Below are 217,920 nucleotides of genomic sequence, written 5' to 3'. Positions count from 1 at the left end.
TTGCCTGGAAAATTCCATAGACAGAGGAGCCTAGCATGGGGTTGCAAAGAGCCAAACACTACTGAATGAGTGAGCACACATGCAAATGTAACAAGGTCTTGCTAAATGTTGTCTTATGTTCAAATTAAACATTGAGAAACTTACCTGGTGATCCAGTGGTGAAGATTCCATGCTCCCAATGCAGGGGCCTGGGTTTGAGCCTTGGTCAGGGAACTAGATCCCACGTGCTGCAACTAAGAGTTTGCATGCTGCAACTAAAGAAAATGATCCCACATGCCACAACTAAAAGTCCCATGTGTCCCACAGCTAATACCTGCTTCAGTTCAGTTCAGTTATTCAGTCATGTCCAACTCTTTGAGACCCAATGGACTGCAGCACGCCAGGCTTCGCTATCCATCACCAACTCCCAGAGCTTGCTCAATTTCATGTCCGTTGAGTCGGTGATCCCATCCAACCATCTCATCCTCTGTCGTCCCCTTCTCCCGCCTTCAATATTTCCCAGCATCAGGGTCTTTTCCAATGAGTCAGTTTTTCACATCACATGGCCAAAGTGCTGGAGTTTCAGCTTCAGCATCAGTCCTTCCAAGGAATATTCAGGACTGACTTCCTTTACGATTGACTGGCTTGATCTCCTTGCAGTCCAAGGGACTCTTAAGAGTCTTCTCCAACACCACAGTTCAAAAGCATCAATTCTTCAGTGCTCAGCTTTCTTTATAGTCCAACTCTCACATCCATACATGACTACTGGAAAAACCATAGCTTTGACTAGAAGGACCTTTGTCAGTAAAGTTATGTCTCTGCTTTTTAATATGCTCTCCTGGTTTGTCATAGCTTTTCTTCCAAGGAGCATGTGTCTTTTCATTTCATGGCTGCAGTCACTATTTGCAGTGATTTTGGAGCCCAAGAAAATAAAGTCTGTCACTGTTTCCATTGTTTCCCCATCTATTTGCCACAAAGTAATGGGACTGGATGCCATGATCTTTGTTTTTTGAATGTTGAGTTTTAGGTCATCTTTTTCACTCTCCTCTTTCACTTTCATCAACAGGTTCTTTAGTTCCTCTTCACTTTCTGCCATAAGAGTAGTGTCATCTACATACCTGAGGTTATTGATATTTCTCCTAGAAATCTTGATTTCAGTTTGTGTTTCATCCAGCCTGACATTTTGCATGATGTACTCTGCATAGAATTTAAATAAGCAGGGTGACAATATACAGCCTTGACATACTCTTTTCCCAACTTGGAATCAGTCTGTTGTTCCATGTCCAGTTCTAACTGTTGCTTCTTTTTTTTTTTTTTTTCCATTTATTTTTATTAGTTGGAGGCTAATTACTTTACAACATTGCAGTGGTTTTTGTCATACATTGAAATGAATTAGCCATGGATTTACATGTATTCCCCATCCCAGTCCCCCCTCCCACCACCCTCTCCACCCGATCCCACTGGGTCTTCCCAGTGCACCAGGCCCGAGCACTTGTCTCATGCATCCAACCTGGGCTGGTGATCTGTTTCACCCTAGATAATATACATGTTTCGATGCTGTTCTCTTGAAACATCCCACCCTCGCCTTCTCCCACAGAGTCCACAAGTCTGTTTTATACATCTGTATCTCTTTTTCTGTTTTGCATATAGGGTTATCGTTACCATCTGTTTAAATTCCATATATATATGTGTTAGTATACTGTAATGGTCTTTATCTTTCTGGCTTACTTCACTCTGTATAATGGGCTCCAGTTTCATCCATCTCATTAGAACTGATTCAAATGAATTCTTTTTAATGGCTGAGTAATATTCCATGATGTATATGTACCACAGCTTCCTCATCCATTCATCTGCTGATGGGCATCTCAGTTGCTTCCATGTCCTGGCTATTATAAACAGTGCTGCAATGAACATTGGGGTGCACGTATCTCTTTCAGATCTGGTTTCCTTGGTGTGTATGCCCAGAAGTGGGATTGCTGGGTCATATGGCAGTTCTATTTCCAGCTTTTTAAGAAATCTCCACACTGTTTTCCATAGTGGCTGTACTAATTTGCATTCCCACCAACAGTGTAAGAGGGTTCCCTTTTCTCCACACCCTCTCCAGCATTTATTGCTTGTAGACTTTTGGATAGCAGCCATCCTGACTGGCGTGTAATGGTACCTCATTGTGGTTTTGATTTGCATTTCTCTGAAAATGAGTGATGTTGAGCATCTTTTCATGTGTTTGTTAGCCATCTGTATGTCTTCCTTGGAGAAATGTCTGTTGAGTTCTTTGGCCCATTTTTTGATTGGGTCATTTATTTTTCTGGAATTGAGCTGGAGGAGTTGCTTGTATATTTTTGAGATTAATCCTTTGTCTGTTGCTTCGTTTGCTATTATTTTCTCCCAATCTGAGGGCTGTCTTTTCACCTTGCTTATAGTTTCCTTTGTTGTGCAAAAGCTTTTAAGTTTCATTAGGTCCCATTTGTTTATTTTTGCTTTTGTTTCTAAAATTCTGGGATGTGGGTCATAGAGGATCCTGCTGTGATTTATGTCGGAGAGTGTTTTGCCCATGTTCTCCTCTAGGAGTTTTATAGTTTCTGGTCTTACATTTAGATCTTTAATCCATTTTGAGTTTATTTTTGTGTATGGTGTTAGAAAGTGCTCTACTTTCATTCTTTTACAGGTGGTTGACCAGTTTTCCCAGCACCACTTGTTAAAGAGGTTGTCATTTTTCCATTGTATATCCTTGCCTCCTTTGTCAAAGATAAGGTGACCATAGGTTCGTGGATTTATCTCTGGGCTTTCTATTCTGTTCCATTGATCTATATTTCTGTCTTTGTGCCAGTACCATACTCTCTTGATGACTGTGGCTGTGTAGTATAGTCTGAAGTCAGGCAGATTGATTCCTCCAGTTCCATTCTTCTTTCTCAAGGTTACTTTGGCTATTCGAGGTTTTTTGTATTTCCATACAAATTGTGAAATTATTTGTTCTAGTTCTGTGAAAAATACACTTGGTAGTTTGATAGGGATTGCATTGAATCTATAGATTGCTTTGGGTAGTATAGCCATTTTGACAATATTGATTCTTCCAATCCATGAACACGGTATATTTCTCCATCTGTTTGTGTCCTCTTTGATTTCTTTCATCAGTGTTTTATAGTTTTCTATGTATAGGTCTTTTGTTTCTTTAGGTAGATATACTCCTAAGTATTTTATTCTTTTTGTTGCAATGGTGAATGGTATTGTTTCCTTAATTTCTCTGTTTTCTCATTGTTAGTGTATAGGAATGCAAGAGATTTCTATGTGTTAATTTTATATCCTGCAACTTGACTGTATTCGTTGATTAGCTCTAGTAATTTTCTGGTAGAGTCTTTAGGGTTTTCTATGTAGAGGATCATGTCATCTGCAAACAGAGAGAGTTTCACTTCTTCTTTTCCTATCTGGATTCCTTTTACTTCTTTTTCTGCCCTGATTGCTGTGGCCAACACTTCCAAAACTATGTTGAATAGGAGTGGTGAGAGTGGGCACCCTTGTCTTGTTCCTGATTTCAGGGGAAATGCTTTCAGTTTTTCACCATTGAGGGTGATGCTTGCTGTGGGTTTGTCATATATAGCTTTTATTATGTTGAGGTATGTTCCTTCTATTCCTGCTTTCTGGAGAGTTTTAATCATAAATGGATGTTGAATTTTGTCAAAGGCTTTTTCTGCATCTATTGAGTAACTGTTGCTTCTTATCCTGCATACAGGTTTCTTGAAGGCAGGTAAGGTGGTCTGGCATTCCCACCCCTAGAAGAATTTCCCACAGTTTGTTGTGATCCACACATTCAAAGGCTTTAGCATAGTCAATGAGCAGAAGTAGATGTTTTTCTGGAATTCTCTTGCTTTTCCTATGATCCAGTGGATGTTGGCAATTTGATCTCTGGTTCTTCTTCCTTTTCTAACCCAGTTTGAACATCTGGATGTTCTCGATTCACATGCTGTTGAAACCTAGTTTGGAGAATTTTGAGCATTACTTTGCTAGCGTGTGAGACGAGTACAATTGTGCGGTAGTTTGAACATTCTTTGGCATTGCCTTTCTTTGGGATTGGAATGTAAACTGACCTTTTCCAGTCCTGTGGCCACTGCTGAGTTTTCCAAATTTGCTGGCATATTGAGTGCAGCATTTTAACAGCATCACATTTTAGGATTTGAAATACTCAATACAGTCAAATAAATTTTTTTTAAATCTTGCATAGTTGCATGCTCAGTAGTGTTTTGACTCTTTGTGACCCCATAGACTATAGCCTACCAGGGTCCTCTCTCCATGGAATTTTCCAAACAAAAATACTGGGACAGGTTGCCATTTCCCAACCAAGGGATCTTCCCAACCCAGGGATCATACCCAAGTCTCTGGCATCTCCTGAATTGGCAGGAGGATTCTTTACCACTGTGCCATCTGAGAAGTCCCTTAAAGAGTCTTTTGAAAAACACTGAACGTTGAGCTTACTCATCCTGGTATTGTTTGAAAATGTAGTTGACCTGTTTCATCATTTCACGCTGTAGTTCCCAGCTATTTCTTCACTGTGACACACAATGAACGAAATGAATATCTCAGATAATTCCTTGGGTCTGTCCATTTTAAAATAATTTCCTGGACTTCCCTGGTGGTACAATGGATAAGAATCCACCTGCCAATGCAGGAGACACACGTTGGATCCCTGGTCCGGGAAGATCCCACGTGCCACCGAACAATTAAGCCTGTGAGCCACATCTATTGAGCCTACACGACGAAACTACTGAAGCCCATGCTCCTAGAGGCTGTGCTCCACAGCAAGAGAAGCCACCACAATGAGAAGCCCGTGCACGGCAATGAGTAACCCTCGCTGCCGCAACCAGAGAAAGCCTCAGCGCAGCAATGAAGACACAGTGCAACCAAAAAAGTTGTTTTTACTTTTTAAAGAATTTCTTCAATACCTACTACATGCCTGCCACACACTGTGCCAGACATGGCACGCAGCCAGATGTCAGGCTAAGGCTTAGACAAATTGGTTAGTAATTATGTACATTTCCCAGCCTGGTAACTATAAAGTTCTTTATTTTTTCATGGTATTCATTCATTCCTCTATTCAGAATGTTTTCACATACCTACTTTGTGTCAGGATATATGCTAAGTGCTAGGCATAAAATGGTAAGTAAGACAGACACACGTTCCTCTCATGGAGTTTACATTCTAGTAGGAGACGAAGCTACATCAGAACACAAGTGAGTGAAACAGAATTTGCTATAATGTGATTTTTTTTTTAGTTGCATGCAGCTCTCTCTGGTCTCCCTCCTCTTCCCTCCCGTCCTGTTCTTGAGCACTTCGGTCCTAAAGCCATTACGTAAGTCAGGAAGGTAGCATCCATGTCCGGGGACGTGGGGACACTTGGTGGCTTAGATCGGAGTGTCAGGCCGGAGCAGGATAAGGAAGAGGTCAGTCCAGAGCAGAAACCTGGCTCAGGTGTGGCCCGAGTGGTAGGACGCCATCCCCACGTGCCGTGGAGCAGCAGGGACAGTGAGCAGTGGGCTACACAGGGAGGCAATGGAAGGAATGAGCAGACGAAGGAAGAAGGGCCCGTTTCTCACCACAAGAGGAGAGAGCTGCAGATACAAAAAAGAGAAAAACTGGAGTGGGCTTTTGTATTAGATCGAAATACTTGTGTAACTTCATGATTTCCAGTGTACCGTATATATGCACATATGTATATTCTCCAGCTGGATTGTAAATAACATTCTCCACTAAAATACACCAGGGTTCCTTTTTAAAATTGAAGTACAGCTGATTTACAAAAGGGCTCCTTGAAAAAAAATGCCTGATTCCGTGGCCAGAGTAGGAGAAATACTTGATTAGCTTGGGAAAAAAGTTTTTTTTCAGGAAAGCAAAGAAGTATCCAGGAATGAGGGGCCAGTGTCATAGGTCACAGTAGCCAGTTTACAGCAGCCAGCATCGCCAAATGTGGGATAATGTAAGCATCAGAATAATAAATAATTATAGTGATAGATTATAACCCATTGGATAAGCAGAAGACCACACTGGTATAAAATAATAAATGAATAACATAATAGTGGAGAGCAAACTGTCGAGAGAGGTACCAAATGAAGGCCTAGGAAATAACACACCCAGAGATGGAAAAACAACAAAGCCAATTCTTCTTTACAGCCTCTTTTTTTCCTTTGAATAACAGTAAATGGTTAGAAATTACCTTTTTTTTTCTTTTTTTGCCTCACCACAAGGCATGCAGAAATCTTAGTTCCCCAACCAGGGATCGAACCTGTGCCCTCTGCATTGGGAGTGCAGAGTCTTAACCACTGGATCACCAGGGAAGTTCAATAATTGCTAACTAAAGTTATTTTTTAATTCTGAGTTTGAACAGCAGAATGAAAGAGTGTTTAGACTGACTCACCAGAGGAAGGGCATCAGGAGAAACCAGTTTTTCAAAATAGGTTTTTCCAAAAATACAAAGCTGTTGAATATGTATTATCACAGGCTAGTCACTCAAGAGTTTTCTATAATGAGCTATGTGTTTTAATTAGCAAAATTTAGAGCCCATCAAGGACTCAAAATTTGTGCTATTCCATTCTTAATTTTTCTCATATGGATTGTGTTTGATGCAAATCAATATCGAGCAGAATTCATACTTATTTGGCTGAACTGTGCAATTACAGAAAAAAGTCAGTGAACATTTCCTGTAAGGCAAGTCGCAGTTAGACACGACCTAGCAACTGAACAACTTTTGCTAGGAAGTTAGAAGCTGCTTTAATTGTTTCCGCCACCAGATGGCAGTGTTAGGCTATCATAGAAATTCTACTTACTGCTAACATTTATTGGTTTCTGACAAGTAACTTTCTGAAACAATAAGGGAAAGGGTGAGGGTAACATTACCTCCCTAAAAGTGTTGTGAGAATAAAATCACAAATATATGCAAATCATGGACATATGTTAGTGTGTTGAATTGTGTCCACCAAAGTTCGTATGTTGAAGTCCTAGTCCCCGCTGCCTCACACTGTGACCCTATTTGGAGATGGAGTCATTGCAGACATAATTAGTTCACACGAATGAAGTTACTCAGGTGGACTCTGATCTAATATGGCTCTAATCTAATATTAGAAGGGGACACTTGGACACAGACATTCACAGAGGGGGGCTGTCATGTGAAGAGGAAGGCAGACCTGGGGTGATGCTTCTACACGCCAAGGACCACCAGAGACGGCCAGTAACCACCAGGAGCTAGGGCAGAGGCAGGGAACACATCCTCCCTCCCAGCCCTCAGAAACCAAGCCTGCCAACACCTTGATCTCAGGCTTCCAGCCTCCAGAACTGGGAGACAATGCTTTCCTGTTGTTTAAGCCTCCCGGTCGGTGGCACTTTGATACAGCAGCCCCAGGAAATGAACAGCATGTGAAAAAGGACTCATGCATATTAGCTGTTAGGAGCGCTGAGACCTTCTAATATAATTGGATGAGGCAGCAAGACTGTTTCTGCTATAAAGTGCATTTTCCAGCTGCCATGGATTTATTGACCATATCCTACACACACACACACACACACACACACACACACACCCCACCCAAATCAAGACATTCTATGGAGAAAGGGACAGCAGGGAGGGGGGTTTCGGTGAAACACTGGAGGACAGCTGCTAGCAATGAGATATGTAAGGTCTTCATTCTCTGAGGAAGCTCGCACAGAGGCCACATGACCCCTTGGGAGGGTCAGGACTTGGAGCTCTGTGGTTTTGAGACTCTCAGGCATGCGCTATAAAGGTATAGAGGGCCTCCCTCTGCTACTTGGAGAGTTGAATCTAATAATTGTAGCATCCCTCTTCATCTCAGGCCACGAATTTTGGTCATTCCCCTTTATTCTCTAAAAGCTGGGAAAGGGAAAGGGACAAAGAAGCTTGGTGGTAGTTTTGTTTTGTTTGCTTTTGTCAGGATCTAGAATCTCTACAAACCAATTTTATTAAAGATTGAGATCAGTTAGGTGGATGAGGGCTGAAGAACTGCCCCTGAGCCCCCTGTCCACATGTGTCCTCAATATTTCACCCCAAGCCCTACCCCAGAGACAGTGAATAAGGAGTCTTGAATATGGTTTCCCTGGTGGCTCAGTGGTAAAGAATCTGCCTGCCAGTGCAGGGGACACAGGCTTGATCCCTGATCCGGCAAGATCCCACGTGCCCCGGAGCACTCCGCCTGCGCGCCACAGCTATTGAGGCTGTCCTGAAGGGCCCGGGAGCCGGAACCACTGAAGCCTGCATGCCCCAGAGTCTGCGCTTTGCAGCAAAAGGAGCCGTCGCAATGGGAAGCCTGTGCACTAGAGCCAGAGAGTAGCCCGCACTCGACGCAACTAGAGAAAAGCCCGGACAGCAGCAAAGACCCAACACACCCCAAAATAATTTAATTTCATTTAACTTTTAAAATAGTGATTTTAAGAGTCTTGAATAAAGTGAGCTGGAATAGGCAGCACAGCAGGTTGCCACACTTGACACAGAACTCACCCCAAATCATCCCTTCCTCAGGCTCAGAGAAGGGACGTGGCTCCGTTGGATGGGCTGGGAGGCTGTCAGCCACTAGGGGAACTTGGCACTGCCTTTTGTGTGTGTGTGTGTGTGATGAAGACAGCATAGTGAATATTTCCTCTGAGATAATGGGTTGGATTGGAATTTTAACTAAAAGGAACTGTGAGGACCTTGTTTGGTTACTGAAATGAGCCAACCAAGCAGAAAAGTTATCTTGAGACAACTGAAAGCCAGGGAGGGTCCGGATTCTAGATCTGTAGATATGACACCGAGTCTTCTCCATCCCACAACCTCTATACATATTAGCTGTTTCCTCTCCCTAAAAAACACCTTCCACCCCCACTCAATTTTGTCTAGTTAACTCTATGTCTTTTAAGACTCTATCATCAAGAATACGTTTTCCACAAGGCCTTCTCTGATTTCTGTACTGTCTTAATTACGTGGAATAGCACAGAGTCAGGAACTTTATATGTTCACCTCAGCATTCCCAGCACCTAGTTGAATGCCTGGCTCATAACTTGGCTTCCTGATTGGGCTGAAAGTACCTTGGGATCACAATATTTATCTGATTGATTTTTATTTCTTTCCAGAGTGCCAAGAATAAAGTCTTGTACACAGTAGGAGTTCAATAAATACTTGTTAAACATACAGATCACAAAATGTAATAAGTTTGTTCTTTCTTTTGTATTTCAAGGGAAAATATAATAAATAATCATGATACCAAGCCAAACAAATCCAAAGAAACCTCCAGGAAACAAAAATGAGCAAATGTGCCAAGAGGTTTTACGGAGTAAGTCCATATGGGATTTTAAAAAACAACACAAGTGCTGTAGGACTTTATTGTGAATTGAATCTGCCAATATCAGTGCTGAAGAAGCCAATCCTAAAGCCAACTACCAGCATTTGTTTCCCAAACACTGATTAAAACAAATATTTTTCAGTTGCCATAGCTTTGGGATATATTTTTGACAAGCACACTGAACACAGAAAATAATATGGAAACTCTGGCTCCTTTCATTTTTGTTTGACATTAAAGAACCTAACCTCACTAGTGAGGCTAGAAAACACCAGTTTCACAACCACAAAGATAACTTTCCTTGGATCCAGGATGCCAACTCCGGTGCCATCGTCATGATGATCTGTCATTTCTACCAGTAGCATGTGCTTTACAATTGAAAACAGCTTCCAAGTAGCCTTCAAGTTTGGAAACTAGCTAAAATTAGACTCAGCCCTGTGTCTCTGCATGAAAGAATCGACAATCTCTCTTTAATATGGTGTATAGCCCTTCTGCCCAGTTTTAACTTTTATTATGAAAATCTAAGAGCATATACAAGGCTTCCCTGGTGGCTCAGGTGATAAAGAATCTGCCTGCAATGCAGGAGACCCAGGTTTGATCCCTGGGTTGGGAAGATCCCCTGGAGAAGGAAATGGCAACCTACTCCAGTATTCTTACCTGGGAAATCCCATGAACAGAGGAGCCTGGCGGACTACAGTCCAAGGGGTTGCACAGAATCAGACACGATTTAGTGACTAACACTTCAGGAGCACATACCAAATCAGGGAGAATTCATTTGCCCAGCTTCAACAGTTACCAACTGTGAAAGGAGAACTCAACACATAGAACCCTTAAAGAAAGACTTTTTGCTTTCACTTTTTAGCAAGGGAGATGATCCTTCATAACAAATGTGTTCTACAAACAAAGAACATAGCAGATATCTAGATTAAAAATGAGAAGTTGCCAAGATTACTATCAGTTTGTATCATATTGCAAGGGTTGTCGTTGATCTGTGGATATCAATATTGCAAAAATCAGGAATAAAGTTGTTTGCATTAGGCTCTGAGCAGCTTACAAGAAGGGCTTACTTAGGTCTGCATTTAGAGGCTAGTATTAGGATATTCTGCCTTTTTTTTTAGTTTAAGAATGCCCAGTATTTGGGGTTTCTTTTTTGATTTATTTGGGGGTGAGTTTTTGACTGTGGTACATGATGCGCTAAGTCAAGAGACCAGCAGGACAAGTATTACTCCTGCTGGCTTGGCGAGTTCCTGCCCCTGAAGCATAAATTTGAGCATACAGGTTTGTTCAGTGATTTTCTGATACGCGTCATTAACTTGGTGGATTTTTCCTATTTGGCCAGTTTAATTTACATAGGAGTCATAAGAGGTGTGAGGTTTCCCAAGTGGCCCAGTGGTAAAGAATCTACCTGCCTGTGCAAGGAGGCATAGGAGATAGGGATTCTATCCCTGGGTCAGGAAGATTGCCTGGAGGAGGAAATAGCAACCCACTCCAGCATTCTTGCCTGGAGAATCCCATGGACAGAGGAGGCCGATGGGCTACAGTTCATAGGGTTGCAAAGAGTCGGACATAGCTGAGCACACCCAGCACACAAGAGATGTTGATTAGTGTGGAAAGGTTTCCTTATTGTATGGTTCAAAAGAACTAAAGCCTTGTGGTGAATTAACGTCTGCATAGAGGCTTCACACTTTCCTGGTGGCTCAAATGGTAAAAGCCTCTGCCTACAATACGGGAGATCTGGGTTCAATCCCTGGGTTGGGAAGAGCCCCTGGAGAAGGGAAAGGCTACCCACTCCGGTATTCTGGCCTAGAGAATTCCATGGACTGTATAGTCCACAGGGGTCGACTGAGTGACTTTCACTTTCTCTTTTCTCTTGTTGCAGAGCACAGGCTCTAGAACAAGGACTTCAGCAGCTGTGGCGCATAGGCTTAGCTGCCCCGAGGCTGGTGGAATCCTCCCAGATCAGGGATCAAACTCATGCCCCTGTGCTGGCAGATAGATTCTCAAGCACCGGACCTCCAAGGAAGTCCAGGAGGTAACATTCTTTATTGACCATAAGGCTGAGATTCCACTCATGATAGAGCAGGAACAAGGAGAGTTTTCTGGAAAGGTTCGTGGCATCTTTTCCAAATATTCCAGAGCAGTCCTTGTTTCTTAATAGTGAGCCTACCATACCTAATTAAATGAGATTTGGTTTTGAATGTGACATTTCTGTTACAAATTTTTATCAAATCCCCAAAGGAAAAGGATAGATTTGTTCTGAACCTGTGTAAATAGTGACATCGTCATGAAAAAGTAAAGTAAAAGCAAATGGCACTTTGTGTAATAATCATTGTTCTATGAAGTTTTACAGACAAAGCCAATCAGTATGTGTTACTATTTCCCTCAGAATCACTATTTTTAGTTATTATTTTGCAACTTATACAAATATGAAATCATTGTGTTGTACTCCGAAACTAAGAGAATGTTATACGTCAATTGTATTTCAATCTTTTACATAAATGAAATAAAATGCTATAACTTGAAAAAATATTTTTCTTAGATTTTCCTCTTGATTTATTATTATATTATCCATTTTCTAAGATATTTTATAGATTTTTTCTGAACTCTGGGAGACCAATGGCTGTAAGACACCCCTTAAAAATGTTTTGTTCTACTTTGAACGGAGTTAACTTGTTAAATCAAAAATTAGTGATAAATCAGGAAGAAAGGGATGTCCTTATTTGCCCAACAGAAAATAGAACACTATCCACAAGCAAGTTTTCATCTTAATTTTCTTCCATCCTAGATGGAGAAGACTCTAGACTAGAGTCCTTTGGACAGCAAGGAGATCAAACCAGTAAACCCTAAAGAAAATCAGTCCTGAATATTCATTAGAAGGACTGATGCTGAAGCTGAAGCTCAAGTACTTTAGCCACCTGATTCGAAGAGCCAACTCATTGGAAAAGACCCTGATGCTGGGAAAGATTGAGGCAGGAGGAGAAGTTGGTGACAGAGGATGAGATGGCTGGATGGCATCACCAACTCAATGGAAATAAGGTTGAGGAAACTCGGGAAGATAGTGAAGGACAGGGAAACCTGGCATGCTGCAGTCTGTGGGGTCACAAAGAGTCAAACACAACTGAGCAGGTGAACAGCGACTAGATAATTAATTTTTTATTTTATAACCTTAGTGCATAATTGGCCAACTACTGTCACAAAATCATCTGCTTTCAAACTAAAAAAAAAAAGTCCTGGAAATCCTCAGTCATCATTTAATCACACACGTGGTGACATCAGAATGGAAAGCCTACACCTGTGAATCTATTTCATTTAGTATCAATAGTGAAGAGTACAGCTGCGGGCCTTTCCTGAGGTTATGATTCTTTCAATGTTTCTCCCAGAAGATTCCATCACTGGTCTATAGCATAATAACAGGGGTATTTAGACAACTGTTAAGGAAAGAGGAAAACACCTCTTCAATGACAGGACTGAATGGCCTGGATTAAAGTACTATCATAACTAACAGTATCTGCAAGAAGGCAAGTGAGACATAACTCATAAATATTTTATAGGGATTTAATCAACAATCGCCCCGAGAGCAGTAATAGTGTGGACAATTAGGGCACTGACAGATCTCCAGGGCTCTTTAATTTATCCCATGAAGTGTGTTTTAAAATAGATAAAAAGCTGTGAATAAATTTTGTTGACAGTTATCATGCTGGTCTTTGCACATGAGCATGAGTATGCACTATCCATCCTGAAGACATAAGATTGCTAAAACATGTTCGTTTTACTCTAACATAGCATTATAATGTACATGTACAGTAAGCAGAAACAAGACCTGGAGCTGACTGTGGCTCAGATCATGAGCTCCTTCTTGCAAAATTCAGGCTTAAATTGAAGTAAGTAGGGAAAACCACTAGGCCATTCAGGTGTGACCTAAATCAAATCCCTTATGATTATAGAGTGGAGGTGACAAATAGATTCAAGGGATTAGATCTGGTAGACATAGTGCCTGAAGAATTATGGATGGAGGTTCATAACATTATATAAGAGGCAGTGACCAAAACCACCCCAAAGAAAAAGAAATGCAAGAAAGGCAAAGTGGTTGTCTGAGGAGGCTTTAAAAATAGCTGAGGAAAGAAGAGAAGAGAAAGGCAAGAAAGAAATGGAAACATATCCAACTGAATGCAGAGTTCCAGAGAATAGTAAAGAGAGATAAGAAGGCCTTCTTAAACAAACAGTGCAAAGAAATGGAGGAAAACAACAGAAGGGGAAAGACTAGAGATCCTTTCAAGAAAACTGGAAATATCAAAGGAACATTTCATGCAAGGATAGGCAGGATAAAGGAGAGAAATAGTAAAGACCTAACAGAAGCAGCAAAGATATTACTTTGCCAACAAAGGTCCATCTGGTCAAGGCTATGGTTTTTCCAGTGGTCATGTATGGATTTGAGAGTTGGACCGTGAAGAAAGCTGAGCACGAAAAATTGATGCTTTTGAACTGTGGTGCTGGAGAAGACTCTTGAGAGCCCCTTGGACTGCAAGGAGATCCAACCAGTCCATCCTAAAGGAGATCAGTCCTGGGTGTTCATTGGAAGGACTGATGCTGAAGCTGAAACTCCAATACTGTGGCCACCTCATGCTAAGAGTTGACTCATTGGAAAAGACTCTGATGCTGGGAGGGGTTGGGGGCAGAAGGAAAAGGGGACGACAGAGGATGAGATGGCTGGATGGCATCACCAACTCGATGGACATGGCTTTGAGTAAACTTGAGGAGTTGGTGTGGACAGGGAAGCCTGGCGTGCTGCGATTCATGGGGTCACAAAGAATCGGACAAGACTGAGCGACTGAACTGAACAGAAGGAGCAGAGACTAAGAAGAGGCGGCAAGAATACACAGAGGAACTATACAAGAAAGTTCTTAACGACCTGGATAACCACGATGATGTAGTCTCTCACCTAGAGCTGGACATGTTGTAGTATGAAGTCAAGTGGGCCTGAGGAAGCATTGAAAATGAAAGTGAAGTCGCTCAGTCATGTCCAACTCCCTGTGACCCCCATGGGCTGTAGCCCACCAGGCTCCTCTGTCCATGGGATTCTCCAGGCAAGAACACTGGAGTGGGTTGCCATTTCCTTCTCCAGGGGATCTTCCCGACCCAGGGATCGAACCCTGGTCTCCAGCATTGCAGGCAGACTCTTTACCATCTGAACCACCAGAGGAAGCATTACTACAAGCAAAACTAATGGAGGTGATGGAATTTCAGCTAAGCCATTTAAAATCCTAAAAGGTGATGCTGTTAAAATGCTACATGTAATATGTCAGCAAGTTTGAAAAACTTAGCTATGCCCACAGAACTGGAAAAGGTCATTTTTCATTCTAATCCCAAAGAAAAGCAATGCCAAAGAATGTTCAAACTACCATACAGCTGCACTCATTTCACATGCTAGCAAGATTATGCTCAAAATCCTTCAAGCTAGGCTTCAGCAGTATTTAAACCAAGAATTCCCATGTACAAGCTAGGTTTTGAAGAGGTAGAAGAACCAGGGAACAAATTGACAACATTCGTTGGATCATAGAGGAAGCAAGGGAGTTCCAAAAAATATCTACTTCTGCTTCATTGACTATACTAAAGCCTTTGACTGTGTGGATAACAGCAAACTGAAGAAAATTCTTAAAGAGATGGTAATACCAGACTGCCTTACCTGCCTCCTGAGAAACTTGTATGTGGGTCAAGAAGCAACAGTTAGAACCAGCATCGAACAACTGACTGGTTCAAAATTGGGAAAGGGGTATGACAAGGCTGTATATTGTCACCGTGCTTATTTAACTTCTATGCAGAGTACATCATGAGAAATGCTGGGCTGGAGGAAGCACAGGCTGGAATCAAGATTGCTGGGAGAAATATCAATAACCTCAGATATGCAGATAACACTACTCTAATGGAGAAAGAGAAGAGAAACTAAAGAGCCTCTTAATGAGAGGGAAAGAGGAGAGTGAAAAAGCTGGATTGAAACTCAACATCACAAAAACTAAGATCGTGGCATCAGGCCCCATCACTTCACAGCAAATACACGGGGAAAACGTGGAAACAGTGACAGGTTTTATTTTCTTGGGCTCCAAAATCACTGCAGACAGTGACTGCAGCTATGAAATTAAAAGACGCTTGCTCCTTGGAAGGAAATATGACAGACCTAGACGGTGTATTAAAAATCAGGAACATCACTTTGCCAACAAAGGTCCGTCTAGTCAAGGCTATGGTTTTCCCAGTAGTCATGTATGGATGTGAGAGTTGGACCATAAAGCAGGCTGAGCACCGAAGAATTGATGCTTTTGAATTGTGGTGCTGGAGAAGACTCTTGAGAATCCCTGGGACTGCAAGGAGATCAGACCTGTCAATCCTAAAGTAAATCAACCCTGAATATTCATTGGAAGGACAGATGCTAAAGCTGAAGCTCTAATACTCTGGCCACCTGATGTGAAGAGCCAACACATTAGAAAAGACCTTGATGCTGGGAGAGATGGAGGGCAGGAGAAGGGGACATTAGAGGATGAGGTGATTGGATGGCATCACCAACCCAATGGACATGAATTTGATCAAACTCTGGGGGATAGTGAAGGACAGGCAAGCCAGGCATTGCTGTAGTCCACGGGGTCTCAAACAGTCGGACATGACCTAGGGACTGAACAACAAGGGTTCTTTTGAAGTGAAAGTTGCTCAGTCATGTTCGACTCTTTGCGACCCCATGGACTATACAATCCATGGAATTCTGCAGGCCAGAATAGTGGAGTGGGTAGCCTTTCCCTTCTCCAGGGGATCTTCCCAACCCAACGATCGAATCCAGGTCTCCCACATTGCAGGCGGATTCTTTACCAGCTGAGCCACAAGGGAAGCCCTGGGAATCTCCAAACTTGGAATTGAAACCAGAAGTGAGAGGTGTCTTAAGGATAGCTGAAAGGTACAGATTAGGAGTTAGCCGTAACCCCTTTGCGAGGTCTGTGCTGAGTTCTGGGTTTCTCTGAGGCACTACGACATCCTAAGTGATCCGTTCTCCTTTCTGTTCCTCTCTGCTCTGTTTTTCTCAGTTCTGCAACATGAGAGCAGTAACCTTAGGGAAAAGAGTCGGGAAAAAGCAAGCATGTTAGGAGTTAAGTGGCTTCACCCCAGCTCTGCCCTGGTACTAAGTAATTGTGAAAAACTTGGCACAAATTCACTGAACTTTGCTTGGCCCCCCTTTCCTCATTTATAAATGAGAGTTTTGGTCTCTGCATGATCCCTAAGTTTCCTTCTAATTCTAATGTTTTGGATTATTTTTGAGCACTTTCCTACAAGGTTTTCCTTTCCCCCTGAAGAGTAAATGGAAGCACTACTTACCCACCTTCAGTAGAAAACATTCATTCTGTTGCTCTTCCAAAGCACCATGTCCTCCCTCCTTCCCTTTTGCCAATAGCCAGGCAGCCTCACACTAGGTTGGCCAAAGTAGGGCCATCTCAGCAGAGTAGAAGAGTTCAACTAGCTAACCCCCTTAGGAAGAGAATTAATGACCTGCTCTCATCTGTGCCACTCACAAAAACAAGCCATCAAGCTGGTGACATGCTGTAATTCCTCAGTCCTCTTCAAATGAATGATTTTAAGAGAATTTTGTCAGTCCCTCCCCAAGCATACTCATCTTGTCCAACCATCAGTTATTATCCCTTTCAGTGCTTCTTAAACCTTTCCACTGAAAATGCACATAACACCACACACACACACACACACACACACACACATGCGTGCACACACACACATGTGCAAACACACAGCCCTGGGAAAATGGCCCAACACAATCTTTACGAAATAAACATTCTCCAAAGCCCTGTGTCTATCTTACTTGTTTAAATCTCACACCTACTCTGTTTTTCTTATATAAATAAAACCTAAAAGGGAAATTTTGTATTCCTGAAGATATAGTCTATTTAAGCAAGACTTTAAGAAAAATCTGCCCCCCTCCTCAATCATGGAACATCTCTCACATTTCCATTTGGAAAAACTCCACTTGAGAAAATTGTATAGTAGATTTTTGCTCTGAGGAAGAATTTGTACTCCTGAAGGTGATTTGTTATTTTTCAATTTGCATTTTTTCTACTCCATCAGTCAATATTTATGAAGTATCTATTATTTTTCTTGCTCTCATTTTAGTAAAGTCACTAAGCTGTTATAATGAAGATATTCACAAGATTTATGCTTTCATGACAATGACATAAAAGTAAAATGTGTGTTCAAACTCTATAAAATGTTACTATATTTTCACTATAAATGTAAACTAAGAATAAAAATGTAGAATTATTTTTCATATATTATCAAACAAGTTACATCTCTTCTAAAATATTCAAAAGCATCTATTAAAATGAAAACATAAAAAGAATAAATGCCAACTTTTCTGGGGGGCGTGTGCAATGTCTTAGCTGCTGAACCAGGTGGAACCCATGCCCTTGGCAGTAAGAGCACAAAGTCCTAACTACTGTACTGCAAGGAATATCCAAGGTCAACATTTTAAATCAAATATTTTAAATTTAATATTTAAAAATGTACTTAAATTTTACTAAGTGGTTTATAAAATGATTCTTCATTCAGAATTTATTGCCCTTCTAGTTGCCAATGCAAATTATTGATATCATGCTTCATAAATGTTTTAATTGGACCTTCACATATACAATTTAAGAGGGATATAACTCACATAATGTTGCAAAATATTTCTCAGCCACCATGTGCAATAGCTGTGAAATCACCCTAAATCTGTGAACACAAAAGAAGTAAGACACGTGTACACTTAGCAGTATTAGAGACCAATAATTGAACAGAAGAACTGTACAAAAAAGATCTTCACGACCCAGATAATCATGATGGTGTGATCACTCACCTGGAGCCAGACATCCTAGAATGTGAAGTCAAGTGGGCCTTAGGAAACATCACTACAAACAAAGCTAGTGGAGGTGATGGAATTCCAGTTGAGCTATTTCAAATCCTGAAAGATGATGCTGGGAAAGTGCTGCACTCAATATGCCAGCAAATTTGGAAAACTCAGCAGTGGCCACAGGACTGGAAAAAGTCAGTTTTCATTCCAATCCCAAAGAAAGGCAATCCCAAAGAATGCTCAAACTACCACACAATTGCACTCATCTCACAAGCTTGTAAAGTAATGCTCAAAATTCTCCAAGCCAGGCTTCAGCAATATGTGAACCGTGAACATCCAGATGTTCAAGCTGGTTTTAGAAAAGGCAGAGGAACCAGAGATGAAATTGCCAACATCTGCTGGATCATCAAAAAAGCAAAGAGAGTTCCAGGAAAACATCTATTTCTGCTTTATTGACTACGCCAAAGCCTTCGACTGTATGGATCACAATAAACTGTGGAAAATTCTGAAAGAGATGGGAATACCAGACCACCTGACCTGCCTCTTGAGAAATCTGTATGCAGGTCAGGAAGCAACAGTTAGAACTGGACATGAAACAACAGACTGGTTCCAAATAGGAAAAGGAGTACATCAAGGCTGTATATTGTCACCCTGCTTATTTAACTTATATGCAGAGTACATCATGAGAAACGCTGGGTTGGAGGAAGCACAAACTGGAATCGAGATTGCCGGGAGAAATACCAATAACCTCAGATATGCAGATGACACCACCCTTAGGGCAGAAAGTGAAGAGGAACTAAAAAGCCTCTGGATGAAAGTGAAAGAGGAGAGTGAAAAAGTTGGCTTAAAGCTTAACATTCAGAAAACTAAGCTCATGGCATCTGGTCCCACCACCTCATGGGAAATAGATGGGGAAACAGTAGAAGCAGTGTCAGACTTTATTTTGGGGGCTCCAAAATCACTGCAGATGGTGATTGCAGCCATGAAATTAAAAGATGCTTACTCCTTGGAAGGAAAGTTATGACCAACCTAGATAGCATATTAAAAAGCAAAGACATTACTTTGCCAACAAAGGTCCGTCTGGTCAAGGCTATTGTTTTTCCAGTGGTCATGTATGGATGTGAGAGTTGGACCGTGAAGAAAGCTGAGTGCCCCAAAATTGATGCTTTTGAACTATGGTGTTGGAGAAGACTCTTGAGAGTCCCTTGGACTGCAAGGAGATTCAACCAGTCCATCCTAAAGGAGAACAGTCCTGGGTGTTCATTAGAAGGACTGATGCTGAGGCTGAAATTCCAATACTTTGGCCACCTCATGCTAAGAGTTGACTCATTTGGAAAAGACCCTGATGCTGGGAGGGATTCGGGGCAGGAGGAGAAGGGGACGGCACAGGATGAGATGGCTGGATGGCATCACCGACACGATGGGCATGAGTTTGAGTAAACTCCGGGAGCTGGTGATGGATAGGGAGGCCTGGTGTGCTGCGATTCATGGGGTCACAAAGAGTCGGACACGACTGAGCGACTGAACTGATGTCACATGATATCATTAGTATGTGGAATCGTAAAAAATGGATACAAATGAATTTATCTACAAAACACAAGTAGAGTCACAGATGTAGAAAACAAACTTATGGGGGAAGAGGGATATGGGAGAGAGAAACTGGGAGAATGGGAGTAAGATATATACACTACTGGATATAAAATAGATAACTTGTAAGGACCTACTGTACAGCACAGGGAACTCAACTCAATACTCTGTGATGGCTCACATGGGGAAAGAATATAAAAAAGAATGGATATATGTATACATATAACTAATTCACTGAACGTTATAAATCAGCTTTACTCCAATAATAATATTTTGAAGTGGATATGTAGGCGTATGGCCATGCTATGTCAGTGCTGAGTGCCATGTGTTCTTTAATAATTTATGGTGGGGGTGAGATTCCGAAAGCCAGAGTAGGCCTCTAAAGCCAGGGTAGGCCTCACTTGGCCCAGTCTGAGGGCTGTCAGGAGTCTCCAGTATGCAGACATGATGGGGTAGAGTGGGTGTGACATGATCCCCTCCACTCTGTTCTGGAGAGAATACAGAATGAGAAGAGAACCTAGGAACAGAGTTCACAGAATGCTTTCTCACGCATTCCCTGCCTGCCCGGGGAGGTTAGGGTGTACAGCAGATGTGATTATGACTAGCCTACCAATAGAGAGACTGAGGCACTATGAAGCCAAGCCCCCTCTCCAGTGCTAACCCAGCCATTTGGTGGCGCTGAGACCAGAGCCCGGGACCCCTGGCTCCTGGCCCACAGAACCTGCAGCCTTCTCTTTGCTACTTGATGCTCAGAGTTGCTTCTGAGTTTCTGTCAGGGTCGTGTGAATCCAAAATAGAAGAACCACCTTGTTTTCCCCTCTTTTGTGTTTAAAGATTTGGAGGTTCAGGGGTGGAGGAAAAGGGAAGTCGTTTTAATAGATGTTTTCTGAATTTGATTGTTGAACTTCGACATCTTGGTAACTAACATACCCTGAAATGTTTCCGGTCAAATAGTGATTATGGGCCCAACAATAAAATTACTGTATTTAGTCTTCTGGGGAGTGGTCAGCATCTTCTTTCATCCTTCTGATTTGGATTTCCCTGGGCTACTGGATGGGAGTGTTTTCTGTCCTTACATGGCAATTTGAGAAGGGTAGCTAAGTAGCATAATTGTTATTTACCATGTGGTATGCACTATTTGGGAGTTAGGGGCTGAACCTGACAGAAAATTAAATGTGATTTCTGCCCTCAGAAGTCCTCATTTTACTCTGATGAATAGATTTGGCATGTAAACACAGGAAGGAGAGAACACCAGTCTCAAGGGCAATGGGGTAGAGATATACCCAAAAACGATGTCTGTCTGTGGGATTACCTAATAAATTTAACTTCGATGATGAGTCAAAGAAAATTAATACACTTGTAAGTGGAAAAGCAAAGACTACAGATGCTGCCTCTAAAGCTGATCTCCACACCTCCAATCTTCTTCCCCCAAAGTTTCTGTACAAGTCATTCTATGACATCTGCCCACAAACCAGCTTCTTGGTGACATTCTGTATTCTTCAAAAAAATATATACTTCTCTCTCTTTCTCACTGTCAGTTCTGCCCTCCAAAAAAATCAGGGCACTAGAAATAAGCATCAAATTATCTTCCCTAACGGAGATGGATGGATCCCTATTTAGGAAGACATTTATTCAATATGTCAAAATGTGGCTGACCAGTAGAGGGGGCCTGGGCTTCATATTTGATATTCTTCAAAAACACAAGAAACCAGAAAGAAGGGCCCCTGGGTGAGGTCACAATGCAGAATAAATTAGGTGTAGAGGACACTGACAACTACTAAAAAGGCTTTGTGAATATTCTCTCTATATCTTTACATTCCTGTGTGGGCATATGAGAAAGGAACATTATGCAGACTAGAGGAATGAATCACTCCCTTCCAACAGTGCATGACATTTCTCACTTGAGCTCTCTTGCATTCAAATTCTTCTTACTCAATGATATTTCATTTTAACATAGTTTTTCCATTATGACACACATGTGCAAATTCCTCAACTTGCCATGGCATACTTCGGCAAAATGCTTAAATGAACTCTTTGGTGAACACTTACCTTCACGTATCTAGAGACTGTTATCCTCAACAGAATAATTACTCGAGGTTGGTATCCTAGTGATTAAAACAAACTTCATGACCAGGAGCCTAACCCCATTGTTAAGGGCTAAGCCCTAGAGTCAAACAGATGAGATTTCAAGTTCGGGAATCTACCATATGCTAGCTTGATGCATCCATAAAAAGGAGATCATAGAAGTAACCCAAAATAGGATTGTCAGGTGGATTATTGATAACAACAAAAGCAAACCATAGTGAGAGAGTTGATGTTGTTCATGCACTCAGCTGACCAGAATCGGATCATCTTTGATTCATAACTCATCACTGGTCTAAAAGTGGTCCTCTTTTGTTTTTATTTATATTAACTATGTACCCATTTATGAATTTATTATTAATAAGATAAACACATATGAACCAACCACCCAAATACAAGAATCATAATCATTTACGCCCATCTTTGGACTTCTCCCCAGTCTACCCCTCTACTTCCCCTTCCTTGAATCTTGCGGTTATTATTATAACTTGTTTTTGAGATTTAATAGCTTTATCACATATATGTATTTCTTAATAATTATATTTTAAAATTTTCTTTATTTTTAACATTAAAAAAGTGTCAGTTCTATAAAATTTTAAGAAATTTCCTTTTTTAAAAAAGTTTATTGCTCAGGTTATTCATATTTTCACTTGCAGTTATTTATTTGCTATATAACATGCCATTGTGTGAAATTACCACAATTTATTTTTCTATTTTCTATTGAGACGTATGTGGATTGTTGCAGGTATTTATCCTACTAATAGTAAGAATACAGTAAGTGCTGCTGGGAACATTCTTGTTTAACTCTCCTATTGTACACAGTTTTTCTTGGGTATATTCCTAACAATAGAATTGCTGGGTTACAGGATATGGAAATGTTCAACAATAGATAATGACAAACTTTGCAAAGTGGTAATACCCATTTACACCCCCAAAAGTTTGTATAAAGCACCCAGTTAATTCACATTCTCTCCAATATGTGGCATTGTCCCATTTCTTAATTCCTGCCCATCGAATGGGTATAAGTTGGTATCACTGTGGTTTTAATATGCCTTCTCCAATAAATAATGAAGCTGACCTTCTCATAATGATTTATTAATAATCTGTGTTTTCTCCTCTGTGAAATTCTTATTTGTATTTCTTGCCCATTTTCTATTGGATTGTCTGGGTTTCTTCATTAATTTGAGGAAACCTTTATACATTCTTGCTATAAATCCTTTGTTGGTTAGTTGGGTTGCAGACATCCTCTTCCAGTTGGTACCTTCTCTCTTTTCTTTTTGTAAGATATCTTTTGGTGTTCAGATATTGATTTTAATGCAGCCAAATTTATTGATCTTTTCTTTGGTGTTCAGGTCTTAATTTCAATGCAGCCAGCTTTATTGATCTTTTTTTTATATATTTAGAGACTTTTTACGTGTCTTTAATAAATGCTTCCCTACCTCAAAGTCAGAAATATATTTACCTATATTTACTAATAAAATTTATAAAAGTTAACATTTGACATTTAAGTCTTTAATTTATCTGGATTTCATTTTTTTCAAATGACATGAGGTAGGAATCAATATTTTTTCCATTATAGGTGACCAGTTATTACAAATATATTTATTGAACAGTTTTTCCACTCCCCATTACTCTGTCATGCCACATCTATCATATATGGAAGTACCATATATATAGTACATGGGCCAGCTTCTGAGTTTTTACCTGCCCCAAAGTTAATTTTTCTGAACAAGTATCACAGGTGGCGCTAGTGGTAAAGAACCCGCCTGCCAATGCAGGAGACACAAGAGATGCTGGTTCAATCTCTGGGTTGGGAAGATCCCTTGGAGGAGGGCATGGCAACCCACTCCAGTATTCTTGTCTGAAGAATACCAAGGGCAGAGGGGCCTGGCAGGCTACGTCCACAGGGTGGCACAGAATCGGACACAACTGAACCGACTTAGCACATCACACTATATGTATGTTTTAGAATAAACTGTGAAGTTTCATTAAAATTCTACCCAAATTTTTGTTGGAATTGCATTAAGTCTATGAGCCAATATGAGGATAATTAAAATATAATATTAAAGTGTTTTCCATTTAAGAAATAAGAAATATATATCATAGCATTGCTTTCATTTCTTTAGGGTTTCTTTAATGAATCTCAATAGTTTAAGAAACCTCTTGAGAAACCTGTATGCATGTCAGGAAGCAACAGTTAGAATTGAATATGGAACAACAGACTGGTTCCAAATAGGAAAAGGAGTACATCAAGGCTGTATATTGACACCTTGCTTATTTAACTTATATGCAGAGTACATCACGAGAAATGCTGGGTTGGAGGAAGCACAAGCTGGAATCAAGATTGCCGGGAGAAATATCAATAACCTCAGATATGCAGATGACACCATCCTTATGGCAGAAAGTGAAGAACTAAAGAGCCTCTTGATGAGAGTGAAAGAGGAGAGTGAAAAAGTTGGCTTAAAGCTCAACATTCAGAAAACTAAGCTCATGGCATCCGGTCCCTTCACTTCATGGGAAATAGATGGGGAAACATTGGAAGCAGTGTCAGACTTTATTATTCGGGGCTCTAAAATCACTGCAGATGGTGATTGCAGCCATGAAATTAAAAGACACTTACTCCTTGGAAGGAAAGTTATGACCAACCTGGACAGCATATTAAAAAGCAGAGACATTACTTTGCCAACAAAGATCCGTCTAGTCAAGGCTACAGTTTTTCCAGTGGTCATGTATGGATGTGAGAGTTGGACTATAAAGAAAGCTGAGCACTGAAGAATTGATGCTTTTGAACTGTGGTGTTGGAGAAGACTCTTGAGAGTCCCTTGGACTGCAATGAGATCCAACCAGTCCATCCTAAAGGAGATCAGTCCTGGGTGTTCATTGGAAGGACTGATGTTGAAGCTGAAACTCCAATACTTTGGCCACCTGATGCGAAGAGCGGACTCATTAGAAAAGATCCTGATGCTGGGAGGGATTGGGGGCAGGAGGAGAAGGGGACGACAGAGGATGAGATGGTTGGATGGCATCAACGACTCAATGGACATGGGTTTGGGTGGACTCCGGGAGTTGGTGATGGACAGGGAGGTGTGGCGTGCTGCAGTTCATGGGGTCACAAAGAGTCGGACATGACTGAGTGACTGAACTGCTACTGATACTGAACAGTTTTAAATGTCTCCAAGGAGGTCCTTCACATCTTTTAGAGAAATTTTATTTCTATATATCTTATTTTTGAAATACATCATAAGTGATGTCTTCTTCTAAATTATTAATACATTTTATGGTTATTTGATGCTGGGGTATAGAAATAAACTGACTTTGCTAAATTCTCTTATTATTTTGAATAATATAATACTTTGCCCCTGGTGTCTTTGATTTTCTGTGAGGCAATTATGTCATCAGCAAATAACTGGCAATTTTATTTCTTTTTCAATCCTTATGCCTCTACTTTCTTTTTCTTGCCTTATTGCATTAGCTTAAATTGTTAATACCAAATTGAAAAGAAATGATGATACTGGGCACCCTTAATCATTCTTGACGTTAAATGGAATACTAGTATTGATCCTCAAAAGTATAATGTTTGCTATAACATAACTGTCCTTCATTAGGTTAAGCAAATTCTTGATTTGCTAAGAATTTTTATCATGAATTTATGCTCATTTTCTATGAAATATTTCTCCAAATCTTTAAAGACAACTATACTGTTTTTGTCCTTGAAGCTGTTAATGTGAACTATGTTTATGGATTTTCTGTGAATCTATCTGCATTTTTGGGAAAACACTACATGATATATTTTACTTTGTATACTTTGCTGGACTTAGTTGGCAAATATTTTATTTAGGCTTTCAATACTTATAACCCTAAGGATATAATCTATAATTCTCTTTTCTCATATTGCCCTTTCCTTATTTAAAGATCAAGATTATATGGCCTCATAAGTAAGTTGGGAGTATTCTCTCTTTTTCTAGTTTTTGCTACAGTTTCTACAAGTTTAATATATGTTCCTTGAAAGTTTAGTAGAATTCTCTGCAAAACCACTTAGCCCAAAATTTTATTGGTGAGGTGATTTTTTTTAATTGCTTTAATTTCTTAAAGTTATAACACTATGAAGTCCTTCTCTTTCTTCTTAATTCAATTGGTAGATTATATTTTTCCGGGAATTTGCCCATTTTCTTCAAATGTGTTTGTATAGTATGGAGATAATATTATAAACAATAACATGGCACATTTTGTTCTTATCTCATTCATGCTCCAGATGTCTGAGGTTTTAAAGTTGAGATTAAAAGGTGATAAGAAAATACTAGTTTTTAAATTACTTTTTCCCTAGATCACTCTTGCCATAGGCTTGCCTATTTTATTAATTTTTTCAAAGAATCAACTTTTAGTCCTATTGATCTGTATTATTTTTGTTTCCGATTTCATTAATTTTGGCTATTTTCTCATCTCCTTCCTTCTACTTTCTTTAAATTTGTTGTTTTATTTTTTCTACCTTAACAATGTCTAACTTAAGGACACCACCTTCGATATTGTATAAAATTTAAGTCTAGGTTATGGTAGACATATCTTCTCATTTTCTTTTCTTTGGTCTTTGGTAATTTTTGAAACACAACACCAAACTTCATCCAGGTATTTAATTATCTTTACTTCATACACTTCTAGTAGCGTCTCCTGGATTTGCTTCTTTCCTTATCTGAGGACTTTTTCCAACATTCTTTTCAATATGGGGTCTTTTGTGACAAACTTTTGAGGCTAATATGCCTGAAAGTTATTATTAAACCCTCAAAGTTAAATGGCAATTTGGCTGGATATAAATTTAGGCTTAAAGTATCTTTTCAATACTTTAAAAATATTACCATTATCTCTTGTTGCTCTTGGAAAACCTGAGATCCTGGTGATACTTGTTCCTTTGTAGTTGATCTGCTCCATCGCTCTAGAAACTTTTAGAATTTTATTTTTGCCTGTAAAACCTCCATTTCATTATTGGAACAGCATAAATATAAGGTCTTTCATCTTTCTTTAATTCTGATAAATTTTTTACATTTCTTCAAATATTTCCTCTTCTCCATTTTTATTTTTCTCTTCTGACAATCCTATTTTCTCTAAGTTGAAGGTAACATTCCAATTCAGTCTTCTTTATCTCTTATTTTTTATTTTATGTTTTTCTTTATTCTTCCCTCCTTCCTTCCAGAAGAGCTCCTTAATTTGACCTTCTAGCTCACTAATTTTTTTTAGCTATGTCTATTCTGTTCTTTCTACTATTACATACATATATTTCATGTCCAATATTTCCTCTTGACTTTTATGATTTCTTTATAAATTACTTATTATGTTTATTTTATGTTTGTTAACCATTGGATTTAATGTATTTTCTTCTGGTGGCATCTGTAATCCAGGTTGTTACTTTCTTTTGACATAGTTATGCTCTTGAAATATCTCATTGCTTTGGCCTTTGAGCATATATTTCTCTGATGGTATCAGCTGTTCTGCCTTCACATTTGGCATGAGAAAAGACCAAAGGGTAGATTCCAGTCTGTGTCAACATCCAGCAAGATCAAGGGGAGAGGAAGGGGTAACCTTAGGGTCAGAGAGTTCCAAGCACCAGACTACATAATTAATTGCTTAGGCTGGGTACCATGCTGCCAAGTAACTCTTAAGACCAGGTCCCCCCCACCCAAAAAAAACAGACCGGGTCCCTACTTTTAGACTCACCCCGTCCTGCACCCAAAAAGGAGAAGCAGCCTTAAAAGGAAGTACTCCTAGGTGCTAGAGAGAGTGGGGAGCAGAGGGAGATGTGAGCAAATGTTGAGTCAGTCAGTCTCCATCAGTTTTCTATACTCTGGCTTCTGTTCTGCCCTGGTTGTTATCCTCAAGAATACTTACACCAGACGTCTGGGCCTCTATTGCTAATTTCCACATTAGCCTTCTGTCCCAGACTTCAGGTGTGTACACACACACACACACACACACACACATGCACATCTGTTCTAAACAGGCTTCACTGTCCCTGGGAATTTTTCTGGAGTTTTTCCCTGTTATTTCCTATAGTTCCTCCAAAATGGATCTTGGATCAGCAGCCACCCTGTGGTAATCCTCCATTTTAGCAAAATTAGAGGTTACGTAGATTTATATTACACAAAATTGTGAAAACAAGTATTCCCTGAAACTTTAGCTTCAACAGGACAGCCCCAAATTCAAAATCTCCATTAACAATGCTTGCCTAACTGAGCCTCGCTTCCACTTCCCAATAGTCAGCCAAAGGTCTCTGCTCCTCCTTGCCTTCTTCGCATTCCATCAATATGCTTATCTTTTCCCTATGCAAAAACCTAATTAACCTAATCATGAAAGCTAGTGGGAAAAAAAACTAGTAAAGAAGGCCTAGAGACTTTCTCTCCAGGTAACCTAAGTGCATTTTGATAGTGGTTTTTGGAAGCCTATCTCAGGTGCTATGTTTAATCCAAAGAAATAAGTTGGTGTAGAAGGAAGTGGTGGCTGCTGGAGGGAGACTTTTTAAATGAATATAATCTTTCAGCTTTTAAATTTCACTGTGTATAATCACACATCCATATAACATTTTAATTCTTTTTAATATTTATAAGCTAACAACAGTAGCATGTCAACTTTTCCCAATTCAAGTCTAATGGATCAAAATGTACTTCAAGATCTATATATATATAGGACCTCATGTAATATGATCCTAACCTACCCCTTCAGGCCCATTCCTCTATCTCCATTCTTACTATTCAGTTGGAATATTTTCAGCTTTTTCCCACCTCAAGATATTTAGACATCTTTTCACTTTCAGTGGTAGGATTCTCCCCACCTGTTATTCCCTGCCTTACTCATACTGTTTCTTCAGATCCTACCTTAAATATCACATTCTTAGGAAAACTTGACCCCCACTCCCAGACTAAATCAGGACCCCATGTTATACAATCTCATAGCAAGCAGTACTTTTCTTTCAGAGAATTTATCATAATTATAGTTAACTAATGAAATATGTGGGGAAGAGAATTGGTATAATATACTGGAATAGAGAATAAAGAATTTGTATTTGCTTTTTTTTAAACACATATATATTGAAAGCTTACTGTGTTCCAGGCATTGTGTGAAGGACGTGGGAAAACAGTGAGGGAAGAGGCAGACCATTTCTCCTCACTCTAATCACCCATTCTTAAGGATATTCCCTGGATCCTAGGCTCATCTAAAACAACATCCAGCTTAAATATATCAGCATAGACATAACTCCTCAAGATCTTTCCTGTAATGACTCTCATCTCATTTATGCTCCAGACTCTTGAGTCCTCCATTTGCCCATCAGTCCTCCTGCTCTTTTCCTGTATATCCTGACGACATGATCATTGTTTTTAGCAGTTTTCTTGCCAAATCCTCAACTCCCTTGACATTCTGTAAGATCCACCCAGCAAATTCAAGCCCTGTATCAGTCTGACAACCACACTACCAAACGTGTTTGCAAAAAGTCCCATGACAGCATGGGTTTGATCCCCTGTCCAGGAAGATTCCATATGCCTCAGAGCAACTAAGCTTGTGTGCCGTAGCTATTGGAGCCCACTTGCCTCAAGCCTGTGCTCCACAACAAAAGAAGCCAGTGAAACACAGCGAAGACCAGCCCTCACTCACCACCACTAGAGAAAGCCCACATGCAGCAACAAAGACCCAGCACAATAAAAAATAAAATAAAAAATAATTAATTAAAGAAAACAAAGTCCCATGACCATATGGATGGATGTTTCTTCCAAGTCATGGTTTTTTTTCACCTCAACTGAAGAGTCTTATTGCTCAGGAAATTTTCTGTGTGTCCTAATCAATTTCCTCTCCCATTCTCAGAGCAGATTTTAAAACTCTCACAACTCATCGATACCTTTCTATTCCTCCACATTCACTCTGCAGATAATCAATCTGCTTTCTACCTCACAGAGGAAACTGACACCAAAAGTAAACTTCCTGAACTGCCAACTACCCACTTACCTGCAGCCAAACTTGCCCCTGCTTTCTCCCCACCTCCCACATCAGAGTAAAGGAGGGATCTCATCTCCTGACTCTTGCATTCAAATTTCATTGCCTTCTATAGATGATGTCTAATCACATTACTTCAATCTTTCTCTCTTCTTACTCTTCCCCAAAAATGCTTCAACTTCCACCAGTGAAAACAGAGCAAAACACCAACCTTTCCATGACTCTGCATCCTCTTCTATCTTCGTTCCTTCACAGACAAATTTCTTGAAAGAACAGTCTATACTCACTTTTCCTCACCTCTTCCCACTCACACTAGTTTGGCTTCCGCCCTCAGTACTCTGAAATCCTCTGCAAAGATCATCCATTATCTCTTCATGGCTAAATCTAAAGAATTCTTTTCATCTTGATCTTTCGTGACATCTTTTCAGGGATTGAAAGTACCCCCTCCTTCTTGAAATTCTCCTCCTTTAAGCTCAATTTTCCCTAGATTTAAAAAATATTTTTCCCTCTTGATCCATGCTCCTTTTATTTCTCTGGCCTCTCTTGGCGGAGAAGTATCTTCTCATTGTTGTTGTTCAGTCTTTCAGTCATGCCTGACTCTTTGTGACCCCATGGACTGCAGCATGTCAGGCTTCCCTGTCCTTCACCATCTCCCACACTTCACTCAAATTCATGTCCACTGAGTCTTCGATGCTATTCAACCACTTCATCCTCTACCGCCCCCTTCTCCTTCTGCACTCAGGCTTTCCCAGCATCAGGATCTTTTCCAATGAGCTGACTCTTCATATCAGGTGGCCAAAATATTAGAGCTTTAGCATCAGTCCTTCCAATGAATATTCAGGATTGATTTCCTTTAGGATTGACTGGTTTGATCTCCTTGCTGTCCAAGGGACTCTCCAGAGTCTTCTCCACCACAATTCAAAAGCATCAGTTCTTCAGTGCTCAGCCTTCTTTATGGTCCAACTCTCACATCTGTACATAACAACTGGAAAAACAATAACTTTGACTATGAGGACCTTTGTCAAAAGTGATGTTTGTGCTTTTTAATACACTGTCTAGGTTTGTCATACCTTTCCTTTCAAGGAACAAGTGACTTAATTTCATAGCCAAAGTCACTTTTTGGATTTTGGAGCACAAGAAAATAAAATCTGTCACTGATTCCACTTTTCCCCTTCTATCTACCAGGAAATGATGGGACCAGATGCCATTATATTAGTTTTCTTTTTGATGTTGAGTTTCAAGTCAGTTTTTCACTTTCCTCTTCTCCTCCCACCCCATCAAGAGGCTCCTTAGTTCCTCCTCATTTTCTGCCATTAGAGTGGTATTATTTGCATCCCTGAGGTTGTTGATCTTTCTCCTGGCAATCTTGATTCCAGCTTGTGATTCATCAGGCCTGGCATTTTGCATGATGTACTCTACATATAAGTTAAATAAGAAGGGTGACAATATACAGCCTTGTCATATTCCTCTTCCAATTTTGAACCAGTCAGTTGTTCCATGCCCAGTTCTAACTGTCGCTTCTTTTTTTAAATTATTAATTTATTTTAACTGGAGGCTAAATACTTTACAATATTGTGATGATTTTTGCCATATGTTGACATGAATCAGCTACAGGTCTACACGTGTTCCCCCATCCCAAACCCCCTCCCACCTCCCTCCCCATCCCATCCCTCTGGGTCATCCCAATGCACTGGCTTTGAGTGCCCTGTTTCATGCATCAGACTTGGACTGGTCATCTATTTCACGATGGTAATATACATGTTTCAATGCTAGTCTCTCAAATCATCCCACTCTCGCCTTCTCCCAAAGAGTGCAAAAGTCTGTTCTTTATATATGTGTCTCTTCTGCTATCTTGCACACAGGTTGTCATTACCATCTTTCTAAATTCCATATATATGTGTTAATATACTGTATTGGTGTTTCTCTTTCGGACTTACTTCACTCTGTATAATAGGCTCCAATTTCATCCACCTCATTAGAACTGACTCAATTGCGTTCTTTTTAACAGCTGAGTAATATCCCATTGTGTATATGTACCACACTTTCTTATCCATTCGTTGGCCATCGGACATCTAGGTTGCCTCCATGTCCTAGCTATTGTAAACAGTGCTGCAATGAACATGGGGGCACACATGTCTCTTTCAAGGCTGGTTTCCTCGGTGTGTATGCTCAGCATGGGATTGCTGGGTCATGTGGCAGTTCTATTTCCAGTTTTTTAAGGAATTGCCACTTCTCCACCTAACTGTTGCTTCTTGATGCACATACAGGTTTCTTAGGAGGCAGGTAAGATGGTCTGGTACTCCCATCTTTTTAAGAATTCTACACAGTTTACTGTGATCTACACAGTCAAAGGCTTTAGTAATCAATGAAGTATGTTTTTCTGGAACTCCCTTGCTTTCTCTATGATCCAGTGAATGTTCACAATTTGATCTCTGGTTCCTCTATCTCTCTGAAACCCAGCCTGTGCATCTAGAAGTTCTTGGTTCACATACTGCTGAAACCTAGCTTGGAAGATTTTGAGCATTATCATGTTAGCATGTGAAAGTAGTGCAATTGTATAGTAGTTGAAACATTCTTTTGCATTGCCAATTTTTTGGATTGGAATGAAAAGTGACCTTTTCCAGTCCTGTGGCCACTGCTGAGTTTTCCATATTTGCTGGCATATTGAGTGCAGCACTTTAACAGCATCATATTTTATTTTTTTCTTTTTTTTTTTGTTTTGTTTTTCTTTTTTTTCCATTTATTTTTATTAGTTGGAGGCTAATTACTTTACAATATTGTAGTGGTTTTTGTCATACATTGAAACGAATTAGCCATGGATTTACATGTATTCCCCATCCCGGTCCCCAATCCCACCTCCCTCTCCACCCGATCCCTCTGGGTCTTCCCAGTGCACCAGGCCCGAGCACTTGTCTCATGCATCCAACCTGGGCTGGTGATCTGTTTCACCCTAGATAATATACATGTTTCGATGCTGTTCTCTTGAAACATCCCACCCTCGCCTTCTCCCAGAGTCCACAAGTCTGTTCTATACATCTGAGTCTCTTTTTCTGTTTTGCATATAGGGTTATCATTACCATCTTTCTAAATTCCATATATATGTGTTAGTATACTGTAATGGTCTTGATCTTTCTGGCTTACTTCACTCTGTATAATGGGCTCCAGTTTCATCCATCTCATTAGAACTGATTCAAATGAATTCTTTTTAATGGCTGAGTAATATTCCATGGTGTGTATGTACCACAGCTTCCTCATCCATTCGTCTGCTGATGGGCATCTCGGTTGCTTCCATGTCCTGGCTATTATAAACAGTGCTGCGATGAACACTGGGGTGCACGTGTCTCTTTCAGATCTGGTTTCCTCGGTGTGTATGCCCAGAAGTGGGATTGCTGGGTCATATGGCAGTTCTATTTCCAGCTTTTTAAGAAATCTCCACGCTGTTTTCCATAGTGGCTGTACTAATTTGCATTCCCACCAACAGTGTAAGAGGGTTCCCTTTTCTCCACACCCTCTCCAGCATTTATTGCTTGTAGACTTTTGGATAGCAGCCATCCTGACTGGTGTGTAATGGTACCTCATTGTGGTTTTGATTTGCATTTCTCTGATAATGAGTGATGTTGAGCATCTTTCCATGTGTTTGTTAGCCATCTGTATGTCTTCCTTGGAGAAATGTCTGTTTAGTTCTTTGGCCCATTTTTTGATTGGGTCATTTATTTTTCTGGAGTTGAGCTGGAGGAGTTGCTTGTATATTTTTGAGATTAATCCTTTGTCTGTTGCTTTGTTTGCTATTATTTTCTCCCAATCTGAGGGCTGTCTTTTCACCTTGCTTATAGTTTCCTTTGTTGTGCAAAAGCTTTTAAGTGTCATTAGGTCCCATTTGTTTATTTTTGCTTTTGTTTCTAAAATTCTGGGAGGTGGGTCATAGATGATCCTGCTGTGATTTATGTCGGAGAGTGTTTTGCCTATGTTCTCCTCTAGGAGTTTTATAGTTTCTGGTCTTACATTTAGATCTTTAATCCATTTTGAGTTTATTTTTGTGTATGGTGTTAGAAAGTGTTCTGGTTTCATTCTTTTACAGGGGGTTGACCAGTTTTCTCAGCACCACTTGTTAAAGAGGTTGTCATTTTTCCATTGTATGTCCTTGCCTCCTTTGTCGAAGATAAGGTGACCATAGGTTCATGGATTTATCTCTGGGATTTCTATTCTGTTCCATTGATCTATATTTCTGTCTTTGTGCCAGTACCATACTGTCTTGATGACTGTGGCTTTGTAGTATAGTCTGAAGTCAGGCAGGTTGATTTCTCCAGTTCCATTCTTCTTTCTCAAGGTTACTTTGGCTATTCGAGGTTTTTTGTATTTCCATACAAATTGTGAAATTATTTGTTCTAGTTCTGTGAAAAATACCGTTGGTATTTTGATAGGGATTGAATTGAATCTATAGATTGCTTTGGGTAGTATAGCCATTTTGACAATATTGATTCTTCCAATCCATGAACACGGTATATTTCTCCATCTGTTTGTGTCCTCTTTGATTTCTTTCATCAGTGTTTTATAGTTTTCTATGTATAGGTCTTTTGTTTCTTTAGGTAGATATACTCCTAAGTATTTTATTCTTTTTGTTGCAATGGTGAATGGTATTGTTTCCTTAATTTCTCTTTCTGTTTTCTCATTGTTAGTGTATAGGAATGCAAGAGATTTCTGTGTGTTAATTTTATATCCTGCAACTTGACTGTATTCGTTGATTAGCTCTAGTAATTTTCTGGTAGAGTCTTTAGGGTTTTCTATGTAGAGGATCATGTCATCTGCAAACAGAGAGAGTTTCACTTCTTCTTTTCCTATCTGGATCCCTTTTACTTCTTTTTCTGACCTGATTGCTGTGGCCAACACTTCCAAAACTATGTTGAATAGGAGTGGTGAGAGTGGGCACCCTTGTCTTGTTCCTGATTTCAGGGGAAATGCTTTCAATTTTTCACCGTTGAGGGTGATGCTTGCTGTGGGTTTGTCTTCTATAGCTTTTATTATGTTGAGGTATGTTCCTTCTATTCCTGCTTTCTGGAGAGTTTTAATCATAAATGGATGTTGAATTTTGTCAAAGGCTTTTTCTGCATCTATTGAGATAATCATATGGTTTTTATCTTTCAATTTGTTAATGTGGTGTATTACATTGATTGATTTGCGGATATTAAAGAATCCTTGCATTCCTGGGATAAAGCCCACTTGGTCATGGTGTATTATTTTTTTAATATGTTGTTGGATTCTGTTTACTAGAATTTTGTTAAGGATTTTTGCATCTATGTTCATCAGTGATATTGGCCTGTAGTTTTCTTTTTTTGTGGCATCTTTGTCTGGTTTTGGAATTAGGGTGATGGTGGCCTCATAGAATGAGTTTGGAAGTTTACCTTCTTCTGCAATTTTCTGGAAGAGTTTGAGTAAGATAGGTGTTAGCTCTTCTCTAAATTTTTGGTAGAATTCAGCTGTGAAGCCATCTGGTCCTGGGCTTTTGTTTGCTGGAAGATTTCTGATTACAGTTTCGATTTCCTTGCTTGTGATGGGTTTGTTAAGATCTTCTATTTCTTCCTGGTTCAGCTTTGGAAAGTTATACTTCTCTAAGAACTTGTCCATTTCTTCCAAGTTGTCCATTTCAGTGGCATAGAGCTGCTGGTAGTAGTCTCTTATGATCCTTTGTATTTCAGTGTTGTCTGTTGTGATCTCTCCATTTTCGTTTCTAATTTTGTTAATTTGGTTCTTCTCCCTTTGTTTCTTAATGAGTCTTGCTAATGGTTTGTCAATTTTGTTTATTTTTTCAAAAAACCAGCTTTTAGCTTTGTTGATTTTTGCTATGGTCTCTTTAGTTTCTTTGCATTTATTTCTGCCCTAATTTTTAAGATTTGTTTCCTTCTACTAACCCTGGGGTTCTTCATTTCTTCCTTCTCTAGTTGCTTTAGGTGTAGAGTTAGGTTATTTATTTGACTTTCTTCTTGTTTCTTGAGGTAGGCCTGTAATGTTATGAATCTTCCCCTTAGCACTGCTTTTACAGTGTCCCATAGGTTTTGGGTTGTTGTGTTTTCATTTTCATTCATTTCTATGCATGTTTTGATTTCTTTTTTGATTTCTTCTATGATTTGTTGGTTATTCAGAAGCGTGTTGTTTAGTCTCCATATGTTTGAATTTTTAATAATTTTTTTCCTGTAATTGAGATCTAATCTTACTGCACTATGGTCAGAAAAGATGACTGGAATTATTTCAGTTTTTTTGAATTTACCAAGACTAGATTTATGGCCCAGGATGTGATCTATTCTGGAGAAGGTTCCGTGTGCACTTAAGAAAATGGTGAAGTTGATTGTTTTGGGCAGCATCATATTTTAGAATTTATAACAGCTCAGCTAGAATGCCATCACCTCCACTAGCTTTCTTTGTTGTAATGCTTCCTAAGGCCCACTTGACTTCACACTCTTCAGCATGTCCAGGTCTAGGTGAGCGACCACACCATCGTGTGGTTGTCCATGTCATTAAGATCTATCTTGGATAGCTCTTCTGTGTATTTTTGCCACCTGTTCTTACTCTCTTCTCCTTATGTTAGGTCCTTACAATTTTTGTCCTTTATCCTGCTCATCCTTGTATGAAATGCTCCTTGATATCACCAACTTCCTTGAAGAGATCTCTAGTCTTTCTCGTTTTATTGTTTTCCTCTGTTTCTTTGTGTTATTCATTTAAGAAGGCCTTCTTATCTCTCCTTGCTAGTCTCTGGAACTCTGCATTCAGTTGAATATGTATCCCTTTCTTCTCTGCCTTTCTCTTTTTTCTTTGCTCAGCTATTTTTAAAGCCTTCTCAGACAACCACTTTGCCTTCTTGCATTTCTTTTTGCATTTCTCCATTTGCTCACTCCTGTGAGTGCAAAACAAACGCTATAGGATTCTGTCTTCTCCTTCACTCTTTTCTGAGGGGGAGGTAGGGGCAGTTTTTAATTGGTTTGTTTTTGTATTTTATTATCTTTAGGCCAGTGAACTGAGCAAATGGATATATTCCTCAGTCTAGAAAACCAAAAATAAATGCAAATCTTAAAATAATTTTTTGCAGTTACAAATATAAGAAACCTAAATTCAACAAACACTTAATCTAAAAGTAACTGCTAAGACTAAGTTAAAATTAATAGTCACCAAAACTGGATGATTGTATTAAAAAACTGAAATTTACATATTCACAGCTCCCAAAATAGACCTACAAGACCAAAAAGAACAGGTCCACTAGTAAATGAGAGTCTAACACAGTGCCAGTTTTCATAACATAACACACTTTACAAGACTGAAGATGAGAAAAGAACAGCTATATACTTGCTTATAATGTTTATTCCCTTAAGAGGTGAGTCACAATGGCAAAAACTCAAAACCTGGCCCCCATGAATCTGTGAGTTTATCTCCCAGAGCTGTAACAGGCTCCTAGACTAGCAGAAGGCAATAAGTAGCTGCAACATCTTTTCCTTCAGTCTTGATACTTTTATTGCATGATACCATCCACAAACCTGACTGCAATGATCAGTACTATCAACCTCTAAATTTTCACCCTAAATCTCCTCACCAAGCTCCAGAATTATGTGTCCAGAACTTGCAAATAGCAATGCAGAATATCTGACTCCTGCACGTGTGCATGCATGCTAAGTCACTTGAGTCATATCCGACTCTTTGCGACCCTACAGACTGCAGCTCACCAGTCTCCTCTGTTCATGGGATTCTCCAGGCAAGAATACTGGAGTGGGTTGCCATTTCCTCCTCCAAGGGATCTTCCTGACCCAGGGATTGAACACGTGTCTCTTATGTCTCCTTCATTGACAGGCAGGTTCTTTACCACTAAGACCACCTGGGAAGCCCCATCTGACTCCTAGCACAACTCATTTTGCTCCAGTAGACAAACATAATTTATATTGATTTCTACAAATTATTTAACAGGCTCTTGAGTGTGTGTGTATAGAAGACAGATAGATAGATAGATAAGAAATAAGGACTTAAATGCTTGAATGATATTGATTATATGCTCTTTGAGGGCCGGGTCCTTATTTCATGCAGCTTACTGCCCAACAGAGTGATGACACACAGTAAACTCTCAGTAATTGATTGTATCTCTTCATTCCTGTCAAAAACTTGGTCGTAATCTTCAACATCTTTCTCCGGTCCTTCACATCTCATCACTGCCACAGCTGGAATCCACCACTCCTGCAACTTCCTGCCCAGTTGCTACTTCCTGCCCAGTTGCAACTTCAGAATTTCTGTTAAGGTTTAGGAATAGCAGTCTGGCTAGAAGGGGAAGAAGGCGCCCTTCACCACCTGGTCCCATGTATCTTCCTGTTTTATCTGTAAACACTTTTATCACTAAGTCTTGATATTCACAACTGATGGTAGTTACCCAAGACGGACGGTTCATGGTGGAGAGGTCTGACAGGATGTGGTCCACTGGAGAAGGGAATGACAAACCACTTCAGAATTCTTGCCTTGAGAGCCCCATGAACAGTATGAAAAGGCAAAATGATAGGATACTGAAAGAGGAACTCCCCAGGTCGGTAGGTGCCCAATATGCTACTGGAGATCAGTGGAGAAATAACTCCAGAAAGAATGAAGGGATGGAGCCAAAGCAAGAACAATACCCATTTGTGGATGTGACTGGTGATAGAAGCAAAGTCCAATAATGTAAAGAGCAATATTGCATAGGAATCTGGAATGTTAGGTCCATGAATCAAGGCAAATTGGAAGTGGTCAAACAGGAGATGGCAAGAGTGAATGTCAGCATTCTAGGAATCAGCAACTAAAATGGACTGGAATGGGTGAATTTAACTCAGATGACCATTATATCTACTACTGTGGGCAGGAATCCCTTAGAAGAAATGGAGTAGCCATCATGGTCAACAAAAGAGTCCAAAATACAGTACTTGGATGCAATCTCAAAAACGACACAATGATCTCTGTTCGTTTCCAAGGCAAACCATTCAATATCACGGTAATCTAAGATGGGTTATTCTTATGCCCCAACCAGTAATGCTGAAGAAGCTGAAGTTGAACAGTTCCATGAAGACATACAAGACCTTTTAGGACTAACATCCAAAAAAGACGTCCTTTTCATTATAGGGACTGGAATGGAAAAATAGGAAGTCAAGAAACACCTGGAGTAACAGGCAAATTTGGCCTTGGAGTACGGAATGAAGCAGGGCAAAGGCTAACAGAGTTTTGCCAGGAGAACGCACTGGTCATAGCAAACACCCTCTTCCAACAATACAAGAGAAGACTCTACACATGGACGTCACCAGATGGTCAACACCGAAATCAGATTGATTATATTCTTTGCAGCCAAAGATGGAGAAGCTCTATACAGTCAGCAAAAACAAGACTGGGAGCTGACTGTGGCTCAGATAATGAACTTCTTATTGCCAAATTCAGACTTTAATTGAAGAAAGTAGGGAAAACCACTAGACCATTCATGTATGACCTAAATCAAATCCCTTATGACTATACAGTGGAAGTGAGAAATAGATTTAAGGGACTAGATCTGATAAACAGAGTGCCTGATGATGTATGGACGGAGGTTTGTGACATTGTACAGGAGACAGGGATTAAGATCATCCCCATGGAAGAGAAATGCAAAAAGGCAAAATGGTTGTCTGAGGAGGCCTTACAAATAGCTGTGAAAAGCAAAGGAGAAAAGGAAAGATATTCCCATTTGAATGCAGAATTCCAAAGAATAGCAAGGAGAGATAAGAAAGCCTTCCTCAGTGATCAGTGAAAAGAAATAGAGGAAAACAACAGAATGGGAAAGACTAGAGATCTCTTCAAGAAAATTAGAGATACCAAGGGAACATTTCATGCAAAGATGGGCATAATAAAGGACAGAAATGGTATGGACCTAACAGAAGCAGAAGATATTAAGAAGAAGTGGCAAGAATACACAGAAGAACTGTACAAAAAAGATCTTCATGACCCAGATAATCACGATGGTGTGATCATTCACCTAGAGCCAGACATCCTGGAATGTGAAGTCAGGTGGGCCTTAGGAAGCATCACTATGAACAAAGCTAGTGGAGGTGATGGAATTCCAGTTGAGCTATTTCAAATCCTGAAAGATGATGCTGGGAAAGTACTGCACTCAATATGCCAGCAAATTTGGAAAACTCAGCAGTGGCCACAGGACTGGAAAAGGTCTGTTTTCATTCCAGTCCCAAAGAAAGACAATCCCAAAGAATGCTCAAACTACCACACAATTGCACTCATCTCACACACTAGTAAAGTGATGCTCAAAATTCTCCAAGCCAGGCTTCAGCAATACGTGAACCGTGAACATCCAGATGTTCAAGCTGGTTTTAGAAAAGGCAGAGGAACCAGAGATGAAATTGCCAACATCTACTGGATCATTGAAAAAGCAAGAGAGTTCCAGAAAAACATCTATTTCTGCTTTATTGACTACGCCAAAGCCTTTGACTATGTGGATCACAATAAACTGGACAATTCTGAGAGATGGGAATACCAGACCACCTGACCCACCTCTTGAGAAACCTATATGCAGGTCAGGAAGCAACAGTTAGAACTGGACATGGAACAACAGACTGGTTCCAAATAGGAAAAGGAGTACGTCAAGGCTGTATATTGTCACCCTGCTTATTTAACTTATTTAATTTATGCAGAGTACATCATGAGAAACGCTGGGCTGGAAGAAGCACAAGCTGGAATCAAGATTGCCGGGAGAAATATCAATAACCTCAGATATGCAGATGACACCACCCTTAGGGCAGAAAGTGAAGAGGAACTAAAGAGTCTCTTGATGAAGGTGAAAGCGGAGAGTGAAAAAGTTGGCTTAAAGCTCAGCATTCAGAAAACTAACATCATGGCATCCGATCCCATCACTTCATGGGAAATAGATGGGGAAGCAGTGGAAGCAGTGTCAGACTTTATTTTTTGGGGCTCCAAAATCACTGCAGATGGTGATTGCAGCCATGAAATTAAAAGATGCTTACTCCTTGGAAGGAAAGTTATGACCAACCTAGACAGCATATTAAAAAGCAGAGACATTACTTTGCCAACAAAGGTCCGTCTAGTCAAGGCTATGGTTTTTCCATTGGTCATGTATGGATATGAGAGTTGGACCGTGAAGAAAGCTGAGCACCGAAAAAATTGATGCTTTTGAACTGTGGTGTTGGAGAAGACTCTTGAGAGTCCCTTGGACTGCAAGGAGATCCAACCAGTCCATCCTAAAGGAGATCAGTCCTGGGTGTTCATTGGAAGGACTGATGTTGAAGTTGAAACTCCAATACTTTGGTCACCTCATGTGAAGAGTTGACTCATTGGAAAAGCCCCTGATGCTAGGAGAGATTGGGGGCAGGATGAGAAGGGGACAACAGAGAATGAGATGGCTGGATGGCATCACCGACTCGATGGGCATGAGTTTGAGTAAACTCGAGGAGTTGGTGATGGACAGGGAGGCCTGGTGTGCTATGATTCACGGGGTCTCAAAGAGTCCGACACAACTGAGCGACTGAACTGAACCAAACCTGAGCACATCTTGTCTCTTCGTACCTTTGTGACCATGGCTCACACAGTTTTGCCTTCAAATGCTTGTCCAATCATTTTTCAGATGTCTGACTCTTAGGATTTACAAGTCTACTCAACTTTCATATTTTGGCAGGCTCTCTTATGAACCCTTAAACTGAGCTAATCACCTCTCCTCTGAGCCCCCTGTGCAAACCTCTTAACTCTCACCTCTTTAAGTATTTGTTTATGTATCTACCCTGACCACAATAATACTCTGAGGCAGGTGCACTGTTGGAACAGATGAGAAATTGAGGCAGAAAAAGGTTAAGCAGCTTTCCCAAGGTAGACCCGCGATTCACTCCTCAGTTATAGATTTCAGAGTTCCCATTCTAAAGCATAAATTCTCAAGAAGGGAGACCATACCTTATTCACTTTTGCATCCCCTGTGTCTGCCATAGTGCCTAGGCACATGAATGCAATAAATGTCAAAAGAAACTGCACTTGTTGACTTCTGCTGAAAAGTTAAGGAAATTTAAAAAATGGCTAAGATTAGATCCTTACCCTCAAAGAAGCACACAACTTAGAGGGGTTAGGGAAGATTAGTAAAATACTACAATAAAAAGAAATGGACTAAAAGGAAAGTAACTGAGAGTGCGGTAGCTTATATATTGAAGCACTGGTATTAGACTGTTGAGGACCCTCTTTTAAATCTTACCCCAGCAGTATTTGGAGAAGGAAATGGCAACCCACTCCAGTATTCTTGCCTGGAGAACATCATGGACAAAGGAGCCTGGAGGGTCCATGGGGTCACAAAGAGTCAGACATGACTTATGACTGAACAAGAACCAGCAGCATTAGACATATAATCTTCCTGGAATTCACAGTTATATGCAAAACCAAATCAAATGAATGTTGATCCATAAACTGTTAGAAGTCAAATTAGAAGATGTCTAGTGACAAGCTCTAAAATTCTGACCCAGGCATTGTCCTATTTACCAGTTTATCAATCTAATTATGAACCTATTACGAATCACACATTTGTACTAGGAGTGGTGTTACAAAGAGTAATAACTGCAGTAAGGCCATAGAAGCTTGCTTTGAATTTGCAGATGACTCAGAGAACTAAGATTAGGTAACATGAAAGACAGCAGAGTGAAAAACCCCAAAAAATGTATTATCTGGAACCATAATCAAAATCAACAAGATGACATTTTAACTATCAGAATTTCCATTTACATTTTTTAAAAAGCAATTGCTCAAAAAAATGGTAACATTAATTGCTACTTTTAAAAAGCCAGAGGTTTTAGTTGGCTTTAATCTTAACTGTAGGCTGTGGCTGTTAAAAAAGAAAGCTAGTACAATCTTTGGCTGAGTTCTTATGAGTAGAGTGTCTGAATCAAAGTAGGGACTACTCAGTGGCCAGTGTTCTAAGCCACTGACACTACATCTGGGCTACTACATTCAGTTTTGAGAACAATATTTTAAGAGAGACTTGGACAACCACAGTCCAGAAAAGCATGAGAAGAAAGACTAAAGGAATAGAAATATTGTCAGCTAGCTAGTGAATTCAGGAATGTTTTGCCTGGAGAACTGAAGAAAGAAAATTTTCTACTGAGACATGTAGTGAAGCATGAAGCAGTAAACCAAGGCTTGATGCCATCTGTCAAGTATCTGGGGATTTCTGTATCAGATGGGAAGATGGACTCAAAAGATTCTAAGATCTCTTTAAAATTTAAGATCCTAAGGAAATCTGTCATCTGGGAAGAGATACAAAATCTTTCAAATTATTTCAAAAGTTCAGAAAGGACCACACATTCTTCATTTAGAGAAGACCCATCACAGCTAAAACTACACTTAAAAAAAAATTAAAACCAGGACATGGTTACCCATCCTTTAAAAGAGCCAAAGAAAGTTTTCTTTACATAATGTTAATCCTCTAGCTTATTTCCATAATAGCACCTTAACAAGTACTTGTAATTGGCCCAGGTCAATGATTTGGAATTTCTGATATACTTTCTGCTTTTTGCACTATAAAAAGCAAGGTATTCATTCTAACTTTGTAATCTATTTTTTCTAAGCAAAGTCATTTTAATAAAGACTTTACCAATTTTTTATTTTAACTAACTCTAAATTCAGCCCTGAGCCTACCAGTGTATTGACTCTTTTCAGTCCTGAAAAGATAAAAACAGCAAAAATGCAGATGTTGTTTATGATAAAGGAAACATATGGTACTTATTTATTTTTCAGGTTCATGGGATCTGCTTCAGCAAAAGATATACAGCACTGAGCCATAAAGTTTTCTTTCCTCACATTTCAAATTATTCTTCCATTACGTCTTTGCTACCTCCTCTTCCCATTCCACATTCCCAATCTATGACTGCTTTATTCTAAGTTAAGTATGTTATAGAACTAATTCTTATCTCAAACTTTCATCATTTTCTTAATTCCTTCTATATGTACAGGCTTTTGCTTTCTGAAGTGTTACATGAATATTTTTTAAGCAACTGGATGACAAGTTTAGTGGACTTACAACCTGAGCTGGGAATGCTGCATTTTAAAGGTCAAGCAAGTAGGAAATTTGATGACTCTACCTCACCAATATAAACTGGAGATGAAAAAGATGGGAGTTATATGAAGCCTCTCTTCTCTTTTCTCCCTTTTTCCTTTTAGTTCTTTTCCTGAGGAGCAGGGTGGTGGTGCCTGTGGAGCGTGGAGGGTGGAATAGGGAGAGAGAAAGAAGCTAGAAGAGGGAAAGAAAGGGAGACAAAAAGGCAAGACGTAAATAGTATTAGTAATTGCTGCAATGTATATAATTATCAATTAATGGAAGCAAAAGTATAGAAGAAATATACAGAGTTAAAATTGGAGAGGGGAAGTAGATCTTTTGGACCCAGGAAACAGAGCTGAATCATGGATCCCAAGGTTGCAATATTCTGACTTAGTCCTTATGTATTTCTTGAGGGTTACATTGACAACCTACCAGTGATTTTCAGTGGCACCCTTGCTGCATTTCCAGGTGGCCAAAGTTTGTTTTGTTTTTTTTGGCCAGCTCCTCCTAATTCTGTCCCACCTCAAGGCTCTTTTTCTCTAACCTCGAGACACTCAGCACCCTCACACTGAACTCTGGCTTGCCAGAAACCTTTTGATATTCCCCACCAATCCTTTCTCTTCTTTCCATCCATCCCTAAATCAAGTCGTAATCCTAGATTGCAGAAGGAGGTAGTTGGCCTAATTATCTGATTAAAATAATCAGATAGAAATAAGTCTTAATTTCTGTCCAAAAGATATACTTTTAAAGGAGCAGGTTGTTAGCTCTAGTGGATCTCTATGTGTATTTTCTGGTTCTTAAGTAAGTGGCTTTTCATCAGATTCCCAGAGGAACCCATTCACAGAGCAATTAAAACACATTAATCAAACTAGAATAAATGCATATGGGAACTATTTTTGACTGGGGTACATATGTGAGTTCCTGGTCTACTTGGATGAACCCTCATATACTACTCCCAGCAACCATTAATCTTAAACCTTCCTCCTCCTCCAGCCCCAATTTCCTTCTCACTTTTACAAACAACATAACTCACAATAGAATAAGGTACTGCTTTGGGAGAGTGAAGGGCAGAAACACAGTGAGCAAGTACAGGTTCCAAGAGCCAGACAATCTTACACAAGGAATATAAAATAAATTAAAATAATAACATAAAATTATGAAATGAAATAAAAGTTATATGTACAGAAATATATTAATTTTAATTAAAAAGTTCAAGTATAGAAAAGTTGCAAGAACAATACAATGAACTACCATATACCCTTTACCTAGATTTATCAATTTAACATTTGGCCACATTTGCCATATCTTTGCTAAACCATCTGACAGCAAGTTGCATATATCAAAACTTTTATCTCGAAATACTTCTGTGTGTATCTCTTAATAAGGGCACCCTTTTCCATAACCACAAAACAATTAAAAAATTCAAAATGCTTAACATTTAAATAATGTTCTTCAGTCCTATGTTGAGTCCAACACTTTGTGACTCCATGGACGACAGCATGCCAGGCTTCACTGTTCTTCACTGTCTCCTAGAGTTTGCTCAAACTCATGTCCACTGAGTCAGTGATGCCACCCAACCTTCATCCTCTGTCCCCCACTTCTCCTCTTGCCCTCAATCTTTTCCAGCAAAAGAGTCTTTTCCAATGAGTTGGCTCCAAACATCAGGTGGCCAGAGTTTTGGAGCTTCAGCTTCAGCATCAGTCCTTCCAATGAATATTCTGGGCTCATTTCCTGTAGGACTGACTTGTTTGATCTCCTTGCAGTCTAAGGGATTCTCAAGAGTCTTCTCCAGCACCACAATTCGAAAGCATCAGTTCTTCAGCATTTGTCTTCTTTATGGTCCAACGCTCACATCCATACCTGACTATCGGAAAACCATAGCTTTGACTATATGGATCTTTGTGGATAAGGTGATGTTTCTCCTTCTTAATATGCTGTCTATGCTTGTTAAATAATATTTAAATAATACTATTATCTAATATGTGATCCCTATGAAATTTTAACAGTTGTCCTGAAAATATTCCTAACACTATTCTCCCAATCCAGGGTCACACATTGCCTTTGGTGACATGTCTTTTTAATCTCTTAAATCTAAAACAGTTCCACAGTCTTTCAGGACACTGATTCAGGCCAGTGGTTAGATAGACTATTTCTCAATTCGCATTTTCTTCTGATAGTTTCTTTGTGATTATTTTCATAACACGTATCTTTGACAGGAATACTACAAAAGAAATGCTGTATCCTTCTCAGTACCTCACATCCAAGAGGTACATCATGTCATTTTATTCCATTAATTGTTAATTGTGACATTAACTTTGATCTTTTAGTTATGGTGCTGTCTGTCAGATTTCTCCACCATGGAAGTACTGTTTTTATCCATTTGTAATGAATAAGAAATCTGAAGATGCTTTCAGACTGTGTAAATATCATGTTCCCCAGCAAATTTGCACCCAATGATTTTAAAATCTATTGATAATTCTATCTGAATCAATTAGTAGTATAATGGTTGCAAAATGGTGATTCTCTAATTTCATCATTTCTTCTACGTGTATTAGTTGACATTCCACTATCAAGAAAAATAGCCATTTCTCCCCCTTGTATACTTATTTAACATTGTAAGAGACAAATTGCTAACATCTGTTGGATCGTCAAAAAAACAAGAGAGTTACAGAAAAACATCTACTTCTGCTTTATTGACTACACCAAAGCCTGTGACTGTGTAGATCACAACAAACTGTGGAAAATTCTTAAAGAGATGGGACTACCAGACCACCTTACCTGCCTCCTGTATGCAGGAGTAAAAGCAACATCAGTATGCAGGTCAAGAAGCAACAGTTAGAACTGGACATGGAACAACAGACTGGTTCCAAATCAGGAAAAGAGTGTATCAAGGCTGTATATTGTCACCCTGCTTATTTACCTTATATGCAGAGAAATATGGAGAAATATCAATTATGCAAAATGCCAGGCTGGATGAAGCACAAGCTGGAATCAAGATTGCCAGGAGAAATATCAGTAACTTCAGATATGCAGATGACACCACCCTTATGGCAGAAAGTGAAGAAGAACTAAAGAGCCTCTTGATGAAAGTGAAAGGAGGAGAGGGAAAAAGTTGGCTTAAAATTCAACATCCAGAAAACTAAGATCATGGCATCCAGTCCCATCCCTTCATGGCAAATAGATAGGGAAACAGTGGAAACAGCATTTATTTATAATAAACAGATTTTATTTTGGGGGGCTCAAAAATCAATGCAGATAGTGACTGCAGCTATGAAATTAAAAGACACTTGCTTCTTGGAAGAAAAGCTATGACCAACCTAGACAGCATATTAAAAAGCAGAGACATTACTTTGCCAACAAAGGTCCATCTAGTCAAAGTTATGGTTTTTCCAGTAGTCATGTATGGATGTGAGAGTTGGACTATAAAGAAAGCTGAGTGCTGAAGAATTGATGCTTTTGAACTGTGGTGTTGGAGAAGACTCTTGACAGTCCCTTTGGACTGCAAGGAGATCCAACCAGTCAATCGTAAAGAAAATCAGTCCTGACTAGTCATTGGAAGGACTGATGTTGAAGTTGAAACTCCAATACTTTGGCTACCTGATGTGAAAAACTGACTCATTGGAAATGACCTTGATGCTGGGAAAGATTGAAGGCAGGAGGAGAAGGGGATGACAGAGGATGAAATGGTTGGATGGCATCACTGACTCAATGGACATGAGTTTGAGTAAGCTCTAGGAGTTGGTGATGGACAGACAAGCTTGGTGGGGTCGCAAAGAGTCAGATACGACTGAATGACTGAACTGAGCTGAAACACTGTAAGAATAAGTAAGCACCTGTGGATGGTTTTTTTTAAATTCATTGTTATAGTCCATTTCCATCAGTATTCATTCATGATGCTCAAATTGTCCCAGATGGGTAAGTGAAGGTAACTTCAAACAGGCTCCTGTTTCCTTTTCACATGTCCACATTCTTTGAAAATCTTGCTTTCTGGGACAAGACCTTTCAAGTGCATTTTATACTTTCCCCCTCTGTCTGGGAATAAAGCCATTTCTCCAGAGTCTCTTTCCTTTTATTCAAAATATTAAAATAACGCTGTACCTGTTTCCCTGGGTCAGCATATGAAAGATCGGTGTGGTGATTTGCTATCCTAACTTTAGCATTACCAGTGTGACCTTGGCAATTTCCTTCGTCCCCAAGGGGTTGATTCCTCATCTGAAAAGAAACTGGATTAGGTAAGTATTTCTTAAGCTTTTCGCGGTCACCAACACATTAAAAAGCTATATTCCCATCTTCCCGGAGGCAAGCTCAAAGAAGCATTAAAAAATTGCACACATTTTAGGAGTCTCGAGCCCCAAAGCCCATTTGAGGCTCCAAATCCCTGGATTAGGTGATCTCCAAGGCCTACTTCACCGCTGATAAACTGTTGAGTGTATAAGGGTCCGTGCGGGTGTCAGAATGAACGCGAAGAGACATCAAATTTGGAGGGATTTATATAGAAACAGATGAGAAAAAGATACAAAGAAAGGAGCCTGTGAGCAATGCATTGCTCAGCCAGAGTTCTTCGCCCGTGCCAAATTTAGGAAGAACAGTAGTCATAGGTGAGAGGTTTTGGCGGGAAGGTCCCCCTGGTGGGCGGGGAACGCCGGGGCCTGGGAAGCAGACGCCCGGGGCGGGGGAAGAAGACCCAGGGCCAGCCCCAGTCGCTGCAGCCCTCCGCGCCGTCCACCAGGGCTCGCTCTTACCCTTCGTCAGGGTGGCCGAGGAGCGGGGCGGGCCAGGCGGCTACCCCGCCCCGCTCCTCAGCGAGGCGGCCGCGAGCTCGGAGGGCGCAGGAGCCCGGAAGGAACGCGCCGTCCAGGCCCCGCCCAGCCGCCCTCCCTAGCGGCCGCCCGCCGCCGACGTCGGCGGGGCTCCGGTCGCCATGGTGACCAATCGAGGCCCGGTCCCGCCCCCGCCCCTCTGTCCCGGCCCCCTGACGTCGGCGCACGTCAGCGGCGGCGCGCGCCTGGCTGGGCCCTGCGGAGCGGGAGGGACGGAGTGCAGGAGAGAGCGGAGCCGCCGTCGCCCGAGCGGAGCCGCGCAGCCCGCCCGCCCGCCAGTCCGCCCGCCAGCCGGCCAGTCCGCGCTCCAGTCCGCCGTGCCTCGTAGTGGGGCCCAGCATGGTCATGGCGGATGGCCCGAGGCACTTGCAGCGCGGGCCGGTCCGGGTGGGGTTCTACGAAATCGAGGGCACGCTGGGCAAGGGCAACTTCGCCGTGGTGAAGCTGGGGCGACACCGGATCACCAGGACGGAGGTGCGGCCCGGGGCTCGGCGGGAGCGTCCGAGGCGAGGGTTCGGGAGACGAGCTATTGGCCAAGAGGGGCGGCTGCCGCGGGGGGCCTGGGCAGCTCCGAGAGGCCGGGTCACCGGCTCAGACGAGAGGGCCTGGGAGTGTGAGGACCCGGGGAGCTCCAGGGGTCGGCGAGCGCCACGGGGACCGGTGCCGTGTCGCCCGGACCCGGGTGTCGTCCGATTTGGAGAGCCGGGCCGCCAGGCGCTTTGCCTTCTCTGGGCCACCCCTGGGGGCCCCCCGGAATTTCGCCCAAAGCCTCGCACCCGTGGCCGTGACCTGGTCTGTGGGCCTCCGCTCCGGAGCCCAAGTTCCGCGTCTTCCCGGCTTTCAGCTGGGGGTGGGGTGGGAGGGGAAGTCTCCGCGCTCCTGGGCTGCGCGGTGAGAGGCGTCGCCAGCCCGGCCGAGGGGACCGCCTGCGCCCCGACGCCCCGGACGGGGCTCCGCGAGGCTCCGGGGAAACCGCGCCGCCCCCTCCCCGGCCGCTCGAGGAAGGGGGGCCCCGAGGGCCGGGAATGCCCGGAGCGCCACGGTCCCACCTTCTCTCCGCTCCTGGTGCTAGACAGTATCTCTGACCTAGTGTCAGGCTCGCTGGATCTCGTGCCTGAGGCATTTCCACCTTAGTACTCCAGACAATAGAGCCGGTTTAAAACGGTCATCTGGACATTGGCGCAGTTGGTGGGGTTGGCCTTTCTTATGCTAGGTGATTTCTTTACCAGGTGTGCGTTCTGGCGGTGACTACGCGTTCCTTAAGCCGCGTCAGATTCTACCTGTCTATTCTAAAAGCCCTCGGCTGCTTCCTGACGGGGAAGCGAGCATCTCCCCCCCACCCTCCATCGCACATTCTCACGCACCGCACATATTTTCTCGCAAGTCTCTGTTCTTACCTAACCCGCCTCCCCTTCCTTTCACCGCCTCAAGCTGCTCTCCTCAGGGTCTCTATTTTAAGACGTGCAAATTAAATACTTTAGAAAAACGGTAGAAACAAAACCATTCTTTAGAATAAAACCTTGTTTTTGACGTACTCTACTCTGCCTTGTTGTAGTTGTGTTTTTTTGTTTTTTTTTTTCTTTTTTCCCTTTCCACTTTTCATCCGGTTCAGCGTTTCTCCTTTTTAGTGCGAAGGTACCAGAGTTTGGATATGAAATAGCAGGATTCTTTTTCAGAATGGCTGTGTAAGGTGAAGGGCATCGGAAAACTTGAGTGATTTTTGTAGCTGTTGTTCTTAGAAGTTTTGCTTACTGTGAAGAAGTCCGTTTCCAAAAAGAAGGGGCATATGTCATTGTGTCATCCTCATTTTTCGTCTTGCCCTGCTGATCCTGACTGAGGCAGCCGAATTCCGACCATTTTTGGGTTTTTTTTTTTTTTTTTAGCATCAGGGCCAAGGTCACAGATTTTCCTCTCACAAATTTACCAGAGTTAGCAATTCAAGTTTTTAATGTAAATAATGTGACTGTAGTGAGATTACTTAATCTGATCCCAGTATTTTTTAAAACGAAGAAATTGATTGCATTCCTCTAAAGAAACATGGCTTAATACCATGCTGTTTGCCCTTTAGTTACATGAAAAGAAGACATTTTTAATGTGTACTTTTGTATAAGTCCTTGCTTAATGACTCCAGAAACTAAACAGATTTCATAGTTAGGAAGAGCTTCTACAGAACTTTTGAACTGTATTGTTTAGTGGTTGAATTCCAAGCCCATCAGCTCATATTATTTTTTTCTCATCAGTTCTTATCATTGTTAGTTGAAAGATTTGTCAGCTGTTACTTATTAGTATATAGTATATATTAGTATATAGTATCTATTTAAGAATTACTTAAGTAGAGCTATAAGTGACTGACACTTTTTCTTGAGGTTGTCATCTCAAACCGTGTTACTTTTAAACTGATCTCTCTTGTAGAGCTAGGGGGCAGTGTGGAGTAGTATCATGGTTTGGCTATCCACCGGTGAGATCAAGGCATTTGTAATTGAAGGCACAGGTCAGATCAAGAAAGAGCACTCAGATCCTGAACTGTGTGCGTGGTTTACATTTGTAAAATCATTTCACGTAGAAGCTCAGATCCTGAACTGTGTGCATAGTTTACATTTGTAAAATCATTTCAGGTAAAAGCTAACTTTCTAGTCCATAGAACCCATCTACTGTTGCTTTTTCTAAAGAGGGTGTTCTTAACATATAAAAAGAATCAAGTGTGAAGTTTAAGATGGGTGAGTATGAGTGTGGTAATTTGGTGTAACTGGAGGTGTTACAGATAAGAGGAGTGAGGGAAACAGCAAGGCATTAATGAAGAGAAAAGTTCCTGTAAATCTCAAGTTTTATAAAGTTACTCTGTGAATTTTTGTGGTAATTTGTCTTAAGAATTATTTAGCATAGATAACAGTTGTTTCTTACTGTAGTATGCTATTTGTTAATGAGGATTTTTAAAGCAGTATTTGTTGTTTTTATTCACTGAATGTTTATCTTTGGTAAGCACAATAACTCCTCAGATATTATAACATGGATAGTAGAAACTTTAAAGCGTTATTTAACATCGTTTGAGTTTCTCATCGCTGAACAGACTAATTACAGCAAGAACACTTAATATGGCATAAAGAACAATATTGGCAAAATATCATGATTATACTTACTGCTTCGAAAAGTTTCTTCAATGTAGTATGCACTATCATCAGTGTAAGTTTGTGTGTTTTAAAATGTAGAAGTCTTTTTTCCGAAGTTTGAACATCAGGCAATTTTTAGGGTTTAGTTTAAATATTTAAGTAATGAGTAGTTGGCCCCCCCCTTTTTTTAATTGACTTTTCTCTGTCTCTTGTTTCGTATCTCCAAAATGATGTATTTTTACAGAGCTTGGGATATCCAAGACTGTTTGCTTTTTAGGTGGAATAAAAAATCAGTTGACAAGAGAGATCTTCATTTTGGTCTAATCTATCAAATAGCTTGACATTGTTTAAGAAATACAATTGCATCATCATCTGAAGCAGTGTTCTCATGTTAGATCTTTGTGTAAATTTTACACACAAAAGGGAAGGCAGGTGGTGGTAGAACCCAGCTTCTTAGTATAATACTTCATAAAAGCTTTGTAGTATTGGTTTGTAATTTATGAATTAGAGTAGCTAATTTTATAAAATTAGCATAATGGAAAAGAATAGTAGCATTTAGACTATTAAACTATTTTAGGCAGTCATGGTTGCTAGTTTGCTATGCTTTGAGTGTCCTTGAGAAGTGTATTTTATTAATACTGCCCTAGTAAAGAACTTTTTCCTTCTAACTAAGCGTATGACTAGTTTTTTGTTGTCTTTTATTGGCCGTCAAGAAAGATTTCAGAAAAGTCATTTGTGCCCTTAAATATTTTTGTCTCTTACTGTTAAATGAATATAATCTTACTCTCGAAAATATAAAGAATATAGTACACAAAAAAGTACATGTGTAATTCCTCCCTCAATAGAAATGAATCATTAACATTATGGCATATTTCCCTTTAGTCTTTTTTTAATGCATTTTTTCCATAGATGACATCACATGGTAGGTACACTTACATAAACTGTATCCTTTTTTCCACTTATCATTATAGCCTCAACATTTTGCTTCTTATGTATAACTTTATTAAACATCTTAACATTTACTTTTTTCTTTCTTTTTGACTGTGCTGGATCTTCATTGCTGCACAGGCTCTCTCGGTTTGCGGGGAGCAGGGGCGCCTGTCTAGTTGCAGTGTGTGGGCCTCATTGGGGTGGCTTCCCTTACTGCGGAGTACAGGCTCCGGGGCGTGGGGGCTTTAGCAGTCGCAGCACACGTACTCAGCAGGTGCAGTTCCCAGGCTCTCTATAGCACAGGCTCCAGAGTTGTTGCACCCTGGCTTAGTTGCTCCGCGGCATGAGGGATCTTCCAGGATTAGGGATCGAACCTGTGTCTCCTTCGTTGGCTTCATCACCGAGCCACCAGGGAAGCCCCTTAAACTTGTTTAATAGCTGCATAGTGTCCTTCCTTGTAGATGAATCCTGTTTTACTTAACAGTTTTCTTATTTACCATTATACAGGTTTCCGTTTTCATTTATAAGAAATAATTTGCAGTGTATTTTTATGTATATAACTCTGTATCTGCATTCTCAGTTATTTTAGGAAGGAGTGATTGGAGGTAAATTCCTAGAAGGGAAATTACCAAATGAGAATTTATTATTTTTACATTAAAAAATAATGTATTTCTGTTATCAAATCTATCATATTTATTATCAAACATTTTAAGAAGTGTAGCTAAATAAAAAGAATAAACCATAATATTATCACCCAAAGATAACCATCATTAGTTATTTTCAGACCATTTCTGTAATAGATAATTGTTTTCCTCAATACCATACTGGGGAAGGCAATGGCAACCTTCTCCAGTACTCTCGCGTGGAAAATCCCATGGACGGAGGAGCCTGGTAGGCTGCAGTCCATGGGGTCGCTAAGAGTTGGACACTACTGAGCGACTTCGCTTTCATTTTTCCTTTCATGCATTGGAGAAGGAAATGGCAACCCACTCCAGTGTTCTTGCCTGGAGAATCCCAGGGATGGGCGAGCCTGGTGGGCTGCTGTCTGTGGGGTCACACAGAGTCAGACATGAATGAAGTGACTTAGCAACAGCGGCAACAATACCATGCCTCTTGTTTTGCTTGGCTAAAGAGCCTTTAAATGTGTGGTCCATAGAATCCTAAATATATTTCATACAGGTTCTGAAAATTACTTTATTGAAATGGCATGCAGGTATTACTTACTTTAAAAATCTGGAATATAGAAGTGATAGCAAGGACATTGGAAAACTGCTTTTTTTCACTGAAAACAATTCTTTGTGTGCTTGGGGGCTTTTATATTTAGGCATAATTTGTAGACGAAGTACTACCTTAAAATATAAGTATTTTTAAAGCTTTCCAAATAGTTAAAATACAAAATTGCATTTTTAGAGCAAAGGTAGAAACAAGAGCAGAGCATATTACTCCCTGATTATGGAATTTCTTGAAGAGGATAACTCAGTTTTTTAAATACATTTGAGTTTTATATTTTGCTTTAATATTTTAAGACTCCTCTCTGTAATCTTGATATTATTAATCTTGTTCTGTGAAATATGCCAGATGTCAAGAAGCAGCTATACTATGTTCAACAAGAGAAATTGTTACCAAATAGCTTAATCACTAATATTTGTAACTAAGTCTATGTATGCTCTTTAATTGTGTGTTGAAATAAAAATTAGATTTTTCATGGAACATATATGTTTTGCTTGAAATTGTTCTCTAGTTTCTTGGCACCCAGACAAGTAAAATTTGACATGTTTATTCTGCAAAATATTGTTCAAAATGATCTGTTCTTTGGGAGGGAAAAGGGGGACAAATGTGGAAAATAAGTTGTATAAATGTTCATATTCTGTAGAAATGCTTACCAGAATTTAATGCATTCTGCTTTTAATTCCACTGGGAAATTCTGTCTCAGGCAATTAAGAAAACATTTATTTGGAAATAACTGAAACTGGCCTTGGTTCCTGGATTCACATGATGATATTTGATTCATGGCCAATGCTGATGGCAGATTCACTTCCTTGGAACCAAATGGGTTCCAGAAATTCATTAAGATTTCTTTCTTTCCTCTTTAATGTACCTCTTCTACCTTCCACGTCCATATATTTGAAATATGTTATTTAGGTAAAAGTTCTTTATACAGGACATTTGTGGACAATGCTTTCCCACCCTTCAAAGAGAAAAAGCCCATATATACAGTTTGAGATAATTACAAGAATGAAAGACAGTTACATTCGGGAATTTCATCAGAAACTTTTCATTTTAAAAATACTTTAAACAGGTTAAGAGATGAATCTTGGATGAATTAAACTGAAAATTGATGCTAAGATTTGTTTTTTCTTTTTCAAAGTAAACATGGTATTTATGTGTTTTTCCCCAGTTACAAAATATTTGCATGTTCTTTGTAGACATTGTTGAAAAACTTGAAGAAAATAAAAGCATTCTTATTTTAATTCCACCATCTAGACCAAGAGACAGCCACTTAATATTTGGTTCATATCCTCTTAGCTATTCACACATATTTTATACATATGTAATAAAATTGATGTCACCTATACATAAAATCTGTGTTTTTTACTTAATATGTTAACATTTCCCCAAGGTTACAGAAAAATGTCTAAAGCATGGTTAAATAGTATCCTTGAATTTGACAGTCTATATTTTATTTTAATAAATTCCTGTTGTTGAACATTTAGATCATTTCTCTCTCTTGCTATTTCTCTTTCTAAAATAGCATTTCAGAAAACAATCATGTTACATACATCTTTGTACATCTATCTGATTATTTCCTCAGAATAATCCCATAGCAGTGGAATTCTTGGGTCAAGGAGTATGTGTTTATTACAAGTCAAATTTTAAATTGGGAAAAAAGTTAAATGTATTTATTCTTAAAGGGTAACTGGAGAACTCGATTTACTACTGACTTTTATTGTTTTCAGAAACTGTTTCATTGTAGACCACTCAATCACAGTCACTATTCAGTCAAATGTTAGACTGGTATGTTCAGATTCTACCTGTGGTTTGATGTGTGAGCTTGAAAAGTGTGTTTATGTTTTAATTTCAAAGGTCTCACTATATGGTAAGGATTTTGCTACTTGGTATTTCAGAAGAATGATGTATAATTAGTATGTCAGTAGTAAATAACACTGAAGCAGATGTTACCTGAGACAGCAAACATTTATTAATGCCTTCTGATTTTTCATTAGAATAACTTTATTGTATAACTTCTTTGTAAAGTCCCCCCAAACCAGTTTTGTGTGTGGTTTCTTTAAGTGCAAGAAATTAATATATCTTCTATGAGAAGTGGAATCATTTTTTTAAAGTATCAGAAAGTGAACTCTTACCATTAAATTACATTTTGAAAAATGAAAAAAAATCCCTTTTGTTCATCAGCTGAACACTATTTCATTTCTGATCTTATATTTAATCCTTTGTCTTCTTGCAAATTTGTATTTTACATAGTTGTTATGTTTACATGTTTTTTTAACTTAATCTTGTTGGAAACATTTTTCTTCATAATTAGATTTAAATCTTATTAAATAATATAGCCATTTATAGAGAACTTAGAAAACAAGAAAATGAAAATGACCAATATTTCACAGATGGAGAAGTTAGCCTGTATAATAAATACAACTATTTCACTTTTCATTTTTTCTAATTAGAAAAGTAATTCATGCTCATTGAAGAAAAATTGCACTGAAAAGTAAATCAGGAAAATAAAATCATGATTTTTCACCCACTGATAACATTTTTGTCATATTTATATCTAGTTTTTATTGGTCTTTTTCTATGTACACTTTATGTTGAAACTGCACTGATTCTCATTTTTTATTTAATATTTTAGTCTCATCATTCTTCATATTGTTAAAAGGAACTATTTTAAAAGCTATGTAATAGTCATAATATACCATAAGTCATGTAATGATTTCCCAATTATTGTTTCTGCCTTTTACATTATAAACAATACTCTTGAATATATTGACACATAAATCTTGATCATCATTTCAGATTATTTCCTGCAGATAATTTCTAAATAGGATGGATGATTTTTAAGGTTCTTGGTAAAGACTGCCAGATTACCTTACAGAAAAATTATAATCAATTTCATATTCCTACTAGCAATATATATATATATATATATATAGCCATCTCATTGAACTTCAGCTCACAAGGGTGTTCACTTTTTCATCTTTATCAATAAGTGAAAAATAGTTTTTGAGATTTAGTTGTCATATAACATTTTGTTAGATGTATATACATTTCCCTGTTTATGAGATTGAATATCCAGTGTTGCTGCTTTACATGAAATTTAGTTGATAGTAATTATCCTAGTTTCCAAAGTTACATAGAAAACTTTCCTTTTGTATCCTAACAGAAGCAATACTAATTTTTTTATTGCTGTATAAATTCACTGAAGGTTTTTTAAAAAGATATTGCATGCATAATTAGGGATTAGCGCTCAGTCGCTCAGTCCTATCCAGCTCCTTGCAGCCCCATGTTCTATAGCCCACCAGGCTCCTCTGTCCACAGGCTTCTCCAGGCAAGAATACTGGTTGTTGCTCAGTCACTCAGTTGTGTCCTACTCTTTGTGATCCCGTGAACTGTAGCACACCAAGCTTCCCTGTCCTTCACTATCTCCTAGAGTTTGCTCAAACTCATGTCCATTGAGTTGATGATGCCATCCAAACATCTCATCCTCTGTCACCGCCTTCTGCCCTCAGTCTTCCCCAGTCTTGGGGTCTTTTCCAAAGAATACTGGAGTGGTTGCCATTTCCTTCTTCAGGGGATCTTCCTGACCCAAGGATCGAATCTGTGTCTCCTGCATTGCAGGCAGATTCTTTACTGCTGAGCTACTGGGGAAGCCCCAATTTAGATGAGCAACAACAAAGAAAAGATACTTTGATTTTTAGAGTTCCTTGCATGACTTTGTTGTGACCATGCAGATTTTGTCCTTGGTACTATGTTTGGAACTAAGTAGAGAAGGGATGCAGAAAGGAAGTTCCCAGAAATCTAAGTTCATAAAAAACCTTTATAACGAACTAGTGGAGCACAACTCTTTTGTAAATTTGGAATTTCATACAACATTGGGGAAATCCCCAAATGCAGATTTTGTTTGTTTGTTTGTTCATAAAATTTGTTTTCCAAAATGTCTTCCCCCTTTTCTCATAGACCTATTAAGTTCTTTGAAGGTGGGAATCAGATCTTGTTCATTTTTGTATCCTAGGCATAATTCCAGGCATACAGCAGGTGCTCAATAAATGTGTGAATAATATGCTCAAAGAATAGTGAAAAGATGGAACTTGAAGTTAGAAGGCCTATGACTTTTTTCCCCCCATTAATTCACTTGAGCTTTAAGAACTTTGTAGAATATTTTTCAACCTCAGTTTCATCAACTCATGAGTGTACTGCTTGTTCCATTTACTTCAAAAAATTGAGAAATAAATGAAATAAAATTTATCTTATCTCTTAAGATTCCGGAAGAGTGTCAAAAAGGAGATATCCTTTTGGTAATACCTTACTTTAATTGGTATTTAGTATTTAAACTTTTTCTTGAACATTAAATATGATGCTCAAGATGTTATATATAATAAATTTCTTAATGACAGTAATCATGCTAAAAATTTTTAAAACATGATTCCTTTCTATTTAGTATTTTTTTTCTATTTAGTAGATATTTATGACCCATTTCATTATAAAAGTTTTTTGTTGGGGAGGGACTGCTGATATCTAGATGCACTCCAAAAATTGTAGGGCAAGAAATTTTCTTCAAAATATGCATGTCTGTAAACCTCCATCTTACCTTCCTAATGAATATTGAGGATATTAAAATATACACTTATTCTTTTATCTGACAGCTTTTACCCAAGGTTACCCAAAATAACTGATAATACTGTATTCTGTCATACTATTAATTGGGTGAAGGGGGTCACCTTAAAGATTTAGATTTGAGGTGGTCCAATAATATTCCTAATAGTAAGAACAGTATTAATCAGTCACTCATCTAGCATTCTTACTTTCTAGAATATTTTGATCATGGGAATAAATAAAATACCACCAAACATAATGCTGCTGCTGCTGTTGCTAGTCACTTCAGTCGTGTCCGACTCTTGTGCAACCCCATAGATGGCAGCCCACCAGACTCGCCATCCCTGGGATTCTCCAGGCAAGAACACTGGAGTGGGTTGCCATTTCCTTCTCCAATGCATGAAAGTGAAAAGTGAAAGTGAAGTCACTCAGTCGTGTCCGACTCTACGACCCCATAGACTGCAGCCTACCAGGCTCCTCCGCCCATGGGATTTTCCTGGCAAGAGTACTGGGGTATTGCCTTATTGCCTTCTCCGCCAAACATAATGAAACTATCACAAAACCTGCAAACTTTACTGCCTAAAGAAGGAGCTACCGCCTTTCTTCTTAAGCAATAAATTTAATTTTACCCATTATATTTTAGTAATCTCACTTCTCTTGGGAGGCTTGAGTTCTATGAGTTACAGTTAATTCAAATTAGGCAACAAGCTATGGACAACAAAATAGAAATAGGAAAGGTAAGAAATAAACCTTACAGTAGGACTTTAACAGCACAGGACAGAGAGCTGTAAGGGAAGAAGAAAGAACTAACTGTATTAACAGGAGTCTAAGGGAATTAAGGAAATCAACAGAGTGGGAAAAACTAGAGATCTCTTCAAGAAAATTAGAGATATCAAGGGAACATTTCATGCAAAGATGGGCTCGATAAAGGACAGAAATGATATGGAACTAACAGAAGCAAAAGATATTAAGAGGAGGTGGCAAGAATACCAGAAGAACTGTACAAAAAAAGATCTTCACGACCCAGATAATCACGATGGTGTGATCACTCACCTAGAGCCCGACATCCTGGAATGTGAAGTCAAGTGGGTCTTAGAAAGCATCACTATGAACAAAGCTAGTGGAGGTGATGGAATTCCAGTTGAGCTATTTCAAATCCTGAAAGATGATGCTGGGAAAGTACTGCACTCAATATGCCAGCAAATTTGGAAAACTCAGCAGTGGCCACAGGACTGGAAAAGGTCTGTTTTCATTCCAATCCCAAAGAAAGGCAATCCCAAAGAATGCTCAAACTACCACACAATTGCACTCATCTCACACACTAGTAAAGTGATGCTCAAAATTCTCCAAGCCAGGCTTCAGCAATACGTGAACCGTGAACTTCCAGATGTTCAAGCTGGTTTTAGAAAAGGCAGAGGAACCAGAGATCAAATTGCCAACATCTGCCTGGTCATCGAAAAAGCAAAGAGAGTTCCAGAAAAACATCTGCTTTATTGGCTATGCCAAAGCCTTTGACCTTGTGGATCACAATAAACTGGAAAATTCTGAAAGAGATGGGAATACCAGACCACCTGACCTGCCTCTTGAGAAATCTGTATGCAGGTCAGGAAGCAACAGTTAGAACTGGACATGGAACAACAGACTGGTTCCAAATAGGAAAAGGAGTACGTCAAGGCTGTATATTGTCACCCTGCTTATTTAACTTCTATGCAGAGTACATCATGAGAAACGCTGGGCTGGAAGAAGCACAAACTGGAATCAAGACTGCCAGGAGAAATATCAATAACCTCAGATATGCAGATGACACCACCCTTAGGGCAGAAAGTGAAGAACTAGAGCCCCTTGATGAAAGTAAAAGAGGAGAGTGAAAAAGTTGGCTTAAAGCTCAACATTCAGAAAACTAAGATCATGGCATTTGGTCCCATCACTTCATGGGAAATAGATGGGGAAACAGTGGAAACAGTGTCAGACTTCATTTTGGGGGGCTCCAAAATCACTGCAGATGGTGACTGCAGCCATGAAATTAAAAAAGACGCTTAATCCTTGGAAGGAAAGTTATGATCAACCTAGATAGCATATTCAAAAGCAGAGACATTACTTTGCCAACAAAGGTCCGTCTAGTCAAGCCTGTGGTTTTTCCAGTGGTCATGTATGGATGTGAGAGTTGGACTGTGAAGAAAGCTGAGCGCCGAAGAATTGATGCTTTTGAACTGTGGTGTTGGAGAAGACTTGAGAGTCCCTTCGACTGCAAGGATCCAACCAGTCAATCCTAAAGGAGATGAGTCCTGGGTGTTCATTGGAAGGACAGATGCTGAAGCTGAGACTCCAATACTTTGGCCACCTCATGCGAAGAGTTGACTCATTGGAAAAGACCCTGATGTTGGGAGGGATTGAGGTCAGGAGGAGAAGGGGACGACAGAGGATGAGATGGCTGGATGGTATCACCAACTCGATGGGCATGAGTTTGAGTAAACTCGAGGAGTTGGTGATGGACAGGGAAGCCTGGCGTGCTGCGATTCATGGGGTCGCAAAGAATCGGACAGGACTGAGCGACTGAACTGAACTGAAGGGAATTAAGTGAATTGACTAAAGTGTAAGTGAAAGTGAAGTTGCTCAGTTTTGTCTGACTCTTTGCAACCCCGTGGACTATAGCCTACCAGGCTTCTCTGTCCATGGGGTTTTCCATGCAAGAATACTGGAATGGGTTGCCATTTCCTTGTCCAGGAGATCTTCCCGACCCAGGAATTGAACCTGGGTCTCCTGCCTTGTGGGCAGACAGACCCTTTACTGTCTGAGCCACCAAGGAATCAGCCTAGTGAATTCAAATCAGTGAATTGACAAGTTGAGTCCAATTATCTTGGTTACTTTTTAGGAGTATTGAACTGTTAATGTTATGGCAATAAAATGAGTGTTGTGCATGTCACTTCAGTCCTGTGCAAATCTGTGTGATTCTCTGGACTGTAGCCCACTGAGCTTCTCTTTCTTTGGGATTCTCCAGGCAAGAATACTGGAGTGGGTTGCCATACCCTCCTCCAGGGAATCTTCCTGAACCAGGGATCGAACCCACAGCTCTTATGTCTCCTGCATTGGCAGGCAGGTTCTTTACCACTAGTGCCACCTGGGAAGCCAGCAATACAAGAATTGATACTAAAAATTATCCTGAAACAGCAACATAAAACCTGAATTATGTTCAGAATACTTTTGGGTAGAGTGTGAAGTACAGTTCAGAATTTCTTAAGAACTTACTATAATTAAGTTTGGATCATTCCCAGTTATCTGAAAGTTTTATTTAAATCAGAATGACTTATTTCCTAACTACATGCCTACTGAATTTAAAAATATATATATATATTTTTTGTTCTATGAAAAAAATTGCACAGTTGTTATTTTATGACTGCCTAGTTATTCACCTTCAGATACATCTCCTTCATATTATTCTGTCTAGCTATGACAGGAAGAGGCCATGTTTTTTGAAAATCAGATTCCTTTCAGTAAAAATTTCATGTAATTACTAACATTTGAAGTTTTGCACTTGATTTTTAAAATAAGATTTAATCCAACTGACATTTTTAAAGTAGTTGGATTTTAATTATTTATACTTAGTTTTGTTTTTTTTTTCCAGAAAAGTAAGTCTGTATGCTTTGGAACCTGTCATTTCCTTTTTTAGACAAATTGTATTTCAGTTATCATAGAAACTATCTTCTATTTGGTTGATGATTTGTTTATAGGTACTTTGCAATGAGATGACAACTCGTTGAAATTGCTGAGATTTTATTTCTTCAGTTTTTAAATGGAGTAAGGAGTTAACAGTTGTACTGAAAGAGAATTATGTTTTATTAAAGTAAAACTTTAAAGGGTAATTCTTCATAACACATTAAAATAAAGCTATAAAGGGTTATTCATCATACCACATTAAAAACACTCCCAAACAAAATCTGCCACAGCGCCTTATACATGGCAGATGTTTGAGACATAGTAAAATGCATGAATGAGCATTGAATTTAAGCTAGTTATCATCATTGTCATGGGGCCCTACCTACTGGTAGAGTCTTAGATGTTATTTATTTTAAAAATTTATAACTGGAAAATGTTAACCATTGTATACTAATTGTATTTATTTGTGTCTGGGATGCAGGTGGCGATAAAAATAATAGATAAATCTCAGCTGGATGAAGTGAACCTTGAGAAAATCTACCGAGAAGTAAAAATAATGAAACTGTTAGACCACCCTCACATAATCAAACTTTATCAGGTATGACTTAACTTTATACTTCTCCATGCTTCTCACATTCAGTACCCTATTTTACATCATCATTTTTCTCTTTTATGTTAGTTTTTTCAGTCTCTAAAAAGATAATTATATGCTTTTATTAATATGAATACTTCCATTTCTCTGTATTTAAAAATTAGGAAATAAAAACTACCAGCTTAATTTTAAGTTGTCTCTCAGACTGTAAGTTATTTAATTTCAAAGTCTGTAGTTGTGTGTTTATGATAATCTGCTTAAACCTGCTGGGTTTTGGTGGTGGGTGGTTTAATGGATACAACAGTTTTGCTTATTTAAAAAATAATGCTGTTTATGTTATATGAACTACAAAGGCTAAAATAGACTATTACTTAGTGACATACATTTTAATACCTAAAGTCAAGTCTTTATTTGAGGGAGGGTTCTTTTATCAGGTAAAGCAAATCATTCATTTAAAAAAAATTAACCTCACTAAGGTATAATTTTCATAAAATAAACTGCATGAGTTTCAAGTGTAAGCCATGTGTTTTAAAAGGAAGATTTTTCTCAGATTTCTAAAGAGTAATTTATGTTTAAGAATGGTAATGTAATACAAAACTTTTTATATTTCTATTCATTAATATTTAGAATTTTTATATTAGAAAACTATTGTTAAGCTAAAATGTTACAGTGTGCTTGCTAGTCAGGGACTTTGCTCTCCAATGTGCAGTGTGTGGCCTTAGAGATGTGCCGTGCTCAGCCTATACTTGCTGTGGGAGCTGATTGTCAGATTTTCAGAAGTTCTGTGAGTCAGTTAACCTGCTAATAGCTCAAAATCAGCAATGGTAGGAGTATTTTTACACTGCAGAAATTGGTTTAAAAGTCAGAGCCTTTTTTTCCTTCAGTGAGCTAGTGCTAGCACGCTTTTGCTTGCATGCATGCTAAGTCACTTCAGTCACATCCGACTCTGTGACCCTATGGGCTGTAGCCCGCCAGACTCCTCTGTCCATGCGATTCTCCAGGCAAGAATACTGGAGTGGGTTGCCGTGCCCTCCTCCAGGGCATCTTTCTGACCCAGGGATCGAACCCGCGTCTCTTACGACTCCTGCATTGACAGGCGTGTTCTTTACCACTAGCACCACCTGGGAAGTCCAGAACACTTCGCTGTGCACTCAGATTGGTTAGCACAAGTGTCCCTCGGGGTATAGTAAAAAAATTAGAACTTCCAATTCTGTTTATCTTTTTTATTTATCTCCTTGTGTTCCTTTTATAATGTATGTATTTATAAAATGCCACAGGTATACAGTTTGTGTCTCTGCATGTATATATTCATAAGTACATCTACATATACATTTATATGTATACATACATACATATACATATTTGGCTTTATTGAGAGAGATTTCGAATTTAAACCTGTGGAGACTGTTGGAGAGCATTTCTGCTAGCTGAGAATGAGACACTATGGTGTATGTACCACTCAAAACAATTCCTAAGCTTCTAAAACTGCGGAGGGCCTCTTAGATCAAATTTATATCAGAGTACTTCTCCCTTTAAGCTTTTTTTTTTCCCCCAAAGAGGATGCTTGTAATAAACTAATCACATCCTTAGAAGTCTGATGAGCCATAGCCCAAACTGAGGTTAAAACTACAGTGATTCTTCAACTGTACTTCAATTAATAAACAAAGCAAACAAACCAAAAGCTGCCATAATTCACCTGAGAATTCTGTGTTTATTTGAACTCCAGTAATCAGTTACATTAACTTACTGTCTGACTTGTTTAGACCCAAATTGTAGGTAGCCCTTAGTTTTCTAGCCTGTTTTAGGAACAGTCTTAAATCTGAATGTTAGAGCAAAATTGGTTTTTAGCCTTTCAGTAGATAGTAGTTAAATATTACATTTACTAGCATGTGCCAGTATGTATGTTCCTTTCTAGATTTAGAAAAACTAATTTAAATAAAAATGTATTGCAGTGGAACTGTGGAAGAAGATTTTGAACAATGTTTTAAAAAAACACTACTTCGTAAAAATGTGAAAGTGTAGTAAAAGGATTACCACACTGTGACAGATTAGCTAGGTTACAGGCCAGATTAACAGCTCTGTTTTATTATTCGTTTCTTAATCACAATCTACCATGTAACACAGCTAGAAAAGTCAGTGAGGAGGTTAAAAAGTTGCTCTCCCAAAACTCCTGTTACCTATATCAGTATTTTTCAAACTTGAATGAGAATGATAGTCACCTGAAGATGTGGTGAAAGTATAAATCTGTGTCAGTAGGTCTGTTGTGCGGTCTGAGAGTTTACGTTTCTAACAGGCGTCTGGGCGGTGCTGCCGCTGCTGGCTGTGAACCACATTTGGAAGATGCACAATCTAGAGTTTTCACAAAAGTATTAGGAGAAGGATATTGTCATCACCAGCTTCTGAATGGTTCATAACTTGACACTTTTATTAGTTTTTTAATTTAGGTAATTCCATAGAGGGCTTCCCTGGTGGCTCAGTAGTAAAGAATCCACATGCCAATGCAGGAGACACAGGTTCAATCCGTGGGTCAGGAAGATCCCCTAGATAAAGAAATGGCAACCCATTCCATTATTCTTGCCTGGAAAATCCTCTGGACAGAATAGCCTGGTGAGCTACAGTTCATGGAGTCGCAAAGCATTGGACATGATTTAGTGACTAAACAACAACAATTTCACAGAATGTTGTAGTAAATAGCAATCTTTTCCTGTCAAACTAATATGGAATTACTTATCAATAGGTAATGGAGACCAAAAGCATGTTGTACCTTGTGACAGAATATGCCAAAAATGGAGAAATTTTTGGTAAGCACATTTCTTTCAATCTTTTAATTTGAAAAATGTCAGTAAGCTTTTTGAATAGAGTATTTTCTATTAATTCTCCTGCTTGCTTAAAAGTTGCTAATGTGAATTATAAATTTTAAAGTATTATTTTATAATAAAATATACAGTAAGCTAAAAATATGGAATATAATTTGTTCTCTTATATTTATGATATTAAAGCTATTGCTTAATTCTCTCATCTGTGTTAAAGAGATTGGAAAATCAAAGTTGAGGGAAATTTTCAGTCATACCGCAAAGGAGATTCTTTTATCCTCCTTTTTACTTTCTTTACAGGGTAAAGATAGGTCAACAAATATTTATTGAGCTTGTACTATGTCTCAGACATTGTACTAGGTGTAGGGGATCAGTGGTGACCTAAATAACAGTCCCTGCTGTTGTGGATTTTACGGTTTAGTAAACTGTTAACTTTAGCTGTAGGTCTCTGGGAAGTCACTAAACCTCTCTGAGACTCACAGTTTCTTTATTTCTTAATAAAAAGTATTTGATTAATTGGTTTGTATGATCCATTCTAACTCTTAAAAATTAAAACTATTTTATTGGTTCTAGCTTTCATCTATTTTATTGTTACTTTATGGAATAAGAACACCTTAAATAGTCTAAATATTTTGTTTTTTAACCTAAGTCCAAAATTGTTTTTGAAACAGCTTTATTGAGGACTTCACATACAATAAATTGTGTGTACTTAATGTGAACAATTTAACAAGTTTTCAGACTCACGTGTGAAAGAAACCATCACCGCCATCAAGATAACTGTCACTTCCCAAAGTTTCTTCGTAATGCTTTGTAATCTCTCTTGCCCCACTTCACCACTAGGCAAGCACTGACGTGTTTTCTGTCACTATAGATTATTTCTTCTGCACTTTAAAGGTACTCATGTAGTCTGTACCTTTTCTTCATCTGGCTGCTTTCTCTCAGTATAATTATTTTAAGATTTGTCCATTTAGTTGCACATATCAGCGTATCATTTCATTTTATTGTAGGTTGTATGCAATTTTGTAAATACACCCCAGGTTGCTTATCCATTCGTGTGTGGATGGACATTTCAGTTGGCTTCAGTTTTTGGCTACTACACATGAATTGCTGTCAACATTCATGTATAAGTCTTTAACTTACAGACTACTTCAAATAATATTCACCACTGAACATATAGTATATATTACTATGCTCAGTCACTCAGTCCTGTCCAGCTCTTTGTGACCTCATGGACTGTAGCCTGTCAGGCTCCTGTGTTCATGAGATTTTCCAGGCAAGAATACTGGAGTGGGTTGCCATTTCCTCGTCCAGGGGATCTTCCCGATCCAGGGGTCAAACCCACACCCCTTGCATCTCCTGCATTGGCAGGCAGGTTCTTTACCATTAGTGAGAACCTTAAAATAATATACTTCTCCTTTTTTAATTAGTTAATTAATTTGGCTGTGTCAGGTCTTTATTGCAGCACATGAGATCTTCACTGTGTCATGTGGGCACGTGGGCTCAGTAGTTGTGCACACAAACCTAGTTGTCCCATGGCATGTGGAATCTTAGTTGGACCAGGGATCAAACCCATACCCCCTGCATTGCAAGGCAAATTCTTAATCACCAGATCACCAGAGAAGTCCTTGGTAATATACTTCTGTCTAACACCTCCTTGCCTCTATTTTCTTGTCATGCATTTTATTTATACCTGTTTTATAAAACACAAAATGCAGTATCATTGTTTTTGTTTAAAAAGTTAATTATGTTTTAAAGAGATTTCAATATTTTTAAAACTCATACATTTACTAGTGGAGTTACCATTGACACATCCCTGAATGTGGATGCATGTTTTCTCATCTTTATTCTTTTATTTGGATACATACTTTTATCTGGCATCATATTTCTTCTGCCTGAAGGACTTCATTTAACATTTCTTATAGAGCAGGTCTGTTGATGATGAAATCTTTCAGCTTTTGTGTATCTAAAGTAATTCTTATTTTTTCTGTTTTTAAACAACACTTGTACTGGATATGTAATTCCGGGTTGACGTTTTTCCTTCAGGGCTTTAGAGACGTTGCTCCACTCTCGTCTTTTCTGCATTATTTCTGATAAGAAATCTGCTGTCGTCTTTTTCCTTTGTATCTCGTATGTAAAGTGCCCTTTTTTTCCTGGCTGCTCCTAAGATTTTCTGTTTATCACTGTTTTTAATAGTTTGATTATGATGTGCCTTTGTATGGTTTTCTTCATGATTCTTAGGTTTACTGTTTGTTGCTTCTTAAATTTGTGTTAAGTTTTCATGAAATTCAGAAAATGTTCAGCCATTATTCTTCTGACCTTTTCTTCAGAGACTCCAATTACACATATATTAGGCTGTTTGAAGTCCTCCCACTGCTCACTGATTCTAATTTAGAAAATTCCTCTTTCTCTCTGTAGTTCATTTTGGATAGCTATTATTATTTCTATGTCTTCAAGTTATTTAAATTCTTTAGCTATTTGTTTCAACTAGAAGCTTCTTAACTGATGTTTTAATTGAATTGTGTGGGCTTGAAGCCAAAATAGTCTAGTTTACAATGCTGGCTACCTCATGTTAATTGTCTTTCAAGAAATCTTTATTGAAAACTGACTGTATACTGCAGGCTCTTCTTTGTGGGAAGAATTCCCCAATAAGGAAAACAGACAAAAATTCCTTATCTCAGGAACCTTATGTTTTATTGTGGGGAGAAAGACAATATGCAAAATAAGTAAATTGTATATAGTATACTGGGTGGTAGTACATGCTATAAAAATAAGAAAGAAAGGAAGGGGGCATGTGGAGTGGGAGAGTTGTTTCGGTATGAGATAGAGTGGTCAGGAAAGGCCTTGCTGACGTTTGAGCCAAGACTTGAAAGCAGAGTCGTGTAGATGTAGGGACATGAGAGTGATCCCAGCAGAGGAAAGAGTAAATGTAAAGGGACTGAGGCAGCAGTGTGTTTGGCGTGTTTAAGGAGGAGCAGGGAGGCTGGTGCAACCGGAAAGCAGCGAGCAAGAGGGAAGAGCCAGCAAGCAGGGCCAGTGGGAAGGTCAGACAAGATCAGAAAGGTAGGCGTGAGGCAGCAGTGGGGCAGATCTGGGGGCTTTGCAGACCATGGAAGGACTGTGATTCTTACCTTCAGTAAAATCAGAGAACCATTAGAGAGGTATTTGAGCAAGGGAGTGATTGCACCTAATTTATATATATATATGCACGCACACACATTTTTTTGTTGTTGTTGCATCCCAGAGCTTGTGGGCCAACAAATATCTGTATAGTCAAAGCTATAGTTTTTCCAGTAGTCATGTATGGATGTGAGAGTTGAACTATACAAAAAGCTGAGTACCAAAGAATTGATGCTTTTGAACTGTGGTGTTGGAGAAGACTCTTGAGAGTTCCTTGGACTGCAAGGAGAGCAAACCAGTCAATCCTGAAGGAGATCAGTCCTGAATATTCATTGGAAGGACTGATGGTGAAGCTGAAGCTCCAATACTTTGGCCACCTGATGCAAAGAGCTGACTCATTTGAAAAGACCTGATGCTGGGAAAGATTGGGGGCAGGAGGTGAAGGGGACGACAGAGGATGAGATGGTTGGATGGCATCACCAACTCAATGGACATGAGTTTGAGCAAACTCTGGGAGATGGTGAAGGACAGGGAAGTCTGGCGTGCTGCAGTCCAGGGGGTCTCAAAGAGTCAGATATGATTGAGCAACTGAACAACAGCAACAAGAGCTTGTGGGATCTAATTCCCCAACCAGGTATCAAACCCATGCCCCCTCATTGGAAGCACATAGTCTTAGCCACTGGACCACCATGGAAGTCCCTAAGTTAATATTTTTAAAGCATCACTGGCTGCGATGAATATAGTAGTTAGCAATAGATAATAGTGAGCAAGGATGGAAATGGGAGCCCAGGTAGGAGAGATAATGATGGCTCAGACCAGGGTAGAAGGGCACATGGTGCTGAGTATGCTAATGGTATGTTTTGGATGAGTAGAATCAGTAGGATTTCTTAACAGATGAAAACCACCCAAGTATTGAATATGATTAGGAAAGAGACCAATGTCTCATCCCTGAGGCAGTCATACATTAAAAATTTGGAAAAATAGGAAGAGCCAGCGAAGAAGAAGAAAAGAAAACCAAGAGAATGCAGTGTCCTGGAAACCAACACATGAAGAAAGTGTTTTCAGGAGGACAAGGTGAGCATCTGTATCAGATGCTGCTGGTAGACAAGAAAGATGAGGAGTGACGTTTAACCATTGTATCTGGCCCTTGGTAAGAGCAGTTTTGGTGGAGTGAATTGGCCACAGGTATGTTGAAGAGCAAATGAGAGAAGAAAACCGGAGAGAGCCAAATACACAGCTCTTAAAAGGATTTCTACTTCACAAAGAGAGGAAAAAAGGGAGGGGGAAGGTAGTTGAGAAGGGCGCTGGGTCAAGGGAAGGACTTTGAAGTCATTATTCATTGGAATATTTTTTTCAAGCTTCAGGCTGCAGTTTAATCGATAAACTAGGCAGAAATGGCTATTATGTGTTAGATGTCATTTTTATAAAAATGGAAAATTCTCAGTTACTCCTTCTTGCTAAGACCTTTGATGATTAAAGTTGGGTCACATTGTTTTATATAAATTGAAGCATAGTTTTGAGATTTTTAATGTATAAAGTTTTATTTTGAATGTAAAATGGCCAGAGTAAATACGGAAGATAAAACACAGTAAGCTGTAGATTTAAGTAGTTGCAAGCAAAGCCAGTTTCTGATGTGGTGCCCACGAGAAGTGAGAAGATGCAGTCCATAGAATATTAATCAAGTAGTGAAAATATATGTATAACATTCCAAGTAGATTCTGAGCTGAAAATTTTTTCAGTCTGTTTTAGATGACACAAATGTAATGTTCAACTGTGTATTAAGAACTATATGTTAAGATCTATTGTTCATGTTTATTATGTTGAGGTTACTCTTTACAAATACACCTTTAGTGCCTCCTCTATGCTGGAGGGTATTGTGAGTTTGTTTGTTTTTTTTTCTTTCTTTTTTTTGGCTGTTGGTGGATCTTCATTGGGGCCCATGGGCTTTCCCTAGTTGTGGTACATGGGCTTAGTTGTCCTGCTGTATGTGGGATCTTAGTTGCATGACCAGAAATTGAACCCACTCCTTTGCATTGGAAAGTGAATTCTAACCACTGGACCACCAGGGAAGTCCCTGTGTACTCTCCCAAAACACCTTTTTTCCCCCCATTCCCTTAGTTTAGGTTACCAGCAAGTCATACTTTGTGTTCTTGGAAAATAACTTGAAAATTAAATCCTGTTTTCCACAGTCATCACCCCCTATCTAGGCTTTCATCACCTCATCTCAATTATGAAGACCTCATATTTTACCACTCTCTATTTCTTTTCCAGTCAAGTACATATATTTCCTATTTAATCTTCCCCAACTATTATTTTATTATATTACTACTGTGTTCATTAACCTTTACTTACCTTCTTATTACTTACTGGATAAAATTCAGACTTCAGTCTGCAAATAGAGTAGCTCCACTAAGTAGACGAATGTGCCCAGTTACTCCTTACATAGGTCCACAGATGAGCCTCAGTTATGGATAGCCAGTTGCCTCAGTTAATAATCAGTCCTGTTTCCTTCTTCCCTCCCTCCCTCCCTTCTTCCATCTCTCTCTTTCCATCTTTCTTGGTGTGTATCTTTCTATCTTATAAGTTTTTATTTTTACAAAACTTAAACCGTACTTGGGTAAGAAGTTAAATAATTCTGCCAGATTTGTTACAAAAAAATGCCAGTTTCCCATCCTCTTCCTCACCCCTATTTCCCTGTCACTGGGGCTGCCACTTGCACTTCTTTCAGCTGATTAATTCAGAGTTGCTTCATTTTTCTAAGTAATATGATTATATTGCAGCTTCTGGCTTTTTCTGTTTAAGGCACAGTTTTTTTTAATACTTCTTGAATTCTTTACCTACTCCTATAAGTAAGAAGCATATGTTAGAGAAGTGTGTTGAGTCAGTTGTGAAAGACCCTGAGTGTTTTGATAAAGGGTTAGGATGATTTGTTATAGTGGGCATCTGTGAGCCAAAAGGTAATTATCTGTGTGAGGACTTGCTTAGGAAGATAAATCCAACAGGGGTATGTAGTGTGAACTAGAGGAGGAAAGAAGCCATTTAGGAGATTTTTTTATTGTCTAGAATTAAAAGGCCGAATGCCTACATTAAGATGTTAGTTGTCAGATTCTTATATGCAGAACTTATATGCAGAATACATCATGTGAAATGCTGGGCTGGATGAAGCACAAGCTGGAATCAAGATTGCTAGGAGAAATATCAATAATCTCAGAAATGCAGATGACACCACCCTTATAGGCAGAAAGCGAAGAAGCCTCTTGATGAAAGTGAAAGAGGAGAGTGAAAAAGTTGGCTTAAAGCTCAACATTCAGAAAACTAAGATCATGGCATCCGGTCCCATCTCTTCATGGGAAATAGATGGGAAAACAGTGAAAACAGTGACAGACTTTATTTTGGGGGGCTCCAAAATCACTGCAGATGGTGATTGCAGCCATGAAATTAAAAGATGCTTGCTCCTTGTAAGAAAAGTTATGACCAACCTAGACAGCATATTAAAAAGCAGGGACATTACTCTGCCAACAAAGGTCCGTCTAGTCAAGGCTGTGGTTTTTCCAGTAGTTATGCATGGATGTGAGACTTGGACTGTAAAGAAAGCTGAGTGCTGAAGAATTGATGCTTTTGAACTGTGGTGTTGGAGAAGACTCTTTAGAGTCCCTTGGACAGCAAGGAGATCCAACCAGTCAATCCTAAAGAAAATCAGTTCTGAAGATTCATTGGAAGGACTGATGCTGAAGCTGAAACTCCAATACTTTGGCCACCTGATGCAAGAACTGACTCATTTGAAAAGACCCTGATGCTGGGAAAGATTGAAGACAGGAGGAGAAGGGGACGACAGAGGATGAGGTGGTTGGTTGGCATCTCCAACTCAATGGACATGAGTTTGAGTAAGCTCTGGGAGTTGGTGATGGACAGGGAAGCCTGGAATGCTGCGTCCATGGGGTCACAAAGAGTTGGACACGACTGAGCAACGGAGCTGAACTGAACTGTCAGATTCTTGAGAAAAGATTTTAGGCAAGAGATATTTCCTAAATAACAGCGTTTATTGAGTACTTCTTTTCATTGGGTGCTTTTTAAAGTACTTTATATGATTTATTTATTTAAGCCTCACAAAAACCTTGTGTAATAAGATAGGCACTGAAAGATTCAGTAATTTTTCCAAAATCACACAGCAAATATGTGGGAAAGTCTGAATTTGAACCATGCAGTTTCTGAGCCTGTACATTAATAATTATAATCTGTCAGTTCACAAGAGAGGAAAACAGAGAGAGTTATAATTTAAAGCAGATGTAATTGAAGAATATTTGTGATGTGGATGACAGTGATAGAGAGACCTGGTTCCCAACTAGAAAATTACAAATTAGATTTTAAATGTTCTGTCAGAGATAACATCAGGACATCTAGTTTGATGTGAGCTGTTGGCAGTTGAAGATATAGAAGCAAATGACATTCAAAAGAGAACTTGATTTCAACAGAAAAAAGACAAACAACCCAGTTTAACAATGTGCAAAAGACTAGAACCAAGCACTTCACAAAAGAAGATATATTAATGGCCAATAAGCACATGAACAATTTCTCAACATAATTAGTCACCAGAGAAATGCAAATTAAAAGTCACAGTGAGATAACATTACATATCAACTAGAATATTTTACAGTTAAAGATTATACTAAATGTTAGTGAGAATCAGTTCAGTTCAGTCACTCAGTCATGTCTGACTCTTTACGACCCCATGAACCGCAGCACGCCAGGCCTCCCTGTCCATCACCAACTCCTGGAGTTTACCCAAACTCATGTCCATTGAGTCAGTGATGCCATCCAACCATCTCATTCTCTGTCGTCCCCTTCTCCTCCTGCCCTCATTCTTTCCCAGCATCAGGGTCTTTTCAAATGAGTCAGCTCTTCGCATCAGGTAGCCAAAGCATTGAAGTTTCAACTTCAACATCAGTCCTTCCAATGAACACTCAGGACTGATCTCCTTTAGGATGGACTGGTTGGATCTCCTTGCAGTCCAAGGGACTCTCAAGAGTCTTCTCCAACACCACAGTTCAAAAGCATTAATTCTTTGGCACTCGGCTTTCTTCACAGTCCAACTCTCACATCCATACATGACTACTGGATAAACCATAGCCTTGACTAGATGGACCTTTGTTGGCAAAGTAATGTCTCTGCTTTTTAATATGCTGTCTAGGTTTGTCAGAACTTTCCTTCCAAAGAGTAAGCGTCTTTTAATTTCATGGCTGCAGTCACCATCTGCAGTGATTTTGGAGCCCCAAAAAATACAGTCAGCCACTCGTGAGAATATGAAGCAGCTAATATTCTCATATATTGCTGATGAGAGTGTAATGTGATATATTGCAAATCAGAAGAACTATTTTTCAGTTTTTTAGAACGTTAAGCATGTATCTACTTTGTTACTGAGCAATTCCATTCCTAGGTATTTACTCTAGGAAAATGAAAACAAATGTTCATAAAATGAACAAGAGTATTCATAGCAACCTTTTTCACAAACAGGGTCCCAAATGTCCATCTAGAAGAAAATGTATCCAAAACAAATTATGTATAGGAATACAGTGGATGATGACACGGCAATGAAAAGGAATGAACTACTTATATATGCAACTACAGAAACAAATCCTACGTTATGCTGAGCAAAAGAAGCTAGACAGAAAAGAGTTTATACTGTTATGATCCTCCTTACATGAAGTTCTAGAACAGGCAGCCCCAATAAATGTTAATGAGGTTGAAAAGTGGTTGTCTCTTCTCGTTGTTTCTGGGGAGAGGGGAAAATTGACTAGAAAGGGGTGAGAGGCAACTGTCTCGAGTAGTGGCAATGTTGAGTTTTGTTTTGAGTAGTGGTTATACAGAGTATACCATGATCAGAACTCATCTAAATCACTGCCTAAGAATTTACATTTTGTTGTAATGCAAATTATACCTCATTAAATCATTTTCTCTCAAGAAAAAAGGGAGTTTCGTAACATAGGTATAGATTTGAGAATTATCTAAAGAAGTATGAGTGAAGCTTTAATTAATAATGAGACCTCAGAGAGAAGATGGCTAAGAATTAAGTTTTGATTATGAAGGCAGGTTGGTAAAATGGACTTGGTGAAGTAGAAGTGTGTCTTGCAAAGCGAGGATAGTTTCTGTCCTTATTAGACAAGAGAGAAGTCTTAATGAAGAGGAATATGTTTGGTCATTAAAAGATCATCAGTTGGAAAAAGAAATGGCAACCTACTCCAGTATTCTTACCTGGAAAATCTCGTTCGTGGACACTTGGGGGGCTAGAGTCCAGGGCATTGCAAGAGAGTCGGACATGACTTAGCAACTAAACAACAACAGCAAAGTTGGAAAACACTAATCTGTGTGTGTGTAATGTTTATTTTTTACTTGGCATAAGTTTGAAAGGATGAAGGTGAAAGCCAACTTAGTAAAGTGTTTTTGGTCAGAAAAGGGGAAAGAGAGATCATCAATGCTTTGAAGAGAGTACTTTTCAATAAATTGGGAAATAAAGCCAAATTTCAGAAGGTTGTGGACTTATGGATGGTGAGAAAAGGGAGAAAGGTATTATGAAACTTATTTTGAAGGGTTTTTAAGGTAGAAAGGAGAGAAAGAAAAAACTGAGGGATAAATGGGGCCTATAGAATTCAGCATGTGTCACGGTTTGCGGCGGTGGTCTTAGTGTTTGGAGAAGCTTGGAAAGAAAAGAATATAGATAGGAAGGAAGAAACAGTTGGTGAAACAAGGTCCCAGGTTAGACAGGAAACAGCAGGATCAGGAGCACAGAGGGAATGGTCGGCTTAGAGGAGAGGAATTCCTCTTTCTCTGACAAGGTGTGCAGGGGTGCACGCTCAGTGAGAATTAAAGCTCAGGCCAAGGACATGGCTACAAAGGCACTTTGGGGGACACAGAAAGAAGATGAGTTTGTTTGTATAGAATAGACTTAATTCTGTAATGTAGCAAGTGAGACATCAGGGAAAGAACAATCCATTAGACACTGTGGTGTGGGGAAGGGTTCAGAGCTGCTGGTGGTGTTCATGTGACAGCCAGGGGATGAATAAAAGTATCGATCATTAGCTCTGTGGGAGGGCATTCATGGTAGACTCCCAATCAGCAGTGCTTTCCAGCCTGGGAGGGGAAACAGTGGACACCGTGAATGAGCCAGGCTGGATGCTGGGAGGGGACGAAGACAGAGGCCCGCACGCCTTCCCGTGACCAGAGAGATCAGCGTTAAGGTGGCTAACCGTGAGATCCAAGTTCAGGAGCGAGATGAGTGAAGCAACAAAACAGTCTCGTGAGCCGAGAAACAGAGCAGTGGAGCAGCTGAAGGTTAAGATGAGGGTGAAGCACTTTTGGGAAAAAACCATGCATACATGAAAACAAGAACTCTAACCTTGAGTCTGTGCGTAACTTCCTAACACCTCGCCACTTGGAGGTTCCCGTGTGCTTCTGGCGCTGACTGCCCTAACCGTGCCCTGCTAATTCAGGAAAGGCCTCGGGTCTTCGTGCTCTGCTCATCCGCTCCTTCTTTGCGTAGAGAAAGGTTTCCTGCGCCATCTGGTTTTCTTGCTTCATCTGACGAGGTTTAGGCCAAAAGAGTGATTTTGGTGGCATGCTGAGCATGCATCTCCAGTGCATGATTCATGCATTATGAGGCTGTGGTCTTTATGCCCTTTGTTTTTGTTTGGTTAATTAGATTGCACCTTATTCTGCAGATGATTGAAATAGCTGTAAATGAAAATAATATAAAAACAATCATTCTAAAATAGAAACAAGAATAAAGAACTGAATCAGAGAATACATATAAGAGTAGAAAACAGCTACAGCAAGTGAAGGAAGAGAGCACATATACAGAAGCAGTAAGGGCCTAGGAGCTTCAGGTTATGCTCCAAGCTTTCTGGCTGTCAAATGAGAATAAGATGTAGCCGTATACGGAATTTTATCTAAAAGAAAGACACCTATTCTTCAAAGGAAGAAAAGCATTTTCTTGGTAGTAAATTCTAGAATAAATTTTTCCTTTGAGGTTTCTAATAGCAGGTACTAAAAAGCCATCTTTTTAAAAACAAAATCCAATTGGAACTGATAAAACTTTTCAGAGGCTTCCATTGTTTTTGGAATAAAGTCCAGGAACTTTAACAAGGCCAGTAAAGATGATTACATGCTACATGTCTGAGCCTTAAAAACAATTACAACAAAGACTATCATTCCTTGAACATTTGCCATGTGTTGGACATTATGCTGTTCATTTACTATGTCACTTTGTCCTCTCAAAAACCTTATAAGATAGGGACCACTGATATTTATTTTACAATAGAGGAAACTGAGAAACAGGTTACACAGTTTGCCCAAGTCACACAGCACTCAAGCAAATAATCAATATAACCAAAGCTTAAAGCCATAGTGTGACTTCAGAGCCTGGGCTGTGAATGACCCCACTGTACTAACTGGTTATCTGCCTTCTTAAAGTTTTTTGAACCTAACAAGCTGCTTCTGTCACAGTGTCATTGCAGATTACTGTTTCTTCTGCGTGAAGGATTCTGAGTCCTCCCCCTCATCCCCTTAAGCATGTCAATTAATTGAATCTTGAAGGATATAATTGATTTAATCATAATTAATTAAATGGTCATTAAAACTAGAAACAGGCAAAGCTTGTAACAGTTTGTCCACAATGGTGTATGGAACTGTTCTTCTTGATAGAGCTTCTGTATTGCTCTGGTCCCATGTTCCCTCTTTGCCTTTAGTGGAAGTAGGAAGAATTTGAACCCTTGTCTTCAGTACTTTGGAAACTGGCTGGTAGACTTCTTACCAAATCTAATGACCAAATCTACTCTAATGACCACAAAACCCATAGCTAGGCTAATCTTCATTTTGATTCTCAAAATAGAATGTGTGAATTTCTGATTCCAGATCTGTGTTCTCGTTGATCTGGAGCCCGGGAGCATTCTTTTCACTCTACATATTCAAGTCTTGTCTTTTTTAAAGGCCTGGTTGAAATTCCATCTCCTCAGTAAAGTCTATCCACACTGATTTCCTCTTTTGAAAGTGTTTCATTCTCTTTCCTGTATAACTCACTTTAAAATTTGTCTACATACTGCCTTTCATTGTTATTCAAGGGCTTCTTGTGTATCTTCTTATCTCTGCTAGATTGTAAGCTCCTGCTGAGGACTTAGCACAATACCCAGCATTCTATAAACACCTGTCGGATGAATGGTGTAATAGTCTACTTTGACCTTATACACCTTATTTACTCAATGCAGCCAACAAGAGAACACTGCCAGGTGAAGTAGTCTGAAGGTACTTCTTTGTTCAGATTTTGAAAGAAGTTTGCTGTTGGACTGCTCTTGAAGAGATAAACATGAATGAGGAAATGCTAACTGAATCAGGGGAGAAAATTGGCTTCCTCTAGTATACTGAGCAGCTTTTGAGTACTTACTGGTAGTTACCACCCCACAGTTAAATTTTTTCTTCCAACTCCTACGTCCCTAAAATAACCCATTTGGGAGTAAAATGATAAGAGCTAAAAAATTTAATCTGAGTAATTTTTGTTTTTCAATTCTTATATAGCAGTTAGTGCGCACCTCTGAAGGATATTATTTTCTTAATCTAGCAGGGTGAAGTATGTAATGGCAAATGAATTTGCTGAAAAGAGCCTAGAGTTATTCACAAATACAAGGTTTTGACTCTTTGAAATTTTCCTTTGGAATAATGTGTGTGATTAATGAAAGTTATTCAGGATTCTTGCATTCTTCAGAACTATTTCTCATGTTTGTCCATTTGTTCACCTGCAGAAAAAGGTGCAAAATCTTAGGGTGGTCACCTTGTTGGGCACTTTGGGCACTGTTCAGTTAGACCAGCAGTCAGCAGATTATAGCCTGGTAATTAAATTATTCAGGGCCTTTGTTTTCAGATTTCTGCTCCTTGATATTCTGTATCTTTCTAGGCCAAGCATATGCCTGAGCTTTATTGATTCATTTCCTGTCTTTCCCTTTCAGTGGAAGTGTATTAGGATGCTGGCTGTGGTGACTGAAAAGGGGCTTTGTTTTAGCCAAAATACCTTTAGACACGTGGTTACTCAGGCACCCTAAGTGACAATTTTTGCAGCCTTTGGCTATCTTAACAGTACAAGGTAGTTTGAAAAATTGTTTATTTGCCTTTTATGATAAGTTTAAATAAATTTGAAGGTTTTCCTTACTTTATAATGCCAGAATTTACATTTTCATTCTTTGGGTTTTAAAATTATTAACTAGGATCCCAGGTGCAGTAGTGCTTTAAATGTGTCCTTACTTCTCCAGTGTCTTCCATCAGGGCTTTACTTTTGACCTTCATCATTTCTCACTTTAATAACTTGAGCAGCCTAAAGTCTCTTCACCTCCAAATCTGTCCCTCTTCTAATCCATCTTCCATGTTGCTGTCAGAATGATCTTTCTAAAATGCAGATCTGATCTTTGTCAGTTTTCTGCTTAAAATAGTTCTGTTCTTCCCCATTGCCTTCAGTGTATAAAATCAAGAGTTCATATAGAATTGATATAATGATTTAGCCCCCTGTCTGCCTTTCCAGTCTCAGCTTGTCATGTGTTTTATGAGCTTAATTAACTGGACATAATCTAGTATGCAGATGTATAGGCAGATGTTGCTTTCATGTGCCTGAGGATGATAGATATCAGTGTAGAAAGATATTAAACCAAGGTACAGTTTAGAAGGGGTATGCAAATATTAAGTTAAGACCCATCAAGTTAGCCTGTCCTTAGATATAAAACTTAGGATATTTTCTTTTGGATTTTTATTTGATTCATGTAACATAGTTACCTTATCTAATTGGATTACTTGTAAAATTTTCTAGTTAACTTTTAGGAACTACTAACTGCATGGAAGAGTCAGCATGATTCATAATTCAAAAAGTTGCTGTTTGTCTCCTGTCACCTTTTTAAAATTTGGTTAGACATTAAAAGAAAAATCCCCAGTGAGGTCTGTGTGCTAATCCTAGGTCTAATTTGTAATATAAACATCATGGAGCAAGCCATGTAACGTTTCCGAACCTCGGCGTCATCCAGAAATGAGGGGATAGTGCGTGTTTACCAAGTGCTGTATGCTCGATGCTGTAACTTGTACGAGGAATTGAAAATGAAAAAAGAAATAAGTGACTTGACCACTGCAGTAGAGTGAACAGTCATTTTTCTCGGTCTAAAAAGCTGATGTCTGTAAATCTTAAGAATCAGAGTTTTCAGAGCATTTAATGAATGGAACAGATTTGTCAGAGATGATTAAGTAAATTGCTTTTAAGCTTCGTATGTTTGGAAATACAAGTGTAACAGGCCTTAATTGAATAGACAAGTTTCTGAAAAGCAGTCCAGTTTTCCTGTTAACTTCTATGTTAATTTCAGCTATCTCCTGCTGATTACTGGCAGCTTGCCTTCAGTTATGGCTCAAAGCTGGCCTTGGGTGCTGTGAGCAGTGAGCTTCGCTCATGTCTGGCCGCTGTGGCCGCAGCTCGGCTGCAGTGCAGGGAGGGACATATTGGCTATCCTGATCTTGGCCATAACCATACCCAGCCCATGCCTGTTAATGTGAGGCTTTTGGCAGTCTATGTTTTCTGTTCCTTTAAGCATAAATTTCTTTTAAGTGGGAATCGTTGTTTTTAGGAATTTCCATAAGATTGAATTAACTCAGAGAAAGCTGTTTGTGAAAGGGGAGAACCAAAGGTAGATTTGGTGGCTTCCCTCGTATCTCAGATGGTAGAGAATCCACTGAGACCCGGGTTCAATCCCTGGGTCAGGAAGATCCCCTGGGGAAGGAAATGGCAACCCACTGCAGTATCCTTGCCTGGAAAATCCCGTGGACAGAGGTGGGCTGCAGTCCAAGGGGTCGCAAAGAGTCGGGCGTGACTGAGCGACTAACACTTAACACTAGAGGTAGATTTATCTGCTGATTAGGTAGAAAGAGAGATTTCCTACCTAGGATAAATGGGGAAACCGTAGTCCACATGGAGAACGATATTCCCTTCCCCTTTTGGAGAACATTCTTTCTGCTTTCAGAAAGAGGTCACTGAAAGCAGCCACTGAAACTGCATTTCTGAAAGCGCCTCATTCTGCCCTCATATATGAACAGATGGTCTGGCTGTGCTGCCGCTCCACTGTCCACTTCTGGAAATTTATTTTTTATTTCTATCAGAGCAATATATTGTTTAGGGAGCATCTGTTGTGTATCAGATGCAGTTCTAAGTGCTCAGAACACATTGGTGAACATATAATCCTTGCCTTCTTGAACCTTATATTTTACTGAGAGAGTTTTGGGTTGGGACGACTGAAAGAAAATGTATTATGTCAGTGTTTCAGAGAAGGTAAGGGGCGTAGGGTTAGGGTTAGATCTGTTCTTTTATAAAAGGTGGTCCAGGAAACCCATTTTGATACATATTTGAGTGGAAATCTGAAGAAAGAGTGTATAGGAGTAAATCATTTGAAACCATACATGCCTGACTCAGCTGGTAAAGAACCCACCTACAATGTGGGAGAACTGGGCTCGATCCCTGGGTTGGGAAGATCCCCTGGAGAAGGAATCAGCTCCCCACTCCAGTATCCTGGCCTGGAGAAGTCCATGGACTGCTTATAGTCCATGGAGTCACATGAATTGGACACAGCTGAGCAACTTTCACTTCACTTGTCTTGAGATTTTTGCATGTCTGCCATAATTTTTAATAGTTTGTCTTGGAATAGAATTAAATACTTTCCCTTCAGAGTAATGAGGGCATGGTTCCATTATCTTGTAGTGTCCAGGATTGCTTTTGAAAAACTTTGAGTGATCCAGTTCCTGATACTTTGTTGAGAATTATTGTTTTCTGTCTGTGAGCTGGTAAGACTTCTCTTGATCCCCAGTTTTCTGAAATTTCACATTGATGCGCCTTAGTGTAAGTCTGTTTTATTTCATGTGTTAGTTGCTCAGTCATGTCTGACTCTTTGCAACCTCACAGACTGTAGCCCACTAGGCTTCTCTGTCCATGGAATTCTCCAGGCAAGAAGGGTTGCCATTCCCTTCTCCAGGGGAACTTCCCGACCCAGGTATCAAACCTGAGTGTCCTTCATTGCAGGCAGATTCTTTACTGCCTGGGCCACCAGGGAAGTCTACTTCTTGGTACTGGGCTGTTGGTGGGCCCTTTTAATCTGGAAACTCATAGCTTTGGGTTCTAAGAAACTGCTCTGAATTACTTAGTTGATGGTTTCCTTCCCTGATTTTCTCTCTTCTCTCACAAATGCCTGTTCTTCAGATATTAATCCTTCTGAACTGTCCCTTGGCTTTTCTTTTTTATTCCCCTAATACCAATGTTTTTGTCTTTTTTGCTGTGCATTCTGAGAGATTTTACATGTTTTCTTCCAACTCTTATTTTGCTGTCATATTTTTAATATCTATATGTTTTATTTCTTTTCCTGATTGTTTTTGTAAAAAGAACACCTATTTCTTTTTTTTTCCATTTATTTTTATTGGTTGGAGGCTAATTACTTTACAACAAGAACACCTATTTCTTATTTGATGATTTTGCAATGTCTCAGATCTCTGAGGGCAACAATAGTTTTAGTATATTTTCTTCTCCTTATTTCCTTCAAGTTGACTTTCTTCTGTTGGTTCATAAGTTTTGATCTATATATTTGATGTTAGGAAACTTTTTCTAGATGATTATTAGACATATTTAGTTGTCAATTCCTGACAAGAACAAGGAACTAAGAGCCTGACTGGCAACTAAGCCAGTGGATGGGATTTGTCAGTTATGAGTTTTTCTCCAGTTTTTCTCTGTATGTGTCATTTATTGGAGATACCCGATGTTTATATCTTCACTCTTAAGTTGACACAGTCCCATGAGAAGATTCTTCCAGCCTTTTACCCACAAGGTAAAAACCTGGTTACCTCATGGGTAAGGAAGTCTAAGACATGTCAGTATCCAGTGGTCATCTGTTTATTTAGTACTCTGGAAATCCCATGGACAGAGGAGCCTGGCAGGCTACAATATAGTCCATGGGATCACAAGAGTTGGCCACGACTTAGTGACTAAACCACCACCACGTTTTCACTGTGGTATCCCTGTCCTTAGCTATGCCTAGGATCCTTACAGTTAGAACCCTCTGTTTTAGTCTCTTAAGAGACTAAGCCTCCAGATTTCTACTGGAGTAGAGAATGAGAAGATTTGGGGATTGAATTGCTTCTTAAAACATCTTCAACTGATCACCTTTATTTCAGCTTCACTCACACCAACTTTCAGAGTTCCTTGTGCCATCAGTTCCAGAATTTGGGGGGAATTCTTATGGGTCAGTTATATTCATTCAAGGTGTTTTCCATTGCTGAGGCTTCAGGTTTCTCCAGTCAGTTGAGGTTTGTAATTCAACAATTAGACTTTTTGTTTCCAAGTTCTATTAATATAATGGGTTGTTTTTCCCATTTCCTATTCTTTTTCCTTAGATGTGATTTATTGCCTTATGTCTGGAAAGATTTTAAACCTATATACTTTCCTCTCGATGTTACTTTTTTTCTCATCACTATGTTTTCCTTTAAATACTTGAGCAAATTAAAGTAACCCTTTTATTGTTATCGTTTCCTAATTCCATCATTTATATCATTTCTGGGTCTGTTTTCTATCATGTTTTTCTCTTGGCTATAGGTTACATTTTCCTGCTGTTTGTTATGTCTGATGCTTTTTTTTTTTCTTCCATCGGCTACTAGACATTGTGAACTTTACATTGTCTATTCTCTGGATTTTGTTGTCTTTTTTAAAAATGTGTGGAGATTTAGTAGACAGTTACCTTAGTCAAGGCTATGGTCTTCCCAGTGGTCACATATGGTTGTGGGAGCTGGACCATAAAGAAGGCAGAATGACAAAGAATTGATGCCTTTGCACTGTGGTGTTGGAGAAGACTCGTGAAAGTCCTTTCGACAGCAAGGAGATCCAACCAGTCAATCTTAAGGGAAATGAACCCTGAGTACTCATTGAAAGGACTGATACGGAAGCTGAAGCTCCAGTATTTTAGTTACCTGTTGGATCATCAAAAAAGCAAGCGAGTTCCAGAAAAACATCTACTTCTACTTTATTGACTATGCCAGAGGCTTTGTGTGGGTCACAACAAACTGTGGAAAATTCTTCAAGAGATGGGAATACCAGACCATCTGATCTACCTCCTGAGAAATTCATATGCAGGTCAGGAAGCAACAGTTAGAACTGGACATAGAACAACAGACTGGTTCCAATTTGGGAAAGGAGTACATCAAGGCTGTATATTGTCATCCTGCTTATTTAACTTATATGCAGAGTACATCATGTGAAATGCCAGGCTGGATGAAGCACAAGCTGGAATCAAGATTTCTGGGAGAAATATCAATAACCTCAGATATGCAGATGACATCACCCTTATGGGCAGAAAGCGAAGAACTAAAGAGCCTCTTGATGAACATGAAAGAGGAGAGTGAAAAAGTTGGCTTCAAACTCAACATTCAAAAAACTAAGACCATGGCATCCGGTCCCATCACCTCATGGCAAACAGATGGGGAAGCAATGGAAACAGGGACAAACTTTATTTTTGGGGGCTCCAAAATCCCTGCAGATGGTGACTACAGCCATGAAATTTAAAAACGCTTGCTCCTTGGGAAAAAAGTTATGACCAACCTAGACAGCATATTAAAAAGCAGAGACATTACTTTGCCAACAACATCCGTCTAGTCAAAGCTATGGTTTATCCAGTAGTCATGTATGGATGTGAGAGTTGGACTATAAAGAAAGCTGAGTGCCAAAGAATTGATGCTTTTGAACTATGGTGTTGGAGAAGGCCCTTGAGAGTCCCTTGGACAGCAAGGAAATCCAACCAGTCCATCCTAAATGAAATCAGTCCTGAGTGTTTATTGGAAGGACTGATGCTGAAGCTGAAACTCCAATACTTTGGCCACCTGATGCAAGAACTGACTCATTTGAAAAGACCCTGATGCTGGGAAAGATTGAAGGCGGGAAGAGAAGGGGATGACAGAGGATGAGATGATTGGATGGCATCACCGACTCAATGGACATGAGTTTGAGTAAACTCTGGGAGTTGGTGATGGACAGGGAGGCCTGGCAGGCTGCAGTCCCTGGGGTCGCAAAGAGTCGGACACAACTGAGTGACTAAACTGAACTGATGCAAACAGTCGACTCATTGGAATAGTCCCCAAGGCTGGGAAAGATTGAGGGCAGAAGGAGAAGAGGGTATCAGAGGATGGCTGGATGGCATTGCTGATACAATGGACATGAACTTGGGCAAACTTCAGGATATGGTGAGGGACAGGGAGGCCTGGCATGTTGTAGTCCATTGGCAAAGAGTCAGACCCAGCTGGGTGACTGAACAACAACTACGTTAGTTATAGTTCTCTTTGATCTTTCCAAGTTTTGTTAGAGTGGGTTTTAGAATATAACCTTTTTGCTAGAGACAGTTTAGCCTCATGACTAAGGTGCCTAGTTGAATGCCTTGAATGATCAGTGAGAACTCTTCACTTCAGCTGCTGGGAATTTGAATGATACTCAGCCCTATGTGGCTCTGGGAACTATTTAGCTCACAGTACCCCAGTCATTCCTTGCCCAGCCTTGTAGAATTTCATCCTGTATACATATGTCTTAGAATTTAACAGACTTAATAGCAGATTTGTGAGCTTTTTTTTTTCTTTTTTCTTCTGCATCACTCCCTTCTCTCCAGAACTGAACCCTACATCTTCCAGAAACCTGAGACTTCTTGAATTCTCATTTCAGTCTCCTCTACTCTGCAAGACATCCATGCTCTGCTTGGGATGTCTGTCCCTGCTGTGAAGTTCAGTGTATACCTCCACACAGAAAGTTAGGAGATCATTAGCCTCAGCTCGTTTGTTTTCCCTCTTAGGAATCATAGGCTTATGTTGCCTGTAGTCCTGTGTCTGAACACACTTCTTTTATATGTTTTGACCAATTTTCTAGTTGTTATAAATAAAGGGTACATCTGGTCCCTGTTATTTTTTGACGGCTAGAAGCAGAAGTCAATGTATTTATTTTAAAATTCTATTCCAATTATATTTTTAACTCTTTCTTTAGGTGTGTTCATTGAGCTTGTTTTATATCTTAAGTGGGATTTAAATTCCTCATGCATTGCTCATTCTTTGATTGCATATGTATTTTTATCATTGAAATTCCTTGTTAGATTCTTTTCTGCCTCTGTTTACACAGCTTGCTTGAGAAGAGGGCTAAACTCTGCCATTGGAGTTTTCACTCAATTTTCTGTGAGAGTTAAGGAGTGGATAGGTTACTTCTGGGATAAATATCCTTGTGGCTGATCTACTGGGAATGAACACTTCATTTTCTTTCTAGGTATCACCATTCACCCAGGACACTGCGCTGTCTCTTTAAGATCTTATACAGATTACTCCCTTGTGGGGTCATATCCCCTCTGTCACTGCCAGGGGAATACAGAGGGATACAATGCTTGGGAGTACAGGCTGTTGTATTCCCACTGCAGTGTTCCAACTCAATGCTGTTGATGATCCCTTGGCCCTTTTCTATTCCTATATTCCACCTTTGGGCATGGTACACTGATAATTCTGTGGCTGTTTGTGTCTCTGTTACCTTTGAAGATCCATATTGATCTTACCCTTGATTTTTCTTTTTGATTTGATTTAGTCTGTTGTCAGTCACAAGAGTATTTCTAGTTTCTAAGTCTTCAATTAACCACTAATTAATTTTTTTCATTTCCAGGATTTGATGTAGGAAGGGGAAACTGGCCAGTTCTCAGTTTGCCATCTTGAAGCCAATAGAGTAATCTCTTTTGATCCTGTGTTCAATAATTTTTAATAGATTTGCTTTTCATTACATATCAGTATTTTAAAAAATAAATATGTCAGCTCACTATTAGCAAAGTAAGCAATAAGTATTATAACAGTTTTTCTTTTCTACTTTGTCCTATTGTGGGCCATTTATCTGGCTCTCGATTAAGAAATAATTAGGCTTCCCTGATAGCTCTGATAGCTCAACTTCCCTGATAGTTGGTAAAGAATCCGCCTGCGCTGCAATTCGGTTCCTAGGTCAGGAAGACCCGCTGGAGAAGGGATAGGCTCCCCACTCCAGTATTCTTGGCTTCCCTTGTGGTGCAGCTGGTAATGGATCCGCCTGCAATGTGGGAGATCTGGATTCTGTCCCTGGGTTGGGAAGATCCCCTGGAGAAAGGAAAGGCTACCCAACTCCAGTATTCTGGCCTGGAGAATTCCATGGACTGTATAGTCCAGGCCGTCACAAAGAGTCAGACTCAGCTGGGTGACTTTCATTTAAGAAATAATTATCAGATGTCTTACCTAGATATTTGAGGGAGAGGGTACTGCCTAAAGAGAGAATTAAAGATACAGCTATGCAAGAATGTGGTATATGGTAAGTGCTATTAGTAAGAACAAGAAAAGTTGTGTAGAAAATCAGGGCAGAGCAGTCATAACAAGCAAGGAGAATACTTGCACCATGTGGAGTTAAACTAGGTAACCATATATGAGATTGGTACACACGTAATTGCAGTTTCAGATCGTGAATTTTAAATCATTATAACTAGATTCCAAACACATCTTTATTAATCAAAATAGAAACCATTACAATCAACACATTTTTACCAATGAGAAATAAGTTTGTTTATTCCTATAGCATAAAAATCTGTGCCTCGGGCTTCAGCAAACTCTTGGAAAGCATTTTCTGCCTCCTGCTGGCTGTGGAAGCATTTTTCTTGCAAAAAGTTGTTGAGATACTTGACGAAGTAAGCGATAGTCTGTTGGTTTGAAGGGTCGGGTAAATATGGAGGATGAGGCAAATCTTCACAGCCCAGTTTGTTCAACTTTTGAAGCGTTGGCTGTGAGACGTGTGGTCGGGCATTGTGGAGAAGGATTAGGCCCTTTCTGTTGACCAATGCCAGCCGCAGGCCTTGCCATTTTTGATGCATCTCATCAATTTGCTGAGCATACTTCCCAGATGTAATGGTTTCTCTAGGATTCAGAAAGCTGTAGTGGATCAGCTGTGCAGCAGATCACCAAACAGTGACCATGACCCCTTTTTTGGTGCAAGTTTAGCTTTGGGAAGTGCTTTAAAGGGGCTTCTTCTTGGTCCAACAACTGAGCTGGTTGTCTCTGACTGTTGTATAAAATCCACTTCTCATCGCACATCACAATCCGATTGAGAAATAGTTCTTTGTTGTTGCTTAGAACTAGTAAAGAAAGAGAGTGTTAGTCACTCAGTCATGTCCGACTGTTTGTGACCCCATGGACAGTAGTCCACCTGACTCCTCTCGCCATAGGATTCTTCAGGCAAGAATACTGGAGTGGGTTGCCATTCCCTTCTCCAGGGGATTTTCCTGACCCAGGGATCAAATCCTGGTCTCCCGCATTGCAGGCAGATTCTTTACCATCTGAGCCACCAGTTGACACTTCAAAATGATGATATTTTTTTATTTTTGTCCAGCTCACGAGACACCCACTTATTGAGCTTTTACACCTTTCCAGTTTGCTTCAGATGCCAAACAACTGTAGAATGGTTGACTGAGTTTTGGGGCAACTTCTTGTGTAGTTGTAAGATGATCAGCTTCAATGATCCTCTCAATTGGTCATTGTCAACTTCCGATGGCTGGCCCCTGCACTCTTCATCTTCAAGGCTCTCATCTCCTTTGGAAAACTTCTTGAACCACCACTGTACCATATGTTTATTAGCAGCTCCTGGGCCAAATGCATTGCTTATATTGCAGGTTGTCTCTGCTGCTTTTATGACCCATTTTGAACTTGACTAAGAAAATCTCTCAAATTTGCTTTTTGCCTAAAATAAATTTGCTTTTTCCCTAGTCTAAAATAAATATAAAATATACAGCAAGTAATGTCATTAGAAAAAAATAAAATAAAATAAAGTGAGAAATATGCATTAAAATGATGTATAACATAACCATATTTACTTAAGAATGTATTCCAATATCAGGTGGCAAAGTTCAGTAATGCAACAACGCAATTACTTTTGCACCAACCTACTGGTAATTTGGGAAGGGTTTACCAGTGTCTGACCTCTTGGCCCTCTTGACCTCTGGGCTTCCCAGGTGGCACTAGTAGTAAAGAACCTGCCTACCAATGCAGAAGACCTAAGAGATGCAGGTTCGGTCCCTGGGTCAGGAAGATCCCCTAGAGAAGGGCATGGCAACCCATGCCAGTATTCTTCCCTGGAGAATCCCATGGGCAGAGGAGCCTGGTGGGCCACAGTCCGTAAGTCGCACAGAGTCGGACATGACTGAAGCAACTTAGTATGCATGCATGCATAACATCATGGCCAAATATATTTGCTTCTTTTTAGCCCTCATTCTTTGTCTTCACTGCAACAGTTTGACACTTAGCAAGCGCTACTTTTTCTTGGAAGTTCTTTTCTGGGACAGGTTTCTTTTCCTGCTTAAGACCTGTCTACCTGTCTCATTTTCCTGTTCCCTAAGAAGAGGGGTTCTGTACATTCTCTCACTGTGAGCTCCTCTCTTCTGAAGCTTTCTGTGCCTCCAATATGATTCTCTGATTTTAGATCTGAGCCTTTTCATTAGCCTGACCTCCAAATCCTTGCTTTCTACCTTGATATCTGGAGAATGAGTTAAAAAACTGAACATATTACCTTCTCTTCTAAATAAGCTCTTCCTGTGTCCAAAATTCTGTCATCAGTTTGACCATCTTATCACCACTCTGTATCTTTGACTCACACTTCTGTATGTCATTATCTACTTAGTTGCTGAGTCTTAGAAATTTTTTCTTTAAAGTATTTCTCATTTCTGCTCTTTAGTATGTATTTCTATTGCCTTAACCCTCATTTCATCTCTCATTAACTTGCCTCCAGCTTATGATTAGCATTCCAAGTGCTCTCTTGATCTAGTATTTCCCTTTCCAATCTGTCCTGTACATAGTTAGTTGACAGTTTAATCTAAAACTAATTTGTTCACATATGGTTTTGTCTGCCCTAAACTACCATTACAGTTTATGTATCTTTCTTCTACTCCACGCTGATTTTCTTGAGGGCAGGATCAGTATCTATTCATTTTCTGTGTCCTCAGCACCTGGTAAAGTGTATGATGCATAGTAGGCATTCAGCAAGTGAATGAATGGGGTAGGGCTTCTTTTGATTTTAAGATATATTCCATTTTTATTTTTATTTTTTTTTTAATTTTTATTAGTTGGAGGCTAATTACTTTACATCATTACAGTAGTTTTTGTTATACATTGATATGACTTAGCCATGGATTTACATGTACTCCCCATCCCAGTCCCCCCTCCCACCTCCCTCTCCACCCGATCCCTCTGGGTCTTCCCAGTGCACCAGGCCCGAGCACTTGTCTCATGTACCCAACCTGAGCTGGTTATCCGTTTCACCCTAGATAATATACATGTTTCAATGCTGTTCTCCTGAAACATCCCACCCTCGCCTTCTCCCAGAGTCCACAAGTCTGTTCCATACATCTGAGTCTCTTTTTCTGTTTTGCATATAGGGTTATCGTTACCATCTTTCTAAATTCCATATATATGTGTTAGTATACTGTAATGGTCTTTATCTTTCTGGCTTACTTCGCTCTGTATAATGGGCTCCCATTTCATCCATCTCATTAGAACTGATTCAAATGAATTCTTTTTAATGGCTGAGTAATATTCCATGGTGTATATGTACCACAGCTTCCTCATCCATTCGTCTGCTGATGGGCATCTGGGTTGCTTCCATGTCCTGGCTATTATAAACAGTGCTGCAATGAACACTGGGGTGCACGTGTCTCTTTCAGATCTGGTTTCCTTGGTGTGTATGCCCAGAAGTGGGATTGCTGGGTCATATGGCAGTTCTATTTCCAGCTTTTTAAGAAATCTCCACACTGTTTTCCATAGTGGCTGTACTAATTTGCATTCCCACCAACAGTGTAAGAGGGTTCCCTTTTCTCCACACCCTCTCCAGCATTTATTGCTTGTAGACTTTTGGATAGCAGCCATCCTGACTGGCGTATAATGGTACCTCATTGTGGTTTTGATTTGCATTTCTCTGATAATGAGTGATGTTGAGCATCTTTTCATGTGTTTGTTAGCCATCTGTATGTCTTCCTTGGAGAAATGTCTGTTGAGTTCTTTGGCCCATTTTTTGATTGGGTCATTTATTTTTCTGGAGTTGAGCTGGAGGAGTTGCTTGTATATTTTTGAGATTAATCCTTTGTCTGTTGCTTCGTTTGCTATTATTTTCTCCCAATCTGAGGGCTGTCTTTTCACCTTGCTTATAGTTTCCTTTGTTGTGCAAAAGCTTTTAAGTTTCATTAGGTCCCATTTGTTTATTTTTGCTTTTGTTTCTAAAATTCTGGGAGGTGGGTCATAGAGGATCCTGCTGTGATTTATGTCGGAGAGTGTTTTGCCTATGTTCTCCTCTAGGAGTTTGATAGTTTCTGGTCTTACATTTAGATCTTTAATCCATTTTGAGTTTATTTTTGTGTATGGTGTTAGAAAGTGTTCTAGTTTCATTCTTTTACAGGTGGTTGACCAGTTTTCCCAGCACCACTTGTTAAAGAGTTATCAGCTCTTCAACAAATACTAAAGGATCTTCTCTAGACAGGAAACGCAGAAAGGTGGTATAAACGTGAACCCCAAACAACAAAATAAATGGCAACGGGACCATACCTATCAATAATTACCTTAAATGTAAATGGGTTGAATGCCCCAACCAAAAGACAAAGGCTGGCTGAATGGATACAAAAGCAAGACCCCTATATATGCTGTCTGCAAGAGACCCACCTCAAAGCAAGGGACACATACAGACTAAAAGTGAAGGGCTGGAAAAAAATATTCCACGCAAACGGAGACCAAAAGAAAGCAGGAGTCGCAATACTCATATCAGATAAAATAGACTTTCAAATTAAGTCTGTGAAAAGAGACAAAGATGGACACTACATAATGATCAAAGGATCAATCCAAGAAGAAGATATAACAATTATAAATATATATGCACCCAACATAGGAGCACCACAATATGTAAGGCAAACGCTAACAAGTATGAAAGAGGAAATTAATAGTAACACAATAATAGTAGGAGACTTTAATACCCCACTCACAACTATGGATAGATCAACTAAACAGAAAATGAACAAGGAAACACAAACTTTAACGGACACAATGGACCAGCTAGTCCATTTTTAAAGTATAGAGTAGTCAGGCTGTCATTACAAATGTATGAATAGATTTTATTTTTCAATGGCAACCTTTTGATAATAGATGAATAATTCTTGAATATTGATTTTACTGATTCTTGAAAAGTAGGCAGTACCTTGAGAAACAAAACAGGAAAATAAAATAGAAAAAAACCCACCAATTGGCATTATAGTAAGACAGTATTTAACATCTGCCAGTGTCAAACAAATGTAAAAATCTTATTTTCCTAAAAGGAACTGAGAGAAAAAGGAGGCATTTTTCCTAACATATTAGCCGCTTGGTATGTATCTCACTTTTTAGGTGACTGCTCTCAGGACTTGTAGTGTTATTGTCATTGATTTTGGAAAATTCAGGTTTTTGGAGTGAGAAAAGTTCTGCTACACATTCACTTGTTTATTTCCAAACACATATTCTAAATGTACAGTATGTCTTATGCTGCAAAAAATGAAAGAATCCACAGAAATGGAAAACTCAAAGACTCATAAACTGTCGTGGGAAGGTTTTGCTTCTCCATGGCTTAAGGAGTTTGGTTTACAAATCTAATACTACTTTCTTGACTAACATACTGGAAAGCTTTCTGGACCTCTGTTATTCATTTTAATTGGAAGAGATGGTTACAGAAAACCGTCAGACCCATTTCCATTTTTTTGTCCCCACACAGACATTCTTCCTTTACATGTTTTCCTTTTTTTAGAATTGAGGTATATTAGGAATTACCTGGAGGTCCAGTGGTTAGGACTTGGTACTTTCACTGCCAGGGCCTGAGTTTGATCCCTGGTCCAGAAACTGAGATCCCGTAAGCCGTGCGGTGCAGCCAAAAAAATGGAAGTATAATTTATGCACAATAAAGTGCACAAATCTTAAGTTTATAGCTTGATGAGTCTTCTACTTCTGGTTTGCCTTCGGTAGCCATCTCCTCAGACAGGATACAGAATGTTCCATCCCTCTAGAAAGCTCTCTCCTCCCCACAGTCGGTCTCCCCACAGAGTAACCATTAGCTTGATCTCTGTCACCATAGATTAGGTTTACCTGTTTTTATTTCCAGATAAATAAAATAATACTCTTTTATGTCTTCTTCTACTGAAGCTATGTCTGTGAGATTCAGTCATGTTATTATATGTGTCAGTAGTTCATTCTTTTAAATTTACATTTTTCACCAGAATAATACATTTATTGAAGAAATTTTGGAAAACATGTGAAACGTAGGGGTGGGGTGGGGGCAAAGAGAGAAAAAGACCCTTTAATGTTCCAAGACAAATAATCCTAAGTTTTAGTTTGTTTCCTTCAACTTTTATTCTCTGTATATACACATAGTTTTTAATAGTTAGAATTATGTTATTTATGATGTATCCATGTTTTATTGTATAGCATATAATTATTTGTATTGTATAACATATAAGTTGCTGAGCAAGGCCAGTTGTCCTTCTGTTTAGTCCCAGCTGAAACTGCTAATAGGCTTGAATTTTCACTTATTCGTTTAGTAATGCACATACTTGTTCAGCCCCTGTTGTGTGTCGAGAGCAGATCTAGTCACTGTTCTAGGAATTGGAGGACAGCAGTGCACAAGACAGACCAAGCCCCGCTCTTCTGGAGTTTACAGTCTCCCCTGGGGGAAGATGAGTATTAAACAAACCGAAGTAAACAAAGTTTCAGGCAGCAGTAAGTGCTGTGAAGATATGCATGAATATGAAGCTACATGAAATCATGCTCTTGGTAGTGTGTAAATTATTAAGTAAAAAATAAATACACTCTGTGGCCCAGAGATTTCTTTTGTGGGGAGGGTCTCTTTTTTTAATTGACAGACAGTTGATTTGCAATATTGTGTTAGGTGTACAGCATAGTGGTTTTAGAATTTTTGCAGATTATAGATTATTACAAGATAATGGATATAATTCTCTGTGCTGTGTAATATATTCTTGTTGCTTATCTATTTAACGTGTAATAGGTTGTATCTGTTAGTCCTGTATTCCTAACTTGTCCCTCACCCCTTTGCTCTCCTCTTGGATGACTGCAAGTTCGCTTTCTGTATCAAGTCTGTTTCTGTTTACATACACACTCGTGTGTGTTGGGGTTTTTTTACATTTCATGTATAAGTGATATTTGTCTTTATCTAACTTATTTCACTAAATATTCTCTTGGACTCTCCATGTTGTTGCAGATGGCAGTATTTTGCTCTTTTATGGCTGAGTAATATTCCATGTTATCTATATTTATGTATGTGTGTGTATATATATATATATATGCCACATCTTCTTAATCCTGTCATTTGCTGATAGGTACTTGGGTTGCTTTAATGTCTTAGCATTGTAAATAGTGCTACTTTGAGCATCCGGGCAGAAATATTATTCTGTTTCAAGTGCATATAAACCAGAATGCACCTAAAATAATGTTCATAACAGTTCTACCTTAATAGTCCAAACTGGAAGCACCCAAAAGTCCACTAGCTGTAGGACAGATAAATACATTGTAATATATTCATACAACACAATACTATACAGCAGTAAAAACCAATGTGCTCCACTATAAATGATTCTTGAAAACATGCTGTTGTGGGAAAGAAAACAGACATAGAAGAATACATTCTTTGTATTTACATAACATCCCCGAATATGTGGAAACTAAGCTATATTGTTTGAGGATACATACTGAAATAGTTAAAAAGCTTTTTTTTTTTTTTTAAAGAAATGATTGCTGTGAAAGTCAGGATTACCTCTGAGGAGAGGGAGGAAGTCGTGATTAGGAAGAGAAATGTGTGGGGAGGTGCTTCTAGTGTGCTGGAGGTGTTCTATTGCTTGACCTTAGTGGTGCTTATGTGAAAAGTGAAAGTGAAGTTGCTCAGTCGTGTCTGACTCTTTGTGACCCCATGGACTGTAGCCCACCAGGCTCCTCCAGCCATGGAATTTTCCAGGCAAGAGTACTGGAGTGGGTTGACATTTCCTTCTCCAGGGCATCTTCCTGACCCAGGGATCAAACCCAGGTCTCCCACACAGCAGGCAGACGCTTTACCGTCTGAGCCACCAGGGAAGCCCTGGTGTGCATGTAGGTGTTAATAATTCATTAAACTACGTGCTTTGAGCACTTTTCTATTTGTGTTTAGGATTTCAAACAAAGCAGTGGGATGATAGCATAAGTACAGTGTGTGTTTGTGTTATTTGACAGCTTCATTGAGGTATAATTGACATATAGTAAAATGTACATTTAAACTATTCGACTGGAAAAATCTGGGCATATGTATTAACCCATGAAACCATCACCACAATCAAGATAAAGACTGGGTCCACCAGCCCCAAAGTTTCCCCATATCTCTTTACAATCCTCCCCTCTCATCTGTTTCTCCTCCTAACCCCCTACCCCTAGGCAACCACTGATTTGCTTTCTGTCACTGTAAATTAGCCTTTTAGAATTTGATATAAGTGGAAACATATACACACACACACACTTTTATTTTAGTCTCATTTAATCACTCAGCATTATTTTGAGATTCATCCATGTTGTTGCATGTGTCAGTAGTTCATTCCTTTTAATGCTGATCTGTAGTCCCTTGTCTGGATATACCACAATTTGTTTATCCATTCACCTGTTAATGGATACTTGGATTGTTTCCAGTTTCTGGCTATTGCAAATAAAATTGCTATAAATATCCATGTACAAATCTGAATATAGATACACACTTAACTTTTCTCCTGGTTAAATACCAGGGGATAGAATGACTAGATCATATGCTAGGAATATATTTAACTTTCTAAGAAATATACCTATGTACCCTCCTAATATCTTATGAAAATATTTTCAAATCAATAAATATATTCCTATAAAATTATTGTAAGTCACTTTGTAGTAATTCATCAGTTAAACATAGTATAATGTATTTAACCAATTCTTTGTAGATGGACATTTAGATTTTTTTTCCACTATCATAAAAAACATTACCACGAATGTCCTTGAAACTAAATCTTTGAATATATTTTAAATTGTTTCTTTAAGATAAAGGACTAGAATTGAAATTGCTTAGCCAGACATTCAAGCTTTTGTTACAGATTGCCTTCTAGACATGACAAATTAAATCTTCATCAGATTTTTAAATTTGAATACTAAATTTGTGTTAGATATACTGAGCAAAACTATATATTAGATACAGTTCATCAAAATATTCCTTTTGTGTAATGAAGTACTTTTCTTACACTTTCTTTAAGATTTATAAGTGAAAATAAGTTTAGAATCTTAAAAATGGTTTATTTGTTTTATATAGTTAAATTTCTGTCTGAGTCAAATGTGGCTATAAAACAATTACCCTTGGAATGAGGTAATCTGTAAAGTTAAGAGGTAAATTGTTAAGAGATTAAAAAAATAAATTGTAGAATAGTATATATGATTGGAGAAGGAAATAGCAACCCACTCCAGTATTCCTGCCTGGAGAATCCCCATAAACAGAGGAGCCTGGCGGGCTACAATCCATGGGGTCTCAAAAGTTGGACACGACTTAGTGATTAAACCACCATATATAGTATACTTGCATTTATGTGTCAGTTGCTGAATCATGTCCAACTCTTTGCGACCCCATGGACTATATATAGCTCACCAGGCTCCTCTGTCCATGGGATTCTCTAGGCAAGAATACTGGAGTGGGTTGCCATTTCCTTCTCCAGTACTTGCTTTTAGGTTTTCAAATATATACTGCTTAACACTATTTATTTAAGGTGGTTTATATTATTATAGGTTTCATATTGATATGAAGCATATAAGAAATATATTTTTACACAATACATTTATTTCATTATATATACATATTTTCAAATCAGAGGGCTAAATTCAGATAATTTGATTTGAACTGAAAAGTGTGAGATTATGGGAGGCTTTCATTTGTACTTTGTGTGTTTCTGTGTTTAAAATTTTTTCACAATGAATATGTACAGCTTTCACTGTTGGGAAAAAATTAAGTATATTTTTGTTTGGAAAAGTATGAGACAGCTCTGCAGTTAAGCTCAGAAGACATTTTAGAATGTAGATCTTTTGGAGATGGTCCAACTGGATGAAGGCTATGACAAGTATATCCTATTGCTGGAATATATGTCTTGTTTATCAGTTATGGTCTCCCAGCCAGTGTTTGTATTCTTGAATTGTTAGTCAGCAAAATATATACTTTTTACTTTCTCTAAATTCTGTCAGACTACACATATTTTATAATTGATATGTTATGTAGCTTGTCAGTTCCAGTGTTCTAGCGCCTATTATAATTCAGCATACTGCAGCTGGTTAGGGGAGTGTCACATAGTTTCTTTTTTTTTTCCTACGCATTTGTCTCTCCATCTGTGAGTACAGTATTTTGTTGATCCTTGCACATACTCCATGTATCTGTCTATACTCTTGACTTTGAATCTGTTAATCATATAGTACACACTTTAGCTGGTGACCACTGTGTTCTAAAATAATATATTCTTATTACAAGTATGTAGCACATTTTTGCCCTCGTATCAGTTAGCGTCTACCAAGATAACCCCAGGTAACCAAGTGAAGGTATTTGAATACTCGAAGTTTATAATACTACGGTGGCTAAGTCATTTAACTAGATACCAAGGGTCCCATGTAATTATTTCTAACTCTATGATGTATTTAACAAGGTATGTCATCTACTTGGGGCTAATAACACTTGTCTGTTGAAGTAACCTAACAAGGAGTACACATTCAATCGTTCATGAGGATTAAGCAGTATAATATACGTGAGAGCATTTTGTAAATGATAAGGACAATGCAGATGTGGTTCTGACACTGACATCTGCTTTTGCTGTTTGTGTGGGAGTCCCTGTGATGGCACAGCTGGTGGGGGTGCTGGGTGTGTGGAAGGAAGATGCTGTTGGTACTGTTCCAACACCAGTTTTTCATAGCAGACAAAATCTCTTCTCCAGAATAAGTCTTTGATTTTTAAAACAATTTTCACTGTTCTAGGAGCACTCATGGCTCAGATGGTAAAGAATCTGCCTGCAATGCAGAAGACCCGGGTTCAATCCCTGGGTCAGGAAGATCCCTGGAGAAGGGAATGGCCACCCACTCCAGTATTCTTGCCTGGAGAATTCCATAGACAGAGAGGAGCCTGGTGGGTTACAGTCCATGGGATCAAAGAATCAGACATGACTGAGCGTGTATGAATGCTTAGTCTTTTGCACATCCAAAAGTGAATTAGGAAGTGAAGAGAGGCAGACAAATAACCATTTAGTGGTTCCCTAATAAAAACATATTCAAGGTATATGCAAATACAGTCATAGCTTCTCAGCATTGACCATAAATAGTTCATTAGCCCCCAAAGCTTTATTGCTTGACTCATTCTGTAGATTCTTTCTTCATAAAACACTGGGTTAGTAGATGTATCACTTTATGGCAGTATGCTGACCAGTTAAAATATTGCCTGCAATGCAGGAGACACAGGAGTCACAGGTTTGATACCTGGGTTGGGAAGATCCCCTGGAGAAGGAAATGGCAACCTGCTCTAGTATTCTTGCCTGGAAAATCCCATGGACAGAAGAGCCTGGTGGGGCTACAGTCCATGGGGTCATGAAGAGTCACTCAGTTGTGTCTGACTAAAATATTGCTTAATATCCTTCATTTAGATATATTTTAAATCTTCTCTTTAGCAATTAATTTTCCTTTTCTTTGACTTTTCTAAGTGACTAAATTTCAACTCATGACTTAGTTCAACTATATCTGTTATGAACTGAACAAATAGAAAAAAAAATCTCTGATCTGTATAGAAATACATTGACTTTAATTATCAGTTGTTATATATTCTACTTGCTGTTCTTTAAGACTTTGTTCAAAGAATTTTGCCCTCTGTATTGAAAATCAATAAGAAAAAACTCTTAGGAAAATAGTATTCCCCTAAAAAGTAGAAAGGCTTCTTATTTATTTCTAAAATACTTCTTAATACCTATTGTAGAAATTATAATAATATAATACCCTAGTAGAGTTATAAAATCTTTGGAATAATTACTAGTTTAGGGAAAGAAAGGCCTGGCATCAATATCTAAAAATATTATAAACATTTACATGTTGAGCTCATGTAAATCATTCTCAACCTCTTCTATTTTTCCTATTCAGACCACTGGTAATTCAAATAGTAAAATATACATTCTTTCAATTGATTATGTTGCTTGTTTTTCCCTAAGTTATTTTATGTTTAAAATTAGAAAAATACTTTTTTATAAAACCATACAAAGTAAGTGAAAGTAGCAATAATAAGCTTCAAGAAAGGCTGTATTCAATAGAGCTAAAACCAAAGTGAACTCTACTTTTATGTTTACCTAATAATATGGCTGGTCTCAGGCATGCATTTTCTAGAAATAGTACTGTTTCATTTTGACTTTCAGCAGAGAGGAAAAGTTGTATTTTCTACCTTTGATATTATGTATAAAAATGAAATTTATTTTTACTGCTTTTATTGAGTATCTTTTAAGTCTTTAGTGAAGAGCACCTCTGAGTTCAAGTTAGATTGATAATATTGTTAAGTTGCCTCAAGATATATTATCTTTGCTGAAATGCTTAATATTTCATATATCATATGCAAAGAAGATTGGTTTTTAATTCACTAGAATAAAGTAAAATTAAAGGTAATTTAAATTTGAGTTATTAATGTAGTGATCTGTAGGACCTATGCTGAGTTGCTCCAGTCCAGTCCGACTCTTTGCGACCCCATGGACTGAAGCCCACCAGGATCCTCTGTCCATGGGATTTTCCAGACAAGAGTAATGGATTGGGTTGCCGTTTCCTTCTCCAGGGGATCTTCACAACTCAGGGACTGAACCTGCGTCTCTTATGTCTCCTGCATTGGCAGGCAGGTTCTTTACCATGGCACCACCTGGGAAGCCCAGTTCAGTTCTGTAGGAGTTAGATAGGCTTTAACCGAGGTCTGACGGGAAACTTGTTCTTTTTAGTTTTATTGCTTTTTTTTTGAAAGATAAAATAATGTGTTTACTTCTTTTTGGTCCAGTACATGTGTACAAAGGTAACCATTGTTTGTACATTCATTCATTCATTCAGTAGATATGCAGTGAACACTTACAATATGGCAGGCACTTCATTTTGATTAATTTGTTTCAGTGTAATAAGTTATGGTTTTCGCTTTATCAATGACAAGTATATTACTCTGGCCAGGATGACTTTGCGGCTCTGTAGCATCTGGTGAGTGGATAATTTTAATGGAAGTAATTCGCTACTTCAAAAGTATTCTATAAATACTACATAAGAGTAATTGTTAACATACCAAGGAGCCAATGTCAGATGCTCTTGATACAAATATGTATCCCATATAACTTTGTGATTGAAGATGATGCATGGGTGTTTGCAAGAGCTCATCTAGACGTTTTTAATAAATCTGTCAAATTTGTGGAGTATATACTGAAAAACACACAGTAATAAAATGGATAAATATTATTTATATATAGATGTATCAAAGTGTGTATATATAAACATGAATATGTATATATAACAATGTGTATAAATACATGACACTGTTTTATGTATATAAAAACAATGTAATCAAATCTCAATTCATACAGAAAACATGTAACTTTAAATCTTGCCGTTAGATTCAGTAGATCTATGGGAAATTGGTGGCTAGGAAACTGTAACAAATTCATTACTCTGAATTTTAAACACCTTTTATAGTCAAGGCTGTTACACCTATGTGGGGGTGGGTAGGGCCAGAGGGAGGGGGGAAATGACAGAAATTGATAGAATATCAAAATCAAATCACTTAGTTTACAGTTTTGCCTAGAATCATGGTGGTAGACAGTGTCTACCACAGTAGACATACTGTCATTAATGTCATCTTGGGTCTGTGGGCTGCCTTTGGCTCACCACTTTAGTTTTAAACAGATTGTCATGAAAAACACAGATCACTTAGGTATGAATGAAAGTAACTTGAATTTGTATAACAGGGCTTCTAACTACTATAAATACTTAAAAAGTCAGAGCTAAAAAAAAAAAAAAAAGTCAGAGCTAACCAGATTCAGATGACCTTGATTAGAAAAGCTGATTTGAAATGATTGTTAATAATGCTAATAATAATAATTGACATTTATTGAATAATTACCATGTACCAAGCATTCTGCTAATCACTTTGTATGTCTTGTCTCATTTAAACTTCACATAGATGAGTGTGTTATCATTATCCTCATAGGTGAAGAAAGGGAGACTCAGTGGTAAAGTTAAATTTGCCCATGGTGATATAGTAATATAGGTGAAAAGGATAGGATTCAAATGCAGTTGTGTCTTGACTAAAAAAACTCAGGTTTTTAATCATTGTAACAGTGTTTCTCAAAGTATGTTTTGTTGACAGTAGGCATCAAAGTTACATATATTTTAATGCTACATATATAATTTATATGCAGTATATAAGAATTATATTGATTAACTATATAAGATTTCTAGGTCCTATACCAGGTCTGCTGTATCAGATTTCTTGAGTATGGCATCCAGGGCTCAGCATTTTTAACAAGCTTCCCAATAGGTTCTTACCAACACTAAAGTGTGAGACCCACTGTTCTACACTATACTGCTACATAGTTTGAATATGCAAATAATAACGACTGGTGAGTAGGAGGATGAAGGATACTTCTGACCTTAGAAATGACACTTAAGAGGTATTGAACATGTGAATAAGCTCCATACTGACTCACAATATTTGTAACACTGGAAAACATAGATTGTTTTTATATAGAGGGACTTGGAAGACTTTGAACTCTAATTTAAAGATTAGGACAGTGCTTTAGAAAATAAAGAAGTCCCCAATAGATTGAAAAGAGTTGGATGCCAACATTTTCTGCCCCATTAACACTTTGCTCACACCTGTATCCTTCAGACTAGATACTCTGTTTTATTCACTGTTGTGTTCCCATTGCTTCGTCTAGTTCCGAGTACCTACAGATCCCTAATAAATGTCAGATTGTCTCACTTTTTTTTTCTTTTAGAACTTTTGGAAGGCCCCAAGTGGGCTGGAGTCCTTTCTGGCCCAACTTTAAGAAATTTGAGAACCTTAAGTATCACTTCCCTGTCTAGACCCACAGATCCAAGCAGGAGCTTCAAACTGTGACTTGGCTTCTCTGAACCAACTAAGTTTAACCCCCTTGAATCCTGAGTCTTTCCAGATGCCCCAAGAAGAAAATTTCCAGGAAGTCTCAGCAGTCTGTCTTCCCTCAGCTCAGCAGTACTGACAGAGGGGCTGGGTAACCTGACCTTCAGCTGTGGGACCCGCTACCTTTCCCCTCCACCAGAAAGGTCACCCCAAGAGCAGGACAGACAGGAGAATATTCAACAGCAAAGGTAATAGGAGAAGACACTGTTACTTCAATTCTGAAAAGACAATTTAGTAGGAGATCTTTCAGTCACAGTATACATTATAAAAAAACTTCAGATTTGAATTTGAGTGTTGTCATTTCTGGAGTCATCCTGGGAAGCTTAGAATGAGGAAAGCAGCCTCTTGTTCTTCCTCCGTAGCTCAGAAATGCTCAGTAACTTGATCCTCAGCCCTTGTTCCATCCTTCCTCTGCACTAGAAGAGTTGTTCCAATGGCAGGAAAGAGAAGAGACAGTCCGAATATTAATAGAAGGGCACTGGGAAAGGGAACTGACGTTTTCAGAGAGAGGCTTCTAAGCCTGGTATGATGAAGGCTTGTCCTCCTCGTCGGATGGCTATCAGATTACACACAGACATGAATGTGCGTACTGCCTTGCATGGGAGCTTTCTAAGAACTTAAAACAGTGAAGTATGGTCAGCTGTAGCAACAGGATGCAGAATTTTGCCAAAGAATCACATCAGGAAGTAGATTCGATCCGATTTCAGAGCCCGTGCTAAAATGTTCCACCAGTGATTTTAGAGTTGCTGTGTGGCAACCTGGGAGGTTTCTGTGATGCAAATTGTCTTTTACTCTTCTCAGTTCTGTCTTTCCTCCCCGTCCTTGTTATTTGTAGTTTACAGGTTATCTATGTAGGCTGAATGCCTTTCTGATTTCACTTTGCTTTATTCCGTTTTATTGACTAGCCATTCTTTGGCACATGTACATGTATTTTAGAATTCTATAGTCAATTATAAGATGTGGTCCATTGTTAAGAATTTGAAACAGAAAACTGTGGTGAAAGCAAAGTTGTTTAGGTAAAACATGATTATGATAAAGAATATGTTAATAAATATTTTTTGCTCCATAACAAATGATCTTGTTATTCCCTCTTAAAGGAATTTCTGCTGTGTTATTTCAATGTTTTTCAGTGCAGATTAAACATGAAAAAAGTCTTAGAGAAGCTCCAATAATGGGATGAATCCTTATGGGAAAAACAGCATAGAAATCAGGGTTAGAGTAGCTGATTTCCTTTTCTGTGCCACACGTTTCATTTGCTTTTGAAATCTCTGATTGATGGAAATCTCTTGTCTGCAGGTTTGTATTCTCTGTAGTATACAATGCTCCAAGATTTAAGTCAAGATTTAATATTCAAACAGTATTTGACCATTGTCAGCTTGTTTAGCCAAAAGAGGTATTATTTACCTGCCTCTTTCTACTTATCTCTTAACTTAGTTGTATGATTTGTTACTTAGTACTCTGTTCATAATTCTGTCTGTATACGAACCCAACTGAAGTGAAATATAGATTCTTTAATATCGTGCTGTGTTTAGTCAGTGTAAAATAACTTTTTAAAGTGCTGTTTTACAAGTCTAAGACAGGCATCTCAAATAGCTTTTAAATTAGTTCCCCACACCTAAATTCAAGTGAGAATTGTACATTTTTCTGCTTGTCATCAACTGCTTCTTCTCCTCAGTCTCAACCATGTTTCACTAACCATGTCCATCTGTTGTGTCTTATTAAGAATCTGTACACTCATCAACTTCACACTTTTAGAGGAGTACAGTATAAAAGCTTCATGGTGAATATGACTTTATGTTTTATGTGAGGTGAAATTTTCCTTCCCAGGTAAGGACTGATTTTATTTTTCACATAGATGCAGATCCTTTAGAAGATAATTATGAGTATGAAATCTGATTTCAAAATACACATTCCCTTGAGGAAAAAGTTAATCAGAGTATTTAAAACATTATTATGCAATGTAGCAAACAATTTATTAAATTTATCAGTAGATCCTTCATGTCTAAACATATATGTAATAGATTTTTTAATTAAATTAAAATTTTTTTCTTGTTCCTTTGGTCACTTTATCTACTAGTAAAGTCTGACATCTTAAATGTAATAGATGTCAGTAATTTTTTCTTTTCTGTTTTTTATAACGTGCTCAGTCAGTCATGTCTGACTCTTTGCGACCTCATTGGGCTATAGCCCGCCAGGCTCCTCTGCCCATGGGATTTCTCAGGCAAGAATACTGGAGTGGGTTGCCACTTCCTACTCCAGGGGATCTTCCTGACCCAAGGACCAAACTTGTGTCTCCTGCATTGGCAGGCAGATTCTTCACCATTATGCCATTTGGAAGCTCTTGCTTAAAATCTGTGGGGAATCTACCACTTGCTTTTTTTTTTTAATTTTGCTTTTTTGGTGGAGACTTTTGATGATGATCGTGATAGTGGTGATAGACTGATGAGAGGTGATAGATGTTATTGAAATAACAGTGGTGTGAAAAGCCTCTCCTGGCTCCCTAGGCAGGTTAGGCAGAGGCTCCCTCTCTGTGCTCCCACAATGGCCTGTGCATCTTGATGCCCTGCTTGCTGTTTTATAATGATATGCTTCTAGATCTGCCTCCTCTGCCAGCTCAAACTCCTTGGGGACACGGAGGTGTCTTATTTATTTGTTTGTATAATTTTCTCCACTTTTATTATTTTTTAATCTTTTGGCTGCGCACGGAGCATGTGCGATCTTAGTTCCCCGACCAGGGATCAAACCTGCGCCTCCCGCATTGGCAGCACAAGGTCTTGACCACTGGGCCACCAGGGAAGTCCTTTTTATTTATGTTTATGTTTTCAGTACCTGGCTGAGTGCTTAGCCCACAGAATGTTGTAAATACAGTGTAAATATTTATTGAGGAATTGAGAGTGTGGACTGCAACATTGATGGGATTGCTGTTTTGAAATAAGATTGCACTTCTGTGGACCTAGACAGTCAGCCAAACACATAATTATATTGCTTTTAACCATATCTCTGTTTTTAATAGTTGAGTTATTTATTTATTAGAGGATGTGTTATTTTTCAGTTTACCGAGAAAGCTTGACATCCTCAGTGTATTCCTATACAGATCATTTTGTTCAGTATGTTGTCGTTCAGTCACCCAGTTGTGTCTGACTCTTTGTGACCCTACGGATTGCAACATGCCAGGCCTCCCTGTCCCTCACCCTCTCCTGAAGTTTGCCCAAGTTCATGTCCGTTGCATCAGTGACGCCATTCAGCCATCTCATCCTCTGACACCCTCTTCTTCTGCCCTTAATCTTTCCCAGCATCAGGGACTTTTCCAGTGAGTCAGCTGTTCGCATCAGGTGACCAAAATACTGGAGCTTCAGCTTCAGCATCAGTCCTTCCAATGAGTATTCAGGGTTGATCTCCCTTAAGATTGACTAGTTTGATCTCCTTGCTGTCCAGGGGACTCTCAGGAGTCTTCTCCAGCACCACTGTTCAAAGGCATCAATTCTTTGGTGCTCAGCCTTCTTTACGGTCCAGCTCTCACAACCGTACATAACCACTGGGAAGACCATAGCCTTGACTATACGGACCTTTGTTGGCAGAGTACAGTCAAATGCTAATAAGCCTTAACATAAGGATACTTTGTCCTGGTTATTAAATGACTTCAAGTTTGTTATCCATTCTCCATATGTGTAGCTCACCAATTTGTATTTTACCACTCTGTGAGGATAACTGACATACTAGTTATCACTTTTTATCTATTTTTTAGAGAAACTCTTTAATGGAGAGAAACAGAAATTATTTATAATGCAAAATAACCAATTCAATCTGATTCTGAAATGCATGTTAACATTTTTGAAATGTCTGATTTAAGATTTTGTTTTGTGTTATTCCTTACATGTATTATTTAATCTTTACTGTTAATGATTTTGGCATTCCAAGTAAAATAACAATGCTATACAACTCTCTGACTTGAGTTGCTAGTGAGCTTGTTATCTGATTCAGTTCTCATTCAATACTTTTTTACTTGATTTTTCTTAAAAACTTGTATTCCTCCTTCAGTGTAATATCATCACACATAGTCATTGTTTTTATACGTTAAACAAAATGTTTGGCTAACTCCAATTCTTCTTGAGAGAGAAGTAGGAACCCTTTAGAAGGTCGTTCCTTTAATATTTTAACTTGCCAATAGAAAAGGAAACCTGTGTCTCTTTTGTTCTCCAATAGCCTAAGAGTAATTTATGCAAATATTTATTGAATACCTATTACTTACAAGTCATTGTTCTTAGTGCTGTGGACCACAAATTGAATAAGATCTGGTTTTCCGTTTTCAAGTCTGTTGGAATAAATGAGACTTATTCATATAACAATGACAAAGCCTAAAGAGCAAGGCAGGAGTTTTTCTTTAATAAGGTGGCATTTGAGTTGGAATTTGAAGGACTATTGAAAGGATCCAGTTTCTCTGACTAATGCCTTTGGATAGCACTTAGATTGCTGCTGCCCTTGCTGACAAAATCCCATTTTGACTTCATTCTGTCTTTCTGTTTCAGTAAAGGGTTACTAATTTGGTAGTCCTTAGATTGATTTTGTGTATGTCTACTCTGATCCATTCATATGCTAATTTTATTCATTGGAATATGCTGCTATCCCTAAAAATCTATTACTCCTTTGTGCTGCCTTCAAGGGCAGAAGAGAATTAGAGTGGGGGGAAGTAAGAGTCAGATGAAGGTGAATCTTCTTACCATGAACTAAGGTACAGAATTCAAATTTTTAAGGTTTATTTGGAAAACAAAGCAGTTCAGGTTGACTGGAGCAAATAGGGAAGGAAAGGTGGAGAGTAGGGGGAAATAGTAAGGATGTAAAAATGGGATGAAGCTATGGAGGTTCTGTATACTAAGCAGACTAAGAAGAAATATGGGCTTAATTAACGCCATAAACCTGGAAGAGCTACTGAGAATTTTTAAATAGAAGAACATGACAGTTCTGCTTTAGCAAGATTCTTTTGTGTTGAAATTGGGAGACTCCAGAGCCATGGTGAGTGCCTTGACAAGTAGTAGTTTGTTGCTGTTTGGTCGCTCAGTCACATCCAACTCTTTGCGACCCCATGGACTGCAGCCCACTAGGCTCCTGTGTCCATGGGATTCTCCAGGCAAGAATACTAGAGTGGGTTGCCGTTTCCTTCTCCAGGGGATCCTCCTGACCCAGGGATCGAAACTCTGTCTCCTGCACTCCTGTAAAGGAGATTCTCTACCACTGAGCCACCAGGGAACCCCAGTATTACAATAATCCAAGTGAACTGTAATAAGGACCAATATGAGGCAATATCAGTGGAACTCAGTTGGTGTGGGGAGTGGAAGAAAGAGGCACCAGATGGGAGAAAGGTGGTAGAGAGTAAATGTCAAGTCCGGGCATTCTTTTCCAAAGCATAAGAATGAATGAAAGGTAAAAATGTGTCAGGAAAGGATTTGAGAATCTAAGGCTGGGTCTGGGGTATCTTTTTGCTGTGTATAGAATATCTTTGACCCATTATCTTTTTCTCTTTTGGTGGCCAGTTTATTTGATACTGATTGTGTGATAATTTTTTTCACTTGTTATTTTCTTTTATAATCTTATTTGTTAGGTTTTTGCTATCATTGCCTCCATTTTTGTGTGTGTGTCCTTCATTTTTGGCCCTTTTTAGTTAACAATTTTAGTCTAATTTGACTTTCCCCTCCCCCTCAACCCTCATGTGTCCTTGGACAGGGCTTATTAAGTAGCAGAGAACACACTCAACCTAACTAACTCCTGCAGGATAGTACAGTGTCAGTTTAGAGGGATGTCATCGTAATTCAGAGCTGTGGAAAGCTTAGGTAGACCCCAGGGGAACTGGAAAGCTAAAAGAACGTCTTTTTCTTGAAGGAGCAGTCTTGTTCTTTCTAATGGCTTCTCTGCTTCTTACTACACATCTCTGTATTCCAGTTCTCTTTCTCTGCTAGCTGGCTTCCTCTGTCTTCTTACTCCTTTTATAATGGCTTGGTTAAGTTCAAATTTTTATACACTTGTTCAGTTCCTCACAACTGGCAGCTTCCCTCTTTGTCTCTTAATCCTTGTATTTCCCAAGAGAGGTGAATCTGATTCACCCAACTCACTCAGTCCTAGTCATCATATCCTTTCTTATCCAGCAATCATTCAGCTACAAGTGATAAAGTTAATTAGTATTAGTTGCTCAGTCGTGTCTGACTCTTTGTGACCCCATAGACTGTAGCCTCCAGGTTCCTCTGTCCGTGGAACTCTCCAGGCAAGAATACTGGAGCGGGTAGCCATTTCCCTTCTCTTTACTGGCTGAGTCACAGGGAAGCCCAAACTTAAAGGCCGGGCTCATCTGGGGTATGAACCCGGGACTGCTCTCACCCTGAATGAGAATCATACTCCTAGACCAACGAGCCAACACAAGTAATAAAAACCTGACTTAACTTGGCTGAAAATGAGGACCTGCATTATCTTCTATAATCGGAAGTTCCAAGGAAGGAATTTGCCTTTAGATTTGGTTGATTGGAGACTCAACAGTGTTATCAAGAGCCCTGAGCTCTCTTCATCCTTCTACTCTACCATCCTTAGGATTGGCTTTCTCCTTAGTGAAATAGCTTCTGCCATTCTCGGCATCACATCCAGACACAGCATTCAGAAGAGGAAGTGGCCATTTCTTCCTGTGGCTTTTTCTTGGGAGTGAGGAAATTTTTCCTAAAATCTGCTCTGGAAATGAGCAGATTTTTCCTCATGTCTCATTGACCAAATTGCAATTAGAGATCTGTTTGAGTTAATACGCTCTGTTAGCAAGAAACAGAAATGGTGAGACTGTATCATTCCTGCCCCATCACTAGCAAGGGGAATGCGATTACCCAGAGACTAAATCAGGCCCATCTCTGGAGTTGGAATAGAAGTCACTTTTCTCTGTGCTAAATGAAGCCTTGTATTTGGAGAGTGGAAAGGAATGACAGTCTGTTGATGGAAACCCAGAAAAGTCCTTCTCTTCAAAGGTGTATGTCCATGTACATTGACATATAAACTCTTCTTTTAAACATGAAATTTACTGTGGGAATTTTACCTGAAGAAAATTGAAGTTCTATGAGGATGAAAGACTGTTTATACAGTTATCTTTGGGTGAGGTATATGCCCCTTTCCAGTTAGCACTGGCCTGGAGAGCGAAGTGTAGTATATAGAATATACACAGGGTAAAACAAAACCACTTTATACTATAAGAACTCTGAAATATATGAGGTCTATACCTCTTTGGGATCCATTTTCTGAATTCTTACAGATACAGTCCTTCCTCAGAGATTTTCAGTAATGAATACATTTATTTCAGTGCAACAGTGCTTTTTACTTTGTCATAAGAAAATTGAATGTTCAGCCACATAAAATTTTTGCAAAGTTTGGAATATAATTTAAAGAAAGTCCCTTGTTCACAATGAGCATTCAGTATGAGTATAGTACCAGTAGACATTCTTGCCAAAACCTGAACCTAATAGATTTACTATCCAAGCTGTGTTACCTAATATGATTTTCAGAATTAATTTTTAGTAAGGCGTGTCACACTTTGCATGGCCTGTATCTTGCTGAATTTGTGCATACTAATGAATCTAAAAATACTGAGTATCTACTATGAGACACTCTGCTTGATACCGTATGCAAGCAAAAGATTCAAAATATAACATATGTTCATTGAAGAACAAGATTATTTATGGATCAAAATGAAAACTAAAGTAGGTTAGAAGCCCAGAAAGACTCTTCTTTTCAGACATATTTGCCAATACACATATCTGCGGTTTGAGATGGTTTTTTTTTTTTCTTAATAAGTTCTGTTAGTAAGAAAGAGGACCCACAGAATGTGGAAGAGGGATGTGGGGAAAGGAATTAGGGAGGGCACCAAAGATAACTGTGTTCTTCTCCTTTTAACCTAGAGACCTGATGGCCTGTTCTGAAAATGGCCATGGGTACTGGCAGCATCTTTCACAAAGTTGGTCCTTGACCTGCTCCCAGAAAAGAATTCATTCTGCAGTCACAAACAGTGGGAACTCTTTCTCCAGGAGATTTATAATGCACATTAGTATATTAAAGACTCTGAGAACACAAATTCCTCTATTTGTGTTCCTATATTTTCCACACTTTCTTAATGACCAGGTCTCTCTTGTGATAACAACATTTATTAATGTCTCGCAGAGCTTATTGAAGAACTGCTGAGCTCAAAGAGGAGTGTTCTTGAGCAGGGAAATAACATGAAAGCAAAGTTTTAGTAAAAATGATCTAATGATACATAAGATGAATTGGAGACAGAAGAGATCAGAAACCTAACATTCTGTTTGGAAGTTGTTGGAATAATATGGTATAAAGAAGATGTCACAGATAGGATATTAATGGTGAATGCTTATTTATTCATTAGTTCAACAAATATTTATCAACCCTTAACTGTATGCCAAATATTGTTCTAGAGTCAAGGGATACAGAAAAAAAAATGCTCAAAATTTTTGTCCTCAGGAAGTTTAGGTATGTCCTAAGAGAAGAAACAATAGGCAAAAAAAAAAAAAAAAATGTAAAATGTCACAGTGAAGAGTGCTGAAAAGAGAACTGAAGCAGAGTAAAGGTAGAGTCCCAGGCAGTGGTCAGAGGAAGACCTTTTTGATGAGTGGACACAAAAGCAAAGACCTGAGTTAGGTTAGAGAGAGAGCAATGTGGACATCTAGGCAGGGGGAACACGGTGCGAAGACCGTGAGGTAGGAACCCCATGGAGCGGGGTGTGGGAGGGGTGGTAGGAGGTGGGGAAATGGAGCCCAGGGAAGGGCAGGAAAGGAGTGAGATCCCGGAAGGCCTCATGCGCCTCCCAGACCATGCTTGGGACTCTGGATTTTACACTGCGTGAGACCAGGAGCCATTGGAAAGTCTTGAGCAGAGGAGTGGCATAGCGTGGCCAGGTTTTAGGTGGTGACTGACTTCCGTTTGAAGAACAGACTGGAGTGGAATCCCAGTGGAGACTGGGAGACTGGTGTGGATATTGCCCAGGGCGAGACAAGAGGTGACTGTGACTTGAACTCAGGAGGTGGTGGTGCAGGAGGAAGTAAACAGTCTCCTTAAAGACAAGTTTTAAAGGTGAGAGTTGACGAGGATTTCTGTTGATGATACCATGTGCCAGGTTTTATTTTAAGTGTTTAACCCAAATTATTTAATCTTCATAAAAACCTGTGAGGTAAGTACAGATGTTATCTCTGTTCTACAATTCAGAGAACCAAGGCACAGAAGAGGAGCTTGCCCAGGGCCCTCCAGCTCGTAACTGGGGGCGCTGGGTTGTGGACCCAGGCATCTTCGCTCCAGAGCCTGTGGGCTTCCCTTGTGGCTCAGCTGGTGGAGAATCCGCCTGCAATGCAGGAGACCTGGGTTGGGGAGATCCCCTGGAGAAGGGAAAGGTCACCCACTTCAGTATCCTGGCCTGGAGAAGGCCATGGACTGTATAGTCCATGGGGTTGCAAAGAGTCGGACAGGACTCTGTGCCTTTCACTTAGTTTCGGATGTTCAACATGATGATTTCATATTTGTATAAGTTGCAAAACAATAACTAAGAAACGTGATTCTGAGGAAAATAGTAACACATACTGATTGGCTCTGTCTGTAAAACTATACAGAACGATGATTATCACACAAAGTGCCATTTACTTTTACTTTACTTTTTCATGACCATGTCATTATTTGCATAGGTTCAGAACAAATCTGTCCTTTTCCTATGGATAGACTTATGGAAAGTCTATGGACTTTCACTGTGCTCTATTGAGTCATTCTGTCCCCGTGGCCCCTACCCTCTCTAGGGAGGAATTAGGAAAAACTTGGGTCAGTGCTTTTTATCTTCACCCGATATATGTACACTTCATTAGAAATAAAATCAAAGTTTTTCTTTAATCTGCTTACAAAATGTTTGAGCTAATTTTGCATAACCTTGTCCTTTTCCTTGTTTTTCTGTGAAACTATTTTTGAAAGACTTTCAGAGTGTCTCAGGGGAAATCATGTTTTTTTGACTTTTTATTTTTACCACAGGAAAAGGTTGGGGCAGCATAAACTGGTGCTGGGCAGACTGGAGTGTGGGAGAGAGTAAGATAAGATTCCAGGTGTTCTTTGGGGTTAATTCTGACAGTTCTTTGAAACATCCCCTCCCCACACACCCCTTCTGTTAGATAGATGGGATAGCTGTCAGGATGTTGTAAACTGCCTTTTGTTTCCAGCTCAGCTCCGGGGGGCCAGACTACTTAGAGTGATTCTGATGATTGAAACAGGAGAACTCTTATTACTGAACATCATCTTACTCTTACCTTTTCCTTTTTTCTCCTTTGCTTGAGGGCTTCAGAGATCTTTCTGGGAGGGAGGAGGCAGTCTTAGGAATTTACATATTTGAAACATTTTTTTCTGGTTTCTGATCTGGCATCTAAGGAGCTCCGAAGTCATTACTGCATCCTAACAATAAGTAAAAATCTAAACAAACTGAAAAGTCAACACCAGGCAAACGAGTCTCCTGTTCCCTCCTCCCCATGCCCCACCCCCCACTCCCCCCACCCCACCTCCGAGAAAGCAGAGCAGACAGGCGAGTGCAGAGAACCACAGCTTACCCAGGGCGGAAGTCTGCACTCAGACCCGCTAAGGAGCCAGTGCTGGGGTCGGGAATCTGGATGACGAAGAGCTGGAAGGTCAGTGCAGACAAGTCTGAGAGTTCAGAACTTCAGGGGGCAGGGTGGGGGGCTCCACACTCTTCAGAGTTTTAGAATTCTGGAATGCTTCCCTTTCCCCCACACCTTCCCACCATACAACTACCACCTGCTTACTGGAGTTCCTTTTAAAAATCACAAGGCTTATCAAAAGGCAAAAAACACAGTTTGAAGAAACAAACCAAACATCAGACCAGACTCAAACATAAGAGGGATGTTGGGATTTTCAAACTGGAGATTAAACAATTATAATTATTTTGCTAAAAATTCTACTGGGAAAGTAGACAGCATGTAAGAACAGATGAATAATACAAGTAGAGAAATGGAAATTCTGAGAAAGAATAAAAAATAAACAGTAGCTATCAAGAACAAGAGGACTTATCTGGTGGTCTAATGGCTGCCTTCACCCTCCCAATGCAAAGGCCCGGGCTTCGTCCCTGGTCAGGGAACTAAATACCACGTGCTTCAGCTAAAAGCTCCTGTATACCTCAGCTAAAAACCTCTCATGCCACACTAAAGATTCCACCTGCCCCAACTAAGACCTGGCACAGCCAAATAAATATTTTTAAAAAGAAACAACACTGTAACAAAAATGAAAAATGTCTTTGATGGACTGATTAGTAGACTGGCCACAACTGAGGAAAAACCCTCTTAAGCTTGAGGATATATCAGCAGAAACTTCCAAACCAGAAAGCAAAGAGAAAAAAAAAATTTAATGGGACAGAATATCCAAAATCTGTAGGAAAACTACAAAGGGTATAACATGATTAATTAGAAAGGAGGAGAAGAGACAAAGGGACAGAAACAGTATTTGAAGCAACAATAACAGAATTTCCCCCCAAATTAATGTTAGACACCAAATTACAGATCCAGGGAGCTCAGAACACCAAATTACATAAATGTCAGAAAAGCTATACCTAGGCATATTGTATCTGAATGGCAGAAAATCAAAGATAAAGTTAAAAAAAAAAAAAAATTTCAAAGGAGGCCAGAAGGTTGAGGGAGAGGATTCACCTATAAAGGAAAAAAAGATGAGAACTATTAGGTTAGCATAAAAGTTCACTCAGTTTTTTCTCTAAGATGTCTGTATTAGCACTTATTTGTCTTTAACTTCATCCTCAGTTTTGTTAGGTAGTATTGTGACAGCTGTCATGTCAGCCTGCCTTTTTTAAAAAAATCTATCAAAATTGGTAAAGATGGAAGATAAAAAGCAATGGTTTATTATGTGTTATTATTTCATCATATTATGCTTTATTATTTCAAGAAAAGTAAAAACACAACGGAAGCACAAAGATTTGTGCAGTATATGCAGTATATGCAGTATATGGAGAAGGTGCTGTGACTGATTGAATGTAACAGAAGTTTGCAAAGTTTCATACTAGAGATTTCTTACTGGACAATGCTCCATGGTCTGGTAGACCAGTTGAAGTTGATAGTGATCAAATAGAGACATTAATTCAGAATGTTTTTACCACGTGGGAGATAGATAGACTCAAAATATCCAAATCAAGCATTGAAAATTATTTGCACCAACTTGATTATGTTAATGGCTTCGATATTTGGATTCTACATAAATTAAGCAAAAAAAAAAAATCTTCTTTACCCTATTTCTGACCCTATTTCCACATGAAATTCTCTACTTAAATGTAACGAAAATGTTCCATTTTTAAAACAAACTGTGATGGGAGATGAAAAGTGTATACTGTACAATAATGTGGAAAGGAAGGGATCATGGGGCAACTGAAATGAGCCACCAGCAACCACACCAAAGGCTGTCTTTATCCAAAGAATGTGAGGTTGTATATGTGGTGAGATTAGAAGGGAGTCTTCTATTATGAGCTCCTTGCAGAAAACCAGACTATTAAATTCCAGCAAGTACCCCTCCCACTTAGACCAACTAAAAGCAGCACTCAACGAAAAGCATCTGGAATTAGTCGACAGAAAATTTCATAATCTTCCACCAGGATAACATAAGACAGCATGTATCTTTGAGGACCAGGCAAAAACTGTTATAGCTTGGCTAGGAAGTTCTGATTCATCCCCCGCATTCACCAGACATCACACCTTCAGATTTCCATTTATTTCAGTCTTTACAAAATTCTCTAAATGGAAAAATTTCAATTTTCTGGAAGATTACAAAAGGCACTTGGGACAGTTCTTTGCCTGAAAAGATAAAAAGTTTTGGGAAGATGGAATTATGAAGTTGCTTGAAAAGATGGCAGAAGGTAATGGAACAAAATGGTGAATACGTTGTTCAATAAAGCTCATGGCAAAAATGAAAAATGTGTCTTTTATTTTTACTTAAAAACTGAAGGAACTTTTTGGCCAACCCAGTGCACCCAGCTTCCCTGAGAAACCAAACAAGCAAGAAATGAGTGGAGTGAAATACTTAGAATGTTGAGAGAAATACTTTTCTCCAGTTGCATTGTCTCTAATATAACCAAACATATCAAGGTTAAATTAAATCTGACCCTTCTTCCTCAGTCCACTGAACCCAGTTTCTAAAATACTGGACTTGGGAGAATATTTGAAACAGGGAAGAGAGTAGATCCAGTGCATCGGTGCCAAGTCGCTTCAGTCGTATCCGACTCTTTGCGGCCCCAAGGACTGTAGCCTGCCAGTCTCCTCTGTCCGTGGGATTCTCCAGGCAAGAACACTGGAGTGGGTTGCCTTTTCCTCCTCCGAGGGATCTTCATGACCCAGGGGCCGAACCTGCATCTCTTACCTCTCCTGGAACTTCATAGAATTTGGTGATGTATCAGGTTGCTGTGAGGCAGGTGTACATCTGGAGTGGGATGAAATGATCAGGGTAAGGCCACAGTGGGTATGAGATACTAGAATCAAGATTTAGAAATGGCAGAGGGCCACTGAGCCTATAGTTCCATTTTAAACCTGGACTTTGGTTTTCCAAGTGCGCCAGGTTAGCCGACCACCATTAAGGGTCAGAACCTTGGAGAGTTCCAGACTGAGCAGAGCAGGAGAAATATGACTATAACTATTGCATTGGCATGTACTAGACGGGATAAAGACTCGTAACAACCGATGCTGAAGCAACACTCTTGTTTACTTTCTGTTGGTATCTCCAAGATTTAAAGGTCTGGTGTCTCTGCCTCTCCACAACCTCATGGAGATCTTGGTGGAGCTAGAGATTTCAGTCCATCTTGTGGAACAAGCATAAAGCCATCACAGAGGCAATGGGATTTTCATTAACTGCTGATGTTATGAAAAGGACATGGGCTTTCAGATACCTGTACATCCTCTTTAAGGACTGTCCCAGGGAATCATATTGCTTCTCTGTGTTATCTACTGATCTACTGTGAAATTAATCAAAATCCTCTGTGGGGTTGGGAGGATAGTTCAGCCTAAAAGTTGCTTTCTTATAGGCATTTATGTTTGAAACTGAAAAATAAAAAAGATACTTTGTGTGTTAGAGGTGATTTATAAAAGCTGAAGTAATTCAATCTATTTGCAGCAAGAACAGAATTTTGCAGTATAAATTGAAGGCTGACTAGACTCCTAATTTCAGTAACCTGGTTTGTTTATTGTTTCTTTTTAGGGCACTAAAATAATCCAAACATTTCTATTTCCATTGTTGTTTTCTTTTTTTCTCAGTTTTAGGGCATGTTCATGATTTTCACGTCAGATTAATAAATTTCTAATGCTTTAATTAAAGCTTCAGTTAACTAACAATCTTTTTTTCTAAACCAATCTACATTTATGATGCCATATTTAGCTAAAAATGGGAACTTGAATGTAAATTTCCAGAAACACCCAACTAGTAGTAACTCCTGGCAACAATAGTAAAGGGCAGAAAATCTTGTGAAATTAGGTCTTATAGCAGAGAATAACTATATGACATATTTATGCTCTCTTACAGTTCTAAGATGTGTTCATTGTTTTTTTATACTACCTGAGAGAACAGGAGAGTTAGAGCTAATTCCTAAATAGCTAACTGATTTGCAATGCCAAAAATAAGTTCAGTCTCTAAAATGTGTGTGATTGAAAGTGAGTCTCCAGGATTTCATGAGCATTCTAATCAGACTTTGGAGAGTAAAAAAAGAAAGATTTAGTTATGGATAGCAATAACAAGTATTAGGGAGAAAGAGACAAGATTATACCAGAGATCTGTGTCTCCTTCAAGAGGCATCTTTTAAAATACTTACTAATGGCTGTTGCTGGTTATCTTAATTAAAGAGTTTTGTTTTGTTATATGATGCAGTAACCCAACTTGTGGTAGTTAACTGAGTTTGGACTGAGACCTGAGTGTGGTGTTCACATCAAACACATCAGGAGGCTCACAGTACTATTTGTACTGTGTATAAAATGGGAAACTAATGAGAACATACTGTGTAGGCCAGGGAACTCTACTTACTGCACTGTGGTGACCGGCGTGGGAAGGAAGTCCAAAGGGAGAGGATATGTGTTTATGTGTGGCTGATTCATTCTGTTGTACAATAGAAACCAATACAACATTGCAAAGCAACTACACCGAATAATAATTCAAAAAAAAAACATTAGGAGGCTAGTAGCAGGAAAGTTTTCAGGTGGACTGTGTAGCTGGGGGAATTGTGTCCTGAGAGTGAATTTGCAGATGTGACCTTTCAAGTAAAAAACTACAGACTATGACAGGATGAAGGAGTGCCAGGTGTCACAGACTGACTGTGAGGGAAATACTGGTGTGGTTAACAGGAATCAGGAGTTTACAGAGAAAACTAGTTAGTAATGAGTTCTATTCGGAATGTGTTGAATATGAGGATTGGTAAGATATCCAGTATATTTACTAGATAGTTGGAAATTTTATTTATTTAACAAATATTTATCAAGCCCTAGATATTTTTTAAAAATATTTGATGAGACTGAAAGTAGTGCAGGTTTCTTTCCTACTCCTGTAAGCTCAATAATGTGGTCCCAAGATGGATTACACAGGTGTTCAAGCTGGTTTTAGAAAAGGCAGAGGAACCAGAGATCAAATTGCCAACATCCACCGGATCACAGAAAAAGCAAGAGAGTTCCAGAAAAACATCTATTTCTGCTTTATTGAGTATGCCAAAGCCTTTGACTGTGTGGATCACAACAAACTGTGGAAAATTCTGAAAAAGAGATGGGAATACCAGACCACCTGACCTGCCTCTTAAGAAACCTGTATGCAGGTCAGGAAGCAACAGTTAGAACTGGACATGGAACAACAGACTGGTTCCAAATAGGAAAAGGAGTACGTCAAGGCTGTATATTGTCACCCTGCTTATTTAACTTATATGCAGATTATCATGAGAAATGCTGGGCTGGATGAAGCACAAGCTGGAATCAAGAACGCCAGGAGAAATATCAATAACCTCAGATATGCAGATGACACCATCCTTAGGGCAGAAAGTGAAGAGGAACTAAAAACCCTCCTGATGAAAGTGAAAGCGGAGAGTGAAAAAGTTGACTTAAAGCTCAACATTCAGAAAACTAAGATCATGGCATCTGGTCCCATCACTTCATGGGAAATAGATGGGGAAACAGTGGAAACAGTGTCAGACTTTATTTTTTTGGGCTCCAAAATCACTGCAGATGGTGATTGCAGCCATGAAATTAAAAGATTCTTACTCCTTGGAAGGAAAGTCATGACCAACCTAGACAGCATATTAAAAAGCAGAGACATTACTTTGCTAACAAAGGTCTGTCTAGTCAAGGCTGTGGTTTTTCCGGTGGTCATATATGGATGTGAGAGTTGGACTGTGAAGAAAGCTGAGCGCCGAAGAATTGATGCTTTTGAACTGTGGTGCTGGAGAAGACTCTTGAGAGTCCCTTGGACTGCAAGGAGATCCAACCAGTCCATCCTAAAGGAGATCAGTCCTGGGTGTTTATTGGAAAGCCCGGAGATAAATCCACGTACCTATGGACACCTTATCTTCGACAAAGGAGGCAAGAATATACAATGGAAAAAAGACAACCTCTTTAACAAGTGCTGGGTAAACTGGTTAACCACTTGTAAAAGAATGAAACTAGAACACTTTCTAACACCATACACAAAAATAAACTCAAAATGGATTAAAGATCTAAATGTAAGACCAGAAACTATAAAAACTCCTAGAGGAAAACATAGGCAAACACTCTCCGACATAAATCACAGCAGTATCCTCTATGACCCACCTCCCAGAATATTGGAAACAAAAGCACAAATAAACAAATGGGACCTAATTAAACTTAAAAGCTTTTGCACAACAAAGGAAACTATAAGCAAGGTGAAAAGACAGCCTTCAGAATGGGAGAAAATAATAGCAAATGAAGAAACAAAGGATTAATCTCAAAAATATACAAGCAACTCCTGCAGCTCAATTCCAGAAAAATAAATGGCCCAATCAAAAAATGGGCCAAAGATCTAAACAAACATTTCTCCAAAGAAGACATACAGATGGCTAACAAACGCAGTTCAGAATTACTAAAGTGAGGGGTGTGTGTCAGAGAGGGAGAGAAATTCTTCCCTGTTAATACATAAAGATTCACCACAGGTTTTAACAGCTTCATTGTATTTCACAGTATGATTATATGCCATAAATTATTTAACCATTCCTATATTAATGGGTATTTAAATTGTTGCTTGATTTTGGCTATTTCAAATAATATTGAACTGAACATACTGGTGCATGTATCCTTGCAAACTTGTGAATGTAATTCTGTGTTGAAGGTTAGGCCTTGGTTTCGATAGCTTTGACAGATTTGAGCTTAACCTCAGGGCTGAGTTATGACCAGTCATACTTCATTATATTGTATAATTTTTGAGTCTGCTGTATTGATTAAATCAAAGTTGTTTTCAGTTTCAGGTCAGTTAGGGCCTTTTTTCAGCCATGGTGAAACTTTGGCCTTTACTCTAAGTAAAGCCATCTATCTGGGAAACCATGGGTGGATTTTGGGCAGAGGACTGAGATGATATATAAAAATATTTCTAAAGATCACTCTGGCTATTGTGTCAAGAATAGAAGACAGAGAAGCAAGGACAGAAGTAGGAAAACTAGTTAAGAAGCTACTGTAGGGTGGGATGCTTCAAGAGAACAGCATCGAAACATGTATATTATCTAGGGTGAAACAGATCACCAGCTCAGGTTGGGTGCATGAGACAAGTGCTCGGGCCTTGTGCACTGGGAAGACCCAGAGGGATCGGGTGGAGAGGGAGGTGGGAGGGGGGACCCGGATGGGGAATACATGAATATCCATGGCTGATTCATGTCAATGTATGACAAAAACCACTGCAATATTGTGAAGTAATTAGCCTCCAACTAATATAAATAAATAAATAAAAAGGAAAAAAAAAGAAGCTACTGTAGTAGTTCAAGCGGGAGATAATGGTGACTTGGACTAAAGGAGAAATTATAAAAATGATAGGATTCCAGACATTTGTTGAAGTTAGAGTTGACATGATTTTTAACAGATTGTTTGTCAAGGGTCTCTATATTAACTCTCAGATGAAAGTTCTATCCCTTCTTAAGAGGACTGGGAAAGGTCCATGTTTAGTAGAAATGATCAAGAATTCTATTTGAGACATGTTAAGTATAAAATGCTTATTAGTTATCCATGTGGGTTGGTGAGTAGGCAGTTAAGAGGTGAGGCTAGTGATTAATATGGTCAATGTTTTATTAATGCATGAGCAAATCACGGATAGGTAAATTAGGAAGGAAGTTTAAAAGAGAACCAGAATTACAGTTAACTGCTTTATTACGACTCACATACACAGTCCTTTTCTCTCTGCCTCCAAGTAGCTCTTGTTTTGAATGGAATTGAATTAAACTGATAATAGATTAGAGAGGTAGAAGGGGGAGAATACGTTTATATATGTATATTTCTCTCCAGATCTACCTGTATGTAAGATATGATGGTCCTCAGAAAAAGTTAGTATTAATAATTTTACATATTTTGTCTTTGTGAAATTGCTTTATCAAAATGACTATAAAGAAAACCTCTTTTCATTTTGACTTGCATGTTAAATTAAAAGTGTTTTCCCACAGGAATCCCTAATCAGCTGAGTTGGAAAACTTCTTAGCACTTAAGATATTAATCACTTTGTGGCACACTGGCTATGGTAATTCACCCAGCCATAATGACTTCATTATGAGGTCTAATGACCTCACCTTTGGTTTGCCTTTTGAATGCATCATTTCTTTATTCCCCTACCATCCTCTCTGATCTTGGCTCTCCTTTTCTTATGGACTATAGACTACATTTCCTAACTCTACTCCACATTCTCTGTTTCCAAAGTATCTTTACTACCTTCTATCTGTATGTTACAGGGATATGCATATTGGATAAAGCCTCATTCTTTTCATGGCATGAACTGCAACTTAATTATAGTAGTTCAAAAGACTGCCAGTCTAGTGTTTGTCATTTATCCTTGTGATGAAATTTTCTTTAGGCAACTCACATGCTGGCACTGATTGCTTAATCCTGTAGATTTCAAAGGAACAAAGCCAAGGTCATTGACAGATCTCACAGTTTTTTTCCAATTTGTTTGGTTAATAGACATCCTTATTTATACAAAAGCTTAATGGTTCACAAATATTTGAATAGTACATAAGGTATCCTATTTGAACTGTTGGTAATACTAGCACATGATGGACTTTTTAAAAATAGAGCAGGTTCAGAATTTCTCCAAGGCTTTAGCTTCAGCTCCTCTTAGGGTTACACAGCTCTAAAAGTCCATAGTATTATGAGACATGTTAAACTCCAATAGGATATTCTTTGATTGTTCCCAGAATGTTTACTAAACCTTAGAGTAGTGATTTTTAGATTCATAATTATCAAGGGAATCCATTTTTTTAATTGCTAACATTCTTGTAATAATTGGCTAATTGAATAGTGATTAGATTTAGCGTGCCTTAACAAATTCCTAGAAAGTAAAATGGGCTTACTGTTAATTTTTTTTTCCTTTGTTCAAGGAGGAAGGAACAAGAAGATCGAAAAGATCAATTAGAAAGATAGGTCAGAGACTGTTGAGAAACTGCTAACTCAACAACAATAAGACAGAAAACTCTTGCTCTGAAATGTATGTACACCACCTATGAGAGAATACAAGGACTTTTATGTTTTTCAAGTCATGGATCCATATTCTAACTTTAGTGGATATGGAGCTTTGAGAAGAGTGCAGACTCTTCTAAACTCTGTAGATCTGACCATTATTAGTTTAAACTCTGGCTGTAATAGAAATTTTTGGATTAGTGAGAATGGTACCAAACTGTATCTAAGAGTGCTTTTTCTTTAACTTTTGTTTGTCAGCAGTATGTGATAATAGTATGTTTGGTTTTCCTAATAGTAATGATTGGAAACCCATGCTGGTCTCTTTTATGGTTAGCCACACCTGTAACACAAGGCTAGCCACTTAAACCACCTGGAGACATCATTAAATGTTAGAGTTGAATCTGCACACCCAACTCTATGAAGTCATGTCCCTTGTGGAATATTAATCTTTCAAAGACCACAGGAGAGAACTTTGCTCAAGACTATACCTCTTCCTCTGTTATTCAGGATCTTCACCACTACATTCTTAAAACATTCTAGTAGGCTTCATAAGCATTTACAGCTTCTTGTCTCTTGTTAAAAAGAAACATTTACTAATTAGCTCCGTGATTAGAGGCCTGAATTGTTTTTTGTCGCTCTGAGTACTCTTGTTTTGGCACACTGCGTGCGTGCTATGTCGCTTCAGTCGTGTCCGACTCTTTGTGACCCTGTGGACTGTAGCCCACCAGGCTCCTCTGTCCATGGGATTCTCCAGGCAAGAACACTGGAGTAGGCTGCCATGCCCTCCTCCAGGGGATCTTCCCAACCCAGGGATCAAACTACTACCAGCTTTATGAAATGTCAGATATTGTTATCTGAAACTTTCAGAAGTAGGGATCCAAGCTTTCCTGCCTGTATTAGACCCCTGAATACTGCCCAAACCTCAACCATTTGTCTTTTATCTTTCTTGTGAGCATCTTGGATTTGATCTGTTTTCTCGCATCATCTCCACTTAGGATTCTGTCCTTTCCACATCCCTGATGCATCTAACTTCTCTCCAGCCCTAAAATAGGTCCCCTCAGGATTTTTATACCATCAATTACAAGGAAAAAGATTTAATAAAAATACACCAAGGGGGTTACTTACAGCTGATTCACATTGTTGTATAGCAAAAACCAGCACAACATTGTAAAGCAATTGTCCTCCACTTAAAAATTTTTTTAAAAAAATCGAGAGAACTGTACACTTAAAAATGGTTAAGATAATACTTTTTGATATGTGTGTTTTACCACAAAAAAAGTTTTTTAATAAATAAGCCAGGGGGAAATTTGAAGTCACATTTTTACACAAAGTTGCTATCTACTGAAGTATTAATATTGAATTAAAAAGCAGCCTAAGAGGCAGTCAAAAGATACAAACTTGCAGTTATGAAGTATGTAAGTACTAGGAGTACAATATACAACGTGATAAATATAACTAACACTGCTGTATGTTATATATGAAAGTTGTTAAGAGTGAATCCTGAGTTCACATCACAAGCAAAAAAATATTTTTTGTTTCTTTTGTTTTGTATCTACATGAGATGATGGATGTTCATTCTGATAATTGTTTCACGCTGTTTGTAAGTCAGATCATTATGCTATATACGTTAAATTTATACAATAATGAATATCAATTCTATCTTAATAAAACTGGAAACAAAAAAAAAAGTCCTAAAAATTATATTGTGTATTAAGTATATTTAGAAACTGAGACCTAGAAAGATTAAGTGATTTGCATAAGAGCTGAGAATAGAGTCCAGTGTTTTCAACATTAGTCCATGTCCATTTTGGAGCTATCTTCTTTAATTACTCCCTTGACTTAGGAATAGCCCCAACTAACCCCTCTGTCTGTTTTATCTTCCTTTGGAATTGAATCATAATTGGTTCTGTCAGAACCATGTATAATCAGTTGTCCCCCTTACCCAGCACTGAATCTGGAAGTAGGAGGCAGTGGGCAAGTCTGGGTGCTGATAATGGGCAAACTGGCTTGGAAAACATGATCATGTGACATGCTTCTGCCAGGAAACCAGACTAGTCTGTTTTGCATCATCTTATATAACAGAGCCAATAACTAATACAGTCTACGTGAGCAGTTGTTCTTCAAGGGGAATCTAATTGGTTTTGATATCTAAAAAAAGTCATTCAGATGTGTAAAAATAATAGAGGTGTACATATAATAGGAGACACAAAATATTGCATAAATTGTGTGGCAAAAGTATTCAAAATATTTCTTTGTATAATTGTAGTTCATTTTATAGCTAAGCAAACTTCTCTTTTCTAATACTGGAAACTTTATCAGTCATATTTTCGCTATAATAATGTTACAAAACTCCATAACTCAGTGATTTACATCAACAATTATTTTTTGTCTGTGGGTCAGCTGGGATCACTTTATTTCAGGCTGTAGGATGGGTTCAGTCAGCTTCAATGTCTCTCATTCTGAGGCATGCTCTTCTCATGACACTTGGTAGAAACGCATGGGATCAAGTCAAACCACGCACTTTTCCCATGACCAGGCACAAAGGCCATAGGGTGAGGATATACACCATCTATTCTACTGGGAAGCATACAGCAGAGAGGATAGATAAGTACAATCTTTTTACAGGGGTGAAGTAAAGATATGGGGACAAAACTCTGCCACAGAAATATTTCAACTTTGTAATGTCAGTTTGTTACTGAAATACCCGTCCTCTTTGATTTCTGAGTAGTTGAGCAAGTACCTCGAATCTCGTTTTTCCCAGGTAGTTCTCCCCTTTCACTGTTCTCCTTTCTCCTCTTTGACAAGTGACTTCACAATGTCATTATCACTTACCTGTATAGGACCCCAGGAAACATACTTCGTGGTCAAGCCACAGGATGGTAAATTAAGGGACTTGACTTTTCCTGAACTTGTTTACCCAAGAAACTTGATTTGCTCTGTAACTAACTTTATTGAGAGAGATTCCTTGAAAAATTGTTCTTGCCCAGCACAGTTTAAGCTACAGTCTTGAGTTCTCTGAACATTTCTGAATGAACCCATCCAGCCTGGCTTCATTGTTTTCCACTCACAATTCACCTGAAGAAGTAAAAAAAATATATATATATATATTTGCTGTTTGATTTATGAGTGAATGACAACAATATCTTAGATCTCAAGTATGTGCTAACCTTGTGTCTTTAGAGTATGTATATACAGAAACCAAAATATTAAAATTAACATCTTTTCTCCCTTCTTCATCTGCCTCTTACTCTGTTTGTTTGGCCTTTAAATCCTAATTCCTAAAAATTGCATGGTTTGGTAAACCACAGCCTGTTCTTTACCCTGTATTTCTTTCCTTCTTAAGAAATAATTGCATATCAAACTAGTTATCTGGATGTATTTATCTATGTAAAGAATGTGTTAGAAGTGTGACCAGATTGCATTTATAAATATTATTATAACACTATCATAAATTGAGTAAACAGCACACAACATCAGTAGTTCAGTTTAGAGTGACTCATTTATCAGTCCAGTCATATTCATTACTCAGAAATAATTCACAACAGACCTTGAGGCCCTGTAAAGATGATAAAAATAGGTGAGATGAAAATACCTATTTAAGGAATTGTTTGGAATGTTTAATGCCATTGAGATGACATCATCATCTGGTAGTATTAAATATGAGTCTGGGCACTTTCCTAGGCTATTCAGTTGACATTAAAAAAAAAATACCATCTTAAAAGCAGTTCTGGTACAGTTAATGAAATGTTACTACATATATCAAAATCAGTAAGAAAACCAGCTTTTGCTCTAGAATTGGATTAAGAGACTTTATAATGTTTTATACAGTATCTCATCTGTAAGCCAGTATTACCTCATGACATCTATTGTCTTGAAGAGCTAGTTTTTATTATTTAACCTTCTTTTCTCATGTGTGTTGTAAATTTGTTTGCATTATTAGGGAATGAGTTTTATTTCTTTCTGGCTCTCACATCATCCATCAGAATCATTCCCATAGGGGTGCTTAAATTTTTTATTTGAATTTTTACTTGATGGAACTGTATTGCTTATTAACATAGAGTTCAGAGTTTCAGATTATTTTTAAGTGTTTCTGAATTGTGAGTTAGGTCAGGTCTCTCACCTACTTAAAACCGTTTAAAAGTTTCCCGATATTTTAAATATAGACTTCCTCTTGGAGCTTCTAGATTCTTGCTGAGTTTGACCTTGTATCTTTTTGTTTGTTTTTTCTTTTTTGTTGTGTTTTGTTCTTAAACTTCTTATTTTATATTAGAGTATAGCTGATTGACAATGTTATGATAGTTTCAGGTGGACGGCAAGGGGAATATATACATGTATCCATTCTGCCCCAAACTCTCCTCCCATCCAGGCTACCACATAACATTAGCAGAGTTCCATGTGCTGTACAGTAGGTCCTTGTTGGTTATCCGTTTTATTTTTGATTTTTTTCTTTTGACCTTTTTCTTTTGTATTGGGATATAGCCGTTTAACAGTGGTGTGATAGTTTCAGGTGACTCACTCGTACATACACGTGTATCCATTCTCCCCCAAAACCCCTCTCCCATCCAGGCTGCCACATAACATTAGCAGAGTTCCTGTGCTATACCGTAGCATCTTGTTTATTGACCTTGCTTTTTTAGTTTCCTCCTATGCCTTCCCCTTTTCTTTGATCTTTATGCCTTAGCCTTGGACTGGTTTCTTCTGGGTTTCATGAGTGTGCCCCTCTGTTCCTTGAATGCTTTTCTCCTGAGTTGAAATAGTACCTTCTCATAAAGGCCTCTCCTGATCACTCTGTATAAAGTAGCCTCTCCCAGATACTTTCCAGAGGGTCACCCTATTTCTCTGACATTTATTATACTTCATGATTATAATTTTTATCTCCTTATTTATTATTGTTTCCTCCACCCAAATAAAAGTTTCATGAGGGCAAAGTGCCGACATGGTGACTAACACAAAGAGGTCACTAAGGTGTTTGTTGAATGAATGAATAAACAGATGATTTTTTACTTTAAACTCACAGTAAAGTGTGACTTTCTTCCTTAACTCGATTCCATGAGAGAGAAAGCATTGTGCTTCAAGACTGATCTGAAAAGAATCAGTACAGTTGAGGGCCCAAGTCATCATGTGCTACTGTGCTCATTATTCCTGGGCTTCCCTGCTGGCTCAGACGGTAAAGAATCTGCCTGCAATGCATGAGACCCAGGTTCGATCTCTGGGTTGTGAAGATCCCCTGGAGAAGGGAATGGTTACCCACTCCGATATTCTTGCCTTGGAAATCCCATGGACAGAGGAGCCTGGCTGGTTATAGCCCATGGGGTTGCAAAGAATCGGACACAGCTGAGCAACTAACACTTTCACTTTTCATTGCGATTGAATTTATTCTGATTCATAATTGAGATGTGTCTGTGTGCTTTTTTAAGATCTGTACACATACATGGAAACTGGACCCCAAACCATGTTCTTTGTATAAAGTTATTTTTATAAGTCTTCTTTCTCAATTTTTCTATTAAATATTTCAAAACTGGAAATATAATTTTTTTCTAATGCTTATTTTGTGTTGTAACTACTCAACTCATATCAGACACAGCAGAGAGTATGATGTTTTCACACAACAGGATAAAAATTGCTGTGTATAGATGGAAATCAATAGACTAGAATAGATATGGAAATAAAGTACTCTTAAAAAGGTTCTATGCTATAAAGTTAGACTTCTTCATCTGAGGAGCAGGTAAGGTAGGACATTCCCACAAAGAACAAATTTGAGGTTTATTACTGCAAAGTCGGGGTAGACAGGGAACTAAATAACTTGTCCAATGTCATTTAGCAGTGAAAAGTAGAAACAGCATTCATAATCAGGCTTGTCTGATTCCATGAATTTTTCTGCTATATTCTGATATCTTCCTATGTACAAAGAAATCAGAAATTTATTTTACTTATGTATTTTCCTAAAGATATGACAATTTTTTGAAGTCATCTGCTTGTCTCCACTACGGTCATCAGATACCACAATCTGTTGGCTTCTCTGTGGGATTTAGAAATAACGTTAGAAAAGTTTTACCATATTTGCTTTTAATTGTTCCTGAAAACTTAAGTGTATAGTCAAAGAAGTTGATAGTAAATAATCTTTAAAACTTTAAGCTCTGTAACTAAAAGCTCATCTTACTTCTCAGAAGACTGTGGTTTGTTTCACTAGTTACACATAGCTTGAAGAACAGATGCAAACAGTCTTAATGTAGGGAAATTGCTGAAAGCACAATTAAATTGCCAGAGTATACCACAAGCAACAATTTCCTTTAATTTTTGACAAACTCCCAGTTTGAAATGATCGTGTACTTACAGAAACAAACAGAGAAAAGCAAAATGTTTTAAAATCTATAATTTCATATTCATAATGTATCTCATTAAATGTGTCTACATTAAAAGTTTAATGTAGTTTAATAGTATAAATAATATTACAGTCTAATATTTTAAATTAGGATAACCCTTGTTATCCTAATTCAATACAGATCATACAGCTAATCTGTTTTCTGTTCGTGTTTACAGTGTAAGGTGGTATGTGTATTAATGTGCTAAAAACTGTTTTTCAGGTTTTTGCTTAATGGACTTTCCTTTCTTAATTATATTTTATCCAAGATTGATTGGTTAGAACCAGCACAGACTAAATTGACAAAGACCAGAGTCCTAATTTATAGTGAGATGGTTTTATTTTATAGTGATATTTTGTACTGATTAAAGGAAAGGAATGTTAGAGAAAAAGATGAAAAAAGTTTTGAATATGGGGCTTGAAGATAATGGATCTTCACAGTATTTTGAAGAAAATAAATGAACCAATTTTTGATTACCTTATTAGAGCTACAGGATTCATAATGGTCAGATTCCATAAAACACTGTGTGTCTTCAGGTTTGGTGTTTGTAAATTTGTGGGTTAGCAATGTCTGACCAGGATTTAATTATCTGAGCTCGTTTGGTTTTTTGTCTTTTTTTTTTTAAGGCTGTTTCACCATAGAATATTAAATTGGCATCAACATTTTTACTTTACTCCCAGATTACAGATTGATGGAATTACAAATTAAATCCTTTTAGCATAACATTAAGTATGTAATTGCATAAGGTATTAATCTTTTTGTCTACTACCCAGCTCCAGCTTTAAGGAATACTAATAATTTCTGGGGGAAGAGCATTAAGCTTAAAGTTAGTCATTCAAAGAGTCTGACATTCCTGAAGTTTGAGAAGAGTCGCCTGACTGGGTTTCTCCACTTTGATAAGAGGCTTGGAAAGCTGCTCCTTTTCCCAGGGGAAAGACAAGGGGTGCCACGTAGGGTGGCGGTGGTGACGATGAGGACGACCATGAGGTGAGGACGACCGTGATGATGATGTTAGCGGCTAAGATTTACTGAGCACATGTGAGCACAGTCATGCACTGTGCTATGAAATCTAGACTTTTATAAAAGCACGGTGAAGACATTGATTAATTATACCATATAAAACTTAAATCTTAAAAGCTACTTTTTGGGGCTTTGTGTGCATGCGTGTCCAGTCTCTCAGTTGTGTCTGAGTCTTTGCAACCCCATGGACTGTATAGCCTGCCAGGCTCCTCTGTCCATGGGATGTTCCAGGCAAGAATACTGGAGTGGGTTGCTATTTCCTCCACTAGGGGATTTTCCCCAGCCCAGGGATCAAACCCACACCTCCTGCTGCTCCTGCATTACAGGCAGATTCTTTACCACTGAGCCATCTGGGAAGTCCAGTTGGGGCTTTCAGTTCAGTTCAGTTCAGTTCAGTTCAGTCGCTCAGTCCTGTCTGATTCTTTGCGACCCCATGAATTGCAGCACGCCAGGCCTCCCTGTCCATCACAAACTCCCGGTGTTTACTCAAACTCATGTCCATCGAGTCGGTGATGCCATTCAGCCATCTCATCCTCTGTCGTCCCCTTCTCCTCCTGCCCCCAATCCCTCCCAGCATCAGGGTCTTTTCCAATGAGTCAACTCTTCACATCAGGTGGCCAAAGTATTGGAGTTTCAGCTTCAGCATCAGTCCTTCCAATGAACACCCAGGACTGATCTCCTTTAGGATGGACTGGTTGGATCTCCTTGTAGTCCAAGGGACTCTCAAGTCTTCTCCAACACCACAGTTCAAAAGCATCAATTTTTTCGTCACTCAGCTTTCTTCACAGTCCAACTCTCACATCCATACATGACCACTGGAAAAACTGTAGCCTTGACTAGACGGACCTTTGTTGGCAAAGTAATGTCTCTGCTTTTTAATATGCTATCTAGGTTGGTCATAACTTTCCTTCCAAGGAGCAAGCATCTTTTAATTTCATGGCTGCAGTAACCATCTGCAGTGATTTTGGAACCCCAAAAAATAAAGTCTGACACTGTTTCCACTGTTTCCCCATCTATTTCCCATGAAGTGATGGGACCAGATGCCATGATCTTAGTTTTCTGAATGTTGAGCTTTAAGCCAACTTTTTCACTCTCCTCTTTCACTTTTATCAGGAGAGTTTTTAGTTCCTCTTCACTTTCTGCCCTAAGGATGGTGTCATATGCATTTCTGAGGTTATTGATCTTTCTCCTGGTAATCTTGATTCCAGCTTGTGCTTCTTCCAGCCCAGCATTTCTCATGATGTACTCTGCATATAAGTTAAATAAGCAGGGTGACAATATACAGCCTTGACGTACTCCTTTTCCTATTTGGAACCAGTCCATGTCCAGTTCTAACTGTTGCTTCCTGACCTGCATATAGGTTTCTCTAAATTGGGGCTTTAGCTATACTTAATTCAGGGGTTGGTAGAAGATGATGCTTGAAGTTTTTACATTGTGTGCCTGTAAGATGGTAGTTATAGTGACTTAGAAGGTGGTAGTGAAGTTTATAAAAAAAAAAAATGAACTCAGTCTTGATAAAACCACAGTAGCAGGAAGAAAATCTGTGTAGGTCCACAATTGTGTTAGTTATTGAAAGGTTAAATATGCTTGCTAGATCTAGTGAAAGTCGCTCAGTCATGTCTGACTCTTTGCCATCCCATGGACTGTATAGTCCATGGAATTCTCCAGGCCAGAATACTGGAGTGGGTAGCCTTTCCCTTCTCCAGGGGATCTTCCCAACACAGGGATCGACCCCAGGTCTCCCACACTGCAGGCAGATTCTTTACCAGCTGAGCCACAAGAGAAGCCCCTTGATATATCTAGAGGAAGTTCTAATCAGGGGATGAAATCTCTTAGGGAAAAATTTCCTAACTTTGATTAAATTAAGATTTTATAGACCCCCTTGAAATTGCATATAATATTTTATATGTGTCTTTGTATGTAAGTATAATTTTCATTAGATTCTCAATAGAATCTGTGACCAGAAAGTTCCAGGCCAGATGTTGAGACATATTTTGACTGAAGTGTCTGAAGAAGTACCCCCGAGACTGGCTATAAATGAGAAGCATGTGAAAGAAAACTAAAATCATCCAGTTAAGAATAAAGCAGACCAGGACTTCCCTGGTAGTCCAGTGGCTAAGACTCCTTGCTCCCAATGCAGGGGGCCCAGGTTTGATCCCTCGTCAGGGAACTAAATCCCACATGCCACAACTAAGAGATCTCATAACACAACTAAGCCTCAGTGCAGCCAAATACATTAAAAAAAAAAAAAAAGAATGAAGCAGATCAAAGATTATCCCTACAAAGGTAAGAGTTTAGATTAATTCTATGAGGGAAGGAGCATAGGAAAAGAACAGCAAAAGGCCAGAACTATACTATGGTAGTTTTATGTGACTGAAGAGAAAGTAGAGCCAATTAGTGAAAGAGATGGAGAAAAACCAGGCAAACACAGAATCAACAGGAAGAGATGTTTATTTTGGGAACCAATTAAGTATAAACTAATAATTGAAAGGTCATAAGAAATGAGAGCTGAGAAAGTTTCCAGGGACATTAAAGCATTGTTGGTGGAGTGTGAAATAAACCATATCACAGGGAAGAGTAGCTTCCCTGGTGGCTCAGTGGTAAAGAATCTGCCTTCAATGCTGAGACCTGGTTCTGTCCCCGGGTTGGGAAGATCTCCTGGAGAAGGAAATGGCAACCCACTCCAGTGTTCCTGCCTGGAGAATCCCATGGACAGAGGAGCCTGGTGGGCTACATTCCTGTGATCGAAAAGAGTCAGACACGACTTAGTGACTAACACTTTCACTTTCACAAGGAAGAATAAAGGGGGGAAAAAAGGATAAGTGAAGCAAATAAGGCAAAATGTTGATAACTTTTCAATCTGGAGAATTATACTGTTTTCCCACTTCCATGTATGTTTGAAACTTCTGTAATAAAAAAAAAAATTAAATTTTTTTAAATGCAAAAATACTTACTAGGATATATTTATTCCTGTGTTAGCCTTTATCACATGCATGCATGCTAAGTCACTTCAGTCATGTCCGACTCTTTGAGACTGCATGGACTGTAGCCTGCCAGGCTCCTCTGTCCATGGGATTCTCCAAGTAAGAATACTGGAGTGGGTTGCCATGCCCTCCTCCAGGGGATCTTCCTGACCCAGGGACTGAACTTGCATCTCCTGTGGCTTCTGCACTGAAGGCGGATTCTTTACCACTGAGCCACCAGTGAAGCCCAGCCTTTATCACAGTTTATTGTAATTGCCTGTTTACTTGTCTGTACCAGTGTTTCTCAAACTGTTGGTGTTGAAAGACCAGTTTTTTTTGATTGGCCAGTCTGTCACAGACCATGATGTTTATCAAAATACAATAAAAATCAATTATCATAAGAGCAAAACAGGGGGGAAGGACATAGAAAATATCAGGCTTACCTGGTGGCTCCAATGGTAAAGAATCTGCCTGCAATGTGGGAGACCAAGATTTGATCCCTGGGTCGGGAAGATGCCCTGGAGAAGGGAATGGCAACCCACTCCAGTATTCTTGCCTGGAGAACCCCATGGAGAGAGGAGCCTAGTGGGATACAGCCCATGGGGTAGCAAAGAGTCAGACATGACTGAGCTACTAACACTTTCACACATACAAAATATAGCCTTAAAAAGGCTTGTTGGGACTTCCTGGCAGTCCAGTAGCTCAGATTCCTTGTTCCCAGCTCAGGGGGCACAGGTTCAACCTCCGGTCAGGGAACGAGGTCTCACAGGCTGTAGCTAAAGATCTTGTATGCTGCTGCTGCTCAAAGACTGAAGATTGCGTGTGCCACAACTCAGACAGTGCACCCAAATAAATAAGTACTTTTTAAAGTTTTGTTATTAAAACCAAAAAACATAAAATTAACAATCAGAACAAATGTAAACATGGGAAAGAATTTTTTAGAACTATCCCTTCATCAAAAATACATAGGCAATTCATATAGAGAATTCCTATTTCACTTATAAGTTTTTTCTGTAACCATAATTAAGTAGTTTTTTAATCTGAAATGCGTGCTTTTTGCATGTTATCTTTAGACCTTGTGGATTAATTTGAGTTGGATTGATAACAGTGCCCCTCATGAGGATGATAATTTGCAGTCACGGGTTTTTACCTTGGTCATTTTCTGATCTGTGGGGGTTAGTTCTGGGGGTTGTCTGCACTGCAGAAATCATAAAGAGTAGGGAAGAGCATAGATGTGCTGAAATACTTCTGAGAGTTTTGCTTAAGAAGTGAAAATTCCACCTCTGTAAATGGTCTCTTACTCTCTGGAACATGAATGTTGCCATTTTTCTCACAGTGTTATAGGTTTATTGACATGTGATGACTGTAGCTTCAGATATACCCCCACTTTGTTTTACAGACAGTCCCTTCCTGCCAAGCTACAAAGCTTTTTAACCCCCTTGGCTATAGTAGTTCCAGTTTGGACTGATCACTTCAAAAAACCATCAGTTACTGTAGATTCTATTGTGCTTCCCAGGACTCATTTTGTAGGCAATAGCTTGGGTTATTTTTCTACATATATTTACATGTACTTATTCATATTGCATCTGTTAAGTTTCCCTGTGTTGTCAAAAATCTCAAAAAAATTTTTCCCATTGATCCACATTGACTCAGAATTTTCAACAGGAAAAAATTCTGTCTGTTTGGAAAAGTCAGTCATTTTGTCTGTGGAAAGATTGTCTCATTTAGTGATACAGTTTAAGTAGCATTTATGTAGACTCTTAGGAAGGTTATAACTAACTAGTCAGAAGATAATCCCTTACATAAAACACACTGCATTCCCCTTGGGAATTTGCATTTGCCCTTTATTAACCCATGCCCCTGCTCATCCAGAGAAATGAGGCTCCAGTTTACTATTATGAATAGAAAGCACATTGTTCACTTGCCAAGGTATTTAGAGTCACTCTGATGATAGTTTGGACATTTTGGCTGAAAAGTCTACAGATTTGTTCTTAAGTGATCATTTTTCCCCTTTTACAAGTATAAATGGTTACTGTGTGCTCTATAAAGGCAAAGGGGAGTTGTGACACACTCATCTCAGCTTGTTTTAACAGTAGATATATACAAATATATCACAGTTCACTCACATTTAAAGCCTATAACATGTAGAATAGAGCATTCCTGCTCCATACTTTCATCATATTGTTTTTGGAATGTTTCATGATACCATCTGTATTAAGACCTTCGTCAGCTGTGTATTCAGTATTTCACCTCTGCTATTTTGTGCATAGTGCTATAAACAATGTGGGGAGTACAGAAGAGAATGATATGGGTCTATCTTCAAGAAGCTTAAATAAAGGGATCTTTTATTTTCTAACGCACAGAGTGTTTGGGCTGCAGGTGTCTGCACATTAGATATTTATAATATACATACAGATAATTAAAGTACAAGACAGTGTGTTATAAGTGAGGAGGAATCTGGAGGAGAGAGATTAGTAGATACTACCTGAGAGACGAGGGACTCTTTCAGGGCAAGGTGGTGTTTTGACCAGGGTTTTGAAAGGATAGTTAGGACTTTAGCAGGAGTCTAGTAAAGACATTTGATACAGTTTGTGTTTTTTTTTTAATGTTTTTCACAGGCTCTAGTCCCAGAGCAGCCATTCACTTACCAGTTGTCTGAATTCAGCCAGATTGCTCAGTGCCTTCAGGGTCCTCATCCACAGAGTGGGAATTAGAGGAATAGTTGTCATAGAGGACTGTTAGGGGGATTAAGTGAGACACTGTGGTATGAACATGCTTGGTAAACTGTAAAGTGCTATACAAATGTTAGTGAATTTTACAGTAAATATTGAGGATAGCATTAGCCAAAAAGATTGAATTAGCGTAGAGCAGAAAATACGTGATGTTGACTGTGAATATTAATTCACTCATACAGTTCCTAACTTCAGAAAAAATCTTAAACTGAAAAGCCTTTCAGGTTTTATGTTGACCCCATTTTCCTCAAAAAATCATGTCAGAGGCCTTTCAGATCTTCAGGTGAAACTTGAATAAATTGTAATGTTTAGTTTTATTGAATTCATATAGAATTAATTTTCAAATAAAATACTTTAATAGATATTATAATATTGCACAGAAAGAGCTAATGTATCTTGCAAAGTATACTTTTTTCGAGGACATGGTTTTGAGAACAAGTCTGCATGTTTTAGGGTAGATCAGAATTGCTCCCCTGAACAGGAGAACAAGGTGTGAATTATTTAAGCTACTTCCAGGGACTGTTGTATCTTCTGTTACAGGTGGTTTGTCCAATAACTTCACAAATGGTTGTTTAAAGGAAGGATATCCCTTGTCTGATGAGAGGTCCGAGAATTTATTTATGTTCTTTGTTTTAAATAAATTTTATTTCTAAAAGATGGTTAGGAAAAGTATTCAAAATGTATTACAAAGAGCAGAGAGAATGTTGAAGCTTTAAAATGCATTTTTAAAAAATTGAAGTACAGTTTTTTAAATTTTTATTGGAGTATAGTTGATTTACAGTGTTACTGAAGTCTAGTTGATTTGCAATATTGTTAGTTTCAGGTGTACAACATATTGATTCCCTATTTTTACAGATTATACCCCTTTTAAAATTATCATAAAATATTGGCTGTATTTCCCTGTGCTGTACAATAAATATATCCTTGTTGCTTATTGGTTTTGTGCATATTAGTTTGTGCCTCTTAACCTAAAGAAGCTTTTTGAATTATACTGTGAATAATTGAATTATATTATGCCAATTGCTGATGTCTGGTCTTGGGCTCTGTCCACTTATCCAGACCCCAGTGAAATATGATTGGAGTTATTTTTCTCAGGACAAGGAACTTGGAAACTGTTTTACTTCAACCCTAACTCTCTTTATTAAAAAAAGTTTTTGAGTGGGGGGGAATCCTGATATTAACAGTGGGTTTGGGGGTGTTTTTTTTTTTGGTGTGTGTGAGTAATTCTGAATTCTTTCTCCTTTTACAGACTACCTTGCTAACCATGGCCGGTTAAATGAGTCTGAAGCCAGGCGCAAATTCTGGCAAATCCTGTCTGCTGTTGATTACTGTCACGGTCGGCAGATTGTGCACCGTGACCTCAAGGCTGAAAATCTCCTGCTGGATAACAACATGAATATCAAAATAGCAGGTAACTGGGACGCTGCTGGCTCTGACGTGATCAGACGTGAGCCACAGCACTCGGGGTGTGGAAACAGACCTGCAGGCAGAGTTTCAGGAGCACTCCTACCTAGGACATCCCACCCTCGCAGAGTGTATTTTATCTGTTTCCTTAGTCCTGCGTGTAATGAAAAGTAAGGAAAAAGAAAAAAAAAAGAAAAGTAAGGGAAATTAGTTCAACACGCAGCATGGCAGGAGTGTTTGGAGGGGCCAAGGGGGCTGGAAGAGCAGCGGAGGTTACTGGCGCTCTGCCCTGCTCTCTTCACTATGACTGGTGGCTGCGGAGAGGTTGCGGACAGAAATAAGACAAAGGAGGTGACCGCAGGAGAATGAGAATACTGGGGACACAGAAGCACCTTGCCTTCTTCTGATACAACGGGGTTTTGATTTACAACATGGAGAGTAAGATGATTTTTGCTAGTTTTCCTCCTAACCCTTCCACAATTAACAAAGACTTTTATAGTTTATATTCCAAGTTTGCTTATTCACATGGTCAAAACTCTGATTCAGTCAATATTTATGTGTCAGGTACTGTGCTGTGCTAGGTACTAAGGATACAAATCTAAAAAGTCAATTCTTGTGATCTTAAAAGTCTGGTGGGGAAATAAGAATAATGAAAATACAACATGGTAAGTGCCCCAAACTATATGTACAGACTGCAATAGAAGTATAGGTGTCAGAGAACATCAGTCTATCTGAGAAATCCAGAGGCTCACAAAGAAGGAACTACCTGAATTCAAGCTTGAGAGATGAGTCAGAAGCTTGCCAGGGAGATAAACAGAAGTGTAGGGTATTACAGACAGGCAGGCCAACTGTGTAAATATCACAGGTAAAAGAGAGAAAGAGATTGAGATGGAGATGGTGGGGAGTGATTGCTCACTATTAGGTAAATACAAGATCTGTAGGCATGGGAGATTGATACAGGAAGAGCAGGTAGGCAAGGATCAGAACATGAAAAGTCTTGAAGGCCATGAAAAAGACGGTAGAGTTTATTCTGTAGGTAGTGGGGAGCATGGCCTGTTGGAACTTTTAGGGTGGGGGTGGGGATGAAGCAGGACTGGATAAGATGATCAGATTTGCATGTTAGAAAGATGTCTCACCCTGGCCACAGAGTGGGGACAGGTGGCAGATGTGGGTGAGACTGGGCAGGAAGACTAATCGGGAATCTGCTGCGTTTGTCCTGTTAAGAAAACGTGGGTGTGCACTGGAGTAGCAGCAGCAGTCTGTAGGTGTAGGAAGGAGAGAGGTCTGTTCCAGTTAGAGTTTGGAAGAGTATCAAAGGCACAAGGCAAAAGTTTATCAAAGCTACAAGAGGTGGTGATTTGTCCTAGGTTTATTAAAAACGGACAGACATCCACACGTGAGAAGCTGAGCAAGAAGTAGATGACTAACTTGGGTGGGTACCCACTGGACTAAGTTTAGGGAGAAAGCAAATGCCTTAATTTGCTTCATCGTGGTATAAAATAGAAGTGAGAAGCCTCTGATTCATGCATTTAGCTGGCCTACTTCTATGCCATTTATGATCAGTTTTTGTCTTGGGCATTTAGGAAAGGCAAACAAATGAATTTCACTTACTTTTTTAACTTAGTTTACTTTAATTTTAAAATTAATATTAAATGCCACTGTTACGTATGTTTCAGGGAGTAATGGACTAGATTTTTCCTTCTGTAGTCTTTGTTTTTTTTTCCTCTAATAGAATTGCCTAAGTAAGACAGCGTTTTTACATTAATTTGCTACATTCCCATTATATAGATAAAGATTTGTATTGATTTGTCTTTTTGTTTTAAAAATGTAGTATTAGTGTTTATGTAATTTAAATGCAGTATTAGTGGTTCTGTAATTTATAATGTATATCCATTTCTCCCACTTTTCCTTTTTCTTTTGGCCCTTCCTTTGGCCCCATTCATTTCACTTCTTTTTGCAAACCTTCTGTAGTGCACGCCTCTGGGATTTTTTACTTCTCTTTGAAAGCTTCAGCTGCCCCAAAGTTGTCCTTGTCAGAGAAGGCACTTGTTTTTTAAGAGGATTGGGGGGCAGTTCTTTACTCTGTGAAAAATAATACCTTTATTAAAGGAGTTCTGGGAGTCATTTCAGGCAGAGAAAGAAATGTTAGAGGTGGGAGTCATATACTATAGGAATTACAAAGTGCTGTCACAAACATCTCAAAAGAAAATGGCAAAATGGAGCGCCAAAGAAACTTGCAAATAGAATATGCAGAATATTCCATTAAGGTTATAACCAAGTTTTGCCTGGCTATAATACTGTCTTCTGTAATTCTGACCTGTAAGTAGATAAACTTCGTATTTCTGTCATTATGTGAAATCTAGTTATTTGTTTGTTTTTGCTATTTTTATTTTTGAATACTTGAACTTCAAAATCCTCTCATTTTTCTCTGGAAGACAGGTAAAATGTCAGAAACCTAAAGTTGTTCTTTCTGGTGAAGCTGGTGTAACAGCTAACATTTACTGAGCCTTCACTGTCTTCAGGCACTCTGCTATGTACTTGGGTCATTTAACCTTCACAGCAACCCTAGGAGCTGTGTACCTATTGCCAGTTTTTAGACAAAACGCTGAAACATGAAAGAGATTAAGTAACTTGCCAAGGTGACTCAGATAATAAGCAGCAGACCTGGAGTTCCAGCCTGGTCTCTGAGCACAGTGTCTGTGCTTCTTGCAGTACACCAGCCTGTCGTTTCCAAGAGCCGTGTGTCAGTTATTCCCGAGGGAGCACTCACTGCCTGAATTTCGGGTTCCGTCATTCCGTAGTTACACATTCAGTGTCCTTGACTCTCTGTCTCATGAGTGAATACACGCACACACATGTGCATGCAGTTTAGCTAAGCGTTCAGATTTCCCTCCCGCCCACATTTTTTTTCTCTGTCACCCTCACCACATTGACCCCAAATTTCAGCAAATGTTTATTAAGCATCTACTATGCTCCTCCACTAAGTCCTGGAGATTCAGATGTTCCGAGGCAAAAACAACAGCAGTGCAAGAAAGCTCAACTGTGTTCTTACCTCAAGGAGTTAATCTTTTCAGAACCAGACCTTTAAATGAATACAGCATAGAAAGATAATTGCCGTACAAGCCGAGCCGTGAGGCTAGAAGAAGATTGTGCCTGGAAGAATGAGGGAAGTCATTAGTAAGACTTTATTAAGGAGGGCGGCATTTGTGGGGGGGTTGGCAGGGAGAAGGAGAAGGGAAGAGACTTAGCTGAGGAGGTGAGGTGGGGATGGCCGCTTCAGGCAGAGGCAGGCAGGCCAGAGAACTCGGTGTGTAGGGAAACTGCAGACCAGAGCTAGTGGAGAGGAAGTGTTGGTGAGGAGTGATAGGAAAAGAGCCTGGACAGGTCGCCATGCGGAATCATGAAGGATTCCACACCCCCTCGGAAGTGTAGATGTGTTCCAGTGCTGTTAAAGAATTCCTCCAGGGTATTTATTTTTATCCATTGATTTTTATCTAACTTTTTTATTGCTCTGCTTCCCTTTAAAAACATGTTCTGGTCTCTGAGGATTCTTCTTGAATTTTAAATAAATCTAACACATGTAGGAAAGATGGGGCTCCATGGAAAAATTACAGAACCTCAGAATAAAATACAAAAAAATTATTCCCTCAAATTATACATTCTGTGTTTATTCTGCTTATAAACATCTTTTGCTAAATGGGCTGAATAAGTGAAAGTGAAGTCGCTCAGTCATGTCCGACTGTTTGAGACCCTGTGGACTGTAGCCCGCCAGGCTCCTCTGTCCATGGAATTCTCCAGGCAAGAATACTGGAGTGGGTTGCCGTTTCCTTCTCCAGGGGATCTTCCCAACCCAGGGATCGAACCCAGGTCTCCTGCATTGCAGGCAGACGCTTTATCCTCTGAGCCACGAAAATGGGCTGAATAAACGAACTGTTGTAGCCATCCTGTATGTTGAAATTGGAGCTTCCCAGGTGGCACGAATGATAAAGAATCTGCTTGTCAATGCAGGAGACACAGGAGATGCAGTTTCGATCCCTGGGTTGGAAAGATCCCCTGGTATAGGAAATGGCAACCCACTCCTGTATTCTTGCCTAGAAAATTCTATAGACAGAGAAGCCTGAGGGGTACAGTCCATGGGGTCACAGAGTCGGACATGCCTGAGCATGCATGCGTGTGCACACACACAGTGAAATTAAAGAGAAGTGTAAACCAAAACTAGGTTTAAATTAAAATATTTGCCTCTGTTTATAAGACAGAAAATGGAATGGAAGTCTCAAACATGCTTTATTTTAATAAATACAGAATCTTGGCTTTCAAATCGGATTCTCTTTTATGCTCCTCTAGTGGGTACAAGACTTCAGGTACTGGTGAGCCGTGGGTTCACCCACACCTATGTATGCTCATTGCCTCAATTATGAGACCTCCAGCCTTCACAAAATATGTGTGTTGGGACATTCAGAATCAGAGGCAGAATGCAAAGAAATTTTGGCTTTCATTAGTTTTAATAATTGCAGTACTGTTTCCTCCATGCTATTTCGGCTATGACTCTGCAGGCGTTGACTTGAGAATAAATTGATGAGAAACACTTAGTTTTGTTTTTCAACTTCCCTAATCTGAAATGCTTACAATGAATACTTGGATAAGAATTAATATGTATGAATTACTCAGAGGAAGTTTTCAAAAAATATCAGAAGTCAGACAAGGCATCACATAAAGAATGTGGGGTTTGATATCAGACGGTACTGGTGCAAATTCTAGCTGTGCCATTTAGTAGCTGTGTGATCTTGGGCTGATTATTTAACTTCACCGAGCCTAGGTTTCCATATCTATTAAACAGAAATTAATCTGTCTGTCAGGAACACTGTAAGGATTAGTGATAATGTTAGACACAGGGAGGTCATAGGTAAGATTATGCGCTCTGGAGCCAGGCTACCTGGGTTTGAGCCCTGGCTCTGCACTTTACAAGCTGCGTGACCTTGGATATGTTACTTAATCTCTCTGTCCTCAGTTTCCTTATCAGTTAAAAGGGAGTGATGGAAGTTCATATCTCATAGTGGTTATTAGTTAGTATTTTCAAACTTCAGTGCCTGGTACATAGGTAGTGCTAGTTAAGTGTTTGTTAAATAAATTGTTAATTAAAATTCCTGGCACCATGTAAACAGTTAGATATTTGTATTCAATGTATAATTGATTCCATGTGAAGACAAATCTTAAAAATTGATAGCCATATAACCCCCCCACCATGTCTTTTTAATTACCAAGACTTAAAGTCTCATAAATACAAATCTCAGAGGTACAAGGAAAGTTTATCATTTATATTCTAAATTGTTTCTGCTTGATGCAAATTAATATATTTTTCTAAGAGGGACCTTCAGTGTAATTAGTTGTATGTAAGAAGCCTACTAAATCTAACCTGTGCATCACAGGTCTCTTGTCTTTAGCCCAAGAGGAATGCTTCCTTTCTGAACTGACCTGTAATCTATAAGTAGCCCATCATCTCTCGTGATTGCTTCTAGCTACCTTCCTGCTTACTGGAAGAACTGGAGATCAGATTTCTGTATATATAATTCTAGTTTTCTGCCCTGAAACCAAAAAAGGGTGGTTTAGGCTGAAACAGGTTTTGTTAGTAAAATATTTATTAAAAGTCTTCCATTTGTTATCCTCCTGCCACTAGTATTATGTAAAATGTGCAGAGAGCTTTGCATCAGCAAACAGAGTGAGACCTTGTCTTTATCCTTCAAGCCTGCTTAGCCCTGGCCACACATTAAGCCTGGAACATGGAAGGTGGCACAAAGGGTTCTGTTTCCTTTTGTCTTACTTTTCCCCTGTTCATCTGCTTCCTCCTCCCCACTCCATTTTGGGCTGAGGAAGAGCATTTAATTCACTTCTTAGCTCACTAAACTGTCTCATTGGACAGATGTCTCACCATGGTCAGCAGGGTCACATTTCGTCTCAGCTGTGGTGGCTGTGCCTGTGTCCTCCCGTCAGGTAGGGAGGAGGTGACTGATGCTCGGAAGTAAACTGTGCAGCTGGCCTTCTCTTGCCCGTGGACAGCACAGTACGCATTGACGTCAGCCATGGCTGATTGGTATTCAGTTTGTGCAATGGGTCAGCTCTGGCTCCACACTGTCCTACCTTTCATTTGTCAGCTTTCATTTCCTCAAAATTGTCTTCTTCTCTCCCATTATAATAACTACAAAAAAGACATGTAACTCTTCAGCAAGACTGGATATCTGAATTCTACTGGCAATTTTAGAAACAAGGATAAATTTAACACTAAAGCCATCTGCTTCTGTGTAGGAGGATTTTTAAAATTATAAATTAGGCATTATAACACACTATTGGAGATTAAAAGTTGCCTGGGTTATATTGATTCCTGGAAATCATTTACTTTTTTCTTAGCTTGAAAACTGGTTTTCTATGTTTTGTTGCTTTTTTTCTTTTTTAAAAAATGACTTGAAATAGTTTACCTAAGGACTTCTATTTAGTCTTTGTCATGTAAATATTAAATCCTGAAAGTATTCAGTAATTCTGTTTCACAACAATAAACAGTGACAAGCTGTTCCACATCTTCTGTATCTTTTTCATGACCTCTGTTTTTTTCTTTGTGTCCTGACTACTGGAAGAGTGGTCAGGGGACCAGCGTGAGCATCACTTTGAAGCCTGTTAGGAGTGCAGACTCTCGAACTCCCCTACCCCAGGCCTACTGAATCAGAACCGCATTTCAGCGGTCCCCCAGGTGATTTGTATGCATGCTAATATTTGGTCTGTTTCACTCTGAGAGTATTCGCTAATGAGCTTTGTTCCCGTCAGACTGTAATAAACAGGATCAGCTTATTTACTCTTTGTTCCGTTCAATTCAGTTCAGTCGCTCAGTTGTGTCCGACTCTTTGTGACCCCATGGACTGCAGCTCGCCAGGCTTCCCTGTCCATCGCCAGCTCCCGGAGCTTATTGAAACTCATGTCCATTGAGTCAGTGATGCCATCCAACCATCTCATCCTCTGTCATCCCCTTCTCCTCCCACCTTCAACCATTCCCAGCATTGGGGTCTTTTCAGATGAGTCAGTTCTTCACATCAGGTGGCCAAAGTATTGGAGTTTCAGCTTCAGCATCAGTCTTTCAATGAATATTCAGGACTGATTTCCTTTAGGATGGACTGGTTGGATTTCCTTGCTGTCCATGGGACTCTCAAGAGTCTTCTCCAACACCACAGTTGAAAAGCATCAATTCTTTGGCGCTCAGCTTTCTTTATAGTCCAACTCTCACATCCATACATGACTACTGGAAAAACCATAGCTTTGACTAGACGGACCTTTGTTGGCAAAGTAATGTCTCTGCTTTTTAATATGCTGCCTAGGTTGGTCATAACCTTTCTTCCAAGGAGCAAGCGTCTTTGAATGGCTGCAGTAACCATCTGCAGTGATTTTGAGCCCAAAAAATAAAGTCTGTCACTGTTTCCACTGTTTCCTCATCTGTTTACCATGAAGTGATGGGACCAGATATCATGGTGCTTGCTCTTTGTAAGGCCTTGTTGTTCCTAAAACATTAACCCTTTGCTAATGGTGTTTGGACACTGATAATTTATGTAACTTAGTGATAACAGTAATAATAGTTGGCTTTTCTTATCAGGAAGATTTGGCTCAATCAATCACTTTAAAAATATAAAGCAGAAAACAATAATAGCAGTTCTAATACTGTTTTCAAATATATCCATGGTCTGTTAGTGGTTAGTTAGATAATAATTAGAGGACTCAGCTTGTGAGGCCAAGTTGATTTCTGAGCAAACTAGTCAACAGTAGTTAATCTATTCTGTAGTTAGAAACTCTACCCCAAATGCTTTCTTTATTGACATTTTATGTGACATGAAAATTAAGTGAGGAAATATAGATATAGCAGGAAATTCCAAAGCTAATGTCAAAGTAAAACCTTGGAGTATATGCCTCGGAGTATAAGATGCCATAAATCATCTTCACATGAAAAGGACAAAATGTGTCTATTTTAAAATGTCATGCATTCTTAAAATAAATATGGATTTCTAAAGTGAATGTAGGTGTATATTTGAGATTTGCTTTGTAAACATTCTAATTATTCCCATTCACTTATTAAGGATGCTTTTAACAAAGCATTCAATATTGTAGAGATGAGAAAGCCCTCACTTGTCAAGTTCTGGTAGCAGAGGGATAAATTAGAAAATCTCTCATCTCTGTACAATGTAAAGGATTTTTCCCAGGATTTGTAATAGCCTTACCTCCATTTTTAAGTTGTATTAAATTTCTCTGAAGAGTGACGGTGATACAGTTAAAAACAAAAAACAAAAAAACCCACCTGGCTTGGAGTTCAAAGGACCTGTATATGAATACTGGTACAGCCACTTGGAGCTGTATAAATAGTTTGGGCAACTCAATTAACCACTTTCAGCTTCAGTTTGGAGAAGGAAACGGCAGCCTACTCCAGTACTCTTGCCGAAAATCCCATGAATGGAAGAGCCTGGTAGGCTACAGTCCACGGGATCACTAAGAGTCAGACACAACTGAGCGACTTCACTTTCACTTTTCACTTTCATGCATTGGAGAAAGAATGGCAACCCACTCCAGTACTCTTGCCTGGAGAATCCCAGGAACAGAGGAGCCTGGTGGGCTGCCGTCTATGGGGTCACACAGAGTCAGACACGACTGAGCAACTTAGCAGCAGCAGCAGCTTCACTTTCCCCCTTTGTAAAGTAAGGACATTCATACCTCACAGGACTGAGATAATATATACAAAATATATTAAGTGAGATAATATATACAAAAATACCAAGTGTGTAATGCCTAGTCCAAAGTAGGCAAGATGTAAATGATTTTTGGATTTGATTATAACTCATACACCATGTTGAAGGACTAGTTGTCATTTTGCTTCAAAAACTTATGCTTTCATATCTTAAAATTTTGAAGCTAAGAGTTCTTTGAGAAAGATTTGTCTTTTCCCTGCTATGCTCAAGAAATGTTGAGAATCTTGATTGAGCTGACAAATTCAAGGTATGTTATGAGTGGAAGTTCAAGCAATTATTCCCACACAAATAACAAATTACCTCGAGGAAAAAAACTTTATACCTTCAAAGTTTTGTCAAGTTGTTTAGTCAATCAAGTATGAATAAAAATAATATCAAAATAATGCTAGTCTGAACCCTGAATTGGAGTAAGAAGTATCAATATGAACTCATAGGTTAACATTTCTTCTTAATGCATATACATATAGAAAGGAATCAACATAAATATAGGGTGTGGGTGTGTGTACACCGGTAAGCATTCATACATATATTTCTTCTGTTTGATGACAGCCCAGCTGCAGTGAGTACATCAAGGTCTTAGTCTTGGTTCTTAAATACCATTTCTCTGTAAAAGAAATCAGGGCTCCTTGGAAAAGTGGTTGATTCCTGGGATGGGACAGGAAAGTACAAGATCTGCCCGGAACATCTCTGGTACCAAAAGATAAGGAAATACTTAAAAAGAAATTTTTAAAAGATGGGGGCATTGTTGAAAGGATACAGGAGCCAACCTGAATTATCTCCTAGTGGCCAAAGTTGGAACTATTTAAGCATCAGAAGGTGTCTCAGATGGTAAAGAATCTGTCTGCAATGTGGGAGACCCAGGTTCGATCCCTGGGTTGGGAAGATCTCCTGGAGAAGGGAATGGCAACCCACTCCAGTATTCTTGCCTGGAGAATTTTATGGACAGAGGAGCCTGGCAGGCTACAGTCCATGAGGTTGCAAAGAGTTAAACATGACTGAGCTATTAAACTCTCACTTTCTTCTTTCAGTATTGAATTGTAATCCAAAGAATAAAGTAAATAGTTATGATGAATATAATATGAGTGTTGTAAAAAATAAAGAAATTTTCTGATCAATAAATAAATAAGAGGGGAAGAAGGGACAACTCTTGAAGAGTTGTAATTTATACTGTTGAAAGAACACAGGAAACAGGAGCTCCCCATTAGACCACCACAGTGATCATTGCTACAGTCAAGATCTGCCAATGAGTGCTAAAATAACAGGTGAAAGTTTAAGGAGAATAGGGTAAATAGAGTGTCAATGTATCTTCTCTAAAATATTTATTAATTTCAAAGGGCAAAATAATTTTATAATAGGGTAACCCATCAGATACCACCTTAATCAAGAGATCAAGGTTAACCCTACCTGTAATTAAGGCATAATACCTGCTCCCCCAGATATGAGGCCCTGAGAGGAATACATCACCTCTGTGATGTTCTTCTCCAAAAGTAATCACCTTAATCTAATCGTGAGAAAACACCTGGCAAACCCAGACTGAGAGACAGCCTACAAAACATGTGGCCTGCCCTGTTCACAGTCAAGAAAGACAAGGACAGCCTGAGGAAATGTTGCAAAATAGAGAAGTCCAAGCCTGGTGGACCGCAGTCCGTGGGCAGAGTCAGACACGGCTTAGCAACTAAACAACAAGGAAGTCATGACAACTGAGTCCACTGTGGAATACTGCACTGAGAAGGGACATTAATGAAAACACTGGAGCGATCTTAATGAAGTCCATGTTTAATTAACAGTGTTGGCATCAGTGTTATCCTTGGTTTTGATTATTTATAGTTATATGAAATGTTAATACTAGAGGAGGGAGTTGCATGAAGGACAGAAGGAGTTTTTCTTACTTTATTGTGGCCACTCTTCAGTAAATCTAAATTTATTTCAGAATTCAAAGTTAAATAATATCAAAACAAATCCATCATAACATGGCATACATTCTATGACAGAGAAACAAGAATAAAAAAGTGTCTGAGGAAATAGCAGCCATCATTTGAGGTATTCACTTGCAGATCGGAGCATTAGAGAAGACATTAAACTAGGCATTAAACTAAAAGGAGATTTCCTTTCCAGCAGGACAATTTGGCTCTGGGTCTAGAATAGAGAGGAATGCACATGTGACTGTTCATAATGCTTTTCAAAAGTCAGATAATAATGTGGGGTCTTTGATTTTTCACTATTGTTGGGAGACTGTCTTTCTTTGTTTTTAGAATGGTTGACACATGTATGCACTCAGATGTTTGATGAAGGAAGGAATTTCATGTGCTGAAGCATTAACCCATTCCATATGAATAAATACGATAAAAAATCCTGCATAGCTCTACTGTTTTCATATTTCATCCCTCTTGGTCACCCCTTGTTTCACTGTATGCCTTTAAGCAGAAAGCTGCAGACTGTGAACAAAGCAAGTTGTCCAGATTCCAGTAAGAAACAAGAAGACTTTTAAGTGTCTTCCCATCGCCACTTCTTAAACCTGATAATTATTAACTTGTTCAAAAAATAGCTACATGTCACTGGGCCGGAGAAGGACATAAAGGTGGTTAACAGTGTCAGATTTGGTTTCTCTTGCAAGTTTGCAGCTTAGTGTAATTTCTAGCAAGGTCCTTAACATCCTACCCTCACTTCCTCCTAGAATAAGGATACCTCATGGGGTTATTAAGAAGAAATCATCTTAGGAAACCTTAGATCAGCTTCTGGCGCTTTTAAGAGATGATGACAACATATTCATTCAGCAAACCTTCATTGAACAGCTGCTGTCAGTGTGCTGGTTCTGGGGGTACAGTCCCCCTTCTGCACTCTCAAGGAGTTTAGTCTCATAGGGAAGACAGATAAGTAAAACAGAGAGAATTGCTATTCTTCCCTCGTATTGAGTAGCTTACTCAATGGGTACTGTTTATTGAGCACCTGCTGTGTTTCAGTAGCATACCTAAAGCATTATATATTATCTACTTTAAGTGTACATATATACATATACTCATTATATATTGCTCATAGTCACTTTGTGAAGCGTAGACATTGTCTCTATTTTGCAAATGAGGAAACCAGGACTCTGAGAAATCAGTTTGCCCAAGATCACACAGCTAAGTGGAAAACCCAAGATTTGCCTGACTCCAAAGCCCTCCTTAACCCATAGATCACATGATTACAAATAAAATATTTAATGCTTCGACAGGGTTATAGACGACATCTACCTAAATGCTATTATAATAATTCTAATGAACCTGATAGTGTTGCAGTGCTTCTTTGAATGTTCCTGCAGGCTCAAGTTCCTATTTTCTTCAGTTACCTACAGGAAGTAGAGGTAACGTCTGTGTAGTAGCCCTCCTCTTCTGCGGCAGCAGGCAGCTTTCTTTGTCCCAGAGGGGTGTAGCCGAGGTTGAGTCCAGGCCACCACAGGCACTGCGGTGCTCTCCTACTTTGCTGTCGTCCTGCCGATGAAGCGTCCAGTGAGGGTGCTGAGAGGAGTGGAGTCCAAGCCGACAGGCCCATGTACCTCTTTGAGTTTGTTCTACAGGAGTCGGGGCTGGGTGGGGGAAAGGGTTTCAGATTGAAGGGGTTGAGAATGGCTCTTTGAGACATTAAAATGTAACAGTGCTATTTGGAGAGTGTCCTCAACTTACATGTGCTGAGACTCATCCTGTGATTATGGTTTAAAGGACAGCAATTATTGGACCTATTTCAGGATCTCCAAACACACATCCCAGAGCTTCTTGTGCTTCTCCATGTGACTGGAATTAACATCTTCCTCTTTGGATATTATTTGACCATCTGTCCTTGGCTGGTTTGACTGTAGATTTTTAGAAAATGAGAAATACCTGTCAATATGAACACACGGATTGTGATGGGGTGTGAATTGGTAGGTATAGAGGTGGGGTTGAGAAGATAAGACCTCTCTGACAGTCAGTTTGGAAAGCCAAGTATAGGACTGACTGCAGTTGCGTAATGGAGGGAGGCATTCTCATTGCCTTGCATTTCTGGACGCCAAGGATGGACCACACCGCTGTTCCTCCAGGTTTAGACACACCATCCCTCTCCCCATGTGCACCATCTTTTCTCTTCTGAACCCTTAAGCTTCTCCACGGCTCTTTTTCTTTCTGACATTTGTTTGTTTCCTTATTTATTTGACTGTGCCAAGCCTCAGTTGCGGCATGTGGAGTCCTCCCTCTTCACTGCGGCACACGGAATCTTGCAGTTGCGTCGTGTGGGATGCAGTTCTCTGACCAGGGATTGAACCCAGGCCCCCTGCATTGAGAGCCTGGAGTTTTAGCCATTGGACCACCAGGAAAGTCCGTCTCCACACCTTGTTTACCCTTCCGGTGTATTTTCTCAGGACCCATTTCTGTGAAGGGCAGTCATTGGTAATGATGGCTTCACTTAAGGAGAAGGGAGCTAACACTTCACATCTACTGTGCTCCGGGAATCAAGAATCTTACGTTCTTATCTCCTTTACTCCTCATAGCATCCTATCTGGGTAGGCAGATTATCCCCACACTTATAGGTGCAGAAAGAAAGATCCAGGAAGGTTAAATGACTTTAGTTACTAGACAGCTACTGAAGCCCACGCGCCCTCGAGCCTGTGCTCTGCAGTGAGAAGTCACTGCCCTGAGGAGCCCACGCACCGCAGCTAGAGAGCAGACCCCCTCACTGCGACTGGGGAAAGCCCAGCGCAGCCAAAACTGAAACTAAGCAGAGAAGTGCACCATAGTCTCAAGATGGGAGTAGAGGCTGAGTTTCTGCACAGCAGCCTGCTGGCTACACGTGTTCTGTGTTACAGCTGGGGCGCTTGAGGCTCAGGAGGGCTGAGCCTGTGTCCCACAGACAGTCAGTCTGGCGCAGGAGACTTGCTCCAGCCCACTGGGGGCACCTCTGAAAGCTCACCCTCCATGCAGTGCAGACACTAGCCGGAGGAGAGCCAGTTCTTATCACTAAGGTGTGTCCTTCAGGCAGGAGTCTGTTGCAGCATAAAGACAGTATGGCTGTAACTTACAAAATAACAGGAGTTTGTTCCTCCGCTGAGAACATGAGACTCTGTGAGGGCTTAGCAAAAGCTTGCATTTACACCAGAGTGCTCACTGTGTTTGTCTTCCGTGGTAACTTCCGTGTGTATTGAAGGCCTCTGAGTACAGTGCTTCCAGAGTGCATATGCTGTATATCAAAGCTGCAGATTCAGTGTGACTGATATCATGAGGGGAAGGCCATTAACTGTTTAGTATAATGCCACCATGTTACAAAAATGAGTAAATAAGTGATAATGATGATAAGTGGCCTGTGGTCGAGCCACAGCGCCATCACATGTTAATGAGCTGTTCAGATGAGATCTGTCTATTCAGGATGTGGGAGCCAACACTTCAGAGAGTTGTTACTTAGGAAACACTGTCCTCATTGCCTTAGAAAGTTATCTTGCTACCTTGGGGTAATGACTATGAGAGCAGCCAGTCCCTTGGTTGTGTTTAGGTAAATATCTTAGAGTTTCACTCATTTGTTTCTTTCTTTAGAGACCGTATAAGCTCAAGAGCTCTAAATCATGGAGTCACTGAAATTCTAAAATTACCAAATTCAAGCTGGTTGTCCTTATTGGTGGAATTTTTCTTTTCAGCCTTAAAAATATATGATTTAAAGTCTTTTTTCCAGCCTCTCACTCATTCTCTTTGAGAAGAAAACTTAATTCATTAACACATTCATTCAAGAAATATTTATTGAATGCTTAATATTTGCTACTCATTGTGGTAAATGCTAAGGAAACATCACAAGTTACATGCCACCCCATGCTCACAGAGTGAATTAGTAGTGGTATTGTTGATACAGCGTATTATAAAATTAGTATGAAAAATTCAGTATAGTTCGAGAGCATAGATGAAAGTAACGTTTATTTCCATCCCACTAGATTTCGGTTTTGGAAATTTCTTTAAAAGTGGTGAACTGCTGGCAACATGGTGTGGCAGCCCCCCTTATGCAGCCCCAGAAGTCTTTGAAGGGCAGCAGTATGAAGGACCACAGCTGGATATTTGGGTATTTCTTTGCTTTGCTGTGTTAAATGCATCTATAATGATAACACATTATCATTTTGGCCCATTTTGAAGCTCTTGGTACCTAACACATAGATAGTAGTTCATACTTTTCCTGTCCACTGGCCTATAATTAATCAGAGTAAAAATTGTAGGAAAGAATTTCTAGGGGAAGATGTTATCATCCTAATATCAGCAGTGATTTAAAGTTTAGTAATCAAAATGATTAAGTTTAGTTCTTTTGGTATTTATTATAGGATGCTTTATTGCAGTAGTCAGCATTTCAGCTTTTTTTTATTATTATTTCTGAGATAGTAGTAAATTCAAACAGAAATTTTCAGTCCATATAATCTTAAGAGTTTGAGGATATTTTAGGAAAACAAAGAGAGTTCAGAGTTCTCAGTAGAGAAATTACAGCCTTATTTTCTTCCACAGAGCATGGGAGTGGTTCTTTACGTCCTTGTCTGTGGAGCTCTACCTTTTGATGGACCAACTCTTCCAATTTTGAGGCAGAGAGTTTTAGAAGGAAGATTCCGGATTCCATATTTCATGTCAGAAGGTAACAACCTGTTTATCTTAAAATTGTGCTTTACAGAATTTTTTCTCCAAATGAATGCCTGAAGAAAGACTTCTCTTTTTCTAAGAGTTTGGGTGCCAAATAAAGTGACTGAGTCACTTTAAAAGTCATAGAAATAAGCAACCCCCTCCATGTAGGTAAGAGAAATTCCAGCCTTCCTACTTGTAAGTGGAACAGAGAGTGTCCCAGATTAAGAACAGTAAATCTTCCCATTTGCCCTCGTCTGTGAGTGTTCTGGGTGTTTATTTTAGCCTTTGAGAAGCACTTTGTAGATACAGATTTACCACCATGTCACTCTAAGTATGAAATGGATTTTCCCATATCTTCTGGTGGGAGGTTACAAAATTAAGCTTTTTATTTAAACTTGAAACCAACTAGCAAAACAACTGAATTAAGATGAAGTGCTATAATCCCTTCCAGTCTTGTATTGAGTTGCTGCATAGGCAGCAGTTAAGTTCACTCAGTTTAGATTTTCGTTATCATCCTTAACTTACCAGTTCCTAGTAACAGAAGTAATGTTCTGGTACTTAAGAGAGTGGATTTTGGAGCCAGACTGCCTGGTTTCATCCTGAGTACACCACTTACTGGTGGTCTGACCTTGGCAAGTTATATTTCTGTGCTTCAGTTTCCTTACTCTATAAAATGGAAATAACAATAGTTCCTAACAGGGATGTTGAGGGATTAATTAAATTAATCTGTGTCAAGCTCTTAGCATGGTGCCTGGCGCTTAGCTCGTGATGGAAGGTTAGCTTATGCGGGGTAGTAAGGAGGGTGATATCAGCTCAGAGGATAAGCAAGTGTCCAGAATTGCGGCAGTGCAGTTCACTTCGTGTCATCAGAAGTAACTGCTGTTTCACCCACATTTTTCTCAGTTGCACTGAAATGGAGAATAGCAACAGTTCCTTGGAGGGCCTTGCCTCACACAGTCTTAGTGTATCAGCCTCAGAAGTGACCGGAAGGATCCATTACTATTTGTTGTTCTAGGAAGAAGACTTTTCTCTCTCTCTTTCTTTAGTGGAAATCTAAGTCTGTGTCTAGATATTTTCAATTGAGAAATTCAATAGGAAGGTTCGTTTAGTACAGATTTGAATAGACCTACACCCTCCTGTTTTTCTTAAGTATTCATTCACGGAGATGGTTAATTTCACATGTCAGCATTCATTGTGTGAACTGGATGAATACAAATAGCCTTCAGGTTTTATTTACTCATTTGACCTTCTGCTTTCCAGTGGACACTGTGGAGGATACAAAGATTATCACCACTGTACAAAGTCATGAGTCAGGTAAATACCGCTCAGTGCAAGGCAAATCACATGACTTCTGTAACACTGTGTTTTCTGTAGATTGTGAGCACCTGATTCGAAGGATGTTGGTCCTGGACCCAGCCAAACGGCTGACCATAGCGCAAATCAAGGAACATAAGTGGATGCTCGTGGAAGTTCCCGTTCAGAGGCCTGTTCTTTATCCACAAGGGCAAGAAAATGAGCCGTCCATCGGGGAGTTTAATGAGCAGGTTCTGCGATTAATGCACGGCCTTGGAATAGATCAACAGAAAACCATCGAGGTAAAGGGATTGGAGATTTGACTAAAGATGTTTCAGGACTCTGTTGTATCAATGCTTAGTAACTTAAAATTTCATTCTCATACTTGTCATCCTGGTCTTCTGGCCAAACCAGCGCCTCGGCATGCAGGTCAGTGTTCCCTGGAGATTTCAGCACACTCTGTTTTTGGTTGCTCTTTAAATCAATATATAAATTCTTGCCTTTGCCCCATATGCCAAAAAATTCAAAAGGAAGCCTTATGTATGTTTGAGGAAACACAGGGATGAAAACTTAACAAATAAACAGTAGAAAGTTTCTTCTAAGATGAAACATAAACTCTTATACAGGTAATAAGCTAGTTTATATGGAACATAAGCGTGCAGATACAGAACAAGGCAGAGAGCTGAACATGAAGGAAGAAGGGAAGACATCAGGTTTAGGAAAACCAGTGGGATTTAGTTGTGAACTGAAGAAACTCAGAAGGCAACAACAGCAGGTGGATTCCTGATTTGGAAGTTGTATGGGTCATAGATCTGAGAAGGTCATGGACCTGGGAGATTCCTCATCAGCTTTATTTCTGCCCTTTAGTAGTTAGCATATTCATAGGATATACATATTTTTAATACCTCCACAGCAGTCAAAAACAGTATTTTTAAGAATGAAGCATAACAAGAATATAAAATACGCCCCGGTGAAGACAGAGTACCGTGGCCCGTGCTGCCTTTCCTTCACTGTAGCCAGAGTGAAGCCACACTGCTCTGCTTTTGCTTATCACGGGCTCAGCGAGGCTTTTTTGTCCTTGCCCGTGACGGCAGCTGTGAACGCGGTTCCCTCAGCCCGCAATGTTTGCTGCCGGCGCTCTGCGCCCGAGCTTCACGGCACAGCACCTATGCAGCCTGTCACGTGGAATTAGAAGCCAGAGGAGCCGCTGTTTTTCTTTTTCATTAGCATCATTGGAGAGCTGGCCGGCCAGGGATGTGAAAAATTGGGAAGCAACTTTATTTTCAAGGTTTCAAGAGGGTGGGACTGCAAAAACAAGAGGAAAAAATTACCTAAGAATGGAGACACAGCGTCTCTCAACCTAGTGTCCAGATGTCATTCTCCAGCCCAAAATAATCACCAGAAATTTCCCCAAAGACTTTAATCATTGACTTCAGGGGTGGCAGTGGTTTGGGCCCGTGTCGAGGCTGTGGAATTAGAGCCTATGGGCTCAGATTGCTAACCAGCCTTACAGCCATGAGATGGGACTGCAGTGACAGTGTTAGGGAACGTCTACAGGAGACAGTGATGGCATTTTCTCTGCATGCAGAAAAATAAATGGATCCAATTAATGTGAAAGGGCCAGTCAAGTCATTCAGAGGTATCACCCTTTATACACTTAATGAAGTTATCTGTTTTCTATTCTGAATTCTGGAATACCTTTCATCTTGAGGCATACTTTGCTTGTTACTCTTTTTTTTTTTAAGAACACATGATATCTTCCCTCCCTTCTTTATTTATTTACTTATTTTAGCCAGACTCCTTGCATTCTTTTTTTTAATTAATTTATTTTTTTAATTGAAGGATAATTGCTTTACAGAATTTTGTTGTTTTCTGTCAAACCTCAACATGAATCAGCCATAGGTATACGTATATCCCCTTATGTTTTTAATTTTATTGAAGAATAGTTGATTTGTAGTGTTGTGTTTTTCCCCCCTTTTTTAGAAAGGTGTAAATTACTGAATTGGTTTTTATGGTTCTCTGCCTTTGGCACTTGTTTTCTCTTGCAGGCTTTGCAGAACAAGAGCTATAACCACTTTGCTGCCATTTATTACTTGTTGGTGGAGCGCCTGAAATCACACAGGAGCAGTTTTCCTGTGGAGCAGAGACTTGATGCCCGCCAGCGTCGGCCTAGCACCATCGCCGAACAAACAGTTGCCAAGGTAACGCCCTATTAGCCAATAGTCTTATCGGTGCATATGCCTGTTCAGACGCTTGACGCGTTTTTCATGGTATAGTACAAAAGACTCGGATTTCATCCTCTACACCTTTTTTTCTGTAAAGTTTCTGTCTGTCGTTTACTAGGTTCTCAAACATTTTACCATCTTCCTATTTGTAAGGATTAATTTTATTTCAGACAGTTTTTTTTCTTTAAGAGGCTTCTCTTTTTTTTTAATCATTCATTTATGTTGAGAATTAATGCAACTAGTCTGTACATTCAATTTCATTTAATAAATTTTTATTGCAGATTTACTGTGAAAGCTTCACTTATTAGGCATTCATTACAGGGAAGAAGATGTATAAAATGTACCCTCAGGATGTATAAACGTGCCCTCAGAGTTATTACATTATAGAAGCAAAATAAGACAACATCATGAATAGCAATCCTTCGAAAATAATGAAAGGCAAAATGTAGAAGATGCTATGAATGTCATCATTTTGAACTTGTGTAGATGTGTGATGGAGAGAACGTTCTTTAGAAAAAGGGCAAAGGGGAGAGAGGTACATCTGATCGGGCAAGGCTTTGTGGGAGAGATGGCATTTAAGATGGAGCCTCACAGCTGCTCAGGAGAGGCAATAGCTAGAGGCATTACATGTAGACAGAAGCAGTGTGAGCAGAAGTACTCGAGTGGGCCAGCGTAGACTTGTTCACATTAATTCACTTGAAGAATAGGGAAATGAAAGAGTCGGAGTGGTTAAGTTGAAGCCATGCTGTGAAGGGATTGAATGCCAAGGTAAAGGAGACAGTTGTTGTTCAGTTGCTCACTTGTGTCCAACTCTTTGCGACCCCGTGGCTGCAGCACGCCAGGCTTCCTTGTCCTTCACCATCTCCCAGAGCTTGCTCAAACTCATGTCCATCAAGTCGGTGATGCCATCCAACCATCTCGTCCTCTCTTGTCCCCTGCTCCTCCTGCCTTCAATCTTTCCCAGCAACAGGGTCTTTTCAAATGAGTCAGCTCTTCGCATCAGGTGGCCAAAGTATTGGTGCTTCAGCTTCAGTTTACTAATAATTCAGGAAGAAATGAGGAACTGCTGAAGACTATTAAGCAAGAAAAGTGATAAAATTATATTTCACTTTAAGCTAAGCAGTCTGCTAACATTGTGAAGGACAGACTAGATAGGGGAGAGAAGAAATTTAGAGAGCACTGTTAGATGACTATAGTTGATGAGAAATACTGAAGACTGAACTATCATGGTGCCAGTGGCAGGAAGGGCGAGTATGAGGAACTCTCCCAGGTGGACCTGGCTGAACTCAGCCGTGGTCAGGAGAGGCAGCCCAGCATGGTGGTCTCTGGAGCATGTCCCAGATTCTGCCATTTCCTGCTGTGCACCTTAAAAAAGTTAGCTGAGGTCTTTCTGTGCCTCAGTTTCTCAAGCTTTAAAGTGGAAATAATTTTAAGATGCTGGGATATTTAAATTAGTAAATAATTGTTCAGCACTTAGTAATAAATAATAAGTGATAAGGAATAAATAATGTTGAGGAGGAAGGGACAAGGAGAGGCGTAGGGACAAGGGACATGGTTGAGCTCAAGGCTGAGGGAGCCGTAGTGCTGGCGACTCGGCTGATGGGGAAGAATGGACCTGGGTCCCCAGAAGGAGGCTGGTGCTAAGGAGAACTGGGAGATGGCCTGTATAGATCATTCACACGATCTTTTAGGATTTCCATCTACTTCTGTGAGTATTGTATTTAAAGTGGGAGTAAGAACAAAAGAGGTTTCACTTTGTATTTCTTGTTTGGCAGTCCTACAAAATTTATAGTATAATAGAATCTTGCATTGACTTCTCCAGAGTATGGGAAAAAGAAACCCAAGGAAATTGAAATCTTCATGATTTTAATAGGCAAATGATATGCTTTGTTATACATACTTTAATATCTCACATATTGTGAATATTGAGACTAATGTGAGTAAAATAATGTATCGCCAAAGTTCCAGATATTTGGGTTGAAGTATCTCTGAGCACTTGTAATCCTTCAAAGTGGAGCAGTATTGCTTTCAAGATAGAGGGGGCAAAATGAGAATTCCAAATTTGGGGCAGCAGTAGGAAAATGGAGATGACCCTTCCCTTTTTTTTTTTCCAGTTTTTTAAATTTATTTATTTACTTATTTATTTATTTTTACTTTGCAATATTGTATTGGTTTTGCCATACATTGACATGAATCCGCCATGGGTGTACATGTGTTCCCCATCCTGAACCCCACTCCCACCTCCCTCCCCATCCCATCCCTCAGGGTCATCCCAGTGCACCAGCCCCGAGCACCCTGTATCATGCATCCAACCTGGACTGGTGATTCATTTCACATGTGATAATTTACATGTTTCAATGCCATTCTCCCATGTCATCCCGCCCTCGCCCTCTCCCACAGAGTCCAAAAGACTGTTCAATACATCTGTGTCTCTTTTGCTGTCTCTCATACAGGGCTATCGTTACCATCTTTCTAAATTCCATATATATGCATTAGTATACTGTATTGGTGTTTTTCTTTCTGGCTTACTTCACTCTGTATAATAGGCTTCCAGTTTCATCCACCTCATTAGAAATGATTCAAATGTATTCTTTTTAATGGATGAGTAATATTCCATTGTGTGTATATACCACAGCTTTCTTATCCATTTGTCTGCTGATGGGCATCTAGGTTGCTTCCATGTCCTGGCTATTATAAACAGTGCTGCGATGAACATTGGGGTGCACGTGTCTCTTTCAGATCTGGTTTCCTCAGTGTGTATGCCTAGCAGTGGGATGGCTGGGTCATATGGCAGTTCTATTTTCAGTTTTTTAAGGAATCTCAACACTGTTCTCCATAGCGGCTGTACTAGTTTGCATTCCCACCAACAGTGTAAGAGGGTTCCCTTTTCTCCACACCCTCTCCAGCATTTATTGCTTGTAGACTTTTGGATAGCAGCCATCCTGACTGGCGTGTAATGGTACCTCATTGTGGTTTTGATTTGCATTTCTCTGATAATGAGTAATGTTGAGCATCTTTTCATGTGTTTGTTAGCCATCTGTATGTCTTCTTTGGAGAAATGTCTGTTTAGTTCTTTGGCCCACTTTTTGATTGGGTAGTTTATTTTTCTGGAATTGAGCTGGAGGAGTTGCTTGTGTATTTTTGAGACCCTTCCCTCTTGAAAATGCCACAGCAGCAAAATAAGAAGCAGGAAAGCCCCACACTGAGCAGCTGCCCTCCCAGGTCTCTGTTCTTCTGAGATGTTACACAAGTGAGGGTTACATAAACGATTGTTCCAAGCACACGCGTCTGTTATTGTACATGATTTCCTTTTCACAGCTAAATTTGAAGCAAGTTCCTTAGATCTCAAATTGTATTTCATTTGGCTTGAGGTTCAGATGTATTAGCATAGCTTCTTCTATTTAATAATTATTTTTTATTACCGAGCACCCCATGAGTTCTTTTCATTGTATACATTGACCTAAATTATCATAGAAAGCTGTTTCCTGTGATTGAAATGTATCTGAATAGTAGAAGTACTCGTTCACAGACTCATCCTGAGTCCCGTCTGAGTGCCAAGCAGCAGGCGCTGGGTTGAAGTTCTCCCTTTCCTATGAGACTGCCTTCTCATGTTTCATGTTGAGCTTGTTAAAAAATAGATTTCTCTGTTTTTGTGAATATAAATATGCTTAAAGTTTTAGTAGAGCCTATCCCCTTGAATTCTTTGATGTTCTGCTCTCTTTTTAAAGAAGTGGCAGATCGCTTATTACTTGATGGAGCGATAGGAACCGGGGAGGTCACAGGATCCCATGCAGAGGTCACATGAGCAGTGCAGTCAGGCAGACCTTGGGCTCCCTAGCGAGCTGAGTGACGTCAGCGAGCCAGCATCTCTGAGCTCTGGTGTCCTTAACTATAGAATGAAAACAGCAGTACCTCCTTACTTTACAAGTTTCCTAGAGAGATGAAATTGGTTAATTGATTCTAGCAGTTCAGTTCAGATAGAGCACTCATGTGCCAAACACAGTGCCAGCCATCGTGATTTCATAGGTGCCCAGAAAGCAACCCCTGGGAATTTATGGTGTAATGATAAATAGTCTATGAATACTACTTAGAAAACAGTGAGATTCCCATCTTAGATGGATTGAGAGTACTTATATTTGCCACATAATATGCAGGAAATGGCACCCCACTCCAGCACTCTTGCCTGGAAAATCCCATGGACGGAGGAGCCTGGTGGGCTGCAGTCCATGGGGTCGCGAAGAGTCAGACATGACTGAGCGACTTCACTTTCACTTTTCACTTTTATGCATTGGAGAAGGAAATGGCAACCCACTCCAGCGTTCTTGCCTGGAGACTCCCAGGGATGGGGTCGCACAGAGTCGGACACGACTGAAGTGACTTAGCAGTATGCAGGAAACACAACATCTGATCGACTGTAGTGACTGCTAAAAAATATGCCTTTTTATTGTGAATTCTGTCTGCTGGTTTTCAGCTGTCCTTCAGGAGCACTGAAGATCTTTCCCGTAGGAGAAAGCGTTTTATTTTAATGGTGCTGGAAAGCATAAAATCAGGAGAAGAGATTCAAGATAATAAATACGTGATCTAAAATGTTATTGCAGTTAGTGGACGTGGTCATTATTTATGACCACTCTTTTTAAAAATTTTTATTGACGTATAATTGACTTACAGTGTTAATTTCTGCTATACAGAAAAGTGACTGAGTTACACACATGTGTGCATTTTTTATGTTCCTTTCCATTGTGGTTTATCCCAGGATATTGAACCTAGTTCCCTTGTTATTTATCCGTTCTGAATGTAAGAGTTTGCATCTACTGTCTGCAAACTCCCAGTCCTCCCTTCCTGCAAACCCCTTTCCCATAATAACCACAAGTCTGTTCTCTACGTCTTGTGAGCCTCTTTCCATTTCCTAGACAGCTTCACTTGTGCCATGTTAGATTCCACATATGAGTGATGTCAACATGGTATTTTCTTTCTCTTTCTAACTTACATCACTTTGTCATGATAATCTCCAGTTGCTTCCACATTGCTGCACATGAAATTATTTCATTCTTATTATGGCTGAGTAGTGTTCCACCGTATATATGTACCACATCTTCTTTATCCATTTGTCTGCCAATGGGCATTTAGATTGTTTCCATGTCTTGGCTATTGTATGTAGTGCTGCAGTGAACATAGAAGTGTGTGTATCTTTTTAAATTATAGGGATTTTTTTTGGATATACACCCAGAAGTAGGATTGCTGGATCATATGGTAATTCTATTTTTAGTTTTCTGAGGAGCTTCCACACTGTTTTCCATAGTGGCTGCACCAGTTTACTCTCCCACCAACAGTGTATGATGACTCCCTTTTCTTCGCACTATCTCCAGCATTTATTTGTAGACTTTCTGTTTGTGTTAGTTGCTCAGTCGTGTCCAACTCTGAGACCCTATGGATTTGTAGCCCACCAGGCCCCTCTGTCCATGGGATTTCCAGCAAGAATACTGGAGTGGGTTGCCATTTTGTTCTCCAAGGGGTCAATCCCTGGTCTCCTGCATTGCAGGCAGATTCTTTACTCTCTGAGCCACGGGGGAGGACTTTTTTTTTTTTTTTTTTTTTTCAGTTCTACCACTTTATTGCTACCGACCCGTCTCCCTCCACCCTCGTGCACACATGCTCCATCATGTAATCCCACGGAGCTCGCCAGGCTCCTCTGTCCATGCGCTTCTCCAGGCGAGGATACTGGAGTGGGTTGCCATTTCCTTCTCCACAGGGAAGACTTTTTAATGATAGCCAGTTCTGACCAGTGTGAGGTGGTATCTCCTTGTAGTTTTCATTTGCATTTTTCTAATAATTAGTGATGTCAAGCATCTTTTCATGTGCCAATGGTGTTTATGGCCACTCTCGAAGAAACTGGTAATATCTGCTTGCTTGGGATATTAATCAACCATCTATTTATTATAATAACATATTATTAACTTCACTTCTTAGTGTTGGGCATACTCTATGGATACTTATACTGTAACTTGTGCCAAAAAGGTTTATTTAATTCCATGACTGCAAGAATCCTAAAAAGCAGACCTCTAAATCTGTCATTGTATTTCCTATGAAGTGATTGTCACAATAAAATGTATTATGTCTCTGTCCTCACCAAGTTCATGGTAAGCTGTTGTAGTCCAGGTTGCATGTGAAAGTTGCCAAGAAAAATGTGTTATGCTTGATCTGGCCCAGCACAATCCTGCCATTTAAAAAGTCACAGCTAAGAAGAGGCAGGAAGTGAGAGCACCATATCCTAGCTGTCATGTTGGTGTCTCATTTCCAGTGCAGTGTCTATACGTAATGCTTTGCCCTAATAAGAAGGAGCAGTCAAGTAAATTTAGGAAACAGAAATCAAAAGTTTAAAAAAAAAAAAAAAGAAATCAAAAGTTTAGCTTTATCCTTTGATTGAAAAGACTGATAAGAGCAAGGAGAATATATCAAATATACTTTATTAGGAAGTTTAATTTTTCCATTGTGGCTAAAACAGTTAATTTAAATGAGTAGTGATGGAAAGGGGAAAAAAAATGTTTAGTTTCAAAAGTGATCTCAGGAGCAGTGATATAAGAAAAGCTATTTCTTTATCATGTTCAGAATGTTTATAGTGCATTTTCTTTCTTTTTTTTTTAGCATCCATATAATACCAGCATTTTACTATTGCTATATTTTATTCTTTATTTCATGCAGTATATCTAATGATGTTAATGTTGGAGTATAAAGCATACTCTATATTCAAAGGTATAGTCAAGGATAAAGTATATTTCTAACACACCCCCCATTATTGAAAACCATCAGTCTGAAATTTTAACTGAGAACCATTAGATAGTATCTGAAAACAAAAGGTTATATTCATTTTGCAATGTAATTCCTATATTAAATTGTGTCACCATTCTAAGACTTCAGAAAGAAGGAGAAAAAAGGAATTAACATTACTGAGTGAAGGACTTTACATGTTACCTTTTACAACCCTAACTTCACTGTGTAGTATTATGCCCTTTTTAGAAGGTGAAGAAAATAAGATTTTAAAAGTTTAGGTAACTGATTAAGTTCACACAATTAGTAAGTGATGGAGTCAGGAATCAAACCCAGGTCTTGGGAAAGGAAAAGCTAGAATCATACCATTCTGTTCCTTTTCATCTGCTTGAATTTAAAACTCACCATCCTATATCTCTTGAAGTGATAATGGCAGAAAAAATATAAGCCATTCCTCTGCCTTTTAGAAACTGGTATAATGATTGTTCCCTCCGATGTTTTACAATGTCTGTTGTGTTCAAAAGAGATCTAAGAAATTATTCTGCCAGTTTTAAAGAGATGGGGAGGAAAGGATTACCCGGAAGTGTCATCTTCCCAATCAATCCGTACCATTGTCATAAAGGAAAATCTCTTTTAAATGATTTTTCAAAGGAAGAGTTTGTAATACTTGTTTACTTGGAGGGTTTAATGGAGGAGACATGGAGAATGGACTTTCTAGAGTAGGCTGACTTCATGAACATACTTGCTCAGCAGTAAGCATCTCTGTTTCTGCTGGACAAGCAGGCTGTGTTTAGTCTACACGTCTCCTTCAGAGAAGGACCTTCCTGCCCCGGCCAAGTAGCTGCTGCTTCTCTCTTCTTCCTCTCCACACACGGCCTTGCCAAGAAATATGTACCATCGTGATATGTACACACCCTGCCAAAAAAAAAAAAGATGCAGGTAGATGGCCCTTATTGCAGTATACCTTGTGTTACGGTTAGTTGTGTGTGTGTCTATCTCTGGTTCCATTTTGAGCTCCTGCTTCTTGAGATTGGGACTGTTCTATCCTCCTTTTATCTTTTCAGAGTAATATATTTAAGGATACAGATGATACATGTTTGTTGAATTGGAAAAAAAGAACATTCTTACCTTCCTTTAAAAGACTAGCTTTCTTGTCGTCTCTGAAAGTCACGCACCTCGCCGTGGAACAGGAACGAATTTTTGTACAACCTGTCTCAGAATGATGGCAGAGACTGCTTCAGATTGATACCTACACCTGTACATACTTCATCACGCCTTTTCTGGAGTTCCCAGCAAATCACTGTTTATCCTTTCATTGCACCAGGAAGAATCATCTTATTTCAAGGGATTTGTACATTTATGTATATAGAGAGAGGATTAATGTTCCCAAACTTTCCATTCTTGCCGTATTTACAGGCACAGACTGTGGGGCTCCCAGTGACCGTGCATTCACCCAGCGTGCGAGCGATGCGATCTGCCCTCCTCCCACAGGCATCCACCGTGGACGCCTTCGCGTTTCCCGCATCTGGCTGTCAGGCAGAGGCAGCGTTCATGGAGGAAGAGTGTGTCGACACTCCAAAGGTACGGATGTGTTTGAGAGACTCCGAGCATGCAGGTTGGCTGGAACCGGCAGCGTGGTCCGCAGACGTTGTACTTAGGCTTAGCTGAACTTTGTCATTTCCTCAAGGCACTCAGGAGTGTTGTTTTTGTGCAGAAGACCCGAGAAACGTGTCCACAGATGACCTCGGCTCCCTCTCCATCTTCTCCTCCCCGCGATTATGTAACTCGTCAGATCTCACGTGTACTTCTCAGAATCTTCCTTCCTTCTGTTTCCTTAACCAGTTTCTTCTCACAAGTTCTAGATCCCTCATAGGTTTTGGATTTTTTTAAGCCAGCTGTAATTCTGGAAACAAAAACGTGACTATTGTGCTGACCTGGGCTTTGCCTGTTATTTTGGCCCCTCCTCTGCGTGTGCTGCAGCTACAAAATCATGAGCCTTTTTTGTTCAACTGAATATCTCTTTGTGTCCAGTTTGAGCATACCTAAAGGAGAGGAGTTTATTCTGGTGTGCTGTATGAAGTTGGCCTTTAGTATGTGGAAGATGATAGCTTCTCTCGTTTAATGGACGTTTGTTGTTGTTTAGTTGCTAAGTCATGTCCTGACTCCTTTGTGACCCCTTGGGCTGTAGCCCGCCAGGCTTCTCCGTCCATGGAATTTCCCAGGCAAGAATAGTGGAGTGGGATGCCATTTCCTTCTCCAGGGGATCTTCCCGACCCAGGGATCAAACCCTGGTCTCAGGCTTGGTAGGCAGATCCTTTACCACTGAGCCAGCTGGGAAGCCCACTGATATTTATTTCACTTCTTATTTGTTTTATATACTTAGCATCAAGTGATATACTGAAGATCACATTAATGGGCAGGTCTTAGAGTATGTTTAAAATAGACTCATTTCTTCTCTAACTGTGTGAACTTGGACAAAGTGACTGATTTCTTTTTTTTTTTTTTTTTCTTTTTTTTTTTAATTTTTATTAGTTGGAGGCTAATTACTTTACATCATTACAGTAGTTTTTGTTATACATTGATATGAATTAGCCATGGATTTACATGTACTCCCCATCCCAGTCCCCCCTCCCACCTCCCTCTCCACCCGATCCCTCTGGGTCTTCCCAGTGCACCAGGCCCGAGCACTTGTCTCATGTACCCAACCTGAGCTGGTTATTCGTTTCACCCTAGATAATATACATGTTTCAATGCTGTTCTCCTGAAACATCCCACCCTCGCCTTCTCCCAGAGTCCACAAGTCTGTTCCATACATCTGAGTCTCTTTTTCTGTTTTGCATATAGGGTTATCGTTACCATCTTTCTAAAGTCCATATATATGTGTTAGTATACTGTAATGGTCTTTATCTTTCTGGCTTACTTCGCTCTGTATAATGGGCTCCAGTTTCATCCATCTCATTAGAACTGATTCAAATGTATTCTTTTTAATGGCTGAGTAATATTCCATGGTGTATATGTACCACAGCTTCCTCATCCATTCGTCTGCTGATGGGCATCTGGGTTGCTTCCATGTCCTGGCTATTATAAACAGTGCTGCGATGAACATTGGGGTGCATGTGTCTCTTTCAGATCTGGTTTCCTCGGTGTGTATGCCCAGAAGTGGGATTGCTGGGTCATATGGCAGTTCTATTTCCAGCTTTTTAAGAAATCTCCACACTGTTTTCCATAGTGGCTGTACTAATTTGCATTCCCACCAACAGTGTAAGAGGGTTCCCTTTTCTCCACACCCTCTCCAGCATTTATTGCTTGTAGACTTTTGAATAGCAGCCATCCTGACTGGCGTATAATGGTACCTCATTGTGGTTTTGATTTGCATTTCTCTGATAATGAGTGATGTTGAGCATCTTTTCATGTGTTTGTTAGCCATCTGTATGTCTTCTTTGGAGAAATGTCTGTTGAGTTCTTTGGCCCATTTTTTGATTGGGTCATTTATTTTTCTGGAGTTGAGCTGGAGGAGTTGCTTGTATATTTTTGAGATTAATCCTTTGTCTGTTGCTTCGTTTGCTATTATTTTCTCCCAATCTGAGGGCTGTCTTTTCACCTTGCTTATAGTTTCCTTTGTTGTGCAAAAGCTTTTAAGTTTCATTAGGTCCCATTTGTTTATTTTTGCTTTTATTTCTGAAATTCTGGGATGTGGGTCATAGAGGATCCTGCTGTGATTTATGTCGGAGAGTGTTTTGCCTATGTTCTCCTCTAGGAGTTTGATAGTTTCTGGTCTTACATTTAGATCTTTAATCCATTTTGAGTTTATTTTTGTGTATGGTGTTAGAAAGTGTTCTAGTTTCATTCTTTTACAGGTGGTTGACCAGTTTTCCCAGCACCACTTGTTAAAGAGGTTATCTTTTTTCCATTGTATATCCTTGCCTCCTTTGTCGAAGATAAGGTGACCATAGGTTCGTGGACTTATCTCTGGGCTTTCTATTCTGTTCCATTGATCTATATTTCTGTCTTTGTGCCAGTACCATACTGTCTTGATGACTGTGGCTTTGTAGTAGAGTCTGAAGTCAGGCAGATTGATTCCTCCAGTTCCATTCTTCTTTCTCAGGATTACTTTGGCTATTCGAGGTTTTTTGTATTTCCATACAAATTGTGAAATTATTTGTTCTAGTTCTGTGAAAAATACTGTTGGTAGTTTGATAGGGATTGCATTGAATCTATAGATTATAAAGTGACTGATTTCTTTGTACTTATATTCTCTCTTGTAAAACGAGGATACCAACTTTATGAGACGGTTGTGAGGATTAATTTAGAGAATGTGTATGAGGTTCTAGGCAAATTGTAGATACTCAATAAATATTGGTTTCCTGTCTTTTTAGCCTCATAGGTAATAAAAAGATGACTCAGACATTAATTCTGCCTCAAAGTCTGTAGTCTAGCAGAAGAGACATGATGCATAACTAACGGCAGTGATGCCGAGAACTGAATAAATTGATACATAATTGGTCCCTTAAAGAGACAAAAATTAAAATGCTGCAAGACTAGAAGACAATTCCAGTTTGATCAGTAATGTCTTTGGTTTAACTGTCAAAGGTGGGAATTAAGAGACGAAATCAGGATGGATGGAAACAAGGGTGTGATGGCTCTCTCAGTGGAGGGGAGATGTCAGGAAAGCCCCGTCCCTGCAGGTCAGAGCCTGAGCTCAGCATGGCTGAGGGAATGGGCCTGTGAAGGGGTGTTGTACAAAATAAAGACAAATAGCCTTGCCTTAAATGGCGAAACTAAGGAGATAGACTGCCTCTAGTCTGAGGCTCTCAGCATGGGAACATGTTTCAGTGTTATCAGGAGAGTTTTTCTCACATGGACTTCTCCAGGATGGTAGGAAACAACTGAAGATTTTTTGATGAGGAAGCACCATGATCCATGTTGTACTTCAGAAATAATCTTGGAAATGTCCATAGCCTGCCTTGAACGGGAGAGGTTCTGGTGGCAAGGACAGCAGGAGGTTAGAGCATGTGTCAGGGGAGACTGATGAGAGACTGAGCCACGTGGTGCCCGTGAGACTGAACAAGAGGCGACGATAGGAACGAGATTGCACAGGTGACATCGATGGACTGTTAGAAGTCCAAACCAAGGACAGCATTATGAGCCTTGAGGATCAAGAAGGTGAATGTCATTTTCAGAAACAGAGGTAGAGCTGATTCGGAAGTTAAGTAATGTTCAGCTAGAGGGTAATTAAGGCAGCCTGAAGCTAGGCTGCCATAAGCAGGTGTTAAGCTGAGTTCCCGACCACGAGGAGTTAGCGTCCGTGTCCCTGAGGACAAGGCCACTTCCTGTGGACAGTCTGTTTCCTCTGCCTGCGGTTGCCTAGCATGTTCAGATCCTCATCAACCGCTGTTAAATTCCCACCCGGAAATTTAGACATAAATTAGGACAACATCATTCATTTATTTTTAAAATCTAATTCCCTTGAAAAAAAATTAAAATGCAGTGTGCTGAAAGCTTGGCTGTAAGGGCATCAGGCCCAAAACACAGATTGGGCACTGTCTGCCGTATTATATAGGGCAGGCTATTTTTAAAGCTTGTGATTGTTACCGTAACCAGGAAACAGACAGGAAATGAATGATTTTGTGAAAGATATAGACAGAAGCTAGATGGCATATTTGCATTTGTAGGAAGAGCAATGCCACGCTGGAACTGGCCACCCACACTGACAGGCCACCCTGGCGCCCGGCCAGGCCGTAGCCGTGTGCTGTCGTATTCGCAGGCCGTTTCATTTATGTCAGCGGCGCTCTCTGTGCCTCTCCCCTCCCCAGCACCTCTCCCTCTGGGGCCCACAAACAAGCGCACACGCAAAGCCTTCCGACAGAGACACTGGCCCTTTGTTGCTGGTCTGTCTTCGTATGCCCTTACCCTAGCGCCCGTCTGTCGTCTCGAAGGTGCCAAGCAACTGCTCTGTTGCTGCATGATTTCTGCTCGAAATCGGTGGCAGGTACTGTGCCTCTCAGAGGTTTCACCTCTCTTTCCCTCCCGGAAGTTTTCGACTTCAACTTAAAAGTGTCAGTAAAATCCTTCAGGGAGTCTGTGTTGAAACATGGCTTTGGGATTGCTGCAAAAGATAGCACCTTTCTGAGATAGTCATCCAACTCTGAGCAGTCACCACGACCTCCAGGAAGCACAGAGGCCCATACGGGGGCAGAGCAAGCCTGCAGGGTTAGTCTCTCTCTCTTGAGAGTTTTTGGGGGATAATGGACTTTACACCCACACATGCACAGATACTTTTAACATTTTATTAGAGGTTATAATAAAAGGATTTTCCAAGTTACCGTCTTCATATCTGGAGAGTGGAAGGAAACTATGAAACTGTAGTAGAGCTGTTCCACATCTATTGACATTTTTAATATTTTAATTATAAAGGTAGCACACATAAGACAGAGTCTTAAAAGGATCGTCAAAAACCTTTCATAGCTTAACCCCTCCAAGACTTAGTCAAGGGGAGAAATTCCTCTGAATTTGAATTTTTAAATTTATAATGAAAATACATCAATCAGAATCACACACAGAAAATTCAGAGAGGGATAAAGGAAAAAATTAACTTACTCATAATCCCCCTACCCAAAACAAAGGTAAGCCCATTTTTGACATGTTTCCTTAGAGTATGTTATAGATGGATAGATAGATGGATAGGTGGGTGGATGAGTATAGGGTGACTCAGCATGTAGGTAGTCTTGTTAAAACAAAATCTTATTCTATTAAATATAATTTCAAACCTGCTTTTACATAATATCATGAGCATTTTTTTTTCCATACCATGAAATCATCTTTGAAAGCATGGGTTATATTTAACAACTGCTTTATATTAGATGTACCCTTATTTAACTACTCACCTATTTTTAGACACCAAGTACTTTAAATTTTTTTTTTTTTTGCTGCCTTATATATGCTTCAGGGATATGAATATCCCTGTGTCTAAATTTTTGACTATACCTTTGATTATTTCCTGAGGATAAATTTCCAGAATTGGGGTTATCCAGTTCTTTCCTTCCTTACCTGGTTATTTATTTTAATTTGCCTCAAGATGGTAAAAATGCTTTAAAAGAAAATGTTGCTTTATTCTCATGCTTTAAACAATTTTATGATTATAAAGTATTATCTTCAGTCAAGAAATGATGATAATATATACAGTGTTTTAGTTATCCCTTCTGGAAAACTTTACTCTCATTTTACAAGTGGGAAAAAATGAGCTTTATAGATGTTAAGCAACTTGCTTAATAAGAGCTGAGGTTTTATCCTCTTCAACATATGCTAAACTTGCCAGGTACTTAAGATATGAATTAAATAAGGCATGTTCCAGCCTCCAGACTCACTGGCTAGTACTGTGCATTAGTCTGCTGTGTTAGCACAGGCTGCCATGCAAAATGCCACAAACTGGGTGGCTTAAACAACAGGAATTTATTTTCGTAATAGTTCTTGGAGGCTGGAAGTCCAGGATCAAGGTTGTGGCCAGTATGACTTCTGGTAAGGGCTCTTCCTGGCTGGTAGAGGGCTGCCTTCTCATGTCCTTCCATGGCCTTTCCGCTATGTTCTCACATATATATAGAAAGAGTTTTCTAGGGTCTTTTTGTGTAAGGACACTAATCCTACCAGATCAGGGCCCCACCCTTAAGACCTGATTTAATTACATTTCTCTAGAGACTCTGTCTCCAGATACAGTCACACTGGGGTTAGGGCTTCAGTGTATGAATTTAAGGGGAGATGCAAACATTAAGTCTATAACAGTCTACCAATCTCCTGTACTAGAATCCTGTGTTTGTGGTAAGCTCAGGGGTGTTATTAGTGGTGGAGTTTCTGAGGGTCTGACTCCTACGTGTATGCTACCTACTGCATGTGAGGTCTCTTATCAGAAGTGAAGTGATTGATCAAGTTTAAGGAAATGCGAAAGCACTTTATTGGGAAATGTACCTTTCACTCACACTGTGTTTTGAAGTACTGTCCTCAAAAGGAAACACTCATCTGGGGAAGGGTGAAGGGGGGCCTGATTGCTGCTGGCCAGCATTCAGAGCTGTTGTTTCCTAGTGCCATGATCCGTCTCGGTCTAGGAAAAGAGCATCTGTCATCCTTCATTTTGAACGACCACTTGTCACTTTAAAACCTTCTAGTGCATTAGCCGCCTTATCCTAGTAATGGCTCCAGCCCCAGGACAGTTTTTATGGGATAACTGTCCCCTCCCCCAAGCAAACAGCCATCTGAGCCGCCCAAGTCTCCCTCTGCAAATAAAGGGCCTCGCAGCGCCTCCGGAGCGGTCGCCATGAGAGGAAGGTTGCCTGCGTCTGGCACGGCCGCTTCCAGTCCCCTCTCACGTGCGTGAGCTGCTCCTGCTTCCAGAGGAAACAATAGCTCTCGCGGGTGTTCCAGGTGAAAGTGCTGCTGGGAACACAGCCTCTCGCCTGGCTGCTCCTGAGCAGCTATTCATAGGAGAAAACTGGATGGGTGTCCACAGGGGGATGGTTAAGGTAATGAGGTAAATAATTGCCTCCTCACTGGGGCTTTTACAGCCAGAAGAGCTGAAACCACAACTCCCCTTGGTGCCCCTTTGTGCCGCTCCTGCCCGCCTCGAGGTGGTTTGCTTGGCAACTGCAGCGGCAGGCAGAATTCTCATTCACGAGCTGTGCCGAGCTCTTCCCCTTGGGGTAGGAAGCGTGGACACTGGGTATATTGCTGGAGGAAGGAGAATTCAGAGCCTTGGTGCTCGTTAACCTCTGCTGGAATTCCGGGCCTCTGAGTCATTTGTTATTCTATAATGGAAGGCTTTGGCCGTTTGCCATTTGGATTTTTTTTTTCCATTCTTTTTTGTGGTATGTACATCTTTAAAGAATTCTTTTTTCCATTCCTGGGGTCCATAGACCCAGTTGAAGACTAAATCAAATGTGCAGGCACTTAGATTCTGAATATAAGTATCTGGAGCCTCCGTGTATGTTTTGTGGTTGAAAATTAGAAAAATGCTGATGACTCCTCTTTTCTTAGCTATGAGCCATGTAGTAGGATGTTTTTTAATTTCATCTTCCCCCTCTTCATTTCCCTTCTTAAAAATAATAATAACTGGTAGGCTTCAAGCTAATATGCCCTATTCATCTGGAAACCACTAAAAAAATTGTTTATTGTAATAATGATGACTCAGAGAAGCCTGGGCGGCAGCGCCAGTTTGGGACATAATGGGCTTGTGTCTCTTAGCGCTGCAGTTGACTTGCTGTAACTTCTAGTCTCCACAGTTGTCGTTGGTAACAAATATGGACATTTTTAATATTTTACTTAATTTCTGATTGGCTGCAGGTCTCTTGACATTTTTACCTTTGTGGATTTTTCAAATGTCGCAGCCACTGATGGTTCCTCTCGCGTCCCTCTGCCACTGACGTTTAGGTCAACGGCTGTCTCCTGGACCCTGTGCCTCCCGTCCTGGCAAGGAAGGGGTGCCAGTCCCTGCCAAGCAACATGATGGAGACCTCCATTGACGAAGGGCTGGAGACCGAAGGCGAGGCCGAGGAAGACCCCAGTCAGGCCTTCGACGCCTTCCAGTCCACACGTGGCGGGCAGAGGCGGCACACGCTATCGGAAGTGACCAATCAGCTGGTCGTGGTGCCTGGTTCAGGTATGATTTCTAGTAAGCACCGGGTTGAGTCTCTGCAGCATCTTGTGTCGTCTGCTCCAGGAGATAGTAGTGATACCAGCCAGTTCCTGGAATGTTGTTTGTGTCCTGTTCCTTTGTGGACAGCATTCAGCAGGAGTTGAGATTAGGTCTGCTCAGCAACTCACAGAGATTAGACTGGAATGTCTGTGAGTTGTCCCCCACCCCCTACACCCAGCTCCCGGGACTCATCCAAGAGCTACATAACTCATAAGGACTCTGGCTCTTCTGGAGTGGCAAAAATCATACCGTCCCAAATTCTGGAAGTGTTTTCCCCCACAATATTCAAAGCTGATTCAGTTGACATGTAAAAAAGTTTTGAAAAAATGTTCTGGTTGGAGGTTGAAGACATGGTAACTGTGGAAACTCACACTGGCCATGCTTTGTATTCCATGTTCCAAGAAGATGCTGTTTATTGGTGGTCATATTGGTGTTTTGTTTTTGTTTTTTCTCTTCAAGGGAAAATTTTCTCCATGAGTGACAACCCCTCCCTTGACAGTGTGGACTCTGAGTATGATATGGGGTCTGTTCAGAGGGACCTGCACTTTCTTGAGGACAACCCTTCCCTCAAGGACATGATGTTAGCCAACCCGCCCTCACCCCGCGTGACATCCCCCTTCGTGAGCCTGAGACCTGCCAACCCCGCCATGCAGGCCCTGAGTGCCCAGAAGCGCGAGGCCCACAACAGGTCTCCAGTGAGCTTCAGAGAGGGCCGCCGGGCGTCAGACACCTCCCTCACCCAAGGTGCGCTCTCCCCTGGCTCTCAGCGCTTCTGTTGTAGGACTCCCTGGGGTCCATTGCCATGTTGGTTTCATACCTGTGCTCACTTGAAAGGCCTTGTGTTTTATTTAAACCGTTTGGCCACTGTTCTTTCTTTCAGGAATTGTAGCATTTAGACAACATCTTCAGAATCTGGCTAGAACCAAAGGAATCCTAGAGTTGAACAAAGTGCAGCTGCTCTATGAGCAGATGGGCTCAGAAGCAGACCCCAGCCTGGCCTCTCCCGCCGCTCAGCTCCAGGACCTGGCCAGCAGTTGCCCGCAGGTGGGTGCTCTGGGCCCTGCCCCCGTGGCTGTGTGAGAACTAGGCGTGAGTCTGTCCTGAAGGTGTGTCATTTCATTCAGAGGGTTTCCTCCTCCTGGAGCAGACAGGTCCTTTTGGAAAGCCCACAGCCTGAAAGCTTTCTGTGTTGTTGGTGTCTGCCTGACAGGCTGGGCAGGCCCATCCACTGGCCCAGGTGGTCAACACCACATGGAAACCTAGACACACTCATACTCTGTGCGGTTCATCGCACAGATTCTATATGGATTCCCTCTTAGAGTCTCCCTGGAACTCCCTCCTCCCACCATGCACGTGTACACATACACAGACACAGAGATTACCAGTAATAACATAAATGAGAAGCTTGTTGCCATTTCTTTTTGATGTGATATCACTTCATTAAATATCATGAGTTATTTGTGCTAAAAGTTCAAAAACAATATGGTTGTTTATGTAATTCATTTTATGTGAGCCCATGTTCAGTACATCAGGAACATTAGAGCTTTTGATGCCATGATAGGAATAAACTGCTGGTGACGGCAGGGCCTTTGCTCCCGTACTGACTCAGTCATCGTTTACTGTGGGTAAACAGCATGCATTCATCCTGTTGTTTAGTTGCTTAGTCGTGTCTGACTCTTTGCAGCCCCATGGACTGTAGCCCGCCAGGCTCCTCTGTCCACGGGCTTCTCCAGGCAAGAATACTGGAGTGGGTTGCCACTTCCTCCTCCAGGGGATCTTCCCGACCCAGGGACTAAACCTACGTTTCCTGCATCGGCAGGTGGATTCTTTACCACTGTGAGCCATCTGGGGAAGTCCATATTCCTCTTCTGCAAAGTGATTGACCCTCAGCCTACTAGATACATAAAAGCCTTGAGGATTAAGTCTTAACAGAGTTGGAGTTCCCCTTGGACGTTTGCCAAGGTGCTTCCACTCAGATTTGAAACTTTCTCCCAGGTGGGAAACTGAAAGTGTGTCCCCCCCTCGCTCCCCAGGAGGAAGCGCCTCCGCAGCAGAAGAGCGTTTCTGCGCTCCCCGGGGACAGCGCACACCCGCAGCTCTCCCAGCGCCACAGCCTGGAGGCCCAGTACCTGCAACACCGACGCCAGGTGGGATCCTCCTCCCCCTTGTCGCTCCAGCTCACCTTGATCATCCCCACTCTGCCTCTCTGCACAGCAGGAACCTATTTTGCTTGGTATTTATTTTGGGTAGCTGCTTAATTCATTTATAGGCAAGCAGGTCTGACTCTGCGTTTGTAGTTTCTAGAAACATGTTCAGACTTAGCCTTATGCTCTTATCTTGGCAGCAGAAAAAAAGCTTGTCCTCAGACCCCTGGAAAGGGTGCTGCCACTGAGCAGCAGGGAAGGGAACCCTGGCTTCTTTACTTCTGTTTTACGCCTCTTGCGTGCATGCTAAGTCATTTCAGTCACAACTCATTGTGACCCTGGACCACCAGACTCCTCTGTCCATGGAATTCTCCAGGCAAGAATGCTAGAGAGGGTTGACATGCCCTCCTCCAGGGGATCTTCCTGACTCAGGGATCGAACCTGGATCTCTTCTCTTCTGCATTGGCAGGCAGTTTCTTTACTGCTAGTGCCACCTGGGAAGCCCTTATGCCTCTTAGTACTTAGCAAAAAGGTACCCTAAGTTCTCTGTTGGTGCTTGAAACTATTAGATCCCATAAAGAATGAATCATTTGCTCATTCAGTAGGTGCCTTTGCTAGAGATTTAACTCCACCTTTCTCATTGTTTTTAGTCTCCATGAACCTCCTGGTCCTGGAGGACTTTAGAGACAGGAAAGTAAAGCAGGTTAGAACTGAGACAGCCCAGGCCTGCTGACCCAATGCTCTCCCAGGGTCTCAGCAAGCGTCAGTCCCTGCATCCTGCAGCTTCTGGAGGACTCACGTGGGTTCATCCTCCAGGCAGAAGTACAGGCTGATGACTGTGTCCTAGATGACAACATGTCATGCTTGTATTTTTCTGCTCTTCTAGAAGCCCAGCCTTCTGTCAAAAGCACAGAACAGCTGTCAGCTTTATTGCAAAGAACCGCCACGGAGCCTGGAGCAGCAGCTGCAAGAACATAGGTGAGAAACGGTGGCAGCCAGAGAGGTCACTTTCTTTGTGGCCGACTCCAGCTGGGTGCGTTGTCCTTCCCTCTAAAATTTCCCTGTACCAGGACAACAGGTTTCCATATTCTAACACAGATGTTCCACTGTCCATGGAATTTAGGCCTGTCGGGGAAGAGCAGCCCGAAGCCTGCTTTGTTTTCATTTTCTCCTGGTGTTTCCCCTTTGGTCTGTGAATAAACCTAAGCATTCAGGACCTGGGCGCTAATGCAGTTTAAGAGGGTTTTACTGGAAAGAAGGCCTCCAGCCTCCCTTATAGTAATCTGTGCTGTCTGGCCTCCCTAGTAGAAGCATCTCGGCCAAGTGAAAGTAAAAGTTGCTCAGTCGCTTCGGACTCTTTGCGACCCCATGGAATTCTCCAGGCCAGAGTACTGGAGTGGGTAGCCTTTCCCTTCTCCAGGGGATCTTCCCAACCCAGGGATCAAACCCAGGTCTCCCAGATTGCAGGCGGATTCTTTACCAGCTGAGCAAGGTAGATGTCCCCTAATCCATGGTCCTCCAGAGGCCCACCCCCGCTTCAGAACCCCATGAGAGGGAGTGAGCCCCTTGCTTTAAAGGGAGGAAAAACCCAAGGGTCTTAGAGAAAAGGAATTCACTGTGTTCCTTTGAGCACTGAGGGATCAGCCAGAATTGAGGGACAAAAAATAAGATTGGGTTTAAGAAACCAAATATGACCGGTTCCTACCCCCGTTTTTTTTTTTGTTTTGTTTTTTGTTTTTTTCCTGCCTTGGGAAAGAGAGAAGTGGGAGGACGGACGCTAATGACTGATACTGGATTTACATTAGAATTGCCGTCACTGAAGAAGACCTAAACTTCTTTCTTTTGGTATTGCCAACTTAGACTCCAGCAGAAGCGGCTCTTCCTCCAGAAACAGTCCCAGCTGCAGGCATATTTTAATCAGATGCAGATAGCAGAGAGCTCGTACCCACAGTCCCTTCCCCACCAGGAGACGCCGCCGCCCTCCCAGCCGCCGCCGCCTTTCAACCTGACCCAGCCCCTGAGCCCCGTCCTGGAGCCAGCTTCCGAGCACATGCCGTTCAGCCCCTTCCTCAGCCCGTACCCCGAGATGCGGCTGCAGCCGCTGCCCGCCTCGCCGGGGGCCCGCGGGGCCCCGCCGCCCCTGCCGCCGCCGCCGCTGCAGCAGCAGTCGCGGGGCGCCCCGGCCCCCTTACAGTTCTATCAGACTTGTGAGCTGCCGGGCGCGTCCGCCCCGGAGCCCGAGCACCCCGCTCCCGGTCAGTACCCCGCGGATGGAACCCCGCAGAGTGGCTTGGACGGGCCGGACTGTCCCAGGAGCTCAGGACTGCAGGAGGCCCCCTCCGGCTACGACCCTCTGGCGCTCTCCGAGTTCCCCGGACTCTTTGATTGTGAAATGCTGGAAGCCGTGGACCCACAGCACAGCGGCTACGTCCTCGTAAATTAACCTCAGCTTCACAGGAAGTGAGGCGGTTTGGGTGAAAAGAGTGTTGTCTTTCTATTTTTATTCCAGCCTTTTAAATTTAAAAGCTCGTTTTCCGCCCTCTCCCTGATGGGGAAGAAGTCAAGTCACCCAACTGGAATCGGAGGGCTGGCCAGCCCGGTGTCGCCTCCTGCTGGCTCTGTCCCACCGTGGTTTTCTGTGGCAAGTGCTGGAACGTGGTTGTCGGCTGCAGCTCATGCCCTTAGGTCAAGTGGAGGGAGCTCTCAGCGGAGGCACCAACAAAAGTTTCATAAGAAAAAGACCTAGGTTTTACACAGAGCTTTATCAGTTCATCAAGGGAAACCTCAGTGAAAGCAGGAAAAAGAATATGTGCCATTATATGCAGGCAAAAAAAGGCAATATATTTTTCACTGAAACCAAGCAACAGCATGTTCTTCAAAGGCAAATCAAGAATACATATTGAAACTGATGCACAGGAAATAAAGTTGTACTTTGTCGCTGAATCGTTAAGTTCTGAGCTGCTGATGCACGGTGTCCCCAAGATCACTCAAAACGGTGGAGCGTGAGCTCTGTTTCAGGGTCCACTGAGTCACAGCGGGTACTGACTCCTGAGACCGGCGGTCACCTCCATCTGAGCATGGGTGACACACCTCCTCAGGAGGGCCTGGCTTCGAGTGTCAGGGTATCCCGAGAGCTCCCAAAGATGTCACCTGTGGAACCAAGAGACATGTGGCAGTGGAGACCAGGGGAAGGAAAGTCAAGAATTGGTCAAGAGCAGCGGCCCGGGCCGGGGAAGACGGGCTCTTCCCGCACGGTCTTCTGTGGAGGCTTCCGGTTTGGGGCAGTTGGTCTGTCGAGGACCTCGTGTCTCTTTTAAAAATGTAATAACTACTTTGACTTTACACTAGATGTTGCTAGTTGTTTATTGAGCTTTGTATATTTGGACAGTTTCATATAGGGCTTAGAAATTTTAAGGACAAGGAAAAATGAACTTTTATCTCCCATGTGAAGTGGTAGTGCTGTGCCTTTCCCCTCCCCCAGATCACGCTTTAACAATTTCTTTTCTGTAGAAACCAACAGTTTTCCATTTATGTCAACGCTAAATCCAAAGTCACTTCAGAATTTGTTTTCCACCATGTGGGAATCACATCCTTAATTTCCTTAGAGTTTTGATGTGTAATGAAATGTTCAAGTATTACAGCAATATTCAGAAGACCACAGATGTGTTAACCATTTGAGTAGATTCATCTGCCAAACATGATATATTACTCATACAACTGAACCCTTACAATTCAGTCTTCAGAGTAGGTGAAAAAAGATGCCACAGCTAGTTGACTGTGTAACCTAGAAATAATGAGTAATCTGTCATTGGGACAGTAAGATCCAAGTGATACAAATTCAGTATTATTTACAAAGACTCTCGTCTCTGTCCCTTAGAATGGCTTGTCCTGTGAGCAGATGAACGCGTAAGCACAAAGCATCTCCCTTAAAGCACAGAGAAGAGAGATACTACACTGATGCTGCATCTAGAAAACACCCTTAAGGTGCCTTTCCTCTGTAGTGTGTGTCCAGGCAGGTGAGGAGGAGCGTGCAGGGTCTGCGGGTTCCGTGCCGGCTCCTCTGGGCGCTGGGACACTCCGCAGGCACTCTGCTCGGGGCTGGACTTGGTGTGAGCACGGGAGGGCTGTGTGGAGGACTTGTTTTTGTTTTTGGATAAGACGCAGCAGAAACCCAAGAAGGAAGAAGTACGTTCCTTCTACGAATTGTTTATTCCTCCTCATGCTTAAGATGGATGATTTTGTGAAATAGGCAACATCGTTTTAAGAGATCCTTTCATTAAGATCTCTAATCTGTTCTAAGTTTTTGCAAAATAAGCCAGTTGTAAAACAAGCTTGATTTGTTTAGACTGAAGGGTGTTTTCCCAAAATGTTCTACAGAAGCGCTATAATATTTATGAAATTAAAATGCCTTCCAGATTGAAGACGGGGGCTGCTCATTTCAGAGCCCCCAGGATGGCAGTTACAGACCAGGCCATGAGCCGCTGAGCCCAGGAAAGCTGGGGCTCCAGCAGGACCACTGGGCTGACGACCGGGGCAGCAGCGGCTGTGGGAGTGTCACGGCCCCAGGGGTGGGCCCTCGGGAGCACCCAGCAGTGCCCGGTCTGTTCAGACTGCAGACCGCGGGCGAGGAGCATGACCCGTCCTGCTGGACTGTGTTGTAAGCTCCTGTTTGCTTTTCTCATTTATTTCAAGCAGAAATCAATAAATTCCATAACGATCTGTATTCTCTGAAATGTAAGCTGGTGAGAGGAGACTGGTTCTGTTGTTCAGTCAGGCATTTGCCCAGCCCCATCTGACCATCTCCTTTGCTCTGTCCCCTTACTAGTGACCTGTGTGAGCCTCCAAGCGGTTTTCTCTTCACAGATACTAAAGTAACACTAAGAAGGCTTAGTACTACTCTTTTTATAAGAGAGGTACTCTGAAACGACGCCTTTGCGGTCTGTCTCGCACCAGTGTGTGTACACTACTGTATGATAACCTTTAGCATCACCCTCTTGTAAACTGGGCTCCTCTGAAGACACTTTGGTGAGACGAACGTGAGGTAAAAACTTCATTCAGCAAAAAGTGCAATATGTGTGGTACTTTCTTTATTTTTCGTTTATGCTTTCTTTTTTAAATCCGGGATATTAGTCTATGCTTTGGGAAAAAAGCACTAGTTCTCCAATTTCCAACTGGGGAAGTGTGTCTCTAGTGTTTACGTGCAGTTGATATGCTGGTCCCTGTAAGGCAAACAGAGCGCGTTAGCACAGCAGGCAGGGGGTGGAGGGTCCCCCCCGAAACAGCGGCGCGGACGCCCCCCACCTTCGCTGACGCCTTGGGAACAGAGGCGGCAGAAGGAGGTTCTCCACAGCAGCCATCCTCCAGTCTCCACATGAGGGGCCCGTCAAGGAGGACGAGGAGACGGAGCGGAAGGACTCCTCCCTCCCTGCATCAGACTTGGCCTCCGAGGACAGAGACCGTCAGCGTCCCTTTCTCCCTGAGTGTTGGGGCTGTGACCTGAGCCAGTCTGGTGGGGCTGGCGGGAGTCTCTGAGGGGCCTGACGGGGAGGGAAGGGGGCCGCCTTGCGGGAGTGTCGCCCTCTCGCGGCGGCACTGGCTGTTTCCTCTCCGCCTGAAAGGGTGGTTCTTAGAGAAATGAATTCTGCCTAACTGCTAGAGGTGGGAAGAAGGGTGTGTTCACAGCTGAAGCGTGACTGGCTGGCCAACCAGATACAAAAGGAAGGTAAAAAGCAGCCGCCTTCGCTCTGGCCGGCCAGGGGTCCAAGTGTGTCGTGGTCGAGAGAAGGCCCTGCTCCGGTGCCGGCAGTTCACGCGTGTGGACGTGAGGAAGTGAATGCTTTCCCCGGCAGGGTTCTCCCAGGTGCTGTCGAGCCCCAGGTTAATGCTGGGTTCTGTGTTGGGGTCAGAATTTTCTAGCCACAATTACATTAAAAGCCCGTAGGAGGAGTCACACTTCAGTTGGCTTAAGGGAAATCTCACTCCCACTAGTTTTTCACGTTTGTTCTCCTTTGGGACAATACGTAGGGTCTTTTGACAACACTGGTCCCGAGAGCAGTGGCAGAGTCTGTTCGGGGCTGACCTTGGCTGCGCCTGGACCCCTAAACCGGGCTGTCGCCACTGCCTCCTTGGAAGCCACTCCAGCCACTCGGCCTCTTTGTGCCTAGACATCAAAGGTAAAAACTGGAGAACAGGTAGTAAGTTGGAGTCACTGTACAGGCGGGGATCTTTGATCACTTTATTGCTTCTGGAAGTTTTTCTAGAACTTGTCTTCAGAGTGATGTGTGGAAGACAAGAACAGTTTCATCTGCCTCTTTTTCTAAACTGGGACCAAAAGAATTTAACAAATCCACGTATCCCTTCTGACAGGTTTGGTAGTGCGGTGCTCCCTGGCCTGTGGTCTCAGGGAGGGGGCTGATGATGGAGCACTGTCTGTCAGCCTGCGGCCTCTGGTAGGCATGAGGGGACCCAGGCCTGCCCTCCCCAGTGCCCCCCGGACCCTGGACCCCAAGTCCCTGGCCTCACAGTGCCCCTCCCATCTTTGTTTCACTGCTTCTCCCCTTGAAGGTATCCTGGCTGATTCCAGGAGACTCACAGCCACCCTAGTTATACCACCATCTTGCCCACATCTTATAGGCAGATTTCAGCACATTGGGCAAAGTCGTGCACCTGCTGCTGCAGAGACTGAGGACACAGCAGCACTGCCCGCAGTCAGGGTAGGTTTGCTGGTTCCTGCCAGGCTCAGCTCGTCTGTCCCAAAGGAGCAGTAGCTTCTATTTGTACATTGATTTACCCAGCACTTCCACGAGTGATCTCTGCTAATTCCTCACAGCAGTACTATGAAATTAGTTGAGCAGTTAGTCCTCATTTTTTACGGCTGAGGAAACCAAAGCTCTGTGAAGACTGACATCCAAGCCCCAGAGCTCAGGAGTAGAGGAGCTGAGGGAGGCTCTTGGGACGCTCTTCCCTCCTCAGTAGCAGTTGAGGCATCTCACGAGTAAACAGCTATATAAGCAAAGCCCCAGTGTTGGTTAAGTGCTGGAGGAACATGACATTGTCCCTGAAACCTTGTTCCCAATCGACTGCTGCCTGGCTTTGGTGGAAGAGCTGCCCTCCAGGTAACAGCCCTGCATGAGTGAGGCCCGGGGAGACAGAGCCCTCAGAAGCCGCCTTTCAGTGTCCAGTGAACCGAAGATGCTCAGGCTCATGTCAGATGCCGTGTTTCTCTATCTCCCACAATAAAATAATTTCCTGCAGAAGGTGGTAATAGGACACACCCTTTCTTGATGCCAAGGGTCTAATTGCACAGCTTTAGCCACCATTGCAGATGAACAGACTCAACCCCAAGAAAGGGTCCTGGTTAGAAAAGAATCAGGAGCTCAGTACAGTCCTGAGGAGGGGGGGTGGAGTATATTTACAGTGAAGGCCCATAGAGTTAAAAAAAATAACATACTTTGAATACTTTTGTCTTCAGAGGCAAAGTGGGTGGGTAGGGAGGAGCTTTAAAAATAGAAGTACAAAATAACATCCTGGAAAAATGTGACCCCAGATTGGAATAATGTTACATTAGCAAATACAGATAACTGGGCCTTGCTAGAGGCTGTGCGATGCTTCTCTGTTCAAGATTTGCTCAGTCAAGGAAATTCATGTGGTGATACCATCCCACTATTGATGCAAAAGAAATCTGCCTCCATCAAAATCTCTGAAGGCAAAAGAACCACAGAGAAAGGAGATTTGCTTCTCTTTGGGGGTTGCAATTTAGGAAACAAAAGTGATAGAGATATTTGCACTTTGTAGAAAGGGCAAGATTATTTGCTTATTTCTGAAGAGAGGAGGGTGGTCTTTGCTGGATGTTTGGCTTGTGAAAGAGTTACTTTTGATAAAATTAATCTAATTGTAGTTATTTTTTCTGTGTGCTTTCTTTTTTTAATTACTAAGAAAAAATGGTGAGTTCAATAGCTTTGGTATTTTGAGTGCAAATCATAATAGCTCCAATGTGAAAAAAATCAAAATGTAACCTGTCACTCAATGTTAGAAAATTGCTTAAAATACAGTTTAATAAATGATCTTTGTATCAAACATAATTTAAATGGGGTAATTTTCTGCAAGGAAAATGTACTGTTTCTACCTTTCCAACCCTCTTGAATTAAAATAAAAACAACTTGTTTTCTAAGAGCCCAGGTGATCTGAATGGCAGGCGGGTGAAGCAGGGCCATTCCCTCATCAGGCCTTGGGTGGAATTTTGAAAAGTATGGACGGTGGCTGTGTTCCCTGAGCTCTGGCGCTCATTTCAGGCTGCAGAGAAGGACAGTGGATAATATGTTCTCATTGACGTCAGCAGGGTAAATAATACCTTGCTCTGAAATCACCCAAGCACACGGTAGTGCTGGAGAACGCTGACCAGAGCACAGCTAACCGCAGTCTGCACATGGCCGGGTTGGGGTGCATGGGGGGCAGCGTTGCCGCCAGCACTCACTCATGGACTCAGAGGGAGCCAGGCGGGGGTCTCTGTGGCAGCAGGGGGAGCTCGGGCTCCCCCGCCCCCGGACATCAAGCTGCAGGGCCAGGGGACACTGGCACGTCTCTGCAGAGCACACACTGTGGTGCCCCTCCCCATGGGACCAGACCCACACACAGGCTGCGGTCCCCGCCCGACAGGAACCAGCTCTGCCCATGGGAGCTGGAGAATCCATCTGGGGCACTCTCATACCTTCATTCGGGACTTGTTTCAGTGCTGGACCCCAAGTGAAAGGGCAGTATTAAAGCCCACTTTCTGGGGATTTCCCTGGCCGTTCAGTGGTTAAGACCCCATGCAGGGGGCCCAGGGTTGATCCCTGGTCAGGAAACTAAGATCCCACTTGTGTGAAGTGTGGCCAAATTAAAAGGAAGAAAAAAAAAAATCCTACTTTCTGGCAGCAAATTTAAGATTTGGCCTCCCTCAGACATTCCGTTGAGCCCATGCTACAGCACTGAGACAGCGCCACACTGAGGGTCACCTGCCGCCCTGGTGGCGTTGGGGGGGGGGGGGGGTGCCTGGAGGAGACACCACCGCCCGCCCTGCTGTCCCAGCACCACCTCCAGGCACTCAGTCCTGCTCCCAAATGGTTCTTGATCTGTTTGGCTACCCAAGAATTCAGTAACACTGTTTCAACTGCTTTTTTTTTTTTTTTTGAAGGAAAGCACTCAATTTCAGCAACAATGTTTTGCAAACTTTACCCTTTCCCACCAAATTTCTGCATCATCTTGATTTTGTGTTGCCAAAAACAACCCCAGTGTCCAGGGTACAGGCAAAAATAAGCTCTGCCAGCAGAGACTGGCCAGAACTCTAGCACGCGGTCAAGCCCTTGACCTTCACGAGCAGAATCTCGGTTCTGTGGCCTTCGTGAGCCAGAAACTCAGTGCAAGGGGCAAGGGCGCCCTGAGCTCCAGACGCGGGACCTCTGGGGTCTAGAGCTTATCAATAGTGCTCCCAACCAAAGCAATGCAGCGTCTGCAGTGCTCCTCACCAGAGTCACTTCCATCGCGGCCAGTCAGGGTCCCACCCAGGGTTCTGTTGACCATCTGTTCCTTTCTACTCCACTAGTTTTTTGGTTTGTTTTTTTTTTTACTCCACTAGTTCTTAAACTGAGGGTTCACAGATGCCTCTGACATGCTGATAAAAGGCTCTGGATCCTCTTCTGAGCAACGAGCAAACATACATATACACAACTTGAGACAGACAATTTCAGGAGAGGAGTTGCTTCCTGGACCTGCTGAGGCCCATTTGTGGGGCTGGAGGGGTTTCTAACCCCCAACTTGAAGCACTAGCATCTCTATCTGCAACCCTTCAGACTCCTCAGTTACCCTCCTGGTAGTGGCTCAGTGGTAAATAATCTGCCTGCAATGCAGGAGACCCGGGTTTGATCCCTGGGTCAGGAAGATCCCCTGGAGGAGGAAATGGCAACCCACTCCAGTAATCTTGCCTGGAGAATCCCATGGACAGAGGAGCCTGGCGGGATGTAGTCCATGGGGTCACAAAAGAGTCGGACAGGACTGAAGCGACTCAGTAGCAGCAGGGATCACACTTCTGAGTGTTCCCAGCCCTCCCTGGGTGGATCCCATAAGCAAGAGCACCCCCTGCTCTGCCCGCAGCCCCAGGGCACCAGGGGAGGAAGTTCTGGGCTCTGTGCACTAAGTTCTGGGTACCACACCACTACCAGACACGTGTCACCTGCACGGGTGACAGCCACTCTGCCCTTTTCATTTGGTCCCAGTGATACCACGTCACAGAAATGTCAGTACACATCAAACTAACACAGCAGTGCAAATCAATGGGCACATCTGGCACATAACATTCAGTTGTGTCTGACTCTCTGTGACCCTGTGGACTGTACCCCTCCAGGCTCCTCTGTCCATGGGATCCTCCGGGCAAGAATTCTGGAGTGGGTTGCTATTCCCTTCTACAGAGGAGCTCCCCAAGCCAGGGATTGAACCCGGGTCTCCTGCATTGCAGGCAGATTCTTTACCGTTTGAGCTACAGGGAAGTCCTCTACACTCCAGTAAGAATCTTAAAAAATGAAATGACAGGGTGGAGCAGCTCTGGAGGGATGGAATATTGTTCACGGCTCAGCCTTTGGAGAGTCCCTTGGGAGAAAGATGTGGGTCTCGACTGAAGTGAAGGGGATGTCAGCTCAGACATAAGCGGCAGACAGCCGAGGCCGTGCCCCCAAGCCAGGTCGGCAGAGCACGAGGTTGGTGCAGGCCTCCGCCGCTCAGCTGACAAGCCCCCCCGCGCCAGGTGTGCCAGTGCGCTGGCCCGGCGAAGCTCCTCTGGACTGACGGCTGCGAATACCCTGAGGGAGCGCTGAAAGCTCCCTTTGTATAAATTTCCAGGGGACTTTCCGAGGTGTGCTGACTCAGAGCTGGTCTGAAGCCCAGGAGAAGCTGGTGCCGGGCTGAGGCGCTGAGTGAGGAACACGGGTGCAGAAGAGGGCGCTGCCCGGGAGGAGCAGATGACCCCCCCTTGCAGCCGCGGCCCCTCGAGCTGGCGGTGCACAGAGCTCAGGGAATCTGGGCCCCAAAAAAGAGGTGTCGGGGATCCGGCCTCTCAGAGGAAGATGCTGTCGGCCTCCCTGTCGGGCAGCAGGCTCTGGAAGCTTCTGACTCAGTCTTTCTCTCAGGTTCCAGTCCAGGGCCTGCTAGAACTGCCCCCCGGTCACTAGAGAAGCCCCGATGTTCAGCAGGTCCCTGCGCCAGCAAAGACAGGGCCCAAGGTCAGGCAAACAGCTGGAGGCGGCTCTGGGGATGAAAGGGCTGGGCAAGGAGGCCCGGCCAGGAGCAAGTGTGGGAGAACAGTGTCCAGCCTCCCCGCCCACCCCCTGGAGCAATGGCTTTGGCCCCTAAGGCCCTCCAGTTGGGTGAAACCTATCCATTCTCTGCCAGGGACAGCTTGGGAGGCAGCAAAGTTCCTCTGGCTGAGTCCTTGGCCACTGGAACTACTCCCAGCCCTGCCGCTAACCTGGGCAGATCACTGCAAAGGCTCGTATCCCAGTGGTGACTCAGGAACACAGACTAGCTCACTTAACCACCGCTTTACTGTGAGGTTCAAGTGCAGCCTGACCTCGCCCTGCCCTCCATCAAGAAAGCACTCAGAAGACTCCCAGATCCCTTCAATGGCTTGTCACTTCTACCTCTTTTGTTTCCATTTAACTCCTGATCATCCCAGCACTCAACATAGAAAACAGTTGTTTGGTGCAGATGAAATCTTGTCGCAGATTTAAGGTGGCTGCCCTATTCTGAGCACCTGCTCCAGGTTCAGACCCAAGAACAGGGCTTCCTGGTGGCTCAGGGGTAAAGAATCTGCCCGCCAACGCAGGAGACGTGGGCTTGATCCCTGGTCTAGGAAGATCCCACGTGCCACGGAGCAACGAAGCCCAGCCTCAAAGCCGGCTGAGCCCGTGCTCTACAGCCTGGGAGCCGTGACCGCTGAGCCCGCAGGCCCCAGAAGCCGTGCTTCACAAGAGCAGCCAAGGCAGTTGCAGGCCTGCGCACTGCAACAAAAAGTAGCCTCCACTCGTCTCGACTGGAGGAAAGCTCATGCAGCAATGAAGACGCAGCACAGCCAAAAATAACAAATACAAAGAACCAAGAACTTTGCCTAGGATTTCTTCTTTCAGTGATGAATTCTAGGCATGGGTACCACAGATAAAAGAACAGCTGTGAGAATCCATGTCCCACCTAGAAGGCTTTTCTCATCCGTCTCCAATTTTTAATACTGAGCTCCTATAGCATCGAAACATGTATATTATCTATAGTGAAACAGATCACCAGCCCAGGTTGGGTGCATGAGACAAGTGCTCGGGCCTGGTGCACTGGGAAGACCCAGAGGGATCGGGTGGAGAGGGAGGTGGGAAGGGGGATTGGGATGGGGAATACATGTAACTCCATGGCTGATTCATGTCAATGTATGAAAAAACCCACTACAATACTGTAAATTAGCCTCCAACTAATAAAAATAAATGAGAAAAAAAAAATACCGAGCTCCTGGATACAGAAGGGCTGGAGGGCCCAGAGTATTTCTCTGCAGAGACCGCTGCTTGGTCCCCACCCCCCCAGAGAAGGTGTGGAGAGGCGGCAGGGCCTGAGGACACTGCTCCACTGACCGTGGCAGTGCTCCGCTGCCCCCCTCCCTTGGGCCCTGATCTCCAGATTGGATGCAGGCCTCCTGTCGTCATTCTGGGCTCAAGAGAACTAACCTCCTACCCTAAGGTTGACTCTTTCTTGAGGAGCTCCTCCCCTTTAGACACCCACAGCCGAGCTCCTCAGAACTGCCCTGGAGACCCTCAGGCAGCACCCAGGCCCCCCAACCTGCTCTTGGGAGAGAAAAGGACAGAACAAGCTGCCCCTGTCCTCCAGGAAGCAGGCTCCAAAAGGAGCCAAGATTCCCGAGCGGCAGGAGGGCCCCACCTTAGCCTGGCGAGAACTGTTGGTTTCAAACACAGAGAGGAGACAGGTGCCAGAAGGCTGAGGTCAGAGATCCTAGTGGCCCAAATGAATGACACGCTGAGCTTGGGGGAAATAAGGAGAACTGGAATAACCAGAAGGAAAAACAAGGGTAGAAGGAAGAACGGGTGCAGAGAGGCATGTCAGTGCAGACGGGGTGGCTGGGCTCTGGCCAGCGTCTGCATGGCACAGGCTGTTGAGTCAGAGAGGACGGCAGCAGGTTCAGGGGAGCCGTGCCTGCGACCTCTCCTATGATGCTTCATTTGATCTGAGTCTCTGAACCTGGGCTCGGCATGGAGCCTGACCGTCCCTCACAGCTGCTCCTTCCTGCAATAACAAGACTGACATCACTGTTGTCAGGGAAATGGTGTTTTGATTAAAATCATGTGACAGCTACTTCGCGATTCAATAAACAAATCCTCTGTTAACCCCCGCCTGACAGAGGCCCGTCGGCAGCTCTGTCAGCAGAGAGCAGCCCCCGGGGGCCAGCCTGGGAGGCCCCGAGCAGGCACCGGTCAGCGCAGGAACTGGCTCACGTCCCGAGGGGCCATCCTGTCTCGGGTCAAGAGGCAGGCCGAGCCCCGGGCTGCCGAACGGTTCCCGCAGGGCCCAGAAGCCAGTAGACACTGGCGGCCGCTCCCAGGATTCTCAGTGGCCGGGCTTCACCCTGACCCCGCTAGGGCAGAGGGGCCAATCTGCTACGCACCGCTGACAGTGAGGGAGGGGTTAAGAACAATTTCTGGTTTGCAACTGGATGACTTCCTGGATCACTCACTTGGCTGCTGGCCCCTGACACACACACACTCTGCCTGGCAACAGCCAATTCCCTTTCCATCTCACCCCAAGTCCTTTCCTCAAGTGAAACAGACTCAGGGAAGGCTCACTGAGTCGGGACAGGGGTTTACCAGGCTGACTGATTTGTAGTCTCAGAAGCCGAGCACAGTTGGGCCTCCGGTGCTGGAAAAGATGCCCCGGGAGACAGGGCAGGGCTGGGGGGAGGTTCTCGACCGCCTGGGAAACAGAGCCCCCAGCAACCACCACACAGGGCCACTGCGAGGACAAGGGGGGATTTTGCCAGGAGCCTGACCAGAAGCTGTCTGCACAGTGACCAAGTGTCGGGGTTCAGGACGTGGCAGTGAATGTTGCTTCCCCAGCTTGCGGCCATCAGGGGCCGCCTCCAGACCCGGCAAGTCTGCCACAGAGGGGTCGCCTCAACTATTCCGCACGCACATCACAGGCAAACCATGTATTTAATGGTACAGTCAGTGCACCCTGAATGTGTAGGAAAATATAACTCCTTCTTCCCAAGGAAGTCTGTGGCTTACAATTAAAAATGTGAAACTGTTGTTCAGACGTGGTATCTTCCCTGAGGCCAAGTTCAGTTAAACAGATGCAAGGACCAAAGGCTGCTGAGACTGAGGGCGCCGTCGCCCCAGCCCTTCCTCCGGGGCGGGGGCAGCCACTGCAGGGAGAGCTGAGCTGCTGGCCCTGGAGAGGGGTCACAGAGCAGGAAGGGGAGAACACTCTGAGAGGAGAGACTGCAGCTCAGGGCCTGGACCAGGGCAAGAGATTCTCATGGCCCCAGTTCACAAAACATGAAGGAAAGGGCATAAAGACTTGTAAGACAAACGTTTAGATGTTAGAACTGTCACCCAGCAAAACGCGCTGGAGTGGTACAAAAATACCATTATCTTCCAAATAAACTAAACGCAGCCTGACATCAGCACACGGCGGCCAGACTCTCTGTGCTGCTTTCCCGAAGCAGTCTGTACGTCATGCGTCACCCTCCCAACAAACAGCCCCAGGGCACTGGCTGGCACCAACTTCGCTGAACTTGAACTTGGCACACCTCCTTCAGAGTGGTGTCAAGGCGAGGGTGGGGTGGCGTGGGGGGGTGGCTAGTAAAACATTCGGACTATTACCCAGTAAAAGGGACAGAAATGGATTTTTCCTTGAATGGAAGTGACTACCTAAGATGAATTGTAAAGAACAGTCTCTTCTGGGAGGTATGTAGAAACAGCCTGTTTCAATAAACAACTCTTTACCAAACCACCTCTCTCCTCTGCATGGGGCGGGGGGCGGTGAGGGGGGGGCGTGGTGGCAGGGTGCTGACAAGCCCACCCCTCCCCTCAGAAGGCATTCCCAGAATGAAGGACAAGAAACATATATAATATATATAAAGACAGACTCCCCTGGTCCCCAGAACTCCGCCGTCCTCTCAGGGAGAGAGCTCAAAGCTCTGGCTTCATTGCCTCTGGCAGCTGCCCCAGGCCCTCCACCCACACCTCAGCCCAGGCGACGCAGGACCCAGGCCAGCGGTGTGAGGGCACTTACCTTCCCCGTGTCTTCTCCAGGCCCTCTGGGTCTCGGGAGGTGGGTCTTGTCAGCCCCGGGGGCACTGGGCTCTTCACTGTCCTTTACAGGAAAATCTAGCTTCCTCAGCCTTTGGGCCACCGCTAGAGACACAGACAGCAGACGGTAATGGACCCCGCCAGGCCGCATCCCAGGCGGCTCCCCTGCGCCTCCTCGCCAGGGCGCTCAGGCACGCCAGCCCTGCAATGCGGAGGCACACAGGCCTCCGGGCACAGAGCTGGTCCACCCCTGCACCCGACTGAAGGTGCCTTTTCCTCAAGGGCCGTGGGAAGTGCCACCCCACCGGGCCTAGGGTGCCAGCCGGGTGCTCCCCCACCTCTGGGTCACTGACAGTCCACAGAACCCCAGCCAGACAGGAGAGACTTGGCTCCTTGCAAAACTGATGACATCAATTTAAGACAACTCTGAAGAAAGAAATGACTTGGCTTTTCTACCCAATGAGTAATTAAAATCTCTTCATCCTCCAGAAAGATTTCCATCTCAACTGAACATTATGTAATTTCCTGGAAAAAGCAGGCTCGTGGAGGCAAACAGGGAATAGCGGGACTATTCTAGGTACAAAAAAGGACTAGAGACATGTGAGTGAACAGGAAAGAGCATGGAGCTGGATGGAAAACAGGAGTATGAGAGAATACAAGAGAAGCAATTACATAACATCAGACCACAATCTCTTCATTGTTAAACTAGAAAGAACAAGGTGACAGCTCCTTCTCCCTCCGGTCTGTATCTAGGCAGTGCTTAGAAAGGAGGCTTTAAGACAAGAAGGCCAGGGAGGAAAAACAAGCATCAGAGGAATTTAAGTGAAAGGCGAGAGACAAGCACCCAACTTGCCGGGCCACTCTGCCCTGCCATCCCCGGGGCAACAGGACCAGTGTGATGTCCTCAGGGAAGAACCAGATTTTTAACTCCATGACAACACAGCAATTAATAACACTGCCAACAAGCCAGCATTACCACAGTCCAACCACTGGGTCAGGAATGCCATGTCTGATTCTCCTGGAGGTCCATGCAGTATCGTGGACGCTTGGAGAAGACTGCTCAAAGGTCAGGCTGCTGTCTCTTTTCAGTCAGGACGAGCGGTCCAGCAAAGACCCCCCAGGGCCTAGAATCACAGTGGCGAAGCTGCGGTGTTTCTGTGACCTAAGGGCTCCAACATGACTGGAAACTGTCACGCTGGAAACCACACAGTAACCTGTTTATGTTTATGAAACCAAATGTACGTCAGGTTCGTATCTTCATGACACCATAAACAGAGAAACAAGATCTTGTCTCTTAAACCTGTAAAAGTTAAACCCCGCAACACTAAGGTGAATTCCACTCCTGATAAGACTTTTATTGGCATAACACTGTATACATGTCTCTGCTTCATTTTCCTAATCAATCAAACAACTGCTATAAACTGCCCAGGATGGGTATCTACGGCGGCGCTTATTCCAGGCACTGTACAATCCAAATACAACTGCTGCCTAAGATGGGGACTGGAGCAGGGCCACATAAAAGTAGTGAAATTCTTTTATTGTGTCAACAAGAGAATGAGAATAGTCTGTTACCTTGGATGACTTGTTCCACACACACAACGCACTAGAAGACAGGTTTTAGAAATTCATTGAACACATTTTTATTGAGCGCCTACTATGTACACCAGACACTAACCCAAATGCTGGTGGTACAGATACAGCAGAAGACAAAACAAAAACCCCAGCCCTTACAGAGCTCCTGGAGCTTACATTCCTGTGAAATTAAGGCCTAATATATGGAGAAAAGTTATGAGCCAAAGAACAGTTCCTCTGAAGAGTAACAAAATGGATCCTTATTGTTGAAGTCAGAAGAAACAATGAAGTCCCTATAGGGTGACCCAAAACCACAGGGCCCTGCTGAGCTCCCTGACCCAAGCCTGAGAGAGAAAGGGCTCACAGTCTCCCCTTCACCACATCTGAGGGTGGAAGTCAATGCACAGTGCTCCCCAGGAGGTTCACAAAACCAGTAAAGAATCTGTCCCCAAACCAGAGGACAGCAATGGTTGTGTAAATTCATTTCAATTAAGGCAAAAGTCTCTCAAATATGAAATTCAATGATGAGCATAACTGCAAGGTAATAAAAAAACAAAAAGAACCATGAAACAAAAATTGTTTACAGCATAATAATTAATGAGTTCTTCAGGGAAAGAAAAGATTTTTGCCTAAGAAAATATTTAGTCCTTCGCCCTGAAGTAAAAAAATAGAAAATAACTATAAACTAGTTTGGCAGTTTTAAATGCACTCAGATAATTTTGACTTTAAATGTTCTGCTTTTCTAAGGTAAGACAAACTTTAAAGTATTTGATCAAACTTGGTTTTCTGAAATGGTTTAATGTACAAAGCTTCCTAGAAGTCTTCGTGCCTTCACAAAACAGAACAGGGCTCATTGGCTTTAAGAGACTATAAATGAAAGAAACTATTTGAAAACCAAAATGGAAACAAGCAGACTACAGCAAGACTCAGACTCAGCAAGATGCACTGAGAGAAAAATAAGCTATAATAAAACCTCATTAATTAAAAAGTCATTAGGGCAAGACATACGTGAAAAATCTTCATAAATTTAAAAGAAAAAATATTTAAATCCTCCATTAAATATGTGTGTATATCTATCACGTATAAAGAGCAAATTTAATGTATCTAAATAAAGGTGTGGCCGGGTAAAGATCCTCACAGAAGGTATTTTATTTATTTATTTTTTTTTACTAATAGAAGATTTTTTAAAACTAGAATAGTTATATTAACACAAAGTAGGTGACACAGGCTGATACCAAGAGTTCAAAGCCAGGTAACATTATTTCAAAACAAAGGATAGGACTTATGTGAAGGTACAGAGAAAAGGAACTGAGGAGCAGGAATTCCAGACTAGAAGATGAGAGCTCCAACAAAGGCATAAGGCAGGAAATCACAGAACAGCCCAGCGATAACACAGGAGGTGAGTAAGGATTAATGTTAAAAAGAACAGTGACCTGATGGAGCTTGAAGAAACCTTAGCAGTTATCAAATCCAAAGCCCTATTTGCAAATTTTGTCGTGGCATACCCAAGGTCACTCAGTAAGTTTACAGCAGAGCCTAGTTAAGTACAGGTCCCCTAACTTCAGACTCTGGGCTCAGGACTCCGAGGTTGAGGTCAGGGGGGGTTAGATAATGGGGAGTCACTGAGTTTATGAGCAGGGGGCTGGGGAGGATCAGCACAGTGCTTTTAGAAATTAAACCGACAGTAATGTGGAAACCCAGTAAGAATAAAGACAGGAAACCAGACAGAAGGCTGCTGCTGCTGCTAAGTCGCTTCAGTCGTGAGGTATTTTAATATAACTGATGAGAGTGATAAGAAACTAGGCATATCAAGTGCGAAAAGGGTGCTTTTTAAAGAGCGTTTAAGTAGTTCAGAAACATCAGGCTTCCTTACATACAATTAATTTGCTTCAGCAAACCCTTCAGCTTTAAGTCATTATCAATTCCAGGAGGAATTAATGAGGTTTTACTATAAAAGTAGGATAACATTTCAAATGATAAGATTCCAGCATCACCCTTACCAAAAAAATGAACCTTCAGTTTGGAAAGCTATTACTGTATAATATAGCAAGAACCAAATGTCCACACAGCTGAAAGCAGAACCAGGTAAGGAGCAGGAAATCCTCAATGTTGTACCACTGGTTCCTTTACTCATTAGAAATGCAACTGCAATCTACAATCAAACAGTAGAACCACTGCTTATTAAGAGGCACTAAATTTTAAGCATCTCAGCAGGGAGAAAGAGGAGTATTTTTGAACACAGTCACAGTGGGGAGCTGCAGAAATGGAGTTAGGTTTCAACACAACACATCAGGAGCAAGATGCATCTGCACTTCAGGTTTCTGAATGACATGATTACAGCCAAAATCGAGCAAATAAAAACCAAAACAACCAACACATGAACCCTGAGTGTGCACATTCCCCTTCCGCAGGAGACAGACACGGACCATCATCATCCAGGAGAATGTGGTTTTCACTACAGTTAATCTCAGTCTGTCTCCCACGTGGAGTGCTCATAAAATAAGTTATTCTAAGCCATGTACATTTAACTCTGGAATGGAGACACACAGATACATGTAAACATCAAAAATATCACTCTGTTCCACGTCTGGGTCCAAAACCTGTCCAGGCTTGGTGGAATATTAAAGAGGCTGGGACCTGATTAAACGACGACGATACAGGAGCCCAGACGGTACTAAATAAATCATTAGGAGACAGTCAAGAAATGACTGTGCAGAGTATCAGAAATTGGTCACAAACAATAAGAACAGTTTAGTCACAAACAATAAGAACAGTTTAAATTATCCCAACAAGGAAGACAAGTGAAAAACAATGCCATTTCATCTTTAGAAAGAATCAAGTCACTGAAATTTGATTTCTTGTAAGGTGCTGCCATTTGCTCGGATGAGGTCTTGAAGGTTTTCCATTTTTCTCTCCACCCAGTTCAAGAACACATTGACTAGAAATCTGTGATAAGAACTTAGTAAAGTCTTCCCCCTCGTTCCTCGTTATGCCAGTGCAAGCACTAGAAAATTCCAAACAAAATCAAGTTAGTGGTAGAGAAAGTATATGAACCATGTATGCGAATATTCAGCACAGCAACAATGGATCAAAGCCTGAGACTGACAGCTTCTCACAGTGGTCAGTTTCTTTACCGTCAGACTAATCTAAAGTTAAAACTTTAAAAACTGATTAAAATCCAAACAACACACTATCCTTACCAGTAAGAATCATATCCCTACCCAGCCCTCAGATATGGAATTGAGAAAATGGCCTGCCTGGTGGTGGGCCAAGAAGGTTCTACTCAAAGAGGAGACAGTGTTCCAGGACCTCACCCTCTCCCGTGGCCAGGTGCTCATCACCTGGCCCACTTAATACCACTCACATCCTGTGAGCCCAAGCCAAAGCTGGAAGGCAGAAACAGACATACCACTTATGGCTTCCTGTGCAAAATACTTGACATCCATATCTTCATCTTGGCCTAGCTTCTGTAGTACCGGCTTAACTTCCACCTGCAAAGCACTAAAATCCAACAGTATCATTTGTGAAGGGCAGTCTTCTGAGCCAGAGAAATGCTTTATGGTATGTAATATATATTATACTCTATGGTAATTTTTACAGTTTAAAATTTTAAAAATATTTTAAAACACCTATAATATTAACTTGACAAGTACTAAATAATTTCTCTAAGTCTCTGCAGAATTAGCTTTGGACAACAATCTGCACATGTACAGAGCTTACATATAAAAGAGTAGACACCCTCAAAATTGGTTGTTGAATTACTATTATTTTCTTTAACCTAACCCACATATTAGGTGACATGAAAATCACCGAATTTAATTATAGCTATTTCTGCCTACATGCGGTGAAAATTTAAATCTACTTTTTAAAAAAGAATATTAAAAATCTTACTCGGTATCCAGAATTGGTCCAATTTTCTGTAGAGATTTGGCCACATTGAAACGGACATTTGCTACTTGATCTCCTGCCATTTTCAATACAATAGGCAGCATCTGCTTAGTGGTTATTTCCTGACCACAGGCTTCAGACAGTGCCTTGAAAAAGAAATAAGACAGCACATTAAAAAACACTTTTTAAAAAAAAAAAAAAAAGTATCCCCAAATCTAAAGAGACAAGAAAGTAACTGGCCACCAGGAAAATGTTTCTAGTGTGAGCATGTGATGAAAGATACAAGGTAGAACAGAATCGCAGAATTAGACCAGAATTCAAACTGACTTTAGAGTTTGACACAAACGGAAAAAATGACAGTTTTCTCTCATCTCCTAAATATCCAACTTAATCAATATTAAGAAATATAATCAAATAAATGAAAAAAAAAAAAAAAAAGAAATATAATCCAAACAGAAGACAACATAGTCAGGATTCAGAAATACACTCCTGAATAACTGGTTTAACACCAGAGCTCAACAAAACAGCTATGAAATACTTACATTAATGCAGAATAAAGTGGTCATTCTATGCAAGTAATTAGGATCATTCGCCATTACTAACACTTTGGGAACGATGGTATTTTGGGCCCACTCTGTACCGAACTTCTGAACTAGCTTCATGAGGTTACTGGTGGCAGCTTCCCGGATGGCGTACACTGCAGAAGAGGTGAAGAAGATACTGTCGTGCTGCTCACATCACGAGCATAACCTAGTTGACTTTTACTTACGCCATCGTCAAAGGTGGGCCAAAAATAAAACTCTGTGAACACTCCAAATTTGGTCAGACTGCAACAGCAAGCATGCTCAGCTATGACTTCTAATATGCCGATGTGTTCTGATGATAGTTTCAAAATGTCCAAGGGAAAGGGAAGGAAGGAGCTCATTATAGGCATCGTTAATTAGCAAATATGAGTGCCAACTATGTGCTATGTGTCACAGAAAGAATGCATAAGTTACTTGCCCCCAAAGACCACATACTCAAGCAGAAAAATGAAAAATAATGCATTTTAAGAAATCATGGGGTCTAAGACTCATAATAAAGCATGAACTAGTAAAGACCCTGAGGGCTGTAGGAGTTTAGAGGAGAGAGAACAGAGAGGTCTGTGTGAAACAGTGGCCTTGCACTGGGCCTTAAAAATTATAGAGGATTTGTGTAAGTGGAAAGAATAGGGGAGGAATTCCTAGAAAGGACAAAAAATTTACCCAGGGCACAAAGGAAAAAAACTGAAATCTGTGAGACACTAAGGTTGAACAGTTAGGGTGGAGCCAGACCGAGCTTCATGAAAGCTAAATTTAGACTGTAAGGAAACCAATGATGGGTTTTTAAAGCAAAGATGTGGCCCTATGACCAATGTGGTATTTTGGCAAGATCATTCCAGCAGCAGCAAGAACAGCTGAGAGAACGACAGAGAGGAGGTTATTCAGAGGCCACTGTCGTTGTCTACACAACAGCATATAAAAACTTCAGACTGACTTGCCTTTTTTCCCCTTAAAAATGTTTCTGTTGAGGCAACATGGCAAATGTCTTCTATGAATATACGTGCCTCCTTTAATCTCGTAATTCCCTACAAGGTCATTTAGCAAAGATGTCATAAATCTAGATAATAAAGGCCTGAGCCACAATCTTCTCAACAACTAGTTACTATATACAACACCCAACGAAGACAGGCGTGGCAACGCTCATCTTACATGTCCAATACACTCAAAATTTGGGCTTTGATAACAAGTGAGAGTGATCAGTACCGATTCCTTACTCTATGCCTCCCTCGCGCCCAACCCTCCCGGGTGACAGCTGTGGAGCAACAGGCACCCAGGCAACAGCTCTGATCCCAGACGACTGACACATGGCTCCCAGACAGGAAGGGGCCGGTTCTTCCCAGGCCACAGAGCCTCTCAGGCGACGCTGCTGGTCAGCACAGGCCAGACACCTTAGCCAAGGAGCTAGATTATTACCAACATGCAACCTGACCAAAGCGTGTGGGAGAAGCAGCCTGCCAGGGATATTCAGCGGCACTCTTGAAGGAACACGTTCAAGTCAAGTGTTTCACTCATAACAAAAACTCCCTCCCTTCACCAGCAGTCTTTGTTTTGAGCACACTGTCCCCCACCAACTTCTTCCCATCTGTGTCTCCTCCCCTCATTGCTTTTTTATTTGCTTGAGATTCTTCTCATCCTAATGCCATTGCCATAGAGAAGGGACCTCATTGCCAGAGAAACCAGAGATGAGAGCTCGGCCTTGACCCAGACCTTAACTGCACTCAACTCCACTTGGCCAGACGCCTACTATGTTCTTGGCTCCTCTCAATTTTGCTGTGAAAAGAATGCAAACAAACCACTCCATGGTTCTGCCTCTCCTCTCTGCTTGTTTTGTCTCTCTCCCTCCCTCTTCTTCCCTCTCCCCTCAAGGTCTGGCTGATGTGCAATGTTCCTCTGAATTTCTAACACACTCTATATCCTTACTAACTTTGGTACTTTTTCCTTCCTCCTATAAAAAATAAATTCCCCTTTAAATTCCTCTCTCTGATCAACACTATCCACTCAACCATGGAAAAGAGGGTAAGTGATACCGCTTCTAGTTCTCTGTACTTCTTCACAATATCCTTAGTACTTTAATAAGCAAAAAAGTTTCTAAAAATTTAAAAGATCACTGATCACTACATGGCAGTTATCTAAAATGCAAAAACAAAACCTCGAACAATTTCAGAGCTGACATTTCATTGGTTCAAAGAATGCTTGCAAAGGCCACTTAAGTATGCTGCTGAAAAAGACGACACAAGGGTCTCTTCTGCTCTTAAACTGGATGATAAAAGATCAGAGAAAAAAGAAAGTATTAATTAACCTGCATTGACAGGTGAATTCTATATAGAAAAGGTGTCAGGAATTCAATTCTTTGTGGAACACCACGATTTTGAAAGTTTCTCAAAATTAAGTGTAGAATACTAGCTTTCAAAGAGAGTATGGACCAATCTGCTGGGACTCACTAACATTACTATTTATCAGATATAATATGAACACTTTATTTCTAAAAAGAGAAAACTATCTTTCCTATGATTTCACCAAACCTTAGTTTCATTTAAGAAGGAAAAACATGAAGCCTTAAAGAAATAACTTTAGAGGACAAGAAAAAGAGTCTTTGCAATCTAGTTTGAAAACAATGAGATTATTTACATTTACACATCTTTATGAAATTTACATTTTTTGCACCTCTCTTCACTTTCTTAACCATATGATCCAACTGGCAACCCACTCCAGTAGTCTTGCCTGGAAAATTCCATGGACAGAGGAGCCTAGTAGGCTACAGTCCACGGGGTTGCAAAGAGTCAGACATGACTGAGCGACTTCACTTTCACTTTCTTCAAAAAAAGTCAGTTTGGCAACGACTGACATCTTGCAACGTGTGATGCTTCATCCAGGACTTTAGCATTTCTGTCCACTGATTCAGCTTCAGTTCAGCACAGCTATTTAACACCCACTACGCCAAGTCCTGTGCTTTACACGCTGGAGGTATTCTTTTAAATCACTCAGGAAAGTTGGGTTTTTTCTTTTCGTTTGTTTGTTTTGACCCTTAAAACCACCTTCCTGCAGAAACAGACATGATATCCCCACTCCTCCCAAAGGAGGGTCCCAGAGGCACCCTCAGAGATACAGTCTGCAAATAAAGTATATATAATATGTGCTGTGGAACTGAAGCAAGATACCCATCATAATCACCAAAACAGGGCACCAACGCTCACAGGACATTGTACGTCCTCAGAGCTCTCATCTGCACAGGTCTAAGACCATGTGGAAGCTGCCAGCTAGACAGGAGTTTACACTCAGTGAGGCCCTCTCCAGCCCATCGCTGCCCAGCAGACAAGCACTGATATCCAGACCTGAAGCCTTGTCCAAAAGCCAACTGCTAACAAGTGAACATACAAGGTGGTTTTATATAAAACATCAACTGTGTATTTTGAAAAGTGGCAGTTTCAGCTTTTATTTTGTAACACAGTATGTGGCACTAGAGGAAAAAGATTCTGTGACTGCTGAAATGAGTTGTGCTATAAAAGCAAAGATAACAGAGTGAGCCTCTCGCCCAAACCAGAAATCGGGGCCCTCTCTATCCTAGGTAACAGGTGATGTCTTCCTTCCACGCCCGATACCCTTACTGCACACTGCACACCTGCGTCTCTATGTCACCTCAAAGCAGTCCACGAGCCGTTTCTTCCCCCAAGTCTTTCTTCTGATTCGATCCCTGTCCAACTCAGTCTACAGTGGCTGAAGACACAAAGATGGAAAAGATGGTGGAAAGAAGACCTCTGAATAAGAAAGAATGAGTATATGTATGAAATAGAAAGTTTAAAAATAATATAATGGCAAGAGTGAAAACAGAACAAAGAGATTGTTCAATGAAAAAAATAAAAGTTTAAGATAGAAAAATTGGTAGAAAATAGAAATGTCAAACTTTTGATCAGAACAAGCTAACTGGACTTTAATGAAAGACTGTCTTCAACCCTACACTGGTAAAACAAAATATGGTCAGATTAGGGTTCCTTTCTGAAAAGGAAATATACAAACAAAATGAAATATATGCAAAAACACAGGACTCCCATTAACTTATTTACTTACCATGGTCCACAAGCCAGGCCATACATAAAGAATTCAGCTTTTCATCAAAGAATTCCACACCCTATAGATACAGAAGATTCCATTAATACACATCTCCAAAGTTAAAAAATCAAGGTCTATTTATATTACACCAAACTGACCTGAAAGCTAAAAAACCCACTTATTTCCAAGTAAGCTGAATTCATGGACCAGCCAGAAAAAAGAATACCATGAGGTCTGATTTACAAGCTATACAACTACTTTACTGGATAGAAATCATAAAGAAAAGGTAAATGCAATGGCCCAGGGACTGCTAAGTGGGAGAGAAGCGAGTGGCCTGAAGCAGATGCTACACTGCAGATGTGCAGGAAGAACGCAGCATGGACAGTCTGCCAAAAGGTAGATACTCTATGGAGTATCTCTGAATATGAACCATCAGGAAAACACCAGTCAGAAATACTAATCTCAACATTTTCCGTTTTGAGTTAGTATCTTTTTTTTTGGTTAATATCTTCTTTTTTCCATTTACTTTTATTAGTTGGAGGCTAATTACTTTACAATATTGTAGTGGTTTTTGCCATATATTAACATGAATCAGCCATGGATTTACATGTGTTCCCCATCCTGAACCCCCCTCCCACCTCCCTCCCCATCCCATCCCTCTGGTAAATATCTTAATAAATCCTTAAGGATAAAGAACTTGACATCAAGAAACAGACTCCTCCCCAATTACAGAGAGCACCCTGGGATCCATGGGAGAAAGCAGAGAGAGAATAACAGGCACAAGACTAGACCTGAGATGGACCCATCCCAGTTCTCCCCATCAACGGTGGCCACACCAGCATAGGCAGCGGACAAGCTCCTCGAGCTGGTTTACACAGACTAGCACCGTGCTCTTCACAGCGTGCAGAGGATGGCTGTGAACCATGCTTTCCCTGCACCTCTCTCTTGATGCCTACATGTTCACACTCTTTAGCTTCTTTGGGACCTAAGAAGTTTCTGACCAGTGACCATATACTTTAAATAAAGAAATGCTACACAAGAGCTTTCAAAATATAATAAAATGGCTTCATAATAATAGGTTATGAACAGGCTTTAGCACACACTTGGATTACCATGTCTGCTCTCAAAGATTTATTTTTCATTTCAGGTCATGGGTTTCTCTGAGTTCTAATTAACTTTTATTTTCTGATTCTTGTGGTTTAGCCTTACATTTACTCACCATGGTCCATAAACCAGGCCATACATAAAGTCTTGAAGGAATTTTATAAATTGACTACCTGAAATAAAAGTCTTTATGGATTTTTTTTTTTAGGATAAAATATATAACATTAACAGATGTTGAAGTTGTATAACAGAACGCTTCTGACTGATGCATGCCACCCCTGCTAGACAAGCGTGAAGCAGCCAGAGTCACCACATGCCTGTTTCCAAGATCCTCTGGAGAGCTACCAGCCTTTGCAGGCTTCTCAGGTCTGGGAGGAACAGAAGTTAAAAGAATGGCACTGAAATTCACCCTCCCTGCTGGACAGTCACTTTAACCTTCAGCAAACCAGTTAACCACTGCTGCTTTCCACTCTGAGTCATGACAGTCAACACTTAAGAAGAGAAGATGACACTCAGTACTTGGGAACAGCAGGACAACTCTGGGAGACAGTGGAGGACACAGGAGCCTGGCATGCTGCAGCTTATGTGGTCACAAAGAGTCGGACACGACTCAGCCACTGAACAACAACAACAACAGTGGGGGCAAAAACTGACAGGATGACTTTATCTGACCCCATTAGGTATCCTCAACTTTTTGAAGGTTCACTTTACATCACTTCACTTTTACAAAAGAGCTGTAAAAGTACATGTGTTCACTAACTGGAAGAAATCTAAATGGGATTTCTTTTTTAACGAAAAAAGGTGAAAAACGTGTTCAGTGTTCATTCTGCAACAAGCCAATGAACCTGAGACAGGCAGCAGCAAGCGTGGCACAGCCAAGCTTATTCCCTGAAAACTATTTAACATCTCATCTCAGCATCAGGCCGCCAACTGCCCCAAACTGTGTCTGTGAGCATCTGTGCTTCCTCTAGATCTATTTCATGTATCTGTTAGCAGGATGTGTCCTAAGGTAACTGCTTCTTTGCTCTACACCATCTTAGCTTGCAAGAGCGCTCTTAGGGATGCTCTACTTTCAGAGTGTGGGGGAAGCCTGTACACTGCTATCTCTGGCATCTATTATGAAGAATGGGACACTTTAAGTTTTATAAAACATGATCCTACAGACATCCACAAGACACATTTCGTAAACTAAGTACACCAAAATAACAATACAAAGTCAGCAGTCCAAGAAGAGAAAAAATAAATCTCATATGCTATGATATGAAAGGAACAAAAGTGGAAGACGACAAACAAATGGCAGTAATACTGGCCATAAACTGACACATTATGAGCTTTCTCAAAAACTAGTCAACATTCATTTTTCTCAACAATCAACAAATGTTAAGTGCCTGATTAATGCCAGGCACTACGGGAGGCACTGGAAGTGAAACACTGAACACAGCCCTGCCCCAAAAGAGATCAGTTGTCTATCTCATCTAGATTTTAAGTTCCTCTATAGTAAAGTGCAACCACCATGATGAGGGCGTATCAAATTCAGAACTGACCAAGGTACCTACTATAAAAGAAAGGAAAGGATGTGGCTATAAAACCCAGCACTAAAATTTTAATTAATTTGTTATCAATAAAACTATCCATAAATCTCAGATAGTAACAGATAATGTGATAATACAAACTCTGGCCAAAATACTAGCACTACAAACCTCAACACTCCTTTTTCACATATGGGGAGTCCTCAACTCCCTTTAACCAGAATGCAGGAAAAGTGGTAACCAGAGACATTTGCTCAGAATACAGGCAGAGAGGGAAGCTTCCCTGAGCAAAAGTCAAATCTTGAAACTATACTCCCCTTTCTTCTCAGATAAATATTCCTTAAGTCACAGAGACATTAAGTATCACAAAATCTGTGTGACATATACCAAGAAATTATATACTCTTCCATGGCTTTGCTTTCAGATGGTGGGGAGGTGAAATGTGTTTTTAAAATACCTTTTGTTAGATGTTAATACACTGATGAAAATGAAAACCATTCTACAGGCAACTGATAGAGACCGTACTTTCTCACGCATCTAAGTGAACACAACCATATGAGCTATGTGGGCCTCCTGCTGGCCCTGGCAAGTCCGCTCCACTATGTGATGCTATCCCTCAGCTCACAGGAGTGCCCACACTCACCAGCTGGCCGGCCAGCAGTGGCATATACTCGATGATGGCCAGCCGGACCCTCCATTTAGCATCTTCAGCCAGCTCCACTATGGCAGGAAGGAGTGACTGAGAGAGCTGCCGGATTCCAATCACTTCATTTACACAATCCAAATTGGAGATGATATTCAAACGAACTTCAGGACACTGCAAATGCACAAGACCCAAAAGAGCACACATAAAGATCAAGTTCTCTGCTCGATATTCTCCTACCACCATGATGAGCAAATAAATTTTAAAATGAGAAAGTGTTGACTTGGGTGAAAAAACTATTGTCTTGGAAGAAATATTTAATACTGAGTACACAAATAATTCAAAGTGCATAATTTAATTGACTTAAACAAAACTCTCAATGAAAAGTCTATAGAAACGTAAAGAGCACATAGGCTATGAAATCAAATTGCATGTATTCAAATCCCACATCGACCACATCTGAGACTTCAGGTATGTTATTTTACCTCTGTGCCTCACCTTCTTCATCTGTAAAATGGGAATAATAGTTAAGACCGACCCTCAAAAATAAGATTGCTGTGAAAATTACACGTAATAATACACATGCAAAGCACTGATGATCATGCCTGGCAAACAGGGTAATTTTTATAATATTATATCTAAACTTAAATGAAACTTTTCCAGTAAAGATCCATTAAGTTTAAAGAGAAGAAAAAAAACAGTGAATATAATCAGGAATTAGGCAGAGAAGATGGACAGACATTTTTACATCTGTATCAGTGGCCCATTTTCTCAGGAACTTATAATTCCGTGCCCAAATACTGTCAATGGTTTAAAATAAGTTACTTTTTCAGTGACACCCCAAACAAAAACCAAACCAAATCACCGACCATCAAAAGACAACAAAATTTATAGCCAGACTCACCTCATCCTTTAACTGAGCTAAAAAGAGAGGCAGAAGATGTTCAATGGTATTCTCTTTGCCCAAAATGGTAGCCAACCCCATAATTACAGAAGCTAGAGCTGACTTGACATGTTGATTTGTATCAGATACTAATTCCTAGAATAAAGTCAAAATTAATAGCCTTTAGTTTTTTTGCAAGACAACAGAAATTTCCATATGATTTCCCAAGGAATTTTAAAAGACAGCACTCTTTCAATATTGATTAGTCAATAAAGTTTCCTCAGACCATGTCAGATAAATTAAACCTATGCAAAAAAAAGAGCATTTTCACCTATAAAACATTAATAAGTAATAAATAACAGTGTCACACATTAACATAACTGTCTCATTCATCCCTGGTCCATGTTTAAACTTAAAGAGCTTTAAGGTAATACAAACAAAAACTGAGGTCAGGTTTACCTTCACACAGGGCAGAGTGAAACAAAAAATAAAGTTAGGTTTACCTTTATATAGGGTAGAATTTGATTCATAATTATGGTCTCTCTACCTTCTATAGGCAAGTTCTCACAAAGTTCTAAAATATACAAACAGAAAGAAAAAAAAATGCTTATGTAGAGCCATTTACAAGGAGCCAAATGAAGAAATTTAACCAGATTTATCAAGTTTCAAGCTAAATCAAATCATATGTTTAAGTAAATAAGTTCCAAGGAAGAAAAATGGCTACTTTTAAATGCACTTTTTGGTCAGTCTATACACCACTGTGTACGACACCAATCCAATCTGGATTGGATACATTTTTTTTTTAAACAGAAGCTATTTGGTTTTAAATATATAAGGGAGTAACTTTATGTGACAATGTTAACATTTCAACACATTAAAATCATCTCTATTTATCTGAAAACATAATCTAAGACAAAAAAAAAAATACAAAATTCACTGACAGAAAAAAATGCACCAAAGTGATCTAGTTACAACATAAACTGACACCTTAACCTTTTACTTTATGGGCAGCTGCTGCTCGGACTTCAGCTTCACAGTCTTTGAGTAGGTTCTGAAAGGCGGGGATGAGGTCATTTAGGGTGATTTTGGGACCCACAGCTTTCTGGAGCTATAAAAGAATTTGCACAGGTTTTAATGTATTCTAATCAAAATAACTAATAAGCACAGTGCAATCGTCAAGTACAGACAGTCCCCAACTTATGATCATTCAACTTAAGATTTTCAACTTTAGGATGTTGTGAAAGCAATACACATTGTATACAAACTAAATTTCACGTTTTGAATTTTGATCTTTTCCTGGGCTAGCGCTATGTAGTACCATCCTCCCGTGACGCTGGGCAGAGGAAGTCAGCCATGTAACACAAAGGGGAACAACCGATACACTTAAAACCCCTCTGTTTTTCACTTTTAGTACCAGTATTGAATAAATTCCATGAGCTATTACACATTTTATTACAAAATAGGTTTTCTGTTAGAGTATTCTGCCCAACTACAGGCTAATGTAAGTGCTCTTTAAATGTTTACAGTAGGTGAGGCTAAGCCATGCTATTCAGAGGTTAGGTGCATTAAATGCACTTTCAACTACAGTGGGTTTATCAGGACACAACCCCATCATGAGTCCAGGAAGATCTGTCTATTTTTGCCTCAAGCACTTCAAACTCAGAAACTTTTGGTTACGACAGCAAATCTGTGGATTTCTGGGTTTTTTTTCCTTTTAGTACTTAAAAAATGTCAGTGCACTAATTTTACCTCTGAAAATTTGTCAGCTACCATATAGCGAACTCGCCAAGATTTATCTTCTGCAGCTTGTCGAAGTGTAGGCATCACCAAAGCCTCAATGTCCTCCTGAGACAGTAACTGGGCAATACTGACACAGGCCTCCACGGCCAGCAGGCGCACTGAGTCCTGACGAACAAAATCCCTTTGTTAGTCAGACAGTACTTACTGAGAGCCATGAGGCAACATGTGGCTGGGGTAGTGCTTGGGTGTCCTTAAAAAGAACCTACACTATAAGCAGTTCGTGTCTCTATGTCTTGAAATAGCTGTTCCCTTTGCGTGAAATCGCAGGCATGTCAAAGCCATAAAGGCAGAAATGACTGCTCTCTGAGTGAACAGAAAAGTTAACGACGTTGGTTAGAATACAGAATTTTTAGTAAGGAAAATGAAATAAAAATGTAAAGATTATGTGAAAAAAAAGAACATTTTAATGATGTCTCTAAATCCTCAAAGAAGCTGAGCAATAAAAATGAAAAGCATGCGTGTACCAGTTGTTTATGGACGATCAGAACAGAGGAAGAGAAAGGGGGTAAGGGGGTTACTTAGGAAGCTCAGCTTTCAAAACACTCAGTTGAGGATGGTAATAGTCAAGAGTTTAGGCATGAGGTAATGACTTGGAAAAATACACAGAAAAACAAAAGTTTTAAGTAATTTTTAAAAAACGTCAAATTTAAATGCTGATGATCAAGGACAGAATAACTTTTGAGATAGCCAAACCCAAAAAACCCAGCAGAAAAAATCAGAAAGTTAAGGGATTAATGAACTCAACTTCCCAAATGTAAACTGCCAAGTATCAACCTAGTATCTATATATCCTTTGTAAAAGTAGTAATATATAAATAGATAGATCAATGAAAAATTAGGAATTGAGACTATAGATTGGGGAATCATAAATATATTAGTAGGAAATGAAAATACATAAACATCTTAGCACTCAGATGAACCGCCAAAAATTTTAAGAGTATGTAACATACTTATACGTGTGTATCTATGCACATGCAAGCATACAAGAGGCAACAGTACCTCCAACTTTCTGAAATATTGTAAATTTTAAAAATTATAGATCAACAATAACCTACTACATGCCCAAGATACTCACTGCCCTATCTAAATGAACAGGCTAAAAAAGGCAGAACTATATTTTTGGTAGTGGTCATACAGCTACATTCAGATTCCAAAAACTATGCTGAATCAAGGAGCTACTGTCATTAATGTAAATACATACCCATCAATACTTTTTCAATTAATCAACTACTTTTCTCCCAGAACTTCTGATTTTCTTCCCTGTATCTGCTACTCCTCCCAGAATCTTCATCTCAGCAGTGACACCAGTATCCACCCAGTTTCTCAAGTAAAATCAAGAAATCTTGATGCCTCTTCCCTTGTTCCAATTCAATCACAGTTCTACTGACTACTCCCAAACCGATCACCAGACTTTCATCTGTACCATACCACCCTAGTTCACCACTGTCTCTTGTCAGGATTACTGTAAAAGTCTCCTAACTTGTCTTCTTGTTTCTATTCTCACCCCCCCACCTTACAATTTAGTTTTCCACCTAGAAACCAGAACAATCCTTTAAAATTTTAAATTACATCAAATTACATCCCTGATTAAAATCTTGGTGTGTTCTCATAACACCTAGAAAAGAAAATCCAAACTCAACACCCTGTTTAAAGGTCCCCCACAATCTGGGCCCTGATTATCTTATCCAAATTCCTATCAGAGTCCTTTTCACCCACTATGTTTCAACCACAGGATCTTTATATATACTAAATGTCCTCTCCTCTTGGAATTCTCTTCTCCTAGAGCTCTGACACACTAGGAAAGCACGTGTCTGGCATTTTTTTGTTTAGGTCTGTTTATGCCACCTCTTCATGGCCCTTCTCTGACTAACCAGTATAAAAGAATGCCTATAATCACTCCCTACCACTATGTTACCCTACCCGACTGCCATCAGCTTTTTCATTTATTTGGCTGCACTGGGGTCTTAGTTGCAGCATGTAGGATCTTTTGATACAGGGCACCAACTCTCTGGTTGTAGCACAAGGGCTTAGCAGTTGTGGCATGAAGGCTTAGCTGCTCCACAGCTCCAAGCATGTTGGATCTTAGTTCCTTGACCAAGGATCAAATCTATGTCCCCTGCATTACAAGGCAGATTCCCAACCACCAGGGAAGTCCCTCCATCGTCATTTTGATCCCTAATATTTTATGTTTATTATGCTTTCTTTCATTAAAATATAAACTGCATGACAGCATGGTCCCTTATTTAATACTGAAAGCCAGCATGAAGAACAGTGCCTGATTCATAGAAGGTTCTCAATAAATACTTTCTCAGTGAATGACTAAGGCAGGAGCAGCAATTCTATCAGTGGTCACAGTGAACATACACACATATATTTTTCACATAAACAAATAATTCTTTCATCATCCATTGCTGTTAATACCACAACCAGACATGCCTCTTGATGAAAAGCAGCCTCCATCTAACAAAGTGATCCTACTGCCCCCAAAATATCAAACAAGCTCTCACTAAGCCTCTAGATCAGGGTGGAGGCAAACACTGGCCAAATATGGAAAGCAGCTAGTTTCTGTAAATAAAGTTTTCCTGGAACAGCACCATGCCCATTAGTTTACATATTACAGTGTGTGATATACAACAGCAGAGCTTTGTAGTTACAACAGAGACTGTCTGGTCCACAAAGCCTAAAATATTTAATATCTGGCCCTTCACAGAAAAAACTCACAAATCTCCACTCTAGATTCAACTACCAATTTTGCAGGACAAAAGAAGACATTGAGTTATCCATGGGAAATGTAATCAAAAAAATCTCAAATGAGGATTCTAAACCTGTGCTCTCCAATGTGACAACCTTATCCTACCTACTACCTACTTCTTAGTATCTGAAATGTAACTAGTACCACACATTCTAATGGTAGTTACTTTGGATATACTGGGTTAATAAAATACACTATTAAAATCAATTTCACCTGCTTTTCACTTTTTAAACTATGGCTACTGTGAAACTTAAAATTAACAGGTAGCTTACATTGTATTTCTGTTAGACAGTGTTGTTTTAAACCATACTTTATGAATAGTAAAAATGCAAAGAAAAGTAAGGAGGTGGTTACCACAAAAATCAAGATACAATCAAGTGTTACAGTCTTAAGGGGGTAGGGGGTAGGAACTGGGAGGGGTGTTTGTTTGGGAGGCAGATCATGCTGGGCTTCCTGGATAATGGCTATCAAAACTGTCTCCTTTCATAGATGAAAGTTATGGGATAGCATGCCTTGTAATACTTAAGATGCATATTCACTTTGTACTGCTTTGTATACATTAATAAATTTAAAAAATTATTTTGAAAGATTTATCATCTTCAGATCTAGAATCTGAAAACGAGACTCAAGGTATGTATCTGCTGCTCTTGATCCCGTACACATACAGGGATCTGTGGGCAGGAACTAGTAAATTGATCTTCTAGAGCCCAGGAACCCTGGGGGCTGATTCTCCAAAGCACCACAAAGAAGAGCACTACGGCTTAGCGGTGAAGGTCGCAACTTTGGAGCTAAGCTGCTCAGACTGAAGTCCGCACTCCAACACAACCCACTATGCAACCACGAGCAATTTACTCCGATTCCTGTGCCTGTTTCCAAACATATAAAATGGAAGTAATGACCTCATGGGGCTGCTGTAAGGGCTGAATTAATTCACATATGTAAACCACTTAAAACAGGCTGAAAAATATTCATTTGGGTGCTTACTAGTGTATTATTATTGCTTTTTGTCGTTATTTAGTTGTTAAGTCGTGTCTGACTCTTTTGCGACCCCATGGACTGTAGCCTGCCAGTCTCTTCTTCCATGAGATTTCCCAGGCAAGAATGAACACTGGAGTGGGTTGCCATTTCCCCCTCCAGAGGATCTTCCCAAACCAAGGAATGAACCCCCACCTCCTGCATTGGCAGATGGATTCTTTACCACTGAGTCACCAGGGAAACCCATTATTATTGCTAATTTCTACACTGATGAGATGGAGATCCTTGGATTTATAACTGCCCTCATGCAAAGTTATCCTATACACTCATACAGAGGATGCAGAGGGGTCAAAGAGCTTTCCCAATACATGCTATGCTTGTTTATCTGAACGCCAAAAATTCCAGGAAACATTACTGTCCCACAATAATTCAGCCTGCAGTACCCAAAGGTATAGTTACTCTTTAATGTGGCTTTGGCCTTCCTTCCTACTTATGGCTCCCAATTCCTTGACTCCCCTTCAACAGCTGCTAAATGGAAAAGAAAATCATGATTTGGCCAAGAAAGAATTATAAGGACACTGGGATGGGTAATCTTAAACTTTAGCCAGGCCAGAATTAAGTAATAATTCTGAAAAAAATGATCCTAACACGAGTACCAAAACACCCAAAGAAATTCTTCAAATGTAAGAGCATATTTGTGTACTTTAATTACCTGTTCATCTGAAGCTAGATTAGTGAACAAAGGAACGATTTCACTTTTCACACTGTCTAATTCCAAAACTTTTGCAAATTCACCCAGTTTGGAAGCAGCAGCACGTCGGACCATTGGTGTGTCATCTGAGCACAAGGAACGGAAGTACCTGCAGCAAATAAAATAATGAAGGTTATTTCCTGTTACATGCCACTGATTAAGCATCCCCCCAACACACAAAGAAATTTCAGACGTTTTCTCCTACAAACATCAGGCATTAGACTTCTACTCATAGCAGTAACAAAGGAAAACCCACTGGTATGTTCACTGGACATTCCTAACAGTTGTCATCAATCTGACTACCCTGATACCAGCCACTCATTGGTAACAGGGTACTGTGTAACCTGTCAGCTGTGGGCTCCCAATAACCCCCCAAAATACCATATCTTACTGTTTAATTTCTCCTTTGACAGCAATGGAAGCCCTAGGATAGCAAACGCTGAACAAACCACATGCAGATGTGCGAGAGGTGAACCAATCCCCACTCGCTAAGCGCTTCACCAGAGGTACGAAGTGAGCCTCCAGAGCCACTGGCGTGTGCTCCTGCGAAATCTGCCTCAGGGACTCCACAGCCTTATCTCGAACCACAGTCTCTTCCACAGTTGCCAGGCTTTCCAGAGGAGGCTGGATAGACCAAAATGGAAAACCAGAGAGAAAACTTACTCAGTCAGGTTAGATACAGATTACCACCTTTTAAAGTGACTGATGGGAGGTGGGACAAGTAACCAGAATGTTAGCTACATCACACCAAATGGTTACTTTCAGTTCACACGGTGATAACATATGGTGTGTCCAACCTGAAGACACGACTTCTGTAGGACAGCCAAGATTTCATGTCCCAGATGGCAATTCCCAGATGGTGTCTACGAATGACATGGTGGAAGAGACTTGACACAATATTAATATTATTGTGAGCTGAATCACTAGATTTAAAAGCTATGTAGCCAAATTCGACAGAATCATGTATGTTTCCTCAAGAGTAAGTGCAAAAACATGACCACCACCGGGCACCACAATTACATGAGGACACTGCATCAGAACACTGAGTCCATGGCGTCTGGAGTATCATTCTACCATTCCTGGAGGTGGAAGTTACCTCTGCCAATTCACTCCACGCCACTGACTTTTCCAAACTATTAGAGGCTGAGTGCAAAATTACTTTTCTCAGAATACATCCAGAATTTTTTCATGAGCTAGACATAGAGTGGGAGTTTATGAAAGAACAATTAAATGAAAGGTACAGAGAAAACAGGAAACCTTGCCTGCAGCTTTAGAAACAGTAGAGACCAAAGCCCTGGCCTAGGCCCTGACGAGGATAGTGAGTGAACACGGCACAGCCCAGGGAGAAGTACAGAGGGCTGCTTCTCTGAACTGCTGCTCTTCCGGGTTTGCACTTGGTCCCGACAGATTCAGGATACACCATGAAGTGCCGACGTTAAAGACAAAACCCACGTGTAGAACTGACCAGGAGAGTGAAACAGAATCATGAGTTAAAGGAAACAAGGGTGTCTACATAATACATTTCAAAAATTATTTGATACAAGGTACTCAGCTTTCCTAAGGGAAATTTCAGAAGCCCTCTGAAAAGATATTGCTTTCTTAAAAGCAAAGCCCTTACATGATCTGTCCACTGCCTTCTCTGACCTCCTCTCATGCAGTATCACTGATAATCTCTATCGCTACTACAGAAGAACAAACTCCTGTCTCTTGATTGAAACTTGGCCTATTTCTCCATGACCTTTTCCTACAGCCCTGGGACCACCAATTCCGCCTACTCTAGCACCAACAGTTTATACTCTTGCAATCAACCAGTTTCACGCTTCCAAGGCTCCTAAACTCTTTCTTTTAAAATGATAATTACTTTTATATTCTAGCACTGAGGAGAGGGAAGAAATAAGGCCATGATTTCTTTGTGCTAGTTTACTTTTGGGGGGGGTGTCGTTTGACTTTTCTTCTTAATTTTTTAAAGATTTACTTTATTCAAGTACAGTGCTCTTACAATGTTATGTTAATTTCTGCTGTACAGGAAATTGATTCAGTTATACATATACATTCTTTCCCATCATCGTTTTATCACAGGACATTGAATACAGTTTTATATTCTAATGGAGGAAGATAACAACTAATCAAGAAAATAACTAGATGGTGTTGAATGCTCTGTAAAGAGAACAGAGGGAATTCCCTGGCGGCCTAATGGTTAGGACTCTGTGCTTTCATTGCTGAGGACCCGGGTTCAATCCCTGGTTGGGGAACTAAGATTCCACAAGCTGTGTGGTACAGCCAAAGAGGGGGTAAAAACAAAGATGATGTGGTAAGGGGTGATTGGGAAAGAAATTTCAGGTTGAGATGTCAGGGAAGGCATTGCTGAGATGCATTAAAGCTGGCATCTAAATGATAAGGAGTCAGTCATAGGAAGCTCAAAAACACATGTTATTAAAAGGACTATCCAGGGCAATAAGCTTGGTGTATTCAAAGAACAGAAGGAAGACTATTGTGAATGGAATGAGGTTATTAAGAGGGAACATGATGTGAGATAAGCTCATGGGGCAAATTTTATAAACTAAGGTACAAACTAAGGTAGAAATTATGAATTTTCTAAGAACCATGGCAGGGAGTGAGTGATCCATCTCTGGGTGAAGAGTGAACTGGAGTGGTGGGGCAGAAGGCATGAGTGGAAAGCAACTAGATTACTACAATAATCTAAAGGAAAGACCATGTGGTCTAGAAAGACCAGTGGAAAGATGAGCTAGGTAGTAGTAGAGATGGAAGAAAGAGAACTGATTTGGAATAGATGTGGGAAGTGAGGGGAAATGGATTCAAGAATGTCTTCCAGGTTTTGGCTGTGCAACTAACTGGGTAGATGGTGATGCCATTTACTGCAATGGGACAACTAATTAGGATACATTTTGGGGAAAAAACTGAGTCCTGTTTTAGACGTACTAAATTTCAAATGCCTGTTTGACACCCAAGTAGAAAAATCATAGCAGACATATAGAGACTAACACAGATATTTATATCTTTCTACATATATCTGTATCTGGAACTCCATGGAAAGGTCAGAGGTAAAGATAGAAGTCATGAGAGTCAGCAATATAATACAGCCAATATTGAAGCCTTGAAGCATACAACCCCATCATCCTGGGCAGCTGTCAAATTCCTAGTCATCTTTCACACCCTAGTTCAGACATTCTCTCCCAAAGAGATCTTCCCTGATCACCCTGGGTTAATCCCTTTCTCTTTTATGTGCTTCAGATTTTTCCATCTAACACCACATAGTAATTACTTGTTGACACAAAAGGACAGAGGCCTTATTACACTCACAATGCTCATCTTTAACATGAACATTGTAACTTCAGTGCCTGATACAGAAGGCTCTCAATAAATGTCAACTGAATTAAACTGAATTCATGAAATTCACAAAGGAAGTCAGAATCAACAGTTACACTTACAGTTAAAGACAAAACTAATAAACATTTCCAAAGCCACTGTATTGTTAGATGAGAATTAAGATTTCCACTGTAAGAGGGAAAAAATCATGAACAAAAACAATCCAGTCCTTTTTCTCCTAACTGCTAAAGTAACAAGTCAGAAAAGAGAAAGTTCCCACATTCACAACCAGAAAAAATAAGAAAGGTTGAGTCCAAAATGCCTACATTATATGTTCTCTCAAAAGCTAACACTGTGACTATCCATAAAAAGATCTGCATAAAAAATGCTGCACTGTGCCTATCACCAAACAATGTACTATTTATACTGCAAAAGTTCTAGAAGGAGAGCAGGCAGAATATACTCACCAACAAACAGTGGGCAAAGTCAGGACCTCCCACCAGGCCAGTGAAATTTCCCAGCTGCTCAGCAAGAGCTAACAGTACCTCATCTTCATCATAAATTGTATCTGGAAATGACAAGAACCCAGTACTCATCAACAAAGATAGCTGGCCCAAAGCTGGACACTCACACAAAACTAGGAAGAGACTCCATATGTAACTAGACAATCTGTCGCCATCCTAACAGCCTTTTCCTCCTTCTCAATCAAGTGTCTTCATGGACTTGTTTTACAGAGGGAACTAGAAATTCATAATCGCACATCAGTTACTTTTCTATTAGCTAAATAGTTAGTATCTGAATATGTCCGGCCACAACATTACAATATATGCTCTGCCCTGTTTCTTCACAGTAGAAACAACAGGCTCAGTTTAGTACTTACTAATACTATGGGCAACAAATTCAAAACAACAGTCCAACTTCTGAAAGCCACTGGAAAACAGAAATGCCCAGGCCTTTCCTCAAAGAGTCACATACCTGTAAGGAATGGCAGCAGTTCAGTTCGTGTCCTTTCTACTCCAAGTGCTAGAGCAATTGTCGATAATTTCTTAATGCTATTGAGACGGAGCTTTAAAAAAAAAAAAAGTAGAAAGAAGAATGAAGTAAAGCAGCAGTTGTGATTTAGACCAAAAGAGAGTAGCTACAAACAGGTGAGGTAACTGCATACAGATAAGAAGGAAAAAAAACCTTTAACTTACACTTTATTCTATGAGGAACCTCAAAAACAAGGGAACACGCCTTCTTCAGCTAAAGGAAGATTTCTCAGGCGAAACCCTCTGACGGGCCCATTAAAGAAATGAAAGAAAATACAATATCCGGAAAAGCGAGACAATTTTAAAAAGAGATTACTTTAGCAGTGGTGAAGCAGGTGAGATGGTTGAGTACCACGCCAGGCTTTTCAATGAAAAGTTCCATCAGAGCTGACATCCCGCCTCCTTTAAGTTAGTTTAGCCACCCCACCTATTTCCACTCAAGCCGAGCCAGTTTCCAGCAGGGCGCGAGGAAGGCAGTCATTCCCCTGCATTTCACAAGGTGCCTCGGCGACCTGCAGCCCCTCGGGCCCCGCGCCGCCCGCCTCCCGCTTGCCCCGCTACGGGCGCCGCCGGCCCCGGGCTGGACGCGGCGTCCTCAGCCCGGCCCAGAAAGGCCGCCCGGGCGGCAAGCCGGTTCCCCCACAAGCAACCAGAACCAGGTGGGACGCCGGGCCGCTGCCTCGGCGGGTCAGAACAAGGCGTGAGGGGCAGGCTCCGGGGCCGCCGGGTCGAGCCACCAGAACCCCTCACGGGTCTCTCCCCTCCTCCCCGTCAAGTTTCCGCTCAGAGTCCCGGCTTTCAATCCCGGGCCTCCCCCCACCATGGGTGCCGGGTGGCCCCCTTCCCTACCACGCGCCCGGCCGAGCCCGCGTCCACTGCCGGGCCAGACTCCAATACCTGCACGTCCTCATTGCGGAGCTCGTCGATTAAGACCGCGATGGGGTAGAGCGAATCGTCTCCATCTCCGCCGGCGGCCCCTGAGCCGGCAGCAGGCCCCGCCGCGCCCGCCATGTTCTTCCTCCTCGGCCGGGTCTCAGCCGCCCGCTGCGCGCCCAGGCCCCGCCCCGCGCCCTGGCCCCGCCCCGCGCCCTGAGAGGCGGGGCTTAGGCCGGAGGTCGGCAGGAGCCGGAGTCCGGGAACCGAGTGTCTGCTGAGCGGGCGGAGACCCCCGCCAGGTCCCCGTTTCCGGAGGTGTAGGTCTGAACTCCAAAAGACAGGTGGGCTTAGAAGGCGAAAGGAGCCCCCGTGTCCTTTTCCCAGGCGAAAGAAACAGGGGCAGGGATTCATCCTGCTCGTGCTGATCTGAAGGCGTCCGGAACCTACCTGAGTGACTTGTGCTGTGCCCTCCTGGGACTCAGGGGACCAAGAGGATGCCCCAGGCCAGGAGGAAAAAAGACTTAGCGCCTCCCTCCCCCGACTTCATCCTGGCCCGGAGCCATTTGGGTCTCCAGCCCTAATTTCCCCCGCTATATCCTCAGGCTTCTACAAGCTTCCGCAGAACCCCTCCACCCCTTCCTCCGGCCTGTGCGCCAGAATTGTATCTGGCTCCTGCTCCTTAAGACAAATACCGCGGGCGGTGAGAGAAAATGAACAGTGCTATCCAAACTCCCCAGTCAATATTTTTTTCCGCTTTCTCCATGCAAGCTGTTAAAAACATGCTGCGCTCTTGTTTTTGTGTTTCTTTTCAGTTTGGTACTGGAATGCTGCCTTCTGTTGTATTTTCTTTCTCTTATTTTTTAGGTCTTTAGCATGCTAGAAGTACAACAATCAAGCACAACTAGGACAAGCTTTAATTCTTCCAAATTTGGGTGAAGCGGCTACTTTGCTTGTACAAGAAAGGCTAACCTGACCTCTCTAGAACTCCCAAGAGTCCTCAAAGGCAGCGGTGGGAGGAGGTCCGAGGGTATGAGAGTTCTTGCAAAGTTTAGTAGGAAGTTTCCATTTACCCTTGTGCAGGCAGCACGGAATAACTAGAATGTCCTGTCTTTTTTGTTTGTTTTGGACTATAAGCAGCTTAGAGTGATAGCTACCTGTGGTGATCACAAGCTCTGAAATGGTAATTCTATGTGTCTGATGAATAAAAAAGGAAAATTATCAATAAATCTAATTTAGGGGACTTCAAAAAAAATGGGGTTCTTGGGAGTAAACACAATAGATAAGGCTTTTGATCGTAGTGTAAGTTTGGGAACCAGTGAATCTGAACAGTAATTCTTAATTTAGGCATTCTGGATTATTTGAATGACCATTTTATAACCTGGTATTGCCTTGTGATTTCAATACCTGCATTTGCATGTGTGTCCTAGTGGTGCTTTTACTATTCTGGGATCATGAGAAAAGAACAGAGGTGGATTTAAAATGAAAATGTGTTTTCATGCACAAAATGAAAGCCAAACCACGTCATAGACTGCGTTGTCACAGTAGTTCTAACAGAAAAGTGGTGAGAAAATTGAGATAATATAGGTCACTTGGTGGTATAGGTATGTTGAACTCAAAAGAATCTGAGCTTTCACAGGAATACCATAATCACAATATAAGGGATAATTTAGTCTCAGCAAAATACATCATCTGCCATGTTAAATTGCTATAATATTAATTTGAATGGTATTAGTTTTGTGATATCATTTGTATTTAACTTGTAAATTTATATTTTTTTAGTTATATAAGAACTATAAATAAAAGATCATTATATGCTTACTTTATATTTGTACATTTAAGTAACACTGTAAACTGAGAGTTTTCAAGATTTTCCAAGTACTACACAAGTTGGAGAGAAAGAAAATTAAGAGGTTTTTTTGATTTAGTCCTCTAACCAGAAGACCAGAGCGGGGTTCCTATTGACATGAGGAAGAGGAATCTATTCTCTTGAAAGTCTTCATCGGACTTCCCTGGCAGTCCAGTGGTTAAGACTCTGGTCAGGGAACTGAGATCCTGTATGATGAAGCAGGCCAAAAAAAAAAAAGTCAGAAATGATAAAGGAAGCAAGCCCAGAAAGAAGCACATTAAGTCAGTTCCACATCATCTCTCAGGGCAAATATTAACTCAAGCTTAGACAAGCTTCAATACGCTAAATATAAAAACTAGTACACTGATGGATGCTAAGCTATTTTGTTAAAACTCAAATACACTTTGCTTACCCAAGCACAATGAACTGGACACCTATGAAATAACTATGATTAAATATGAAATCACAAGCTGAGAAAATAGGCCCCAGAAGATTGCCTGGTTTGAGAGTCATCAATTCTGGACTTCAGTTCCCACCTCTGTGGCTGACTCATCACGACTTACCTCTCCCTGTGCCTCAGGTCCACCTCCACCCCCTCACCCTCAATAAAATGGAGCTAACCATCTCTGACTCCCTTTCCAGTTACTGTGATTATGTGAGAATGAAGCAGACAGTAAACATGGAGATGCTAGTAAATCCTTCAATAAAGAAAGTGATTAAAATACATAGACTGCAGCAGAAAGAGCCTATCTCAAAAATTGGGCTGAATGGAAACTGGAACTAAATATAAGACAGTCTTTTGGGGAATGTGGTCTACTGACTATATCACCTAAAATGCTTGTTAAAAATGCAGATTCCTGGCCTACACCCAGGATATACTGAATGAGAATCCTTGAAAATGGGGCACATTTTTACCATGCCCTTTGATGATTTTAATGTACACTGATATTCAAAAGTCATTAATTTGATAAGTTTATCTGGAAATATCATTTCCAGGTCAACAAGGAGACATCTGCTCAGGAAGAGTCTGCTCAAGTAGCCTCTGGAGGCTGCCTCTGTCCAGAAAATGCAGATGACAACTACAGTTGCTCATCGCTAAACAGTTCTGTCCCTTTTGGTTGTGGGTTTTGCCAGTTAAACAGATCCCTCCTTTGCGGGATTCCTGGAAGCTAGCAAAGCTAGTCCTGTGGTGCTGAGCTGTTTCCACGCCCCTTCTCCCCTCTGTTGCTCCCTCTGGTCTCCTCTCCCTGTCCCACACCCACCGCAAGAAGCTAGTGACCCGGGAGCACCAGGGGCAACCACTGAGATGAGACGGGATTGGAGGCAACCCCTGGGAAGC

The 217,920-nt window shown here is 40.7% G+C and overlaps 2 protein-coding genes and 1 non-coding gene across 9 annotated transcripts; 1 reads left to right on the top strand and 2 right to left on the bottom strand.

Annotated features, from left to right (window-relative positions):
• Positions 1-6,229: 6,229 nt before the first annotated feature.
• TRNAG-CCC (transfer RNA glycine (anticodon CCC)) lies at positions 6,230-6,302 on the bottom strand. Its single transcript has one exon. It is a non-coding gene; the product is annotated as a tRNA-Gly (tRNA).
• A 42,544-nt stretch (positions 6,303-48,846) lies between these two features.
• SIK2 (salt inducible kinase 2) lies at positions 48,847-178,718 on the top strand. Of its 3 annotated transcripts, none has more exons than XM_020882237.2 (15): positions 48,848-49,149; positions 62,671-62,787; positions 65,519-65,582; positions 136,024-136,185; positions 150,876-151,000; positions 151,432-151,555; positions 152,917-153,137; positions 154,884-155,036; positions 163,242-163,406; positions 171,240-171,468; positions 171,964-172,248; positions 172,385-172,548; positions 173,538-173,651; positions 174,535-174,626; positions 175,509-178,718. In XM_020882237.2, exons 1-15 carry the CDS (start codon positions 49,015-49,017, stop codon positions 176,089-176,091), a joined length of 2,733 nt encoding a protein of 910 aa, XP_020737896.1. In that variant the 5' UTR covers positions 48,848-49,014; the 3' UTR covers positions 176,092-178,718. The 3 variants fall into 3 exon arrangements, with proteins under 3 accessions (XP_070329698.1, XP_020737896.1, XP_070329699.1); XM_070473598.1 differs by having other exon boundaries at positions 48,849-49,149; positions 175,405-175,560; XM_070473597.1 differs by lacking the exon at positions 163,242-163,406 and having other exon boundaries at positions 48,847-49,149.
• Positions 178,719-178,771: 53 nt separating this feature from the next.
• Positions 178,772-214,912, bottom strand: PPP2R1B (protein phosphatase 2 scaffold subunit Abeta). 5 transcript variants are annotated; one of them, XM_020882240.2, is made up of 16 exons: positions 214,757-214,912; positions 213,804-213,894; positions 213,296-213,396; positions 209,893-210,125; positions 209,463-209,610; positions 204,974-205,129; positions 204,218-204,332; positions 203,728-203,798; positions 203,246-203,380; positions 202,342-202,515; positions 199,084-199,144; positions 194,980-195,134; positions 194,441-194,583; positions 193,959-194,050; positions 188,961-189,082; positions 178,772-178,867 (listed from the first exon to the last, which is right to left on the bottom strand). In XM_020882240.2, the coding sequence occupies exons 1-16, from the start codon at positions 214,868-214,870 to the stop codon at positions 178,775-178,777; spliced, it is 2,004 nt and encodes a 667-aa protein (XP_020737899.1). In that variant the 5' UTR covers positions 214,871-214,912; the 3' UTR covers positions 178,772-178,774. The 5 variants fall into 5 exon arrangements, with proteins under 5 accessions (XP_020737899.1, XP_070329701.1, XP_070329700.1 ...); XM_070473600.1 differs by lacking the exon at positions 178,772-178,867 and adding an exon at positions 179,571-179,828; XM_070473599.1 differs by lacking the exon at positions 178,772-178,867 and adding an exon at positions 179,641-179,808.
• Between the last annotated feature and the right edge of the window lie 3,008 nt (positions 214,913-217,920).

Source organism: Odocoileus virginianus, chromosome 10 (assembly GCF_023699985.2).
Source record: "Odocoileus virginianus isolate 20LAN1187 ecotype Illinois chromosome 10, Ovbor_1.2, whole genome shotgun sequence".
In the NCBI taxonomy this organism is placed as follows: domain Eukaryota; kingdom Metazoa; phylum Chordata; class Mammalia; order Artiodactyla; family Cervidae; genus Odocoileus; species Odocoileus virginianus.
Note: the sequence above shows the minus strand (reverse complement) of the source record. Positions and strands in the feature narration are given on the sequence as shown.

Bases quoted from the DNA above. Each gene is read 5' to 3' on its own strand.
- SIK2 (XM_020882237.2), top strand. From the start codon at position 49,015: ATGGTCATGGCGGATGGCCCGAGGCACTTGCAGCGCGGGCCGGTCCGG. The intron at 62,788-65,518 runs GTATGACTTAAC...ACTTATCAATAG, and splicing joins ACATAATCAAACTTTATCAG to GTAATGGAGACCAAAAGCAT. The intron at 153,138-154,883 runs GTAAAGGGATTG...TTTCTCTTGCAG, and splicing joins ATCAACAGAAAACCATCGAG to GCTTTGCAGAACAAGAGCTA.
- PPP2R1B (XM_020882238.2), bottom strand. From the start codon at position 214,870: ATGGCGGGCGCGGCGGGGCCTGCTGCCGGCTCAGGGGCCGCCGGCGGA. The intron at 203,799-204,217 runs GTTAAGGTGTCA...TGTATATTTTAG, and splicing joins AGCTGCCCATAAAGTAAAAG to AACTTTGTGAGAACTTGCCT. The intron at 202,516-203,245 runs GTGAGTCTGGCT...GTGCATTTGCAG, and splicing joins TAGCTCAGTTAAAGGATGAG to TGTCCTGAAGTTCGTTTGAA.